The following is a 288358-nucleotide window of genomic DNA, read 5'->3' as shown; positions in this document are numbered from 1 at the left end:
GGTTCAAGTAGGCAAGGAATGAAGTGCATAACCCTAATCCTAAACTAAACCAAGGATGAATCAGATGAGTTCTGCTCCACAATTATTTTAAATATTTTAACTACAAATCATAAGCAAATGTTTAAATGTTTCAATAAAATAGAAATAAAAGCAATTATTACATCACACTAGTAGAAGCAAGCAGGTTTCACCATCTCTGAGGATAACAAGCAGCATGACTGATTCTTGCAGAACATGAACATACCTGCTTAAATTCTTATACCACAGTCTCACAAAATACTTTTTCTACAGTTCCTGAATTCCAGGACAGTATTGTTATCATGTTTGAAATAAATTACACTTCTAAAAAAACTAGGAACTAAAAGAGTATCCTGTTCAAGCTATCAAATTCCAATGGCCCCAAGCAGGTATCAACATAAATTACTTTCCCACCACATCCCTCATACGCTCTCACACACACACAAGGAAAGGTTCGTTAATGTTAAATACACAGAAGGACTTCCTAGAATGTATGTTCAGCATATAAATAGTTTGTACATAAAAACCAGTACATACTATAAATGAAAGAAAATCCCTTGTGTGGGAGGGAATTGGTTAACAATATCTGGAATGGATAAAGTCCCGCCAGAAATGGATTAGTGAAGAAAATCAACAAGCCACTGATGATGCTTTAACAACTGATGTTTTTAATGTTGTTTGAATGTACACAATGTCTGGTAAAATGTCTTTGTGCAAAGTCATTGCTTCCCCTTGCCAGAACACCCTGTCACCTCAGGGTCTGGAGGAAGGTTCCAACATGCTGTTACCTGAACCCCCCTCCTACTGAATGTAAATCCCCTTATTCCCATTGGCCCACAGACAAACCCCTCTTGTTTCCTATTGGTGGGTTTGGATCCCTCCAAGGTCCATATAAACCCCTGACCAGCAATAAACTCTCTCTTTTCCTCCTCCCTCTCTGGTGGTTTCTGTGTGTCCTTCTCAGGGGCTCTCAGGGACCACAAGGTCAGGGCAGGCGGGGAGCTCATTTCCTGCTGGGTAATGGAATAACCTCCAGGACCAGGAGAACCACCCACAGCACTGCAGAGAGCATCCCACAACAGACTGCACCAACGAGGCAGAAGGAACCCCAAAGGGACACCCTTCTGTAACAAAGAGCCCACATAATGGGGAAAAAAGCCATTTCCACAGGTTATCATCCTCTTGTAGTAGCACATTCTGCTTTTTAACAGACTCTGCAAGCTTCACCTTCAGGCCTATTCACCTTCCTCTGCTCCTCCCTGCAAACAAAAGCACTGAAATGTGGGTTCAGCTACAAACTCACCTCAGTTTGAACTTGCACACTCCTTTGGGTAATCAAGAGGAAAAAAGGAGTGGCACGAAAAGCAATAATATTACTTTGATCGATTGGACAATCAGTAATTTCTGAGAAGAACTTTACACCCACAGCAAGTAACAGATACCTGCTAGAACAAAGTCTGCAACTCCACCCAGCAGAGGACACACATTTATTACACAGAATAGTTATGAAAAGCTATTAATTATAAAACCCCAAACCAAGAAACACTTGTCCCAACACAAATCTCTGCATGCCATGTTTCTTTGTTTTTAATAATACACAAGAATTTCCAGGAAATTATCCCAACACAAAGTAACAATACATAAAATAAGTAGTTTGGACAGATTCCTTATAATAATTCTGACGTAGCCACACTTTGCTCCTGTCACTCTGAAGTTCACTGCTGCTCTAAGAGAACACAAAAACATGGATACAAGTCTGTTCTCTATATACCTGAACATAAACTGTGTGTCCAACGATGTTACAGAACTTTTGTACAAAAAGAGTCTTGCAGAAACAAACTAGTGGGTAATGTCCTCTGAAGCTACAGGGATACATTTAATGTTAGAGTAGTTAATATTTTCACCGTCATGTTTGAACCTCATTTGTTGTTCATATAATCAGACTCTCAGTCTGCATCTCATTTTTATTCACACTCACCTTTCCATATTCATCCCAAAAATCAGTTAAAAAACAAGACACTCCAAAACCCAAAAATTCACTCATCAAGAGACAAACCAAAATAAGGATCAGGAATTCACTACAGTGACAGCTGTAAATTCTATCCTGACACGCTTACTCAGGCATGCCAATGGTTTTTTTAGAATCATAGAGTAGTTTAGTTTGGAAAAGACCTTTAAGATCATCACCTCCAGTAACACTGCCAAGCCCATCACCAAACCAAGCCCCCAAGTGCCACAACTACGTGCCTTTTAAACACCTCCAGGGATTTAAAAGACCACTTTTTTATCACTCTGTCATACTCAATCCCTTCCCTTGGCAGCCTGTTCCAATGCTTGGCAACACTTCTGGTGAAGAAATTTTACCTGATAACCAACCTCAACGTCCCCGAGCACAACTTGAGACTGTTTTCTCTTGTCCCATTGCTACTTGGATGAAAGAGAGACTGACTTCCACCTGGCTGGAATCTACTCCTGGGGAGTTGTAAAGGCCAAGAAGGTCCATCCCCAGCCTCCTTTTCTCCACGCTGAACACCCCCAGCTCCCTCAGCTGCTCCCAGGACTTGTGCTTCAGACCCTCCCCAGCTCTGCTGCCCTTCTCTGGACACACTCCAGCACCTCAAAGTCTTTCCTGCAGTGAGGGACCTCCAGCTGAACACAACTCAAGTTGTGGCCTCACCAGCGCCCAGCACAGGGAGGGAATCACATCCCTAGTCCTGCTGGCCACACTATTGCTGATCCAAGCCAGAATTCCATGGACCTTCCTGGCCACCTGGGCACACTCTGGCTCATGTTCAGCTGGAGTTGACCAGCACACCCAGGTGCTGTTCTGCTGGGCAGCTTTTCAGACACTCTTCTCCAGCTGGTGGTGCTGCAGGCTGTTGTTGTGACCTCGCACCTGATCTTGTTGAACCTCACACCATTGGCTTCAGCCCATCAATCCAGCCTGTCCTGAGCCCTCCACGAATCCTTTCCGTGCTCTGGCAGATCATCACTCCCACTCAACTTGGTGTCATCTGCGAACTGACTGAGAGAACATTCCGTCACCTTGTCGACAAGAGCAGATACTGAACAGCACTGTCCAACACTGAGCCCTGGAAAAACCCAGCAGTGACCAGTCCCAGCTGGATGTACCTCCATGCTGGGCCTAGATATCCAAACAGCTTTTTACCCACAAACACTGCACATGTCCATGTGAGAGTACACAATAGGATAATTAATGAGGGCACAGTTCACAGGTGTCACACACAAAGAGTTTATTAAATCACTCCATGAAGAAAGGAAAAAATAGGTAAAGGTAAAAGCCAACTAACTTCGAATTACACAATATATCCTTAAATCCCATCCACAGCCACGTTCTATAAGTTGTATTACAGTGTCTATTAACCTTATTAGAGCTTTTAATTGGATGAAACTTTCTGGACAGATGTTCTCTTTACTGTGAGAAATTTATCTGTTCAACGTTCCTTTCTCATGCTTGCTTCTCCCAAAACCTCTTTATCTCATTTTGGCTTTGCTAACTTGCTGGTTTTTCTCACAGAACTAATTAGGTGCTTGATAGGAGGCCTCAGAATCTGCCTGCAGTTCCAAAACCTTTTTCTCAACTCAAAAATCCTTCTTTATCCCTACATGTCCAAGCCATGAGCAGCCAGTTTCTCCAGGAAAATGCTGTGGGAAACAATAGCAAGGGCTTTACGAAGGCCCAGGTAGGCAACACCTGTAGGGGTGACAGTGAGTGCATCTCTTAAGGAAAGAAGTTTAGAGTTCTCCCTTAAAGAGAAGAGAGCTACCTGTGGGGTGTGTGGTGTCTTGTAGCCAATGAGATGCTTTGGTGAATGTGAGGTGAATGGGGTAGCCAATAATGTCATGACATGTTGGATGTGAGAGGATACAAAAGGTGTGGATGTAACTTAGAAAGGAATTCTGAGGAAACTGCCTGTGAAATCTTAGCTGAATCTCTCCTAGACGAAACTGTCTTGAATAAACTCTTGTAAGCCTTCTGACCAAGCCTTCTGATGCCTGAGCTCACGCTGTCCCCTTGCGCGGGATAAGGGGATCCCAATAAATGGTGACCCCAATAAACACCCACAGCCTTTCCCTCATCCACCAAGCTCATCACCTTGTCATGGAAGACCAGGCTGGACAAGCAGGACCTGCCTTTCCTAATCTCAAGCTGGGTGCGTCTAGTCCCTACGGGATGGCACCCAACACAGTCCCAGGAGTGAGGTCAGGTGGACAGACCTGAACCAGAGGTCACCTCACCACCCACACAAGGAGTTTCCAGAATCCAAACACAAACTCCAGCACACCTTGTAGCAAAACAACCCAGAGGGGGCTGCAGGGAAATGCTTCTCATTGATCAAGTGAATTTCAACGTATAGTATGTAAAAAAATCTGAAATCTTATTCCAAGAAATAGAAAAGCACTACCAAGTTATATACTGAGCTTTAAGACTCAATTAGATTGAAGTGGAAAAAACAGTGAGACAAAGCAGGCATGTTTGAGTAATGTAACTAAATTTCTGTAAAAAATGTGTTATATTGGAATTTTTAACACTATTCTGTAAGAAAAATTACTGCTTATTTCTAAAGAGATTCTTGTCTGAGGCCCCTTAAATGGAAGAACTGCAGCAATGTGGGCTCTCCATAGCAGGGGCTTTGAAGAAGAGAAAAAGCTCATGTGATCCTGAGAACCTTTTTCCATTAATAAAGGGAGAGCCAACTCACACAATTTATGCTTTCATGATTTCTTTGCACTCTTGTCACACAACAATGAGAAGTCCCAGTTTCCTTCCAGTTCCCTCCACATGCCAGTTACTACAAAAAAGGCCAATCTACTGATAGCCAAACTCAGTTCAGTGAAACTCAGCACCTTGCAGAATATATTTAAAGAACCAACAATCATTGGGCATTAACTGCACAAATAAAGTTTTTTATTCTCTGATTTCCAGAAAAAAATACTCAATTTTCACTCACAAAATTTAACCTATGTGTGAAAAGCTAAGCCTTAAGTAATATTTTGTCACCAGAATTCTATTGTAGGGTAAAAATATCAAGCTCATCTCCTCAAAAGAATCACAGCATTAAGAAAGGCATCGTTGCAATATTTCACACAGCCTCAATTCTTTTTATTTTGAAAATAAAGTCTACATTAATAAGGTCTCTTTGTCCATTAGAGATGAATATTCTATCAATGTGTGGTTAAAATCCACCCCTGAAAAATAACACTAATGAAAGACACACCAAAATGCTACTGAAACCTCAACTTTGATGTTCAGTTTAATATTTCCACAAAGAAATCAAACTACTTGTCCTCCTAATACAACTGCACTTATTCAGAAGATATTCTGTCTACTGGATTTTATTTCTCACCTTCTGAAAATCCACAAGGAAGTAAAGGCAAAATTAATTCTCTCTGATCTCAGAAAGTGTTCGTGTTTTTAAAATTTCTTATTTCCACTAGAGATGACTAATGTTAAAGCAATCCTTTTTTGTTAAAGACACAAATGAACACACTCATGAATCCAATTAATCTTTGGCAGTCAGTTCAATTAGCATGTACCATCTTTGTGCCCATGACCAGTGAGCAGGATACAAGGTACTGCTACAGCAGCACATGGAGAGAGCAAACCCAGACAAATTTTTTAACCTTTCTGGGAACCACCTACCTCTGCCACAACCCGCACTGAGAAATACCATCCCTGTGGAACACAGATGTCCAATACTGAGCAGCTGCTTAATGCCTTGTGGCTTTATCTCCCAGCTACAACTGATGCCACCAGATGCAAACTTTCAGCTAAAGCTGAATGGCAATCACCCAACTACTCATGTTCTACAACACCACCACGTGACTTCCCATTGGAATCACCATCACAGCTTATTTGAACACTATTTTAACAAAGTTACACTTGTAGTCACGATTCAAGTTGATCAGGATCAAACTCCCAACAGTGTGAAGTGTTAAACCATTATAAATTGGGCATGTCACTGATGCTGGAGGGGTTTTTGATTTTTGATTTTCACATTTTGTAGATTTTAGGAACACAGTAGCTGTAGATTTTTAGTGGGTTAATATTTCTGGCTTAATGTCTTTCTATCACTACCTCTGTCCCAGAACAGGGAGCTCAAATTGCTTTAGTTATTGAATCCTGTTTAAAGTCTCTTCAAGGTAGAGCTGGAGGATATCAGAAGGCCAACAGAATGAAACATAAACACAGATCAGAGTGACCCAGAAGTCAGAACCAGAAGAACTCCAGGAACCTGAGGAAGAGGAGATGATGAAGACAGAGGGTCTTGCCAACCCCACAGTCCCAAATTCCTGGGGGTGGGACCAGGAGTGGAACCAGGGCTGGACTGAGAAATGTGTAAAATAATGATTGGAGGGATCATATTATAAAAGCCATGGAAACAAGAACTGAGGGGCATGTGCATGTCATGTATTCCTGTGGGCCTTCAGCCTGATATTAAAGGACCTTTACTTTTTATCTTATCCTACAATAACTTGGCTCAAAGACCTGCTTTGTGGGGGTTCTACGGCACCACACTCTGAGGGGTGTCAAAGATACGACTACAAGATAAAGGTGGTTTTGCTTGGTAAGAAATGAATTATGAAAATATGAGCTCTAACAGCAAAGAATTAGAAGATCCATTTAAACTCTCAGTTACCACTACTGCCCAGCTGAGTCCACAGACATTCATCCAGTACACCTAGTTCATGCATTGTTTAAATTACAGTCTAAACTGCACTGAATAAACTTCACTGATCATGAAATAATCTGGATAAAGCTTTTTTCTTTCAGCATTCATAATATTACTCTCATTAAAACAAGAAAACAGCCCATGTTTTATTCACCAAGCTGGTTACTTACCTTCAGCCCATTAAACTTTTGCTTATTCCACTCCTATTCTATGAATCACTAAAATCATATTGTGAAAACAGGTAACTTGATATAAAACAGACATATTGCTTTCTACTGTTCAAGTTACACTGAGACAACTCAAACGAGAACACGAGACACAACAAAAACCCCAAAGATTCTTACACTGAGTTTCAGATAATGTCAGAGAAGATCCCAGAATTAATGGATTTCTGTTGTATAATCCTATGAAACAGTTTCTAAGGCATAGTTAGAAGGCAGGAACAAGATGCACACTATCCCAGACCAGTGCTGTGCCTTCACCTGCTGCTCACAGAAGGGTAAGGCTGGGACAGACCACAGGGGCCCATCTGGCCCAAGCACATGGAGCAGAACTGCACCCAGACAGTTCCAGAGCATCTCCAGAGAGAGAAACTCCACGGTCTGTCTGGGCAATCTCTTCCAGTGCTCAAGCACCCACACAGTAAAGAAGTTCTTCCTCATATTCAGGTGGAACTTCCTGTGCATCAGTTTCTGCCCACGGCCTCCTGTCCCATTGTTGGGCACCCTGAGCAGGGCCTGGTCCATCCTCTGACATCTCTCCCTGCAGACACTGACAGGGATGAGGTTCCCCCTGAGACACTGGGAATATTCTTTAGACTAAACAGGCTCCATTCCCTCAGTCCTACAATGATAGAATGGATTGGGTTGGAAAAGACCTCCGAGATCATCAAGTCCAACCCTTGGTCCAACTCCAGTCCCTTTACCAGATCATGGCACTCAGTGCCACGGCCAAGCTCAGGTTAAAAACCTCCAGGGATGGGGAATCCACCCCCTCTCTGGGCAGCCCATTCCAATGCCTGAGCACTCTCTCTGGAAAGAATTTCTGATCTCCAAGCTCAATTTCCCCTGGCAGAGCTTGAGCCCGTGCCCCCTTTATTGTTAAGCTTTATTGTTACCTGTAAGCTGTTTAGTTTGAAATACAATCAGGGGACATCCAAGTCCCTTACTCTAACAGGTTATCCTGATATAAAAGATACCAGAAATAACATGGAAGTATTTATTAAATACGTTATATTTTTGAAAGCCTGCACCAGGTACTGTAGCTACAAACAGAGGTGTTTATTAGGGCCACAAGCTAGTAGTTTAGCACTAATACAAACCAAAACAGTGTCAGAAACACTCTGCATAGAGTGACACAGCACTGCTGAAGGTATTCATTCTACACTCCAGTAAATCTGTAGTTGTGATGTCAGTTACTTGAGGAGTATTTTGAGCAACAGATGCCCAAGTACCAAAATTTGACGTGCCCAAGCCTGGATTTCATTGCATGGAAGATATCCATGAAGAAGACAGATTATAAAACATGTTTTATGCTCAACAGTTTCCTGTTGCATTACTTCGAAATGACAAATATTTAAGTAACTATATCAACATAGGATTTCCACAATTTTTTGGGTTTTTTTCTTTATGCAACCAAGTTTTTTTACCAATTTTTTTGGTATTTTTTGACCCATTAAGTATTCAAGAAGAGGAAGTACTTGCAAGGTCTTTGCCATTGGGCAGAACTATGCTATAAATAGTCTTCATTGTAACTAAAGGACAAAAACATATCAAGGAAGTTGAAGCTGAAGCCCAACAATGACCTCATGACATGCACTGCAAGACTAATATTTCTTTAGTGCTTAGGATTGGATGAACCCATCTGGCACACAATTCCTTTCAAAGCCAGTTTAAAAATACAAGATGACTGCACCTGGACAGGAAAACAGGTCAGTTTCTCTGCCTTTTCATTAATGACCCAATCTCACTTGACTCTTGCCTTAGCGTTAACTTACCAAAACGTTGGCAATACTCCTGAAGCAAAGCCTTCCAATCTGTGCTGCTCCAATGGCACACAGAAATACCTTCTCTGGTTCAATCAGCAGCAGGTAGAAGCAAGCACATGAAAACAGATTCTGCAGAACCTTATAATAGTTTTTCCCCAAAGTTTCTGTGCCAGCTTTACCAAAAGGCTTCCTCACAGTTCTACAGAGCACTACCATCACAGTTTAGGAGTCGGGGCAACATGCAAGGCAACAGCAAACTAGGAGATAGTTTACCACATGAGGATCTTTACTGCTCTGCAGTTAATCAATGAATCTGGCATTTACAGACATCCGAACCACTTTGCTTCACATCCATCCATCTTAAATCTGGGAATGGCCACTCCAGGAAGGAGGCTGCGGGCACAGACACCTGTGGGCATCCACCCCTCAGCACAGCAGGTCAGAGGGGGTACTAACAGCAGAAACAAGCCCTGCTAACAGAGTTTCAAGGTTAATAACTAGTCTAACAGTCCACATTTTAACTGAGGTTTCTGCATGTCAAGGGGTTTAAATATCTTTTCATAGAGAACAGCGGCTCAGCCCTACCAAAGGCACAGCCCTCGTACTCCAGTGACATTCTGGCTACCGAGTACCTGAATGCTTCCCGGCTCGTTTCGAAGAACCAAACCACAAAGTGCCGCCGAGCCACTTGTGCCACCGCTAAATAAATAAGGAACTTCTCGAAGGGCAGCGGCACTCGGGGCTAGGGGTGACACCCCGGGCCGGGCGGGGGCAGCGCCCCGAGGGTTTAGCCCGGCCCGGCACTCACCTGTGCGCCTCGCTCTGCCCCCGCCAGCGCCGCCGAGTCCCCGCCGAGTCCCTCCGAGCTGCGCCGCGTCCCGGGCGCGGTGCGGGCTCCGTGAGGGGCGCGGGGGGCCGCGCATACGGAGCAGCCGCACTCCCTCCTCACCGGCTCCCTGCTCCGGCTCCCCGGCTCCTCATGCCCGCCGCGGGCTGCGGGGCACCCGCCCGGACTGCTGCTCCTTGCCCTGCCCTCAGCCGCGGCGCCGGGGCCGGTCCCGCTCCCGCCCCGTCCCGTCCCTCACTCGCCGCCCCCGGACGCTCCCTGCTCCGCCGCCATCTTGTTCGGGCGGGGAGAGGGGCGCGCGCAGGCGCGGCAGGGCCGGCCCCTCCCTGCCCGCAGAGGCGGCCGCGCGCACGCGCGGGGGCGCGCCCAGCCCCGCGCCGGGAGCGCGCACGTGTGCCGGTGTGCACGTCTGTCCGTCCGTCCGTCCGTCTGTCACCCAGGGGCGGGCACTGCCTTAGAATCATAGAATCATAGAATCAATTGGGCTGGAAAAGACCTCCGAGATCATCCAGTCCAACCCTTGGTCCAACTCCAGTCCCTTTACCAGATCATGGCACTCAGTGCCACGGCCAATCTCAGTTTAAAAACCTCCGGGGATGGGGAATCCACCCCTCTCTGGGCAGCCCATTCCAATGCCTGAACACTCTCTCTGGAAAGAACTTCTTCCTGATCTCCAAGTTCAATTTCCCCTGGCAGAGCTTGAGCCCGTGCCCCCTTGTCCTATTGCTGAGTGCCTGGGAGAAGAGACCAACCCCCACCTGGCCAGAACTTCCCTTCAGGTAGTTCTAGACAGTGATGAGGTCACTTCTGAGCCTCCTCTTCTCCAGGCTAAACACCCCCAGCTCCCTCAGCCTCTCCCCACAGCACTTGTGCTCCAGTCCCTTCTCCAGCCTCGTTGCTCTTCTCTGGCCCCGCTCCAGCCCCTCAATCTCTTTCCTGAACTGAGGGGCCCAGAACTGAACACAACACTCAAGGTTGTGGCCTCACCAACGCAGAGTCCAGGGGAAGGGTCACTGCCCTGGGCCTGCTGGCCACGCTATGTTTGATACAGGATGGGTGGCCAAAGCCCCTCATTGCCTGCCGGTAAATGTTCCCTGGTCTGGGTGGCTCTCTGTGCTTCCAGACATTGCTCTTAGCACACCCCGTTTAGGGGCCACTGTCAGTTCCCTGTTCAGGCTCTTTCCTATGAAGTTACTGCAGGCTGATGCAGTTCCCGTGCTCTCCTCGGTGTGGGGCAGACAGCTCTTCAAGCTTTTCTGTGCCGCCATCCTTGACCACCCCTTCCCACCACTCCACAGTTCAGACTTTATTAGTACGCTGTCTCATGGGGTTTGTAACTTCCTACTTTCTTTTGATGTGTGTAAGGACCTTTTTACTACCAGTTTGTGCATCCTTTGCAAGGTGTTCTTCAAATTCCTTCTCAGTCCTCTTAATTTCCTGCTTTGGTATGACCTGCAGTGTTTTACAGCTTTCTGCTCTCTCTATTTCAGCCTAGACAAGTTCTGCCCCCTCATTAGTGTCAAAGGAATTCCCTTGCCAAGGCCTTTCTCATTCTTCTTGGACAGGAATCCTACTAGTCTGTCACAGGCAGATGCCAAACCACAAGTGTTTGTGAGTGTTAAACACATATCTAGGAAGGCCAGTACATGCTGACAAATAGCTGAGTCTGTGCATTTTATGTTTTGATACTGTTTGTACTGCTTATTTTAGTAATGATTTTTTTTTCTGGGATTTGAATGTAATTTTTAATTGCAGTTTCTGCCATTGCTGTTTCCTGATTATCCCTGTTTCATTTCAAGTGTGATAAAATTGTATCCTACAAACCATGATCATGAATAGCTAAATACAAGCTGACACAACTTTGACTGATATTGTGAAAACAGGCACAGTGAACATACATGGAAGAAATTCTTTACTGTGAGGATGATGAGGCACTGGAAAATGTTGCCCAGAGAAGCTGTGGGTGCCCCATCCCTTGGAAGTGTTCAAGGCCAGGTTGGATGGGGCTCTGAGCAACCTCAGCTAGTGGGAGGTGTCCCTGCCCATAGCAGAGGTGTTGGAACTGGATGGTCTTTATAAGGTCCCTTCCAATTCAAACCATTCAGTGATTCCATGATTCTAAAGTGTTAGCTCTTCCAAATACTGCCTTTTACAGAGTCATATCACGATGATTATAGCTTTTTGAGAGATGATTGTTCTCAGTAATATTTTTCTAAATTCAATAAACTTTAGTTTCCCTTGCATATTGCTTGAAAGCTGAAGGGTGAGAGTCACAATAATTTTATTTTCTAAAGAGTCTGGATTAAATAAAAAAAGTCCAGCTTTGTGATAGTCTAAATGAAGACAATTTTAAGCATGTCTGTGGTACACACTATTAACTTCCACTTCACTAAAAAAAAAGACACAAACCTTCAAAATTTCTTGAATCCAATTTATAGGAATCTATCTTAACATTTTCATCTGACTAATGTAGTAGCCTTCTGTGATGGAATAACTCAGTGGACAGGCAAGGAGCTATGGATGTCACTACCTGGGCTTCTGAAAAGCCCTTGATACAGTCCCCAGCACAGGAAAGACATCAACCTGTTGAAGTCAGTCCAGAGAAGGGCCATGGAAATGGGCAGAGGACTGAGAACAAAAGGCTGAGAGAGTTGTGGTTGTTCAGCCTGATGAGACCTTATCCAAACAACCTCAGGAAAATGAAACTACAGCAGTGGCCATGTACAATTTGCAGTCCCTTGGTTCTCTGAGGTAATAAAGTGAACACATGCTCTTTAAGCTGTACCTTTGTGCTGAAGTGCAGCACAGGATTATTGCTGCAGGAGAAATATAGGGATCATACTTGCCCCAGCACTGTGACCCTGCTCAGAGGTCTGCTGAGAGCATTTCAAGCAGCAACTGCAGCACTTTTGCAACTACAGCTCCTCCCTGGCCCCTGTGGCTGAACACCTGCTAGTGAAGAAAGAAATTTTGGCTTTTACACCATCTGCCTCAGTTCAAAGTGAGAGCAAGTCACTCTTGAGCTAAACTGCCTCATAGAGGACAAAGATACCCAAGAGAGGTGAAAAAACAATAACTAGTTATGCTTCTCAAGGGACCTGGCTGTAACTGCTCTAAATTGTGGCATAAGGAAGCATGCTAATAGAACTGAGTAGGAATTTGCCCAAGCCATGACCTCTCCTTTCTCTCCCATCGTGCCTTCTACTGCTGTGACTACCCATTCCAGAAGTAAACACAGGATTTGCCCGTGTGCCTGCTGGGGAATTCGCTGAGTAAGGGTGAATGGTATACTATGGACACATTAAAGTAGGGGACTAGAATATGTTCATTAAAATAGCCTTTGAATTAATCTTCTTACTTGTCTTTTCAGATGACTGGCCAGATTATCACAATTTATCCTTCAGTTTTTAAAAGTATGTTCAAATGATGATCAGATTAGTATTCCATTGCACTAAATGTTTGACACCTGTACATAAGTCAATTTCTGACCTCTGTCAGAAACGTAAGACCATGTGCCAGAATGAGCCCAAAACCTACTGGGTGACATGAAATGGCAACAGCTCTAATGCAATAGTTTGGCAATTGAACGAGATGATCATACTGAAGATTCACTCTGGAAAGTTATGTCATGTTCTAAGGGGAATTTGCCCAGCAAGAAATGTTCTCTAGCTAGTGGTCTGCATATTCAGATGTTTGTTGTAAGATGGACTGTTTTCAGAAGTGCTTTAGGGGCACTTCTACAACTCACTGTGAAAAACTTTCCTCTTGGACTAAGTTTTGAATAAAGGCATGAAAAATATTAGTGTTGTTAACTATGTTACTGAGTGGAATAATGCTCTCCACACTCTGGAGAACATAATTTCTGGAGGAAAGCATTTCTCACAGTCAGCAGTTCGCAGTGCTGTGGACACAAACAGCATTTTTTAGTAGCCATTTTGGCAACATTTACCTTTGGGCTGGTTTAAAGGTAAACCAGCTGGAGAAGTGAACCCAACACAAAAGAGATTATAAGTCAGAGTTACAACTTAATAAAAAAATTTACAATAAATGCAATGATACAAAGAGAAATTGGTTTTAACCCACAAAACCCAGAAGTATAACCCAGCACCCTGGGGCACAAACACAATGGGGTTCATTAGCCCCTGTTCCTCCAAGTCCAAAGTAAAAAGAAGTGAGAAACCTCTTGGTGCAGATGATGGTCACAGTCTGGTCGAGAGTGGTGGTCACAGTCCTGTCAAGGTTCTGATCCTCCTCTGGATCGGATGAATGGTCCACCAAGTCCCAAACTGCCCAAGATTCTCTCCCCTCAGGTCCAGGTGGGAATACCCAGTCCCTCCCCCAGGTTGGCGAGTTACACAATGGGTGATCTGACTCTGTGAGTCATGGGGGATTTGGAATCGTTGATGGCCCATGAGCAGACATGACACCTCAGACTGGGTGTGGAGGTGCCAACAACTTCCTGGAGGGAGTTATCACACCTCTTATCTCACAGGTGTCTTTCACACCTGGCTCCCAGCCTGAGGGGTTGGGTGTGCCCTGGGCAGCTGCTGCAAATGGTTCATTGTTAACAAATCATGGAACATGAATAGAGGGCCTGGAATACACAGCTTTGGTCACACCCACAGAGTGATAAACTGGTCCCACCTGCTGAACTGGGACAAACTTTCAGGACAAAGGCCAGTCCAGAGAACACTGAGTAAGTAGAACTAAAGAGACAAAAATTTAGATAGCAGTTTTGCAGCCGCCTCTATTTAAGGTTTGCCAATCACAAATCAAAATGATCCTTAATAAGAATGGTTTCTTTTATTTGTGTTTAGTTTGAACAATCAATAGTTAAATAGTAAAAGGTCACTCATTAAGGTACTTAATGCTGTTCTAGACAACAGTAGCTGAGGGCAGTTTCAATCAACAGAAAGAAATAGGAAAGCAAGAACCCACAACACTTTTTGCATAGGGTACCAAAGGAAAAAATAAAAGATGATTTTTAGGAGAAAAAGTCATAAACTTGGTTATTCTGTAATCCAGAATCCTACAGCATAATTAGAACTGGAAAGCTTGTTATTTTTTTTTATAATTTTGTTTTTAGGATAGTTAAATATCAGTCTGCTAGCTAATTAGATCAGAGAACTTGAAGCACTGAAGCATGTGGTGGGTAGTCTGATTCACACTAAGGTTCACACTACTAAAGGAAAGCCAAAGTTAAAAAAATTTGACGCTAATGCCAGAAAAGAAATCCCAATTCGGGGTTACATGATTAAAAATAGAGATGGCTCTGAAAGCCCCATAATTTTTAGGTAAAGTCAGCATAAAAGAAAGGGTAGTTAAATGGAATATGTCCAAGTTTCCTGTGCTGGAATTGATGTGGGGGGAAAATGAAATATGAGGGTCTTGAATATTCATGAAAAACGGCTTTGAGTTTGTGGAGACATGGCTTCGCGACATGAGTTTAGTCCAGAGAATGAGTCATTTTGAGTTATACTGAAGTCCTGACATCAGAAGAGGTCTGAACTTGCACCCTGAATCTTCAGCTTTCTAGAAGAAGAGTGGGTTTTTTTCATGGAAGTCAGATGTTTGCATCTTTAAATAATATTGGTACCCCTCTTTGGAGATAGAAAAGACAGGGAAATCCTAAAAACAGGGTTCAGTTTATATGCTTTACCACCAAGGTCTGTTAAGCCTAGAAGACTTTGAATAGTTCTTTCTTTACAGCAAGTGGAGTTAGTTGGTAAAGAGACAAAAATTTTCTCTAGGATTACTCAAAGGACATGGAAAAGGTAGAGAAGCTGGAATCTAACAGATGGGCAAAGGAAGCTCTTGAGGAAAACTTTCCATAGAAGTCTGCTATAGCTACCAAAGGTCAGGACACAAGTGGTAGAATCTTTGGAGAAATTAGAAAACAATCATTGCATCTGAAACATTGCCCATGGTCAAGAGAAGAATTATGTATGGTACCCCAAGCTACTATCATATGAGCAAAGACAGGCAGCCATCTGCTTGCTAACATTTTAAGACAGAACAAACAGTAATTATAAACAGTTTACACAGTGAAGAAACTAAAACTGACTTATAAGTAAAGGTGTGCAATTTTGCTGATGTGGTCATTTCCTAAAGTGAAATGTTACAAATCTGTCTTTATTCTACACATAGGAGTAACTAATTCCTACAAATGGCAAGAATAATCTGGATTTCAGATGAGCCCCCAAACCAATAAAATTGTTACTAAGCAATTTTCTATATACTTTTCCATCAGAGAAAATCTCTGTTCTCTTCCTCATATTTTTCTGTTGGTCATATATGGCCTTTTTACCAGGGAAGTAACTATGCCAAACTGTGGGATCAACAAACTCTTCTTCTCTGTTGGCTGTTATTTAGGATAAGTGAACTAACACTGCTAGTACCTGCACTTACGGTTTTCTTGTAGAAAAAGAGTTTGAAATTGTAGGAGGGAAATGTAGCAGTACATTTCAGTGTTCTCCATAATACACATTTTGTGTGAAAGTCTTCATACCTTGTTTCAACATGCTTATGCTCCAGTATGTACTACAATAATTATTTCCATATTAGGGGAAATAAATTTCAGTGAGATTTGAGTTAATGTGGCAGATAATACAGTGTGCTGTTTCGATAGGATAGAAAGGCTTTGTACACCCTGTCGTAAGTCTCATCTCAGCCCCCTGAAGTTGGTTTGAATGCAGCACATGGGATGATTAATTTATTTTAGACATTTAAGATAAATTACCTGCTAGAGTTACCTGATTCTGTCTGCTGATTATAAGTAGAGGCTAGAGGAATGAATTTACACTCAAAGTCTAAAATTTACATTCATAAATGAAAACACAATAATTGTCACATATCAGTACATGATAATATAAAGTACAATCCAATAAATTAATGCGAATAATGCATTTTTACCAAGCCATATAAGAATCCACACACATAGATAAATTTGTGTAAAAGATGTAAATTTTGAAATTTGAAATGTTTGCATTTCTGATTCTTACTGTCAGTGGTCTTTTCCTAAGTAATATAATCTTAATCTGAGTTACTGCTACTGTTTCCCTGGGAAAAAACTTCTGGGACCTGATTTATTAGATCTAGGTCAGGTATAACTCAGTTTAAACTAACACATCAGTATCAGTGAGATCAAATAGCTACATGACCCTCTCTACACTCTTTCTGAAAATCTATATCATAGTTCACTGATAGAAACAGTATTTGCAATGCTTATGTAAAGTTCAAGAAAACTGTAATCCTTCTATTCACATAGTATTCTGGGAAAATCTTTGAAGGCTGCCTAAACTGAAAGCTCTTGACTATAACTACATCACTGTTACAAATGGCAAATTGTGAGAAAAAAATTGCTTAGAGGCCAAGCTGCTACCTTGTCAGCTTTTTGAAAGCTTGGTTTTGTGTAATGTCTAAGCATCCTTCATTTACATGATTCAGGAGCCGGGTCTGAGCAGTGGAGCCTCATCCAAAAGTGGCTTCCATAGGACAGAGAAACTCCCTGGAAGCCTCACCCCAAAGTCACTGACTGGCAGGAACAGCAGCCCTTAACTGCATCATCCTGTATTGATCGGGAGCCCCAGTCAGGAGGGACATGCTCTCAGGGCCCCTGCAAGTGTATGTCAGGAAGTGAGAAATGGTAGGAATTTAGGAAAGATAGGGTGAAAAAATATTGTCTTAGATAAGCCCAAGACCAAAAAATTTTGCCAGTACCTATGTGATGAACCATACCTCAGTCACAGTTCTTGTGCAGTAGAAGCCAGCTGAGTTAATTGATTTTCCAAGAAAAAATTAGAGACCTTTTTCTAGAATTACTCTATAGATATTACCATTGCTGAATTTGTCATTGTGAGCAAGACCTCACAAAGGTCACAGCCATGACCTCTTAAAAAGAATTCCTGGCATGTTACTAAAGCTACACATCATAATCAATCTTTTAGAAGTAAACCAGGTGTTTTTATACTCCAGAGACAGGATATTTCAACTCAACTAAGATTTCTATTGTCCTGATTTTATGTTTTGTGTTTTTGTGAAAGATAAACTGCAAGAGTCTTCGTAATGATTCATAAATAAATACTTCTAAGTAGCTACTCAAATGGTTACTTGAAAGGGAAAGCTGTTCAGACATGCCTGTTAGTCTAGACCATGAAGTGCCAGCAATATTTTCACATTCACAGGTGTAGACTTTTTGAGGCACTGCTTGGTTACAAATAGTGCTGAACAAGTCATAAATTGCAGCACTGGGACAGCTGACAGAAGCTTCTATACAGAATGAAAGTCACAATTTTAAATCAGTTCTGAAACTGATTAAAACTGCAATGGGATGCTGCAGGAGTACTGGAGAGAGATGTGTGCTTCTTATGCATCAGAATGCTGTCATTTGCCATCATTTTTGGATCAGTGTGTATCACTTCACACAGTGGCAGAGCTATTAGGCACAATGTACAACTGACCTTAAAAAGGATTATTCATAAATAAAAGCACTGAAATATTAAGAAATTTGAAGGTTGCCTGTGAAATATTCACTAATTCGATTTATAAGTTTGTTTCATTGCTTCATGTTATGAGGCAAAGCTTGCCATAAAAATCATAATATTCTTTCTGCAGGAATCAAGTATCAGTCAGTGAAACACATCTAGTAAAAACGTGGTGTGCTTTGGTTTTGCTCTTTGTGAAGAATTCATTGTTCTGCTTGTTCTGAGTGGGGATACTGCTAGTTCTACTTGAAGCCACCTAATTGATGTGTTCACAGAGAGAGTAAAACATTCTCTGGTAATGTTTCTCATATGAAATGCCCTGTTGGTTGTGTTTCTTCCCTGGATGAGTGTCTAGTTGAGCAAGTCAGTTCTGATACAGAAGGCATACCAAGTCTTTTACACCTGTCTTCACCTGTCTATGTGCCTCTTAAAGTTTTGCTCTACGCACCTTCAGATAGAGGCACAACTGTGCCCAATCTTCAAAAAACAGGGGACAGGGGTACATTGACCCTGAGATTAGCTCAGTTGGTTAAAACTTGGTTTTAATAATGCCAAGGTCATGGGTTCAATCCCCTGTGTGGGCCATTGACTTAAGAGTTGGACTCGATGATCCTGTGGGTCCCTTCCAACTCAGAATAGTCTGTGATTCTGTGTCTGTGATTGTTGTGAAATTGAAGCAGATTGTATCTGCAGGACCTGTCCAATGCACATGATTTCTGATTCCTTCAAAGACTCCCATTGGATTCATGTGTAAAGAGAAGTCTTAAAACACCCATACAGTTTCTTTCCCAGCTGAAATAATTTATCCACACTCGCATTTAATTGTATTTTTTTAGATGGCTTCCACCAACTTGCCTGATGCAGAATTCAGATTTACTCCCCTGTAGTTCCTCTTCTGCAGCTCTTTTGGCAGGCTTTTAAAAGGCAGTGTCACATTGATCATTTTACAGTTGAACAGAGAAAAAAATTATAAAGGTTTATGAAATCTATGGGAACGGTGGAGCCAAATCTTGCAGGACTTGATAGTCCAAGCAGAATTGCATCTTTCTAAGTCCCTGTTGAGTAATATTGTAAAAGTTATAATTCTACGTACTTAGTAGGTGGTGCAATAGGAGAGAGTTAATAAAGACATACTTCAAGTCCATTTGAAAAACTTGAATGTTCTGACCTTAAACTGCTGAATTTAAATGTTTATAAGCTTTTAGAGCATTAAAACAACTTTGCTTAAAAATGTTTTAATATTTACACCGCAGTCTAATTTTCTAAGTAATAGTTGTAATCTGAGATTTCTATTCCTAGTCAGTTTTTTTAATTAGGCATGAAATCTGAATGATTTTTTATCCAATCTAGTTTTCTGTAGTTTTCTGTTAAGTTAGAGAAAAACACCTTCTGACTAGTATGAAATGTGTGTTTTGAGATGCAGAAGGTAACACACAAATCTGTAACAACTACAGAAAAAGAGAAAACTGAGCGACCTAGCTGTAATGTTAGGATTGTTATTTACAAGTGAAGCAGAAAGTGTATTTGACTTCTGTGATTATAGCTTAGAGTTGAATGAGGAGTAGTTCCAAAATATTGACACATGTGCCTGTGCAATCAGGTTGTACACAGACTTCAAATTAAAAGGCAAGCCCAGTGTCCCTTACCTTAAATGAAGGGGTTTGAATATGTAAAAACAAATAGAAACCAACAGACTGTTAACACAGAGAGGCAACATAAGCAAGAGAATTGGCTTCTTCTCCTCCCTAGGTGACTGATTGCTGACATCCTTGGAATTATCTCATTTGTATCAGTGTTAAAGCCAGTGCAAAAGCTGAAGCCAAAGAGCTTCGTTAGAAGCTTAACTGTGTATGAAGACCTTGGCAGAAGCAGTGTGTGCAGGTTGGTTAACTCAATCTTTGCTATTGACATGAATTCATAACAGGAAGATTCCAGTCTCCGCAACAATTATCAGGATAAATTTACATAATTAGCAGTTGGAGGAAAAATCAAATATGGGATGCATCACTATGCACTTTTTAATTTATTTTTAGAACCTGAGTTTAATTACCTCTGGTGCTGTCACAGCTGCTGCTACATGATTCTTAAACACTTTAACTGAACAGTTTGCATCCTAATAGAGAGCTTGTTTCCCGTACACATTCTCTCCTATTCATGGAATACTCTAACTGGCTGAGCACTAAATACCCTGTGGAAAAAAGGCATGGTTCACTTCTTATGCAGCTCATTAGATGCAGATAATAAGGAAGGGCAGAATAGTACAGGAAGCCAATTTTACCCTTCTTCTTTCCTGTAACTCTGTAGTTATTATAGGATACTTAAATAATACTCAGAATAGATTATCCATTACATATTCCAAGAATGGTCTATGTCCTCAACTCTGAAATAAGTGAAACCTAATCTGGTAACTTCATTTAACAGTTATGAAGAAATCTGAATATAGCAATCTGGAAATTCATGTCTAATACTTTATACATTCAGAAACCCCAGAATTTACGTATTTTCTAGAAACACTATTCAATCAATCTTAATATGACTATGTTGCTATTCTGCAGTTTCTGAAATTAATCCATTATCATATATTTTTCAAACTGTCTCATAATGTACAACTTCATCAAAAAGCAGCCTAAATTCATGTGTGTTCTCAAGACAGTATTAAAGCAGTGAACAATAATAAAAAAAATGAGTAGCATTAACAGGTCATGATAAATAATTAGAAGCAGACCTGACAGAAGACCTGATCTTAAGACCTTGAAAGTGTATGGCTACAAGCTTATTTTTTGCAAATCAAATGGACTCACATATAAGTGTTTGATATCCACAGCTTTATGTTTTCATCATATTAAAGTATAAATATTTACACCATTTTCTTCTAATAAAGAAGTGTGGTTTTAAAGTAGTTTCAGCATATAAAGACATTTATATTACTACTGTCTCCACCATCTTCTTTTCTCGGTTATTCCCTGATGTCTTTCTGATTTTCCCTAATTACTTACCTTGTTTACACAAATTTGCTCTGCTCAGCTGCTAGTAAAGGTAAGGAAACAGAGACACAAGGAAGAAAAGTTAACAGATATGCCTTAGCTCAACCATCAAATAAATGTCACCACAAGAAATTCAGTCCTCAGACATAGAGACATTTGTGCATTTACTTAAACTTATTTCATTGAAGGACAGTGCTGTGAAAAATTGTGGATTTATATAAGCATTCCCATGATTACAGCCTATGGATTATGGATTAGGAATTTGCATGGAAGAGCCCAGGACTTTGTGCAGCACAGAACAGCCTTGAAAGCCACCCTGTATGTTCAGCACAGCCCTCTGCCTGGTTAGGTTGGCTGTAATGGAGGTCACTAGCGCTTAAATATGGAATTGTCTCCTGGTTAACATCAATACATTATTGAGGAGCAGTCATATTATCTCTGAGAGTTCATTGTGGGAAAATACCTGTTCATCCTAAGCAGTTCAGTCATGTTTACTTTGAGAGATAAACTTATGATTTTGAAGCTGTAAAAATTTGCCTCCTTCTGTCAAGGGGCAGTTGTATCACGGAGTGTTGTGTGAAGAAAAGGAAGACTAGTTAGGTTGTGTAAAATATATGCAGAATTTCAATAGAAATCTTACCATAGAACATCCTGTGAAGTAATTTTAGATCAATAAATTAGCTGTCTAGTAAATAAACAAGAATAATTTTCAGAGTACAATGCAGGTGCTTCTGTGTATGCATTCTAAGAAGGATGTTACAGCACACACCCCTTTCTTTAGCTTCTCCTGTTTTAAATAGCAGGACCTTTCACAACATCATATCACAAGACCTTGGGCATTATCCTAAAGTCTGACCTAGTATTGTACTTTCTTGCAGTTTGTTGTATTTCTTTACAGGGGAAAAATAAAAGAAAACTGAATCTGTCTTCATATTCTCTCCTTGTAAAAATTAATGGGTCACCATAGTAATTAGATATCATTTGCCCCTGTTTGACAATGGCTCAGGTATTTCTGAAGATTTTTAGCTCCAAGCTTGCATATATGAGTACTTACGTTTTTCATTTGCATTGTTTAAATTTTTCTATATTAGTTTAACTTCTTCTGTCCAATGCGATATCATCTAGCTTCCCTTTTTACAGATTGCAATGGACCTCTCTATATTGATATTTTTACTTCAGAAGCTGGGTTAACACACAGAATTCTGTTTCAAGTACAGTTTTACTGTCATGTCAGCGTGATTTCTGGTGGAGCTAATAGAAAATGACCACTGTAAAGTAGGTACCTCTCTTTCCAGACACAAAAAACTACACTTTGAAAATCAATCCATTGATTGCCATCTCTCTTCTTCTTCCACACTGATATTGTACCTTAATTTCTGGAAATTAATTGAATTTAGTAAATGTTTTATCAATAAGCAAATTAGAGTATTTTTGTTGCATTTTTGAAATATTAACCCCAAACCCTAAAAATGTTTTTGTACAGGATAGAAATGGTAATATCTGTTAAAATATTGAAAAAGAGTAAATCAAAATAGGAAAACCTAGGGCTGGTTTCCTCATGCAAGTAGTTTTGATTTTGGCCTGCATGACAACTGAAAGTTGTTTGAAATTAATTATTTTCTTGTTGCCTTTAAATAATTGGTGAAACATACAGGATAATGAGCATTATATTTTTTTCTTCTTTCCCAATTCTTTCTTTTTTTATTTTTTTTTTCTAAATGGAAAGAACAGCATACAATAACTCTGTTTCTATGTATTCTCTCTTTTTCTTCCATAAATAACCTTCCTTCTGCAGTAACAAATGCTGCTAAATAATGTGAAACAGAATAAAATAATTGAAGGAAAGGTACAGGTTGCCTAGAGATGTGGTAGATTCCCCATCCCTGGAAACCTTCAAAGTCAGGTCAGACTGGGCTCTGAGCAACCTGAACTACTTGAAGACATCCCTGCTCATTGCAGGGGGATTGGACTAGTTGGCCTTTGGGAGGTCCAACCCAAGCCATTTTGTGATTCTATGAAAAATTATGGCTGTTGCATTGTCACTGGTCTCTTTTAAGATTTTAGGCTGCAATTAGATCATCATCAAGCTATTCACAAGCTGTTTCCTCCACATTCCAACCAGTAAACGTTACACTGAATTTACCACATCATCACAGCATTACTCTCAGGGTGTCCAAGCTGGAGAACACAAGAAAAGGTGAATTTTGTACACTGCTGGGTGTGCTGACAGTGCTAAGCTGAACCAAGAGGAACATAGAGATTTGTGTTTCTGCCCTATTCCTATCAACTACTGCTTAGTTCCCAAGTACCAGAGGTATTTGCCCAACACAATATGCAAATAAAGAAGGGGAGAGCAGGATATACGATGTTTCCTCTGAAAAACAGCTTACTTTATTCTAACAAAGGGAACTGGTGTTTTAATTTCCCATGATCACCATGTAGATTTTATCAATCTTGTTTTCCAGTATGCTGCATTGCCTTAGGTGACACAATTTGTTTTGGGAGAATAACTGGCAACACAGTGATGTTTTCTGCGATGTTGCTGATTGCTGTGCTCATACAGCACTCCATGTGCACGTTCCCTGTCAGCTTTTCCTCAAATACACACCTCCTGTTTAATCTGGGTTGCCACTCAATCCTTTTGTAATGGCTTCTCATCTGTACACCTTTTACAAATAAAACATCCCCTTATGCATTGTCTCTTACATTTTCCAGTTTCTGCACATCTCGTGGTGTGGTGAATTACTCTAATAAACATGAATATGCAGCTCAGCATCACTTTCAAATATTAGCATTCAAAATTAATGTCACTATACAACTGGATTGAGGGTTGTTGGATAGAAAGATTTGCATCAGTCAGCAGAGGATCAACATGGAATTACCTGTCATAAAATCTTTATCTTTGATATCTTGTGAATGACAGTATGAAGTGCTACTGCAGTCTGAGGAATTTATTTAGCCCTTTATGGTGACATGCAACAGTTGAGTGGGGGTCTCTGGGTTCAGGGCTTAGCCCATTACCTAGAGGGGTGAACTCCCCCCTGTGCCCCCAGCCATATAACCACCAGAGAACCTGCAAGGACCTACACAGGGACCACAGTCAAGGGATGAGGGAGAGACAGAGGCGTTTGTTGATAACAGAAAGGGAGTATTTATGGGTTCAAGGAGGATCAGAAGATGACCAGTAGGAATCCTGAGGAACTTTGGACTTTTCACCAATAGAATTCAAGGGTTAAGAACCAATAGAAAGGGTTAGATGTAGGTCTATGAGAAAACTTTCTGAGTCTTCATCAAGGACACTGTAGACTTTCCAAAGTGGGAGATAAAGGGAACTCAGGGGATTTTGGGAAGAAGAGTGAATTAGCAAAAAGAACAATAGACTCCATCTTGTACATTTAAGCAACAGTAAAACCCTCAATTTTTAAGACATTAGACTTAGTTTCTTCAATTTCTTCACAAGTCCACTTCTGACAGGCCTTTTTCCATTCTAGATACTGTAAGTCAATTGCCACAGTGGCATGCAAGTACAGTGCAGCAACCTTTGCTTATAAAGGAAATAGAAATGAAAAAAAAAGAAAGTGGACTGAATTGTAGGGAATGTATTCAGATCCATTTGTTTTGACACACCTACTTTGCAACATTAGGTGCTCAGAGTCATCCTCTTGACTTTGACTAAAGATGAGCAGCCAAAGTAGGTAGCACTAGTGTCTCAGTCTGCTGCCACCTTATCCATGTGTCTTTTCCTTCCAGCCTGCTCCTTTATCTGCAACCAGCCATCTCTGTGGACTGGTGCAGAGGACTTTTGAATGAAAAAAGCCACAGCTCTGCCAAATTAGTACCTCCTTCTGCACATATATGTTCACAAGTAGAGCAGCAGAACAGGGCCTGAACTCTCAGAGCCATATTGTGGTACAGGGACCCGAAATGCATTCACTAGGAGGAAGAGGCACTTTCCCCCACTGTTCATGTTGGAATACTAGTGAAAATTCATTCCTTGTGATGAATCATTTCCCAAAGGAACTGTAGGTTTGTTTTTTTTATTTCCTCTTAGTGGGGTTGATGAGAAAAAACAGAATCTGGAATGTTATTTTCAATGGGAAAACAATAAGAGGGAGATTTGGTAAATGAAAAGGAGGAAGGAAGATCTGGGGAAAGGGAAAACACAACACAAGGAAAAGGAGAAAGAAATAAAATTAGGGAAACCTGTATCTTAAAAAAACCACCAAAACAACAAGAGAGCATTTATTTATCTTGTATTTTTCTATCAGTCTGCATATTGGCACAGTCACTGTATTTAACTTTTGTCATTGGTATTCTGCAGATTCCAAAAGTATAAAAATGAACTCCGCTATTTTACATGAGAAAAGTAAAATAGGAAACCAACAGAGCTGCATTATGAGGGAAATTATTTTATTCAGAGTGTGAATGAAGGGAAAGAATGGAAAGAGCTTCACTGCTTTAATTTAAGCCTTTTGAGTTATATCCATCTGGAACTTTGCCTCAGTAGACGCAGCTTCAAGGTGGTGAAAAATGGAAGTGTTAAAGCCCTTCATAGTCTGGAAATCACAGATCTGTTTCCTCTGATATGGTGTCAAGATACATTTTTAGAGATAATGTTTGATATATTATCTTTTGTATATACTTCAGAATTATGAGTTAAACTTTATATAGAGATCATTGTAATAACTTTGTTCACTTACTTAATTCAACCTCAGGTACTGCAGTAGCTTCTAATCAGACCTAAGTATTAGGAAAAACTTTTTTTTCCTTTTATTAGGAAATACTTATTTTCCTAAGTATTAGGAAAAACTTCAGGAAAAAAAACCTTCAAGTTTTATTTACCTCTTGAGTCACTAGGATAAAAAAAATATTTGTGCTTTATTTTCAAGGTTAAAAACTTTAATATATAACTTGCTTACAGCAGTATTTTACCAATTTTTTTAGCTGGCTTTATCTGTCAGGAAGGTGACAGTCAAATGAAAAAATAATAAGGTCAAGAACAAAGCCCTCTAATTTCTAACATGAGGACATTTGAAACGTTTTTGCTAAAACATGATTCTAACCAGAAATGGCATTTATTAATAGCCCAGAGGACTTTGGCCAGTATCTAGTTGTGTTTTATGGACATCTGGAGTGATCACAGGAAAGGAAGAGCCTCAACTGAGGAGCCCTGAGGTTGTTTACTTGCAGCATTGGCAAAGCACTGGTCAGAGACTCAGTTCTTTGTAAGAACATCCTTCTTAGAGAAGTGTTCGATGTGTTCCTGTGGATCTATAAACTCATAGCTCGAGTGGCCAGAGGGGGTCATTGTGATCATCTGTCCTGAACTTCCTGTGGGGCTTGTTTCTGTTTTACACTGAGTGGGTGTTCATCACAAAACACATAAACAGTCTTGTGAGGGTAAGGTAACAGCAGTGATCACTGGGCTATGGAGAATTTATATCTGTATGATACATAGCACTAATAAAACCCCTCCCAGCAGTTTGACCAAGCAGTCACACAGCTGTGATTGGTGAGTTCTGAGGCTGAGCTGGTACTGGTGATGCCAAAAGGCACTAAAGGTACTTCTACACAACTGAAGTGGGTGGACTGGAGATTGTGTGATGCATGTTGAAATAAACAGTATCCCAGTGGCCTTGAGGGAATCCAGGTTTCCAGACTGCACCTTGCCACCATGAGTGCAAAGCCACACTCTTTCTGCCAATATGCAAATGTGTGATTAACTTAAAAAAACACCAAAGCTCATTGTTAAGAAAGAAGACTTAAAAATTTCACCTGCTTGTCTTGTCTTGTTGGGGTTTTTTTTGTTTGTTTGGTTTTTTTACATCTTCATCTCAAGGGCTTTTATTTTTGGCATCCTGTCTACTAATCACTCATTCTAATCCATGTTGTGTTTTTTGCTTTTTATAAAAATTATTTTCCCCCACAGGCTAATATTGATTGACAGTTTTCTCGTCTTTAAATATTCCAAATGCTATGGCCACTTTCGCTTTGTACAGTCACATGCTGTGCTGTAAATACATCATACACAAAATACTAATATATGTAACTGCTGTACCAGATGTTTCTTTGCTCTGGATAAGTACTTGAGCAAAATACATTATATTAAGTATTAAATCTGTAGTAATATTTTGGCGGTGAATTTTGGATTTTACTGCATTTTTAGAGATATCTGTCTTTAAAAAGTGAATATACTACCTCTGTATTAAAACACTCAGTGTTGGATCAACAGGCAGGGATTATGTATCATATCTGACTGCTTCTTGCCTCTGCCAGAGTAGAAAAGAATGGTTTTCATCTTATTTGAATGCTTATAACCAGATAATTGACAGAAAAATTAGCTTTTAATTTTGTTTAAAAAATGCAGCCAATAATTTCGAAGACTGAAGGAAGTATACAGGGATATTTCTCCCAGTGTACTATTCCAAACTCAGAGAGTTGTGACCTACAGGACTTCCTGAGTCTTTTAACTACAGGTCAGAGTTTTTTCCATGACTCTGTCCATCAGATCTTTAAGCATTTGTGGGTTTGATGTCCATTATGTACTGTATTAACAAGTTCTATGGTTTAACATGTAGTATGCAAATTTGCTTCATATTCTTTTTTTTAAAAGCTTTGAGTGGTAATACATCTTGATACTCCCTCAAATTACAATATTAAAGTAAGGTTTGTGGGGGAAAAACTGTCACAGAAATGTTAAAGGACAAATAATATGGCTTGCATTTTATTTAGCTGTTCTTAGTGCAGAATTGTCAAGGAGACAGGTTTTGTCAAAGCAGTGTCCAAACTTTAATATTGTATTGTGAGCTGCCTGGGTAATAGATTGAAGACTGCCTTGAGCATGTTATAGTAAGAGTATTTCCTGTATGTATGACATGCTTCATAATCATTCCTCAGTCTCAGCTTTTTCTCCTCCTGAGAAAATTAAATAGAAAGCTTCTTTTTAAATGGCTTATCATTGTCTTGTGAGAGAAAAGGTGGTCAGATGTGACTGTAAAGAATTCCCCAGGGGACCATTGCTTTAGGGTGATCTTCAACAAACCTTGTTGACAAAATCTTACACTTTCAAAACATTTTTCAATCTTTACATTTAAATGTCCTTTAGCCTTCATTTCGTCTTCTGAAAGATGTGTTCTTACAACCTTGTTATTAGACTTTATATGTATGAAAAATTATATCAGAATACGGTTTATTTAAAATGGATTGGTGAAGAGGCCCGCTGAATACTTATAATTTTTGTTTTGTCCCTGCATACTTCAGCTATGATTCTATGCTGCAACCCAGCATTTTGTCATTGCTTACAGTTTTATGAGAATCTTTTTTTATTTTCAGAGCACTGACAACTTCTGATACTATCATTTTAGTCTTATACTTCCTGTTTTTCTTGTGTGTTGGAATAATTTGCTACTTTTTTAGTGTTGTCTCTTTTGACTGCTAGTTTGATGAACCTTTTTTTTGATTGAAATTTCATTCTCATAAGAACTAGTTCCTTGAGCTGAAGTGTAGTCTGAAAGGTGGAAAAGGAAAAAAAAATCCTTGTTTTTGTCGAAGTGCTCATTTAAGCCAGTGTTAGGGTTTTTGAGGTTTGGCTTTTGGATTCTGAATTCTCACAATTGGCAGTGCCATGGTACACTACTATCTAACAACTAGAAGTTCTTCATTTTGAGGTACTGTTGTAGTTAATTTGCTTTCTTCAGCAGTTTTGTTCTACTTTTATACATTAATTCTGCTATCAGTTTATTGCAGTTTGAACCAGTTCACTAAGCAAATTACCACAGATCTCCAAAAGAAGTTGCTGATATAGAAAGGAAAACTTGTTTTATTCTCTTATAATTATATCACATAATTTACAAAACTGGTGGCACTTATTTTGCAAGGGCAGCAGTCAAGAAAGGATTTTAAAGGACCTTTCAAAATTTACAGAGAGCATGTAAGTCACACATCACAACCATTGCTTGACTCCACATCTCTGCTGACACTTGAATGTAGATATGAAAAGGAGAAAAAACATATTGTCTCCTCTGAAAACACTGATGTAAAAATTGAAATAAGGATAGACAGAAACCAGTGTTTTTCAACTTTTCTATGGTTAATATGACCCATGGATGTGACGTTAATGGCAACAAAATTTCCTGGTAGGCTCAATATTTGGAACAGCTGTGCATTAAACACTGGATATTATGGCTCTGTGTCTCTGAAAACTGCACCCCATATGTATTACTTTAGCTAAGGAATCAATAAAACTGTTCCTACCATATCACTAGTTTATAGAAAAAATGGGCAGATGTTTTCAGCCTATAAATTGATATATATTTCACCACCCATTTTCTGAGATTGTCTTAATATTCTACAGACCCATTGACTCCTAAATCTAGTTAATGCCTCCTGACTGGTACTCCTTTTTTTCTGCAAGGTGATACTACCTTGAAATCCCATCCTAATAATGTACTTTAGATTTATTGAGTTATGTGTGGTTGACAACCATGTGGTGAAACTGTTCTAAGACATGCATGTGATTAGACTGAAATGAGATTATACTCAATATAAAAAAGTCACAGCCTTATGAAATAAATGGCTGTTTAATAGTTACTGTAATATTGTTTCAGGTAGAGTTGACCACTTTTTAAACATAGTTCTATGTGTTAATATTCTTATGAGGACAAAAACCTTTTTTGATCTTTACCTGACACTGTCAACAGCCTTTGACTTCCAAGCAGTTCTGAAGATATGAAGGAGCAAAAATATAAGTAGATTAACATTTTTAAATCTCATTTACCTTATGATAATGATGACATATATTTCCAAAATGAAATTACCTACCATACAGGAGCAAAGGGGATTACAGTTCTGCTAGACTGTAAGCACTCAGCATAAATCCCAAATTGTGATAGCTAACTGTATTTATATTTCTAGCTGCTCTCTATAAAAATACTGTTGAGATCAAGACATAGAGAGCATTAAAACTGCAAACTGTCTGGGCTAAGGAGTGGCATTTAAAACTGGGACATTCATCCTTGGAAACATAATACCCAGTTAAGTGTGTGCCACTCCAGGTAGGGACAGTACATTCCTAAACACCAGTCAGTCAGTCACTAAGAATGAAGACATATCCAAGAAAGGTTTAATTCGTATACAGAGGGACTCAGTGCTGTTTTTTACCTCATACTGTTAGTATGTAGAACCAGTTAGAAAATATCATTCCCCTTCCATTAAACTTGATGTGACAGAACGTTTGGTTTATTCCAAGCTTTTCAGCTCCCTCAAGGGAAAGTATTTTTCTACACTGTGAATGCAAAGGAATCCTTAATGCTTTTGTAGAACCTATCTGATCCAAAAATATGCCATGCATAAGAAGTCAAGCTTAAAAGAAAGCTGTTTAACCATAGAAAGATTTGGCATCTCTGAAACAGCTCTCGGTACTTATGATCAGAAAACACAGAGTGTTCAGATAAAATAGGCTTCATCTTAAAACGTCTGTTCCAAGTGCCTGTTCTGAGTTGTGATGAGTTCAAAGCCTGCTGGGCTAGCTTTCCGAATTATAGGGAGATTAAAAGTTTCATCACAGGCTGCTGATTCTGCTTCTCTGCTTCCACAGAGCTCAGCAAATCAGCAGAGCTGTACACGAGCTCCAGTGCTGCAGAGCCCTCGATCACTGAGTCTGCAGCATTCAGCTGCTCTGCAAGACTCTGCTTGCTGCAGTGTTGCCACATGCACAGATTCTGCAGGGTTGGAGTGCTATAGAATTAGATACTTTCAGTATGATTAACTCTTTCATCAGTCTCAGTGATGACACAGGACTTTTTGCCTAAAAATTTCTAGGTAAAGGAAGCATGGATATTCTTGTTTTGGTTGGATTGTGTAGCCTGTTTTTATTTCCTGCAGAGTAAGTCCAATTTTAGCTTTAAAATAAAGTAAGTAATTTAAGCAATTATCTACATAAAAATAGATCAATACCATCAGTAAATGAAGTTTCTTAGGATTTAGGATTAGTTTTGGGATTCAGAAATGAGAAGTCATTGCAAAAACTAGAACCTCTAAGTTTTATTTACATATATTCAGTTTTGTTCTATTTATAGACAAAATAAAGGGTTTAAAAAGAAAAATTTATAGAAAAAATTGATTCTTTTTAATTAAATATAAAATCAAAGATATCGGGGGACTGGATGGTTCCAAATACTTTTGAAATCTCTTCATTTTTAACCATCAATGAGAATCAAAGACTGCAGGGTCAGACTGACAAGCAGTAAGTGTCTAACTTGGGATATCTGATGAGATGCTCCATTCCTCCCTGCTATTCAGGCCACTCTATTTCTCAACAGCCAGACCTTGAAACACCACTGTGCATAACACAAGATTTTAAGGGAGTCACAGTCACTCCCACAGCTTAGAAAATGCAGCAGTCAGACATCTTTCCAACTGGTAAAGGATGGGCAGATGACAGCAGCACCCTGTTACACAGACCTAACCAGAGAGGTCCTTGACTCCAAATCAGAGTCCAGAGCAACAGTTTTCTACAATGGTTGTTCAGCAGCATAAATAAATTAACTGTATAGTGTGTCTTTTCTTGTCAGTTGAAACTGTGACCCAGATGTGCTAATAGGAACTTTAAACCAATGGAGAGCTGTAGGGAAGGAAGACAAGTTTAGGAAAAGGACACCATAAATGAATGCCAGCTTTGATACTGGCCTGTCATGTATGGGCTGTTGGGAACATTAAAACACAAGCTAGGAGTTAACAAAATGTATGTGTTATGAATATTTCTCCTACTACAGTATTTATAGTTTTTGACAGACCTCAAGGTCTTAGTGAGTTGTGGAAAATTCTCTTAAGATGGTTCATTGATTTATTATTGATATGTCAGGAACTCTGTTTTTCGAAGTTGAGCTTGGTGACATAAATTATGAAGTCCTTTTTTTAGAAGACATAATTGTTTTCTTGGTAGGAAATATAATAGTTCAGCAAAGTGATTGCTGTGCAAAGAACAAAATCATAACATTGTAATCTGCAACTCTTTAATGCTAAGTAAGATGGTTTAAACTTGTAAGGAATTTCAGTTTGCCATTGAATATCATAGTAAAAATCATAATAAAAACTGATAACCTTTTCAAGGTAGAATTGGCTGGCAAATGACTGTAGACAAAGCAGGAAGGCATGCAAGTCTCCAAATAAGTGCAGACAACAAAGCAACAAACATGCTGTGTCACCTGCATTTGTGAACTCATAGAATCACAACATGCCTTTGTTGGAAGGGACATTAAAGATCATCCATTTCCACTCCCTGCCATGGGCAGGGACACCTTCTCTAGACCAAGTTTCTCAGAGTCCCATCCAGCCTGGCCGAGAGCACTTGCAGGAATGGGGTAGCCACAGCTTTTCTGAGAAACTTGTTCCAGAGCCTCACCACCCTCACAGTGAAGAATTAATTCCTAATATCCTAGGTAAACTTCCTCTTATAACAAAGAGGATTTAAAGCTCATCAAAATAATTTTGTTCATCGAAATACAATGAGAAACAAAACTGTAAGGTTAGTTATTTAGAGATCATATATTCCACTGGATGAAAACACTTGCTATTTTTAATGCTTTGCTAAAATACTCCTGGGAAATTGATGACCAGTGAATTTACCAATAGCATTCTAGCTTATTTATTTGTTAATACACTCTGTTATAAAATGTAACATCTACAAATTCACATTTTTAACACTATAACAAAATTAGCTTCGCAATTTGTAAATGAAATATAATTTGTCTCTCTAAAATTTCTTACAAAAACTAGAAAAACCTGTAAATAGGCAATTTAAATATGTAATATTTTCAAAAATCCGTGGACTATAGTAAGATCTTTGTAGATAAAATGCATAGAAATAAATGATTTGTAGGATATACCTAACCAGAAGTATGTGCAAAGGCTTAAAAACTTAAATACACTCAAGATTCTCAAATGCTTTGATGTGTGAGGAAAAAACATTACACAACCCTCAAAATCAGAATATAATTATCTATACTACTGTGATTTAATCTACTTTTCAATATGTGAACAGGACACTTTAATGGAAGAGAAGTTCATTTTTGCTTTACCTATGTAACTGAGTGGTTGACAGTTACAAAAAGTACTGCCATCTGCAAACAGTACTTTGTATTAACAATCAAACCACTTGGTTGCAGTCTCCTTTTTAATGATCGATTTTCCTAAAGCATTTTTTTCTCTCATTTGAAAATAACAGAGTAGGCTTTGGGGTATTTATTTTTCAATTGTACAAGTAGCAAATGAGTGTTGGAATAAATTTATTGTTTCCACAGCTCAAATCACCAGAGAAGACATGCAAATACCTGGTCTTTCTGTCCAAGTCACTAATTGATTTGGCTGTTTTGTCAGCTGAAAAAGGAACCAATATTTTGATGAGAATCCTTATATGTATATTTGACTCTGCCAAGTAGATTGGAAAACACCACTACTTTATCTGGGGTTACAGTAAAGTGATGCTCATGATGACTGTTAGACATTTAGTGCCAGTTGCTACAAAGAGAAAGATGAAAACAAAACTATAAATTAAGAAGACTGAGGCACAAATTGAGTTTCAGTGTGTTACAGGGGTAAAAAAAGATGTGAAAAGTAAAGCAAAGTCATGAAGGGAGGCTACAAAGGAATTTATAATTTAGCAATTTAACTAAGGGAGAAGGAAATAAAGGAGGAACAGAAAAGGCTGAGGCATTCAGCTGTCTTTTGCTTCTCTCTTCACAGAAAGGCAATTAAAGCTTATTTATGATCACTGCCTGAACAGAACAAAACATAGCTTTAGCTAGGGGTTAAAGAACTGGCAAGAAAATAGAAGAGAGCCTTGAAAGAATACAAACATGTTCTGTGTATTTTGGTCAGCACTCTGTAATCCTCAGCAATTATTTTCAAGATTTCCTCAAAGAAAAAGGAAGAGCAGAAAAAAGTCAACTGTGCTACTTATCTTTAAAAAAGGCCTGTGGGAGGGGCAAAATGAAGAGTTGCAGAGCAGTCCCACTCGATACTGATTCTTGGGAAAATAAAAGAACAAATTCTATGTGACTGTTTCAAAGTATTTGTATAAAAAAGCAGTAAGACAGAGCCTGCATGGATTTATCTAGAACAAATCATTTCAAATCAATTGAATTTCATTCCTCATGGAGAGACTGTCATAATAAACAGAGTGGGAAACAGCTCTTCTATCTGTTGCCTTTTGTGAAAATTTTTACTGCTTTTGCCTTTGACATTTTGTAAAGCAAACTAGTGAAACCTGTTCCAGGTTAAAGTACTGGTACATTCATATACCTCTGGTTGAAAGGCTGCTCTCAAAATGTAACTATCAATGAGGTGGTCTAAGAAAGGGAAAGAAATTCAGGCTGGGTTGACAGGTTACTGTCCTCAATCCTTTGCTTAACAATATTTCCATTCTTAGTTGCATACATTCTAGTGCAGTTTCCAGGTGACACCCTGATAGGAAATGGTGCAATCACTCTGTGGGGCAGTGTTAGAATTTCGACTTGAACTATTATTTTGCACAGAAAAGTGAATGCCATCTTTTCTTATTAAGTTCAGACATTAGACTGAAAAACACCCAAACTCCCAGTAACAGGGCAGTAGATCAAAAAGTTGTGGTTTAAATTAGTTAACTATTATTGCCATTAGCATGAATCCCTATTTCATAAGCACAGACAACAAATTGATTTCTGACTCTGGGATGCATCTAAGCTGGTCTTTTCCTTTCAAAATATAAAATGGTGGGAACATGGACATAAGGACCAAATGATAATGGAATTAGAAGGCTGTCAGTTGCATGCAGCTGGTAGTTTTTTACTATTTCCCATTGCTGTTATAACCTACAATGCTGTAAGTGAAAGCAGGAGCAGAAAACTAGATAAAAAGCATAAGCTTAAAAGTAGATCTAGAGGATCTACAGTCATTCCCTTAGTCTCACTCTTGATCCCTTTGCTTTTATCTTTTGGTTTTGATTTTGCCTCAAAAGAAAACCAGCAAAATGGATCTAAATCTTCCCATGTAGCATCCAGCATTTATTAAAAGAACAGGATGAAAGAGATGCATGACATTTTCCCCCAATAATTTATATTTCTGGGATATCAAAAAAGCTTACAAAATAAAGCAGAAACCCTTTGAATATGGAAGTTAACACATCAGACACTCCTGTCTTCAACATTTTATATGTGTGCTGCCTTTACTAAAACAGAAGGAGTAAGACAGATTGGATTTTTTTGACAAGAACGACCCCAGTAAAAAGCTCAAAGATTAGCAATACCCTTTCAAAATCACTCAGTTTTAATGTATGATCTCAATGGGGTATAGAGAAAATTGTTGGGTAGTAGTCCAACAACTTAAGAAACAAGTGGATTCATTATTTTTCTACCTGGAGGGAATAGATGGAAAAGAATAGCAGTACTGTACAGAGGAAAAGTCCTGACAAGGTGGCATCGTAAAGAGCAGAGTCAGGACCTCATAGTCTTGATTTGCTGCTGTTAAAATATCTAGGGATTTTGCACCATTTGGTTTGCTTTTCCCAATAAAAGTTTTATAGTCAGTCACACAGCTATTTTTTTTCTAAGATACTACAGCTTTTGTAGAGAAACATGTTGAATTTGTAGCTAGTCCAGATATATGACAGATAAATAAATTGTCTGATATGAAGATCCCTGGGGTTTTGTTGTGGGTTTTGTTTTGGTTTTTCTTTTTTTTTTCTTTTTTTTAGTTTTCTTGGTTGTAGTTTGGGATATTAGCACACCTTTAATCTCACATTTTGCCTTCTCAGTGTATTGCTGTGTTGGTCTCCTTTGTTTTCCCAAACTTCTCCACCTTTTTCCTCTGGCCCATTTTTTATTTTATTTCAATATAAAGTACTTCATAATACCATATAACTGAGCCAGAACAAAGCATTTAAAAACCCTAACAAAATGATTGAACTATCCTACATTAAGCTGAGGGTCATGGGGACATGGATCCCAAGTATTCTGAGGAAGGACACTTTGAATGTGCATTTCAGGCTTATAGGCCCAAGGCTCATTGAACCACTCTCTCCACTGGAGCAGACATGAAAATTTTAGCAGCCTTGAGGAGGGCTAGGTAGGAGGACTACTGTGCAATCAACAGAAATGAAGCTAAGCCCAGGTCTGCATGAGGATCCTTTTTTCAGTATCACTATCCTGACACGTATTCCAAAGAGAAAGCACTCCCCTCTGGAGCCAGACATCACAAAATTCCCTCACGTGACCGACATCAAAATAAACCCAGTTTATTTGTGCCTCTTAATGAGTCTAGTTCGGCTGGGTCAAAGAAGAAATGGCACAGCTTGAGTTAGACACAAAAAGAGAGAGGAGCTGTGTGTGATGCACTGGCAGAGCTGCAGGGCGCAGTCCTGTGTGGGGTCCATGTCCACACTGAGCAGAATCACAATCCTGAGTAACAGGAATCTAGATCAGGGCAGGCCTCTCGAGTCAAACTTAGTTTTCCAGCTCTTCCCTTCTTCAGTCTGTGCTCCCAAAATGCCATTCAAAATAAAATAAAAGAGCTGTTGCCAGGCAACCTCTCGCCGTATCTTGAAGTCAATTTTTTACATGGGTGCTGGATGTTGATGTCTGTATGGATGTATTAGGCACTAGGTACTTATTGAATTGCTAATGAAAAAAGAATAATTACACCTTTCTTAATTATATATGCACTAGATAGAGATCAGGATTGTTAATTATTAACTACCTTTCCAATCAGCTTTTTCATTAATCTTCACAGAATGTGAGTATGAAGTGTAACAAATCCCTGTAAGTCTATGGGGCCCAATGGGAGTCATCGGAGAACACTCAAAGTGCTGGCCACTGTCACTGCAAGGCTGTCCCAGTGATTTTTGAGTGGTCTTGGGAAAATGGGGAGGTCCCAGTTAGCTGGAATCTGGCAAACAATGTCCCAGTTTTCAGAAAGGGCAAGAAGGATGATCCTGAAAACTACAGGCCTGTCAGTCTTGCTTCAGTGACTGGTAAGATTATGGAGAAAATTGTTCTGGGAGGTATTGAAAGATACCTGAAGGACAACACAGTCATTGGTCACATCTATGATGTCACAGTTTTATGAGGCAAAAGTCCTTCTTGACAACTCATTTGCTTTTGCAACAAGATAACACCTGGAGGATCCAGGGAAATGACCAGAAGAAGTTTTTCGATCTCAGTAAAGCTTTGGATACTGTCTCTCACAGGATCCTCCTGGACAAAGTATCCAGCCCACAGCTGGATAAACACATCATGTGGTGGGTAAGCAACAGGCTCAGGGGTCGGACACAAAGCACGAGGGGTTATCAATGAATGGGGTGACATCAGGCTGGCAACCTGTCACCAGTGGGGCTCCAGGCCTGGTACTCTTCCACATATTCATAAATTACTCAGATGCAGGACTCAAAGGTACACTAAGTTTGCAGATGATCCTAAACTGGGAGGAGCTGTTGACTCCCTCTGTTAGGTTGAGCTGGTAATATGCCAAGTACCCAATGCAGAGAGTCAGCATCTCCCTTGCCCTGCTTGAGACAAGGGATTAAAAAACCTGGAAACTTAAACTTGAACTTAACTAGTTATATATTTACATAAAAAGGGAGAAATTAGAAGTAGACTACCATATAATACACACCTACACAAGTTAGATATTACAACAATCCTCTACCTCCTACTGAAAACAGATCTCATCACTCCAGATCCATAAAGCACCCCAAAAGGCACCCAGCAAGAGAGGAGAAAAAAACCACTAATAAGATGTTTACTTCCATGAACTAAAACAAAATGTGAAGTAGCAGCAGGACAGTAATAAGGCCCTACCTCAGCAGGACAGCGGCAGCATGTCCTGTCTCTATCTCAGTCATGATGGGAACTGAGAGAACTCCTGCTCTACTGTATTTATACTTGAGTTGATGTCAGAATACGGTATGGAATACCATAGGCCAGTAGAAGTCAGCTGTCAGCTGGTCTGACCCAGCTTGAGTCAGCTGATAATCTAAGGCATACTCTGAAAACTAAAACCTAAATTTAGGCCTAGCCAAACTCATAACATTCCCTTGAAGGCAGAGAGGCCATGTAAAAAGACCCTGAAAAATTGGAGAGTTAGGCAATCACTAGCCGTGCGGACCTTAATACACGCAAGTGCACGTGGCACAGAGAAATCCTGGATGTAGAGACAGACAGGGGAAAGAGAGGCTGGAAAGCAGCGCCATGGAAAGGGCCCTGGGTGTCCTGGTCAATGGCTAGTTGAATCTGAGTCAGCAGTGCCCTGACAGCCAGGAGGGCCAATCATGTACTGGGGGGGCATCAGGCACAGCATCGCCAGAAGGGCAAGGGAAGAGAATGCCCCTGTTTTCTCTACACCGGGACAGCCTCACATGGAATATTGTGGCAGTTTTGAGGAACACAATGTAAGAAAGCACTACAGCTATTAAAGGAGGACTATGAAGATGGTGAAGGGCCTGGAGGAGAAACTGTATGTGGAGTGGCTGAGGGTGCTTGGCTTTTTCAGCCTGGAGAACAGGAGCCTGAGGGGAGACCTCATTATGGTCTTCAACATCTTTGTGAGAGGAAGAGGAGGGGCAGGCACTGATCTCTTGTCTCTGGTTACCAGTGGCAGGATCCAAGGGAATGTCATGAAGCTGCGTCAGAAGAGGTTTAGGCCAGATATTAGAAAAAGGGTTTTTCACTCAGAGGGTGGTTGGGCACTGGAACAGGCTTCCCAGGGCAGTGGTCAGAGCACTAAGCATGACAGAGATCAAGAATTGTTTGGAAAATGCTCTCAGGCACATGGTGTGATTCTTGGGAATGGTTCTGTGCAGGATCAGAAGTTGAACTTTGATGATCCTTGCGAGTCCCTTCCAGCTATGATATTCTATGATTCTATAAATTAAATAAACTATGCACTAATATGAGATGGTCAAAGATGGTGTACCCACCAACACCTGTAAACTGGTAACAATGGATGGGGAGAAGGCTGAGGTGCTCAACAACCTTTTTCCTCCTTGTTCACTGGCAACCTCTCTTCCCAAGTCTCTCAAGTGGATGGACAGCAGGACGGGGAATGGGGGAGCAAAGTCCCTCCCACTGTAAGAGATGAGGTTCATGATTGCCTGAGGAACCTTCACCAGTCAGGTGAAGTCCCAGGTGACTGAAAAAGAGGAAATATCCCACCCATGTTTAGAAAGGCAGAAAGGAGAACCCTGCAAACTCCAACCAGTCACCTTCATCTCTGTGCCTGGGAAGATCATGGAACAGATCCTCCTGGAAGCTGTGCTAAGACATATAGACAGCAGGGAGGTGATTTGGGACAGCCAGCACAGCTTTACTGAGGGCAAGCCCTGCCTGTTCAGCCTCGTGGCCTTCTGCGATGAAGTGACCGCATTGGTGGACAAGAGAAGGGTGACAGATGTCATTTATCTGGACTTGAAAAACCTTTGACATGGTCCTCCATAACATTCTTTTCTCTAAATTGGAGAGAGATGGACTTGATGGGTAGGCTCTTAAATGGATAAGGATTTGGCTGGACAGTCTCATCTGAGAGTAGTGGTCAATGGCTCAGTTCTGATGGACTTCAGTGACAAATGATGTCTCTCAGGGGTCTGTTTTGGGATCAGTGATATTTAATACCTTCATTATTGACATAGACAAAGGATCAAGTTCCTCAGCAAATTTTCAAATGACTCCAAGCCATGTGGTGTTGTTGACACACCTGGAGGATGGGATGCCATCCAGAGGAACCGGGACAAGCTGAGGAAATGGGCCCATGGGAATGTTATGAGGTTTAACAAGACCAAGTGCAAGGTGTTGCTCCTGGGTCAGGGCAACCCCAGTATCAACACAGACTGGGGGATGAACAGATGGAGAGCAGCTCCACTGAGAAGGACTTGTGGGAGCTGGAGGGTGAGAGGTTGGACATGAGCTATCCATGAGCACTCACAGCCCAGAGAGCCAAGTGTGTCCTGAGCTGCATCCAAAGCAGGGTGGGCAGTGGGTACAGGGAGGGGATTCTGCCCCTCTGCTCTGCTCTCGTGAGACCCACCTGCAGTGCTGCCTCCAGCCCTGAGGTCCCAGCACAGAAAGGACACAGACCTGTTGCAGCAAGTCCAGAGGAGACCACCAAGATCATTCTCTTATGAGGCAAGACTGAGAGAACTGGGATTGCTGAGCCTGGAAAAAGGAGATTTCAAAGTGCCCTAATTGCTGCCTTCCAGTACCTGAAAAAAACGAACAAGAAAAATGAGAGAGACTTTTCACAAGTGCATGTAATGACAGGGCAAGGAAAATGCCTTCAAACTGAAAGAGGTTTATGTACACAGTTGAAAAAAAATCTTTACTGTGTAGGTGGTAAGACACTGGAACAGGTTGCCCAGGGAAGTTGTGGATGTCCCATCTCTTGAAATGTTCAAAGTCAGGTTGGATGGAGCTCTAAGCAACCTGGTCTAGTGAAAGGTGTACCTATCCATGGCAGGAGGATTGGAACAAGATGTTTTTAAGGTCCCTTTCAACCCAAAGCATTCTGTCATTCTATTAGATCAGGTAATCTTCCTGCTGAACAATTAGGAAAGAAGAACAGCATTGTACCTGAGATTCTTCACTTCAGTGTTCAGTTCTCATACTGTTTAACTGCTGATCAATTCATCAGTACTTATATAAGTTTAAGCATATTTTCCTTGAAATACATATTTTAAAGAAAATAATTATGAGAGTTCTATGGCTTTATTTCTCATTAAAAGTTTTCCATTTTAGTTCAATAGTATGTTGTAACAGAGCTCCCCACTTCTAGATGGAAATAGCAGCTAATCCATGTAATTTCATTTTAATCTTAATAATGAGGAGTGGAGGGAAAAATAGGGAAGTCTAATTGATCACCTAGGGAGAAGGAGACTTCATTTCCTTTTTCCTAATTAAGTAATGTAATAATGGATGAGTAAAACATGTGTAAGGGAGATGGCTCTATCATCAGTGCAATGTCAGTATAAAATGACTGTTTTCCTTCAGTTTAATTGCAAAATTGTGATGAGAACAGGAAGTATTTATTAAAACCCATACTAAATGGATCAGATTTGAAATAGCAAGTTTATATGTAATCTTTTATTTTAGATTTAGATTTTGGTTTTGAAGGTGAAAACTGACAATGATTATTATGAAAAAGGGATCATTTAATCAATTCCTCAGATTAAAGGTGCAATATATGGGAAAAGGATTACTCTGAGAATGCAAAAACAGTCATGTGCATGAATATTCTGTTCTATTAAAATCCTATTTTGGAAGCAGAGAGGGGGGAAAAAGATCAGAAATATCATTGCATTGCCACAAACCACCTACTTTTTTCATTGGTATTCTATTATGCTATTTATTTTTGGTTAAGACCATGTGTGAAGAAATGAAATTAATACTTAACTGGTCTGGAAGGAAAAAAATTGCAAATTTTTGTTTATTGTGCCATAGAACACTTAAACTTCTATTTTTTCCTCATATAAACATTCATGAGGTGACAAAAATAAACAATGACCTAATTAGAACAGCTTTAAATCACAAACTGGTTCTCTTGGTCATTTGCTCATTCTCTTGTGATCTCATAGGCTTGTATTCTTGTCTATAGAGTGGCACAAAACCGGTAAGGAGAGTGGAAGGTAACTTTCTCAGGCACCTGTGCAGGACAGTCTGGTCTTTAGCCTGGTGACCAGCCCCCAGTTTAAAATACAGCTGTGTGAGATTGATTTGGCTAATATTGTGGTTTATTGGAACCAGAAGCTGCTCCTGAGTGCTATGCCTTTAATACTTTCACCTACACTAATCAGACTTCCATAAACTGACTTAATTCACCAACATGGCAAAACTATTGTAGGAAAGGGAGGGAGGCTGATTGTGTTTTTTTCTCACTGTTGCTCCATTTCATCATGCTGAAGGGCCTGGCAAGCACCAGGACAGACAAAAGGGTGGGGATGAGGCTATGTGACTGAAAAGAAAGGGAGATGGGTGCCAGAGGAAATTTCCCCTGCAGGTGGCATCAGAACTTTTATAAAACAAATGAAAACCAGGGAGATGTGTTGATTTCCCTTGTGCTCTTGAAGGGCCACAAAGCCAAACATCCTGCTTCCAGCACAGATCCTTTAGCACTTAGCCTGTTAGACAAAAGATGACTGCCTCACCTCTGACTTCACACAGATGGTCCAGGGATCTCTGCAGGGGACCTGGCTGTGGTGATACCCCACACATGGGGTGAAACCTGCACCACTTAGAGAACAGGTGCCTGGATGATTAGGTGAGCCTGAAGTGTCTCTAGAGTTGCATCTGGGGATTTTAAAGGCATGGGATACTACTCTTTGCCAAGACAAATAAATTTAGAGAGGATACTAAGGACACTGAACCATCTCCCACTGATTACAGGAGCATTGTGAGTGTCTTCTTACCATTTAACAAGAAGATTATTAAGCAGAATTATTTAGTAATAAATAAATTCTAACATTGAAATTGCATATTTCTGCTCATTTCTCATCTGAGTAATTCCTGCAGTCAACTGAATGTGAAGAAAATCTCCTGAGCACTGTAATATTTATGCGCCATCATGTTTTATATACTGTATGTAATTCTTTAGGAAAAAGAAGAGTAAAACAAACATATTCTGCATGTTAAAGCAGCAATAACTTTTAGATAGAATTAGAGAACATTTAGCCTTTTTAAATCCCCATTACCATGTATTGTCAGTAACTGGAGTGGCACCATGTTACAGTGGGGCTGGTAACATGATCTTAAAATATGTAACTTCATCCCCAGCAAGTATTAAGAAAGTTAAAAATAGCTTAAGCAGCTGCTTGTGTTTCACACCCATGTAGGTAGTGCCAGTGCAACTGCACAAGAAATATTTGTAATGCTTCCTTCTGTTGCCTCTGTCTCTTTTCAGATCTTTTCCATCTGGTGTAGAAGGCCCATTTGTATTTTGAATTCTACATATTTGCAAGAACTATTACTCACCTTTTACCTTCCCCTGTTTTCTAATGTGATCTTCAGTTCTCCTAATACCCAATGAACTGGAATACACACAGACACACACATTCACACAGAGACACAGACACAGAGACACAGACACACAGACACACAGACACAGACACACACACTTATTCTGCACACTTTCTAAAGGCATGTGTTTTTTCCTTGTCTGCAGAACATTCAGCCTCCAATTGTCAGAGTACAGAAACTACAGTAAGAAGTAGCTATAGCTGGCACGAATAATGAATTCCTACTTCTTTCTGCAACTGACATTGCAATTCTCTGGTTGAAGATCACAGCCCTTTTTACCTCTTTATAGGTAACAGTGGTGATGAACACATATAGAAAGAACTGAAGAACATATAGTGACCTGCTTTAGTTCTAAAGCTCAGCACTCCTGAAAATCAGATCTAAGACATCACATTCTGAGGTATCTTAACCTGTTTTGTTATAGTCACTCTCAGCTGCATCACCCAACCTACTTCTTCCAAGGCTATGACTGAGGTGCCTGACATAAGAGCAACTGTGTTTGATGAGGATCTGCACCCCAGACACAGGACTATGTAGGACTAATACAGGACTATATTCATATAACCTCAATCCCACCAAATTTAGTGTTGCTTAACGGTCAGCTGCCCTCCAAACTAGTCAATAAGAAACAAAAGAAAACAATAGATAGATAGATAGATAGATAGATAGATAGATAGATAGATAGAGCATAAGTAAAATTTTGACACACAGTAGGATGCTACTAATGCAAAGATCAGGGCTGTGTAATATTTTGCTTCAAATATTGTGGGGGTGGATATCTGGATCAAAGCAGAAAGTCTTATAAGCATTTGGTGTAGGTATTTCAATCTCTATAATAAATCCCACAACTGTTTTTTTTGGTTATTTTCCCCCACATTAACCTCTGGAGTTTAGTAATTTCCTGGGTGCTGGTTAACTAATCCACTTACATTGTGGTGCTTTTATTTTATTTGATGTAAACTATATTCTTGGAAACTCCTCCACAGAAGTTCCACTTTGAAAAAGCAGATGTGTGAAGCAAAATGAACACATTTGTATGTGCTTAATAGTTTTCTTTAATCTTCTAAGAACCAGCCTAGAAAGATACGGGAGGAATTAAAAAAATGTTCTATACATCTGCTTGCTTTTTATGTCTGTAAAACTGTCTAAACACCCCATTCAAAGGTTTTATTTTAAGCAGCGGGATTTGAAGAAGAAGGGTTAGCAGCCAAAAGGATGGAACAAAGTCCCTTCAAGTGGACTGGCAGTAGAAAACACAATATTGAAAGTCTGTCTCAGCCAGCCAGGCATAGCTTCACAGATGAGATGCATACAAACATCTGCTGCTGGATTTATTGATGGCTCAGTGAAATGCAGCATATTGCACTGGAGATATAGGATGCTACAGACCAGAAATGTGATAGTCTTACAACATCTTAGAAACTCCAGATGTTAGTGGCACAAGCAACTGAAGCTGAGCAGAAGATTTTCAGGAGTTGCCCTGTCTTTTCAGCTGCATCCTTAGAGTGGTGGAGATGAGGAGACTCGACAGGAATTCTATCTCGCTACTACAGAATTCTTCATGCTGAGAAGGAATCATTCTTTCTCTTCTTGAAGAAGACAGAGATAATCCTCTCCTGTGTCTCCCGAGCTGGTCTCTTTTTCTTTGGTGATGTACATCTGGGGCCTGTGGGGTGTCTTGGCAATGCTGCTTATCCCCACAAGAACAGTGTTACCCAAAATGAAAGAGTGTTTACCAGGACTGAACAAGCAGTTCTGCAGAGGAAGGATGCCCTCTTTTTAACATTGATATGAACATGATTATTTGAGAAAGAACTGGAACTTTCAGTGTTTGTTTTGGCTTTTTTTTGCTTTTTCTTTTTTTCTGCAAAGCCTTGAAACTGGTGTTTCAGTGTTTTTCAATATTACACACTCTTAAAAAAAGATTATAAATTAAATATATAGGCAACTGCAAATGAAGAAATAGAATGTTTAAGAGAGTCCTCCCTGGTCAGTAAGACATATTGTGCATTTCCCCTTTAAGGAATGAAAATGCTGTTTCCATTTTGTGCCTGCCTTTTCCTTGTTCAAAGTACTTTAGCTTCTTCCCTCTTATCATTCAATTTAATTCACCATCTGTTCACTGAGGACTTAGTATTTTCAGCTGAGATTTCAAAAGGAAGACCACATTAATCTGACATTAGTACTTTTGAAGCAAGTAGGATCTAGAAGAAGCAGATGTATAAATCATGACACCTAATTACTTATCACATTTTTCTTTAGTGCTGCCTGTAGGAATGTGTGTGCTTTGCAGGTTGTTACATTATCCTGTGGTTTAAGGACTCAGACTGCAGAGGCAAGAGAATAAGATTTTCTTTGTGACATTAAGAGGACTCAGGTGTAACTCCTGCTTACAGCTAACAAGCTGAAACCAGAATTAAAGCAGTGTCAGCACTTTTACAACAAATCAAAGTAAGGTTAATAAATACATCCAGGGAATAATAAAAGAAAAAAAAAGGTCAGAAAAGATATCATTAAAAGTCCGGCTGTCAAACTAAAAGTAGCTATTTGTGAAAGTGTTGAGACAATAGAGACAATTGTCAAAAAAGGGCATTTTAAGATAATATATATCAGGATAGGTAAAGTATGAGAAATACTAAACCAGTTAAAATGGAGAGTTGGTTGCTTCAAGAGCAATTGTTTTCTACTCTAATTAACACAAGCATAGTTTCTCTGACCTCCATTTTTTACTTGCCACCAAGCTGCTCAGAATCTTTTCATCTAGATTGTCTAACCCTGAAATTTTTATCATATAGTTTTTCCTTTAGCAGATTTCTGTAGCCAGTTTTCTAATGTTTCATCTTTTTTTCATTTAAATTTAATAAAATTTCTTTTGCCTGGATATTCTCTTCGAATAAGGTGTTCCCTCCTTTCTTGTACATTTGCAACCTTTCCTGCTGAAGGTATTCTCTTCTCTCTAATATTGCAGCTAGAGGGGTGTTCATACTGCAGAACATTTTGCAGAGCAAAACCCACCTTTCTGAAGAACTTCACCAAGGTTCACAAAATCAGCAAATAAAAAGTCCTGGCCAACCACCGTAGTTACATGGTATATTCAAGATCTTTCCACATACATTTTAAGAGCTCCATAATATATGTGGATTGTGGTGTTAAAAAGGCTACATTATATATAAGAGTCTTTGTTGTGTAGCAAGAGGATGTATAAAGAAAATATCATCTGCAGTCCAAGTTGCACTGGAATACCTTTGAAATTTCTGGAAAAAAATATAATTTCACTCAGCTTTACATAGGTTTCAGTGTCTGCCAGACTTGGCCATGTGACAAGCTGCTTTTGCTGTTCACCACATCCTGAGGGCCCTTCAAAACCTGAGTCTGATCCTGTTTCTTTTGAATTTTGCTGCTGCCTCCATTAAGCTTTGTATGAGTTTGTGTGGCATTTTCAGCTCCCACCAGATCAGGTGCAGAGGTCAGGACAGAAAAAGGCTGTCTGGACAGTGGTGCTTCTATATTTACTCCCTACAAATCTCTAACTACAGATTCAAAAATGTGGGCTTTCTTGTCCTTTGTCAAAAGCTTGTGACCTTTTGGATCTTGCTCTAATTTCATGTGTACTACAGCTCATCTAATTTCAGGGACTTGCTCCACATTTATGTTGCTGTAGGAGAGGGATTGGTTTGTTATCAGGACTGATCTTAGGTATTCTATTCCTTGTAAATGCATTTCTAGGAATCTCATTCAGTAAGACAGACCTGCTGAGAGGTTGTTACAATTTTCTGGCATTTAGGTAACAGGTGCAACTTGAGACTTTGTTTCAGATAACAAACCCTTTAGTTCTAGGGTTTAATTACAGTTCTTGACTCATTGGATGTGTTGACCACCCAAATATTTGCCTTTTATTCACAGCCATTATCAGAAAATCATTACTATTTCTCAACTCATACCTGCCACAGCAACAACTTCAAACTGTTCTATTTTTAGAACAAATTAAGGGATGCATCATAAACATGGGATCTTCAAGGATGCCTTGTGGCAGCACTACACAGGAACTAAATTTAAATTTTGCACTGATTAATGTCAAAAAAAAGCTCGAACGATACACTTCAGCTTTCTTGTGGGGGAACTTTGGACTTCTCGAGAAAAGCTGGACTGTGCAGAAACCTCAATCACACAGAGATCTCTTCTAGGCTGAGGCTGTTTGCAACATGACACAATGTAATGTGACAGATTCATCTTCTTGGGAGACGTTGGTTATGAAGAGAAATGTGTAATAATTTTATGTCTTCAAAGTTCAAGTGTAGGCCATTTGAAATGTCAAAAAAGTGGCTTTTATTCTGTTGTAGTTTGGGATTATTATGTAAATTCTCTCCCCTGCCACTTAACTGCCCAGGCCAGCGGTTAACAAAAGAAGCAGTTAACTGCGATCGCTGGGGTGGGGGCAGGTTTGTCTCTTTTGGTTTTTTTTTTGGATATTCTGCTCAGTCTTGGCTCGGCGGAAGGGGGGAGTGGGGACTCCAAGGAGGCAGGCTGCCCTGCTGGTTACTGCTGGGGTTTTTCCCTGGCTGTCTTGCCGCTGCCTACTTCGGACCACCTTTTCCTGCCGTGCTGCTGCCTGCCTTGGATTTGCTGCTTCTTGGACGGGGAACACAGGGGGAAGAGACTGAGTCCATCTGAAAGCTCACTGCTCGTCTGTTTCGCTGGAGAGGGACTGAAACTCACTCTGCAGCCAGCCGAGCTGTGACAAGGACACTTAAGTATAACCTTTTCTCCCGGAGGAAAACCTGCTGGGTTTTGTTGTTTTTTTTGTTTTGTTTTTTTTTTTTTCTCTTATGGTGTTGGGGAAGTGGGTTACACTAGTCTGTTTACATATATATATATATATATAGCAGTTATCCTTCTTGTATTAAAATTCCTTTTCTTAAATTTGATAAAGAGTGGTATGATTATTGTGGAGGAGGCCCCTCCCCTGCTTGTGGGTAAAACATTTTGGTTTTTCCCCTCAAACCGAGACATTTCTTGGCGCCCAACGTGTGGGGCTTGTAAACAAAGAAGGATAACTGCTATTTTGTGGCACCATGTGGGTCTTGAGCTTAGAGTTCATCAGGACCATCCTGTATAATATATTGGCTTTTTGTTGGTACAAATTCATGCCAAAAGGAGCGGCAGGTTTAAGTCTTATCAACAAATCAATGAGCAAAACTCAAATAGCCGCAATTATTATTGAGTTCTTACTCTGGATTTATGGTGCCATGAATTCGATGCCTTTGGATGTCATGTGGGTGATGCTCTCCAGGCTGTTTTCCTGCCGCAACCTAAGCTGCTACCTCTGGGGATTCAGTGATAATAGTACGGACCCTTGGGAAGGAACAAAGGGGAATCTCTTCTCCCAACCCTTTGTCCATTCCCCATTCAAGTCTGCTACAACAGCTTTTGAGATGTTTAAATTCTCCCTGGATGCCAGAGATATCTTGCTCTTTATGGTTTTTCTGCAGGGTTGTATCCCTGCAGCTTACAGAATGTTTGAAGGTAGGGCCAGGGTTTTTCCAGAATGCATTCAGAAACCTAGCCCAGTGAAGGGGGAAAAGCGAGAGAATAAAACCCCTGATGCCACAGTGAAGGGAGAAAAGGATGAGGCTAAACCAGGAGGACAGGCCAAGCCTATGGAAGTTGCCCCTATTCAGAAAAGGAAATATAAGACCAAATTAGACCATCCAGCAGACGATGAGGGGGCTGCTGCACCTCCACAGCAAGCAGACCCAGAGCCTGAGATCATCACTGAGTCATTGTCATTTGATAATCTCCGTAGTTTGCGGAAAGACATTGCTCGACACCCGGGTGAGCCCATCCTGACTTGGTTGATCCGAGTTTGGGACCTTATGGGTGAAACCTTACAACTGGATGGTGCTGAAGCCAGGTTTTTGGGGGCTCTGGCCCAGGACGTGGCTATTGAACAGGTGTTCGTGAGGGAATCAAAGCCCCTTTCACTCTGGGCACGACTTCTAACGAGTGTAAGAGAGAAGTTTGTTTATAGAGAAATCCTGCAGGAACATCATATTAGGAAGACTTGGAAGACGATGGAAGAAGGAATTTTACGTCTGAGGGAGATGGCAATGATGGACGTGCTTTTTGGAAGAGGTGGGCAAGCCAATAATGACCCTGACAAGGTCAGATGCACACCACATATGTGGTGGGACCTTTCACGCTCGGGGCCAGCTGAATACACCGATTTCCTGGCATCCATGTATAGGGAAGAGAACCATGAAACAGTGGGCGCAGTAGCAAATAAGCTCCGGATATATGAAAGCATGACCCACAGCCCAATGCAGGCCCGTATTTCTGCTGTAGAGACATTGGTTGAGAGTCTCAAGACGCTGCCTGCAGAGGTAAAAGCGATCAGAGAGGAAATTAGGGAAAGTCTCCAAGTGGCACCAGTGCGAATGAGAACCTCTGAAGTCAGAGCCAGACGCCCCCCAGCCAGAGGAAGTGGACAGACCTCACGAACTGAGATGTGGTACTTCCTGGCCAAACATGGAGAAGACATGGGACGGTGGGATGGGAAACCCACCCGTGCCCTTGCAGCCCGAGTACAAGAACTGAAGGAGAATGGAAGAAGGTCAGTGAGAGTAAGTGCAGTCCCAGTTTCCCACGGGCAAGAATCTGACCCACAGGAGGGCACCTCCCAGGTGTACTCATCGAGAAAAGGTTCTGACCGCTATGACCAGGATCAGTGTTAGAGGGGCCCTGCCTCTAGCCAGGTAGAGGCACGGGACAACCGTGTCTATTGGACTGTGTGGATTCGATGGCCTGGTACATCAGACCCACAAAAGTATAAGGCTTTGGTTGATACTGGCGCTCAATGCACATTAATGCCATCAGGACATGTGGGCTCAGAAACTATTTCTATTTCTGGGGTGACAGGGGGATCTCAAGAGTTGACTGTGCTAGAAGCTGAAGTGAGCTTGACAGGGAGAGATTGGCAGAAACACCCCATTGTGACTGGTCCAGCCGCCCCATGTATCCTGGGCATTGACTACCTCAGGAATGGATATTTTAAGGACCCAAAGGGGCATAGATGGGCTTTTGGAATAGCCACTGTACAGACAGAAGGGATTGAACAATTGAACTCATTGCCAGGTCTCTCAGAAAGTCCTTCTGCTGTTGGACTGTTGAAAGTTGAGGAACAGCAAGTGCCAATTGCCACCACGACAGTGCACCGTCGGCAATACCGAACGAACCGTGATGCTGTGATCCCCATCCATAAGATGATCCGTGAACTGGAGAGCCAAGGGGTGGTCAGCAAAACCCACTCACCCTTCAACAGCCCCATCTGGCCTGTGCATAAGTCTGATGGAGAATGGAGATTGACTGTGGACTATCGTGGCTTGAATGAAGTTACCCCACCGCTGAGTGCCGCTGTGCCGGACATGCTGGAGCTCCAGTATGAACTGGAGTCCAGGGCAGCAAAGTGGTATGCCACTATTGACATTGCTAATGCGTTCTTCTCCATTCCTCTGGCACCAGAGTGCAGGCCACAGTTTGCTTTTACCTGGAGGGGCGTGCAGTACACCTGGAACCGACTACCCCAGGGGTGGAAACACAGTCCCACCATCTGTCATGGACTGATCCAGACTGCACTGGAGAAGGGTGAGGCTCCAGAACACCTGCAATACATTGATGACATCATTGTGTGGGGGGACACAGCAGAAGAGGTTTTTCAGAAAGGAGAGAAAATCATCCAGATCCTTTTGGGAGCTGGCTTTGCCATCAAACGGAGTAAGGTTAAGGGACCAGCCCAAGAGATCCAGTTCCTGGGAGTGAAGTGGCAGGATGGACGCCGTCAGATTCCAACAGAAGTCATCAATAAGATCACAGCAATGTCTCCACCCACCAGCAAAAAGGAAACACAAGCCTTCCTGGGTGCCATAGGGTTCTGGAGGATGCATATCCCAGCATACAGTCAGATCGTAAGCCCTCTCTACTTGGTAACCCGTAAGAAGAATGATTTCCACTGGGGCCCTGAGCAGCAACAAGCCTTTGACCAGATCAAGCATGAGATTGCTCAGGCTGTAGCCCTTGGACCAGTCAGGACAGGACCAGACATACAGAACATGCTCTACTCCGCCGCCGGGAATAATGGCCTGTCTTGGAGCCTTTGGCAGAAGGTGCCTGGTGAGACTCGAGGCCGACCACTTGGATTCTGGAGCCGAGGCTACAGAGGATCTGAAGCCAACTATACCCCCACAGAGAAAGAGATCCTAGCCGCCTATGAAGGAGTTCAAGCCGCCTCAGAGGTGATTGGCACAGAAGCACAGCTGTTTCTGGCACCTCGACTACCAGTGCTGAAGTGGATGTTGTCAGGACAGGCTGCCTCTACACATCACGCCACTGATGCTACCTGGAGCAAGTGGATTGCCCTGATTACGCAGCGCGCCCGTATAGGAAAATCAAATCGCCCTGGGATCCTGGAAATCATCACAAACTGGCCTGAAGGTGAAAATTTTGGTCTAGCAGATGAAGAGGAAGAGCAGGTGACACGTGCGGAAGAAGCTCCACCATACAATCAATTGCCAAAAGAGGAAATACGCTACGCCCTCTTCACCGATGGCTCCTGTCGCATTGTAGGGACTAATCGCAAATGGAAAGCAGCTGTATGGAGTCCCACACGACAAGTTGCAGAAGCTACTGAAGGAGAAGGTGGGTCGAGTCAGTTTGCAGAGCTTAAAGCCGTGCAGTTGGCCCTGGACATTGCTGAACGAGAGAAATGGCCAAAGCTTTACCTCTACACCGACTCATGGATGGTGGCCAATGCTCTCTGGGGATGGTTAGACCGATGGAAGAAAACCAATTGGAAACGCAGAGGGAAACCCATCTGGGCTGCCGATATATGGCAAGATATTGCCACCCGAGTAGAGAAGCTGATTGTGAGAGTCCGCCACGTAGACGCACACGTGCCCAAAAATCGGGCCAATGAGGAACATCTCAACAACCAACAGGCAGACCGAGCTGCGCAAGTGAAAGTATCACAGACAGATCTGGACTGGCAGCACAAGGGAGAGCTGTTCTTGGCTCGATGGGCCCATGATGCCTCGGGCCATCAGGGCAGAGATGCCACTTATAAATGGGCACGAGACCGAGGGGTGGATTTAACCATGGACATTATCTCTCAGGTTATCCACGACTGCGAGACATGTGCTGCCATTAAGCAGGCTAAGAGAGTGAAGCCCCTGTGGTATGGTGGACGCTGGGATAAGTATAAGTACGGGGAGGCCTGGCAGGTTGACTACATCACACTGCCACAGACCCGCCAAGGCAAGCGCTATGTGCTCACCATGGTGGAAGCAACCACAGGGTGGCTGGAGACACACCCAGTGCCTCACGCCACTGCTCGGAACACCATCCTAGGCCTGGAAAAACAAGTGCTGTGGCGACATGGCACCCCAGAACGAATTGAGTCAGATAATGGAACTCATTTCAAAAACAGCTTAGTTGCTACCTGGGCGAGAGAACATGGCATTGAGTGGGTGTATCATATCCCCTACCATGCACCAGCTGCCGGGAAAGTTGAGCGGTGTAATGGACTGTTGAAAACCACTTTAAAGGCGTTGGGTGGAGGGACTTTCAAACACTGGGATCAACACTTAGCAAAGGCTACATGGCTAGTCAACACTAGAGGCTCTGTCAATCGAGCCGGCCCTGCCCAATCAGAACCCCTTCACACTGTAGATGGAGACAAAGTCCCTGTAATACACCTGAGAGGTATGCTAGGGAAAACAGTCTGGATCAACCCTGCCTCAGGCAAAGGCAAACCCATTCGTGGGGTTGTCTTTGCTCAAGGATCTGGTTCCACCTGGTGGGTGATGCAGGAAGATGGAGAGACACGATGTGTACCTCAAGGGGAACTTATCTCTGGGTAAACGACTCATATTACTGTATTTGTAAACACTTAATTATTTGAAAGAAAATTTAAGTTTAATGTAGAGTATCGGCATGGAAGAGAATTTAGGGGTGGATAATGTTGTAGTTTGGGATTATTATGTAAATTCTCTCCCCTGCCACTTAACTGCCCAGGCCAGCGGTTAACAAAAGAAGCAGTTAACTGCGATCGCTGGGGTGGGGGCAGGTTTGTCTCTTTTGGTTTTTTTTTTGGATATTCTGCTCAGTCTTGGCTCGGCGGAAGGGGGGAGTGGGGACTCCAAGGAGGCAGGCTGCCCTGCTGGTTACTGCTGGGGTTTTTCCCTGGCTGTCTTGCCGCTGCCTACTTCGGACCACCTTTTCCTGCCGTGCTGCTGCCTGCCTTGGATTTGCTGCTTCTTGGACGGGGAACACAGGGGGAAGAGACTGAGTCCATCTGAAAGCTCACTGCTCGTCTGTTTCGCTGGAGAGGGACTGAAACTCACTCTGCAGCCAGCCGAGCTGTGACAAGGACACTTAAGTATAACCTTTTCTCCCGGAGGAAAACCTGCTGGGTTTTGTTGTTTTTTTTGTTTTGTTTTTTTTTTTTCTCTTATGGTGTTGGGGAAGTGGGTTACACTAGTCTGTTTACATATATATATATATATATAGCAGTTATCCTTCTTGTATTAAAATTCCTTTTCTTAAATTTGATAAAGAGTGGTATGATTATTGTGGAGGAGGCCCCTCCCCTGCTTGTGGGTAAAACATTTTGGTTTTTCCCCTCAAACCGAGACATATTCTGATGTGGTCAGAACAGCTTCAGAACAGCAAAGAAGAACCAAATCCACAGACCAGTTGTGCATTTCACACCCATCAGTGTGTTAATTTATTAAAAAAATGCTACTGTCACTAGTTGCTAGGTAACAGTGTAGTTCCCTCAGGCTTGTGATCAGCAAAGGAATTTTTCTGATGATATAATGTTGGTAACTGTTTATCTTGCTGCTGGACCCAGCATAAGGGAGGATTATTTTCTGAAACTGCTCAAAATGGAATGAGTTTTATTTGCCCAGTTTACTCATATGATTTTATTTGACCCTAATGTAGTTTGCAATATTGATAAAAGGCTCATTTTCATACCTACTCAGCATGAAAATACAGTTTTCCATTGTTACATCTCAGAATAAACACCTGCAGTTTTAAATTATAAGTGCTAGGAAAGCTGCAGCTTTAAATTTCTTGCCACCACTACATGTTTAAGTTATATGTAAAATTGGGTCAATATATTCCCCAAATAGCTTTCTAGGCAAAGAAAATAAAGAAAAGCACAGAAAAGGAAGAAGTAAGGAAGTAAAGTATGATAAAGTAAGAAAGTAAAGTAAGGTAAAGTAAGGAAGAAAACTGAGTGGCAAAGAGAAAACCCACTACTGGTGTCTAGTGTATTTAAATTTTCTTTGCTCTCAACACTGCACCAGTGGACAGGGTTGAACTCTCCATGCAAGAGTCCTTTTCCTTAACCAGTTGTGTAGAATGGATTTCCACTAAGGTCAAAGAACTGTTAAGAACAGGCCTATTCTCAGAGACCTTTTGAGGGATGCAAGCCTTGCAGCAGAGTCTGTAACAGCAGAAATCAAAATTCTGTATCATACCATATGTTCTAACTATGGAATTTGGAATTTTTCAGCCTGTATGTATTTACCATTTCCTTCATATCTTCTCATCCATGCAATAGCTATAATTGGCCAGTATCTGACTGAGAGGAAATAATGTTCAAATTTAGGGCTGATCCATAAATGTTCACATTTTCTTTTTGAGAAGAGCAAACTGCTGGCCTGCTTATACTGAGACAATCTCCCTGCCCTGCCAAACTCATTTGCTGGTGTGCAGTGCAAAGCACATTAGTGAGTTCCCACTGCCTCACTGAATGAATTCTTCCTGGGCAAAACATATCTGGCATGAAATACTAAAAAATTTCATTGCAAATTGATGCTCTGTGGATGCCTTACTATTTTATGTATCATTGACCCAAAGTTGTGCTTTGTGGGGATCTACAAAAAAAAAAAAATCCTGCTGGTTTTGTTTGCGTGCAAATTATTGCCTCTCTTGCAATAGCAATCTCATTCTCTAAGAAAAGCTGCTGTCAACTCAAACAAAACATTTCTCTGTGAAAAGACAGTGTTTGTGAGCGGTAGGTTACCCTATTGCTGCCAATGACAGCGAGGAACACTTGTAGCAGTAGTTTGAGGCTCTGGTGCTGTCATAGGTCTCTCCTCTAATAGAAGGTTATTCTGCCTCGGCAGGGCATGATGGCTCTTTGGTTGTGCTCCTGTGCAGTTGGTATCCTATTACAGGATGGATCAAGGTGACACACAATGCTGTGTGTTAAGGCTGCAAACAAGATTGTGCCGTGATTAGAGGTTCAATAAAAGGATTGTCTGCAATGCGGTGTGTGTCAGTCTGGGGTATGATTGTGATGGAGTCATTAATCTTTAAAAACATTGCATCCAGCACAGGTTAAAAATTTGTCTATCTAGGAAGAGAGTATATTCAAATATATTTTGTTGTTTCTGTTGGAGACAAATCTTTCACTCAAAAGGAAGACACCTGAATTCATTAATCCCACCAGTGAGTACAGGAAAGAAGGAAAAATAACTGCAAGGAAGAAAAAATAACTGCAAGCTTTTGAACAGTGATAGCAGCGAAAGAGCTTTTAAAAGAAGTGTTGTATGAGATGAATCTTGCTGTAACTAGCAACTAGGTCACATTGAAAGAATTATTCTTGCAACAAAAGGTTTTTCTGATTTGAGGCTAAATTGGCAGGAAAGCTCAGTAGGTCAGTAGGATATCCTAAGGGGGAATGTTGACCATCCCATATCTTAATAGTCAAGCTGATTTCCTAGAACTGTGGAGAATAAATATCAAGGGATGATAATGGAGGAAATATGAAGGCTCGAGGTGACCAGAAGGATGACCTCTGAGTATATTTTTAACTAATGGAAAATACTATTTTATTGTTAGGGTTCAATGGCAGGGGCACTTCAACCCTTCAACCCTAAGATAAATAAGCTGGAAAACTGAAATTAAAATGAAGGAGGTTAATTGAAAAGCTGATTGCAAACTCTAAGTTTTGTTCTGTGGGAATTCCAAAGGCTGAAAACTTAGTATCATCTCAACATGATGAAGTCCAAGCATTTAATTTTCTATTAGGACCTCATTTTTATACAAATACTTAAAAAAATACCAAACCAAATAAACACAAAACCCCAAACCCACAGAATGTTTCTGTTTTGATATAAACCCAGCATTTCATTCTGCTTTAACTTTTTCTTTTTACAGTGAGTATACCTGGGAATGTTGTTGAACTAGTGTTTTCTGAGGAGAAATACAATTAAACGTATCGCCTTTTCTTCATGAAATTTCTTATCGTTATTCCATACCATGACAGATTGCATAAGGCACTCAATTATTCTACTTAAAAAACTCTACCATTAGCACCAAAAACTGTTTAAAAGACATTTATATACATAATCCTTCTACATTACTTGTTCATCTTTGCCTAGTCTTCCTTTTCCTCTACGTGCTTACAGTATGGGTTTCTTTTTTTTTCCTAAATGAAAAGATTAGTTAAAAGGCAAAAACCCACCACAAGAAACAATATATTGTGAGACATGTGAGTTGAAGTTGTCAGAATAATAGAGGATGACATGGTTCATGATTTGTAGCCTTTTAATATTGCTGATCAATGCGTGCTAGAGATTTGTGCTGTGAGCAGCATAAGAAGTAATACATTAGTAAGAAGTGTGGTGACTTTTTTCTGCAGAGCTCTATAATGTGATGTAGCCTGTCAGGTCAACTTCAAGACACATTTCTTCCTAAAAATAAGTTTCCTCCAGGTTTATCTTATTTTAGCCTTCTAAAGGAAGAGTTCTCATCCTATGTTCCCATGGTACTTCAATTTGAACTTTTGTCTTTGACACCTTTTCCTTTATTTTCTTACCTAATCAGTGGCATGCATTTCCTAATGCTAAGAATGGTACTACTTGCATCCAAAATTAGGCTAAGACTTGCTACCATTGCAAAAGTGTGGAAACAAAGGCATTGGCTGAGTGAAGAAATTTGCTGATGGATATGAGAACTGACCACAGGAGCTCTCCTTATATTTTCATCCTGCCTGGGTAAGAGTCACATGTCTTTTGCATCTGGTGTCTGCACATTGCCTGTGTGAAATTAATTGGAAATCTCAGTCACATTCACAGTGGACTTCAGCTTCTGGCTTTTTATATTAATAAATTGTGATTCTTAAAAAACTGGCACTGTTGTGGCATTGACAGCTTGAGGCCATAAACTCATAGAGATGCAGGGATAGACTCCTTGTTGCTTCCAAGGTTTTCCTTGTGCCAGAAATCTTGTGCCTGTCATTGATACTGTGGCTGATTCTGTGTTAGTTCCAGCCCTAGATCCTGAATATTTTGGGTTATACTGAACAAATATGCAGGGGTGTAGTCAGAACTGGGTCAAAACAAAGACCATCCAGCAACCCATCTCAAACAGTGTTCACTAGCAGGTAACTTAGGAAATTATATAGTATTATTGAAAGTATGCAGTATTGAAGTAATGACTATTTGGCAACCAGTGAGTAAGGAACTTCCCAAACTAGAAGTTGAATTCTCTCTGTTGTGTTCAATAGCTATCTTGAATTTGTCAGCTGTCAACTTTTCTAATCCCACTCCTACTCTGACTACTTTGAGGATGATTAATTCTCTTGTTTTAAGCTTGCTGCCTGATAACATCATTTTGTGCTCCCCATGCCTGAGCTATGAGGAAGAGTAATCAACTGTCTTCTGTTAAGCTTTCTCTTGCCTTCTCTCCCATTTTAGCAGACTAAAGGGTCCAAATCTACTTGGATTGACCTGATAAAGAAACTTAAAACTGTTGTACACTTCTGATCATCACTGTTGTTGAGTCCTCTATCCTCTGTGCTTCCACTACATGCTTTAAACCTGCATGTACAAAATGCAGGAATGACATTTTGTAGAGTGATATAATTGTATTTTTCAGTTTATCCTCTGCTTCTGTTGTAAGATTCTATAATTACTCATCCTTAGCACCCTACATGCCTTTATAAGCTCATCAAATCATGGTACTGACATTCTCAGAGAACAAAGACTCCCAATTCTCTTTCACCTAGATCTTGTAATTTGAAGCTCATCACTGAGTATTTGTTACAGAAAAATGGAAAGGAAATAAACTAACATTATAGGCATTCTTTATTTGGCAGGGGATACTTTCAACCCTATTGTGTGCATACCAAGTATAGAAAACCTCCTGTTTCTATACTGTATTTTATATACATACTAATGAATTTTCCAAGAATAAACATACATATGGTAATCATTCTCCCAAAGTCATTAGCATATGCTCCCCCTCTTTGCACGTGTTCCCTCCATCTTCTATCCCAGGGGTTCCTCCAGTGGTCTGTGGGGGTTGTTGGCCCTGAAGTTACACTTCACTGCACAATGAACTCCATTTTGCTTTCCCAAATATGGAGCTGAGTTGGCACAACCAGTCAAGTTATTCTGCTATTCCTCTTCTTGGTTATGTTTAGCATGATCCCCATAATGCACTTCCATAGGCCCGTGATTTTTAAGAATAAGCATTGTATTTTCTCCACCAGCTGAGCAAATATTTCTTTTTCTGGAAACACAATTATATTAGGTTTTCCAAGGAGACTGACATTGAATTTCTCTTACAGTTTTATTACTCAGTCACCCAGTTTTATCTTAGACTATTGTAAAAAAATTTACTATTAACAGCAAATCTCCACTTCTTTTTATTTACCATTATTTCCCAAGCCATTGTTAGGATTTATTTAACAGTATAGTCATCCCTGCTCAGTGCTGGGGACCCTGCTAATAATTTGCTTTCATTATGGAACTTTTCCACATATAATTAGGATAATAATCATAGAAAGTACTGGAAAGCAATGAATCAGATCCTTTTTACCTTGTTTGAATGATTTCTTCTTAAAAAAAGGACTCTAGCTCTTTACAGTTGTTAGCTTAGTGTTTTTAGAGTATAGTAAATTTATACATATGGAGACTAAAATAGCTTTGAAGATTTCCTTTATACTTATTATCTAGAATAAAATATGCAACAAAGGAGCAGGTAAAAAGGAGATGCCTGTAGCATTTTTACAATGAATGATATTGCAGCAATGCCACACTATAGCATATCACACTTACTTAAGGACTTTCAGACATTTTCCATGGATAGAGGGGTATCAGCTAAGTAGAGTGAATTTGTTCTTCACTTTCTGAGTCAGATGCAAATGAAGTGCATGCAGGTCACTCCAAATAACCTCGTGCTATGAATGCAAGAACATACTATTTTGACCACAGTGTACTTACAATGACACTGATACTTAAGATACTGTCTGATTTTTAATGGACTATTAGAAAGTTTTTAGTGAGAAACCTCAGGCAAAATAGAGGAAGTTTGACTTGGTAAGATCCTTCACAGCACTTCAAAGACAGAAACAGAAATCTTTCCAATTAATTTCTTAATCAAATTGAAGAAGGTAATCTAGAATAGACTAATGGGCAATAATAATTGAGTTTTAGTCTGTGAAAGTAAAGGTAAGGATACAGGACTGAGTTAGTTTAAAAAAATGTACTTATTTCTGAATGTATTGAGTCTATAAATAGAAAAAATAAAGGGAGAGAGTTCTGTACTGAAAATCGCTTTGAATTTTCAAAATCCAGTGAAAGGGAATGCAACTCAACAGCATTTTATGAGAGAATGGAGAAAGGGAAAGTAATGTCAGTTTGAGAAAATCAAGTGTTATATTTTTAGAAAGAAAATGTTCTGAAAAAATTGAACTGAGATGATGCAAATTGCTTTTGCCTGTGGACTTGAAATTTCCTTGCACGAATCTGACCAATAGGAAGTATTTTGCTACTGTTCTTTATAAGTTTATCACTATTTCTCTAAGACTGAGCTAGGAAAGTGGTTGTCCATTAGTGTGGCCTAATCTTTAAAGGTGCTGAGAACTTGTAACTCTCTGTGGGTCAGGATACTGTTTGCCACATTAACCTTTATACCCAGTCAGTACAACAGAATGACTCATATATGGTGTCTATTAGAATATTTTACCTGTGTCTAAATGCAGCATTTTCTGAAAAGACATGGAAATGGGTTGACCAACTGGTTGAGAGAAGACTAGAGAGTTTTTCTTGTTCCAAAAGTGCATTTAAGTAGAGTCAGGTAATAAGATCAGCTATTCTTTACAGCCACATGTGTTGGACGCACACATTGCTGTATGGGGGCACTGCCAAATTCCAAAAGTTTGTAGGATCCTTTTTTTTAACAGCCAATTTGTAAAGCACTATTTCTTTTACAGTGTAGGGTGTATCCCAATGTCATAGTTAAACAAGAACATGCAAGATAGGCTCCAAAAATGGAAGTAAAGAAACTTAATGCTGGCCTACTGTTCATATTACTTCCAGCTGAGGAATGGTTCTTTAACCACTCCATAAAATTAACTAAAATTTAGAAAGGTATCTGCATTATTTGAGACCTGCCCTCATTATATAAATAGATGTATAAACAGAGCTGTGAAGGATGCTTACTTTCATAAAAGCCAAACCTGCAGACCTATTGTCTCCTTGAACGAGACATCTCTAATACCCAATTGCAGTACTTGTGAAAATTCCACTTAGGATCTTTCAGAGAATGTTTTTCTCTTCAGCTCACATAATATCCATGTAGAATAAGACTTGAGAAGCTGGCCAATACAAATGTCACAAAAATTCAAGGGTCTATTTGCTGTGTATTTGATAAGCTAAAGAGAAACTGTAGCTGAATATGCTCTGCATCAGACAGGAGTTAGTGATTACAAAAGCATTTGTGACCAATTGTATGTGGTTATCAACTAATTTGTCTTGGCTTTAGAACCAGAGACTACTGTGTCAATCTGTTTGAGAGTGACCTGCAAGTTCTTTATTTCTTAAAGTGTCCCTTAAAAATCTAGAACATCATTTAATGCTGTAAACAGACTAATATTATTAATATCTAGAATAGTAATTAATGTTGGTGAAATAATTAGTGCTGCAGACCTTTGTTAATTTCACTTGATAGCTCAGTGTTGCCGTGGTAACTACCAGTTGCATATGTCTTAAGGAAGTGTTTTTTCACTGTGGCCAGTACTGATCTGGTGGGGGTCTAGAAAGCACTGGATGTGTGGAAAATGCAGTGGAAACACAGTAGCTGTGTAGCAGGATTTCTTAGTTCTCTCAGGATCACCAGCTTTAGAAAGCAGACCTTTGTTTCCCCTTTAAACTATATTTTATAGCAAATTCCAAGAGGAATCTTTGAAACTGTACACATCAAATAAGATAGGGAAATCAGTATTTTGGGAGAAATTTGGGACAATAAGGATGTTTTAACAGCAATTCAGTTAGTAACTTTAATAGTGGAAAAAAAGTTATTGTTTGCCAGGGGTTGGACACCTGGTCCATAGAGAAAAGGGAAAACGTACAAGATCAGTTTCTTACATCCCACCATGGCAAATGCTGATGCCTGTGGTTATACTGAAGCCAGTAGGGACTTGCAATGATGTGTATGTGCTGTGTCCACAGCACTGAGGCTGCAGATAGTATATTTTGTTCATAGAGCAAGAATTGAAAAAGGAGTCTTGTAGAACTGTTTAAGAAGAAGCAATATTGTTGTTTTGTATTGGAAATATGCATGGGAAAAAACTGATTTCAAAGGCAGAAATTTGGTTTAACCCTAGAATATATATTTGTATCCTTTGATTTTAATATATTTAACTAAATTCTTACTTAAATACAGATTTATTATTAGATGGAGTCATGGAAAGCAGTATATGTATGGATTTTATTATTTTCTCAAAATATTTGAAATAGTATTTCAACTTGCTAACAAAGCTTTGTATGTTGCTTCCAAAAAGCTTTAGCCTTAGCTGCAAAAGGAAGTAAAACAAGAAACAAAGCAAGATCTAAATAAATAACTAACAAAATTGGTCTAATATACTCTCTCTAAATGTACTAGTTTCAAACTCTGACACTAAAGAGAAAATATGAGTGAGCTGCATAGAAAAAGCATAAGCTTTGCACTGAAATGATGGTGGAAAGGACAGCGTGTACACTGGAGAGTGGGTTTATAAATCAAAATGATTTTGGCAAATAATTAGGATGACTTTAAGAAGGATCAAGGGCAAGGTAAGTAACTGTTCTCTAACCAAAAGTAAGGAAAGGTGTTGAGACAGCAGTACTTCTAAAAGGATTACTGGTCTACAAGATAAACTTCAGTTAAAGAAAAATAAAATAGCGGTGTTATGAGGGAAACAGCATGCCAAGATGCATATATATCTGAGAATAGCAATGGGTGATAGATATGGCCAGCTGAGCAGCAGCCACTGTGGCAATTGTCACCCCCCACACAGACGTTGTGGATACAGGTGTGAATGTGCAGCACAAAGTTGCTGGCCACACAGCCTGGAGCCCCGGCAACCTGGAGAGGGCACATGCCAGAGACCTGTGCACAAGTGCAATCTCCTTCAAGTTAACCAACCTGTAAAGAGTTCACCTCCTAACTGCAGTTTTCCAGCTTGTTGTGTCCATGTGGTCCTGCCCTTACTTGCCTTCCCTGCTCCTTTATCTGGACTCAGCTGGTGTTTTTTGTTTCCTGTATCCACTTTTCACAACCTTCCTTATCTCTACCAATTCTGCATAGGTGGCAAATACTCTTCCTGCTAATGGGAGGGGGCTTGCCACTGGTTACTCCTTTTTGCTGTTGCCCACGGCAACAACAGGATATTTGGGATATAGTGGAGCATTAATCTGTCTACTCAATGCAGCTTTGGTAAAGCTCAGCCAGAGTCTGTCCCAGGCTTAGGTACTGCCCTTAAGAAGGATGTAAGTAATTTGAGGCAGTCTGGAGAAGACATTTAATACGATCAAAAAAAACTAGTAAGGAAAGATCAGAGATCTTGTGTTCTTTGGCCTAAGAAAGACTGATGTGGCACATGATAATTGAAGCTGAGTAGAATGCTGCCATAAACTCAAACACTTTACTACCCATGCAAAGTGTGAAGGATAAAAATTAATGGGCTTAAATGAGAGAAAGAGAGATTTTTAGCTACATATTGGGAAGGATGTTCTAATGGGAATTGAAGTAGTGGCAGAGGGATTGCCAAAAGAGACAGGACAGGCTTTTGTCACAAGCTCTACTAACATGAGATGATCTCTTAGGAGTCCTTAGTCCTCTCAATTGTGCTTTGATTCTGTAATGCTATGATTTCAGTTTGTCTCTTTATTCTATTTTACTTTGGAATAGTAATGTGTGTTCTTAAAGCTTTGGGAATTTTACCTTAACAGGACGTATCTATTTATGAAGATCCCCAGGAAAGTTATTTTCCCATGGTTGCTGTGACACCTTTAAATAAGGGAGACACCTGCTCTCAGTGAGCCTTTCCTGTTGGAAAGTAGGATGGTTGTTACTGTAATACCTGATCATGAAAAAACATAAAAAATAAGTTTGTGGCCTGCAGTTAAAGCTTCATTTTAAGCAAGGAGAAAGATGTTGGCCTGAAGCCATCTGGATGAAACAGAGACAGGAATGACACCTGGTGTTCATAATTTCTTATAGAATTTTTTGACTGGGACAAGGACAAGCAGCTTGAATAGGGAAGACGAATACTGAGATATTCAAATGGAAAGAGAACAGCAGCAGGACAAAGAGCAAGTGGTTTAGGTGGTTTAGGAACACAGCTGGGATGAACACAGCACAAGAAGCAGATAAGAAGATGTTAAGCCTGAGAGATGGAGAGCAGAAAAATCTGTGTGTCCAAATCCATGGCCCTGCCTGGTGCTGTACAGCTCCACCTCAGATATATGGGAGCTTTGACTGATGCCAACAAGTCATCATGGACCTCTCAGCAGAACACTGGCTTGGATCCCAGAACAGCCACCTTGGTGTGGTGCTGCTCATAGGCTGCTGAGTCCTTCATTAAAGGAGCCAGACTTGGAACTAATTCATATGGAGCTTGTGTACTGTATTGGACAGCAGGTACTCTGAATTTCACTGTTCCTTTACAGGCAAAACATGCCTGTGAAACTCGAAGGCAAAGCATGTTGTTCATTCCCCAATTATATACTTCACCATCTGCAGAGAGCAGAGCACACTAATATAGAATCAGCCACTCAGTTTGTTCCAGGAGCAGCAGTTTGTTCAGTGGAATAACAGCTTCCAGCACTGTGACTGAGCCATGTCTGAAATGTGTAGAGGCTGAGGAGAATTTTGAAACTCTTTGGCCTCCACTACACCCAAGCTGCAGAAGCACCTAGACAACCACCTGCAACTGCTGCCAGTGCTCAGGGCTTATTTGTGCACAGCCGCTTGTGCAGCCTTACCCTCACCCCCACCAATTAATCAGAGGATTTGCATGTTCAGACTTGTTTGATCCCTGGTAGAAGCCTTCTAGAAGACCTGGGGTATGTGGGATTGTGGAGAGAGAGTACTTAAAAGAACAAGGAGAAAGGGTAGAACAAGGGAAACAGAGCAAAGAGAAAAGCTGAACAAAGAGAGGCTAAGCTTGGAGGGTGGAATGGGAACAGAGAAATTAAAACACAGCTATGGAGTTATGAAGTGAAAATTAATCTCATAAGTACAAATATTTAGCAGCCTCCTGTGAATCAATTATCTCATTAACCCAGCCAGAAGAACAGCTTGGGGCTTCTTTGTGGCATAGAGCTTGAGTGATAGTATCTCTGCAACTCGGATGCACTGCATGGTGGACCTCAGAACCTGCTCTGCAGATTGTGCCTGACACACCTGGTTATAAACGCAGCAAGATATAGTCAGGACTGTGGGGTTTCAAAAAGCAAGAAAGTTATTGCTGTTCCCTCAGCCTTTGAGTGCCTTTACAGGACTACCTGATAATTAACACCACTACCCTTCATTACCCCCCCTCCCCTACCCCCACTGCATAAACCAACACTGGGATTAACTTCATCTGTGTATAAAATTATTTTATTCTGTTCATTTTTCAATCCATAATAACATTCCTCATAAATGGGTGAAAATAAGTTAGGCAGGTCCTACAAGGTTGCTAATCTACTCTTGAAGTCTACTTGTGAGGAAACAATAAGTATTTTCAATTTCAATTAAAAAAAAAGGAAAAAAGGTAGAATTCAGTTTCTCTGTATATAAATAACTGTACATAAAATAACTGAATGACTTTTCCTTTACTGTCAATGTGGTTTCCTGTATGAGTTCTACTCCTGCTAATCCAGTTGAAGTGAAAATACATAACAACCTACTGCTCGTGTTTATTTTATTAAAGTCAGTGTAACAGTCCAGTATAATTTCATATACCCTTGAAGCGAACGAGTAAAGGTCGTATGAATGGTGTGTTACGAAGACCACTGTGCTACACTGTGCTATATCCAATGTTTCATCTTTGCTTTTTCAACACATCATTTCAAAAGGTGTCTGCAGGTTTTCATTCAGAGAATGTGTCAAGACCGTTCAAAGGGGAAACCACATATCCATATGTCTCTTGGGTCTGTAAAAATATTAGCATGACAAATATCCTGTTGTGATTTGCTCAGAGAATCAGCTGCACATGAAGTACCTGAATTATGTACATGTTTTGGCCACTGCGTGTTTCAGTGTAACAAACTCTTTTCAGTCTTTTAAACAAGTCATAAAATATAAATTGTGAATGCTGATTTTCATGGCAAAGGTTACATGTACCACAGTGAAGTCAGACTTATATGGGTAACACAGAGAACTCTCTGTCACTGAAATATTTCCTGGCTACCTTTGAAGTACTTCACATGGTAAAGGAATTGAAACCTTTGAAAAATCAAAAGAGAAATTCTGGCTTCCTAAGTGACTGGTTCTTTACTTACCCTAGTCCCTATTTGATTTTTCTATGTACTGCAGAGAGTGATATGTTCTATCAACATAGAACTTCATACTTTTCTCTTCACTTCCTAACAATCTGGCTTTTACTCCATGATGATTCGAGGCTGCCCTGAAAAATCTAAAAACTGGCCATAATTAGGTCTCCCTTCTCCTTCAGAAACATGTGCTTATGCCCTTGTTTGTGCCCTGTCTTGTTTCTGGCACATTTTATTGGATATCTGGGGTGTTTTGTTCATATTCCTGGGTAACAGACTAGCTTCCATTTTGCTTGCAGTTGGTTCTAAAAAATGATTGGTCTGTGGTTCCACTATTACAACATGAAGGCTGTAGATTTTCTATAATTGCTTCCATACCACAGGTGAAATCTCATAATTCCAGACTCTATAAGTATTGGCATAAAGTCCTTGTCCCTTTTCTTTGTTCTCTTGTCACAGGCTGAATGGAGAATACTCGTGGGAAATGGGAATGAGGAGAGGAGTCCTCCCAGGTTTTCCCAGGACACTTCTAGGTCTTCTAAATAAATGTACAAAGGTAGCCTAATACTACATCTGAACACACTTACCTCTTACATGCATATTCTCTTTGAAACTAATTGTCTGTGTAATTTTATTTGTGTGAGCCTGGAGAAGAGAAAGAGAAGGAAGTTGTGATGGTAGAGAAAGTGAAACTTTCAGGTATTTTTATGCATTGTATTGGAATTAAGACCTTATTATTTCTGCTTTTTAACTGTGGTATTTGTATTTTGAAATGAAATTTCCTTTCTGTACATATCCATAATGTAGTTTGACATAGATTAAATAGTCTGAGCTCAGGATGTTTGTTTCATTTGGAAGCTAGGCTATCTGTTCTTGGTTCCGTCAAGAGGCATAGGTGTAGGGATAAAATATGCATACCTGCTTTGCATGTGTATGTAGAGAGTAGCTTGCTTTCCTATCCACAGACCTTTACTTCTCTCCCCACCTCCACCCCCCCCCTCCCCTTTTATTATTTATTTTATCTCATCGGAACATTTCTGGGATATTTTAAATAATATTTCACTTCAGAAGCCATACTGTCTTCTTCACAATTCCTTCTTTCTACAGACCTGTAGAGAAAGAAATGCCCTTTAGCCACATAACTTTGGTGCTTCTCTGTTTCAAGATTCCCTTGAGGCACCAATATCATTATTTAAAGATTCACTGAATAAAACATCATGGTCTTCTGGGCACATAATGGCTTCCCTTAATTTACTAACGAGGTCAAGGAAATCCTGAAAAGACTGCAGTGAAATTTATGGCTCATGCTTTGAATGCCATCTAGCGGTGTGTGGCTTGTGCTAAAGGGGAGAGAGCCATTTCTTACCCTACTATCAATAAACACGAGGCAGGAATACCTGTGATGAACTTGTGTGATGGATTGTTAGTATGAGTGGGACAAGATTCATTGTCCTTGGGGCTGTTTTTAATTGGCCTGACTGTTCTTTATGCAGTTCTTACAAGTATTCAAGAGTCTCTGCAGACTTACTAATGGTTGATAAATTTGCCATAATCGTTTGTGGAAACCATTACACAGCAAATTTTCTTTTGTCCCTGTACTTTCCAGTGCATATAAAATATTCATATTCTTTATTAATCCTCAAAATGTAACAGTTCACAGAAACTGGAATAAATCAGCAAATTCTTCATGGTTTTATTTACAGTGGAAAACCCTGTACATTTGATTTACACTGACAGAAAAGGCAGATTGTTCTCCCCTGCTCTTTTGCACTGGCTATCAAGCTTGAGTTTCAGGACAAACCAGAGTATGGCATCTTTGGAACTGCTAGTCTTCACTGCCTTATCATCTTTCTCTCCTATAAATGAGTAGAACTCACTCTTCAGAAAGCAAGTGCAGCCTTAATGCCTCTTCAGCTACTCCATTCTGTGCTGGCTAAGAGCAATTGCCCACCAGTAAAGGGCAACTGTGTGACTTGGCAAAGGCTCCTGAACCTGTAGGGCACAGACTCCATGCCATGTATGGCTTTTTAACTATCAAGCAGGGTAGAGAATTCCTAATAGCAAGCAGGACAGAGAACTCTTGCCTCTCCTGATGCTCTACTCTGACCTGTGTTCTGACCCATCTTCTGACCTGTCTTCTGACCCTGATCCTTACCTCAGGTCTAAGCTCTTGTTTCTGCTCTTCTTTCTTGCCCCTGTTATCCCATTTACTGAGATCTTGGACCAGGTACCAAAACATATCCTGGTCTCCTGTGGTTTTGCCTGCTTCTGTACTTGGTCTACCCTGAACATCATATTTATTTTCTCTATCTGTTGTCCTGTTCACTCATGTTCACTCAGAGAAGTTTTTTCTCTGGCAGAGGAACTGCAGAGGGTGACAAATGTGTAATGATGTCATTATAGTTTCTGTGACATAGGTCAGCTGTCTTTCCCTAGTGCTTCTCTGAATTTTGTTCTTTAATACTAAACTATCTTCCCCTTCTACATTCTATGTATAACCAATGACAGGGATTGCCTTCTTCACTAGCCATTTACTGTATAATTCTCTGAGGTAATTTACAAAATCTTTAAATAGATTGGAAATTTTTGTCATGTGTTCAAGGTTTCTGAAAGAGAATTTCAAACACCTGAAAGGACATTGTGGTGAGGTGGGGATTCCTTCTCTCATGTAACAAGCAATGGGACAAGATGAAATGGCCTCAGGTTGTGCTGGGGAAGTTTAGATTGGATATTAGGAAAAATCTCTTTGCAGAAGGGTTGTGCAGAACTGGAACAGGCTGCCCAGGGAAGTGGTGGAGTCACCATCCATAGAAGTCTTTAAAAGATGCATAGATGCAGCACTTGGAGACAAAGCTCAGTGGTGGATTTGGCAGTGCTGAGTTACTGCTTGAACTCAGTGAGCTTCGGGGTCTTTTTAAATCTGAATGATTCTATGGTTTCAACCTGATGTTTGCTGCAATGATGGATGTTAATCCCCTTCAAAATGATGCCTCTTTGTCTGCCATAAAACAAACAGCACCAGTAGTTGGAGGTATGATTCATTTGACAAGTATTGTAAATAAGGATTGTCAGCAAACCCTGAAAAAAAATCACTGAGCTGGGTGTTCATGGAAAACTTAATAGACTTGAGCTCATAATTTACTCAGTGACATCCCCTCACACTAGAAACAAAAGGATGGTAAAACACAGCAGCATTTTCATGCCCAGAATTGAAACTTGGTTTTCCAATGTAGGCGCATAACTTAAAAGTTATAGAATGAAAAATAGCCAGTTCTTCTGCAAGGAAGAGTAGCAGTATAATAAATTAGACTGTGTGATTTATTGCATGAAGGTCACACTCCTGATAATTCAGTACAAGTAGTTATCTGAAGATGGTGTTTAAATGATCTGTTTGGAACTGATTAGGCAGGAGCCACAGTAATCTGGGTGGTTTTCTGTCTACAGGGAGCACATAGAACTTTATTGTGGGCTTTATTCTTCTCACAGTCCTACCAAACCGACTTCATTGCCTGGAGAAAACAAATAGAAATGCCCAGTCCTCAAGTAAAAAGATATAATTGAGAATGTGGGTCCTATGGCACAGCAAAACAGTGGATATGGGTTTTGTCTGAAGAAGGCTGAGGTCCATGAGAAGAATAGGCATGTCCTTACCACCAAGTGGTTTCTCGTGACAGCATCAGCAAGCTTTAAAATATACTGTTTGGTTGTTGCCTAGTCTGACTCAATTCACCTGTTCTACCCTCACTCTGCAGGTTAATTAATGTCATAGAAAATAATTTCCAGACACTTAGAACACAAGGTGGTATATAGTGCATATAAATGATACACTTCTTGTGCTCTGCTTTATTGGCTTCTCTGGAGGAGAAAAACTGGTTTGACCCCAAGACCCTGAGTTACACACAAAAAATGTAGGATCATATTATTCTGTCTTTGAATAAGATGACAAATTAAAGTGTTTGATTTCTCATTTTTATTGTGCAGACACAGACTGGTTTACACACAATCTCCCTACTACTTCTTCCATGCCAAAGGAAAGAGAATTCAAGGCGTAATCCCATACCTATAAATATGCTTTTCCTGGGAAAAAATCCCACTAAAGTTATCACTGTGGATATCCCTGTAGATGTCCTTGTGTGCCTAGGAATCTAAGGATATTATGGGACACACATAGGATTTCTTTCACTAAATGAAAATCAAAGTAAAACTAAAAAAATGGAGCCACAAACATTAATTTAAGCATACAGAGTTTTAACTATTCTGGTTTTGATGATCTGAGATTTGAAATCTATCTCTTTTAAAAAATTTCTGAATATATGTATTCTAATATTCTGGACCCTTCAACATGACACTCTTTTCAGAAGACGTGAGTAATCATGTTCACTAGTATTTTAATCAGAGGCATGTTTTATGGAGGAGATGATGAGAAACAGCATGTCAAAATTCAATAACCAACTTTTGTGCGTAAGAGATTATCATTTGAGATGCAATTCCTACTCTTTCATCAACTTTCCATAACTCCCTGGTGAAATTACTGTCTACCTCAGATTTCTTAGCTCTAGGAAAGCATAGTGACCTTTGGCCATCTCACTTGTTCCTCTTTGTGAGGATTAGTCAGTTATTTCTGTTTTCACAGTGTTTTGTAATATTAAAATTTATCTTTTATATTCCCTTAATGACTTTTAAATAATGATTGTTATTGTTATAAGCAGATGTTAAGAGTTTCCTTTCACAGAGGATAAGAAATTCATCTCCTGTGATTTAACATTATAATGGGAAATAAGGGATATGTAAGGAAAAAAAGGCTTGAAGGCAAATTAGTGCACAGCAGATGCTATTTCTGGAGGCAGTGGTTACTGATGCTGAATGTCAGAAGAAAATGGTCCAGTGGGAAACTCATCTCTTGAAGAAGACTACTGATTTTTTGGGCCACGGCTTAAGGACTTTGCCATGGAAATTAATCAATTAATCATTCTTCTAACCATTTCTGCAAGCTGTTGGAGAAAGAAGAAGAGCAAGAGGGCACATTGCTGTTCCTGGGATCTTTTCTTTCAACTGATTAACAACACAGCAGAAAAAAAGGGGAGTCTCTTTTCCAAACGGTATATGAGAAACCAAATCTTGTGATGCTTTTTATAGGCTGTTGATAAATGAATATCCCTAGAAGACTGTTGAGTAAAGAATAATCCTCATTTAGAAACCATATTTGTTTGCAAGTAATTTTATGTGCCCTGTTCAGATGAAGCAATGTGTGTGAAAGTGACCTGTAGCAGTATGTCTCTCTTCAAGGTGACATAGTTAGCAAAACACACTTTCCCTGATTCTGCCCCACTAGGAGGGAGAAATGTAGGAATAGAAATGACCATTTTTCCCAATCCACTGTTCTGCTATGAACATGTCTGCCATGACATTGTGCCATGACATATCCTCTACAAAGAGAACAATTAGTATCCTAAATGTGGTAGGGTGCCGAGCAAATGCTGCCTTTCAGAAGACTGAGTAATGAAACATCAGGAGGTATAGCAAGAGTTCATGCAAGATCAGCTTCAGGCATTACAATGAGCTTTAGATGTTATGACTCTACAGAAAAAGAGTCACTGACTTCTTTAGCCATGAGTTTAAACGCTGAGCTTGGTCTGCTTGGACCTGTTGAGTGGTTATTGGCTTATTTAAAACCAGCCTTCAAAGGATGGATTCTGGCATTGGGCTGCCTCCAAGGATTGTATCTTCTGGCTAGTTCTCCTCTAGATAGTAATGCCAATAAAGTCCCCCAATACAGAAAAGGAAAACTAAAATTATTCTTCACTAGAGCAATCTGCTTTGAGCAAACTGATAAGAAGAGGGATATCCTGGAAAGAGCCTGCATGGAGGAACTCTTACAAGTGTTGTCCCCATTGAGCTGGTGATCCAGCTAACCAGAAATATTGTTCTTGACAAGGTTAGTAATTTAATTATTAATTTATTATTAATATTAACTTCTTAATTAAGAATAATTTCTCAGTATTTCTTAACCAATGAAGAAATGAACAGAATAATCCCACAAAAGCTGTGCAGATATTGGGTAGTTCTGTACATGTTTGAATAATCTCAAAACCCAGCAACTGTTCAGTTTCTCAGGCTTCTCCCATGAACTTAAACGTCATGGTCTTGTATGAGGCAAAATGAAAGCTCAAATTGTTAAGGAGTTTTCTTTGTGATTATGGTCAAATTATTAATCTTGTCTAAGTCTTGTCTAAAGGATATCAGGAGAATCTTGTGTTAAAGAAGCTTATGAAGTGAATGTTCTGTGGCTGGAGAACTCTGGTATGTTCAAAACCTCATACAAACTAATGTGGAGTCTGATTTAGTGTCTGTCTTGTGTGTATTCATATAGACGTGAACAATATTCTGCCCTGATAGTTGTAATTCTCTTTTGTGAGAGTATAAAGCTGTGTAGTCTCCATCCTTTGATGTTTTCAAAACTGGGCTGAATAACGTCCTGAGGAAACCTTTCCTGTCCTCATAGCTAATTGTGATGGACTTTGACCTACAAACATCTTGAGGCTCTTTTCAAGTGTGTCCTTTGGTACCATCATCTTAAGGTTTTGGTTTGACATTGGCTGAATTATCATCAGTGCTGTGGTTAGTTGGACTTGACTGAGTGCCACATGCCCACCCAGCTGCACTTTCTCTTCCCCTCCTCAACTGGCCAGGGGCAGAAAATAAGATTAAAAGCTCATTGGTCAAATTAAGAGCAAGGCCATCTACCCATTAGCATCATGGTTAAAACTGGCTTGTCTTGGGGCAAATTTAGTTAATTAATTGCCACTAAAGATAGAGCAGGATGATGAAAAATGAAGGCAAAAACTGAAAGACCTCTCCAACTACTTCCCAGGCTCAACTACTCTCCTTCAGTCTCAACACTTCTACCTCCTTCTGCCCCCAGCAGTGCAGGAACATCAGAAGCATGGGCTGGGGTCAGTCTCTGTCCTCCATGCTCCAGTTCCTCTGTTCTGCTCCTTCCTTCTCACACTTTTCTGCTACTCCAGCATGAGATCCTTGCTGTGGGATACAAACCTTCTTGAACTGCTACAACATGGGTTCTTTCCACACTAACTGCTCCAGCATGGGGTCCCTTCCATGAAGTGCAGACTTTGGGGAAGAGAGTGCTCCACTGTGGTCCCTCATGGGTCACATGTCCTGCCAGCAAACCTGCTCCAGTGTGGACTCCTCTCCACTGGCAACAGCTCCTCTGGAGTGGGCTCTCCCTGGGCTGCAGATTCCTTAATGGGATCTTCTGCCTCATCTCCATGGAGTGCTTCATGGGCTACAGGGGAATGTCTGCTCTGGCACCTGGAGCAATTCCTCTCCTCCTCTACCACCTTCCTCACTGATCTTGGGGTGTGCAGGGACATTACTCTGATTTTTCTCATTCCTCTGAATTTTCTCAGTCCTCTGTCACGGCTATTGTGTAGCACTTTCCCCCCTTCTTAAACAGGTTATCACAGAGTCACCAGCATCTTGGCTGAGGGACTTGGCTGTGCCCTGCAGTGGGTCTGTTGGACCTGGATGGACCTGCTCATTTTGGGGGGCTGACCCATCCTCTTCCCCCAGAGGCCACCCCTGCAGCACGTCCTGCCAACATCAGGACACTTGTACCCAGGACAAATTCTGCTCAACAGTATTCTAAACTTGGTTGCTCCAAGGCCAGAAGGATTACACAGGAACGAAAAAGAAGCAGGTGAGCTTCTCAGATTTTTCCCGAGGTGGGATCCTTGCCCTGAAACCTCATGCTGACACCCAGCTAAGTAGTGTCATGCTTTCTTTGAAAGCTTCAAACTAGTAGAAGAAACAATTGCTTTAGGAGACCCAATTGTTATTCTGAAAAGGTCAAAATTGTTTCACTCAGCTCTCTGCCCCTTCTGCCACTCCTTAGATCTTTTACAAAAAACCCGAAGCATTGGAAATGTTTGATATACAGTCAATACTGCATTCTTGTTTTCTTTATACCTCTATAAAGCAGGTGTAAGCATCTGTATAACACAGAATAAATACAAGACTTCTACTTAATTTTAAATGATATACGAATTAATTTTTGATGGTACAGAAAGAAGCAAACAGAAATACAACATAATGAGTCCAAAATTTTAATTGGTTAACTTAGTAATATTGTAGTCTGCGCAAACACGTGTATAAATATGCAAGGAATGATGTAGAACTTGGCTATAAGCACCAGTTGGGTTAGCAGACTTCAGGGTATAAATAAGCAACCATTCAAAATGGCATTTCAGGTATGCTGTTCTGGCAATGAATTAAGATGCTAGGAATCCAGACCCTATCAAAACAGCATGAACATGATATAAAATACACGTACAAGCAAATTAAAAATTCATCGTGATCATTCAGTGCCAGCAGCACTGGAAACATTATCAGTGAACTTGGTGTTATGAATATGGAACACTATCAGTTTGTAAAGAAACAGGATTTCTGTAGAAGTATTAATAGGGAGGGAATGGCTTACACTCATTAATCTTCCCTTCACAGATGCTGTGTGCAGGCCCCTTGCATCCTTGGAGCACTGCTATATCAATCCCTGGCAATCTGTGCTGCTCTGTAATGTGGTGGGTTTGAAAACATGCATATATTAGAACACTTTACATGTTGTGTTAGGGAATAACATTCCTACTTTTGTGTCCTAGAAAATAAATAAATGTCCATGCTGTAGTCAATTATAATATTCAGCCTGCTATGCATAGAGGTGTGCACTTTAACACAGATATTCAGGTTTATCTGTCAACATCTGATGTGGAATGCATTGTTCTCCAGGACTGACAAAATCAAATTTTTATTTTCAAGGTATGGAAATGTACTTTGCTTCATCAGCAATTGCTTCATTTTGTATGTTCAGGTGCAGGGAAAAAAAGCAAAAAAACCCAACCCAAATAATAAAAAAGAAGACTTTATAAAAGCAATTAAGCCTTGCTGTTTAACCCACGAGGTTAGGAGGAGTTGCAGTGAGACACATCATTAGTTCCCTGCTGGAAGCACCAGAAGCACATGTTTAAAAACTGTGTTATGCCATGTGGCAAAGTAAGAAGCCAGGCAAAAAAGAGGCTTCAGATCATGAGGAGCACAGAAGGTCTGTGGGGGCAGATTAAGGTTAGGAACACCCATGATGCCCAGACCACATTCCACTTGCCTTCAAGGCAAAATGTTATATTGGAGGATAAGACCTGTGCAACCAGCATTTGCACTTCACTTCCATCAAAGCTGTTTACATTTTCATGACCTACTCAGATACTGTCTTTCTATTTCTGTTTGGAAGGCCCAGCTTGTACAGAAGCAACTCCTGCTTAGAGCATTTTTACAATACTTTCATCCTCTTTCTCTTCTTGAGTTTATATGCTTTTTCCCCCTCCACCTTTCTTGTTTCTTTCTTCTCTGATGTACATTTCACTGTTTATTTTATTTTTCTAGCTTTCACCTCTGTATTGTATACTTACTTTTTGGTTCTTTCCATCCCAGCAACAAACAGATCAGTTTCTTTCTCCTCCTATTCATTGTCTTGCCCTTTCCTTGTATTTTCCTACCCTGTACTGGACATTAAGCTTATTTTTTTTTACCCAAGCACCTGAATATTAGCATAGCCAAGTAATTTGAACTCAGTAGTGGGGAGGCATGAAGTTAATCTGTTAACTATACATAATGATGAGGAACAGTAGGTATTGCTGTGTGAGACATAGACTATGACGATATGAAAAGCAGCAGTACCAGGACTTTGAAAATGCTGTGAATCTCTTATTTACCTCATCCATTTCCTTGAATAACTGTGGCTGTCAAGAATTTCTATTCTGAAGGCAAGCTGAGTTCTTAAATTTCCTTGATGTATTAAGGGACTTCCTGTCCCATGCAGCTCTCATTTATATTTTTTATATATTTCAAGGAGGCAATCAAAGGCTATCTTCTGATGCACACAGAAACGTGTCAGTCAGGTGGAACCACACTCACAAACTCCCAGGAAAGGGGCAAACTTTCCAGTTCATCCTGTTGTTCTACCTGACTTAATAATTCCAGAAAATATGCTTTATCAGAGCAAGATCCAGGGCTCTGCAAGAAGAAATATTCCCTATATTTAAGGAAATGTGATAAACAGGAAATCAATTAGGCCTTTTAGTGGCCTTGTCTGACTTTGAACTAGAGCAACCCCTTTGCAGGCTCAGCATCACTCAGATTCAGTGGCTGGTGTAGGTGTTTGAGGGAATCCTTCCTGTCCATCAACTACCAAAAGGAAACTTGAAAGGAAGACACAGCAGGCTACATGTGACATGCTTCAGTCTGTATGATCTCTTATCAAAGGTCTGAGTCTACAAGATATGTGACAACCTGATTATTTCCGTAAGCAGTTGCAGGGAGCTATTTAGATCCCTTTGCTTATGAAATCAACACAGATAAGTTAGTCCCTGAAGAAAAGACGACTTCTGATTTCCTGCAGCATCCCATCACCATCCCATCTCATCATAGCTCACAAGAGCTGATGTTCTCCACACAATAACTGCATTTTCTGCATTCAAACTATAGCTAAAGAGCACTGCTTATCCAGAAAGAACAATTCTTCACACAAATTCTTTAAGAAATTATCTAGATTTTCAGATTATCCAAAACTTGAAGTGTTGCTGCATACTACAGCTGATCTCACAATAGTTGAAATTGAATTAGCTATATGAAAATGACAGGTTTAATTTAGAAACTGTATTTAAGATTAGCACTGAAGATTCTAATCATGAATGTGGCTGTAATACCCAGACATTAGATGACAAACAAATTAAAGATCTACTGTCTGTATAAAAAAATTAGGACTTACATTTTTAAAAATTAAGGTTTGCAGTGTTGACTCTATTAAACTTCATAAAAATAATCAGCAGTTCTCTCCATCAGAACTTCCTACTGACAGCTTGTAATTACTTTCTTTTATGGGTGGGAGACACTCCCCATACAGAATGTTTGTCTTAACTGGCATCTGTATCACTTTAATGAGGTCTTGACTGGTTTCGTCTCTGACCTGGCATGGAGTTCTGACTTGGGGAGTCCTCTCAGCCTATGTTTGTCTTGCTTAGGTTTAGTGTGTCCTCGGCATGGTTAGATCTCTGTCTCATGAATCTCTCAAACAGAACTGAGGATTGCAATATTTGGACTCGGAAAGTGAGGGAGAGGAAAAGAAGGTGTGATAATTAGAGGAACATGGTTTCTCTAGTGTTTGAACAGCATGGGGCCCAAAAACCAGCAGACAGATTACCTGAGTTGCTTGTCATTTGCCAGTCAGCATGACCAGACTGTCTTTGGGATAAAGGATGCTTCACTAAGTGCGTTCAGATCAGCTGCTTTTTACGAGAATAACAGAATATATCTAGCACCTTGGAACAGACATAGCCCCAGCTCCCTGGGCATGAAGGTTTTTGTCATACCATTGCTAATTGTCTTATGCCAAAGATAGACTTCTGGAGCAGTTTTAATGTGATAGAAAAAAGTACAACAGTTCAGAGACAATAATATTCTCTTTTCTGTCTGGAGCATGGACCTACTCCATTGTGTTTTACTAAGAAAAGTGACAGCTTATCCACTGGGTAGTATTCTTTGAAAAAGATGACTTTTTTCTTTGAGAAGTTCACCTCCAAAATGTCCATAGTCCTTCACAGACTCTGTTTTTTTTCTGCTAAATGTGGGTACAAGGTACCAATCTGAATTGTGAGAGCATGACTTGAAATCCGGAAGAGAATGCTTGGGATTTTTTCCTCTTGGTAAGTTAGACTGCTACACCTTGCTACCCAATTATCTTTACAATTAAAACTTATTTAACTTGAGCTGAGGAAGCTAAGCATAAGCAAAATAAAACAGGATCATCTGGTTCTTCTTTGCATGGGGGTAACTTGTCAAAATCTTGACAGACACTTTGTGAAACCACATCACACACAAAATTAGGTTCAATAAACAGTAGTTGAAATCAGATTTTTTTTTCTTGCTTTGATAAAAGTATACAGATTCTGCAGTTTCTAATTTTAGCTCTATAGTTTACAATCAATATCCAGAAAACTTTATTTTATATTTTTAGGTGGAGGAAGTATACTTAATGTCATGGGGTTTTTATTAAAAAACTCACCAAGTGAGAGAAGCTTATTACTCGATTGTTCAGTGTGTATTTGCGGTGTTGCAATCTTTGCACATTGTTAAATGGGCAAATAAAACCAAGAATGGATTGTCACTCAGTGCCATGTCAGTTCAGGGGACCTCAAGGTGTTTATTGCTATAGAATTACTAATAAATTTAATCAGCTGTTCAAGTTTACTTTGGGACCTTTTAAGTATTTTGTTTGTCTGTTTCAATGGGGTTTTTTGTTTGTTTTTGGAGTGTGTTGGTTTGGGGGGGGGGCGGTGAGGGATAGTGTCTGTGTGTGTTACCACTCCATTGTATAGTTGAACTTTGGCCTTAATGTAACATTTCTCATAATTAAATGATCTTGACAGGCATAGCTTACTTTAAGGACTCTAAATGTATTTTGTACAGCATAAGGTCAACATTTTTGGAGGAAATGTGAAACCAATGAATATCTGAATGAATTTATTTTTACGATGTTTTTGACCATGGATTCTAACGGATGTCTAACATGTAGTAGTAACACAGAATCCAGACAAATCCTTAAATTATAGCATCCCTGAATGTGTTTTAAGTGAAGCCTTTGCTTGTGAAGAGAGAAAGGTGAATTCACGCGCTGTTGTAACACTCAAACTTCTGCCTCTGAGTGCTATAAAATGCCATTCTTGTTCCATTGTCTGCTTTGCTCCTCTTTCCATATTGAAAAAACACGAGTAAGTACAGTTCTTAATAGCATGCTGAACTTCTGGAGAACCTCTCTGGGAGGACTGCAGATATCCAAGGGTAGTTGTTTACAGGCAGGTGGGAACGTGACAAATTAGGGCAGTGCAGTCCTGCTGAAGGAGTTGTACCTTATTTTTCCTATAAAGACCCCAGATCCCACTGGACAATAATTATAGCCTTTGTAACATTCTCTTCTTTAATGGAAGATGCATTCAGGGCTGTACATGTAGCCCAGAGACTATGTGCTGTTTCTTTCTGTTTTCATTCCAAACTTCTTGCAGTAACCCTCAGTGCTTTTCTCTGCTCAGTGTCTTAGGAGGGAACTGAGTCCATGACACTTGCCTTTACATAAGAAGGAAGATGAAGAGCTCACTTTGTGCCTCTCTAACTTTTTACTCATTCCCTGGAAGCCTCCATGGATAAGATGCAGGAACTGCATCCCTACATACCAATAAGTAACAGTGAACGGTAAGTGATAGTGATAACAGCTAAGATGAGTTGTCATCACTCTTATTACGTGGTCAACTTCCTGGCAGCAAATGTTTGTGAGCAAAACTGTGTGAAAATTAGGGAGGAACCAGATATGCCAATCTGTGTCATTTGGACAGTCTAATTGTTGATGTATTAGAAAATGGATATAACTCACTTCATGTGCAGGAGTCCTTGTGGTGCTCAGTGTCTTGTACATACAACCTCATTGAAAGTACTTGATTACAGCTGAACATTTTAATGAAGGTGTACTGGATCACAGAGCCTGCAGTGAGTTCTGCTGGGTACCTCATCAAACAGGCAATAGACAAAAATGCCTTTATGCCCTGGTCCTGTACTTACATGCCTGAGTTAAACATGTCCATAAGTGTTCGTGAGATGAGAGCTTACGTCAACAAGTTTTTCTTTGAGGTGCTTGACCTGTGTTTTTTCTCATAGAGAGAAGTGAAAAGGAGCTCAGTTTCCTAATGGATTTGAAAAACAGATGACTGTTTTATGTTCCTCACAAGTTGTGAGTTGGTCCGATACTTAAACTATTGAGGCAGGGCTGATCTTATGTGGTATGGAGGTCCAAGAAAAGCTTGGGACCTACATTTTTGCCCCTTAGTTGTTTTGCTTTCCTGAGCTTCTCACGGCTCACACTGGTTCATAGTATAGACTCCATTCATTCCGTGCACCCTTCCTCTGCTCCCATAGCTTATTTTCTCACTTTTTAAGTTCACTGTACCCTCCCAGGTTTTCACCTCAAGCAGTAGGTTCTGGTACAGCTGCTTTATCAAGTGCCAGCTGTTGGCAGTAGCTGGTTAGGAGACAAGTTCATGAGTTAGCAACTCTCTGCTCTAAATACTGGCATTAGCTCAGCATGGGTGTAGGTTTTGTATTTTCCCCATGGACCAATCAGCCAACATGCAGCAGCACAAAATGGATCTTCAAAAAGAGAAGACATGAAATAATTTACTTGAACAGCTTATAAACAATATAGAAGTAAGACTAGTGTTGATCTAAACTGATTGACTTTGGGATTGTGGTAGTAGCCATATGAATATTTAAAAATTATAATTGAAGGTTTCAAAGCAGGTTTTGAGTTCACTGAGCGCTCCTTCTCACTTGATTTATACAGTGATTTATATAATGACTTTAACTGATTTAGTGGGTAATTTATGTCAAAATGTGCATGATATATGAATTTAAATAGACTAAAAAGAGGGGGAAAGGAACCATCTGTTCTCTAGAAAACTGTCTGCTGTCAGAGAGATTCAAGAACTGTTTGAGAAGCCTGTTTAGAAAGCCATGAGTAAATTTTCCAAATTTCCTGTGCTTTCTGGATGATATTCTCACTGGGTATATATTACCCAACAAACAACATCAAGGACTTGAATTTTTAAACTTTTACAAGTCTTCATATTTCCCAAGTTATTCAAAAGGCTTTACTTTTATGAACATATATAATGGGTTTTGTCTTGATCTTCACAGTGCTCATCAAATATTATTTTTGAAGCTACGGGATGGATACAGAGATCCCAACACTTCACTGCCCAAGTTCAAACATGAAAATGAATGTGGCATTTCTTGGGAGTAGGAGGTTTTTATTTAGGATAAGTATTTAAAAGCAGACTTACCTACATACCTACTAGGGTTTGTCAACTGAGAAATCTCCTTGTGCTATTCTCTTATGCAATGTGAACAAGTTAACAATTATAGAGAAAAACACTTCTGCATATTCTTAAATGTACACATGCAAACTGTGTATGTTCTTGAACAGGATGACTCACACATGCAAACTTAAGCAAATAGACAAGCACTTGTGGGATCAGGGCTTAACTTTCTGCCTGAGAGGGAAAAGTCACAGATCTCACAGAGCCACAGAATCACAGAATATGCCGAATTGGAAGGGGCCCAAAAGGATCATGGAGTTCACCGCTCGTAGGCCAGCACAGGACTGTGCAACAATGAAAATGCAGAGGTGGAGTGGCCTGTGCAACAGAAACTATAGGCAGCAACTGCAAAGGCACTTGCAAGTTTTTTTATATTCTACCTTTTCTTTGTTGGTTGGGTTTTGGTTTTGATTTTTTTTAAAACATTATAGATCTGTTTGTTTGTAAATTGAATATACCTGTAGCAAGCTCAGTATTTAACAGCGTGATGGACAATAAATTTTGTGCCAAGGACACATTTAAAGTCAACCTCTCCCGGATCCTTCACGCGTGATGTCTCCCGAAGCACGGAGACAAAACCCGTTCCCAGAATCTGATGCCCTCCGTGGAGCGAAGCCGGCCCAGCCCGCAGCCGTCGGTGCTGCCACGGACAGCGGGAGACCACGGCGAACCCCTCGGGACGGGCGGCGAGGGCCGGGACCATCGTCCGCGCCCCACCGGCTGAGCTCAGGGACAGGGCAGCGAGGGTCTGGCCTCGCACCTGGAATGCCGATAGGATGCCGAGGGATGCGGCGCGTTGCCGGTGCCGGGCGGGCACGAAGCAACCCACGGGCGCCTCCTCGGCCTGGCAGGTGCTGCGGCCCCTCTGCGTCCCAGAGCCGCCGCAACCCTTGTCCCGCCCGACCGAGGGAAGTCGCGCCCGGGGGAGTCGTGCCCGGGGGGAGGCATGCCCGGGGAAGCCGTGCCCGGGGGAGCCGTGCCCGGCGGCCGGCAGGAGGCGGCCGGCGGCTGCCCGGGTGCTGGGTCGCTCCCGGCTCCCGGCGCTCCCCTTTATCCCTCCGCCCCCGACGGGGAGGAGGCGAGCGGCTGCGGGCGCCCTCCCAGCGCGGCCGGAGGTAGCCTGTGGCCACTGCCGCCCCGCAGGGTCCGCACCCGGAGGTACCGCGCTCGCCGGGCGGAGACCACCCCTGGCCCCCCGGGGTTGCGGCGGCGGAGGGGCTCCCCCGGCGCCCGCTCCAACACACAAAGAGTAGGCGCGGAAACGTGCGTGGACGGGGCGGTGGACGGGGCGGGGGACGGGCCGGGTGGGCGGCTCGGTACCTCCCCGGGGCGGCAGCGGCGGGGGAGCCGCCGTGACAGCCGGGCGCGGCTGTGCCGTGGGATCCTTCCTAAAAAAAGCCGCCGGTCTTTTCTCCCGTTTCCCACAGGGAGCGCCCGGCACCCCCAGTCCAGGCTGTTCCGCGGGATGGCGGCGGGCCGCCCCGCGGGGCCGGGCGCTGCGCCCTAAGGAGCCGCCGGGCTCCATCCGCGGAGCCGGGCGCGGCCCAGACCCGCCTGCGCCCACTCCCGCTCCGCCGCCGCTCCGGGGCTCTCCTCGCCTCCCCACCCCGTCCCCCGGCCATCGTAGCAGGCATGGGCTGTTTCTGCGCGGTCCCGGAGGAATTCTACTGCGAAGTTTTGCTCCTGGACGAGTCCAAGCTGACCCTGACCACGCAGCAGCAGGGCATCAAGGTAAGGACGCCAGCGGGGCTGCGGAATGCGATGCGTGGAGCCTCCCGGGTAGAGCTCCCGTTCGGGGCTACCTCCCGACTGCGCTGCGATAGCAGGGAAGGGAGCGGCAGTAGGAAAAAGGGGTTCCGAGGGGGCGAAAAGATAACGTCGTAACTTTCCTCATGATCTCGTAAAGGACAGAGGGATCGGTGTGACGCGTGTCGGTGGGGCAGACGTGGATTTTGGGGGGCTTTTACATCAAGATACTCATTGAAGCGAGCAGGTGCCGACCACCCCGCGGCACTTAGGACGCTCGGCACCACAGGTATTGTTCTGTACCTGCTACAAGAAACGAAGGAGGAGGCGGCTGTTGCGCGCCCGTGTTGAGTCACCCCCCGCTCCCTCTGCCCTGGACTCCCTGCCGTGCCCGCTCTGGGACGCGCTCTCTCCCGGGAGAGGCCGGTGGCAGCGGTGCGGAGCGGGAGCCGCCCCCGGGGCTGGGCGAGCAGCAGCTCCCGAGCGGAGGGTGAAGGTCCAGCCGCGTCCCCGTCCCCGTGTCCCGTCGCCCGGTCGGTGCGAACAGCTCTGGCGCTGCTGCAGCAACCTCGGCGAGGATGAACTCTTCAAAGTAGTCATCTGCCAAGCGCTAATGAGCCCTGACAGCGCATGTAAAAACTGAGATTTTTCTAAAGGCCCTTAAACTTGGTCCTGTTTAGTTAAGCCTGATGACAGCAAGTCGCATGTCTCAGACACACGAAGCCCTTGTTTGAAAAGCCGGGAACTTGAATTTATTAGCTATGTAAGAACGTGGTTTCAGTGTTGAATTCAGGGGAAAAAAACCAACCGAAACCAAAAAACAAACAAACAAAATTAGTTCTTCTAAAATTTTTTGTTGGAAAGGGCCAATCAATTTCAAAAATGTATTTTTAACTGTAAACTGTGGTGTCACCAGGTCTGCATGTACAGAGAATTTTCAGGCTTTGCTGAATCAACTGTCTGCAAATAGGCTCATAAATCCATGCTTAGCACAGAGGAGTAAGCAAATCACTGTGATGCTGAAATTCAGAACCTATGTAGGGTCTTTGAAGTCTAAGTTTAGACACTTCTGAAAAACCTTACCTGCACAGATGTGGGTATGTGTGTTATGTATGCATATGTGCTTTTATTGCCAATAAATGTGCAGTTGCAGAAAAGTAATCTGCAAAGATAGTCCTATGGCTAGTTTAATGAATCTAAACCCTGAAAGTGCAGGGTTTATACAATGTCTAATAAAAATTAATGTCCCATGGGAAAGAAAGGGTCTGAAGATGTAACTTCTTTTCAAGAATGTGTGACTTGCAGTGTTGAGAACTGTTTAGCTTAACATATGAGGGTGTGGTTTCCTGCCATTCTTAGTGTGATCTGAATGTGGTATAATGCTAAATATTTCATCCCTTCCACCTGCTTGAATCCAACCACAGAGCAGTCATAGACTGAGTTGGAGCAGTATGTGGATCTGACAAGAGAAGTAGTAGTTTTTTAACATTTTGATGCTGAGACTGCATAGCAGGGAAACCTGAGGGAAAGGAAAATCTCCCTTTCACAGCAGCCTGGGGTTTGGTTTTGGTTTGGTTCTCCCACCCCTTGCCCCCGCGCAAGATTAAAGTTGTATAATGTGAAGCCACACCCCAGTACTGTAGCTCCATGAGCCTTTGTAAACCTAAAGAGAGGAACTGCATAGCTCTCTCCTAGTCAGTGGTTTCCACCATTGTGTTCTCCTTTGCCTTTGTACTTGCAAAAGTGTTTGTGCAGCTGCGCGTGAAGAGCAGCACATGTCCAGCTGAAGGGTAACCACTGGTTTGCCTTTTACTGGGTTAGTATTCAGCTGGATTAGTGCCCTGGTCCACTTCACGGCTGAAGGAGGGCAGAACTGTCTTTTTCAACTGAGTCCTGGCTTCTGTCATTTTAAACTGCTCAAGGAACTGCTCAACACTTCTGTTGTTTTTATTCTATGGCTTTCCAAGGAAATTTTATTATTGTTTCTTACTAAAACAAAATGTAAAATCTGTCATGCTCTGTCATTTGGCACTTCAACCTTGAAATATGAACATTTTATTATAACTCTTTTGTTAACACCTGCATATCTAAAAGCAGAGTCTTGTGTGTGTGGTTTTTTTTTCTTTTAATTGGAATTTCAGCTTTGGCACCTATATGTAGATTGCAAATGTTCTTATGTATTTTATTTTTAAACAAAGGTTTCCTTAGAACTTCAGATTCTGAATGTGATCTTTCTTTTGTCTTCTTCACTTTTTATTTGGTTCACAACTACACAGAAAACACAAATCTTGAACTATTGCATGAGCAGAATTTTTAAATGGTTGTAGGAGAAACTTTGTTCTTTTCTCCCATGCAGATGTGTGTCTGCTAGACATAAAAACCACAGCTCAGTAGCTATTTACTGTCTATGTACTTGCTTGATATTAATGGATATAGTCCTACTTGCTTGGAAGGGTGGAAGGCTGAGCTCCACGCCTGTAGAAGTCCTAGGAAAGCTTGTTTCTTCAGTGAATTGGAACTACATCATGAAATAGAGACTTGTCTCCAAACTGACCTGTGGTTTTGAAAATGCCTTGCTTAGCTTTTATAGTGGTTATTTCTGGCTTGCTGTGCTTGAGAGCAACTATCCACATCAAAATGTGAATTTTTTTAATTAACACATTCTTCATACTACTTTGGGCTTTAAATTGTACTTGACACTAAAAAACAATGAGCAAAGGTGATACAAGACTAAGACTTTGAGTGCAGTTTAGGGATACCTTTCTCTGTGGACTTCAAAGAGGTTGTTACGGAAAGGAAAGGATTGTTTTTTTAATGCCTCCAAGTGGGGAAACTGAGATGAAGAGTCTGAGTGACTTCTGCAATGTTGTGCAACAGGTCAACATCTGAGCCAGGAAAAAGTTCTCAGCCCTATTAGGCTGGTAGCAGCTGACCATTCTGCATGGGTCATGCTGTCTGGAGGGGTTTGTCATCATCTCTTCCTTGTAGTTCCCCAAACTGAGGTAGGATTCTCATAGTTTTGTTTGTTTGTTTGTTTTTCCCCTGTTTTCTCACTGTTACCAGCACTGCCCTGCTCTTCTCCATTTATGTCTTTATGGTTTAAGGTCAGAGCACCTTAAATGTGGAAGCTGGCTCTCCAGCACTGAGGTTTATAGCAAGATGATAAAATTAGGAAAGGCCATCAGATGCCTCATAGTCTTAATCTTCATGTTTTCCTGCAGTACATTAGAAGAGATATTTTGGAAGGGAGAGATTTTGAGACTATAAAGTGATGACAGTTGTTAGTTCAAACAATATTGGAATGAAAGAAGCTTGTCACTAGGTTCTAGTACAGTTTGTATAATCAAGATGCATGGCCTCAGATTGGAACAGTTTTTTCTTCTAAAAAGGATGTTGAAGTTTTCAATTAAGAAATGGGTTTTTAACAGATCTTTGCTACAAATATAGTAAGAATCACTTGCCAATTGAAAAATAATCACTTTTCCAGGACTGATACTTTGACTTGCCTTCACCTAGATTAAACAATAATTTAGACATTTTTGTGGTATGTCACAAGATATGCTTGTAGTGTTTTGACATGATCCCTGACTGGTAGGTTGTGGACATTACATATTTTGATTCTGTTAAGAATTGGAGTAGTTGTCCTCCGAGAATGATTTTGGAGTGCCTTATTGCACAAACTCTTTGGTGGAGGTTAAGAAAACTTCCATGGGTTCTTAGAAAATAGTGCTATGAAACCTTCTTGTGATCAGCTCAGAAAGAGTGGTCATCCTGTAATGTGTATGTAACAGGAATTTAACAACTTTTTTTTTGGTTCCCCTCCACCTCTTTGAAACAGTGTTTAAGGCAATTATTGTTTTTTTTTTAATGAAGAAGATAAAAATATTGTGAACTTTCTCTGCTTTCTGTTTGCATCTCTTTGGTTGGAATAAAGATGTCAAAAAATACTGGCTACTTCTCCAGGGAAGAAACTGTTTAATTAGTCTTCAGCCATCTGGTCATTGCACTTTTGAAGTATTCCTTGAAATTCCTCTCTGAGCACTGTTTTTATGTCCCATTTAGATTGACGTGTAATGGGCCAACAGTAATATTTTGTTAGAAGACAAGTGAGGAATATGAAGGATACACTAGTTCTTCCTGGAAGACTCTGTTTACAATATATATTCTGTCATTTTATTAGGTAGTACCATTTGATAGTAATATTCTGGCCACCATACCACATACCTGCTGTGTTAAGGTTTTCACTGGTACTTCTGTGATACAAGGCTTTCTGGCACTCCATAAGTATCCTTGTATATGGGAGTGCATTTTATGGTTTGTAAGCTACACTTGCAGGTCAAATCTCTGTATAAGATACTTAATCTTCAATGAGTGTGTGGCTTTTCAGATTTTTCTTTATGATGGTTTAACAAAATGAGATCCAAGTATCTACAAGGAGGCTTCAGCATCTCAGTGTGGCTTAAAAATACCTTCCTGCCTCAAACCCTCCCCCTGCACCTCTCACCTGAAATTGAGTGACATCAGTGAGTGACTGATGTTAGGAACTGTGTTAAAAAATTGGGTATGTAAATCTATGAGTGGGTTCATCAGAATAGGATACATATTTTTGAGGTGTCTATGGAATAATTGACAGTAAGATTCATTGTGTGATCTATAGAAATAGATAAAAATACTGATTCTTAGAAAGTTTTCTGGGGATTTTTCTGGTTATTTTTATTCTTTTTTTTTCCCCACACGTTGGTGAAGCTGAGAAGTTTCAGTCTTCACACCTTCAAATTGTAGTATATACCTAAAGTGGGGGGTTCACTTTTTTTGTGGCGTTCACTAATTTAGCCCCAGGGACACCAAGGAGTCAATATAGGAATTATGGTGTCCTATTTTTTTTTAATTTTTAACTTGTGAAGATGCTTAATGAATGCACTTTTCATCAGGAAATAGAATAGTATGAACAGAGAAGTTCTAACATTGTGTTAATTATTTTAATTGAGAGTTGGAATTAAAAGTCAAATTGGTAGTAATTTGCTGTGTGAATATATAATGTATTCTTTGTGAAAGTGATTTCTGCTGGTTTATTCTTCTACATTTTACTAAAATGGAAAATATCTTTCTGTGAGAAATTTTCTCAATTGTGTTGTTGCACTACTTCAGAAATCTTAAAGCTCTTTTTAATGGTAGGTTGCATTTACTTTCCACCTGTGGTACTTTACCACCTACAGTAATTACTAAACTGTAATATCAAAATTCAAGCGTATTTAATCATATCTTTCCTTTGCCCTCTTTGGTGTTGATTGATTAATATTTCAAAGCAGATTCTTCTAGATATTCAGAATATTGTTTTGAAAAGAATAGTTAATAAAAGTGAATTGATTAAAATGACACAATCTAAACCTTGTTCAACCTTGTAATTTGTTTTTGTTATAAACCAACAGTTTTCTGTTATGTGTGCATTTTGAATAGCAGCAGGAAAACAAAACAGGTAACATCAAATTCCAAGTGTAAATAAGTACATATTTTCTTCTTTGGTGTTGTAGATATGCTGCATCTAAGGATTGCCTTTAACCAAAACAAATGTTAACAAAAATGTAAATCGATACTCCATAGCCCTTCCATATCAGGAAGATACTATTCTTTCTTAAATTTCTGTTATGGGTATAAAATAGTCATCTGATTGCACATTGAGCTCCAGATGGTGTGTGTGAAATTTTGCACTATTTCAGTTCTCTAAAAATGGACTAAATAGTGCACAGTTGTAGTTTAAAAAGAATGAAATTAAAAAGAAGGCCCACAAACCTTGCTATTAACTGCTCCTCAAAAATTACTGTCAAATATTTGAAGTAGAAGACTAATTTTAGCACTATCTTAACAGATGAGACCAGTAATTTAGAATACCCCATGGAATAACCATAAAATAAACCAACACTGAGACACTTTATTTTCCCTGGATGGACTTAACTAAATTAATGAAACCAGCATGACAACAAGAAGGAAATCCATTAAGTTCTAAATGAAGTTACCTCCTGGTCAACCTGAGGTTTGAGCAATAATATTGTCAGAGGGGTCTGTGTGGCTGGTTTCATTGAGCAATAATTTCATAATATAACCAGGGCAAATGTAAAATGTGTGAGGCTTTGTTGTTATACAGTTTTGGATTTCTGCAGCTTGGTTTTTCTTGAACATTTCTTAGATTAGATTATTTAGTATAGTTAAATAGTATTAGTATACTTTATTAAAATTCTGAACTAAAAGTCAACTGAAGTATTGTAACTTTTCCCCTGGAGAAGTAAAACTGCTAAGAATTATCCCACGATATGAGAGGAACTCTTGAAGAGGCTGAATAATTTGAAAGGTGCTTGACAAAGAGGATTTTGTTTAAAAGCTACAGTTTTATGGCACTTCATGATGTAAAATTTCTGTTGCTAAGATGATATTGAACACATATGAGAAAACAGGACATTATGTATTGGTCATGTTGCACCATTACTAATATCCATATTTTTGATAGAAAGATGAGATATTATTTGCCAGTGTTTTTGTTGTTGTTGTTTTTTAAACTATTTCTTTGTGAATTCTATTTTTTTACATTTATTTTCCTTAAGGGAATTAAATTTTGTAATGTTAGAGCAGCTACTTTAGCTGTATTTTATTCACAACTGAGGTACTGATTGTGAATAATCATATCTTGGTAGAATTTTGCAGACTGTATTTTTAGTGCACATTTTAGACACTGCCTTTTTGATCAGATCTTGTGCTTGCTGCACACCAATTTAATTTCACAGTTTACAATGAAGGTTGTCATTTCAGTATTGATTGTGCTTTTGTTCCCACTTCTTCCGTTGCATCCTGAGTTTTGGATGGTTGAACACTGTAGGCACTAAGGTCAAAGGGACATGCTTGGGGTCAACCCATGCTATTATTTAGAAGAGGAAAACCAATAGAAACATTGCAAAATGAGAGCTCTGCTCCTTTGGTTTTGCTGCAGCATTAAGAGGGGAAGTTCTGCCAAGTGGGAAATGTGCTTTATGTGTGATGTAAAGCTGCTTTCCTTGGTTTGTGGCCACAAATTGTGATTTTTTGAAGTTAAAATTTCATTATCATCCTAAACATGCCATACCTTATTTTGCCTGTTGTCCCACTGGTCAGAAGTGAACTACTTAGTGATGCTTTAAGAGGCAAATGTAAGAAAATGGGTTCTGTCTGAGGCTGTCAGGGAACACAAGCATCAGCAATCACACAGCCAGTAAATTTCACTGTTGATGTGAAGGAAGAAAGAGAAAAGCAGTAGCATTGAGGAGGTTAGAAACTGAGAGAGAAAGACAGAGTTGAGAATGTGAACAAGAGAGGAAAATAAATGCTGTGATGACAAGGGAAGAGACCTTTTGTGAATGGTAACTCTAGTAGTACCTTTCCAGAGTCAGAAAAAAGACACCTCAGAAGTTTCTTTGAATTGATATGACAAATCATCTTTGTTGAAAGTAACAACCAAAATGTAATATATCCATGTAGGCTTTTTTGATCCTTTTGCATAGAAATCTCTAGTAAGATGAGTGCACCATTAACCTGTCATACTAGGAATGTTAAGTTAAATTTTGGTTGTTAAAAATCTCAGAGTTTTGTATAGATTGCTTTTTTAGGAAGCCTTTCTTTCTCCTTGATCCTCATGATTTTTTTGAATTCTGCCTGGTGTGAGGGAAGTGCTTACAAGTGGCAAACCCTCCCTCCTATCAGGAAGTCTCAGGTATGAGGCTAAAATCTGTATATGGTTGTGAGAGTCACTTTGATAATTAATGGCTCAACAGTTTACTACCTTTCCTGTGTTCTTAGGAAAATGATAACTGAATGCACTGAGGGATAGACTCTCTAGCTGTGTGAGACAATGCATTTCAGTAATGAAAGAGGGAGATCTTCTGTATCTCAATTGCATGAAAAGTGTTTGTAAGGCAGAAAATGGTAGTTTCCCTATGTAATTAATGGTAGAATTTGGCATGACTACTAATGTATGCAAGCACATGCTTTAACACTTTGCAGAGCTAAAGGCACTTGATCATCTTGTAGGATTGAGCCAGAGGATAGATATTCCAGATAAAAACCACTGGAGCTGTTACTGTTTTCCACACACTATGTATTCCACTGCAAGTTCTCATTTATGCATAGAACAGGTTATTTGTAGTGTTATGAAAAGTATTTTCTGTCTATAGTAATAACCACTTTTTATTTATTAAATATTAAATATCTATTTTATTATTAATCTTTAAAATACTTTAGGTGTGGAAAAAAGTTACAGTTCTGTTTTTATTTCATCAGTTTTATTCATACTCTCTGTATCACAGTGTAAAAACCGTTGTGACAGACTTCTTTCCTATGTGGTGGATGAATGGTGGCTGGAAGGAATGTAATGGAGCTTAGTTTTTTTCCCACCATAATACCACAGCAAGAGTCGTTGTTAGAATGGAACTACATTCAGGGCCATAAAGGAAAATAAACTTTTTCTTCAATGCCATTTGTGAGTACCACAGGGAACTGGTGGAACTAGCAATTTAGAATTATAAAAATGAGGAAGCATGTTGAGAACATGAAGGAGGATTGAGTTCAGCATTGACCTGGAACTTAAAGCAAATGATTAGACACCCGTTCTGAGAAGCAACAATCTTAGAACACTGGTATGACATGCAACATGAAAGCAGATTCTCCACATCTTCCTATTGGGAATATCTTAAATCCTCTTCAAAACTTGCTGATGTTGGTGAACACCAGATATAGAGGAATGTTGCATTAGGCCCTGCCTCTGTTATGATTCTCTTTGGTGGTGTCACCTGTTTGCTATGGTGCATATGATGGCTATAGTTTATTAATTCCTGTAATCTCATCAAGGCTGTTGAAGGAAAAGGAAGTCCCATGTCAGAACCAAATGGGACTGGAAAGCCATGACTGCCACTGCTTTTTCAGTGTTTTTCCCCACTGGTGAACTGTCAGAATATCGTTCCCTGTGTTTTCCTGTGACTGTGTTAGTAGTATCTGGGAAGACAGTGTGGGAGTGCAAGGAGCCCGTGGCATCCTCGGCTGAGCGGAGCAGCCTGACACATCTGCGCTGTGTTTCACACAGACCAGACCTCCCCCTCGGGGGTCCTTTCAAGTCTGCTTCAGGCTGACAGGCAATCTTTTGTCTGTATGGTTGGTTTGTTTATCCAGTATGCCAGAACAAAAGAAAGCTGAGTCTCAGACTACCCTAATTCTGATTGTCATAGCCTGACTGTAAGGGGCAAGTGGTATGTATCGGGGTGCCTTGAAGCGGACCACTCAGCAAGTAATCCTGACAACTGTGCATGGATCTCCCTTCAGAGGAAATTAGGACACCTTAGAAGGGATCATGGGAGAGAGGTAGCTCAAATTCAGTAGTGGTGATCAGGAGTAAATGGTCCTGGGCAAATGAATGAGAGATGCACATTGACAGCATCGTTATACTTGAAAAAACTTTCTGGTATTGCCATTTCTCTGTGTATGAAGGGAAGAAAGCCAAAAGACCTTGTAGTGGAACCTTTTGAAGAGATGTGTGAATATCCTGACTTGCCCTCAGCTTTTTAGGTTTAATTTACATTGACTGCTTTGTGTAGGGGAGGAGGGACTGGGTGTTTTTTAATAATATCTTTGGGATGGAATAAAGCTCTGAAGTTCAAAAGATCAAATATTGTTGCTTTGTTTGGAAGTGATATCAGTTTCTTCACCCATATTCTTTCCAATTTTTTTTCTCTTAAAATCCCTCAGCAGGACCTAGATGTTCCAAAACACATGCCCATAGGCCTTTTCTTTTTGTGTGTAAGTTGGCTGAACATTTTAGTTCTCTTTTCAGCGTGCATGTTCTTCATGTGCAGCATAGCAATCTCTAAAGCTGTGGGAATCTTGCTTGGAAACATATATTTTTGGTATCCTTCAAAAGTACCACATACATTCTGCGTTATTTTGAATAGTCTTTTGTTCTTCTGTGCTAAGGCTTGACAACTGTAGTGCCTTTAATATCACCTCTACAAACTGCCTTTCTTCAAAAATGGGGAGTATTCTATGTTCTCTCACTGTTCCAGATTGATATGGATAAGATTTACTAAGAACAACTTCATGGCCTTGTGTTTCCTTCGTCTGTGCCTCCAGTGTCCCTAGGCTATTCCTGCAAAAGCCAATTCTCTCCCTCAGGCATATATTTAGTAATAATATTTCTTTTTTTTTCTGCCTGAAATCAACAGTAAGTTACCCAGTCCTTTCCCTAATTTGGAAATACTTGAAATTTTATACCTGGTTTCAATTCCAGTGAAGACAATAGGTGTTTTAGTGTGCTTTGCCACCAACTCCAGCAGGAGCCAAACTGAACCCAACTTTTCTTGGAGCAGAAATTAGTAAATGAAAATTTACTGAAAGTAGAATGTCTTAGGTCTTGTACAAAGGTGTTAGATCTTGTATGAACATGTTAGATGTTGTTCATATAAAATAAACATATAAATTTTCTACATTTTTAACAAAAGTAAAACCTTTTTCTTACTCATCATTGGCCTTTCATCAGCATTCAGATCTTGAGTCTGACTTTAGAGTATGAAAGCTGAGTTTGCTCTTTTCATGATTGAATCTTTATTCTGTTTCTTCTTCTGAAAAAATTCTGCAATGGAAACAGATTTCATGAACTGTCTCCTGAAGCTTTTTGTCTAAAGACAAACTGCAGTGCAAACCATGTTTGTTTATGATGCCTGCTGTTTTGTGAACAGGTGAAGAAAAGTCAGAATGCACGATCAGAAAACTATTAGGTTTATTTTTGGTATTGTGTGTGTCTCTGCAGAAATTGGAGATGTTTTGGTGAAATTAAGATATTTGGCAGAAAGAATCTATAAAACATCAAAAGGAAAGAAGTTTCTCAGTACTTGTATTGTTGTAGTTAGTAAATCTTTCTTTGCAGTGTTTGTGTTTTTGTAAAAGCTGAACATTTTTTCTGTAGCATGCAGAAGCTCCAGAAGTAGGCAGAAGTCCTGGAGAAAACCATGCTTCTGACTTGACATACGCTGTTAATAGGAAGATTTGACTGGAAGAGAATTAAAACACTTGCATTGAGTTTGCGGAAAGTGAATAAAGACCAGCCTTATATTATTGAAAAGTTTTCTTTTTCTGTTGGTTAGTCTGAGTCTGAGATCATGACATTTTCAGTTTTTGTGATTTTTAGTTATTTATTAATTTTAGTTTTCATTTTTGTCCATGAGTATTTAAAAGGTCGGGGTTGAAGCTTTGCAGCAGGACTGCATACAGAAATACTTTTGTAGCTGTGGGTGACATAGACCTAATGGGCTTATAGAACCCTTCCTCCAAGAATATTAATCCAGAACTTTTTATAAACAAATAATGCCCCCAAAGAAACTTGAAAATCAAAAGAATAGGTGAATTTTTCTTCAGTATTAATTTATCCTACTATGTATCTTGTTTTCATGAGAGTTCAAAGCAGCCAGATTTTTACAAGCCTGCTCTACTGAGGTTTAAGCATGCACTTGAAAAGTCACAGAAGTACAAGTTCATTGCTGCACTCACCTGTCTTTGAAAGTTATATAAAGGTGTGCTGTGCCCATCTCCATGTTCAACTTGAGGTGACTATGCTGGGTGTACGTTTGTATCTAATCCACCAGTGGATTGATGTAATTCTGTGGAAAGTGGTGGAGTTTCTTCTGCCTTTGTGTACAGTGGATTAAAGGTTTTGATCCTAATGTGTATTTAATATGCCTTTTTATGCCCTGCATAATTTAATCACATAGGGCAGGTGGACTTATTATTATATATAACATGAAGAGCATCCAACAGGATGGTTCTTATTATCTAGTTTTTCAGGCTTGCTGTGATTCATATTCCTTTTTCTTGCATATAGAGGAATATGGGATAAGAAAAATCACTTGAACTGGAGAAAAGTAGTGTAATTAAATTTTGAAGATTGATTTCCAAGTGTACAAAAAAAGGAGTAAAAGAATGATCTCAAGTAGTAAATTACAGGAGGTAGCAGAGTGTACAGTGCCTTTAAGAAGCAGGTGTTTGCTCTGAAGTTCACTGTGCATACAAATGTGCTGGCATTTTGAAGTTGGTTAGGAAGAGTTACAGGGGAACAGGAAACCTGACCCACCTGGTATAGGCTCTTTTCTATTCAGTACAGGCTCACAAAAAAGGGAAAAAAATAATAATGCAAGGAAAATCATGGTTTTGTTAGCTCTTTAATGTCTGAAGCATGAGGGAGGAACCAGAAGTATGATTTAAAGGAAATTACAGTAGTGGTTGTTTTAAGTATACATAAAGGAAGACTTGCTCTCTGTCAGGACCACTGGCCATTTTCAGCCTGGAAGGAGAAACAAAACAATACCTTTGTTAGTTTATGCTTCAGCATTCATAGTACATAGAGATTTAGGTTATTTTTCAAGTGCACAGCTGTTTCCTCCCACATGACATCTGGGCTGGAGTTTTTGTAGAGTTGACACATTGTTTTACTTGTGGTAGCACTTGAGTGCACTGATAAGACATCAAAATGTTTCACAATCAGCCAAGGCAGAGACAGGTCCCTGCCTAAGAGAGATCTGGTCTAGGGCTGTAGCAATACAGAATGGAGGAAATTGGAATATGTGGAAGGGGAGCAGCGTAGGATGGAGGAGAAAAAACGCCAAGTTGTCAGTTCAAGGAGTATTGTCTCAAGTGACAGAATAACAGATTAGTCTGAGGTTGTTGTCTCATAGTAAAAATGTGCAGAACTCTGCAGTGAGTAAATTTCCCGAGACACTTGCCACAAATTAGAGGTGTATATTATGGGTGACTTTGGACTGATGATTTTCCAGTTCTTGCATTATTTTGTTTAAGGATGTTCTGGTTTTGTTGCAAAAAAATTATAAAGGTAAACCAGCATGGAAACAGTGTATTTCAATACACAGTCCTGTACTTTCCATCTTAACGTTTCCTTAATGGAGAAGAATAATAGGGTTAATTAATAGGTTAGTATTAGCAGCTCGACCACGCTTGCCTGGGGGAGGCTGGGAGGGAAGTAACACTACAGGTTCCAGGAGCAGTGTGAATTGAATAAGGTTTCTAGGCAAGCTGCAAAATTTTAAGCATCTCTAACCTAAAGCAGAAAAATCAGCTCATGTGACAAAGGCCTAGCAGCTAATTTCACGCTGAGTACTGACCTTATCAAAGGTCAGAATACACAATCTATCAAACCCATCTGATCATCCCATCAGCTCTGCCAGTCTGTTGAACCCCCAAACCTCAAGACTTCCTCTGTGTGCAAAGTTGTCTTTCTGACTAACTGTTTTCATGGGGAAAATAAAATATAATTCATCTGTGATCTCCTTGGGTATGCACTATGATAGGGCTCATGTCATACAGCTTACTCACTTGTGGGAACAGAAATAGATTGAAGAAGGTAAGAGCACCTTGAAACACATATGTATATATAGTTATGGTAAAGGTTAGCAGAAAAAATATTTTGGTGCACAACATAGTTCCTGAACCATGTCACAACAGATGATTGTTCTGATTTTTGCCCCACCCCTTAATCTACTTCATTTATATAGAAGGCTGGATCTGCTTAAAAGAGTTTATTTTAAATAGGGTTAGTTCTGGTTTTGGGCTCTTTTTTTCGGTGGGGAATTATATCCTCTAGTGACACTTGATTAAGCCAAAATAAGTCAAGTGAGTGGTTAGATTTTAGTTATCTCACACATGTTCTGCTGCAGGAGGAAAAAAGAATACTCTCTTGAGTTGAATTATATAAAATTTAATTTGAGCAATAATGTATCAAAGCATATGAAATTCAGATCAAACACACACACACACAAAGCATATTAAAAAGAAGAAATTGGAAGGATCTGATCTTGGTGAGGAAGATCCTTGCAATTTCATTGGGGACTATCGTGTGTCACATAATCATAGGCAGGATTGCAATTGTACACAAAAGACACTGGCATGATAGTTATTTTCAAAACTATTCAGGTGCTTGCGTAAGAGTCTTTCAAGAGTCTTTTCTAAAGACTGTACTTGACACTGAGTTCCCTCTGAACTGTCTCAGGACTGAACTACCATTTACAGAGTAAATATCAGGACAACAGTATCACTTACATCGAGGTACCTCATGTTTGAGAGTGGGACCCATGAGCTGAGAGTGGAAAGAAGCATCTTAGCCTTATGAGTTGGCATTTTCTTACTCAATCCTAGAAAAAAAAGAGAATTTTATGCTATTGAGCCTGTCTTTTTAATAAACACACAATCCCAGACAATTGTACTAGTAAATTACATTAATAAATGTGGATTTAACAGTTTTAAGGAATAGCTGCTACTGACACCAAGAAATGTAATGTTTGCCTCTAAAAAATACTGCACTTGTTCACAGAGGAAAATACTAAAACTGTATTTCCAAAGAAATGTTTGTCTGTCACAGAGTCACTTATGTAGTGACAAAGAGCTGAAAGTTCTGCGATTCAGGTAGGTGTGTCACCCTATCTAAAAATAAGGTCTCCAGAGGAACTACAGTATCTAAATATTTTATTTGCATACTGTATTTGTGGGCTCTGCTGATTCTTACAAGTTTCTCTGGAAAGGTTTGGGCATGTGATCAAACTGGTAAGTGTTCAGTCTGGTAGCTACCCATATGATATACATGAATAGCAAATATTTAGTTATTAAGTTTATTTTAGATTGCAATAAGAGAGGATTTAGTTGCATTGCCTTTCATTGCTGCTGGCTAAGAGCCTTCAGAGTTTTTGGTAGTGGTAGTTCAACTTACATAAGTATCTTGAAGGGACTGATTTCCTGGAAGGCTTCAAATCTGCAATGCTACAGTCTCATAGTAAATTTCACTTTGGTGTTTTCATCAGTGCAAATTCTTGAATTTCTTTTCTGCTTTCATTTAAAATAACTTAAACTTTCTGTTGTCATGGTTGCAGATAGGAACTCAAAAGCATGAACCCTGCTGACTCCTAAAACCAGTAAGCCTGCATATTTCTCTGAGGAAGCTCTGAATTAAAGCGAGTGTTATGATTGGGTTTTTCCCCTTGAAGGTAAAATCATCATGAGTAGGATATATAGTCAATTTATAGTGAATTACTTTACATGAGATCATGGTTACAAATATGTAGTTCATTCTTTTCAGGTTCTTTTTGTCTGATCTGTTTTAAAAACCCCAACTAAAGGAGCCTCCCAGGAACTCAGCTGCAGTCCTTTGTTACTCTTCTAGTAGAAAGCTTTCCCTGACATCTCGCCAGGGTCACTTTTGTTTTCAGTTAAGCTACTTTCATGTGTTCCTGACTTCAGTGCCTCTGTTCATAGAGTACATTTGATCTTTAACCTTTTTTAACATGCTTTTTTATAGTATGTTAGGAGACTTGGTGCTAGGAAATGCTGGAAGCTTTGACTTTGAGTGGGGACAGACACCCAGGCAATTGTCTGGCAACCAAGATGGGAGAGGTTATACGAATATGGGGCATTAAGTTGTATGCAGACTCCTCCCACTACTGTCTCATTCATATTCATATACCTGGGGAAAGTATACTGATTTCTATTACCTTAGCTGTTTCTCTTCTGCCCAATATGCTTGAGTACCCCTAGGAAACTTCTTTATTTCTGCAATGTGTTCTCAGTGAAATGCTGCTTTGCAGTTCCCTCTTGGCTTTCTTGAACAGTGTCCTTGTTCTATAATTTTCTTCCTGGATGGTAAGGAGAGAGGATTAAATTAATCTAAATATCTTTCTTAGACTCCCGTCACCTACTTTGGTTGTTTTTTCCTATAATGGTAAGAGAGAGGAATAGAGAGACCTCTCAGCAAACAGATGATAGTGTTTACCTTAAACTGTCAATAACGCAAAAGTAAAAACTTTGAGCAGCAATTTCATCTGTGGGTGGAAGGCTGTACATAGACTCCTTTTTGCACTGCGTGCAGCGATTCAGCTGTCATGAGCACATGTTAAACATCATATCCTTTTATGCTTCTGTATGAATACTCTTACGTGACAGGTTGAGGTACAGTGGTCCTTAGGCTGCTGCCTCCAAAGATTATTGTTCTGTTGTGTTTTTTTGAGAGTCTCAATGCAGGGAGGACTTAACCTTGTGACTCTGCAAAAGCTTTGGCAGCTTTTCCCTCCCCTGCTCCAAACCAGAACACATTTTCCCATCCATATCTCTGTGCCTCATGTTGGCTGTCCCTGGAGCTATTGCTTGGCAAAATGTCACCCATTCCAAGGAGCTTTAAACTTAGCCAGGCTGGGATCCAGCAGAAATCCAGAAGTGATATGAAACAGTCATCTGAAGAAGATGATACCAAGACCGGAAACTGATAAGATTTGTTTTCTGGCAAAAGTCTGGAGATGGTATGTAAATGAGCACAGTGTAGTTCTTGTTTCTACCAGTCTAACCCTCTTGGAAGGGTCTGGACTTCACATATCTGAAGTCTTCTTTACTTTTTCTTTCTTGTTTGTTCCTTTTATTTTTGTTTGTTTGTTTGTTTTGTTTCATTATTTTGGCTTTAGGATTAGGGAGTCAGGGGTTAGCAGTTGTATTTTTTACAATCCCTACCACAGGGATCTACAGTATTTTAGCATTCTTTTTCTGTCTCACTTTTGTAAATGATGGTGATGGTAATGGAGTCAGAGGGGCAAGTGACATGAGGGGAAATGAGCACTGCAGTGTGAAATGTATATTGCATATATTAGTTAAAATAGACCTTATCAGATATAGGTCATTCTACCAGATACAAGTTCTCATACAGTTCTTTGTTAGAAGATCTGAGAGGACCCTGAAGACTGAAAATGTGTTGAGGCACAAATCTTGGATTTTGTTTAACCTACAAGACCAGGGCTTGACTTAAAACAAACCCACAAAAGAGAAGCAGAGAAAAAAAACATGCAAACAAACCTCACCCACCAGCTCTACCAACTTCCTGACCCCTCTCCCCTTAAAAAAATGCCTGCAGCCATAGACAGGTTTGTCTATGCAGATTTAATTTTTAAATTTAAGTTTGTTGGCTTTGTTTTATGCATCTGATTTTTATATCTTCCATGACACTGTTGCATCCAGTGTCTTTTTTCAATTTAAAAATTTACATGAATTTACTTCCCAAAAGTAAAACTCATCATTTTAGAAAGACTTTAGAAAAACTCATAGTTTCTGGAAGAGCCCTCTGCTCCAGGCAATTAGAGACACGACAAGTTAATACAGTCTCAAAGTGTGTCAGAGGAGATTCAGGTTGGACATCAGGAGGGGTTGTCAGGCATTGGGAGGGGCTGCCCAGGGAAGTAGTGCAGTCACTATCACTGGAAGTGTTCAAGAAATGACTGGATGTGGCTCTCAGTGCCCTGGTCTAGTTGACAAGGTGGTGATTGGTCAGAGGTTGAACTTGAGGATTTTGAAGATCTTTACAAACAAAATGATTCTGTGATTCTGGGAAGTTCCTTGAAGTGACCTCATGTCATCCAGAAGGAAAGCTACTTGCATTTTGGTCTCAGGCTTTGAACAAGCCATTTGTAATGGTTTCTTGTTAGGCAGTTCTCATCTTTCGTCTTTGAAAAATTCTCCAGTGTCTTTGTGGCTGTGCTGTCATTCTGACAGTGAAACATTAGACTGAATCTGTAAACAGCATTAACCACCTTTCTTGCCAACTTCTATGCAGGCAGCAAAATTACAGAAGCCGAAAATGGATGTTGAATCAATATTTTCCAGCGTTGTTGTGTTCAGTTTTACCAAAGTCTCTTTGAACTTTAGAATGAGAGTTTGTGTTTGTCTCCAGTTTGGCACTTGCTGTGCTGCAATGCTGGTCTTCAGGGACAGCCTGTTTTGAGTTATATACCTGATTCATGTGCTGGGGAGGAGCAGTACTTTGAACAGCTGCACTGGTATTGCAGTTGGGTTTTTGACTCTGGCCCCTTTCTCTTAAGATCCAGAAATCCTGAGTGCAGCAGAAATAGGAATGACACAGCAAGGATAAATGTCCCTTTCTATTCATGCTTCTTCCTGGCTAGAATTGCTGGTATTTGTATCTGTGGCTATGGAGAAGGGAAGGGCAGATTTGCTAAAAAGACCTTTGTTAATCTGTTACTGCTCAACCAAATTAACAGCAAAAATGTTTTTGATTAAGAGAGTGTGTGTTTCTTGAACTCTGTCCTAATTAGTACTGTGTGTTTCTCCTCTCCTAACTTGGCCCAGCCCTGTGTAAGGTAGCCTGAGGTCTGCTTTAATTTACTCCAGTTGGCAGTGATTCCTGAGGAGTTTTATGCCACCTGGCTATGGCTAGAACAGGGTTTATCCCAGCCACTCCCTTTCCCCACCCTGCCAAGCTGCTGTGGGCAGGAGTGTGTGGGAGCTGGATCTCCTGGATCACAGCCCACCAAGTTGCCCCGAAGTGGGGAGTCCCCACTGGGGAACTTGCTGTAAGTTTCCACATTGGTCTGGGTGGGGTGCAGAGAAGGACTGAACACCTGCTGACCTCCTTAAACACTCCCATATCCCCTTCATGAAAAGTTTGAATGCTCCTGTCCAAAACCCTGTAATTTTTCAAAGATGGGCATTACAACCTCTGGCTGAAGTCAATGTGTTTTATCAAGGACCTTCTCCCTTTAAAAACCTTCTTTAAACAACCCTGTAGTTTGTAAGTCAAAAGTATTAATGTTTTTGTCTCCACATCCTTTGCAAAAGTGTTACTTGCATGAGCAAAATAGGAATATTCCAAAGAAATTTAGTTGCCTTAGTTAACTTATAAAAATTTATTTTTCATTTTGCTGACAAGAGTTTTATAATCCCATTTCACTTACGTGAGTCCATATGAATCATAAGTGCAATAAATAATTACAGAATACAATGTTAACAATAAAGTCAGGTCATAATTTCTTCAATCTGTAAGTTTTTATTTCTCCCATTCTTTTACATCAGAAATAAATAAAATATACAACAAATGCTTTTAAATCTACACTTTTTCCTTCACTCCTTTATACATGCCATGTTTTGAGAATCATTATTAAAAATTATTAGATGTGATGTCCATGTGACGTGTAGTATTTGTTTTGTTGTCTACAGTTTTTTCTAGAGCTATTGTTTCTTCAAAGAAAAAAAGGAAGGCATGTCCACATGTGATTCATTATCACCAACACATTTCTAGTGTTACCTTCCTGCTTTATGCATTTGTTAAACTTCATGATTTATATCTTGGCTCAGTATTGACTTTCATTTTTGTTGATTGCCGAATTATTGCATCCACACTCAGAATGTATTAGGAATTGGTGTCATTGCAAGAGTTTACAAAAATAAAGTGTTGCTCCAATGCACTGCACTTGCTCTAAGAACAGTGTTTTCTAATACATGGGGAACTATTCTCTGCAGTTTGTCATCATTTGTCATATAAGATACATCTTGGAATGTGTAATATTGCTTTGATACAAAGCAGAACAAAGTATGGTGTCTTCTTTTCCTCATATTAATCTTTCCTTTAACTTGATGTTGCAGTAGCCCGTTGTCAGTAAAAAAAAAAAAGTGTCACTTTGAAGTTCAGACTAATTAATTGTGAAAAAAAAAAAAATCATTGTTTGGTTTACAGAACCTGGATTGGTTTAAGATTATAGTAAGCTACAGTATTTTAAGTTGTGTAACTGGAAACTAAAACTTTGAGTAAATGAATATTCTGGATTTTTGAGAGTCTGGATATGTTGTGTGCAACTTACCTGCAGAGTTTTATTAAGTAGTTACTGAAAATATTAGCCTGAAATTGAATAAAAATTGCACAGTGTAAAAATGCCTTTCAAAACCTTTTCTTGGATTTTGTGTGACACAGGATGCAGTGAAAACTTGAGGGGATAAAAATCCATAATCTCAAAAAATCTGCTGATTATAGTCATGAAACAAAAATAATATGTAACAGTTTTGACTGTATCTTTATCACTGTAGTGTCAGCTTGTTTACAAAGTTATTTTTCATTCTTTCCCCTGAACTTTAGTATCCATCAGTAAATTTGTAGTGGATTAATAGCATAATGTTAAAATAGAGAAATTATGATAGTGCTTTTTTGGTAAAGCAAAATAATTGTTTTAATTAGTATTATATTGAAACTCCCTGCTGACTCTGTGGTATTTGGTGAAAAAGTAAAAAATATACAGGTTTAAATTTTAGGAATGGACTGAGCTTCCATACAAAACAGACTCAAATGTTTTACCTTCATGCATAAAATAGTTGAATTGTGTGTATCTGTTTCTTTAATATTGCTTCCCTTGGCATGTCAAGGTCAATAGTTTCCTTGGTGGGCTGTTTAAAGTGGAGTCATAATAAAGTGTTGACAGTTCATAATTAAGCTTAGGCTTAATGATGGCAGTTCCTTTGTGTTAGATAACTTTTTCCTCATTTTTAGGAATTAGTATCCTGTCAGTCCAGCATTAATTGTGGATAGTGTTATTTACAAGTCAGATGTGTTAGCAGTAGCAGTTCTTGGTAGATAAACAAGTGGACCACTAATACATACGCGTGTATAGGTTAGACATAAAAATACATAAAATTTTTATATACTATAGGTAAAAGAATATACAATATATAGAAGTATAAATGTAAGTTATGCTTGCATCTATATGTTTACTTAAAAAAGTATAACTGAAAGACCAGAGCCTTATCCCAGGAAAGTAGCAGGTGAAGAGTGGAGTGCGCTAAAGAATTGCTGAGGTGCTCTAGTTAGCATACTATTCCTAAAAGTCTGGAAAAAGGTTTTGAACCCCTTGTCAAAGAACAGGGAGAGAGTTGGTAATGGTGTGGAAGTTACAGATGTGTTGTCCATGTGATTTGCAATATTAGTCATTTTGCTGACTAGGATGTAGTAAATTTTTAGTTGGAACTGTAACTTTATATACACATCTTAGTTAAATGTCACATTTTTCACTGATTTCAAAAGACTGAGGGTCAAACTGTTGTCACTTTCTCCTCTGTTGAAAAAGACCTGTCATAAGCTTGACAGGGGCATGGGAAAAATGGGTGTGTTTGTAATTTTCCCAAGAAATTTAAAACACTAATTTAAAAACCAAATAAATGTTGTTCCAGCAGAACTAGAGTTGGAGGTAAAAGCTTCAAAACATTGGTGTTCACTGGCATTTTCATTTTAGATAAGGTTGTGCACACACAAGTATCCATGTACCATAAAAATTGCTTCATGTTTTACTCGTTTTTGTCAAGAGAATAATTGACCATGTAAAACCAGTATTAACATAAAAATGTATGATTTAATATAATATTATGTGACTACATCAAGTCGCATATCTGGCCATATAGATCCTAAAAGTAGTGTATTGTTTCAGATTTTCTAGTATCTTTTTGGAAAACATATCTAATTGGTGGCATATTTGCTATCTTTGCAGATGTCCATTGACTATGCATTAATATTGTAAAGATTTGGAGTTTATAAATGTTTCAGGATAGATATTTTGTATGGTTTATGTCATCTGTATAAATTTTATCTAGGATTTTTTTACCAGTTTCTTCTCCAGTGCTTTGTCCTTGCAGCCTTTCTTTTCCAGTTCAGCTACTGATTTTTTAAATGTTGTTATTCATTCTCTGCTCATGGTTTGTGTTGGGTATGAGAGATGATGGACAGGTTGAAGAGATGGGCAGAGAAGAACTGTCTGAAATTCAAGAAAGACAAATAAAGGGTCCTGTAGCTGGGAAAGAATAATCCCATATACCAAGACAGATTGGGGCTGACCTGCTGGAGAGTAACTCTGTTGAGAGGGCCCTGTGGGTCCTGGTGGACAACAAGTTGTCCCTGAGCCAGCAGGGTGCCCTGGGAGCCAATGGCATCCTGGAATGCACGAGGAAGAGCATTGCCAGCAGATCTAGGGAGTTGATCCTGCCCCTCTACTCAGCCCTTATGAGGTGTATCTGGAGTGCTGTGCCCAGTTCTGGGCTCCTCAAGGCAGGAGAGACTGGCAGCTCCTAGTATGGGTCCAGTAGACAGTGACAAAGATGATGAAAGGACTAGAGCACCTCCCTTACCAGAAAGACAGAGGGGCTGGGCCTGTTTAGCCTCGAGAAGAGATATTGAGAGGGAACCTCATCCATGTCTGTCAGTGTCTGCAGGGAGGAGTCAGAGGATGGACTAGACTCTGCTCAGAGTGCCCAGCAACAGGACAAGAGGCAACAGGCAGAAACTAAGGCACAGGAAGTTCCACCTGAATTTGAGCAAGGACTTCCTTTACTGTGCAGTGACCACACACTGGAACAGGTTGCCCAGAGAGGGTGTGTGTGGAGACTCCCTCAGTGAAGATACTCCAGAACCATCCTGATGCAATTCTTTTCCTTGTGCTCTAGGACAGCCCTGCCTGAGGAAGGAGGTCCAACCAGATGAGCTGCTGTGGTCCCTTCGAACCTGAGCCTTCTGTGATTCTGTGATTCTAGCTGTACATTGATAAAACTGACATGCATTTTGAGATATTTCTGTCTATGACGTGAGAAAACAAGATATCGGGGAAATCAGCTCAGTGGAGACCGAATTGCTTCTCCCAGTGGCACAATAGCAGGGTGCATTAAATCCTCCTGGAAGCAAAGAGCTCATTTCATTTTGGTTTTCTGAATGATGTTTACAGTGCATTGCCTGAGTAGGCCAGGTGTGTTTTTGTTCTTTATTTGTGTGTGGTGCTGTGTTCTGAGTTGAAGTGTGGCCAGACTGGGAAGTCCTTTGGATATGATCTGAATATTCCCAAAGTTTTCATTAGTATGATGTTTAGAAGTGGTTTTACAGCTGCTGTCTTGACTTTTAAATAGTTTGTGGGCTTGTGAAGAAAATAGCAGTATTGCAGTTCTGGTTCATGACAGGTTTTGTGGAGCATCACTGTGGAAATAATCTGTCTTGACATGACTGCAGGGTGCCAGTCATGGTTTCTTAAAGCCAGGTATGTTTCTGACAGTGCCACAAATGAACATGGACTTGGCTAATTTTTAAAAGCGCATAAACAACAAGTCTCAATAGCATGTCTGGGTCTGTTTCAGAGAATTTTGGAGATTATGCATGTGGTTACCAACATGTAAGTAACTTTCTGGCAGAGCAGTTAAATTTTTTCCTTTATCCCTACTTGGACCAACAGGGACTGATGAAAAGCCTCTGTTTCTAGATTACTTTACACAAGTTACTCTGTCCTGAATTCTGTTTGTGGAATACTAAAGCAGCTTACCCTTTCACCTGTGTAATAGCAGCCAGCCATGGAGTAGGTAGAGACGGAACAAGGCATGGGATTTTTGCCTTGTAGGCGTTAAATAGTATAATGGGAAGAGAAAGCCAATCCAGGCTGCATTCTGTATACTTCACTTGTGTGAAAGTGTTCTGTAATTAGACTTACATGCAGTACCCAAGGGAAGGTAAAAATTATGCTTTTAAATTCAGATATGGATAAAATGCACAATAAGTGGATCCCTGATGGGCAATTTTCTGAGCTTTCTAGCAGTGCACTTTGGTTGCTGTTTGGCTCCTCTTTCATCCCCACTCTCTTCTTATCCTTTTGCTTTTAGTCTGTTTTTATTAGGTGTTGTGAGTGTGTGGGCATTTTCATCCTGTCTCCTTAGTTGTGTCTTTCTCACTGTGTTGTGCACGGTCCGAGGATGGTTCTGCAGAACCCACAATTTTACAGCTGGAGTCTCACTCCAGCCTAAGAGTAGGTGGAGGTGGCACAGGGGACATGGAAAGCTCATGAGCTGTTTCCTGACGGCAGATTTTTGTGCTGCCCTCCCTGTTAGGCATGAGAAGGCAGAGCTGAACAGAGTGCTTGTTATTTCACACATAGCACAATATTTGCATTGGGAATGAAAAAGGAGCCGTGTTCTCTCTCCTTCTGCCTCTTGCTGCTCTTTTACTCTGTCTCCATTTAACACATCTTTGCCTTTCTCCTTCTGGATTGCAGCTCCAGGGTAACCTGTTCTTCCAGTTGCTATCTATCTTCTTTCTAGTTTATAGCAGGAATAAAAAAGGCTTACTTCAAGAAAATAGACTGCAGGGTTGAAAGTTTTTTTGTTGGTGTTACATTGCTTATCAGTACACGAAGCCTACTGCATGACTGCTTTCAGTACAGCTCCACATCTTTTGGTCTCAGGCATGTGGCTTTGAAGCAAGAGTTCATTTTCCTATTCACTCAGCCAGAGAGATCCCACAGAAGGGTACTCTTTATTTTAGTTCTTTCAAAATGCAGCCATTTCTATTATTAAGCTTCCCATAGAAAGAGTCCTCAGTGTAACTGGGTTGGTTGAAAGCATCTAATACTGGGTGCATTGCTGCATTTCTAGGACTTCCCAGCTGGCTCTCCTTACCTGCCAGGTGACTTGTGCAGCCATACCTGTATCTGCAGGGTGAAAGAGGGAGGGTTGGTTTGTTACCTGGTAGGGGTCAGAATTGTCTGGAAGGAACTTAGAGCTGATGGCAGTCAACAAAGCTACCCCCTTTAATGAATACAAATGGCATGTGTGCAATCAGTTTCCATTCCATTTTAATCAAAATCCATTCTCTTCCTTGTTGTTTCCTTTTCTTAAAAAAAAAAAAAAGTGGAACTGAAAGGCCATTTTAAATTATCCATTATCTAGTTTTCAAATAAATCATGACAAGTTCAGCTGCATATGTGGCTTGCATATGTGAGTCAAAGTGTGACACTATATCTCAGAGTACTTTGTGTCTGAGTTACAAAAATGACTGTGAACGTGGAGTTTGTGGAGTTTGGTATTACACAGACAAGTAAGTATGAGAGAAATACAGATACAGAAACCTGTTGGAGAGGGTGAAGTCTGAAAATTTCAGCTTAGAAACTGATTTTGTTTATTTCATCTAAACAATTTAGTACCTCTTTACATTCTTAAAAAGGCAGCTTCCATAAGAAGAAAATCCATGCCTTTTATGGCAGACTATGTCAAATTGAAATGAAAACTCCTCATCACTGTGAAGGAAAAAGAATTTTGTTTCTACTTTAAGTGGTAATTTCAATGCAGCCTAAAATTTGAAGCCATTATTACTTAAAACTGCACATCCTTTAGCTCATTTTCTCTGGCTTATATAGTTTCATAAACCTACAGAAACAGATATTAACAGAATAGCCTGTCGGGAAAAAGAACACCAAGAAAGCTAAGAGCTTAAAAATTGGCATTTGTCTTCTTTCAAACAAAATGCATCAGAATATTTCTTTATTCCTGGAATGAAACTATTGTTTTCTTGAGCTGCTGTCATGTTTGGTCTATTATTTTGCCCTTAATTTGATGAATCCCAGAGCCTCAGGATATCTACCGATGTAGCCATTGCAATGGAATATAGAAGTAATTTTCCCAGCCCTTTCTCATTGTTCCACCTTATTTGAGAGCACTTTTTATCCACCAACATTTGAATGCAGGACTGCTTTTTTTTTTTTCTGTAAAAAAAAGGGCTAGTGGAAGGCTGTCGTCTGTTGGAAAAAGAGAAGGATATCTGGTGTTGAAGTGGGAGGCAGAGGTGAAGTGACCTAGTGTACTTAGTGAGTAATCATCATACAATATTATTGGTATGAATATCATACAATATTGTATGCAATTTTTTGTATGATATTATGCACTATATCTATGACATCAGTCACAACAGGTAGTATATGTTTTGTGTAAAATTTAGCTTAACCTTTCTCATGAGAGATCCTCAGAAGTTTCCATAGTTTCTGCTGCTGCCTGATGCAGTGAGAAAATCTGAGCATCACCAGAGCCTGTACTTTGATTTAAGAAAAGTAGAGTTTTACCAGAATGTAGTGTGCTTTCACTCCTTCTAGGCAGGAAAAATTAAATAGTCAGCTCCTCCACCACAGAATTCTTTAGCTTCAGAGTTCCACTGCCCTACGCTACATCCCACTGAGATGACAATGTGCCTCTGGATCCTTAGCATTGCTACTCAGGAGGATTATGGAGAGTTTGGCTGGCAATGAGCCCTTCTACTCCTCCAAGGAAAGCAGCATTGGGACTGGGTGGTAATGCAGGATGTCCGTGGCCTTATAAAAGAAATGCTTTTGCTAGCAGTGTTTGACAGAGTGTGTCTATATCCATTTTCCCTCCCCTTTCCTCTATCTTTCTCCAGTGCTACTCAGAGTTTCAATGAGCCCACATCCACATAATTCATTCTATGCCCTTGTCTTCCCCCAAAATAAACACATAAGTCTTCAGGTAAAAATTTATAAGCTCCGTGTGGCAGTGAAAAAGCAAGTGCAAGTTGCAGCACTGGTAGGAGGGGAGGGTTCAGGAGGTTCTACTGGGCTCTGCTGTCAATGGAACAGAGGTGGGAAAGGGTGCAGGAGTGTGAGAAAGGGTGAAAGGGAAGCACCTTGTGTGAAGGGGAATAATACCAAGAGCGTGGTGAAAGCCATTTATCTTGGTATGTGTGGAGCATGATACCTGCTAAAAGAAAACGTAGCCTGGGAAATGCCCTCAAACAAAGGGCGTTTTGCAGCTCTGTGTGGTTGATGTCCATTAGCAGAACAAGGAGTGAGGACGTTTATTGTTACTGATGCTGGCAACTGTTGCGGGATGAATGCACCCGGCAGTGGTCTGAGGAAACTGGAAAGATGAACACGTGAATCAGGTGTCTAGGCTTTGAAATATTTGTGCTTGTGCTGTGTTTGTAGACAGCTACACATTCCTCACTGAAGCTTCAGTCAGTAACTGCAGTAAGTACATGATTCATCTTAGGTGGTGATATCCCGCTACCTGACCCAGAAATCATCTTCATTAGTTGGTGATGGCATTTATCTATCTATCTATCTATCTATCTATCTATCTATCTATCTATCTATCTATCTATCTATCTATCTATCATCTATCTATCTATCCAATCATCTACGTTTATGTATATACTTACATATATTTCTTCAGAAATTTGATCTCAATTTTTACAACTGCAGTGATGAGAATGTAAGGTTTTAGATTAAAATTATTGTATTACCTGTTAGATTGTTTGACATGTTTGTTACTGTCACTGTTAATTCTTTTTATTTAATGCTTACTGCAAGTTTGTGTAGATATTTTTCATCCATTTGAGCTCGCTCTGTCTTTTGCTCTTAAAAAGTCATCTGTCAGATATCTTGTATATGTTCATACTGGGAGGCACAGACCAAGTCACCCCTTTAACTTCTTTTTATAGAATTAATATTTCAAGTTTCTTTCATCTTTCTCATGTGACAAGGTTTTCAGAGTTTTTATCTATCTATCTATCTATCTATCTATCTATCTATCTATCTATCTATCTATCTATGTGTATATATATATGTACACACACACACATATATATATATACGTATATATATATGTATTCACATATATATATGTGTGTGTGTGTGTATATATATACACATATATACACATTTTTTTTAATCTACTTCTTGAAGTATATAGAGGCAAAGAACTAATTATGTTGAAGTGTTGCCACCCTCCTACCTGGATAGCTGGAGCAGAAGTTCATGGGACTGTTTTATTCTCTCCCTTCCCCCAGTAATAACAGCATCACTGTGATCTCATGTTCACTTGTTTATTCATGGTGATGCCCAAGTTCCATTCAGAGCTGACGCTTTTCGGGACACAAACCATACTTCATAAAATTGATGTAATTTTCTTGTTACAGATGATCTTGTCCTTTGCAGTTGTTACAATGCAGGGTTTCAGAGAGCCTGTATTACCAAGTCACTCAGGTTATTTTCATCAATAACTAGCTTTTGTCATTATTTGCAATTTTTGGAATGTCTACAGATTTTACTAGAGTGGTATTGTGTTACCTTTACAGGTCATAGAAAAACTGTGGCAAATCCCTTCTTGAACCTGGAAAAATTTTCTACTAAAAATTGTATTTTGGAATCTGTAATTCCCAAGATTTTTTACTTAATTTAGTTACTAGCTTGTTAGTACTTTTATAGTGTTACTTTTAAACATTATTCAGGGTAGATTTACTACTTCTAATTGCCAGACATCTCCAGTACAGTGTTGCAGTTGTAACAGGTTTCAAATTCTGAGTGTGTGTGAAAAACAGATCCCTATCATAATACTCACTTATTTTATGCAAAGAAAATTGTTTATTTTAATTATTATTCCCCCTGACTGTGGTTAATTATGTTGGGGAAGGAAATGTTACATATGAAATTTCTGGTGCTGGAGCTGAAGCATTATGAAACCTCTAAACAGAGCTTTTCCTCCTGTCACCCTCCAGAATCACATCATTATTGAATATTATCTAACCAGACTCTGAAAGGCTTATTCTGTAACCTAATTACACTATGGCATTGGGTTTACATGGCAAGGTTTTTGTAGCAGGGGTCTGCAGGAGTGACCTCTGTAAAGGGAGCAGTGGAAAAGTGTAAAGGATGGAGAGGCAGAGAGGAGCTACTGTGGGCTGAAGCACAAGCCCCATTCCCCATCCCTCTGTGCTCCTGGGGAGGGCAGGATGTGAGGACTCAGAAATTAAGTGAAGTTGAGCCTGAGAAAAAGAAGTGGAAAGTGTTCTAAGTTTGCTTGTTATTTCTCACCATGCTTCTCTCATTTTTAATTGTCAGCAAATCGAATCACTAGTTCCCAAACTGAGTCTGTTTTGCCCAGGACAGTAACTGATGATGAATCTCTCTGTCCATATCTTGACACATGAGGCTTTTAATTTGCTTTCTGCCTTTGTCCAGTTGAGGTGGGGAACTGAGTGTGCACCTGGAAGCCAGCCAAGTCTGATAGCTATAAAGATTTTTGACAAAAACTACTAGCAGGCTTGTTTTCTTGAATTAAAACTGGAATACTTTATTTTAAGTAGTTATGGTAGTGCTGCTCATATTCATGATTAATGGTATTTGATAAATAGAAATATTAAAAATTAAGTTATACATGTGCCTGGCAATGGTCATGGTGGATGACTGCTCTCCCCCCTCAGATGTCACACTGAGTTCATGCATTCGTTTTATTCTGCTACTGTAAGTAGTTCAAGAATACTTAGCTGTATTTTAAAACTGTACTTGCCATTAGAGTTATTTATGCTTGTTTCAATAATCTTTCTTTTATTTCATTGTTTTTAATGCATTTTCAAATGCAATTTACCTTAATTTGGCTGCAGAAGGAATAGATTTTTGACACTTCTGATAATTAGTTTTTTAGGGTTTTTTAAGGCATCATAGACTTGATGTAAAGTAGCTACTCTTTTATGTTTATTAGTGTTGCTGTGTTATAATATTATTCTCACATTAATGAAAGTTAAAAAAGAAGTGGAGAGGAAAAATGTCAATATTTATAGAAGATATTTATGATTGTTTCTTACTGCAAGTTCCAGTCAGTGAATTTTGAAATATCATATACAAAATTAATGCTGATACTGAATTACTGATTTTTTTTTTTTGGTATGTGACCAACACAGAAGCTTTAAAATTCTGAAGAACAGAGGGTAGTGAAATAATACATGGAGAAAAGTCAGTACCTTGTAAGGTTTGTTTGTATTTATCTACTAACATCTTGAATATTATAGAATCATAAAATCAGAGTATACTGACTTGGAAGGGAGCCATAAGGATCTTTGAAGTACAGCCCTGCTCAGGGCTTCCCAGGAGTCACCCCGTGTGCCTGAAAGCATTGTCCAAACACTTTTTAAAATCAAGACATGATTGGTGCTGTGACCACTGCCCTGGGGAGCTTGTTCAGTGTCCAACCACCCACTGGGGGAAGAATCTTTTTCTGATATCCAGCCTAAACCTCCCTTGACACAACTTCAGGCCACTCCCTCAGGTCCTGTCACTGTTACCACAGAGAAGTGATCAGTTCCTGTCCCTCCCCTTCACAAGGTAGTTGTAATTGTAGTGAGGTATCCCCTCAGTCTCCTTTTCTCCAGCTGAACACACCAAGTGCCCTCAGCCACTACTCACGTGCTTCCCCTCAAGGCCCTTCACCACCTTTTTGCCCTCCTTTGGACACTCTCTAAGGGCTTCATATCTTTCTTATACTGTGGTGCCCCAAACTGCCCCAATATTGCAGGTAAGGCTGTCCCAGAGCAGAGCAGGGCAATACCCTCCCTCGCCTGGCTGGCGATGCTGTTCCTGATGCCCCCCAGGACAGAGTTGGCCCTCCTGGCTGCCAGGGCACTGCTGACTGATATCCAACTGGCCATCAACCAGGATCCCCAGGGCCCTTTCCACAGCATTGCCCTCCAGCCTCCCTTTCCTAAGTCTGTCTGTACTACCAGGGTTGCCCCATCTCAGGTGTAGAATTGGTTATTTGACCTTGAAAACTTTCATATGGTTGGTGATTGCCCAACCTTCTAGTTTGTCAAAGTCTATTGATGTATGTTCTCTACTAAGAGGCACTTCTTTTTTCAATTTTTGCTTTCTTTGTTTCTAATTCCATGCTTCAAATAGGCAAACAGGCTTATTCCTAACTATAACTTTATTTATTGTATTTAAATATACAGGCATAGATGTATCATGGTGGGCTGTATAGACTATGTCTATAGACTATAGTCCTCTGTCTACTTAATTAATCTGAATGCAGAAGCATGTGGGATTTTTCCTCAGTTATCTAAAAGTCATTGTAGTTGTGGGAACACAGAGGCCACTTGTTCAGCTCTGTGTCTTTTAATATCTTCTGATGAAGCTTCTTCCAAATACAGTAATATTTTTCAGTGACCTTACAATTGAAATGTATATGTTGAGATCTGTTCTGCTGCAAAATTGTTACTTACAGTAAGAAGGACTGCTTTTATTCTTACTACATGAGTGGAGACTAAGAGGCATGAAGACATCTCCAGGTCCAAGTACATGAACTTGTGAAGCTCATTTCATGCTCCACAGAGCAGTATCTTTTGATTTTGTATCTTCTTTATAAAATACTACTTATATTGCATCTCAGAATGGAAATTCTGTGTTCAAATGCCCTTCTGGAGACTGAGTTAGCAGAACCAGACCTGGTATTGTGGCTTTGATTTCACACAGAGTCAAGATTTTATTTCTGTTTGAAGTATTGTTGTGCTGGTTAAAAGCCAGCAAATTAGGAATGAAATTGGAGTTTACATAATGTTTAATTTTTTGCTCGAAGAAGCTGAAAGTTTTCAATTGAAATACAAGGTAACTAGGTCCTGAAAACTCCTGCGGTGTTTGTGGGGGTTTTTTGTTTGGTTTGGTTTGGTTTAGTTTGTGGGGGGTTTTTTGTGCTTTTTTGTTGTTGTTGTTGTTGTTGTTGTTGTTGCTGTTTGTTTTTTTTTTAATTTCAAAGAAGTATAGTGGCCTAGAATTGATTAACCTGTCATTCTGGGTGGATAATGCAAACATTGGCTGAAGTTAAACTTGCCAAATTTTACATATTAATACTGAGAACTGATTTTTTCCTACTTGTAGCAAAGTCATCTACTGGGATGCTTCAGAACTTCCCATGCCAGAGGCAATTGGCAGGCACAGGTGCATGGCCATGGCCTCAAGCTTACAACGGGTTTGCTGCATATTCCTCAGCCTCCAGGGATCTCTGCAGGCTGCCATTATCATATGATCTGGATGGAGGTCATGGAGGACTGGTGCATCCTGAGATGCCACTGAAGAGGAACACTATGGCCTGGATTTCAAAGAATTTGGGAGGTCTGAGCTAGAATCCAGCACTGTGTCACCATAGGGTTGAATGAGCCATTAATGTTTATCTCTTTGTTAATATGTGGAAATAAGTTCTTGTGTTTAAAATATGTTCCCTTTTTGGAATTTGGTGTATTTTCAACTAACAGGTGACCTTCTCATCCACAGCATAATTTGCAAATTGAGACTTGATTCAGTTCTCCTGTTTTATAGAGGAATTGGACCAATGCCTAATGTAACAGCTCCAAATCAAGACTTGCTGGCATATGTCTGTGAGGTCCAATTATCACAATAATTCCTTTCAAAACAGAGCATGGGGCTGCACTACCACAGATTTGGGCTGAAATCTTGAGTTAATTTATTTTCTATTTAAGAGTTATATAAAGATAAGAAAATGAAGAATCAATAGGATAAATGTAGTTTCTTGTGCATTATTAACATGAATGTCTTACATTATAATTGATTGCATCTATTTAAACTAGTGCACAGGTGTAACTTGATGAAGGCATCAGTTGGGTACCTGCCCATATATCAGAGGTTATGAAATAGTATTTTCCTGGGAAAATTATCTTGGTGTTTCGAGTCATGAAATTACAAAAGCTGAGAATGTTTTCTTACATTTTTCTGTATAAAACACCAAAAGAAGAAGCATTAGAAATGTTCCCTGAGAGGCATGCAAGTATAGAGTACATTGGCATGAAAGAAGCTTATCTTTTAAATGCTAACCTTACACAGTTGTGGTGGTATCTAGCATGTTATTAGCTGAGACAGAACTTTGCTTGTTACAACTAAGAAACATGTCTTGCCGTTAGAACAACCACCTTGTAATAAATTTGTGCTTTACAGTTTTAAAAATAAGTAAATTACTTGCAGTTTTTGTTTTGGAGATGACTTTTGAACTGTGAGAGGCTGTGTGGTCTGCCTGAGTTTTGAAGCCAGTTAGTACTTTTTTCTCCCTTAGGGAAATAAAAAAAAAGATAAAAAAAAGAAGAAAAATGAACATGAAATTTTTTTACTCTTAATTTTTTCAAGCACTGTCTTTTCATTTCCATAAATAAAAGAGGAATGAACAATAATCCTAGCTTAAGAAGAAAAAAACTTGTATTTACAGATTTGGCTGTGAAATGCTTGAAGTGCAAAGCTCTAGTAAGAAAATTGCCTGTATCTTCTGTCAAAAATTGCATGTAAAATAATATGTAATGTAATATTTCAAAAACATAGCAAATTTGACTCTGTGACATATATTGGCAGAAATGACACCATTAACAGCTACAGCTCACTGCTAAGTTCAGACATATCTGCTGTGTATAATGGCAAAGCTCTTTCATAATTTTTGCCAGTTCATAAGCAGTAATTAATGAAGAGTGAAAGATTGATTTCCAGTTTCTGCTGAGTCTGGGTTTCTTTCCTCATAAAGTTAGTACGTGTAAGCAAATTCAGTTTTGCATTGCCTTTTCCAGAGGAAAATCAAAGCCTTGTTCTGTTACAATGGAGGTGATTATAACTGGCCCTTTTTAAGCTGTCCAGAGTTTTCTCTTTTCAACAGTAATAATTCATAGTAGTGTGTATAGCTAAATTGATTGAATAAAAACATGAAAGACAAAAATAAATGTAAGAATTGAGAAGTCAGTCATATTATATTATAATTAATGCTAAGCTATCAGATAATGCTGTACTTGAAATGGCTTTATGTGGGTCACTGAGATGCTTGTGCCATTGTTTCAAAGCAGACCTGTTACTGGCACAGTAATTTATTGAAAGTAGACTGCTTGAACTAAGAGTCTTCTGTTAATAATTATTGAAAGGAACTCATGACAAATGCTGCTGGCCTCGAGTTTTCTAACTATTTTCTTTAGAAACTTCTCAGAAGCAGCATTTGTGGAAACTGTGCTATAGGTAAACAGAGATTAATGGTGTAATTGACTTTATGTATAACCTTTCAGTGTGTTTACTTTTAGTGTTAAGCTGACTTACTGGTTAACACTAGAATATCTCACTGTAGTTAAGAGTTGCAGTTAATATCTAAGAGCTTTGTGTAACTTTGTTTCTTTTAACTCCTGCTTTTCCTTTTGTATAAACATAAGAAATACAGAGATGAACATATTTTTGTGAGAATAGTCATTATGAGTGTGTGCACTATGAATTAATCATTTGCTAACACACTTAAATAAAAATATTTTTCTGTTTGCGTGTTTATACCTTCAAATGTTTTGAAAGTTAAACTAAGTAGCACTTGGCTAGACAATTTTTATTATCTTGGAACAGTAAGCACACTGTTTTTAACCTTTTCAACTTAAAAGTACTAATACTGCCTGTCAACTGCAAGTCTGTACAAGATCTGTTGGGAGTTTTACAGACCACCTCCCAATTTTCCCCCCAGTTTTTATAGTTGTATCAGTTGTACACATTTCTTTAAAAAAAAAAAAAAAGAAAAAGAGACTTCTTAAAACATCCCTGAAATTGAGGGATGTGGGCATCCTTGCTTCAGACTACTATTTCCATGAGTTCACCTTCTAGTCTAATTTCAGACAAGTGCAAGTAGAGTGATGCAGCAATAGTTAACTCTCTTCTGTGGACTGTGTAGTGTATGGCTGTTAAGTTATGTGATAGGATCATAGAGTTGAAAGGAACGCCTGCAGATCATGTGTTCAGCTGCTTTCCAAGTTTGAGCAGATTTCTCAGGAATTTTCCCAGATGAACTTTGACTATCTCTGATGGCAGAGACTCCATAACCTGTGGGCGGCCTGTTTGTGCATTTACTCACTCTCCAGTAAGGGATTTCCCTCACTGTACCCTGTGATCATTTTATTTTCTTACTGTGCATCTTTGATGAGAGTCCGGCTCTGTTTTTTATTGCAACTACATCCACTCTTGACTCTCTGCAATGTAGACAAGTTCTCCTAAACACTTTTATGTGCATGTGCTGCACCTTTTTTGTGCTGCCATCACTGTGGCCACCTGAAGAACTTCCCTTCTGTTTGTCTTTGTACAGGACTTGGATGCACTTACTGTCATTTCCTCTTTTCTTTAACTTACTAGGGATCTATGTTTAATTTATGACTGTTAGACTGCAAACATTCCTTGCTTTTACATTAATACTTGTGTAGTAGAAAGAGACTTCTGGTTGAGAGGAAAGCTTAGAAAGGTTGCTTGGTGCCTGTTGGTGTGGCAGTCTGTGTGACTGGGGTTCCAGATCACTTAGCAGCACTCTGCCCTTCAGCCGAACATCAAAAAGGTGGTGAATTATATTGGATCATCCTGAAACTGCTGACATGGGGTGTTTGTGACAAGTGCTAATGGTGCTTGATTAATGCAGCTTTGTCCTCTGTAGTCTATTTGTTTCTGCTCAGTGACATTCCCACTGTAACAGAAATCTATGGTTTTGGTGTGTAAAAGCATATCCTTGCAATTTTGCCTGGTTGAGTATCATCTCATCTCTTGATCCTGTCCACCAGATGTTTTTCTTTCTGTAAGGTCTACCCTCTTCCTTTGTATTTCTTAAATTTTAGGCTGGCATTTGTATTGACTGCAGAAGTAAAAAAACCAAAACACCAAAAAAACCAAAGCTGAGTGATGTATGTTCCAAAGTTAGATGAATTTGTTTTGCAAATGTTCCTTTAAACAATGAAAAATCTTCCATCATTTTAGTTTAGACCACCTGTTTTAGAGTTCCTCTACTAAACCACTTTATCTAATTTTATTGGTAATATATGATATGATGTTAAACCAGATATTTTATTAAAGATCAGACTGATCAGACTGGTGAGATACTCAGTGTTTTCTATTCTTGAAAATCACTTCTCAGCAATGAAGTCAGAATAGGCTACAACCAGGAAAACGTGCCTTGTTGCCTCCCATTTATCTGAGTAGATTTATAGTTGTTTTCTTCAGAATTATTCCACATTTTGTTTGGTAGAGAGACCTGACTCACATTTTGACAGAAGAGGAGGCTTAGTCAATGTGATGGAACTCAGGCAGCCAGTGGAGAGTGAGGAATAGTCGTGAATTTTCTCATGTTAGTCCATATCAGTGTGGGAAAAGCTGTACTTTGTCTAGATATGATGGCAATAAATTACCAAGACTTTCCATGTGTAATTTCTGGTTCTAATGAGCCTTTAACTCTCTAGAATGGTAGGGATGTGAATATGCCAGATTAACTGCAATTGATTTTATCTACTTTTGGTCTGTCTTATGAAAGCAGGTAAAAACAAAAGGTATTATGATAACTATAAAATAACTTTGAAGGAAATATTTGTCCTCTTCATACTCACAGTGGCAATCTACTCTGCTTGTTATTTTAAATGAGGCATGTTTCTCAAGTAAATTACTGGAATAATTAGACTGCAAAAAAGTCTTTTTCATAAAACAGAAATCTTAAACTTATTCACTTGGGTTTGTTTAGGTCTTAAATTAGTGCCATATTTGTTATCTGTTAAAGTGCTTCTATGAAATACAGTTTTCCTGAATAGTGTCTTTCTCGTGCAGCGAATGCAGGATTAGTACACAATGAGTTAAGTGCTGTCAAAACAGCTTTGTCACCAACTGACTTGTCAAACAGTGAAGTATTCTGAAGCCTAGTTTGCCACTTGGCTTTGGCAGGGGAGGTATATATACCTTTTCTCCTTCCTGACAGATGTGAAAGCAAACATTGTACAGGGGAACATAGTAAGGCCCACAATGTTCTGCTGCTTGGTAAAAGGAGAATGTTTTTCACTTTTCAACAACTGTGAGTCCAACCTACTCAAACATTTTCTTTAGATTTGTCACCTGGAACTGTACAACCAACTGCTTTGTAACTGTTGTTTGAAGACGGGGTGTTTACAGGTGTTGTGAATTACTCTGTGAACCCAGTTGAAGCTCTTCTGAACTGTATCAACTGAAGATACTGAAAAGTTTTGAGTCTGTAAGGACTTGCTCTAATAAAATCAAACAGATGGGGATTTTTTTATATTTTGCCATTGTTTAAGGTGTGGTGCATTTATAACCTCTGAGGAAAGAACCTGAAACTGTGTTTAGTGACCAGGATCATATATTTTTTTCATTTCTAACTTGAAAGAAGCAGTCGCAGTCTTACTATCTGCCCTCCTTTTGTTAGCTACATGTGATGAAGTGTCAAGTGTCCCTCTGGCTGGGAAGCAACTCTGTTTTGGTGGATGCTTTAAATAATAAAACACAATCCTCCACTTCTAAACAAACACAGTTATTTAAAAATAATTTTACTTATATGTTATAACTGTGTACCTTGAGAGATATATATTCTAATATGGTTTTGGGTGTTCTCTTATGTAAGTCTTGATGTAGTTAATTGCCCACAGAAAAGTTTTGTGAGTAAGAGTTTATAAAGATAAGTGTGCTGGTTTAAAGGTAAACCAGCAGAAGAAGTGAACCCAACAGGAAAGAGATTATAAGTCAGAGTTACAATTTAATAACAATATTACAATAGATGGAATGATACAAAGAGAAATTGGCTTTAACCCACAAAACCAAGATGTATAACCCAGCACCCTGGGCACAAATGCAGTGATGTTTTTTAGCCCCTGTGCTGAGACCCATGTGGTTCTTCTGAGCCCAAAGCAAAAGGAAGGGAAAAACCTGTTGTAGATGATGGTCTCAGTCTGGTTGAGAGTGGTGGTCTCCTCCTGTCGAGGTTCTGCTCCTCCTCTGGATCTGATGAGTGGTCCCAGAGGCCTCAAACCCCCAAGATTATATACCCTCAGGTCCAGGTGGGAATGCCCAGTCCCTCCCCCAGAGCGGGGAGTTCAACAATGGGTGATCTGACTCTGTGAGTCATGGGGTATTTTTGGAATCGTTGATGGCCCGTGAGCAGACATGACCCCTTCAGACTGGGTGTGGAGGTGCCAACAACTTCCTGGAGGGGAGTTATCACAGCTCTTACCTCACAGGCTTCTTTCACACCCAGCTTACAGGCTGAGGGGTCAAGTGTGCCCTGTGTAGCTGCTACAAATGGTCCATTGTTAACAGTTCATGGGAAATGATGTAGAGGATTCAGAATACACAGCTTTGGTCACACTCACACAGAGAAAAACTGGTCCTGGCTGCCAAACAAGGACAAGAAGTAAGAGTTTATAGAGAAAGATGCAAGAATTAAAAATCTGTATTTTATAGGAAGGGTAGTCAGGAGTGATTTGCTCTGGAAAATGAGGGTCACTGACTAACCCTCCAAGAAGCACTGTGTGGGCATATCTCATTTACCAGGCCATTACCAAAGTGAAGAGTATAGTCATGGTTGTAGTCCACATGAAGTGCCAGACCTTAAAAACTTACAGAAATAGTGTCTCAACTAAAATACAAGAGCAAACCTAGGGGCTATTAGTTTATTGAGTTCTACTGAATATTCTGCTGGTTTTACTCTAAGCAAATCACATTATTTTACCCTCAACTGGTCAGATCAAGGCTGAAGGGTGTGAACCTTCTATCTTCAAACAAAAGTTTTGATTTTTTTTTTTTACTTTTGTATTTCAGTGTGAATAGGATTATGTTCAAATCACACTGTAAGCTATATTTAATGTAAACAAAAGTAATGTTGCCAAAAGTGTTGTATTCAACACAGATCAGAGATTAATCTCTTTGGCTTCAAAAATGCATATACCAACTACATTTTAAGCAAGTTAAAAATGAAAGTAGTGATTTTTTATTTGAACTTTAATGGTCTAGTCTGCAGAACATATTATGATTTGCCTGCAGTGAAAGAGTTGCATTGGGCATATCCTGTACTTTAAATTGAGTCACTTTAAAGCACGATCATTTCAGGTTTATCTGGTGCTCTGTGGTAGGGTACAGCTGTAACAGAACTGGAGATAGTCTGATGGAGACTTCTGACCATAATCACTAGTAATGGCTTACCTGTAAGCTTGTGGTTTATACAAAAAAACCTGTATGATCAATTTTCTGTTTCATAGTTTATTCTGTTTTGACTGCAATCATCAGTTTTTACTGTGATTACTGAGAGGTAGTCAAGACCTGTTTGCTGTGTCAGCCCAAAGAAAGGTGACTAAGCTCATGATTTCAGTAGCTCCATTGTGAGCAAATTTTACGCTGAACACTCCAAATCTTATTTCTAACATTAATGTAAAGTTCTCTGCCTTGTAAGTCAGTAATAAAATTCATATTAATTTAAATCTGAATGAGTTATTTTCACATCACCAGTGAATTCTAAACAGATTTTTGTTGTCTTTTGGTAATAATCAACTGCTTTTTTTTCCCCTGATGTGAAATATGTTTGTGATTTCATGTCTGTATTCAGAAAGTTGTTTTAAAAACTGTTTTTCTTCTTGCATGAGGTGTGTGAGTGTACTCATAGAGTACAGCACATAGCAACCCTCATTAAAAAAGGGCAGTGTGCCTGAGGCATTTTATTAACTAATCTCTTGAGTCTGATGCTGAAGGTGCTGCAATGATGCCTTTCAGCAGAGACACATTATTTAGACTGTGAGCATCAACAGCTTAACTGCTTACATCTATGAAACTTTTGTTAATGAGCAGATGTATTCCTTAGTTTTGTACTAAATGTAAAGAAAGAAGGATCTAGTTCTGTACAGTTATGCATGCCATACTTGTTTAGAAATCCTTATGCTACGCTTGTCACTAATCTGCCTATAAATTGGGAGTAAAGAAATTAATATTGCACATGTATATAATTGCTTCATCTTCTACTTCATGGAGAAGTACTCTAGATGTGCTAATTAAGCAGAGTGTGTGCAGTTTTCATTTTCATTGTTTGGAATATTTTTGTTAACAGGCAAGCAGCAACCGTATATAACAGTATAACTCTCATATATATATATATGCACACATATATATATATACACACACATATATATATACATACATATATATATGTATGTATTTCATACACATATATATATATACACACACACACAGACACACATATATATATATATGTATGTATGTATGTATGTATGTATGTATGTATTTCATACATACCATTACCATGTATAAAATTTTCAGTTCCTTGCAGGTTCCATATCAAAGAACAAAACCCTTCTGTAGGAATAGTTTTCAAATGAAGGTGTAGCAGTTTTGTGCTTTGTATCCCCATACTAAAATCATCTTTCCCCAACCAGCTGGGAATATTAAACATCTATTAAAAGCAAAGAGATTGTGGTAATTTTATTGATGAGTTTACAAGTTAATCATGACAGGTTGTGCACACAGTTTTAGAGAAATCATGCTGGTTTATGTTTCAAGACAGATACATATTACATGGGAAATCTAACTTGCCTTGCATAATCAAAACTATAGTGTATCTGAAATTTTTACAGGTGAAGAAAAAGGTTTTTCACAAGACTGCCTATAATGTTAGAGGATATAAACTTTTTACATAGATTCAGTATTGGTGACCAAGTAACTACTAGTCGATGATTGAGCAGTGACCTTGTTCCTATATGTGAACATGCAAAATGAGTTATCTGGTTTATGCAGTTTCCCCATGCCATATAAAGGCACTTCAAAATATATTACCCTTTTTAGGGATCAAATGAAGAGTAAGCAGTGAAAAAGCAGTGTCCTCATCTGTGATTAACATCAAATTACTGCTTGAAAGTTTTAGTTACTAAAAGAGAAAAGGAATGAAGGTCACAGGGGAAAAAATACCCCCAAAACTCACTAAAATATGCAAAGGTTCTCTTAAAACCACACAAAATATTATGTGCATTACTTTTTCATATGGAGGTAGCTAGGTTACCACTGCAGTTCCATGCTAAAAAAACTGGTTCAGAATAATAGTAACTTTTAAAATAAATTCTATGAGGAAATATCTGTAAACTGAATCTGAAAAGTTTATGGGACCTTCCTGAATGGAAGGTGTGATGCAGTTGTCAGTCCTGCTGGAGCTGCTTGTTCTCCCAGCCATCAAGTCTTGAACTCTGTGACAAGTTATTTCATCAAGTTTCATTCAGATCAGGTTAGTTATTTCCAAGAGTAAAATAAGGGAAAAGAAATGGCTGTCAAAGAAACCCAGACAATTTTTGTCAGAGAAATTCTTGAAGCAAAGACTTACTAGAATGGCTGTCAAAGAAACCCAGACAATTTTTGTCAGAGAAATTCTTGAAGCAAAGACTTACTAATTTCTGTCAGCATTGTCACCATGCCAGAGATGCATTGTTTACTTTTAAAGACATGCCCACAATAAGCTCATTTGAGATGCTGACATATCTCTCTCAGGAGAGATTTCCTCAGACTTTATCAATTAAGTCCTTTAACGATGCTGTCTCATACTGTCCCTCTCAGGTCCTGGTGGCCACCACATCATCTCTGTAAATGATGTTTGTGATTCTTGAGTTTGGGCAGCAAAACTGAAAACACTTTCCTTGTGTCTGGATGTGTCAAATGTGTTTCTTTGTTACCTGTCCCACAATTCAAGACTGGAGAAATTTCCTGTGTTGATTCATGTGGGGACAAGGCAAAATTAGCAGGAGGGAGTGAAGAAGTACTTTGGAGAAGGGTCAAAGTAGTGGAGGGAGAAAGGGTCTGTGATTCAGTGCACAAGTAGCTCAAGCAGTATGTAGGAACCCATGGGGATGGCCAGCTAAGGGAAGCAGCAATGTCTGTGACAGGGGAGTATGAGCATGAAGGGTGCTACCAGTGCTATCTGGAATGAGGCAGCATGCAGGAAAAGACAAGAAACTGGGAAGTGGTTAGGGAAAACATGCAAAAAACTCCTGACACGACAAGTAGCTCTAATTAAGGAGCACCAGACTGGCTGCCAGGGATGAGCAATGATGCCAGGGTGAAGACAGTGATAGTCCTGTGTGACTAGTGGGAGGAGGGGAAACAATTGATGGTGACAGTAGCACATTACATACATACAAGAGAATGAATGAATTTTTTGCAGGTTGTGTTGATGCTTTAAACTTAAATTTTGTGTGCCGTTAGTTGACCTTAACCCTTGCTTTTTGTGTTTATTTATGTGCAGTGGTATAATTCTTAAAAAAACCAAGACCTGGCTTGGATTCTATTTTATCTGAATATGCAGGGCTGAAATCTGCAGAGGTTCTGGATTTGATTGACATCTGAATGACTCAGGAATTGATTGACAGCTGAATGACTCAGGAATTCATTGACAGCTGAATGAGGCTCTTGCTGTGAATGTGTGTGCGAGGGGCCAGGCAGCACTAGTCAGAGGGTGAAAAGCCGCAAGGAGCTGTGATGGATACCTCCTTTTCATCCCCCTCTGCTGTTGCAGGTCTGTTAGCATCCTTCCTTTCACATGGAGGGGCTTTTATGTTTTTTCAGTGAAGGCTGCTAAAGTTGAATGCAGCCCAGTAGGAGTAAAATGGTAATATGACCCCATGCAGTGTGTGGCACTGGATAGCATCTCTTCAGGACAGCCAGAAACCCTAGAAGGGGAAGGAGAGAATGCAGGTGTATAGAGTTCTCCATTACCAGCCATTACAGCCTGATAATGGATAACTTATCCTGTCCTGGTGCAAACATAGTATCTTTTTTTTTCTTTTTGGTGTGTCTGTGTGACATTTGCTAATGATACTATCTAGAAAACTATTTTTAGTACAAAAATACTTGCAATGTATCTTTCATTGCTCTCATGGGGAATGTTTGTTAAACAAGAAATGAGGGTGTTCTTAAATATATACCAGTCTTGTGGGTTTTTTCTTTTTTTTTTCTTTTTTTCACAAAGTTCCAGGTATTTATTATGAGAAATTTAAATGGGAATTAAGTTTCCAGCAGAATGAAAACAGTTTTCGGGAAAGCACCATGACAACTGAGTTGTCAAAGATGTACAGAGAAAGTATGTACATCTTTTTAGGATAATGTATGTATGCCTATGCCTTTGCAGAAGTGATTTTGTTTTGTCAGTCAAAATGAGAAATAAAACTCCATCAAACTGGAAATAAAACTTTTAAATATTTAAAATGATAAAATGTTTTGGAAAAGCCTTTTGGGATGTGCAAAATCATCATTATGTAAACTGTGGATGGGCAGTATGTTTCAATGAAAAAATGTTCAAACAGAGGTGAATCTTAAACTGAGAGTAAGTGCTGTCTTAATATGCAAGATGTTATTTTAAGAAGTTGTTGAATGGGTGCAGTGTAGACACCATTGAATTCCGTACCAAAATACCTGGTTTGCAACTGACATGTGGGAAGAAGTAGCTTTTCTAAGGAGAGCAGGAAATGAAAATACCGTGATGTTTTCTTTTCAGGCAGGGGCTGTCTGTGTCCTGATTAGGGATGCTTCAGAAACACACCACAAGCACCTGGAGAGGCAGAAGACAAATACATGTCAAATAATGCATGACCTTCTCATGTGCTCTCACTGATTTATTTTAAATAATTCCCCATGAATATGGAAGGCACATCCCTTTGGACTCTCCAGAGCCTGTGAAGCAGGAGAAGGCCCTTTTCTCTAGGAAGCTGTGAGTGGCTCCATGGTCAAGCGGAGCTCCCATGGGTCTTTGGTGGAAGAGGAGAGCTCATGTCCCAGCCCTGAGTGGGAAGGGGGAGCCCCACATGCCACCTGCTCTGCAGAAAGCTCCTTTGTGGGCAGTCTGATTGCAGAACCATTCTGCCCTAGGACTAGGGGAAGCAGGGATCATGCTTCCCACCCTGGGAACAGCACCCACACAGGGATCTCATGGAGGCTGCTCTACCCTGACTTCAGCCTCCTGCACAGTGCCACAGCCAAATCCCACCAGCAGGAAGAGCAGTGGAGCTCTGCCGTTCTCCTGCAAAGGGCAGCTCACAAACCCACCCTTGCTCCAAACTCAGGGAATATGCAGAAGTCTGAAAATTTAGAGGCTGTGGCTATTTCCACCAACCAAAGCTCAGTGGACCTCAAGCCTCTTTATTCTGACTGGAACCAGCTTCACAGGACAGCTCTGGTTCACACTTGGCCTGAGCTGCCTTCATAAGTGCCTTGGCAGAGATTGCTCCACAGAAAGATCAGCTCTACATCATCAGGGATCAGGGGCAGATCTACATCATCTTGCAGAGGGAAAGATGCAAAAGTGCCGAAGATACGTGCACTCTGAAACCTTGTTTAATGGAGAGGGCTCCTATTTTTATCTTTATTTTCTCCTCTCTTCTTTCCCTGAGTCATTCATGCCAGACCCAGGGAGAAAAGGTGCCTCTGTCCTTTCAACAAATACATTCTCTATTTGTCTTTTCCATTAGTTTTGCATGTGAGAAGGTTCTATTGCTTTTATTGTAAATTTTTCTCTTGTAGTATCTCTTGACTGATAAGGGAACAGAGTTTTTAACTGAATCAAATTGTAAACAAAACAGTCTAATGCTAACACTATTGCTTTTGATGAAGCAAAATATAAGAAATTAGTAAAAAATATTTTTGAACTGAGCTTGATATAGATCTCTAAGGTGTAAAATTATTTGAAGATGTTGATTTAAACTTCTATGTTATATTTGTTGTAGCTCTTATTCTTTAACATGGAGAGTTGGAAAGGCTTAAAAATTTGAGAACTTATTTGGGAATTACCATCATAAATTGTGACTCCATGACCAGAACTTTGAAAAGACTTTGAGAAAGAAAATTAATGCTACAGGGGACAAAAAAGAGGTGGAGTGACCCAGGTAAAAGTCAGAAAGCAGAAACAGTTATCCTGAGAAAACTAAAAGCAGGCAGCTTGAGCGGAAATATGGCCAAGAGCCTAATGGTGTCTCCAGGGTTGAGACCAAGTGCTAATCAGGACACCAAGTTTGGGGTTTGCTTAGGGAGGAGCATGGGAAGTTTGTTTGGTTTTTAGTCAGTCTTGTGGAGCTCTGTACAAACAAGCTTTCGCAGGTATGCTCAGTTCTGACAGTAGAGCTCTTCCTGCTGACTGAATGAAATGGCAAAACAAGATGTATACTGACATTTTCTCCTTCCCATTCTTCTTGCTCGTAAAAATCCCCAAACGATCCAACACAAAAACCTTTTCTTCATTCTGTCAGCTAACAGTTTGAGCCAACTTCTTATAACAAGACTATAATAGTATTACTGCTTTGCTTAGCAGCTGAAATAGTAGTGACAAAGTGAGTATCTACTCTTTAATTTTTAACATTTCCTCTTTCTAAAAGCCTTTTAGAGTTCAGTTCTTTACTGACATTCTCCCCTGTCAGTCTTCCACTTAAAGCAGTTAAGTAAAGTGAGTGACATATTTAAATTACAGATTCTTAAGCTCAAAAAGTGCAGTGCACACAAACTTAATATGTGCCATGAAAATTCATTGAACAACTATTTTAGTAGAAGTGATTAGATACATGACCATAGGAAAAGACAGGAATGTTAGAATTGAGGTTTTTGTACTTAAATTCCTTTTGCCCATAGGCAGAAATTGTAAAGTCTATCAAAGAGGAGGAATAGAACCAAACATACCGCAGCTGGATGACTGAAAGAAACAAGTTTGTACCTATGTATTTATTCTGCAAATGATAAGTTCAGTGTTCTGCAGGAAGAGTGAAAAGGAGGCAAAATGGAAATCAAGAATGCCAAAATAAGCAACATCAAAACCAGACTTTTAAAACTGCAATTAGTTAATTGGAGGAAGGTTTCAAGGAAGACTCTAAAGAATGGGAAAAAACTTTGCAGAAACTGTCCTGACCAAGAAAACAGGGGATGCTTACTTTAACTGGAACAGATGTGCCAAAACTAAGTACACCATCTTTTCTCTGTGAGGGTAACACTTCCACCACAGACCCATGGAAGCTCTGCTTGACCATGGAGCCACTCACAGCTTCCTAGAGAAAAGGTTCTCCTATCTCACAGCTCCACAGTCTCTGGAGGGTCCACAGGGATGTGCCTTCCATATTAATGGGGAATTATTTAAAACAAATCAGTGAGAGCACATGAGAAGTTCATGCATTATCATTTGGCATGTTACTTGCCTTCTGCCTCTCCAGGTGCTTGTGGTGTGTTTCTGAAGCATCCCTAATCAGGACACAGAAAGCCCTTGACAGACCAGGGGTTGCATCAGGTCACACAGCTATGCATGAGGAGTGTTTTTGAAAAATAGAAAAATAATTATAACCAACATCATAACCATTCCAAATGAGTGGTTGTATGTTGTATTTTTAAATTTCACTATTATGGTGAAAGTTCCTTTCTTAGATGTAGAATTATTCAAAGTGCCTGAGAATGATGGAAATGTTCATTGATATGCAGTTCTTCAAAAGAGCTCTCTTCTGTGAAAATTTGGAATGCATTATTCTTGGTACCTTAACTCACCTGTCATACAGTGATTGTAGATGTTAATGAACTGGATAATGTTAATTTTAGGGGATAGATCAGTGAACAGATTTTTAAATTAAGTTTATATGGTCAGAATTCCTCTAGACCGAACTAGTTGCTTTCATTTTATAAAATATTATTCATGGTAAATGAAAGATCAATTTTAAAGCACTAGTAAATATTTAATTACATTTTCAGAATTTGGTTGTCTTCCCATGTACTTGCTCTACTTGCCCTTTATTGTCATCACTGGACTTTTGTTTCTGCTTAGAGCATTTCATGTAGTGTGTGTCATGTACAAGTTGTTACCTTACCATATAAATGTGCTTGCTCATACTTCTCCCTGCAAAGGAAGTCCACTGAACTGGTTTCCCATAAGCCAAATATTTTTAAAATAGTATTTCTTTAACATTTTTCTTCTATGTTTCAGAGTCAAATAGATCAGTTTAAATCTATCTGTGACAATGCCTCAAAGTGCACTTCAACCAGTAGTTACAAGGGGAGATGTTTATTTGTCTGGAGTCTGTGCTCTTAGAGATCTATCCCTTTCTTAAGGGACTGGCCCCTGAGCAGATAAATTTGTGACAGAATCAATAATTGCAAACCAGAAAAATACTTCTCCTTCAGGTATTTTTCTAGAACAGCATTTTCTAACTGGAATGCATTAGATTGACCATTGGTGAGAATAAAACTAGTCTATGTGCATCTTAATATATAGCACTTAGAATTCAGTGTCATATGTTATATCCAGCAGGCAGATCAAGTACCAAGTCAAGTTCTTGGGAAGAGTGATGGGGAGATCTGTGCATGTGTCCATAAATTTCCAAGGAGTTCTAAGACAAAAACCCTCTGAAAACAGATTGGCATATCTGTTGTCAGTGAAAGATGAGGAGAGAGGCAGGGAGGGATTAGCACATTTTGGGTGGTTCATTTTAATGCCGTGTGCAAATTATATTTGCATTGGTTAAATCCTCAGTTCCTGAAAGTATTTAATTCTATTATATGATTGTGTTGGGGAATGCCTGCACATGTAAAATAACACTAATGTAAATTCTCTGCTTGGACATGCATTCTGGAAATGAAGGTCAAGCTGTTTTATCTAGGTGAATATTTGTACATGTTTAGCATTTTTAATTTAAGGATTTTTTCTCTGCTTGAACATGTGGTATGCAAATTAGGTGGTTGACTGCCTTGGGGGAAAGGGGTCCTTATTCTTGTTAGAAACCACCAAGATCTTTGATTTCTGAGGTTTGTGCCTTGCTGCTTGTGTCAGTGGAAGGTGATGAAAAACTGTGTGGTCCCTAGTCTTTTCTGAGCTTGAGGTAAGGGGGAAGAATAGGCAAAGATCAAATGTGCTTTCCACTTGGAGGGCTTGTTAGCAGCATAACCCACACAATCCTGTCTGGGACAGGGAGGTGTGGGGATTTTACATAGTCTGAGTGCTTCAACATGGTTGTGTGTAATCCCCCATAGCATCCTCCTTTTTTTCCCATACTATCTTAGAAACTCCCTTGTTCAGCTTTAGAAAATTTTTGTTCTTGCTCTGTGTTGTTATCTCTTGCCAGTATTTAAGCAGAATAATAACTTCAGCATCAGACGTGACTCTCTGATGGGGGAAGGCATCTCAAAAAGGTGAAGGTTGTATTCAACTAAAGTTATAAGCACGTTTCTAGAAAGAGCTCATAAATTCTTCTGAATCTTCCTTAACTTTCCTGAGTTTGTAAGGAGTAGAGTCTGTGGATTGAATTACTTTCAGGAGAAATATTTCAGGATGATTTCTTGAACTAAAAGAGGTAATGTGTTATTCTATTCTAATAAAAAGAGGCTTCACTACTTATAGCAGGTTTTTCTTCAAAAGAGGGACTACCATCCTAATGGGGCAGGCATTTTCTATTTAAATTCAGTTAACATCAGTCATGGCTCTGACTTGGTCTTCACGGCTCTGTAGAACCCAAGAGAGAAAATTTAAAAATACCTAACTAGAAATATCTCACTGGAGTTAATGAGCTGTATGAAAGATAAGAGTTCCTGATGTCTAAATATACTGCAATATGGTTATCTTAAAACATATATGTATGTATTCTTTTTAAAAGAACAATTTCTTTTGCATTAAGAAAAGTACAATTAAATCAGCCTTCTCCTAAATGTTCTGGCAGTAATTTTTTTAGCCAGTAGAAACCTGCCTTTCTGGTTTATGAAGACACAGTGCTAACATGTAAAACAAGATGTTATGACTCATTCAAACAATTCTTTGTTCTCTCTTGAAAGCATTGCTGATGATATTTTTAAATATACTTTGGTTTACCCCTAAGAATGCAAGACTTTGGCAAGTCTGAGCTTAATGCAAGACAGATTATGTAATTTTTGCAATGCCATATGATGTGAATGTAATCCTGTTAATGTCTTTGATAGCTTTAGTTTTCAGCTTTGCTGAGTTTTGCTGTAATCTTATCAGAGGAAATAAGATGTTTTTTCTTAGTTTGCAAAACTATCTATAAATGAAGTAGAAATGTACTTCAGGATTAAGAAGTAGCCACTTAGGGATTCATCAGCAAAGCTGCTTTCTTCACTCCACTGGAAGAGACAAATTACTTGTATGAAACCCTGAAGTCATGTGTCTTAAAATGAGAACTTCAATTGAAAATAAGGTTGGAGTGGTTTCACCAAGGGTCAGTGTTTGTTTTTTACCTGAGGAGTGCTTGTCAATGCTGGGAAAATACTGAGGAAGGTGAGGTTAGAAGGGTGTGAGAATAGGTCCAGGCTCATGTCCTGGCTGTTCCCTTGCAAAGCACTGCCTTGTGCACACATGGGCATTGCTGAAAGATCTGAAAGGGGTTGGTGAAGAGGGACGTGCAGCCTGTTTTGGCTGAGGGTAACCAAAGCTCTGAGCATCTTGCTGGTGTAGAGGTGAAGAAGCCTCAGCCACTGTAAATCTGATGGTTTTGCTCAGCCTTTCCCTGTAGCTGGACCACCTGTTTTGGCAGAACCAGCCACGATGGAAGTGTTAACTGACCTGTGACAAGAGAATAAATTAACAGGCATTTGTGCCTAGCAATATATGTAAAAAAGCAGTTAAAAAACTCTTATCTCTGATAGGAAAGAAGGGAGGCTTGAATTTCAACCTTACCAGGTTTCAAATGTGTGTGTGTCTTGGGGATAACCACTAGCTTTAGCATCCCTGAAAGGAAAGCTCTCCCAAAAGCTCTTATGTAGAAGCCATTGCAGTCCTCAGCTGACTGATGCAGAAGACTTCCAGCCAAGAAGGGTAGCTGTATTCTAACCTGGTGCAGAGTCGTGTCGGTTGAACTCTTCTAAGGCTTAAGCTTCTTTGATTACTCCCAGGAGTGTGTACTGTTACTGTAAGATGCCTGAATGGGAAGTTGACAGATTCATCTTTGTGGCTTGATTAGTATTTTTAGTACTGCTTATAAAACCAGCTGACACTATGGATAACAGTGATCAGACAAGAAGTAGAAGCTCATTGAAAACAAATAGATTTGAACCTCACACAGTCACAGAAGCTCAGCAAGACTTGGGTGGGCACCACTCCATTTCTCTTGTAAGCCACAGTGCAGGTAACCCTTTTTATAACTTCTCTAAAGCTTTAATGTCCATGGTGTGGTTAACTGTGTCAAAATCAGTGACTCTGTGTGACTGATGGTGGAGTTCCTTTTGGCTAAAATGTTGCTTAGTGCCCAGTGGGAAGCGTTGCCATTGTTTATCTGCATGAGTTGTTTGAAGTCAGGGCTGCTTGTTTATATTGAGCTTTTCTTGTGCCAGTGTCTAGAGAAGCCTGTCCAATCCTCGATTCTCTAGGCATTGTTCTACTGTTTAAATGATAATGAAAACAGTTATAATGGTGAAGGTAGTTTGCTTTAAATCACACAGAATCATAGAAGATGCTGAGCTGGAACAGACCTGTCAGGATCATTGAGTCCAACATATGAATGATGAGATATCAGTGTCCTTCTTAGTGGGATATCTTCTCTGCTTCTTTGAGTGACAACTGATTTAAAGATAAGGCAGAACAATTATTGCTTTAGTCTTAATAATTTAACCTGTATTTTTTGTAATTTTTAAAGTGTGTTTTGCTTTGTTCTGTCTTTGTGCTCTAGTGCTCCTGATAGACACTCCACTGCTGATTCTTGTCTCACTTTGTCTGACAGCCCAAGTTCAGTTTCATGTTTAGGAATCTGATTATAAAATCACTGTATTGCTCTGCTTTATCCAGCTTGCTAAAATGAGATTTAGTGAAATTCTGCTTACCTTAGTCATGGTTTTCCCCAGATTGCTCTCTGCTTTGTGGCTGATCATTAAGGCTCACTCTACATGCTGAAGGAATATGTAATTGCAGTTGCTTAGTTTAAACAACAATTGTGATGGATTTAGACAGGGAAACCTTTCAAGAACATCCCCTGATTTAAGCAAATACAGAGTAAATCTGGTGAACTGCATAGATATGTAATTCCCAGCTTATCAGAGATGTTCACCTTGTCATGGCTTGTTTTGAATATGAGTGGCCACCTGAAATTGTTGTATTGGCCCTTTGTGTCTAGGTGCAAATCCTGACCAAATGCGTCTGCCGAAAAGAGAAAAGAATCAATCTTCACTGTTATTATGTGACTAATACTTCACCAGTAAAGCTGAAATAAAGGATTTTTTAATCAGCATTGTTTTCCATTTCAATTTTGAAATTATTTATTCAAATACTAAAAAGTTAAATAGCACTATCAACATCCCACAGCTTCATCTTCTTGTTTCTTTTCTCTCTGGTAATTTAGCTACAATTTAGTAGCTTATAAAATATGAAGCAGTTAAGCAAAAACTAATTATGAATTATGTCCAAATTTTCTTGTGGAATTTAGGATTGTAATAGTCAAAGGCTCTAATTGATTCTGAGGGGGATCATTCTGTGTAATTATTCTCCATCTTTCATGTGTGTTGTTGGCTGCCAGGCGAACCGACAAAAACGAGGCATTCAGGTGGAAGTGAGCTTTTTAGAATGCATTCTCAACAGCACAATGTTGTTTTCAATGTTGTCCCCAGCATTGTTTGCAAATACTGTTGTAGGCACTTAATTAAGTGCTGTTCAGGGAAACCGCGATGATTTCAATCAGGGTGTTCTACTGCTCCCCCTTCTACTATCAAAAATACAAACATATTTGAAAAAAAAGCAAAACTAAACATTCTCTACAAAGAGTAGTAACAGAGCAGTTAATGACATATAAGTTAGATCTTAAGGGCAGTTTTGCCTGCTGATCTCCATTGTCAGGGTTTGAGTGACAGGTCTGGAGGAAGTGCCTGATTTGAAAAATAGTGGCTTCAGGAAAGTGGTAGGTTCACCAGCACTGTGGTTATTCAAGAAAATTTGAGATTTTTTTTTTTAGTTGCCATTTTTGGGTTTGTTTGGGGTTTTTTGCTTCTGGTTGTTTGTTTGGTTGTTATTTTGTTCTCTTTGTACTGTGTAATTACTGACTTGCCATGTTCCTAATAGTATTTTACAAAATTACTGTTCAAATGTGTATGAAGGCGAAATATTTTCATCTGTACTGTTGAAATTTTTGTTAAAGGCACTGGGAACTGCCTCTTTTTTTTTTTTTTTTTTTTGAGAAAGCTAATTGAATGCATGAATGCCACTGCACATAGTTGACAAAGGCAGAGCATCTTTGTGAATAGGCTCTGTGAATTCTTTCCCACAGAAGTCAACGAAAGGGTCGGTTGTCCTGAGCTACGTATTTCGTCACTTAAACCTGGTGGAAATAGATTACTTTGGACTGCGCTACTGTGACCGAAGTCATCAAACGGTGAGTAAAAGACATGACAGATTGGATTTTCCACCTATAAAATTCACCCTGTTGTGCTGTTTCCCTGTAAAGCATTGAATTGCCATACTTTCACTAACTTTTGCTATTTCCTGACTCAGGTTTCAAGTAATAATTTCTTTGTTTGTTTGTAATGAAGTCTTGGAGTAGCCATTAATATCTTAGAAAGGGACAGAATCAAATGCTGTGTGGTTGAAAACTAAATGAAGTATAAAGAGTAAACAAATATTACATGGAAGTAGGATTAATATTTTTTCCTCTCTAATACTCTGTCCTGAAGCCAGTGCTTGGTGTTCAATGCTGTCCAGCTTCACTGTGCCCTGCAGTGTCTGGGAAGCAGCGTCCCTGAGCACATCACAGCCTGCTTCGCTTGGAACGCTTGCTGGATACCTATTTCAGAGTGTGCTTGGCAATGACATTTTCACTCTGCCTGAACCATCTCTGCGTCCTTGAGCTCGTGTTTTCTAGAGCCTTCTTGTCAGGGGCTTACCAGATGTCTGAGGCTTTTTCCACCAGGAGATTACAGTCCTCAATAGACAAGAAGATTGAAACCAGGCTGAGACGTTTCAGCCAAACAGCCAGTGCCTTGGGGCAGTGCTGTCTGAAGTGGTCCCCTGCCTGAAATGGCCTCTGCAGGGTTACTGCAGGCAGAGGTGAGGAGCAGGGGATGCTCAGCAGGAGGGACCAGTGCTGTATTAACAGGGTGGTCTTCATATTACCTTAATTTTATAAAGGGAATAATGCCTGGCCTATGGTTAAATCAAGTCCAGTAGTTGCACTTATGAAGCCAATGATCTGTGATGAGAGTGCTGTATAAGACCCTGTTTCATCTAGATATCATAGTAACTTATTGAATTGGCCAAATACTTGCCAGTTTCTTCTGTTAAGCCATAGCTGATTATGTAGAGCCTGAATTCAGAACAGTATTAGAAGATGGTTACTGATTGCTCCTGAGAGCTGCAGACTGCCCCACTCACTGTGCCATAGCCTAGACTTTTCTGAATTCAGTTCCTTGATAAGTTTCTAACTGAGTTTCTTTCCATGGAGATGAAAGCTGTGAACTAGAGGTAGACAACTAAAAACAGTATTTTTGATTTCCTGGGGAAATTGAGGTGTGATTAAAGAGCAGATAGGTATTTTTTGCTCTCTAAAGTGTTTTCCTTTTTCCTGTGGGGGCAAATAAAATCAAAACGACTGCTACTAGGAATATTTCCAGAGGTATACACAAGGTGTATTTAATGTGTATATATGACAATATGAAAGTAAGAGAAGATTGTATCTCCTTTGTGAAAGGTGTAACACATAAAAGCACATTTTAGGATCCATCCTGCTAACACATTGGATGTTTGTATTGTGTGGTATTGGTGTATTTGTACTATGCTAATGTGCATGAGCTGTAGGCACAACCCAGCCTCTCCACACACAAAAGCAGTTTTTTAAAAAACGTTTTTTCCCACATGTTGCTCCAGTGGAGTAAATTTAATGTTAGCCTCAGGCATTGTTCTCTGACCAGCCCAAGGTCAGGAAGGCACTGTGCCTCTTGATCTTCTCATGGATTAGGAAGGCGTTTATCCCACTTCTGCCATTCACCTGCTCTTGCCCCAACACCAGTTGTGTCATGTGGATACAGGAGGTACAACCAGAGCCCACAGCTGTGTGCCACCTTGCAGAGTGTACCTGCCCTGCCATGTAGGTGCTGCCACAGTGGCTGACCAAGTTTATGCCTCTGCATTTGCATTTGCATTTGTTGTAACAAAATACTGTGAAGACTCCTGTTCCTCTGGTTCGTCTGTGTGTGGATAATGAAAAGTTGATGCTATTTCATCTAAATATTCATAAATTAATCAAAGTGTGCTACTGTGCGTAGTTTTATGTGTATGGTATTATGTTGCTAGCTTGCTATTTTCAGTGAAATCTTGTAAACTCTTAAGAATGGAAAATACAAATGGAAAGTTTCTATGCAACAAACACACCTTGTGCTTTAGCTGTAAACATATATTCAGTTGCACGCTCACTGTAGCTGAAATTCTCTGGGTTGTTGTAGGAATTAGTCCTGTAATGGCTGGCAAGAAGCCTAGATTTGAATTTTGTATTGGATATTTTTTAGATCGACCACAGCAGATTTCCTAAGGGAAGAGGAAAAAGGTTACCTTGCTAATTAGTTTTAAAACTATGCTCCTGAGTTAGTCTCAGAAAGAGGGAAGTGTTTGGAGGTTTGGCTACTGATTAATACATTACTTTTGGTGGGGAGTGTTTTATTATTTGCACTGTCAGATTTTTTTGTCACACCATGTGTTTAAGTGAATGATGAATAAAGCAGGGTAGACAAAACTATGTATTTTAAAGAACACAAACCACTCACAAAAGAAATACTTTTCTTACTAAGGGTTTGAAAGAACTTGTTTAATTATTTTCCCCATTACTTTTACACACCTCAGCACTTCCAGGTGGTCTTTTAAGTGCTATGTTGGTGTGGCACCTCTTATGTGGGTGGTATCATAATTATTTTAGTAGTACCAGTAGGGCTCTAATCAGTGAACAAGGTTTCACTGTGCTATGTAGTATATGAATACGTAACATTAAAATGGTCTCCTCCAGAGCAGCCAACAACTAATTAGCCTGTGAGAATAGCTGGATGCAGCAAACAGATTGACAAAACTGGATGTCACTGATGGGACCATGAACAGTAGGATAAAGCATAAACTGGATGTCCCTGTCTCTAGGGTAGCAATTTGATTAAATTACACAAATTTTGCTTTGTTGACATTCTGTGTTTCCTCAAACTCTCCATGGTAAAAGGACCGTGTTTAATTTGAAAAAACCAAGCTCTGGGAGATTACAAATTTCTGCCAGAACAGTGTAAGCTATATCTATCTTGTGCTCTGAAGAAGGTGGGAACAGCAAAAATTTCTTGTAATAATTAATTAAAATAGAACATTTATTAATTGTTTTAAAATCCTGCGATACAAAACTACACTCAAATGGACAGATGAGTGCTTTTTCATGTAATGCTTGAGTATCCTTTCTTTTTGGTGCAAATACTTTAAAAGAAAGACCAGTTTTCTCTGAGTGTCACTGAATCTCTTAGTGTGCTTTATTTTCAGTCCTTCACTTGAGCTTTTTGTATTGTGCAGGGACTGCTGACACCCAAGTTATGCTAAGGTGAGACCAAGTATGGTCTCTTCATGCTTCTTAATGTGGATGGTCAGCTGAGTATTGATTGGCATTTGTCTTCCGCCTCTACTGCCAGTACATTTGGCCCTATCTGGCATTTTCAGGTGAGACACAATCACCAGAATATCTGTTGTAGAAGCTGAGGTTGGCTTAGGAAGCTCTGTCCTGACTCACAGAATCCTGGAATTGTTAGGGTTGGAAGGGACCTCTGGAGATCACCCAGTCCAACCTTGCTGCCATGGCAGGTGGAGCAGGTGACACAGGAACATACCCAGGTGGGTTTGGAATGTTTCCAGAGAGGAGTTTCCATGTGCTCCCTGGGCAGCCTGTGCCAGTGCTCAGCCACCCTCAGTGGAACGTTCTTCCTCATGCTGAGTTGAAACTTCTTGTGTTTTAGTTTGTGGCTATTGCTTCTCATTCTGTTGCTGGGCACCACTGAAAGGAGTTTGGTACCAGTCTCTTAGCACCCACCACTGAGATATTTAATTGTGTTAATGAGATCCCCTCTCAGTCTTCCCCTCTCCAGACTAACCAGGCTCAGCTCCTGCATTTCTCATCACAAAGGCAGTTGCTCCAGATCCCTCATCATCTTTGTGGCCTCTGCTGGACTCTCTCGAGCTTCTGGTCCCTCTTGTACTGAGGAGCCCAGAACTGGACACAGCACTACAGATATGGCTCACTAGGTCTGAGTACAAAGACACAATTACATCCCTTGACCTGCTGGACCCTCTTCCCGTTGCAGTCTCTCAGCATTTTCTATTTGGGGAAAACAGTGGCTCAGTGATGTACTTCTCCCTTAGTGGAGGAGGGACCAGATGCTGGGTAAACTGGAGGGCTATCCTGTCACTGTCCTGGTTCCCACTGTGCTGCAACTCCCAGGCGTTCTCCACACAGTCCCTTTACTACTGCCTTTATGGCATTTCCAGGGGTCTTCAGGACAGTCAAGATAGTTACTGTTCCAGAAATAGGCCAAGTTTTCTTGAGGCACATAAAAGCAGAATGGAAACAGCAATTTTAATGCATAATATCTCAGGAAAAGCTGAGCAGAATTTCATGAGGGATAGGGTACTTTTGAAGTCCAAAGGCCATCTCTTGTCAAATCCCAAAAGAACCATACTTTTAGACCTTACTTTACGATAAATTGCACAGCAGCCTGTAATGCAAATATTCTCCTTTTTTTATTTGGTAATGCTAATCTCAGCTGTTATAATCACGATGTACACCATACTGATACTCCCTTAGGTTCTAAGAGGAGAAATACAAACACAGAAAGCTGTATCATGTTGGAGCCAAGACTTGTCTCTATATCATGCACCCACACTGCAGTGTAGATGTGTTTTATTTCCCCTGCTATGAGTAGATGTACCAAATTGGATAGGATAGCAGATTGAACAGGCTGTATGTGGTTTAGGTGTAAAAAGAAGGTCAAAAATTCAAGAAAGGTTTTGTTTGCAATCAAAAATGTTTTTCTCCAGGGAACTACTGTCGTACAATCAGAATATGCATACAATATAGTGCATATTCTGACATCAGGATCTCAGAAAAGCAGCTGAATTGTAGGTAGCTTATTTATTGTTGAATGGATTTTTGTGTTTCTTTGTATGGATTTTACATTTGTCCGCAAGCATGGTATATTAAATTATCTAGGAAGCTTCCTAAAATAGATGGCATAGCCAGTGGGAAGTGGGGACTGAGAATGTTGAGTATAAGCAAGAAATTTTAGAAGAATGTTAATGGATTAAAACAACCTAGACAAAGCTGGGGGTCACGTGAATTACAGGTGGTAAGAGTAAAATGGAGAGCAGCAGGATAAATAGGACACTCATACTGATGATCTGATACTAAATATAGTTAATATAACTTCAGATACTAATAAAGAAAAAGCAAAAGCATTAAATACATACTTGTATGTAGGGACATCTGAACCTTAGCAGGTTTAGGTTCTTTGCACTGAACATCTGTAGAAAAAAACTGACGCAATCCTAATTTTTAGTGTTGTTTTAGATTGGAGAAAATTCTTAATAATTTCAGATTGTAATGGAAAAATTATACGTTTCCTCCTCAAACTTGTGTTTTTTCCTGTTGTAAATGTGAACAAAAACTGACCTGTGTGGCATGATGGGTACAGTCTTGTAAGAATCTAATTAAGACAACCCAGGATTTAGTCTGAAGTTGATAGATTTTTCTGCGCCAGGCATTTCATTGATTGATACCACAGCAAACATTTCAACCTAGTTAATATTTTGTTTCAAATGGGTTTATGGAATTTGACCCACATTTAACCCTACACACGTCCAAAAAAAAAGAAGATTCCAGATTTGTGGTAAAATGTTTGCAGGCATTTAAAAGGGCTAATATGAAGTACTGCATGGAGCTTGGATGCACACTGCTTACACATCTGGCTTATATGGCAGCCAGATTTGTAAAAAGACAAAGGACAAAAAAAGCCCATTCATTCTTTATGCTGTACTTTAAAATATAATTTTAAAAAATATTTTTTACATAAAAACTAAAAGGGAATTATTTTCTTTAATACCATTGTACCTTTATAATCAGTGTAAGTAAGTTAAGAATTATTAAACTAATACTGTATGATGTTTGTAAAGAACAACTAGTAAACTAGTAGCCATCACACTTAATTGAATAGTTGCATTGACTGGAGCTATATAAAAAGATTATTTTTCCCCCCATTTCTTCTGTAAATATTAAATACTTCTTTCAGATTCACAAAATTTGGCCCCTGCAGTTAAGTGGGTATATGCTGGGTCATCCATCTCTTTGCAGCAGTGGTGAGCTGCTTCTAAGTGTGCAGGAGACAGGTGGGAAAGCACTGAGAAGTGGCACATTGGCTGCCAAACAGAAGAAAGGAGTGAAGACTGAGCATCAGAGCTGCTCTGGCATTCACAAGTGTAGGGTTTGTTGTCAGCAACTGCTGTGCAAGTGTATTGAATTAATAAGACACTGGGTTTTTTTGTTCCGTTTCTCTTGGCATTTTAGCATATGAGCTCAAAAGTGTAACTATACCCAACACTGTTTGTAGGTATGTGCAAATATTTAACAAGCATCTAATACACATTACTGTGTGTGCTCTGTTGTTGGGGGTTCTTGGATTTCTAAATGTTCTCATCTTTATTGTTTGACTTTGGCTTGAAAAATGCCTTTTCATTATCCATGAAATTCCATTCATCTTTGGCTTACAAATAAAATGTTAAAAATCATCTGCTCCTCCCCCCACCTTTTGCATTCTTCAGGAAAATTTTGGCAGCCTTTGAAATAGTAAATAGCTATGCAGTGATTTTAAGCGTGGGTTTGTGGCATTGCCACAAGTCAGAATACTTAGTGGAGAAAGGAAAAGGCAGACGAGTTTCTTGTCTCTTCCCCACCATGCTGTAGTGTTTAACCTCACCTGTGTGCACCCACAAATTTCTCATGCCAGCCGATACTTATTTTTTCTATATGAGTAGCAGCAATCCATCTTCCAGGGGTGAGGAATGAGAGTGCAGTTCCTCCTGTTGGCTCAGCTTTGAGGGAAGGAAAAGAACTATTTAATAATACGAGTACACAGATTTGTTCCCTCTCCTCTCTTCAGATTCCATTTGCAGATTTCCCTTTGAATTTTGTCCCCCCACCCAACCTTGGAAATTGCCTTCAGAGGACCATACAAAGAATATCATTTGACTGCCAGTCAAGTACAGCCTAGTGAGAATTAAGTTCCAGTGCGACTCTCTTTTGATTGCATTGTCTCCATGTGTCCATATGGTCTTGGCCAAATCCTAGTTTGTCTCATGGCAGCCAGTGAATCACATGGATACCAAGAGGCAGTGGAGTTCAGATTGCAGAGAGACAACCAGAAATCTGTAACTGTTCTGTACTCTGCTTGAAAATTTGCATGTTGACCATCAATATTCATTCTTTTTTTTCCATTTTTTTAAATAAATAATCAACCTACCTATGCATGTGTAGCTAAACTGCAAAGAAGACTATGAGACAACATATCTTGAAGCCAACTTCAGTTAAGTTCAGGAGAACTTAAATAAGGAGTTATTCTGTAATAGATTTTGATCTGATTTTGAAAGAGGATATTTTTAATTTCTTGCGGTGTATCACAAAATTGTCAGACTTAAGCAAGGTATGCTGACAGCATGCTGTTCATGCTGTGGTGACAGTTTTGAGAGGAGGTCAGACCACACTCTGACTGCATCGATAGCCAGAATGTGTACTGCAGAGCTATTTTGCCTTTTTTTCTGCCTTTTGCCTGTAAAATCTCTGTATCAACCTATTGTACTGGCTTAGATTGTTGCTGATTTGGAATTCTAATAGCATGAACAAGGGTAACCGTTTCTTCTTTCCTCCTCACCTTCTCTTGAAATTAAGAGGGTTCATGTTTGAATAGTTACTGGATGTATTTGTTACAAGCATATACTGAATAATTATTTCCTTTAGAATTTAGAAAATGTTCTTAATAAACATTTCAGAATTTGAAATAGCAATGACCAGAAGTAAGGTATATAAAAGCTGTTTCTGTTGCAGATGAATTAGCAGGTGATGGAAGTTATTAGGTTTTGTGTTTTGTCAATCACAGAATCACATAGATTTATCAAAGTTGGAAGAGTTCTTTGGGATCATCTGGTCTCATTATTAACCCAGCACCACCATAACCACTGCTGAACCATATCCCAAAATGCCACATCCAGACACCTCTTGAACATTTCCAGGGATGGTGACTCCATCACCTCCCCAAGCAACTTATTCCAATGCCTGACCACTCTATCAGTGAGAAACTATTTTCTAATATCTAATCCGAACCTCTCCTGGTGCAATTTAAGGCCATTTCCTCTTGTCCCTTCACTGGAGATATGGCAGAGGGCACTGACCTCCTTTCAGGTAGTTGTAGAGAGTAAGGAAGTCCCTCCTGAGCCTCCTCTTCTCTGAACTAAACAACCCCCACTCTCAATCACTCCTCATAAGACATGTTTTCGAGAACCTGATATAATGAGACTTGTTTACAACCTTTTATGAAATTAGTTGCTTGAGTTTTCCACTCAATTGCTTTACAGCGTTTTCCTTTCTTTGTGGTACTTACTCAAATAGTGATTTTTTATTTTTTTTTTAAGTCCAGAGAAGTTCCCTGGATAGAAAGGGGAGACTTTTTAAATTTAATTACATTATTCTTATTCCCTATAGGGTTAGTTCAGGGGTTCAGGTAAGAAGTTCTTTTGTTCATTGGCCTATGTAGTTCCTAAGCTAAGAAGGTGTGGGTACTACGTGAATAGATTCAATTTGCCTCTAATGACTCTTTCTAGGAGCTGTGTTCTGCAGTCTTTCTATTTCCAGCGTTTTAAGATAGGGGGCCAGTCTCAGCTGGTGAAACAATTTGTGTATGAGGGAAGATGGCTGAAGAAAATGAAGACAACCATGGTCTTGGCAGCTCCCTCTGCACTTTCTTTCAAAACTGAATCAAAGAAATGTCAAGCTAAGGAAGAAATAAGTAGCTGGAGGTACTGCCAGAGCAGAATGTTGGTGACCTGTGTAGCTGTAATGTGAAGTACAAAACTGGTCCCTGGTCAGGATGACTTATTAGATGTTTGATAAAGGTTTGATGTCAGTGAGAAATGATACTGCAGATTGTCTGTTCATCAAAGAGCATGGGTACCCCTGTGATAAAAGCTCATCCCTCTGTGATGTACCAACCATATGTTGGTCAGTTTGACACAGTTGTCCATCTAGTCCTGTAAACCCTTTAGTGGAAGAGTCTGTGCCCTCCCTGCCTTGGTTCAAATTTCCAGTCATCCTCTCTCCCTTCTATGTGAAACCATTTCTGAAAATAAAAATTAATTTTTGTTTGCTTCTTGTTTAGTAAATTTCTTGACACTTGATGGGTACTTACCACAGAATCATAGAATGTTTTGAATTGGGAAGGAGCCTTAAAGATCATCTTGTTTCAACTCTCCTGCCATGGGCAGGGGTTCCTCCCACTAGAACAGATTTCTCAGGGCCTCATCTAGCCTTGCCTTTAACATTTTCAGGGGTCACACTTAATGTGATAATTCTGTAGAGCCATCTTCTCAATAGCCAGAGTTGTGACTCTTACCAAACAGATTTCCTTTTAGGAAGATCCCTACCTCCAAGAAGACAGGCAGTGTTAGACTTGAACACAGTCAAGTTTCTCTGATCAGAAGCTGGTATGAATTTGTCATTAGCAGCCTGAAGTGTATCAGTTTGCTAATATTTATCAATAATACAAAAATTACAGAATTGCAATTGTTCTGTGTTGATATTTCATGTTAAGTAACTAATTTCTGTAATTATCTGTCCCACAGTACTGGCTGGATCCTGCAAAGACCCTCGCTGAACATAAAGAATTGATAAACAGTATGTATTTAATTTGAACTTAAAGGATGTATCTGAAGATGAAGTAACAGACACAATGTTCCATCCATACAGCCTGCACAATATTTATGTTCTAGTCACAATAGGCTGATAGGTCTTGAACAAGTTTCTTACTGTAGTTCTTAGCTGTATCAAAATTTCACAGATAGGTTGCAAGTATTATCATTTTACAGTATTTTGTGTGGTTATTGTCCAAGGATTTCTGTATGCTTAAATTTTATTTTAGACCAAGTGGTGCAATTTTTATTTTGTATAATTAATTTATAGTAGCTGTGATACCTCTATCGTAGTCTGGTATACCATAACCAATATAAATTCATTCTGGCTTATGAAAATAAAAATTGTGTCTCTTACTGATAATAGAGTGTCTGCTATTACTTATGGTGTTCAGATATTGCACATACAAGACCTGTTGCTTTTATTGTAATTAAAGAACATGATTTGGAGACCCTTTATAATAAGATGTAGAAGTGAAGCATGCATAGAATAAATGTAGCTGTAAGAATTTTGGTACTGAGTTATTGGTACCTTTTGGGAGAAAAATATTTCTAAAAAGTGAATTAGAAGAGGTTTTCCAAGTGGTTTTTAATTGAATTGACACATAATTAAAGTTCTTCCATAAGATATTTTAAAGTGTGAAAGGGCTTAATATTCAGTACTATAACATATGACAGAGAATCATATTTCATGCACAATTACATTTTTCAAAAAGCTTCATTGAAAAAGGTATTTAGAGGTCAAGATCAAGCAACACAAAATATTATCTTGGAGAAATAATAAGTTTAAAACGAAAATGAAAGTAAAAACTTCAAAGTAAGCAAGAATCTAAGTAGATGGACAAGATGTGAATAAATAAAAGATGAAAAATAATAATAACAATTCCTTTTTTTCCTCATGTGTAATGAGTCTAGACGTATGGAATTGTTATGTGAATGTTACACTTTTTCTGAAACTTTCAAGTCTCAAAATACTAAGATAGGCTTCTCAGTAGCTGTTTTGTAGTCAACTAGTGACAATTCATAACAGTAACAATTCATGACAACTAAGTTTTACACCAAATGTTTTTTCCCTCAGCTGGTCCACCATACACTCTGTATTTTGGCATTAAATTTTATGCAGAGGATCCGTGTAAACTTAAAGAAGAAATAACAAGGTACAGTATTCACTGTTGATCTCAGACTAGTAATGTATTTTGTCCAAGAGCATATTGTTGTGGTGTGTTTTGGTTGGTTTTCTTTCTCTTGAGCATTTGAGTGTTTTTGTTTGAATACGACTGTATAGGAAGGAAATTGCTACTAGCTTCACAGGGATTGGTATGGACTACTGTTTGGAAGCCCAGCAAGAAAAGGTGATCTCTGGTACATCGAAAATCAAAGGGCCTTGATGTCTGTTTGTGGTTGGTTTTTTGTCTCTTTTATTTAGTAATGCATTGTCACATCTGCATTTACACTGTGCTATAAGTTTAGGGGTTGCATATCAAATATAAATACAGGGAATGTTCTTCTTTATTTGCCATAGCTGAAGTTCCAGAACTGTTTTTTGAGGGGATTTCTTCTGGTCATCCTGAAACTATGCAAAGGAAATTAAAAGAGTTGCATGCTTCTGATTCTTTTAGCTTAGCTTGGCCTCTGCAAAATATGAGGATGCACATAGTAACCCTTGCACATGTATGCACCCAGACACATAGACACATGTGGTTATCTGAACTCTCTCACACAGAGTTTTCTGTTTGGTTTATTTACAAAATGTCTCAGACAATTAGTTTTATGTTCAAAAGGAAATTTGAGAATTTGGGTAGGTAGGTGGACAAAATTAGTGTGCTGACTTGCATTAACAAATGTCAAAATATTTCTTTTGATGTCCCAAGAATATGACACATGAAACTTCATTAGAATGCATACAAGGTTTTTAATTTTCCTTAATCAAAAGTGACAGTTGTTGCAGCACAGGCAGAGTATTTTTCGTGTACTGGAGTGAGAAAATTCTTTTGTTCCCATACTGGCACAATAGGAATGGAAGTCTTCAATAAACAAGACGGAGGCTGGCCAGGTGTAAATAATAAATACTGTGACTTTGCAGGTAAAAGAGCATGAGTTGGTGGCAGTAGGATGCCCTGTACTGTCACGACGCCTGAACTCCACAGACACAGTTCTTAACTGAGCCTTTTTAAGGGCTTTCAGAGGCTCTGACCTCTATCGTTAAATAAAGAACTTAACTGCATCTAGTTTTATGGGGTTTTCTTGGTAGTTTATTTCTTGGTCCTCATTGTCATGAGTTACAGTTACCAGGTGGTCATGGAAAAAAGGGAAGAAGAACTAGCTATGTTTACATTAACAGATTTTTAACTATTCTTGAGCAGGAATATACCAGTTACAGCAGGGACTATATGCAGAATTAATTTTTCACACAGTTACACACAGATTTAAAACTTCCACACACCATGCAAACTATCTAATGTCACACAGCTATAGCTAATTATTAAGCAATATATATTTCACAAAGCTGCTGGATCCAAGCAGTCTTATTTATTGTATTTTTGACGTTATTAAAGAATTCTTAAGTGTGTTACTCCATGGGGCTTCTACAGGCTTTGTCTCTCACTTCTGCACCAGCTCAAGGTCTCTAGAAAAATTCCATTCTTATCTTAGAAGATGTCACCTGCAAATTTGTCTTTAGTTTGCTAGCCTGAAAATGTATGAATCCCAACACTGTACCATGGAAGTTTGATGCAGTTTTCTTGGACTTTTCAGGAGGCTCTTTAAATCCTGCTCACAGGGAAAGACAGATAGCCCGAAAAAGGCATCTTTGGCCACTGAATCTGTTGTGACTTCCTTATGAGAGGCAGGATAGATGCAGGGGGCTGATTTTGCAAAAATTGTTTCGCTTTGACCTGTGATAAAAGTCAGTCAGTGGTCTGCACTGCTGATTGAGTGTGTGAACACAGCCAAGAAATGTTGTAATGTGATTGGGAAGCCTCTGTTCATGTCAGTATTTGGTTATGTAGAATTGGCACCTCAGATGAGGGAGGGCCTCAGATAGGTTTGTATTGACAGTACTCTACTAAACACATTGATTAATCAAATGCCCTCAGCATTTTTAAGCTTTTATTCCTATAGGCTCTTAAATCTTGGAAGGAAGGCTTTTATTTGTTTAAGGAAAAAAAAATTAAAATACCACCACCACCTCTTTAGAATAATTTGTGTTGGAAGGGACCGTTAAAGGTCCTTCCACTTACCAGGTGCTAAAGGTCTGATTTTTATTTATACTAATAATTTTCTGCCTAGGTTTGTAGTTCCAGTGGTGTGTTAACTATTTTGTGCTAACTGATTGAAGCATGTATTTATTACTTTAATGGGTATAAGAGCCAACTCTCTTGTTATTAGATGTTGATGATCTGTGCTGTTACATGATTACTCTGCAAATAATGAAAACCTGTCAAATTTGTAATTGCTTTGCATCAAAATCTGTCTGTCTTCTAGGCAAAAACTAATACTGCAGGGTTTGCTGGATGTGTTTGCTGGAGCAAACTGGCACTTAGACACTGTGATACATACATGACAAACTTGATAGCACAGAAGATGAGAGTGCTTTAGGTACAGGTTTGGACAAAAGGCCTAGTTTTGTGAGGAACTTAGTGTCTTCAGTGGGAATTGAGATTGTTCACTTTATAGGAGTCACTTAAACACTTACCATTTGGCTCTGACTGCTTTTTGCGGGAAGGTGGTGTGTTTTGAAGATTCCTATGGTGCTTTATTTTGAGACTACGCTGTGAGAATGCAGAAATCTAGGTGCCTGCTCCAAGGAAAATAAATTTGTAGAATCATCTGGTACAAAGCTCTGCTTGGTACAGATGGGGAAGTGCTAACAGAAATGCAGGGCCATATCAGAAGTGCATTTCATGTTGAAAAGAACATGTTGTGTACTCCACAGTAGATGTTAAACCCTCTTTGTCATTATCATAATTCATGCAGAGATTTGTGTAGGTAGGACTGCAAGCATAAGCTATAAGTAGTGCTGAGTGAAGAAACACTGAGTGTATGTTCTTTGTTGCCTAATGACATTGCCAGAAAATTCTTATGCAATACCCTGTTTCTTTAAAGTAGAGAAAATTAACCATTCTTTAGAAGATGAACATTCCTGTTACAATATCTGCCACAGCACAAATTCTAGGGGATCGTTAGAAAGGCACTGGCATCTTCATTCAGAGACTCATCTGGTCTGAAAAGTCTGGTAAATTTTCTTAGATCTTAAAAGTTTTGTGAGTCAGCTACAGTATGTAAAATTCCCTGAAATGAGTGTAGGTGTGCTTTGAACTTACAGATCATTACAAGGTGCTTTCATAAATAACTTGTACCAACACAGAATAAATTATTTGCAGAGAGGCTAAATGGCTCTATGTAGATAAAACTGAACTAGTGAATAAAGAAAAGCTATGTGCTTGTATGGAGGACCAATTTTTTTTGTTGTTAAAAGTTACCTTCTCAGTATTGTTACCTTTTGTAGGAGCTCAGTGCAAGAAATTCTCTTAGGATGATGTAAAACACTGAATAAATGTAATAAAACTGGACACAATACAAACAGTGTTAAAAGATTTCTTACAAATTATTATGGTGAGTTGCAAAACCAAGCACATCCTTTGTATGATGACTTGTTTCCTTGTCTTTGGTTTTGTGCATATTGAGTCACTGTAAGTGGTCTCAGTATGTGCTTTATCAATTGCAGAAACAGGTTTGACTTTGAAAATTACTTTTTTACCCCCACTGTCTCTGTTCCAAGGACAGTACTCTATGCCATGACAGATGAAGTTAGGTGCTGGTGGTATACCCACCCCTCTCTTTCATGGAGGTATGGACTCCATCAAACATGCTTCCTGCGTTACAGTTGATTCTCTAGTATGTGGAGAGAAAATATTTGAATAAAGAAGTATCCAATAGTCAGTTCTCCTTTATGCTGATCCATGGATCAGGTTTAAACCTTGGCCCTTTGATAGATTTCTTGTTAATTTTTTTCTGATTCCTAGGTCTCTCCCTCTCTTCCTCACTGCTCCATGAAAGTCGAAAGAGAGAAATGACATTTTTAGGGGGAAAATTATTTGCATCTGCAAGTTATAAGCAGATGGGAAAGCTACGGAATGTTCCCTTATCTAGGTTCTTTCACTAAATTAATCTTAGTTGTTACTTCAAAGTTAGTATGGGAAAAGTCATTCAGAGAGGAGTACAGGATTTTACTGTCACATAACTATGGTACATGGTATGTCTACAGTTGCTGGGTGATTTTGATATATTAAATGGTGCATCAGACTTGAAATAACTTTGTTTTCTCTCTCTGTTTTAGGTATCAGTTTTTCTTGCAGGTAAAGCAAGATGTTTTGCAGGGCCGCTTACCTTGTCCGATCAACACTGCAGCACAGCTGGGAGCATATATAATTCAGTGTGAGTTCTTCCAGCCAACTGAGAGCTCACTTCTTTTAATGTTGCATTATGATTAATTTTAAGCAGTGTCTGAAGACATCCTAATGTCTTATGCATTCATTTCAAAACAGAGCAAAACTGATGGGACTGATTTTATCTAAAGAACTGTATATGGATGACCATTCTGAACAGTTAACGCAGGAGCAGTATGGAAGTTAATGTAAAGAAGAAGCTGAAAAGTCAGTCTGAAGACTCTGCTAAACACTCTTTGCTTCGCTGAGGGATATCTTGTCATGTGCTCAAGACTTTATGTCTTACTCTTGACTATGTGTAGAGTATGACAACACCTTCATCAGGAGGTTTGCAGATTTGAAAGGCTATTGGCAGCCTTCAACCACAAAGTCTGCCATAGAAAAGATTCTTTCAATAATTACTAATTACATCAATATGAGTGCATCTGTTCTTTAAGGGAGGATGTAATTAAACCTGAAGTGAAGAATTTTCATTTTATTTATCTACATTCATGCATCAGTAGTGACCTCTTCAGAAGTGGATATTATATCTTGCATACTTGATAGTATGCAATCAGTTAGAAAGGAACTATCTGTCTACCACTTGGTTATTCTTTTGCCATGAGTGCTCAAGCTCTATATTCAAACACAGCTAGTAACCAAAAATAGCGTGATGAGCCATGTTGGGACCTCTGTCTGGAGTTTATGTAAAATTTAGATTTCTCTAAAGTGGTGTGTATTAAGCAAAGATTATTTATATTATTGATGTTACAAGTATGACTCAACGGCACTTAATATAACATAAAAACTAGTCCTCCTTTCAAGTCTATTTTAGAATAACAAGGCACAGTAACTTGTGTATGAATGGGAATGGGCATTATACCAAATTTCATGGTGTGTTATATATGTATCTGAAAAACTAAAATTTCAAGTAGTTTTTATTTGTGTGCAATTATTTTTGACTTAATTTTTCCATCTAAGAAATATGACGTCATTCTCTGAAAAACTGTTTGCAATGCACATTTCATTTTGCTGGCATACATGCCTTCCCTGAAAAAGTACTGCAAGTATGAAGCAGGAAAATATGCAATGATGGTAATGTCTTCATTGCATTATGAGAAATGAGTAAAAAGAATAAATTCTTCTCTTTTCATCATTTTTAAGGAGGTTAGAGCTGTTCTTTTGGTATAATATCCCATTCCTATCATTCTAATCTCAGATATTCTGTTGGAAAACAGTGAGAAGAAAGCTTATTGGGGAGAGAGTTAAAGCATGACAAAGTTTACATCCAATGGGTTAAAGTTAGTCTAGGCACCAGCAAGCATGCATTCCCATGGACTCTATAAAAAGCTTTATCCTTCTATTTAGGGTTTGCAGTTGTTCAATGTATATAAAGACACCTGAGAAATGTCTGTCAGATACTGAAAATATGAATGCAAGGCATCAAAACCAAGGTCAGGGGTGCCTTTTTCAAGGATGACATGCCAGACCAGGCTTTTGTTCTTTTCCAAGCTGAGATGAAGTGCATTTGTGGAAATTCAGGAATAGCTCTGCTGGTGTCATGATGCCAGTGGTGTTTTTCCCAGTGGAGCTAGCAGCTGCTGAGATCTGGAGGAGAAGCCAGGGCCACGTGTTTGGCTCCAGCCACAGGCCTGAATTTCACCATTCAGATTTTGTCTGGGTGTTGTCTTTGGCCTCTGAGGTCCTTTCCTTGGCACTGGAGCTGTTTTCCTCTTTTTGTGATCAGAAACTGCAGACTGTTATTGTGGTGATGGTGGAAAAATCAGTACCCATGGCACAGTTTGCAGAATATACCAATTTTCTTACTGCAAAGGCTGGAGTTGTTACTGTAATAGTAATTCCTCTTCTTATTCCTGCTGTGGACAAGAATAACAGTTCTTTTTATGGAGATTTCGCAGAGAAAAATCTAATATTCTTACTGAGCAGATGAGTGGTTTTTAACAATGTCATTCCAACACCTAGCAAGAAACATCAGTAATTAGGTGAGGTAGGTTTTTTTTTCCTTTGGCTCTGGAAGGCTCATTTTAGTTGTTTTGGTTTAGTGGGCATTGGATAGAAACCTTCTGTGAAGTCTTTCTCGGAGAAGCCTGGTCTGCAGATATTATTCAGAGTTATTAAAAAATTGAAATACTAACTTCTGCAGAGTTTCTCAGATAGTTGCAATTATAGTAGAGATCAGTAGATGTGAGTTCTGATCAAGGTGCATATTTATTTTATAATTACATTACAAAATATACAGACATGACTAATGTTTACAAATTCAAGGTTGTTCCAAAGAAAATTATACTGGCTATTCATTATGCTCTTTAAGAAAATTCTTTTAAAAGTTATTTTTCTTTTGAAAGTGAATTTAATATCTGGTAAATACATCAATATATTATTGAAAAAGGAAGGTCTTGTGATTCCTCACACTGTTAGAAGACCTTCCCTCCAGTTTCTCAGGATATTTGTCTCCATTTGCACTCCCAGAAATTTATGTTGGAAGTCCCAGCAATGATCAGTTCTGCCTGTAATATTGCATCTTACCTTGAGAGCACAGATCTTACAAAACTAGGCTTTTCTTCTATCCTTATTTTACAAATCCTGCTGAGTAATCTATGTCACTGAATTAAAACTTTCCTGGCTTAGTCAAAATTACATCTAACTTGTATAGTTAGAGTTTTACTGTCGATTCTTCCAGATCTTTGTACCTTCTATTTATCTTTTAGAGTAACTGAAGACATTTTTTCTTGGTTTTATGTGTGTTAATGTGAAAACTTCTGTACTTTTTTTTTTTTAATCTGACTGCAGAGTAAGTAGGCTGCCGGTTGGACAGTGGTGGGTTGGCACCAGTAGGTGGATTAGATGAGATATTTTCTGTTTAAGATAAAGAATGGAAAATAGGTGACCTTTGTTTTCTTCTTGTGTCCTGCAGCTGAGCTGGGGGACTACGACCCATACAAGCACACTGCAGGTTATGTCTCGGAGTACCGCTTTGTCCCAGACCAGAAGGAAGAGCTGGAGGATGCCATAGAGAGGATACACAAGACTTTGATGTAAGAATTCAGTGCTCATGGAAACTTGTCAGGAAATGCCAGATTCAGACATGCTTGGTGGGTTGGGAGGAACAGCTTTTGGTGCAGAATGGAGGTCTCTGGGCTGGAGGAAAGAGCACAGGGCATCCACTTATGCCTCTCAGAAACAGAAAAGATTTTATATCATTTAAGTTGTTTTTTTAGGAACTGAGTAAGACAATAACGGGAAATGTGAGGTCTGTCAGACCTAGGTATGGGTATTTCAATATCAGCAGTTTTAATAAAACATATGCCAGAAGTTCAACCATACATAAAGCCAAAACAAACATTTGCTTCCTTATCTCTAAGTTCATGTTCCTTGTAAGTGTAAAGAAACTTGTTCTAACAAATCCAAATTAGGTGCAATTGTGATATAACCATTTATTAAGATGAGAGCAGTAAGAAACATTTTATGAATGTGTTCATCATACCTTTTGTGAAAGTAATGCAGAGATAATCAGACATCTTGTATGTAGATCTAGATGCCTTGATTCTCTTGCTATAATGAAGCTAAGCTTTGGATAAAGGTTAAGTAATTCTTCCCTGTAGTATTGTGTATTACTGTTTAATGAGAATAGACATTAACTCAGGGTCACAGCTGTTTTCTTTGAAAGGTTCTCCAGTAATTGCAGTCTGTGACAGTTGCCACATTGACCTGAGCTTCCTCTTCCAGGAAAGACAGTCTGTTCAAGAAGTATTTCTGTGTGGTTGCATGAGAGTGTTGTAGTAATTGATGCATTTCAGAGAACTTATTACAGGTACTTTTTGTCAAGTAAAAAAAGTATTGGTTTTTGTATTCCAGAGATTGAAAACTGAACCACAGATAGTTTGTTGGGTTCAACATCACAGAGAAGTTTTTTGTGAGAAATGAAACTTGAGGTGTATTGCTGTGACCCAGGCTGCCAATACTAAGCAGCCTTCACGTCTCTCTCAAGTTTCTCTACTCATTAGTGTAGTTAATCTGATCTGTCTCAAATTGTTTGTAACCTTCAAGATGAAACTCAGAAGCTGAGGGAACAGCAGTTGTGAAGAAGATTGTTTACTGTTGTAACAGTCTCTAGTGTTTTTATATGTTTATTGACTTAGAGCTCTGATATTGTTTAGCTGCTTGGCTGCAGTTAGGTGTCAGGGATTTAGCAACATCAGAACAAAGAGTGAACTGAGGTGTACACACTGGTAGCTCAACCTGCTATCAGCAGGACTGCCAGCACTGACCTCTGCACAGCTGACAGCAGTCCCCTTAGTTAAGAAGGTTGAAGCTGTAATGGCTGAGAGCAGGCCAAATTATCTCACTTATCAGAGATATTTCAGTGATAGGTCTGTTACAAGAGTCGGAAGAACTGTTTTATTCTTTCTGGGTGTCAGTGTGGAAACACAGGGTTGTTTGTTTGTTTGGGTTTTGTTTGTTTGTTGGTGGTTTTTTTTGTTTGGTTTCGGGTTTTTTTGTAGACAGCTGTGGCACTGCATATACTTTTTTTCTGCTAGTTGTGTCCAAAAAGCCCATTTTTGGTTGCGTATTTTCTCTCTGTTTCTCTTATGTAGCACAATAGCTATTCAGGGATTCAGTAAGGATGCAGTTTTCTGAGCAAATGTCTAAATCAAGAAAGGTGATGGAAATCAGAGGGTGGAGGGATTTTCTGACTGCTTGGAGTCTGTGCAGCCTCCCTACTGTGACTGTTGTCCCATCTATAAAACAGCATGACAATCCCAAGGTCAGATAGCAGTGTGAGGTGACCTGAAGTCATCACACATTTGGAGGATCAAGCAATGATTCTGGGGCTTCCATCTTCTCCCTTCAGAAGCTCCAGCTCATATCTTTACTTCCTTGAATATTTTTGTAAACAGAATTTCTTGTACAAATATGAAATGTTATGTTTATAAGATGTAAATATGTTATAAAAACATTCACACACAGTTGTCATTTGAGCCTTTTGGTGCTTTTAGAGAGGTGAGAATAGAGTAATAAGTGCATCATCATTTTTCCAAGTAAGGTCAGTAACGAAAGACTAACAGCAGTATTTAAACTGGTGTTGGATTCTAGCACTGATTCAGTAAAGGGTTAGTCCCCTTTCCTCAAGACTGATATTTAGGCTGCCTAAATGAGACTGTACTGCACCAGTAAACATTTTGCTTATATTTCTGAGAGCTACTAGCAAGAATTTCAAAAAATCAACCCCATGGAGTAAATTTTTAGAGCAAAAGTGGATAAAGGACATGACAGATGTGACATCACTGATGCACTGAATATCCACTTCTGTGTATTCTGAATATAGATAATGAATGACACATCTACTGGGAAATCCAGCTCTGGAAGAAAGGGATTTGTTTTACAAGCTTTAAATCTGCTGCTCTTCCAGGGATCTGTGCAAAGAATAGCTGATATCTGAAACAGTGGGAGTGCTGCTACAGGGACAAGATGAACTGAAGCAGCCCATCTCCCATATGGAAAGAAGACATTTTGAAGACCTGTACTATTGCATTTAGCAATGCTGTTTTGTGTCTTTGGCTTTGGAAGTGGTTTGTACCTTGTCAGGCTTAACACAACGTTGGGAAAACGTGGACGGTATCTTCTAGGCTAGAGAGAATGGGGGGACAAGAAGCAGAATTGTTCATATTGCAGGCCTTTTCCAGGTCTTGAGTGAAAACGTTAAGCTATGCTTCACATATTGAATTTGAGAGTTAGCAAATCCAGAGATGTATTTCCTCAAGAAAACAATTGCAGGGTGAAGCAAGTTATGCATCTTTTTGAGTTGATATTTTTACAAGGTGTGCTGTACTTTGCCACTAATAATTCAGTAGCTTTCACAGAGGTATTGAAAAGGAGTTAAAATGAAAATGCATTTTTGCCTATTTTGAACTTAGAGTGCAGAATCTTGCTTTTGTATCAATTGCAGATATTAAGGGAAGAACGTGTTAAATTCCAAGGATAAGGATTTAAATTTGTTTCATTTATTATGTTCTTTTTGAAAATAAATCCTCTTTCAGTGATGTCAAATATGTTCCTGGTAGCTGGTTTGGGTTTTTTTCTCCAGTTTTCCCCAGTCTTTTCCTATCCGCATGCAGCTGATGGTACATTTTAACTGATGGATTGATATCTGCAGATAGAGTGGCAGACTGAGTCTTTGAAACTACTAATGGCATGAGACAAACACCAAACTGTGTTTTCACAGTAACACTCTAGGCTGCTACCAGCTGGTGTGACTATAGGCAAGGTTTTCTATAGGCAAGGTTTTATGAAGAATGGGATATTTTTTCTGAAGTAATGAATACTGCTTTCAGAAATCATCTGTAGTTTCAGCAGTGCTGTGGGGAAGTAGTGTCCCAGTCAGTCATGCCACTTCTGCTTTATTAATAATCACGTAGTTATTGGGAATGAAGTTATTTTTCATACTGAAGCCTAAACATGGAATGTCTGAAGTGTGTTTGTGACAGCAGGGAAAGGATTGGGCACTGTAGTAGACACACATTATGTATATGATAGTATCTTTGTCTGTGGTAGGAAGGAGGTCTAATCTTACTTGGAGCAAGTACAGTGTTGAAAAGACAGAATAACAGTCTAAAAACTGGTAGGAAGGACTGTGTTTGTGTCCAGCAAACTGTGTATATTAATATGATCAATTTTTATATCTTGAATGGAATTTTGTTTACAGGGGTCAAGTTCCTGCTGAGGCAGAAGTAAACTACTTAGGTGTGGCTAAATCCCTGGAAATGTATGGGGTTGATCTCCATCCTGTTTATGTAAGTATTGTTTAACTTGGTAACAGTGAAAAAAATTAATGTACTAATGTGAGAAACAGTATTTATATAATTTATTTGCTGCAGAATAACTTGAAAGGAAACACTGTACTTAAGAAATGCAAACGAGGACAGATTTATAGATGGAGATGCTCCAGTCACTCATACATACAGAAGGCTAATGGTTTTCAGAAGAAATGATGTGATGGTATTACACCTATAAAAAAGGCAATCAGTTATACTCTGGAAAAAACAATTCAGATAGATCAGAAATAAATAGTGAAATTGTCAGGAGAGATAAGTGAGGGGTATAGCCTTTGTCTTTGACAGAAAAATTTGGATATTATTCTTATTTAAATAAGAACAAGTATCTCCTGGAACCTTTTCTATACCATTGCAAAAAATTGGGGTGGGATAACAGTGGCATGTCTGGCTTTTTAAAATATTTATTGTGAAGGTGTTACTAAAGATCCAGGGTAGGCTTCCAGTTTTTCCCATGTTGTTATCTTGCAGCTTTGCAAGTTGTCTGTATTGCCTCATCAAAAGCCTCCTCTTCTTTTGTATATCAGCATTATGCTGGGATTCAATCCAAGTCATCACCCGGAGGCTATGTGCTCCTGGTGGAAACATCACTCTATCTTGTTTGAATAATTGCGCTTGTGGCAGGTTTTTTCTAGTAAAAAAAAATGGAAGTTCAAATGCAGAGTTGTAATGTAGATAGTTCACTGACTAAGGTGTCAGTACTTTGTAAAATTACTGGAGAGGAAATAAAGAAATCAAGATACTACCAGAAGATTAAGTATGTCTTGCCTGCTCAAAAATGTGTAGCCTGCAATATGAAGTACTTTTTAATGCACCCTGTGGCTTAATTGTATTCATATCCCATGCTCTCTGCCCCTCCCACCGCAGAACGCTGGGGGAGTTACTGGAACAAGATTCAACATGATTCAACAAAATCATGTTAAATTAGCAGAGAGCCTGGATTTTTTTTTCCTCATAGCTTGCTTTTGCCTTGCAATGAAATTCCTGCCTGGGTAATGAGGGGTGAGTTGCAATATGCCCAAGTCTAGCCCACGAACATCATTGTTCCTACTTAAATTACAACAGCAACAGAAGCCCTCATTTGAAACTGAAGCCACACACATCACGAGTTGCAGTTCTTTTTTTCATTTGGACATAGTAAAAGTAAAATCACCTTTAGCAGTTAATTCACTGAGGAGCACAGGCAGAACTTGCCAGGTGTGCTTGGCTTTGTAAGATCTGTAATCACACAGGACACTTTCTGCAGTCGCTCTGTCTCACAGTGGGTATTTTTTGCTGTTCATGCTTTGCTGCTTTAGAGCTTGCCGGGCTCTTCTTCCTTGCCTCAAGCAGGCAGATGAATGAGTTTTTTCAGTTAACTTTCTTTTAACCTCATGTACTACGGTTTGCACTCTTTCAGTGTAGGTTGCTTCTGATTTTGGTTACTGACTGTAAGCGGGGGGAGGTGAGGGCCTTCTGCCACTCAGTACCAGGGTTTTCGCCCTGTTCTCTCGCAGTGTGATTTGAGGTTAGTATACTGGCTTCAGAAATAGTTTCCTTTGAGGAGGTGATGCATGTGGCTGTTCCTTGTATGTCATTGACCATTCTGAACAAAATAACCAAAACGTTGGCTCTCCCAAAGGAGCTACTTCACTTGTTAGCAGTATGCAGCTGACTCTGTTTTAGGAGGGAGAGAGCAGCTGTCCAGTTGTATTATAGTAGAATAGGTCAGAAAATCACTATTTGCCTTCCACTGAAAGTTGTGATATCTATTATATTCATACTTGAATAAAAGGGTTTGGTTTCTGAGTTTTGGCCATTTGCCAAATAGCCAAAAGTAATTCCATATAAAAAATAATATAGTTATTTTTGTCTTTCACCATGACATGTGGAAACTCATTCTTTCCCTCACTGCCATTTTTACTTGCCTCTTTGTCCCCATGCCTACAAGTTCTTGTATAGGAGATTTTGTCAGTAGGTCCAGTACTATTTTCCCTTTTGCACAGACAATGTAACAGTGTATTCAAGTCATCAGGATGACCTCCTCACCAGACCTCACTGCTGGTGTGATAAAACTTGCAACTGTGTGAATGATGTACACTTTTATTTTCTAGGGTGAAAACAAATCTGAATACTTTTTAGGATTAACACCCATAGGAGTTGTTGTCTACAAGAATAAAAAACAAGTAGGAAAGTATTTCTGGTATGTATTATTTAAATGTGCACTCTGAGTAAAATGGTAATGGTGTTATATGGAAATGTATGAATTATGGTATCTCTTTAAAAGTTTAATTAATTAAATACAGCAATAGAAAAAATTATATTTGGCATTCTTAATATTTCTCTGTATTACGTGGGTTTTTAATACTTTAAGAAGCTACGTATTGAAAACAGTAGTTTACTTTTACCACACTTATGCTGAAATGTTTTCATACCACTAATTTTTTGCTTATATGTGACACATATCTGAAAAATAAATCTACTTGTGAATTCTTCTTTGTTTTTGTGTGTAAATATATACAAGTTTGTATTTTATGATGCATGAAATTAGAGGCTCATGAAGTTCTGTCTGTCTTTTTTTTTCTCAACATTACAGGCCTAGAATTACAAAAGTTCACTTCAAGGAAACACAGTTTGAACTTAGAGTCCTGGGAAAAGATGTAAGTAATTATTTAAGCCTGAAAGGATAAAAAAAGTAAACTCAGTCCTGATGAAGTTGGAAATTTTGTGTGTCCATCAAAGTCTAATTTATTTTATTGAAATTTACTGTCAGAAATCATCAAAGTGAAACTCATTTTATTGATAATTACTGCAAGAAAATTACATTATCCTCCAGTGCAGCATCCTAGAAACATAATATGGTTTGAATTTCAAGGGAACTCAAAGATCACCTCATTCCAATGCCCCTGCTGTGGGCAGGAACACCTTTCACTACACCACGTTGAACAAAGTCCCACCATGCCTGGCCTTGAATGTTCCTGAAATTACTTGCAGTTTTATTAAAGAAAGAGAGGAGAGAGAAGTTTTCTGTCCACGCTTTGTAGCAAAGAGAAAGAACTTCAGCAGTACTGAAGTAGGAATTTTATAACAAGTTTTTATTGTTTTACGTTGTGCTCTGTAAACCAGACTGATTCTGCAATGCCTTGTTTATGGTGTTGTGTAAGTCCCTAGTTCAAAGTGCTTTTAAACTAGGCTACAAGGAAAGCTAATATTAAAAAAATGTGGATGATGGAAAACTCCCAAAGCTGTTGGGCACAAGTAATTTTGTAGCTTGGACACATTATATAGTTTGAAACCCATTTGTCAGAGTCTGACATCATGTGCTGTTAGGCCATTTGAGAGAAAGCAATGTGGGTTCCAGTGGATCAAGGATAGCAGGTTTGTAGCAGGAGAGGACATTTCCGGGTAGATTCAGTGGAGAAAAGACAAAGATATTTATCACTTGTGAAGCATGTGGGGTAAGGGGAGGAGGGGAGTGCTGAGGATGTGGGAAAAATAAAAACGTGTAATAAAACAAATAGTTTGTCTGTGATTTTTGGTATCTGGTTTAGTTATAAGTCTAGTTTGTGGAATAATTTTTTCAAATACTTTGTGTAACTCTTTGGAAGATCAGAACTGGAAGTTTATTGTTTTAATTAGTATTAAGCTGCTGGTAATAATCGCCTTTACTGTTCACTTCTGTGTCTTGGTTCACCTATGTGGTGGTTTTTAGTCTTGTCTGTGATTTTTCCATGAGGCCTTTTGGTGTGTTTTGTGTATTCTGAGAAATATAAGTGTACCCCTGACTGGTTGTCTCACTTCTGTCATCGACAGCATTTTTCGTGTCTCTGCAGATGTATTGGCAAATTTTGCTTTTGTTGCTCCCAAGTAGATTTTCTTTCTGATGGTGTTTGTTGGAATAGGAGAGTTATTTGAAGGCTGAGGAAAGGTTGAGAAAACTTGTCACAATGTTTCTTACAGAGGGCGAATGATAGTTCATGTATAAACAAGTCCAAGTTTGACTTTGAATGAACTGCTTGGAAGTGAAGCTGTAGTTTCTGTTTAATGCCATATGTATATAGTTTTTGTCTGAACCATGTGGAATTGCCAAGGTTTAACATGCTGAGTAGAAAACCTGGAAGCTTTAGAAAATATGCTAAATTTGAGACTGTGAATGTTGATGGCTGGTGAACACTTACTGTTGTGATTATAAGGCAAACATTTTGAGAGAATGTGGTAGTTTCAAGCCTCAACAGGTACTTCTAGGAAATTGTTCAAGAGTACAGTAAGTACAAGGGTGTGTACCATCATTAAATTCTCCTTGGCATCTAATACTAATTTGAAATGTTTCTACTGTGCTTCATATCCTGACAAGATCGGGAAAGACCAAAATGGCAGAGAAAAATCTTCTTTTCCCTTTCTTTTTTTTTTTTTTTTTTTTTTTTTTAGCAGTCTGGTGGTATTTTGAACAAAATTGTATCTTGGAATAAGTAAACAGTAGCCTTAATCTCAGGATTAAAGCTGTTGTAGCAATTTATGCTGTTCTATACCCACAGGAGAAATAGCTCATTGGTCTATTTGTATGAATGTATGTTCCAATATTCCTCAAAAAATTAATTCACAGATTCATTTTATTCCTCTGATTTTTTGAATAAATGTCATCACTTTGTCCTTCCATGTTGGAAGTGACTATATGTTAGGAAAGTAAACGTGCCATTTTTACTCCATCCTACCTTCAGGAACATCATTTTACAGCCCAGGGAAATTAATACTTTCCTATCAGGTGTGCTATACCAGGTCTGGAATGTTTTACATATTTCCAGTTAGTTGGAGAGAACTCCAGAAAAGATTCTGGAAGAGTAGAAATGATGGGGATTTTCCCATGTCTCAAATGGAAGTAACACCATGTACTGGAGCAGATTATTTCTGAGTGAATTGAGCGCTTTTTGTCAGTCATGTTTTCCATGTGGTAATAAAAACCCTGTGCAGGGTGGATTTTGGTTCATGTTTCCACACACACTGCCTACCTTTCTTCACACTGACAGGCACCTTTCACAGGTACCCCTTCTCATCAAAAGGAACATGTTGGTGTCTTTACCATCAACAAAGTGCTGCTCTTTCCCCTGTGGTGACTTCTTTATTCTCCCTTCCTGAGATTTGTTTGAGATTTTTTTCCAACCTTCCAGAATGGGGTGGGAATGGATATCTAGGTTTTCCTGACAGATGACAGACGTGGCAGTCTAAACAGTCAGGTCCATGTCTTTAGGCTATCTTAAAGCCACACTGTGAGTTTCTATGTCAGCCATACTCATGGTTGCTCATTTTGTTGTTTGCATTGCTTGAGTTTTCATAAACTTGATGTTTACTGAGCAGAAGATATTATGTTTAGTGTCCTAATAATAAAATAAGGTTCTTCACCTTTTCTGTTTTATAGTGTAACCTCTTGTACTCCTTCATATCTCTTCAGTGAGAACAATTTCTTTATATTTAACTTCCTTGTATTTTTTTCTGCCTACCTGTTACTATTGTGTACAAGCATGGCCATCAGTATTTTGGTTTTGTCTTTCAGTACTTTCCCTGTGTTACATGTTTTCCCCCTAAGGCTATTGCCCCTTCATAAACAAAATACCACCTTTAGTATTTGTCTGTCCATGACTTATCCTGACATGTGAGACTGGAGCTCTTTTTCACTGATGTTAATCGTTGAATCAGTATTTCATTGTCCCCTGAATGGACTCATGCTATGAATTCTGAGCTACAAACATGCTAGGCTTTCTGTGGCACCATTAACTATCAGCATGAAATTAGGAACCCTTTCCCTGCAAGAACTGCACAGAAGGATTCCCTGAACAGGATAAGCAATTGCAAAGAATTTTTTGACAGTGAGAAAAGTGTCTTTTCCTATGGTTTTCTTTAAGAAAACTGAGAAATCTGTCTAATGCCTGTACACAATTCGTGGTAGGGATAAGATGTCTATTGAGCAACCTTGCTGGAAGCGGTCCAGCAATACAGGTGGCTGCCAAAGCCCTTCCCTCTCTGACCAGCAAAACAGAGCTTGTTCACAATGGGTGCACTATATGGAAGTGAGTAGTCGAAGGGGTGCAGAGCACCCCTCCTGTGCTTTCCCCTTGTGAGGCACATGGCTTGCTCCCTAGATTTCTCTCACAACTAGTGACATAAAACAGTGAAAAACATGCTTTGATAGACTGTGTGGGCTGGGAATGTAAATGTAGTAATTTGCAGGAGTGAGAGATGTGGAGGTTTTTTGCCTGTAGGTACCAAGTACTTGTGTGCTGTTCCCCACAGCCCCATGCTGTTTTCTGTAACTGCACCTTTTACTTCAGCTGCACTGTGTCTGAACATGCACATGAATGATTTCACTTCTTCACAGAGCTTATGCAAAGCTTTTGTACTTGTTACTTTTCATGTTTCTCTTTCAGTAAACCAGAAAGTATTCAATGTGCAAAGCACTTGCTTTCATTATTTCCGTTGTAGGAAATGGGCCTTTTTGAATTCTGAATTTTTTATTTCAAGAGACTTTGCAGTTTGGGTACTTTCAAGTCAGAACAACCTCCCAAAATGTGCAGTTAAAAATTATGTACACACTTTCAAGACATACCTTCCCTCTGCAATCTGCCATATTCAGGTGAAGAGGCCTAAATCAGCTGAATTCATTAGGTGAAATTCATAAAGACTCCTCAGAGCAATACCAACCACTAATGCAAATCCAAAGCGTGTAAACCCCCTATTTTGGTGTCTGAAACTTGTCTGAATACAATATTTTTTGTTCTTTTAAGTAGTGGCAGAAGTCCCTGTAAATGTGCTTAATTTTTTAATCTTATTTTTGTAAGTGTTAGAAATCTGAAAAATAATTATATTAATAAGGTGGCTCAAGTGTATCTCTTCCTATGAGTTATGAGTTCTAGTTAGGAACTTTTAATTTGATTTATTGCTCCTGCAGTTTCTTGGGAAGACTGAACAGGGTTTGAAGATATGTTCTTTCCAGTCTTAAGTCCAATTTAGCTTATGTACAATTTTCTATCAAAATAGCATTTTGATCTTCCTTATGGTTTAAGTATTTCAAATGTCTCATGTATTATTTGGACCCACTTGAGTCAGAATGGCAGTGGAGGGGTGAGCCAGCACCATGGTATTAATACATCATATAAAACACTTTTAGCTTGTTTTGATTAGTTGAGGGTTTTTTTGTCTTTTCCTAACCACTTTCTGAGCCATCTTAGAAGGACTATAAGATTGGTTCAAGGCCTGCATAAACACGAGTTCACTGCCACTAGAGTGTTACTGTCAGCCTTTTTCTTTTGAAAATTCTAATACAGTATTTTTAATTGGTACGATAAAAGACTGAGATATGTTTGTTTCAATCTTGCTTTATGCAAACTGGCACAGCTTTATTAATTTTAATTCCTGATTTAGTACAATATTGGCCTTGTGTAACCAGTAATAGTACATTGTCTGGTACCTAAGCTATGATTGGTATGCATTATGTAAATATATCAAGAGAGAATACTTTCTACTGGAATTAACAATTGATAGTATCCAAATATGTGCCTAACCTGACAAAGAGGACTGTTGTGAAATAGTAGCTTCAGAGCTAATGTTAATATTTCTGTTACATATACATGAATGTGTAGTACATGAACACAGTGTGCTCTGTAATGGGGGGGAGAGCTCTCCTTATGTTACATTAGTAGTCAGTGTGACTAGGAGGAGCTGTATGTGTTCTGGCAGGGTTCCCACTGTGCTTTTGGTGCTTTCTTCTTCATTTTCTGAGCCTGGATTGGTGGGATCCCATATATGTCTTTTAATAAATCACAGTAGCTAAAGCCTGCTCTGAATCAGTTTTCACAGTGTTTTTGCTCTGTGGGTGGGTGAAATGCTCCCTGGAACGGGGCTAAACGGCTCTCTTATCTTCGAAGTAATTCATGAAACTCATGAACAAGGTATCTTTTGGCCCTCAGGGGGAAGAACTGTCATTTTAAGTGTGGGTCTTCTCATCCAGCTGGACTTGAGGTTGCCGTGTCTGTGAACTGAGGTGTCTGGGCACAAAGCAGCTCTGAGAGCTTGGAAGCTGTGTGACGAGACTGGCGTGGCAAAGCAAGCTGGGAGCTGTTTGCAAAGCACAGTGTGAGCACTCCTAGACTGGTGTTGCTCTAGCAGTTCCAGAGGTGTTCTATGGTTAGGCAGAGCAATGACCCCTCCGATTGGTCTCCTTTGAAGGCATTGGTAAGGTGATTTCCTTAACTGAAAGACTGAAAGCAGTTAAGGAAAACAGCTTACCAGTTGCCATCTCTTTCATGGAGATTTTAAAGGCCGTGCCAATCAGTCTTTTGGATGAAATGAGAGGCAACATAAAACAGAGGAAGGCTGTGGCTACACATTTAAGTGTCCATGTATATGCTTGTAGTGTAGTCAGGTTACTGCAGTCAGTTCTAGTCTATCTCTCCTCCTATGGGTAAAAGTTGTAGTGAGGTTATGGCAGGATGAACTTTTGCATGTTTCGGGTCAGATATATAGGAATAATAAGAAAAAAACCTGAGCTAACACATACTACGTATAGGAAATCACAATATTCCAAATGCTAAAAATGTTGCCTTTTATTGGACACAAAAGTTCATGATCTTAACATGTAAGGTCATCCCTGCTTTACCTGGACAAATTAATTAATTTCTCATGGAAAAGTACATGTCTGAAAACTATTGTCTCAAAGGGCATGCTTGTAATAACTCAAATACTACAATTAAATTTTGCTAAAGAAAGCCTAAAACACTCATCCCCAAGGCCAGCACAGAGGACACAATTCACAATTCTTTCACCGTGAAAGATACTACTGTCTTCAGTACTGCTTAGTTTTCATATATGCATTTATAAATTATGAGGGTAATTGCAGTACTCTTTCAAGCCTTAAATAGTCTTAAAAAGTAAATGGAAGAAGTCTTAAACCTAGAAGTGCTGTAAGCAGTGTGAGGTTGAACTTAGTTGCAGTAAGTTACCGAATCCTTCATAGATGAGACAAGAAATGGTGAAAGAATTGTGAATTGTGTCCTCTGTGTTGGCCTTGGGGATGAGTGTTTTAGGGTTTCTTCAGCAAAATTTAATTGTAGTATTTGAGTTATTACAAGCATCCCCTTTGAGACAATAGTTTTCAGACATGTACTTTTCCTTTGAATTCAAATAACCCATGTGAGTTATCAGAAGGCTTGTTGGTCCATCCCATGATTTTTAGGCAACTCTTTCTTTGTCTATATCTGAATTCCATAACTTTTTGATAAATTGTATCTATAGGGTTGTGCTTTCTCTTTTTCCCTGAGTGCGTTTGATTGCTGAATACTAAGCTTAGATGATTTATCATGTAGTTAATCAGCAAGATTTTTTTCTTACCAGCTGAGGTGAACTTTCTTCCACTTCAGAAAATAATGCCTTCATATAACGGAATCAGTAATATTTGTTGGTCAGATCTTTCAGTCATATGGAAATGTAGCTGTACTGTCTCTCTTAGAGCCACTTGCTGATTTTCACATTTTATGTGCTATTTGTTCTCTTTGTAGAAAAGTTCTAAAACTTTAGCTTTAAAAAAGAAAAGTTAAAAATGGACAACTAGAACCTTTTCCCTGACAGAAATCTTTCCACGGAATGCCAGTGTTGTTCAAACTGATCTAAAGTAAGATATGGCAGAAATAACTTATTTTAAAAATTCTCATAAAAAATATCACCTAGGGCTTCTCTTTGCCCTTCCATATCCCAGAAACTCTCTTCTATGAGATTATATAATTAAATAAATTTAAGTGCAGTAGAGGATTCTTTCCCTAAAAGTAAAATCTTTCTGGACAAAGAAGGAGCAAGATCATGCATATTAAAAGTGAGTAATTGGGGTTTTTTTTCCTAACAGAAGCTAAACTGACTCATGATATATTGCATTAAGTTTGCAATACTACAGGTCCAATCTGATACTATTCTTTAAAAGTTGACTGTAGGTGTGTGGGTTTGTGTGAAATTACATCAGATGGCAGTCTGGTATAGAAATTGTAACATAAATCAAATCATGAAATCTGGAGCTATTTTTCTGTGTATGTAAAGTAAGCAAATATAAAGTATCTCTGCACACATCTTCTATAAAGTTTTAAAAAATAAAAATAACTTATGATGTTTTAGTGGGCAGACTCTTGTTTCTAGTTATCAGATAAACAAGAGTAATATGATTACTGTTGAAGATTCCAAGACGAATTTAATTTTCTCCTCAGCAATCTTCAAGATTCTTCAGGAAGCCTTTACTTTTTATAAATTAAACTTATTTTTGCTTTAAGTTAAACTGTTCTGAATCCTGCACAAGAGAGATGTTGATCCCTATCAAAACTGAAATTGTATTTTAAGGAACTGTAGGGATATATTTACGTGACTGATGTACTACAGAATCATTATATGATATGCATAGAAGTATCAAATGAACCTTAGATTTCAGCATTGTCAGTGATGATGTTCTATTGTACTCCCAGCACTCCTCTTTCTAGATGTGGAAAATGGGCCTTTGAGGGGAGACCAAAGGATGATGTTCCATTCCTTGGCTATTCTGTGGGACTCTTCCAGCTATCCATTTAATTAAAATAAGGCATGGGAGCAAATAAACCCATGTATATGGTTGGGGGTTTTTCTTTTTTTGGTCAGTGAGTGAAATCTCAATTATTCTAACCGTAGGTGCAAAATTTTGTCATTTTTACTGTTATTTGTCTCAAGGTGAAGGGAAGGGTGCTTGAGAAGGCAATTTGTGAGTCTGCCTGACAGCTGTTAATAGAGATATAATTGGGTTTCTGTTACAGGTGAAATTTTGAATTCAGAAGAGCATACTGAATTAGTTCACAGTTTGCAAGGTGCTTGCAGATCACCATACCTCATTAAATGAGGAACGGGAAGAACTTGCTAGAACTCTAATTACATATGTGTGGCTCTGCAGAAGTACAACTAATGCAAGGACGTAGATTTCCTAAAATCAGCCTGTTTAAAACAAGCAGTGTTATGTGTCTGTTGTTTCTTGTTGTCTGTTGGAAGTATTTTATAGTTTGTATGTGTCCAAATTCTCTTTGTCAGTTTCCAGACATAAGGTTTTAAGGTTTGAATATTCTTTTTTTTTGAGGGGGGTGGGGAGGAGGGAGGGGAAGGGGGAGAGGGGGGAACCAGTTTCCTACTTGAGAGATTTTAAGTTGGATTTTATGACTCTCACATTTTCCCTAGCATTTGGAATTATTCTGAAGTTAGCTTTATTTTTTTTTCAAAATTCCATTCCTCTTTCCTCCCCCCCCCAATTTACCTTGGTTCTTCCTACATGTATGTTTTTTTTGTTTTCTTTGTTGTTGCTTCACATTAGTTTATCACAAATCTTGAGTTTCTTTCTTTTTTTCACTTATTCCTGCCTTTTTGTAAACTGTTTAACAGAATATTTTTGATTGACTTCTGAGCTGCAGGTTCAGAAAACATCAGAAAAATAATTTTTGAAAAAAAACCCTTGTGTGTTTTAATTAGGAAAAATGCTGAGTCTGCAAATAAGGATGAAGGAGCAGAAGTGTTTCATTAATCTCCCTTCTCTTCTGTTTTTCAAAAAGAAAACCTCTTTTAAGTGAAGAATTCTACAGAATTATAGAACCTGCTTATCTTTACACTGCTTTCTTGTGTGGATTGTGTTCAGCAGGTGAGATTAACTTCACTGGCAGGATCCCTCATAAGAATACTGATTTGTTTTGCTTTGTTTTCAGTGCAATGAAACTTCCTTCTTTTTTGAAGCACGTAACAAGGTCACCTGCAAACATCTCTGGAAATGCTGTGTAGAGCATCATACATTTTTCAGGTGAGTGATAGAGAAGTTGGGGTTTCCTTAGGGCCACTACACTGAGTAAGAATGTTGTTGTACCTACAGAGTGTTGTAACACAGGCTTGCTGATTGGAAATACGTTTTTGCTCTTGGTTAGAGAATGCTCTTAAAAACCCACACCTCCCTTTTCTTGTAATGATGTGAAATGATTTTGAAATTGGGTAGTTTAGTGGTGTCTCTTGTCTTAGCACCCTTTTCAAAACAGTACTTCAGCTTGTGTAGAGTAGACTATAACAGAAGTATCCACAAATACCTATGGCAGGATTTAAGCTGCCATATAGATTTTTACATATTTAAACATCAAAATTTCTGTAGTATCATTGTCTTGAGTGAGGTCTTTGTATTTTGTGCATTACTGTTTCCTACAGTGCATATAAATGTGTTTTGTTTTGTTTTTCATAGAAACTCCCTGAATTTCCATAATGTTTTGCTTACTTGAAATGTATAAGATCTTCCCAATATTGCACATCTCAAAGCGCTTCATTTTACTGTTGCAAAACACACCAAGAGAAATGTGCAATGGTTGGTGTTATGCTTGGGGCTGACCTTAGCAGTGCTGTAAAGGAATAAGCTCAGAATCCCTCCTTCAGTCTCACTACTGTGGCGTGGTGGGTTTTCCTGCTTCTGTGAAATACTAAGTGAAAGTCTACTGGTTCCAGCAGTTTACACTTGACTCTGAAATAAAGAGGTAGGTAGGCAAAAGAGGAGAGGATAAATAAGCGGCTTTGGGATATTCTCAGCCACATAAGAGTCTCTCTGGAGATAGGGATGAAGATGAACTAGCAGAATAAAATTTTTTTTTCAGGTGAAAGTTTGTATTCTCTTTTCTTGGCTTGGGAAGGGAAGCATAATTGAGAACTATCTATGTAACTTACTCTGTTGTTTTATTTTTTAAATTACACAGAGTGCCAGAGAATGAATCAAACTCTCTGTCAAGAAAAGTCAGCAAGTTTGGATCCATAGGTTATAAACATCGGTACAGGTGAATTTATGTGATTGTTTAAACTTCAGTTCATTCCTTCTTCATTCATTCCTTTCTCCTCTTTCCTTCCAATGAAAGAAAACCCTCATTCAGACTATGACCCAAAGCAGTTCTGAAGACTAAACATGAATCAGGGCCATTTTAACAGATTCTTTTTGTGAATCTGGCATTTTGGGGGACAAATACAAGTTTCTTCTCATTCTTCAGATCCCCAGAACCAGTTCAGACCTGTAGTCAAAGTGAGAGCAGCTGTGGCAGTGCTTTAAATCAGTATCTCCCTGTAAATCCTGAAATTATGTACTTGTCCTAAGGGAACACCTGACAGGAATACCTAAGGGAATTCCCCAGCCTGATATCTGGGTGTCTCGGTTTGAGGGGAAAAACCAAAATGTTTTACCCACAAGCAGGGGAGGGGCCTCCTCCACAATAATCACACCACTCTTTATCAAATTTAAGAAAAGGAATTTTAATACAAGAAGGATAACTGCTATATATATATATATATATATATGTAAACAGACTAGTGCAACCCACTTCCCCAACACCGTAAGAGAGAAAAAAAAAAACAAGAACAAAACCCAGCAGGTTTTCCTCCGGGAGAAAAGGTTATACTTAAGTGTCCTTGTCACAACCCGGCTGGCTGCAGAGTGAGTTTCAGTCCCTCTCCAGCGAAACAGACGAGCAGTGGGCTTTCAGATGGACTCAGTCTCTTCCCCCTGTGTTCCCCGTCCAAGAAGCAGAAAGGTACGAGCAACCAGCAGCAAATCCAAGGCAGGCAGCAGCACGGCAGGAAAACAGCCGTCCGAAGTAGGCAGCGGCAAGACAGCCAGGGAAAACCCCAGCAGTAACCAGCAGGGCAGCCTGCCTCCTTCGAGCCCCCACTCCCCCGTTCCGCCGAGCCAAGACTGAGGAGAAATATCCAAAAAAAAACCAAAAGAGACAAACCTGCCCCCACCCCAGCGATCACAGTTAACTGCTTCTTTTGTTAACCGCTGGCCTGGGCAGTTAAGTGGCAGGGGAGAGAATTTACATAATAATCCCAAACTACAACATTATCCACCCCTAAATTCTCTTCCATGCCGATACTCTACATTAAACTTAAATTTTCTTTCAAATAATTAAGTGTTTACAAATACAGTAATATGAGTCGTTTACCCAGAGATAAGTTCCCCTTGAGGTACACATCGTGTCTCTCCATCTTCCTGCATCACCCACCAGGTGGAACCAGATCCTTGAGCAAAGACAACCCCACGAATGGGTTTGCCTTTGCCTGAGGCAGGGTTGATCCAGACTGTTTTCCCTAGCATACCTCTCAGGTGTATTACAGGGACTTTGTCTCCATCTACAGTGTGAAGGGGTTCTGATTGGGCAGGGCCGGCTCGATTGACAGAGCCTCTAGTGTTGACTAGCCATGTAGCCTTTGCTAAGTGTTGATCCCAGTGTTTGAAAGTCCCTCCACCCAACGCCTTCAAAGTGGTTTTCAACAGTCCATTACACCGCTCAACTTTCCTGGCAGCTGGTGCATGGTAGGGGATATGATACACCCACTCAATGCCATGTTCTCTCGCCCAGGTAGCAACTAAGCTGTTTTTGAAATGAGTTCCATTATCTGACTCAATTCGTTCTGGGGTGCCATGTCGCCACAGCACTTGTTTTTCCAGGCCTAGGATGGTGTTCCGAGCAGTGGCGTGAGGCACTGGGTGTGTCTCCAGCCACCCTGTGGTTGCTTCCACCATGGTGAGCACATAGCGCTTGCCTTGGCGGGTCTGTGGCAGTGTGATGTAGTCAACCTGCCAGGCCTCCCCGTACTTATACTTATCCCAGCGCCCACCATACCACAGGGGCTTCACTCTCTTAGCCTGCTTAATGGCAGCACATGTCTCGCAGTCATGGATAACCTGAGAGATAATGTCCATGGTTAAATCCACCCCTCGGTCTCGTGCCCATTTATAAGTGGCATCTCTGCCCTGATGGCCCGAGGCATCATGGGCCCATCGAGCCAAGAACAGCTCTCCCTTGTGCTGCCAATCCAGATCTGTCTGTGATACTTTCACTTGCGCAGCTCGGTCTGCCTGTTGGTTGTTGAGATGTTCCTCATTGGCCCGATTTTTGGGCACGTGTGCGTCTACGTGGCGGACTCTCACAATCAGCTTCTCTACTCGGGTGGCAATATCTTGCCATATATCGGCAGCCCAGATGGGTTTCCCTCTGCGTTTCCAATTGGTTTTCTTCCATCGGTCTAACCATCCCCAGAGAGCATTGGCCACCATCCATGAGTCGGTGTAGAGGTAAAGCTTTGGCCATTTCTCTCGTTCAGCAATGTCCAGGGCCAACTGCACGGCTTTAAGCTCTGCAAACTGACTCGACCCACCTTCTCCTTCAGTAGCTTCTGCAACTTGTCGTGTGGGACTCCATACAGCTGCTTTCCATTTGCGATTAGTCCCTACAATGCGACAGGAGCCATCGGTGAAGAGGGCGTAGCGTATTTCCTCTTTTGGCAATTGATTGTATGGTGGAGCTTCTTCCGCACGTGTCACCTGCTCTTCCTCTTCATCTGCTAGACCAAAGTTTTCACCTTCAGGCCAGTTTGTGATGATTTCCAGGATCCCAGGGCGATTTGATTTTCCTATACGGGCGCGCTGCGTAATCAGGGCAATCCACTTGCTCCAGGTAGCATCGGTGGCGTGATGTGTAGAGGCAGCCTGTCCTGACAACATCCACTTCAGCACTGGTAGTCGAGGTGCCAGAAACAGCTGTGCTTCTGTGCCAATCACCTCTGAGGCGGCTTGGACTCCTTCATAGGCGGCTAGGATCTCTTTCTCTGTGGGGGTATAGTTGGCTTCAGATCCTCTGTAGCCTCGGCTCCAGAATCCAAGTGGTCGGCCTCGAGTCTCACCAGGCACCTTCTGCCAAAGGCTCCAAGACAGGCCATTATTCCCGGCGGCAGAGTAGAGCATGTTCTGTACGTCTGGTCCTGTCCTGACTGGTCCAAGGGCTACAGCCTGAGCAATCTCATGCTTGATCTGGTCAAAGGCTTGTTGCTGCTCAGGGCCCCAGTGGAAATCATTCTTCTTACGGGTTACCAAGTAGAGAGGGCTTACGATCTGACTGTATGCTGGGATATGCATCCTCCAGAACCCTATGGCACCCAGGAAGGCTTGTGTTTCCTTTTTGCTGGTCGGTGGAGACATTGCTGTGATCTTATTGATGACTTCTGTTGGAATCTGACGGCGTCCATCCTGCCACTTCACTCCCAGGAACTGGATCTCTTGGGCTGGTCCCTTAACCTTACTCTGTTTGATGGCAAAGCCAGCTCCCAAAAGGATCTGGATGATTTTCTCTCCTTTCTGAAAAACCTCTTCTGCTGTGTCCCCCCACACAATGATGTCATCAATGTATTGCAGGTGTTCTGGAGCCTCACCCTTCTCCAGTGCAGTCTGGATCAGTCCATGACAGATGGTGGGACTGTGTTTCCACCCCTGGGGTGGTCGGTTCCAGGTGTACTGCACGCCCCTCCAGGTGAAAGCAAACTGTGGCCTGCACTCTGGTGCCAGAGGAATGGAGAAGAACGCATTAGCAATGTCAATAGTGGCATATCACTTTGCTGCCCTGGACTCCAGTTCATACTGGAGCTCCAGCATGTCCGGCACAGCGGCACTCAGCGGTGGGGTAACTTCATTCAAGCCACGATAGTCCACAGTCAATCTCCATTCTCCATCAGACTTATGCACAGGCCAGATGGGGCTGTTGAAGGGTGAGTGGGTTTTGCTGACCACTCCTTGGCTCTCCAGTTCACGGATCATCTTATGGATGGGGATCACAGCATCACGGTTCGTTCGGTATTGCCGACGGTGCACTGTCGTGGTGGCAATTGGCACTTGCTGTTCCTCAACTTTCAACAGTCCAACAGCAGAAGGACTTTCTGAGAGACCTGGCAATGAGTTCAATTGTTCAATCCCTTCTGTCTGTACAGTGGCTATTCCAAAAGCCCATCTATGCCCCTTTGGGTCCTTAAAATATCCATTCCTGAGGTAGTCAATGCCCAGGATACATGGGGCGGCTGGACCAGTCACAATGGGGTGTTTCTGCCAATCTCTCCCTGTCAAGCTCACTTCAGCTTCTAGCACAGTCAACTCTTGAGATCCCCCTGTCACCCCAGAAATAGAAATAGTTTCTGAGCCCACATGTCCTGATGGCATTAATGTGCATTGAACGCCAGTATCAACCAAAGCCTTATACTTTTGTGGGTCTGATGTACCAGGCCATCGAATCCACACAGTCCAATAGACACGGTTGTCCCGTGCCTCTACCTGGCTAGAGGCAGGGCCCCTCTAACACTGATCCTGGTCATAGCGGTCAGAACCTTTTCTCGATGAGTACACCTGGGAGGTGCCCTCCTGTGGGTCAGATTCTTGCCCGTGGGAAACTGGGACTGCACTTACTCTCACTGACCTTCTTCCATTCTCCTTCAGTTCTTGTACTCGGGCTGCAAGGGCACGGGTGGGTTTCCCATCCCACCGTCCCATGTCTTCTCCATGTTTGACCAGGAAGTACCACATCTCAGTTCGTGAGGTCTGTCCACTTCCTCTGGCTGGGGGGCGTCTGGCTCTGACTTCAGAGGTTCTCATTCGCAGTGGTGCCACTTGGAGACTTTCCCTAATTTCCTCTCTGATCGCTTTTACCTCTGCAGGCAGCGTCTTGAGACTCTCAACCAATGTCTCTACAGCAGAAATACGGGCCTGCATTGGGCTGTGGGTCATGCCTTCATATATCCGGAGCTTATTTGCTACAGCGCCCACTGTTTCATGGTTCTCTTCCCTATACATGGATGCCAGGAAATCGGTGTATTCAGCTGGCCCCGAGCGTGAAAGGTCCCACCACATATGTGGTGTGCATCTGACCTTGTCAGGGTCATTATTGGCTTGCCCACCTCTTCCAAAAAGCACGTCCATCACTGCCATCTCCCTCAGACGTAAAATTCCTTCTTCCATCGTCTTCCAAGTCTTCCTAATATGATGTTCCTGCAGGATTTCTCTATAAACAAACTTCTCTCTTACACTCGTTAGAAGTCGTGCCCAGAGTGAAAGGGGCTTTGATTCCCTCACGAACACCTGTTCAATAGCCACGTCCTGGGCCAGAGCCCCCAAAAACCTGGCTTCAGCACCATCCAGTTGTAAGGTTTCACCCATAAGGTCCCAAACTCGGATCAACCAAGTCAGGATGGGCTCACCCGGGTGTCGAGCAATGTCTTTCCGCAAACTACGGAGATTATCAAATGACAATGACTCAGTGATGATCTCAGGCTCTGGGTCTGCTTGCTGTGGAGGTGCAGCAGCCCCCTCATCGTCTGCTGGATGGTCTAATTTGGTCTTATATTTCCTTTTCTGAATAGGGGCAACTTCCATAGGCTTGGCCTGTCCTCCTGGTTTAGCCTCATCCTTTTCTCCCTTCACTGTGGCATCAGGGGTTTTATTCTCTCGCTTTTCCCCCTTCACTGGGCTAGGTTTCTGAATGCATTCTGGAAAAACCCTGGCCCTACCTTCAAACATTCTGTAAGCTGCAGGGATACAACCCTGCAGAAAAACCATAAAGAGCAAGATATCTCTGGCATCCAGGGAGAATTTAAACATCTCAAAAGCTGTTGTAGCAGACTTGAATGGGGAATGGACAAAGGGTTGGGAGAAGAGATTCCCCTTTGTTCCTTCCCAAGGGTCCGTACTATTATCACTGAATCCCCAGAGGTAGCAGCTTAGGTTGCGGCAGGAAAACAGCCTGGAGAGCACCACCCACATGACATCCAAAGGCATCGAATTCATGGCACCATAAATCCAGAGTAAGAACTCAATAATAATTGCGGCTATTTGAGTTTTGCTCATTGATTTGTTGATAAGACTTAAACCTGCCGCTCCTTTTGGCATGAATTTGTACCAACAAAAAGCCAATATATTATACAGGATGGTCCTGATGAACCCTAAGCTCAAGACCCACATGGTGCCACAAAATAGCAGTTATCCTTCTTTGTTTACAAGCCACACGTTGGGCGCCAAGAAATGTCTCGGTTTGAGGGGAAAAACCAAAATGTTTTACCCACAAGCAGGGGAGGGGCCTCCTCCACAATAATCACACCACTCTTTATCAAATTTAAGAAAAGGAATTTTAATACAAGAAGGATAACTGCTATATATATATATATATATATGTAAACAGACTAGTGCAACCCACTTCCCCAACACCGTAAGAGAGAAAAAAAAAACAAGAACAAAACCCAGCAGGTTTTCCTCCGGGAGAAAAGGTTATACTTAAGTGTCCTTGTCACAACCCGGCTGGCTGCAGAGTGAGTTTCAGTCCCTCTCCAGCGAAACAGACGAGCAGTGGGCTTTCAGATGGACTCAGTCTCTTCCCCCTGTGTTCCCCGTCCAAGAAGCAGAAAGGTACGAGCAACCAGCAGCAAATCCAAGGCAGGCAGCAGCACGGCAGGAAAACAGCCGTCCGAAGTAGGCAGCGGCAAGACAGCCAGGGAAAACCCCAGCAGTAACCAGCAGGGCAGCCTGCCTCCTTCGAGCCCCCACTCCCCCGTTCCGCCGAGCCAAGACTGAGGAGAAATATCCAAAAAAAAACCAAAAGAGACAAACCTGCCCCCACCCCAGCGATCACAGTTAACTGCTTCTTTTGTTAACCGCTGGCCTGGGCAGTTAAGTGGCAGGGGAGAGAATTTACATAATAATCCCAAACTACAACACTGGGGAATACCAAAATGACAGTCTATCTTTTCTGATTAGAATAGGTGGAAAAATTGGATAAATTTTCAAGGCTATAAGCCTTGAAAGATACTGCGAACTTCAGATGAAGAAACTATGGGGAGCACTTTTTCCACTGTCACACAAGAAATACATGGGTCATATTAAGATTGATAATCATTAGTTAGGCAGTTCTTTGTCACTGCCTTTTAGGAAGACTTTTCTGAAAGCAAGGAAACCGTAACCCACTATTTCTCCAGCAGCTCCTGGATTGCAGTTAGTATGTGCGGTAGGTACTAATAGCTGTGTATGACAGTAGCTCTGTTACACTTGTTCACAGTCAATCAGAATTCATAGTCAGCTGTTACCCTTGGATGTAAGGTCCTGCTTGTAATACCAGCTCTGAGTCTAAGCTCATGTGACTGAATCTGGACTATCTTCAGACAGGATCACTGGTATGTTTCTGTCCCGTCTTCTCCAATGTATTTCATAATCCAAATTATTTGGGTTGCCACATTATCTGGCATGATTCAGCTTCCTCTTACTTTAGGTAACAGGAGAATAATTGTACAGCCTTCTGGATTTCTGGTTGGATCCTGACTTGTGTTACCCCACCTGTGACAGTGGATAGGAGTTCATTGGAGCACTGCAGATGAGCTTTCTCTGTTGGACGATTTCAACAGATTGGAGCAGGACACTGGTGCTGGGAAGGAAAAAGCTTTGTACTGACAAGAACTTTCCAATCAACTTAAAAAAAAAAAAGTGTGCCATGAGGCAGCTATGTCTGAGCTATTGCTGTTGGTGGTGCACTGCAGATCATCTTACTTTTTAAATAAGTTTACAGGGTGACCTGTAGTGTGGCTTGCCATTCTGGAATGATGGTCATTACTGACAGCCGTGTTTATAATGTTAGTTTTATCTAAAAACATTTAAGTATGTATTTCCCTTGTAGTATGAAGTCTTCCCTGTATTGCTGCAGTGATTTCTTGTGGAGTCCCTGTGACCTGAGTGGATGTTCTAGAACATGCAGACTGTTAATGAGAAATAGTGATCAATAATTGGTGATTGACATGAACTCTCTTCTTAGAATTCAGTGCAGCAGTTACAACATTTTCATGTGCTTCGAGAGTCTTATCTTTGCTTTGCATATCCATCAGCTTTGACTGTCTTCACTCTTTGCCTTTCATTTCTGTTGCTGCACCAAAAGCAGTAACAGTGTTCTGTACCTATGCATGTCATTAGCTTAAAGCAGAAACTGTAATTGCACCACTTGTCTGTGTATGTGTCATAATACTATCATTTGGTTGTTTTTTAGCTTTCTTTTTCATTTGGGCTTTTTTTTTTTTAATCTTTTAGGTACTTCTCATGACATGACAGTTTCGAGGAAAGCAATTTCCTTGTCTTAAGATCAGATACTTTGGAGGTGTTAGTGGGAGTGGAAGGTCTTGTTCCCAGGTGTTTTGTTAAAACTGCTTTTGCTATTTTTAAGACTGTTATGGTTGTGAAACTTGAAAGTTGAGCAGAAGTGTTTAATGACAAATTTGGGAGCAGCCTTTAAAGGGAATATATATTTAAAAAAGCATTACTGTGAGGTAGTGTTAAAATTTGGTACTTTTTTGTCCTTTAATTCTTTTACAATTTTGAGAATATAAAAGTTCTTCAGTGCTGACTATCCGTGTAGGGCTATTGGTGAAAATACAATCACTATTTAAAGCAGTCTGTTCACTCAGAAATTCTACATGTGTAATACCTATAGAGCTGCTTGGTACTTTCTAGTACAGTACCTTTTACTTCAAAATCGTGAAACTGCAGGTGTTATGGGAGTTAATAGTAAAACTTACTTCTCTTGTGTAGTAAGAGATCTGTTTTACATTTTTGTGATGAACACTATATTCTGCTTAGTCACTTGGAGAGGGACATTAGAATGTGCATACAGGAATTTATTTAAACTTAATAGCTTATTTAAATTGTGCAGTGAAGAAGAGCCTTACTGGAGATGGGAATCATGACGTTTACTCAATTTATTGCAATTTGAGTCTGGGCTAGCGAGAGTCCTTTATTACAGGTTTTGCAGTCTTTGAGATTGCTGTTCCATGTGGCAGAGAAGTAGTCCCTTACTGACTGGGACTGAAAAATATTCAAGATATGTTTTCCTGAGATGAAAACTTATAGAAAGAATTCAGGAAGAAATCAAATTAGTTAAGGAAGTCATATGTTAGAATATTCTAAGTTAGCAAAGGTCATGCTATTTTAACCTATTCATAACAACTTTTGGTTTAGTGGCTTGACTCCGCTTGAAAATGCCAAATATAGAGCAGGTTGGCAAAATCTGTTGGCGATTTTGCCAATGACTTGTTCAAACTGAAATTCATGGTAGCGCTACTCAGCAGTACCAGAGCTGGGATGAGAAGCGAAAAGTTAACAAACTTGCTACCCAAACCCCATGTAGCTTTTTTCAGTCTATTTCTTTGATAACTTTTACAAGTCTTTTCCCATGGTGTTTTTTCTGTTTTCAAGTGGCAAAACATCTTTGAGAATGACCAGAGACCCTTCAGTGCAGCTCCCACGGCCTGACCAGTGCATTGAAAGAAGTCGCAGCAAGACTTACCCCAAAAGAACACAACAGACAGGTAAGGCCTTCCCTGCTGAGCCTGTGGGGAGATGTCTTCTTTGATCTCAGCTTCATACCAAGAGGTGACTCAGAACTGCTGTAGTATCCTTAGGGGTCTCTTACTCTCAGAATGGATTTCGTCTTTTGCCTTAGGTCAGTGTTTATATCTAAACCTAACAGAGTATAAAAACTTCAGTAAAAGAGTTTCTGTGGCTTAAAGATGACAAAGTCCCATGTGTGTAGGTCTAATGCAAAGGCTGAAAGAAAGTTTGAAACGAGACAGTGAGAACATGTTTCTTTTCAGGAGTCCTGTGTGTCACAAAACAATTTTATACCTGTGTATCTGGGTTAGTATCCCATTGTTCAGACTGCTTGACCCAAGGTATCTCTCTTGTACATCCTCTTATCAGTTCAAGGGCTGTATGCCGTTATTTTGATAATAAGGGGAACAGAAGTTAGTGCCATGCCCTCAGCAGTTTTAACATGCTTCAGAAGCATGAGCTGGAAAGCTATTTTCCATGCTGAAGATGTCAGGGGAAGCTGGAAGTTTTTACAGGGTGTTAGAGGAAGTGTGTATGATTAAGAATGTATCACAGGAGTCATGCCCAGAATTACGGATGTTTCCTGAAATTTAGTAATAGAGATGTCAAGCTCCAGTTCTGCATGTGTTTATGTGTGTAGGCTCAGCTTCATCTGCAACAGAAGGCACTGAAATTTCAGTTGAATTTGTGCATGGAGTTAAGTGTGTATGTGTTACCTGTTTGAGAAGAATCTTCCCTGGGCATTAAAATGTGAACAGGATTTCTCTTTATCAGGGTTTAATACACACTATAAACTTTTCAGAATCTATTTTTCAAAAAAGAGTAGACATCTGGAACCCTCCTATGCTTATTCTGGATGCTGTCTTTTGACTCGAACACAAAGCTGGTGTATTTTGCCTTTCAGCTGCAGTGGGTTTTGAAATGTAACATAATTAAAATATAGCCTTGGAAAATAGAGACAGTTTACAACATATTTTTTAAAAAAATATTTTATTTTATTTAGATTAGTCTAAAAAGAGAAGGATTGCATTTCTTTCTGATTCTGGTATCTTTTCGTGTATCTGCAGTTGTGAGTGCCTGAGAGGACGAGAAGCCACTTAGCCTTAAACCTAGTAACTTAGACTTTGTTCAGCAGGACTGTCCCATTCTTAGGGCAGAAGCTCAAACCAAACAGCATTTCCCATCCCATTAGTCCCCCATTCTGTTGTGCAGAAAATATGTGTGGCTATTCAGAGGTGAAGTTGTCAGGTAAAACGCAGTTCTTAATTGAAAATAATGTTTCCTGAGCACAGGCAGCAAAAGGCGGTCTGTGTTGCCAAAAGGATGTTGTGCTTTTCTCTGTGTTGAGCTTGTTAATTTTTTTTCCCAGTCTCTTTGACTGGAATTGTGATGGAAAGTGAAACCTTCCCATAACCTCTTCTACTGATGTAACATGATGCAGAATTCTCTGCTCTTTTGGTAGATTTCAATACTTTGTTTCACTTAAAAAAAAAAGGTGGTTTGTCACCATTTAACTTGTATGTAGTTGTGTTATCTCTATCATCCATCTGGGTGTTTAGCTTTTAATTCAACTTAATTGATTAGCCATGTGTTCCAAGTGTGCAGTAATTTTCCACCAGGGCAGGTGCATTACCTCAAATGGTATTAATGTTAAATAAATTTATTTCATTTATCACTCAAAATATGGGCTAGGTGAAGACAGCTGTGTCAGTGAAATTCCATCTTACACTATAAATGAGCATATTTTTTCCTTTTATTTTTTTTCACTTTGGCTATTCACAGTGATAAATACTGAGTACTTTCCCCATTTAAAAAGACTTTCAGAAGCTGAATGAAGATGAGTGCTACTTCCCTTCCCTTTGTCAGGATACATGTGACAATCTATTACATGTCGCTAGGATAAATCCTCCCCTTTCCACCTAAAGTTGTTTTTGGATATAGCGAGGTCTATTTCACACAATAAATCAAGACTCTTTGATGTAATTTAAACATCATTTGCTTAAATATATTAACCCAATATAAGTTTTGTTTTACAGACTCATTTTTATCTTGGAAATGACCCTGTTTGTGTAATAAGGTTTATGAGTTATGTAGAAACTTCCTTGACTAAAATGTTTCAGGGAATAAAATGACATTTCTTTTTAAAAGAAATATTCCTTTTGCATAATGAGGTGATGCCGAGGGATACCACTGATGGTTAGTCCTTTATTCTTGATGTTCTGTTTCTGGTATGGGGTAACAGGATCAAATATGCCCTGTTCAACATTTTAAACAGGATGTTTTTCGTTTGCTGGTATTACATATTTCTTGAGGCGTTTTCTGTGAAATGCCACTTAAATTAGGATCCAACATGGCTTATAATTTGGTTTTATGGAATTAAAATCAGAGTTCCATTTTTTTTCCCCAAATCCAGTAACACCTTATGAATAGCTCTTTTGCAGTAACTTTCTTCCATCTTCTCTAAGGTCAGCATCTTTCCTCACCTGCTTCTTTACTTTTTTTTTTTAATTTTCTTAAGACTGCAAAGTGAAGTGTATCAAAGGCTTTCTTTCTGCAGTCAGATCAGTTAGCCTTTTGTTTTTTATCTTTTTTTATATGTTGGTTCCAGTAAAGGGACCAGCACAGCCATGGTTTTGGGGATGATTAGAGACGTATGACTGTAGCATATGCAGTTGGCATTACCTCCATTGTATAAATGTGTGTGAAGTGCTAAACCCTCCAGCCTCTGGCATCTCATTAAAGTCTTTTCCCTTCTTTCTTCTTTTGGTGTACATGTTCTGGTGTTATAAACAGTTACACAGGTTGCACTTTTTATAAATTTTTCTTTCTGTCACCTGAAGGTAGAGAATTAGGTATCTTTTGCAGAGCTGAACAATTGTGTTTTCTTGTCTCATTGGTCCATAAAGTATGCTGAAGTCTTTAGAACTGCAGCCATCTTGGTGAACTCTGGGTTAAGAGTTGGAGCAGGTGCCAAGACCATGATAAAAAATATTATTTGTATTTTCAGTAAAAATATTTGTGCTTTAACAGAGAGATTGAATACTGTGAACAGAGAGAAACTATCTTTCTTTTATAAACACCATTGCTCTTGATTGCTTCCCCTGGTAGGACAGACAGAGCAGACAGTTTGGCTTTATCATAGCAGATTATTATCCTAGAATCCAGATTACAGTGGTTTAAAATGCAGTAACCCCCGTTTTGTCACTTGCTTAATACATTTCCTATCTCAGTTGTTCTAGGGTTGGTAGAAAAATCAGATCAGGAAATGTCAGTAGTTGTGCTTTAATATTAGTTTTAGACTACGGTTTTATATTAGTGGGTGAGTTTTATTTGCTGTATATTCAGGCTGATATTCAAGTTGGTGTTCAGTTAGAGAATGATTTTTTGTTTTGTTCTGTAAGGTCTTATAAATGAAATATGTGTAACTTAGTCTCCCCATGTCAGCTGAACATTACAGAATTACAATTACATTTTGCCGTAACTGCAAATCATAAACTCAAACATAGAACAGGATGTCTCATTATTGTGCCTTTCCCTCTTAGTGCAAGACTGATAATGTTCAGCTTTCCCAACAGTGCATAGGGTGAAAGCATTCGTTATTTTTTTGGATCAATGCTGGACATGAAAAGCTCCTTGGGAACATCCTCTCAGGACAAACATTGATGTGACCAGACCTTTTGCCATGGGTCTGAGTTTCTAGAGTGGTGGAAAACACATTACTTAGGGTTTGTTGTTGTTTGGGAGCTGAGGACTTGGTTTGCCCCTGCCTTGCACTGTGGGTAGTTGTATAAACTGATCTAAAATAAGTGCTGCCACTCTGATTTAAAAGCCAGGTGGAGAATTGGGTGTGGTTGCAATCACAGTAGTGTCTGTATTGTCATAATCCCTAAGCAATCACAGGCGGTCACAGTCCCCGCTCTGACTAACTCATGTAGTGCCACAGATGCCTGTCACTACCCTGCTTCACCAGCCTTAGTCATAGTAGGTAGAACTGTTGGTCTGGCAAAGTCAAAGTCACAGATACTTTCCCAGAAAATTATGAGATTGGGTTTGAAAATTAAATTTTTAGAAAGTGCCTCTTTGGATGGTTACATCCATTTGTTTATTTACCTTGAGCTTTACCCTTTAAAATTTTATTTAAATCCCTGGTTTTTAAAAGGATGGATTTGACAGCTTCTGCATTTCATGCATGGAGTTTTAGATACACAAACCCTTGAGGCTACAGGCTTCGAAACTGATATGAAAAATAAACATTACTACAGTGTAGACTGTGCTAATGTAGACATATGGAAGTTCATTCATTTTTACAGACTCTTAGTAGCACACGGTGCAAAGCATGAGCTTTTACTGCATGTTTTCCATTTGATCCCACCACCTTCTGCTCTCATGACTAGGTTTACAAACACTACTTCCAGATAATGTCAGTTAAATGGCTTTAGTTGATAAGAAACAGGCATGACAAGCTAATCAGCTTGATTGGCTTGTTATCGTTTTGGGCACTTGAGTTTTTAAAAATGTAATAATCTGCTTGAATTGAATGTACAAATCAGCACCAAGATGGCTGTAAAAGGAGTCAAAGTGTGTACATTCACCTTATTGGGAAAGTTCAGTGCAGACAATACTGAGAGTACCTTATCTGACCAAAGGTAAACAACCAGGAAAACCTGCTACAAGTGAGATGCTCAAGATTTCTGATTATCTAAGGTATTTTTGAGAGACCTATTACCTTGGCATGCAAGAAACAGTGATATAGATAAGTTACTCAGTGGTGTTAGTGCTTGGACAGTTTTTCTGGAGTCTGTTCTTTTATATTAAGTAGTCTATATCATACAGAGGTACAAGCTGGTAGAACAGTACTGTCATTAATAAAAGGTACACGAGGTGAAACACGCTTAAAGACAATTACTTCAGTTTCTGTAAGTGTGGACAGAAAGCTGCTGGTCAAGCTGGTTATTTGTACAAAAGAATTGTAGAGCAAAAGTTTTCTTTTTTTTATAAAATGAAGTCTAACGTATTTGTGTGTAGCAGTGACACCGAGCACAGGTAATATGAGACCTTGTCTCAGTTAGAAACCTATTTTGTGTTTCTGGGTAGATTATGCCTGTGTGTGATAGTCACTGGTATGGCTGTCTTCCCCTTGGTTTTCCCTCAAGTAAGTACTTGTTAAAATAATAGAGTGGAGATCAGCAGTGTGAACCAGCTGCTTCTTTTTTGAGGACTTACTAGTGCTGGCTGCTCCAAAAGCTGAGGTACTCCGTGGAGCTCTGCAGCACCAGCCATTGTGCAGGGCACTGAAGGAGTTGCAAAGGCATCACAGGTTTTTGCACTGGGGTGCCCTGACCCTGCATCTCATAACCCAGAGAGGGCTGGGTGTCATCAGGATGGGAAGGCTATTGCCAAACATGGCAAAGGGTCGGCTCTAGGCATGTCTATTACTTTTATATCATTAGACTAATGACTGTTTTTCTGGAAGTTGTTTCGTTGCTATGATATGTTTTGGAGAATGTGTTCTTATTGCTCCATTAAGTTAGAAGCACTTTGAGGGGCTTAATTGAAAGCTACCTTGCACATTAACATGTGAAGTACTGAAATTCTTCTGTTCGAAAAAGTCATATCTTTGCTGATTTCAATAATTTTGTGGCCCAAGCTATTAGAGTGAATTATTTTATCTTATGGATTTGATGACCTAGGAAGGGCAAGCTCAATGTATCTGGATGGAAAAAAATGCAGTAAGAAGCTCTGAGACATTCTTGTAGTTTAACTCTTTGACCTAATTAATTTTCATTTTACTACCAGTACCTTCCTGAAAGGTTGGAACTTTCTGCTTCCTGTTCTTATCTGCTTTATATTTATTTGTTTGTCATTTTTGACTGTAGGCATACTTCTGTTTTTAGAGGTCAGAGAATGAGTTTTTGGGAAATGATATCATAGCATCAGTAGGAACAAACCTATATTCTCCTCATACCTTCCTTCTCATTGATGGCTGAGGGGGAATTCCCTTCTGTTTATGGCATAGTATCCCTTTGAGAAAAACAACTTCAGACTTCCTTGTCATAAGGGAAGAATGGAAGAGTAATGAATGTACCCCATGTTAAACTTTCTTGTGATCTGATGCAACTAGAAGTAGGGATAAAACACAAAAGTGTGATCCTTATGCACACTTAGCAAGTAGATCATACCCCAGATATCTTGTGTGCCATTTTATTTCTCATGCTGTTCTGTGTTCGGTAGGTAATTATGCTGTATAGGTGTGTTCAGAGTTTATGCTACAGTACTGTTCTGTTTTTGGCTTTTTTCAGGTTCTAAAAACATGAGCCAGATTACAACAAATGGGGAAAATGAAGGAACTACCAAAATTATTGCACCTTCTCCAGTGAAAAGGTATGTAAATCAGCAGTTTCCTTACAGCTTGTGTGAGATTGCATATTTCATTGGATAGTGGAACACATTTAGTAATAATTAATAACAGTTTATCCTGCCTTTGAGTTCAGGGCCATCTGATTTTCTACTGATAAAAGTCACACAGTGTTGCCCAGTAATTTGTTTTATAAACCTCTGATCTTCTGATGAATGTGGAATAGGGATTTCAAGTGACACAGGGTTTGATAGGCAGGTTGTAGAGAAAGAAACAGAATGAGGGGTTCTCAATATGAGAGCTTTAAGGTTTCTGAGTTTAGTTTCTTATCCTGATGGTTTAAAAGCAATCCACAGGCAGTTTCTTACTGAGTCATGGTTTTAAACAGTGTTAGTCACCTCGACCAAAAAAATTAATGTGTTGGAAGTTGTTCTTCTTCTAGAATTTGGTTTGGTTTTTTTCCATGTCTCTGCCTGCCCACGTAAAGCACCCTTCAGGTCTGCCAGGCTAAGTGTGTGTGACAGCCAGCACACAAAATTTGTGCAGCCTTTACAGTTCAGTAGTTTGCTCCATCCTGTGTAATTCTTGCATTAATTGTCAGTCATGTTTGCAAAGCGTTTTTCAGCAGCTCTCACAAGCTGAGTTTTCGTAGTTTAACGTCTCATTCACTGTTGAGATATATTGTTGGTTGCTTCTGCCTAAATGGCATAAATTCAAAGTAAATAATAAAAAAGCTCCAACAACTGTAATCTCACATGAAATTCAGATCCTAACCTTTTCAGGTACTTTGAGTGATCTCAGTACCTTTTGCAAGTGCATTCCTGGAGATATTCCTGGACTTAGTATCCTGGACTAGTATCTGAGGAGCTGCCATGCTCCAGCTTTCTGTCTGTATAGTGAGTATCTGTTACGAATGAATAATGACCTAGGAATGTAATGCTAAATTCACCTCCTAGGTAAGTTCTCTCTCTTTTCTGAGATTTAAAAGTGTTCACATTTGTTTAAGTCCAATAGAAGTATTGTTCAGTATTTCATGCTGTGAAAAATCAATTGCTTTCTGCAATACAGGAGTGAAACACATTTCCCTGAGTTACTTGCTTAGTCTGTAGTAAGCATATATTTCTGAGCCTGGGAATAGATTGTGTGCACTTATGAGTCAATAATTAATGGATGCAGTATTAAGAAAATTATTTACCTGATAAGGTGTAATTTAATTTCTCCTGCTGACTTACTGTAGCTTTTTGTTTTGTTCACTATGTGAGAATTAAATGATTAACTCAATGACCTGTAGTAACCAAAGGCTGAGGTTAAAAGTGGATTAGTGAGTTAAGTAGCCACGATTCCTTCATAAAGCTGAGTCTGTCACCTCCTGCTCCAGGCAAAGAACTCCAGCTTATATCCTCCTTTCTGTAAGCAACTGTAAAGCTTTTATTTTTTCTGCTTGAGTTGCACTTTGTAAAGATATGATGAATTAATGACTGTACCGGGCTGCTGTCAGTAATACTTCTTGAAGACCTTAGTGAAAACTAATGTGGCTGCCTAGTTCTGTATCTGGTGAACTGCTTGTTCACATGGAAAGAGAGATGGTGATGCAGGAAAAGCATGCCTGGCCACTGGCAAGGTACAAAAGCACACTTCAGCTAAAAGCCACTTTCCAACATTTGGAGCAGCAATCTAAGAGCATTGGTGGATCAGAAGTTGTAAATGTGGACACTGTGAGAATTACAGGAGTAAAGGAAGAATTGGAGCCTTCTGATGTTCCCCCCTCCCCCCGTCTCCCATACGTACAAGAGACTGATTACAAACACTGATATATCTCTCAAGCTGGGTGACTACCTTGACTGTCCTGGTACTTCACCTTTCAGCAACCAGTGAAATCAGCTCCTTCACATTGCTAGTTCTAGCAAAAACAGAAAACATAAGGCTTTACTTGGGAGGGAAAAAGAATATTCTACTCATGGAACCTATGATCCTGTGGCCTTTTACTCTTCAAGTAGCTACCACCCCTTACCTTTTTCTCTCTCATGTTGAAGTAGACGTGAAAAATGGTAGAGTAATTATGATAAGGATAATCAGAGGTATGTTGTGATTCCTGTACTGGGAGAGATTATGTAGCCTGTGATTCTTTCACTTGGAAAAGAGGTTAGACAATTGTTAAAAAGGTATATAAAATATACAGAGTCGAGTTGTGATTATGGAACCATCATTCATAGGACTGCTGGTTTGGTGGTTTGTGGTTTGTTTTTTTTTTTTTTGTTGGGGTTTTTTATTTGTTGGATTTTTTTGTTTGTGGGTGGTTTCTTTCTTTTTTTTTTTTTTTTTTGCTTTCTGTAATGACAAAAATAGTGAGGAACACAGGATGAAAATTTTGAATCAGGTGCAAGTTTTGAAATAAATAATTGTTTATGCCATAGTTAAGTACTGCAGCATATTACTACCAGGTTCTATTTATGCCAAAAATTAAAAAAAAACAATGTTCAAGAGGTGTTTAAGTAAATCCATAGCAGAAAGTTGCATCAACAGCTATATGAAATAAAAAGCAGATGAAGCCTCTGATTCAGTAATCTGTTAACTGCATATTTTGGAAAACTGTGAAAATGTATTTGCCCTATTGTTAGACTTGCCTAAATGTCTGTCCTTCTTTATTCTGAGACAAGATTTCCTATATTTCTGACTCAGCGCTGCCATAATAATGAACTTGCAGGGCTGTTTTTTGTGGTCTTTTTTTGGTTGGGTTTTTTTTTCCCCTTAGTAGCTCTCTTTCTATGAGATGTTTTTCAACATAGCAGCTGTTTGCCCTCTATCACAGAGCAGACAACTAACTATATGACAGGGTGGGTCTCTGTAATGCTTATACGCATCTGAGATTATTTGTTAAGAGGTCAGCGTGAGAGAAAATGTCATTGTATATTAAGAGTTTTAATATATATACATTTCTGTACTTTTATTTAGCTTTAAAAAGATGAAAAATGAAAACAGTCCAGAAACCCAAAGAAGTAAATCAAGTGCTCCATGGGAGGAGAATGGCCCACAGAGGTAAGACTGTGATGGTAAATATGCCAGAGCAGTGGGCTGAAGGATATTAAAATAATATATTAATGTGATACTTGGGTCATGTTAAATCTGTATTGCATATAAGTAAATAAGTTCTGTCATGGATAATTAAATGGTTAAAAGTGAGGAAAGTATGTGTAGGAGGAGGTGGTCAGTAAATGAAAGTCATCAGTGGATGAGTAGCAGAAAGGCAAAACTAAAATTTTCATGTTCCCAAGTGTCAGCTGTTATGAAGATGTATGTCCTGACAGAATATGGGAAGTTTTCATACTTACATCCAAGGATAACATAAAGAGTAGAGATGCATTTGAATACCTTGCCCTTGGTTGGATAAGCCATACTAAAGCACAGAAATTTTATTATGCTAAAAGTATATGGGTGTACTCAGTTCTGCATTTCATAAGCCTACATCTGCTGGCTTGACAGTTCTAAGAGGTCTCTCTCCTAAATTTTCAAGGTTCAGTGTGAAATATTTATTGCTAGAAAGCAATAGCATCTGTATGTACGTAGCATGCACACACACAGAAGCAGGTATAGGTGAATATATACACAGGGACGGTGTGTGTGTGTGTGTGTGTGTGTGTGTGTGTGTGTGTGTGTGTGTGTGTGTGTGAGCCTTCTCATTTTTGTAAGCTAAATCTCAGCTGGCCTAACTGTCCTGGGAATTTTAAAGCTGATGGTTTGCTCTTCCTTTTTAACCCTAGTGGACTGTATAATTCTCCAAATGACCGCAATAAATCACCAAAGTTTCCTTACTCTCGTCGAAGGAACCCATCAGGTGGCAGTGAGAACGAGTCTGGGCAGCCAGTCCGGAGGAGGTAAGACCCTCAAGGTTAATTACTTACTATCGGCTTCTCCCTACAGAAACTTTGGGTCCTGCATCCTCTCTGTTCAGCTCTTGTAGGCACAGTTGAGTCCTGGGGAAAGGATTATTCTATGGGGGCCAGTTGTTAGTCAAAAAGAAAAACCTGATTGAGGATACCATATCTGATTTTGGAAAGGAAGCTTTGTTTGCTTGTGTGCTGTTCTGGACACTGGGAAAATCGTGTTAAAAATATGAGAAATTTCATTTTTAGCATGTACAAGATGCTTCCAGTTGCTGCAGCTGTTTTTCCCTGATGAACTGAAAGGATTGACGGATATTGCTTGACAATGAGCTTCCAATACAGAGCAGAATTTTAGGTATATTGTTTTGCTTTAACTGCCACAAGGATTTAATGAATGAGCCACAAGGCTGTCTTCAACTGTGTGAACAACTTTACATTAGAGAGGACACCAGCAAAAATACCACTATGTGATACTTGATGTGTTCACAGTTGGTACATGCTGAATTGAATAACTTGGAGAAGTAAAACTAAATGAATGAAGGTTCTTGGTCTGTAGCTTCCTGAGTATGTCCAAAATGTAAATTACAGGGAGAGTTCTGAAGTGGTGCAGTATTGAGAGACTTCGTGTTACCTGGAATGATTTGTCCTGCTAAGAAGCTACTTTCATCACTGAGACACCTTACCTGACGCTGTGATCTGTTGTGAAATATAAGCAAGCATAGATACTGTGTCATATTCATTGCAGTCTTCTAAGACTGCCTTTTGAGCGGCACCTGAGAGTTACATCTCCTTTTGGCAGCTCTGAAATGATCATCTGTTCGACTTTCATAGCTAAGGCTTGCAAAGGGGTCTCTGACAATGCGGTTATAGTGATGAGGAAATCTAGTTTGATATGGAGCTTTTATACTTTTCAAGTTTCTGAACTGCTCCAGACTTTTATTGGCCGTTAGCTGTCTGGAATAGGAGTGAAGAAACTCATTCATGGTGTATGCTTAGTGACGTCAAATAAATCAGTGTAGTTCTGTCTACTATAGTAGACTTATGCTGATTTGTGCTGTTGGACAGAGCCCTCATAGATATTGATAGCAATGTCTTTCCCAAATGGATTTTGTCATGTTTTCATCCCGGACAGCAACCAAGCCCCATGCAGCTGCTCTCTCACACCACCACCAGCAGGACTGCGGAGGGAATCAGAAGAGTAAAAGCTGGGAAACTCATGGGTTTAGATAAAAATGGTTTAATATAGAAAGCAAGAGATGAACACACAAGTGAAGTAAAACAAGGAATTAATTCACTGCTTCCCAGTGACAGGCAGTTGTTCAGCCTTCTCCAGGAGAGCAGGGCCCCATCACGTGCGTGGTTACTTGGAAAGCCAAAAAACATTACTCCAAATGTCCTCCCCTTCCTCCTTTTCCCCCCACTTTATACACTGAGCATGATGCCACATGGTCTGGAATATCCCTTTGGCCAGTTGGGGTCACCTGTCCTGGCTGTGTCTCCTCCCAACCTCCCATGCACCCCCAGCCTCCTCTCCAGAGTGGCAGTGTGGAAACAGAAAAGGCCGTGGCTCTGTGTAAGCCCTGCTCAGCAATAACAAAACCATCTTTGTGCTATCACCCTGTGCTTGGCACACATTTAAAACACAGCCTCATACCAGCCACTGGGAAGAAAACTAACTCAACCTCAGTCAAAACCAGCACAGGTTGTCTGATGCATTGCTACCTTAGTTATCAGAAGGACTTGTTTGACTTTGTTAAAACAAAATACTGTAGATGTGCAGTGCAAAACTGCCTCATACCAAGAAAAGAAAAGTGGTTTTGGACTATGGAGCAGGAAATTGTTATGAGATACAAAGATCTTATCATCTGGGATTTGCATTTGACTGATCTAGTCAGTGTCCAGGCAGTCATGCCAACAGCAAGTTTTCTCTTGGGCTACCACATGAACAAAATGTTTTTAGAAGCCTTATCTCATATGTGAAGACTGACAATAATAGGTAGGTTCTGACTTAAATACATCTTCCTGAATCTTGATTTTATTTATGCACTTTCCTTTTCCAACTGTTTAATAACAATAGCCATGTTGTTTATGCACTTTTTACTGAAGTTAAGAGGAAAACATCAGACTTTGCTGTGTTGGAAACAGCAGGAAAATCTAAAGGCCAGCATGCTATTCTTATCTGTGCAAGTCAGGGGTTTGCAATGAGAGCCTGAAGGGGACTATACCTTTGCAACTTACTGTAAAGGTGTCCTGAAATTTTAAACAAGCACATGCCCTATTTTCTCTGCCTTACATTGTGCTGAAAAAAAGAAAACAAAACCAAAAAACTTGATAAAGTTTTGGGGTTTCTTTAAAGATGTGTCAGTTTGTGTATTTGTATTAAGCAACTCTATGGTATTTCATTAAAACTTCCTTAATGTCACAGGAAAAATCAAAACAGTGGTGAAGATTCAGATTTAAAGCAAAGGAGAAGGTAAATATATGATCTACAACAGCTATGAAATGGTAGTGAAAGTGCTGATCATATTTTAGTTGACTGCATGCCCTCCTTTTCTTCCTTCTTTCACATCTTTTTAAATGTTGAAAAGGTTTGTTGTTATGCCCATTTCATTTTTTCTTTCCTGTCCTACTTTTGCTAAAACGCTCTGTGGCATAACCTCCTCACAGCACAGTCTTGCAAGTTACCTTGCACATTGTTACTACACCATGCCAGAAGCAGTTTGTGAAAATTTACTAAGAGCTTGTCTGCAACTTGAAAGTCAATTTCAGAAGTTTTAGCTTTTGGATTTTGAAACTGTAGATTTGTTTTAATTCTTCAGCCTCTCTATCTGCTTTTAATTAACCTGTTTTGAAAGTAAGTATGCTGTCATTTGTGATGAATTCTCCTGGAAAAGATAAGTGCAAAGGCGTATGTAGCTCCTCATCGTATTCTCATTGTCTTCCACATTTTTTGCTGACTGTTTTCTGAAGCTTCTTTTTTCCCCCTGCTTGACTGAATGTCACATTCCAAAATGCTGGTGTAAATTCAGGTGTGCCCTTCAACAGCTTCAGCTTTTGACAGGTTTTTGCAACATCTGTCTGTTCTGTGCTTCTCCTTGCTCCTGTGCTCCTACTCACACTGCCAGAATAAGGAGACAGTGTAGTGCATTTGAATGTCTGAGACTCCTGAAACTTGTGAAAGAGGGGAAGCACTCCCAGGATCTGATTCACTGCTGCAGCATGGGAAAGGAGCTCTGGCAGAGATACAAACATCTCTGGAACAATCACAGGAAGCCAAAGAAAGTGTTCATATAATTTGTACTTATTATATCAGATAACAGATTATTTTTTGAAAGATGTTGCCATTACAAGCTGCCAGTAGTAGTCTTGTGATAGATGTCCAACATAAAACTTAGAAGATTTAGTTAAGCATCTCAGGTGGAAAGCCCCATTGTTCAGGAGGGACCTCTTCCCAAGGCTGTGTCTGCTGTATTGCAATACAAATGCACAGGTTTGTTGTTGTATATTGCAACACACCTCTACTTCCTCACAATCTGGCTACTCTCCTCTCATGTTAGTCAGAATAGACTGCACCAGAATGTGAGCTTTCTCTCTCTGCTCTTTCTCTGAAATTCCAAATTCTGCAACAGACCTCAACCCTTCAAGCACTCTCCTGTACTGAATTCATTGTGTCTCTTGCCAAATTAACTATGCCTTTTTTCCTGCTCCTTGTATCAGACCATATAGGTATAATACCTGCAATATCAAATATATTGCATGACCAAGCAAACAAGGGAATAAAGGATGGAAGGTACTTTGTAATTGTCAGAGATCAGAATGATCTCATGTATTCTTGCTCTTGACTTAGGAAAGCACCTTTGTTTCCCTTTTAGGTATTTTACTGAGTTCAGTAAAAGCTGGTGTTTAATGTTCAGTGAAAGGTAATATTCTGACAGCAACCATGAGCAGCTGCCATTCAGCTGACAGCTCAGCAGCCCTTCTGTCTCCCTACAAGGGCTTTTCTGACAGGGACACAGGGTAATTTGATGTGCAGTATCCAAAAGGTGGATCAGATTTCCATTCCTGAAAAGCTAGAGAAAGAGTTTATCATGAATTTGATCAAATAGGTTTTTTATCTTGTATTTTGCCTGCCACGCTGGATTTTTGATGCTTTGGTACCTTATGGGATAAATTGGTTAAATCACAATAAGAAAATACTTATTTCACTAAGAAATGTGGGAAAAAGAATCATGCTAATGATCTGAAAGCATGAAGAACAAAGTTGCTTGAATGACTCACTAATTTTGAGATTAGTGGAATATTTATTAAACATCTGCTAAGATTGGGGCAGGGGAAAGTAGACTTTTGGATATATAAGGTCTGCTGCAGTTCTAGGGCATTTATTGATCTTAACTATTTTATTGTACTTGAGTGAATCTTTTTAGCACCATCTTTTAATCTTCCTTCTTTCTTTGGGGTTACAATTTTCTATAGTAATATACTTTTTTTTATCTGCACTTTAAGCTTCACCCAGAAAAATGTATGTTTTACCTGGGAACCTGGCTTTCCTGAGCCTCTCAGTGCCTTTAGATTGCAAGCATGAAACTTGGGACTGGGGCGAGGCTTCTGCTTCTTCTCTGGGGAAATTCCACTTTCCCAGGCTCATTCCCGTCAGACAAACAGGGTTGAACTGATTTTCCTAGGCTTTAGTTGTCCTGTTATTCTAAGACATTTTTGTTTGAATGGGAGCTATTTAAGTTAAAGATTTCCTAATTTAAGGGAGTGGGGATACCAAATCACAGACTGAGGCATTTAACAACATAACAATTTGATAAAACCAACTATAAATTACTGGTAAATTCATGAGACTCTCACGTATGTCTGGAAAGTAGAGAGACCCTAATGAGATAGGACAGTCAGGGGAGATTATATGCTGCATCTGTTCTGTTCCCTAGGAACAGTTTTTTTCTCAACATATTTCGGCTCTTGTTCCTAAACTGCTAGATCATGCTGTGAGCAGGTGCTAGTCAATAGCCTCCTACTCCTCAAGAAATGTTTCCTCTTAGCTGTTACACTTAATGAACTGCGTTCACTCCTTGGCTTGTTTGAGGTGTGGTTTAACAAATCCATCCCCTTGCAAAAGTGGCTTATCAAAGAGCAGAAGCCAGGAGGCATAAGAAAGTATGAATCTCTGACAGTCTCGTTTGGAGTTATCCCCTTACAGCTCCTCTTTTGTGCCAAGAGACCTCTGAAGAAAATTTCTGTTTTCCATTGCAGCAAAACCATCACTGATTTTAACTCCTGATACCCTAAATCATTCCACATCAGGTCATGCTAGTATCAGTCAACTTTCCTTATTAGCTGGGCTGTCAGTGTAGCAGAGAAACATGTCTTTCTTTGGAGGCATTCATAGAGTAAAGAACTGCTTAGGTTGGAAAAAACCTTTGATATCATCAAATCCAACCATTCAGAGACCATCATCATACCAAAGAATCAATGGTCCAGACCAGGTTTTGATAAGAGTACCAGTTTTTAGGACTCAGCCTGGTGCTAAAATAAGAAGAGTCCAAACCCTGACTGTTGCTCTGTCTACTCCAAAATGCAATCAAGGATTTAAGGGTATCAAATAGTTGTGTCCAAGTATTTGTTTCTAGGATGAGGAGTTTGTCTGTAGGTAGTTCAGCATCAGCCTGTTCCACCAGTCTTTTTCAGTAATAAATAATCAGAACCATAAATGTCACCTTACCATTGGAAGCTTTGCATCTAGAGGTGATATAGAAGTAACTGTTTTATTTCTTTGTCCTTGCATGACGCACCATCTCTGTAGCTGCGTCAGGTCATCCCAAAGCTGGCCTGGTACACATCAGACTGTGTGTGCACTTCAGCTTTCTATATTTGTAAAAATCAATGATGTTTCATCCATGCTTCCTGACACTTGAAAAATATGAACATTAGCTACAGGTAAGACAGAAGCTGTGGTGAATAGAAGAAGACAGATCTGTGAGCTTTTTTAGTTTTGCCAGCAAAACTAGAATTGCTGTATCATTTCTGTTGGGAGTATCACAGTATGCAAGAAGAAAAGAGCGAGAATACATACAATTTAAAGATAAAACATTTCACATCTCAAAGAAACAAAGTCCTGTGGCACACACACAAAAAATGCTGAGAGATAAAATAAAATAATAGCACTCACCTGATACTACATTCTGGGTGCATTACTTTCAAAGTAGTTCTTCCCAAACAATAAAAAGAATAATATTACTTGCAGGTTAGACAAGCCCTCTAAGGTCTTTTAATTCTGATTTTCCTAGTAATGTCTTTGCAGTAATGTTCTTTCCCTGTTTAGCAGTGCAATAATTCAAGTGTTAGTATATAATTTTATCCTGAGATGTTTCTTTTCTCTCGTTCAGATCTCGGTCTCGCTGTAACACCAGCAGTGGCAGCGAATCAGAAAATTCCAACAGGGAGCATCGGAAGAAGAGAAACAGGTGACGTTTATATGTTTTAGACATGGGGACATGAAACACAGACACATAGAGATGGATTTTTCTTAGCTAAACCTAGTGAGATGGAATCCAACATGTCTTATATGCACCGAGACCTCCTGAGGCAGCTGAAGGTCCCTTTCTGAATAGGAAGAGTGATAATTGCCAAAACATACATATCACAGATGTATGCAATGAATACTTGCCCTCCTGTTGCTTGGGAAGAACTCAGTAATGAACCACAAAGTCAAATATGGGACATATTTACAGAAGACTTGCAATAAAAATGGAAATAAAGTGGATAATACCTTGATAATGATATTCTCAGCATATACTTCAATATATATTTAAATAAACTCAAGAGCTGATATGGTGGAAAAAAAGCTTTTGAGGGGAAGTAAAAATATTTTTAGTGGATCTGAAGCTCAGTGTTGTTTTTAAATGCAAAAATTTAATAGTGAAACTATTTTATTTCCCAAATATGAAGTCTGGGCCTAAACCCAAAAAGTGTGCATTGTCAACTTTTAACAGGGCAACAGTAGTTCATATCAAGTGATGCTAACAAGTCCTGTTTTATATATTCTATTTTTCTCATTACTGATATGAAAAAGATGGCAAAACAACTAACTTGTGTCTTTTGTGTTGTGCTGGAGATAACAGCATTTGAGAGTTATTTATGGAAACATTTTTAAAAAACAGAATTTCTTCAAATTGCACAAACACAGTGTAAGACAAATGTCACTGGACAAAAGAGGAATTGTTTAAGTCAAATTGTCTAAGAAGCTGCCTGCATGAGCTGCCGTCATTTCTTCTTGTCTTACATGCAGTACTGTGAGTGATAAATGCTTTTAAGATCTTTGGAAGCTCTTAGTAATAATGGTATGTAAGATAGTGCTACAGGATTATGCAGTATAACAATATTTTAAGCATGATTTTCGGTACTTAAGGAGATGCTAAAAAAATAATTGTGTTACTGGTGTAAAGCATATCTGAGACATAATATTTCTTTGAAGCTTACTTAAATTAGAGCACAATCTTGTAAGATACTTGGCTAACAATAACCTACTGTGCATGGAAGATTTGTTTTTCATCTGAAGTTTGAATGAAATGCTGAGAGTAGTTTCAGTGATCAATACTAAATGGTATTTTGTATCCTTTTTCTTAGAACACTTTTCTTTTCTATGATGAAACTCTTGTGCAGGGAGACCCACAAACAAGTGGAAGAAATTAGAGACTACCACAAGAATGTTTTAAAGAACTCCTTGCAATATAAAGACTGAATTGTGAGGATTAAGTAGTGCTTGTCTTTTTTGAAGAATAAAAGGGCCTTTACCAACCCTTCCTCACCTCATGTAAAATACTTAAAAGAAAAAAAAATCAATTTGTGTTCATTGTTTCTAAGTTTTTCATGTTCTCAGAAATGTAAGATACAGCAAAAATGTTAATCTTACAGCTTCTCTTACTCTTAGGTGATCATATGAAATCAAACCTGATAAAAAGTCATTATCAGTTTTAGATTAAACAAATACTACAGGAACTGGAAGTTTGAGACTTGTGCCTTGTGATCAGGTGCAAGAAAACAACCAGTCATAATGAATTTCTGCATTTTGTTAGCAGCCACAACAGGAATATAACAAGCTAAAAAGGGCAGAGTCACTGAGTAGCTTATCTTTCCAGTTAGCAGAGATGAGCCAGCCCTAAACAGGGTTAAATGGGACATTATAATGAGACTTAACTTCTGGGAATCACGTTTTACCTGTTGCATAGATTAATATAATCAATTTCCCAGTTCAATAATCAGATCCCTGGGACAAGCAAATAAATTTGGCTTAAATAAAATTGTTCTATTTTATTGGAATATGATGAGTGAATACTCACATTAACCAAATGAATCTGCTGATCATAGAAGAGCAGAATATATTGTTCACATGATAAGAGATCACTGTGAACTATTTGTGAGAAGAAAACAAATTATCAGATCAAAACAGAAATGTAGGTAAGAACTTCTGATGGTACAACACTGGAGAAAATGTTAGGGAGAAACTCTTCAGTTGATCTCAAGTACTTGAGGTTTCATTTCATCATAGGAATGTTTTATTTTAGGCAGATATTCCTAAAAATATGAAGATGAATCTATTACAAGCATATTTCAATCATAGAAGAAATGTATTTACCTTTTTAATGGTGTAGCCCAAATTTATTGTGTGGAGAAAAACAAAGTAGTAGACTAGGTGCACTGAAGCATAGTTTCCTGCTTGACTACACTTAAAATACCCACCTGATTAGAATCACAGAATGACTGAATGGTTGAGGCTGGCAGGGACCTCTGGGTGCTGTCCGGTGCAGCCACCTGAACTAGGTGCCCAGGACCACTGCCACATGGCTCTTGAGTATCTCCAAGGAGGGAAACTCCACCACCTCCCTTAGCAACCTATGCCAGTGCTTGGTCACCCTCACAGGGAAAAGGAGTTTACTGACATTCAGGAGGAAATCCTGTGTTTCAGTTTGTGCCCATCACCCCAATCCTGTTACTGGGAACCACTGAAATAATCCTGGATCTGTCCTCTTTGCATCCTCCTTTCAAGTGTTTATATTGATGAATGAGATCTCCCTGAGCCTCCCTTTTCCAGGCTGAACAGACCCAGTTGTGTCAGCCATTTCTCATGTGAGAGGTTCCTCCATCCTCTTTCTCTCTCTCTCTCTCTCTCTCTCTCTCTGTATTTATCCTGTCCTGGAGAGCACATAGCTGGACCCAGCACTCCAGGTGTGGCCTCAGCACTGCTGAGTAGAGGGGAACGATCACCTCCCTTGATCTGCTGTCAGTAATTTGCTCAACGCAGTCCAGGATCCAATTCAGTTCCAGTATTGCAATGGTATGTTGCTGGCTCATGTTCAATTTGGTGTCCACTGGGGCTCCCAGGTTTTTCTCTTGTGAAGCTGCTTTCCATTCAGGTTCTTGTTGCCTTTGACATTTCTACTGGGATTCAATTGCATTTGAGCTTTGGCTTTCTTAACCTCATCCCTACATGCTCAGACAATGTTTCTGTTCCTTAATTCCTTTTCCATTCTTCAAATTCTCCTATATTACCTGCCTCTAATTTCACTCTTTGTAGGTTTTCTTTTTTTGCTTGAGTTTTGCCAGAAGCAACTGGTTCATCCATGCAGACCTTCTGGCATTTTTGCCTGACTTCTGAATCACTGGGATGAAACTGCTCTTAAGTTTGGAGAAGGTGATCCTTGAATATTAACCAGCTTTCTTGGGCCTTTTTTACCTCCAGTGCCTTATCCTATGGGACTTTTCCAGCATGATTGTTGTAGAGGCTAGTGATGTGATCTTGCTTTTGCCCTTCCTCTCAGGGTCCTGAATTTCACTATCTCTTGGTTTTTGCAGCCAAGGTTGCCTTTTACCTTTACAGCTCCAGTAAGCCCCTCATTGTTGTACATTGTACCTAAATAACAACTTCATGCTTAAATATTTTGAAAAATGTTTCAAGAATCAAACCTTCAGAATGGCTCACCTTAAGAGACTTTTTTATTGTATAAATGTATCTTGTTATCATATCACCTGAAATGAGGAAAACCCTCCACTTATAATGCAATAGAGGAGTGATGATAGTCATGAGACTTTCCATTTTATCATCAAGTCTTCCTGGAAATAATGCCCAATTTGTTACTGTGATACCTATTAATCTCAGCTGGATTTATTTCACATGCCAGGAACATGTGAAATGTGTTTGTGGGATAACATATTTCTATATAGGCATATATAAACAAGTTCCTTTGTGGGATCAAATAGTGAAAAGAATGTAAGGAAAGTTGCAATGGACTTTGAGAACAAGGGCAACACTTTTCATTCAGAAGTATCTTTAAATTTTAGAATTTGATAATTGTATCTAAACAATGTATTTTATATAAAGATTGGGTTACCTTGGTCAACCTTTATGTTGTTAAATGTGAGCATAGTACCTTTCTTTGCTTCAGCAAAATGGATGTTTTGTTTCTTCCTGTCTCCATCTAACAGAATTTTGTTGTGGTACTTCAACTGTACTGACACTGCTTGTTTTAATGTATTTATAATGTATTTGTATAATGGGTTTAAATATTTTGCTCAGATTAAAGAGATACAAACCAGTGATGAACACTGTTGTGTGGTTCAACAAGTAGAAGAAAGGTGGCAGAGTAGAAATATGAAGTACTTTGGGATAAATGAGTGAATTGCTAAGGACTGTGCTTGCCATTCATCAGTAGATGTTGATCTACCAGATTAGTAGAGTGAACCCCAGCAGAAATGATGTGGAACTCCTTCAGCAGGAGGTCATTCTTGGCAAGTGTGAAACTGTGGCTTCAGACACAGAAGTGGAAGATCTCGTGTGCTCTGTGCTGGAGTACAGACCTCACACTCTGCTGTGCTGTGAGGGTTTCCTGAGGAAAATGAGTATCACTTAGTTGTTTTATGGCAAACATCTGAATGTCTCCTTTCAAGAACAGCTGTCTGCTTGACCTGTTAGCAGCTGGTGTTTGGGAGAGATGGCAGACCCACCACCCATGGCAGGAGTGCTGATCTGGCAGCTGCAGGTCTTCTTTTTGTGCAAGTGACTGCTGTATGTGGGAGGCAGTTGGTTGTGTTTACACCATATGGGATGATTGCTGTCTCCACAAATTGGATTATTAGGGATGAAAATCACAGTTCATTACTTGTTGCTGTGTGAGTTCTTCTGCTAAATCCTTAGATAGAAGTTTATGTTAATGCCTGTCACCAGATTACAGATTTAAAAAGATTTGCTTAGAAATCAAAACCTGAAGATGCAATGTTCTCCAGATGCTTTGCACCATTTGGTAGAGTTGTGGCTGTTTATGGTAGTTGGAGATGCAGCTCAAAATTCATTATGCATGTGAGAGAAGATCTGTTTAAAGAAAAAACAGCACCCTGTGTAGCCGGTTTAGCTGGACACAATTCAAAACTCAAAGAGAAAAGTACACCTGTAATGAAGAGAAACAACATGCTTTGCATTTCCTGTGTCTCCAGTGTAATCCCTTTATCTCTGTTGGCTTCTTTGTTTGTTTCACCTCTCAGTGTTTCCGTTTTTTGTTAAACTCCTCTGATTTCTTCATTATGCCAGTTGTACCATCCTATCAGACAAGCAACTTTGGGGTAGTATTTTATGGGGTTGTTTTGAAATCCCTACTGAGCTCTAAATTCACTGGTGTGACCAAGCAGTGATCACAATCCATTAGAATTCTATTCCACCACTCATATGTGCAACCCCAAAACTGTGAGAAGCATCTGTGGAACTTTGGTCAAACACTGGCATGCTGGCTGTCCTGGCTGGCTGTAGCATTGTAGGATTACATCAGCCTGCTAACAACATGCTGTTTTGAAAGGATTTTGACTTTTGGTTCAATCTACAATGCATTCCAATAATGAACTCATGAATTAGAGAAATAATAATAATAAAAAGAGAAAAAATAAAAAGGCATAGCATATTATTTAGATGAACACAAGAAGAGACAGGGACCAAACAAAGCCTCAGGGGATGGTGCAGAAGGAGTGCCATCTGGGCTTTGTTGCATGTCAGGATGAAGAGACCGCTTCTTCTGAGTGGGAACTCACCAAGGGGATCAGGGGAATTTCCCTGGATCCTAGGAAAGTGCATGCTGCAGAAAAGTAATGGTAAAAATTGTTGTAGTAGTATGGTCTTGTATCATGATATGGCTCTTCCACTCGCTGTAGATGAAGTGGACTGGAATATATAAAGAGGGAAAAAGTTCTGGATGATTGGCTTGGGCTGGCATGAAGAATTCAAGTTGTGGGTCTGTTCTTCCAGTCATGGATGATTTTTTTTTGGCTTATGCTGTTTCTAAACAACAAATCAGTGAGTTTTGTATGTCCTTCCTATATTTTTGAGTAGTTTAGGAACATTAATTAAAATCTAGCAAGATGAAAATTTAAAGTCCTGCATTGCAGAAGCTGGATTTTTGTGGGGAAAAACCCCCTCTGGTTGCTTTCCTGAGCATTCTGCATCAAGGACCTCAGACTAAACTTCTGGTACTTCTTGTGCAGATTACGGCAGGAGAATGATATGATTGACTCGGCTCCTCAATGGGAAGCTGTGCTGCGACGACAAAAGGGGAAAACGCAGGCAGATCCAAACTACCGGCGATCCAGGCACAGATCTCGATCGTACGTAACCTTTCCACTCTTTGATGTGAAAATTGAGACTACTGTAGCATGTTAAAAAGCAGGAAGAGTGTCTCCAGTGTGGTGGTGGTCCTCAGCTGCTGAGGAACAGGGATTTTCACATGACATGCTCTCACAGTACCAGATTTGTATTTGTGGTCAAACTGCTTTTGTTTAGTGATTTGACTTTCAGGGCACAAATAATGCAGAAAGGGCTTTGTAACAGAGCTGGTCAGAAGCTCTCTCCATCACCTTGATAGAAACCTTGGATGGTTTTGTGGTTCATTGAACATTGGTTCTGTAATGAGGAAAGTGATTCTCCTCTTCTGGAAAGCAAGTCTGTGAAAGCATTCAGATTTTATGTGATAGCTGCAGACGTTTTCACGAAATACATGCACACTTATTTAATCATATAAATCTGCAGTGGTCCAGGTGAGAGCAGCTGCTGATGTTTCCATGTCAAATTACCACTGACAAGGAGCAGTCAGTGATAAATTATGTCCTGATGTCAGGATTTCCATGATGGAGCTGTATTGCCAGGCAGTGCTGTTCCTGCTGACAGGAACAGCTTTGACATTGTGAAGTTACCAGCTTTTGATTTTCCAAAAGTAATGAAAATGTTAGTTTCTCTTAACTTATATTTTTCTTCTAATGCCATGTGTTTTGGGGTATAGACACACTGTATGGTGTCATGTTTATATCCAGACTAATCTGCCATCTCAGCAACCATTCAAAGCAGTTCCAGCATCTGTGTGTCCAGTGGGAAGGGCAGAGCAGAGCAGGGCAAGTCAGGGCCAGGGATGTTGAAGAGTCTGGGGAGGGAAACAATGAGGCACTGGGAGAAGGAGGCAAGAGGGAGCAATCTTTGTATCCCTACTCTCAGTGACTCACTAACGTGGATATATTGCCAGCCTTGGCACTGTTGGTGTAATGTGTGACCTCTATATTATTGGAATTTCTACCAACAGGGCTAAAGTAGAAGGTACCGACTTGTTCACTTTCAGTTGCACAAAATTCATGTGTTACTAGGTGTAATTGTACAATGGTATATTATTAAAAATCAGGACTATTAAAGCTCACTTGCATGGAATCCACAAAATACAGTTGATCAAATTTGATTTCCATTTGTTTTATTGTATACAGAAAGTGCTGCAAACTAGGAAATGCACTGAGTTAATAATGGTTAGATTACATTTATAGCAAACTTTTCTTTCTTCCCCACAGGCCAAGTAAATATTGTTTGGACAGCATGGGTTCCCTCTTGTGGCTAATTTTACTTATGAAATGGTTTTTATTTCCCAGCACAGTGACATTCTCAGTTATATTTTATTTAAACTACTATTAGCAAAAAACCATAAATGTGCACTATCTTACTTAAGAATCAAAGGTCCTAGAGGAAGCAAAGAAATGAGGAAACCCTTAGATTGTGGATGGCTTCTCATTTCTTTTCACTTTAGTGATTCACGTGTTCCACTTTTTTATCTCACTCCCTAGTTTTAAAAAAAAACCCTAAAACAAAACCAAGCAACCAAACAAATCCTCAATGAAAGAAGCCCAAACCTAAGTATAGCAGAAATCCTTCACATACACAAGTAGGAACTAAAAAAAGTAAAATGGGAATTCCTTTCAAATTGGTTCAAAAAAAGGTTAGTGAAAGGCATTTAACTATTAACCTGTAGTAAATTATAAGAGAATTTATTTGATTTAGTTTGGCTCAGCTGTTTGTTTACAAGACTGGATACAGGTCAGAGAAAAAGGAAATACGATTCTCTGGGGTATAGTTGCTTTGGTTTTAAATGTTGTCATATAGACATTTCAATTTGCACACTTTGAAATTGATACAAACCCTTTGTTTTAGTAGAACAGATAATTCTTTCACATTAAGTCTGTTATTGCACCCAGCTTAACTAGAGGTTCACTCTGGAAGTGTGAAATAGTGGCTGAAATATTTGTCACTGTATCTGGCATGGTGCATTTCCTTTGTTTGATAATGAGTAAAATTGATCATTGGTGGGGGTGGTGAGATGATGTCTCCTTGGTCTCAAGAATAAAAATATTTGAAAAGAATTTGGCCTTTCTTTCTCCTAAAGGAATCAGCAAATAGAGAGAGCTCCCAATTCTAGTTCTACAGGGTTTTTTTCAAGAGTTCATGTAAAACATCTGTGTAGCCAAAGGGGTTTTTCTATTTTAGAAGAATGGCCATAAAATTCCATGGCTATTTAAATTTAGCATTTGTGACTAAAACTGAAATATTAATAGGAGTGCAGATGCAGACACAAAAAAATAATGTAGACCTCATTAATGTGTAGAGCTGTTCAGACTTGTGCAAACAAAATAAAAAAATAAACAAAAAAGCCCCCATGAGGTTCATCACTTACTGGTAATTCTCACTTGGTTTCTTGTGCATTAGAGAAACTAATTAGCATACAAATTGTCCAGAAGGTATTGATTCAGATACTGCGATAGGACAGTCTCAGTCCCATATATCACAACTCTGAGTTCTAAAACATTTGATGGTAAAAAGAGGAAAACAATGTGAAAGGGAGATTGTGATCTGGCTTTAAAGATTTAACAAAAGAATTGTTTTGTTTTGAGCTCTTAAGAACTACACAAACATGAATTTCCTGAGCAGGATATGCAATACCTACCTTTCATCTTACATTTCACCTTTCTTTTTGTAAGCCTTCCATCATTTTGCCAGCAAAGGAGCCTTTGGAAAGAAAATGCATTAATTTAGTTTATCTGTATCATGTTTCTTTATATTCTTTGGTATGGAGTTAACTTGAATAAATGCTGAGACGTTATCCCAGTATTGTAACACTTCTTAAACAGATGGAAAATAACTGATTACAGGATGCAAAATCTAAGAGCTCTTTTCTCTGAGGAATTGTTGTATTTAGCCTTTTTTTTTTCCATGGGATGCCATATTGCTGAACTGATACTGTACAGCAAAGTCTTTCTTATTAATGTAGTTGTAGGGATGGACAGAGGGAAAATGGCAGAGATCACAGAGTAAAGTGCCTGGAACTGGTCATAGGAAGCAGGAAGCACAGTTCCTAGAAAAGGGAAAAATGAAGATGAAATTATTTAACCACACTCTCTCCCTGCTGCCCCAGAAATTAATTTATTAATATCACATGATATTTGGTGATACTTGAGACATCCTTAACTGCTCTATTTCCATGAATAAGTAAAAGCAATGAGTTGATCAAATGAGCCAGTAATGTGTGCACAATACACTGCTTTGTGTGGATCCTGATTTTGGGAGTGACCTTAAGGCTTTGGTTCCTCAGGCAAACTGGGGAAATTACAAAGCCTCCCTGGAGAAGTTGGCATTTTTCAGGGAGCTTTTGCATCCCCCACTGCCTGATTATTCAGCCTCTGAAGAGGATGCCTGTCTTCCCAGCCCCAGGGTGAATGCAGGGATTGCAGCTGCTGTTTTGTGAGCAAGAGGTTTCGTGGAAGAAGAAATCAGTTCAAAACTGAGGGGTGAATAAGACTGTTAAATGCCACTGCAGACCAAACCACTGCATCATGGAGGTAAAAACAGTGTGGACAGATGTAAGAAGCAGAAATAAATGCAAAAATGGAGAGAGATAGAAGTGAAAATCAGAGAAAACTAAATACATTATAATAAACACAAACAAAGCCACAAATAGCTCTGAACTTGGAGAAAAAAGTGGGCTGCAAGCCCCTCATAGCTATGGCTGTTGCAATCATGAGGACCTGAGGAGACAGCAGTCCAGCAAGAATGGGAATTATCTGGGGTGGATGCATCACAGTGCCTGGAAAGCCATGGCTGTCTAGGAGCTTGAGAAGGTTATGGATTCCTTCACTTCAGTCTTACTAGGGAAACATAAATGCTAGGTTGTTTTTCACACTTCAGAATCTTTCTGCTATTTATAAACCAGTAAACTAATAACTCCCAGTACTTCTGCACCTGTAAAATCTAAAAAACCATAGCCCTAAACATTATCATCCCTGAATACCTTGTCTTTTCATCAACTGTAAAATGTTTACTGTGATATAGATATCTCTGAACATTATTCCTAGGCTGAAGTCTGAAAATAAACTGAATGTGGTACTGGTGAAATAAGCAGTCAAACTGTTAGTGGTAGAGAGAAGCTTGGAATTATTTCTGATGCAGTTCTGTCAGTGGGTAAGGGAGAGCCAATTTAGTAGATGTCAAAATGCAGAACTCTGCTTTCCTCTTGATCTTCATCTAAATTTGGATTATATCATTCCAAAAGCATCTTTGAATATGATAGGCCCTTCTGTTTAATGAAAAGAAAGCAGGCTGTATGACCTGATGATGTAAGACTTAATATTTGAGAAAATGGGAGCTTTTCCGCATGCTGACTATGTCTTAAAGTTGCATCTCACATTTTAGGTGATGTGGAACAGTCTTGCTGTTGACACAGAGTTTATATATAAAAATGCCAATGAAAAGAGTTATCTGATTTCTCCATGCAAATGTAGACCCTGCCACTGTGTAAAATGCTTACTTTATTATTCTGAATGGGTTTTGGTGAATTCTAGGCACAGCTTTAACATCAGGAATGGTTTTGCACTAACCCTGCAGTAAAAAAGGATAAGAAAATTAAAAATAAAGGGGATCCAGTTAGAAACAGTGTAATTCAGTGGAAAATGTGAGAGATGCCATTTAGGCTTACTTTACTACATCTCTGTGTCTGCAATAGGAAAATTGCCATTTTTGGTATGTACTTTGTGAATTAAACACCTGGTAAAATATTCATGTGCACAAATATGCATAGTTGCTGCTTGGATTTCTTTGGTTTTGTTTGTTTGTTTGGGCTTTTTGGTACTGGGCACGAGATGTAAATTAAGAGAGCAGAAACCCTTCCTGGAGGTGACAGAAAGCAAGAGGCTGTTCTGTGATTACAGTGGAGAAACTGGTCCTGACTGGGAACGGCCAGGGGACTGCTGGTGTGTGAGCCTGGTGTGGCCTGTCCCTTCTTCTACCCACAAAGGGCTCTGTGGGCTACAGGACATTTCTGAGGGCCTTTTACAGAAGTGTTATTCCAAAATATGTTGTTCCTTGGAGGGATGAAGGGTGGCAGTAGCTAGGCACTGATTTGGCTCGGGAATTTCTGCTGTTGTTTATATTTCATGTAGACTCTTGCTCAAGGCAAGTGGAACTGGAATTGTGATTGAGAGCCTGTCATCCAAAAAATTACTTGTCAATTGAAATAAAGCAATGAAATTTAATGCATTTTCTGAGAAAACAAACTTTAAAATTGAAGTCATCAGTGGTTTCTGAGATGACATTTATTATGATTTCTGTGCTGTTAAAAGTTATTTGAACAGCAACATGTCAAATAAGTTTTTTTCAGTTCAACCTTTGTTGTCTTTGTTATTTACAGGAGAAGCCCAGATGTACAAGCTAAAGAAGAACTGTGGAAACATATTCAGTAAGTACAGTCCTTTTAGGGCCCAGGAGATTCTGGGTTTTCCTCTAATGTTACTCACATCCCCTGCACTGTGGCTATAAGTCATTACATTCTGATTTAGTTAAGTGCCACAATAAATTATGTGTGTGTTAATGACCTGCTGTGTGTAGAAGATACTGCAGATCACCGAATGCACTGAATACAGAAGATCTTTGTATGTAAATGAATTATTAAGGAACAATGCATCATTTTAGAGAGTTATTTCTCTGTGGCTTCCAAAATGCCCTTGCTTGTAATAGTGACACTTTTAGGATGAGAACCCATATACTACAGAATTACCCATTAGGAAGATATTTATCTATTCCTAAGCATTTTCATTGTTTAGAACACACAATGTTCATTGTAATGTGAAGCAACAAGATCAGATTTGCAGGGAGGTGAGAGGAAGGTGGAACAGGATGCAACATGCAGTTGAAGCAATCAAGGTGAAGTTACACTTATTTCTAAATAAGTTTCCTATTTGATGTCAAGATAGCTTCAGGGCTGACAACAGCTTGTTTCAGTAAATCTTTTAAGACCAATATAATAAAAATAAAAACATTTTTGCACTTATAGTTGCTGTTACATGTTTTACTTTTCCTCATCCTTTATAGGAAGGAGCTTGTGGATCCGTCTGGCCTATCTGAGGAGCAATTGAAAGAAATTCCATACACAAAAGTAGAGTGAGTTTATGTCAGGATTTTGCTTTGTGAATATAAAAGCTTACTTTTTGTATTTTACTGTGAACTCTGTCATACTGAAAGAAAAACCGGTTTACGCATAATCTCTGAGCTCTTATCTACTCCAGTATTCATCTAGAATGGGTTGAGTGAGGTTACATAATAATCTTGAAACCTAATACTTTCTTTTTTCAAAATATGAAAAAATCATCTTCATCTCTCTCTCCCATACACCTGTGAACCTGGGAGATGTCTGTATGCTCTGTATGTCTCCTGATGTCACCCATGAATCTTTCTTATATTATAAGCTAGAATCAGAGAGAAGAGAATGCAAACAAGCAAATCCATATATTTCCTAAACTTTTTGTTTTGAGTATTTATTCAGATCATCCAAGGCACTGTTTGACCTCTGCAACTGCCTTCCTGGCTTGTCATTTCCTTAAGAACCAACATCTATTTCACTGTGCTAATTGCCCATTTGGGATGCCATGTGTCAGTGCAGCTGCATGTGGCAGAAATGCGATCCTGGTTTACATTACAATGTGCTTCCACAACACCACTAAACAGAAGAGGCTGATGCCAAAGATGTAGAAATTAATGGATTCTTTATTAAAGCTTTATGCTCAAATATGGACATGCCCGTTCGTGATCTTTGCGTTTCTAAAGCACTGAATTCCAAGTACAGTCATTTAGAAAAAGCATCAGCCCTTTAAATTCAACCACAGCAAGAAGCCATCTGTTATACTTTAATAAGAAGTGGGAGGATCTCTCAGTTTGCATTTGGATTTCTGTTTTGTGCCAAAGATCTGGTTTACTAACCTCCTGTTGTGAATTCTGTGTCTCTCTCAGGACTCAAGGCGACCCAATCCGCATTAGGCATTCACATTCCCCTCGCAGCTACCGTCAGTATCGGCGGTCCCAGTGCTCTGATGGTGAAAGATCTGTCCTCTCCGAAGTGAAGTATGTGATTGTGGTTATTAGCAGTGCAGCTCAAAAGTTGTTCAAAGACCATGGTGACTAGAATTAGCATAAACATAGCTGTTTGGTGGCACAGGGTTCAAACAACCCTCTAAATATTGTGTCTTCAGAGCTACATGAATGAAAAAACTACAAAACTATTAATGGTCTATCCTGAGTCACAGTGGCTTGCTTGATCATCTTGGAAGGAGGAGAAACTGAAAAAGTTGAAATAAACCTGTATTGCCCTTTAGTGATAGGTCATGAAGTTGCCTAAGGGATGAGTCCTCGTGAGTTGCCTTTCAGATTCCTTCATCCTTAATAGAGTTAACACTGTAATTTACTAACACTGTAATTTGTTTCAGGGGAACTCTAGTACAACACTTTCCATCAATGTCTTTCCTAGAAGACTGAAGAGTATTTATGAGTAGAAAAGTGACAGCCCTACTCTCAGTTGTAGTAAGGCCTTAAAAAGATAAAAAGCAGTCTCCTGATGTTATCACCCACCTGGAAGGCTAGTTTTAGCTGGATAGCACCCTGAAGCAGGTGTGGCACAGCCATTTTTACTCTGAGGGAGTGAGGCCCTGACACAGGTTGCCCAGAGAATCTGTGGCAGTCTCATCTCTGGATGTATTCCAGGACAAGTTGGACAGGGCTTGGAGCAATGTGGCCTAGTGCAAGGTGTCCCTGCCCATGGTGGGACTGAAAGGGCTTTAAAGTCTCTTCCAGCTCAAACCATTCTAAGATGCATGAAGCTGGGCTGTAGACCAGAAGACAGGGATGGGATGGCCCGTCCCCTGTAGGTGCCCAATGAGGATCAGCATGAAAGCTTTCAGATATCTAGTCAGGTGATACGCCTTTCAGATATATGCAGCTATCTGGGTCAGTTTCATTATTCTTCCTCTGCACACTTAGAGTTTACTTCATTAACCAATATCCATTTTGTGATATTATAATTTCAGTGTTAAAACTGATCTGGTCCCTCCATTGCCTGTTACACGATCTTCAGATGTGAAACGTCCCAACATCCAGTTGGCTCATCAGGTTAGTAATTGTAAATCCTTTGCAATTTTCCTTATTTTGGAGGGAGAAGTGAGGATCTAGTGCTTTATTTAAATTAGGTCTTTGCTTTTCACTGAAAAGTAAAGCTGGCTCTGACTTTTTAGCAGCAGTATGACTTGAAATTTTGCATTGAGCTTATATTTACACTTTGTTTATATTTCAAAATCATGTAGTTCTGTAGTGTATACCCCTGTGAACATCTGTTACTGGAGAACTCTTTTCCAGCTTGAGTTTATTGAATCATTAAGACAATACCTTTCTTTTCACAGATTTTCAAAAGTTCTTAAAATATTCAAGTGGGCTTGTGATGCAGATGTAATCAAAACCTTTTTAGAGGTCTTCTTAGTGTTTTGTTGCTTGGGCTTGAAGCATTGCTTTTATTCCTTTTCCTTTTTCTTCCCTTCTCCCTCTCCCCACTAAATGTTCAAATTTTTTTTTAGGTTATTGACATCTAAAAAGGACAGAACAAGTATTTTTAAATGTAATCACTGTCTTTCATCATACATTATATGACCATATCACTCTTCTTTGGTATTTTTATTGAGCTTAAAATACGAGAAGCAAATTCTATTGAAAAGCACTTGCAGATGAGCATGCAAAAGGAAAACCAAGTCATGTAAGGCAGAATTCCAGATACCTGACTTCCAGTATCAGCCATCATGACTGTTCATCTTGCATGTGGATATACCAAAACTGCATGTTGATATTGTATGTAGTGTGGAAACTGCACAAAATACAACTAGCAAAACATACCCTATTTTATCTTGTAAGCTTGTTCAATTTTAAAATAGCGAACAGGTATTTTTTCACTTTAAGGCTAGCTACCACACTGCCTGTTCTCTGATAGGTATTAAGTTCAAGGATACTTCTATTCTTGTATGTAACGGAAACTGAAAAAGAGGAGGTGTCCTTGATGTTTCTGTAAGGACTTGCTCCAAGAGTGATCAGAAATTTGGTTTACTTAACGCTACGTAAATTTACATGCTTTGTAGAAATAGGTAACTTGTTCTACTCAAAATTTGCGTTGTCTTATTCCCATTCCTCTTCATTAGTATGTGGCTTAAATACATGCTTTGGAAGGAACTAATGTCAAAATGTTCAGTGTCTGCAAACACCTTTCTTTTCCCACTGCCCTAGGCCCCCTCACAGCAGTGGCCATTAATTCCTTGCTTGTAGTGTTTTGCTAAATATCAAATAATTAATCATGGCATTTCCTGAATGGGCAATACAGCACAGAGGGGCAGCAGCTGGCAGGAGGCAAGAGGGAGAAAACATTCTATTTGATCAAATAACTGTAGATTAATATTCTCAGTATGTGTGTATGTATGTAAATTGCTATATCCACAGCCTAAGGTTTTCATAGCAACAGTTGGCAAAACAGTGTTGAAATTCTCCAAAACTTTTTCAATGTGTTTAATTTATTCCTTTCAGAGGCAGAATGGATCTAAAGACAGTCTAATAGAAGAAATATCTCAACCCTCCAGTAATGTTGATGGAAAGCCCACCAGTAAGATCATAAAAACTGTACAGGTGTCACGCTTCAGGGTGGAGACTTGACTGGTGAATTGAAGATGGTGAATGGATTTTAGTCTTCAGGAACTGAGAATTTGTTTATGTGTGCAAGGGAAGGAATTGGAGTTGATGTGGTAGCCCTTTCTTCAGGACACTTGGAAGTGCAGCCTGCTTGCTGGGAAGATCAAGCAATACTTTTATCCCTAACTGGATATCACATTCCAGTGATGTGACTGATTGAGAAGAATCTGCCTGATAGACAACCAAAAAGAAAAGTCATAGTAAAACTGAGTGATCAGCAGTTACATTTCCAAAAAATGAACAAAAAAAGAAAAAGAAAAAAAAATTGCTGCAACAAAACAGCCTTGATGGTCTGCTTTGTAACTGAATAGCCTTGTTCCAAAAAGTGACTGTTAACTGACATGATCAGGATCAGAGGCTTCAAGATAAGTTAAACAGTCATATTTTGGTCAATTGTGCAATACAGTGTGATATGGGGAGAATTATATTCATTATTTTATGTGGGGATCAACTTATGTCCTGAGACATAAGGACTGGTAGCTCTTACAAGGTTTATTTTAGCCTAGCACAGTAACAAATGCTCATGTTGTTAGTACAAATTTTGAGTCAACCCATTTTAGCTTGAAAATAACAGTCTCTGTAACACTGTAGCACTGAGTTCCAGAGGTGATACAGACTTACTTTCCCTTGGCAGTTTGAAGTGTTCGAAATTTTGGATGTCCTTTTATACAGAGGGACTTTATGTTTAATTGAACATCCCATGTGATAAAAACACACTCACCAACTTAGAGCAAAGCACAGTGGGAACAAACTGGAGAATATGTACTGACCCACTGTATTAAGAACTGCTTAGTAAGGCACTTAAGTGCTGGTTAAATGAAACTTGTGGAGTAGTATTTAAGACAGCTAGGAAAAAGCTTTTTTTTTTTTTTTAGATTAGCAAAATCTGCCTTAATCTCTTTTCATATAACCAATCTGACACTTCTCTGAGCCATTTCTACTACATTAAAATGACAAAGGCAGTATTTCAGGTGTAATAACTACAATTTTTCTATTGTCATGGTAGGAATATTAAGTTTTAATGATGCTGCACATTGACTTGGTTATCTTCTAATATGAGTCTGAAGTGATGCCTGGCTCTTCTCTTGTCCTATTACTTTGTACAAATATGTGAAAGTCATTCTTCTACTCTCCATTTGTCCACAGTCAGCACATGGGTGACCCTTCTGGTGTTGCAAACATACTAAGAAGCTTAGCAAAATCTTTGTTTTGTGCAATTTTGCTAAGTGTAATCCTCAAACTAAATATTGAATTTGTTAAACAGCATTGTAAATGGCTGAAGTAGCTCATGTGCCTTTCTACATCTGTCCTCCTTACACTCAGATCCCATGACCTACAGTAATTTGCAGTGATCCCGTGTTCTAGCCCAGGCAACACCATACCAGGGAATAGCAGCCCTATCAGAAAAGCAATACTGTTTGAGAATTGCAATGAGCATAACCTATCTAAGTTACCCTTTACCAGAAGCATGGGTTTACTAATACACATTTTACATAACAAAAGTGATAAGTGAAAACTTGTATGATGTGTTTTATTTTCCACTTCATCTTTTGATTCTCTTATTGTTTCATGATCTGAGGAGGTCAGGTGGATGTTACTAACCAGAGTTCATGTATTCCTATCGCAGTATGGATTTGTCTGCAGGTTGGGAAATGCTACATCCTGCCAGAGAAGGCAGATTCACTTAATAAATACTTTTCTTTGATCATTTATTTTTGACAGTTCTGCTTCTTCAGTCTCAGTCAACAAATCTAAGGGAAGGCAAATGAAGCCCTGTGTGGTAAAAGTTCTGTTTTCATGGAAGTTCTTCAGAATTTTCTGAATTTACTAAAGATTTAATTCTCAGATATCGTTGGGCTTGACTTAAAGTGTTTGCTCAGTTTTTTCAGTCTATTAAATGGTTTTATTGTCATTGCTCCAACTTAAAGTGAACCCTTAGGATCTATGTACAACTTTGTGTCGCTGTCTCACAAGCGACAGTTAAAAAAAACCACAAGCAAAACAAAACAAAAAAACAAACAAAGCACCACCAAAACCCAACCAACCCCCAGAAAAAAACCACTGTAGCAAAATGGCTTAATCAAGAGTATGATAATCTTTTGGTAGACTACTGAAATATGACAAACCACATAAGAACTGGTTACAGTGTCTGCAATGAAAGCCACTCCATGTATGTTTGAGGAGGTGTTCCAAACTGGAGCATTATACACATGCTTGTAGTTTGCTGCTTTCTTAGTAATTACTATTAGTCTGAAATCCTTACTCAGGCACAGGCAAGTAGCACATATCTGTTTCAGTTTTGTGGTGTTATTATTTGAGAATTATCTGTACATAGTGTCCATATCTTGTCAATCTTCAAATACTGATCAAGAATTAAAAAAAAATTAAGGTTTATATCCAACCTTATGTTTACCTGTATGTTGTCATCTGCCTGTGGGCTTTTGTGTGTTATTGTTGGATACCATCAGCCAAGTGTGTGGCATTTTTTACTCACTCCACTACATCAGAAAATAGGCTTCTGACTAGCCTAATAGTTAAAGGTTTCAGTTCTCAAGTCACTGGAGAATTGTTTTGTAATCAAGCCAACTTTTTTACATTTAAATGAGAAATTTACAGAGAAAGTCCTGGATCTGAGTTGATGGTCTTCTCTCCAATGAGACTATGAAGGAAGCAGGTTTTAGCAAGTCTAATGCCAGTCTGGGGCAGTACAATAGTTTTGTAACCATTAAAGAAAGACAGTATATAAAGCCTGTATTACACATTGTCTGTGCCAAAACAAGACAAAACTTGGGACAAGGACATCACTGTCAGCTAATAGTAGAGAAAAGGAAATTTCTTCCATATGTGTGAGCCTCCCTTCCCTTCAAGCTTCTTCTCCTCAGTCATTTGAGGAAAGGCACCTTTTCTTGTGATCTTTTTATTTTGTGAGAGACACCTACAAGTGATCGATCACTAAAAGCACTTACTGTGTCATAGCTATGCTTTGTAGATCTAAACCAGCCCTATATGTTTAAGTGACTGGCTTCTTACAGCTCTGAGCTACACCTTGCCCTTTCCACTGTTGCTACCCTTCCCCAGCTCTCTTGGGGCTTTCAGTGCCTAGAGGAAGTTGTACTTTTAGATCTGGAGTTTGGATGCCAGTCCAAAATGGTGGTACCTTCTAATGAGTCAGACAAAGCGTACCCTGGGGTTGGATGCCACACAGACCTCTCCTCACTTGGACAAAGGACTGATATTTGAGACATACTCATCCTAATTCTGCTTAATTTTTCTCAGGCCAACAATTTTAACTTTGTGCCTCTGCATTTACCTCTGTAAGTGCTAAGCATTGGTAAGTTATAGAATTCGCTCACCTACTAATTAGCAACAACTATAACGTAGATACACCTTTTATGAAACACATATTTTATAGAATAAAAAGGGCTTACTAGTCACACCACAAAAGCATTTCTGTATATCCCATATTGGTTCCTTTGCTTAGTTAGCTGGTTTCTTTCAGAAGGAGCTTGCCTTGACCTGTTGTTTTCTACACTGCACCTCTTTACCAGTATCGTTTGCAACTTGCATTCTAATCAAGCTCATTATATCAAAGATGTGGTTGGAAAAAAAAGGAAGCCACTACCATTTAAAGCTGCCAAATCCATTAGCTCTATACAGGTTAATACTGAACTGAATAAATACCATGTTTTCTTTTGGGAAGGTCTGTTTAATTTGAAACTCCCTCGAAAGGTGTTTGAAAACAACATACATAAACATATCAATGTGATGCATATGTTCTATGTACGATAAGTATTCATGAAGCAACTGTGTGTTTTACTTTAAACCGAGTTTGATAGATGGCTGTGTCAATACTTGTGTCCAGGTTATTTAAAAGTCAAGTAAAACTTGAATTTTTAGGGCATTCCATGGTTGCCTGTGTGTCTTATTTACATTACACAAAGGCACAAAGCCTTCAGAAACACAGATTCATTTGACATCACCATCTGGTAAAAACAGGTGTGGTACCAATTAAAATCCACTTGAGGATACAGCTTGTCCAGATTAAGTATTTTTCATCATAGCTTGAAGTTGTCAGCCCAAGTTTTGTGTTTATTTCCAGTGTGTATCCATGCTACAGTTTCCTTTCTTACCTTAAAATCACCAGAGAAGCAACAGCAGACCATGGAAGCTGTCAAACCAAACACACAGACAACTCTCTTCTTAAGGTGCCTGTTTTCTCTGTATTTGTCTCCTGAATAAGAGTTGTGGTAGTTGGCCTTGGCTGGACACCAGGTGCCCACCAAGCTGCTCCATCACTGCCACTCCTTAGGAAGATGGGGGAGGGGAGAGACAAGCAGATATTAAGAAAACCTTGTGGGTCAAGACAAAAGCAGTAGTAAAGCAAAAGTAAAGAGGGGAAAAAAAAAAGAAAAAACCCCAAACAAACCCATTGGAATGGCCTGCCCAGAGAGGTGCTGGATTCCCCATCCTGGAGGTTTTTAAACTGAGATTGGCCGTGGCACTGAGTGCCATGATCTGGTAAAGGGACTGGAGTTGGACCAAGGGTTGGACTTGATGATCTCGGAGGTCTTTTCCAGCCCAATCCATTCTATGATTCTATGAAATAAAAATCCAACAAACAAACCCAAAAGATTTACTTCCTATTTCCCATCAGCACATGACATCCACCCATCTCCTGGGAATCGGGGCTTCAGAACACAGAGTAGATTGCTCCAGAATACAAACATCATAAAAATTAACACTACCCCACCTTCCTTATCCTTTTGCTTTTATTGCTGAGCAGATTGTTGTGGTTTGGAATATTCCTTTGGTTGGTTGTACAGACCAAGATCTTTTCCCCTCCCAAGATTTTGCCCACTTCCAGCCTACTGAGTGAGAGACGGAATGCTGAAGACAGCCTTGATGCTGTAGCCAAAGCACTGGTTATCAACACATTTCTGGCTACCAATACAGAACAAAGCACTGCAAGGGCTGCTGTGAGGAAAATTAACTCCCTCTCAACCAGACCCAGTAGAATAGTGAAAAAAACCACGACTCTCCCAGCTGGTCACTATGTAAATGATACACTTTACTTGCTGCAATGTTAATATCTCAAAACCAGCCACAACCATGCATGTATTTTCTCTGCAAGGCTACCAGAATGTACTTCATGTTCTTCATATACTCACACCATTAAATTTACAATTGAGCCCCTTTGCTGCGTAAAAAGGGCAAGGAGTTTATGTTCAAGAGTGCCCCTACAGGCCACCCACTGGCAGACTTTTCATTTATTTGGCCTTAATCTTAGGTGCAGTGAGTTAAAAGACCAAGGAATGTGGAGTTTTCTCTCTGTGCACACCTCTCAAAAGAGTTCTGATTAGCAGCTTCTGTATAAAGAGCCCTCTTCCAAGAGAGGAAGGTAACAGAAACAGAGGTTGGTACAACACCAACCTAGTGCACAGATCTTTGTTCCCTTCCTCTCTTAAACCACCTCAGGACCTGCCCTCCCTTATACTTTTTAATACTACCAGCTCCAGCAGTTGGTCAGACATTTTGTTCAGGTAAAACATAGGAAGAAGAAAAAGAAGTAGTTAATGTTTTATTCAAGGGTACAATCCAGTTAACCACTCATACAAAATAAAAGGCAGCCCTAATGGTTACCACAATTCATGTTCACCAGAATTTCTATTTTAGCAACCTGTGACCCTTACACCCACCCATTTCTCCCTCTAACTTACTTTTTCTCATTTTTCATCCCACCATGAAACCTGTATTACACACTGAAGCTTAAGGTTCTACATTTTTTTCCTCTTGAAAGGTAATTAACATTTTAGATAGCCATCATCAAAACCTGGCACAAGTTGTTACCCTTGAGAGGTTGTTTTGGGGGTTGTTTTTCTTTATAAAAGTCTTAAAAGGTATTTCTGTCAGCCTTATACTTCAAGAACAAAGACCCATGAGCAAAACTCCTGAACAGATGGTATCTTCAGGGAATGTAATCCCTAATAGAATCCATAAACTTTCAAGTGCATCCAATAATTACATGCTGGATCACTAAAAATTAACTACCCTTGTCTAAACCTCCTTTCCTCTTTACAAACCAAAAATGAACTTACACTTAGTAATGTGCTTACATTCAATACTGAAAAATGAGACATTGAAAGATACACCACTTAAGCATTTGCTGTTCTGATAAAATTGATGTTAAGTCTTCCTAAAAAAAGCAGCACTTCCAGTTGTTATCTCAAAGAGTATTTCACTCTACTTGAAGTTTAATTGAAGTACCATATTACACAGCGATCAAGGTGATAATAAACAAAGGCTGCAGCTTTCCATGTAAAAGAGACACCTTCCCTGCTATTTTTAAACCCAGATTTGCTGCATTTAAATTTCTACTTTTGCTCACCACAATACAAATCCCAGCTAACCCTCTCTCTGAGTACTGTAGAAGACCACGGTTTTAGTGGTCACATCCCAAACACTTGGCAGCTCGTAGGGTTTGTTTAGTCCAAAAGGTTGCACTGGTATCCCAACAATAACTTGGAGGAAGTCAGAACCATCAAACAGAAACAACTGCTATTACAGCTTGGGAAAGACAGAAATTCTGGGGACAGAAACATAAATCTTTAAATTTTTGTCTACATAAACATTACCAGACATTGCCCCAGTACAGTTAAATGTGCCTTGTATCACTACATGGAGGCTTAATAGTCCATCTTTTCAAAATGTTTCTGTTTCTTATGGAGTAGTGTCGCACAGCCAGCCAGTGGTCTCAGGCTGGTTGAACCATCCTTCCTAGGGAAAAAAAGTAAACACAGTGTGAGACTGGACACATGTAGCAAAGCTGTTTTCAGTAACATCCTCTAGAACCATGAGACTGATACAAAATTACAAGGGTCAGGTTTCCCCCCTCATCCCTTTGCCAAAAAACGCAAAAAGCTGAAGTGTGCAAATCAAATTTTTAAAAAGCCTGCCTGCCATGGAAGCACTTCACCCACCTAAGCAAGATTTCATATTCTGTTTACAAACTGGTGGTAGTAATAAAATAACACTTTGTGGATGATGGGATTCAACAGAATGTTTTGTTGTACTACTCACGCACACAACATGACTGCGACGTATTATATGGCAGTTTGAGAGGACACTAAGACACTAACAGGCAAGATTCTGTAATTTTATGTTGAAAAACAAGCAGCAGCCCTGTTACTAGATACATTAATAATAATGGCTTACACATACATTTCTTTTCCCAGTGTCCAAAAGGCTCATACAAAGAGTGCCCACCCTACTCCTCAGCCTTGCAAAAAATTCCCAGTGTCTGTGGTGCTAAAGGTCTGCATGGACTTCACAGGTTCATTTGCTATCAGCAGCAGTGGTAAAGCATTAAGCATGTCTGTGTTTTAAATGTTGCTCAAGTCAATTTTGACATTTCATTGCATGAAACTTTGTAATGCCACTATTTTCAAGAGCATTGAAGGAGTTTCGTTACTTCCCTGAAGATTTCTGTTACGTTTTTTCCTGAAAAAAAACGCCACAAAACCCACCAAAACCAGTGATGTAGTACCGGATCATTCTCACATCACATTTCCAGTACTCACCACAAGGTTCCTGGCTTCAAAGAGCTGGATGACTTGCTGTGTACTTGGGTATGGAGGTTACACAAACCATAGTCTCAGCAGTGAAGAAATGTTTTATAATGCATGCAATTTTTATTAATGCCATGTTGGTACTACTGCATTTTGCCCTGATTTGCACGACTCAACTTTTCAATAGTGCTGTTTTTAACAAGATTTTACAGTGAAACATCATTTGCATGTAAGATTCCAAGTTTTCCTGTTTTGCCAGTCTTTTAACTTTAATCAGTCCTTGTGTTCTAAACTGCTTCACAGTACCACCTCTCCAAAACACACATGAAAAAGCACAGGCTTCTCTTGGACACACTGGCAGCCACATATTGCTTTAATAAGCCACTCACACTAAACCTCTGACTTTAAGGTTTCCACTTTTGTTGATGAGAGCATAGCCATGACGCTGATCTCACTCTCACTGTTTCGATTCTGATTTCTTCTGAAAAGGCACTCTGACAAACTTCTTTTTCAACAGAATCATAGAATCATAGAATCAATTGGGTTGGAAAAGACCTCCGAGATCATCAAGTCCAACCCTTGGTCCAACTCCAGTCCATTTACCAGATCGGCCAATCTCAGTTTAAAAATCTCCAGGGATGGTGAATCCACCCCCTCTCTGGGCAGCCCATTCCAATGCCTGAGCACTCTCTCTGCAAAGAATTTTTTTCTGATATCCAACTTAAATTTCCCCTGGCAGAGCTTGAGCCCGTGCCCCCTTGTCCTATTGCTGAGTGCCTGGGAGAAGAGACCAGCCCCCACCTGGCCAGAACTTCCCTTCAGGTAGTTCTAGACAGTGCTGAGGTCACCTCTGAGCCTCCTCTTCTCCAAGCTAAACACCCCCAGCTCCCTCAGCCTCTCCCCACAGGGCTTGTGCTCCAGTCCCTTCACCAGCCTTGTTGCTCTTCTCTGGACTCGCTCCAGCACCTCAATATCCTTTCTGAACTGAGGGGCCCAGAACTGAACACAGTACTCAAGGTGTGGCCTCCCCAACACAGAGTACAGGGGAAGGATCACTTCCCTGGTCCTGCTGGCCACGCTATTTATGATCCAGGCCTGGATCACATTGGCCTTCTTGGCCACCTGGGCACACTGTTGGCTCATGTTGAGCTTCCTGTCAATTAGTACCCCCAGGTCCCTTTCTGCCTGGCTGCTCTCCAGCCACTCTGTGCCCAGCCTGGAGCGCTGCAGGGGGTTGGTGTGGCCAAAGGGCAGGACCTGGCTTCATTGTAAAAGCAGGCTGAAGAAGAGAGTTGCACAAGATATTGTTACTTACCCTAGGAGGCAAATTGCAGGACAGCTCAGTGCAATCAGCACTTTGCAGCTTTTTCCTACATGTCCTTCTCATGCTCAGAGGCTTTCATCACACAGCACAATCTCCAGGAGCTCTTGAACTTCCAGCAAAGCACACCAGAACTCTGTGAGAAGCATTCACAACTTTAAAGATTCTGGCAGGAATCTGGCAATATTAAAGGATACTTTACACTTCACAAGTGCATCAGGGTTAAATCTCTTTATGCTGTTCTTATGCTAGACATAAATAACAAACCCAAAAATCCACAAAAGCAAAACACATTTTTTCATCATTAAAGAATTTCATCTTCTCTGTAGCTGAGTATTCTTTAGCTGTAGGTATCTTTTTACAACAGGAACTAGAGGCCACTGCAGGAGTCTAGAAAGTTTTGTACTAATTACTTGTAGAGGTAAGAACTCATGATAGACAGGACAGCTAAACAATGCTAAAAGTAGCCATTACAATTTTAGTTTTTCCTCTTTAAATAACTATCGAATTCTCCATTTTAAAAGACTGAACTATAAAATCTACTACGTAGCTACTCAACCATAGAGTTTTTATAGGTCAGTGGTTACTTTTTTTACATTTTTCTTTTGTCCTTGCAAAAACTGGGAGAAGAAAGGTAAATAACCAGCTTCTTAAATCAGTTTGAGCAAGAATTCCTGTTTGCCTTTTTTGACACCACATTCACTCTGGGCAGGAATGAATGGGCAACACAAAGGCCAAAATGTAAGCATTAGAACTGATCACCTCTTCAAAAAGAAATTTGTAGCACATGAAAAAGAACAATTAATTAATTGCAAAATGCTTAAAAATTCACAAATAACATTTTATAAAGAGCAGACACTTAACAGTAAAAGCTAAGCACACCGTGCTCTTGGGATATATTTTGGTCACGTTGGTGCTTCCTCAGGCCCTCGACAGACTTCCACTGGTGTCATCTGGAAAAACAAGAGGGAGAGCACACATTACTGGGAAGGGCGACAGAGATACACGAACAGTACGAGGGGTCTAACAAGACATACTTGAAATAATTGCCCGGTTTGCAATCCCACGGCCATAGTCGAAGGTTGCAGATTGATTTCCACCGCTGCTCCAGCTCCCTCTGCTCCCGCCGCGAGACTGAGAGTCGGCCCCGCCGCTCCCGCCGTGCCTCGGGGGGCTGAACCATTACTCCCTAAAGGGAGGGAGAGGACGCCGTGCGATGCAGTCTGATCCCGCACCTTAGAGGCCGCACACTGAGTCTGCCGCAGACGAAAGGCTACAGCGAGCTAATCCAAGCAGGGGGAAATTCTGACCGGCGAATCTGCCAGGGAAAGGCTCTGAGCCGCGAGGCAGCACCGGCCGGAGACACCCGCGAGAACGCGGCGATGGAGGCGCCCCACGGAGAGGGGAGGGTGTCCCGCAACCTCGGCGCGTGCGCATGCGCAGTGCTGCCCCCGGCCGCGGTGAGAGCGGGACGGTTCGCCGTAGTCGCGGCGCTCCCTTTTCTTGTGTGGAAGTTCCCGGTATTCCCTGTTCCCTCGTCCGTAAGGGGCTGCTGAGGGGAAGTTCCCCGTGTTCCCTGTGCCCTTGTGGAAGTTCTCGGTGTTCCGAGTGCCCCTGTGGGGGTCACATCGTGGTGAGGTGACCGCACCGCAAAACATCCTCATCAGGTCGTGTCGCCTCACACGTCGTCTGTCCCTAGGCTGGATTTTCTCGCTGTTTGTTAGATAACTTCTAAATAAAATTGCTCAATACAAAACCCGGCAACACCCCCCCCCCCGCAAAACTTTTTGCTTTAAGAATTGCGTAAGATCCCATCACACGAATAAATACGCATTAGGTGGGCGGAGAATATGTATTAGATAGGCGGGTTCGTGTAATTACTGTAGAAAAGCTGTAACAAATGTGCAAGTGGAGAGAATGATTCATTAGCGGCCTCGATAGAGAGGGGAAAAGACAAATATGAGAGAAAGTTAAGGGGCAAGCAAATTTTGCCACTTAAAACTCCTAGAGAAGCCACATACTTTGACAGTGCAGCATTAGTTTGCTTTACAGTAATTAGTTTTTGTTCTTTATGCTTAGACATGTCTCTAAAACAGAGTTTATTAGTGCTCTACTTTGGGCAAAACTAATGTCAACATTAATTTTAAGCAGATTGACCTTCAATAGCTTTGACTTCCTGTTTCCTACATGAAGAAGATTGTCTGAGGCATTTCCTCAAGCCAAACTTATGCATAAAGGTCAGCACTTTGAGTAAAGTGATATAATACACAAGTAAGTAGATCTTGCGGAGGACACAGCTGAGGTTGTTGCTGGCAGTGAACCCAGTAAATCAGTGGAGATCTGTTACTCTGTGTTGCTGATACAATCAAGTGTTGATTTGCAGCTCAGGGACAGCTGCCTGGTCAGGAGTTTAAGTCAAATATAGTTAGTCCAGGTTTTGATTCTGTAACATTCACTTTGATTATGTAAGTGAATGTTACAGTGAAGAAAAAACTTTAGATGTTTGTGACATTTATTGTTTGTGCCTGGGGACACAGGAGGACTTGAACAGCTACATAAGAAATCATTCTACCTATAAAACACTAGCTGACTATATGAAAAATACGGTCATTTCAAGTGTTCCCAAAAGCTGTTACTGAATCACAGCTAGAAAATGTTTGGAAGGGACCTGCTAGTCCAGACCCTGGGCATGGGCAACTTTCATTAGGTCAGATTTCATAAAGTCAATCCCAGCTGTTTTGAACACTTCCAATAATGGAGCATCCACAGCTTTTCTGGGCAGCATGATTCGGGGTCTCACTACCCTGAGCATAAAGAATTTCTCGATTAAGTCCTGTCTAAATATTTCCTCTTTTAGTTTCAAAACCTTATCACGTTCTGTCACTACATGCCCTGATAAAAAGCCTCTCTGTGTCTGAAAGGCTGCTATAAAGACTCCCTGGAGCCTTCTCTTTTCCAGACTGAACAACCCCAAGTCTCAGCCTTTCTTCACTGCAGAGGTGTTCCAGACCTCTGACTGTTTTCACTGCCCTCCACTGGACTCTCTCCACCAGATCCTTGTCTTTTCTGTGCTGGGGACCTCAGAGCTGGATGCAGCACTCTAGGTGGGTCTCACCAGAGCAGAGTGGAGGGACAGAATCCCCTCTCTCAACCTGCTGCCCACAATGCTTTGGATGCAGCCAAGGACATGATTGGCTTTTTTGGGCCTGCAATTTTTTCACTCACCAGGATCCCCGAGTCCTTCTCCATAGGGCTGCCCTGAATCCATCATTCCCCAGTCTCTGCTGATACTGAGGATTGCCTGTACCTGGGTGCAGAACCTTGGACTTGCCCTTGTTAAAGTTGAGAAGGCTCTCCTAAAACACTCAATCCTGTCAAGGCTTCTCTGAATATAATCACTTCCCTCAAGCCTTTCACCTTGGCATCACCTGCAAACTTGCTGGAACAATCAGATACAACAAGAAAACTGTGATCAAAGGGCTTTTCATATGGCAAGCATGGATTAGGGACACTGGTCACACATCCCATGGTTCTCTCCCTACTGAACAACTTGTAAGATGGTAAAAATAATCACTGGAATGCTTTTGAAAGGACAGGAGATGATACTACATTGCTGGATTTATTTTCTGTTTCAATTTGATTGATTAATCCCAGTCAGGATTAGAATTTTTCTGAAAGTGGTAACATAATTCAAAAAGGAATGACTTCATGTGGCCTCTGTTCTAGATGATCACAGTGATTCTGAATTCCTCATCTCTGAATCAGTGATCATTTTATTTGTTATAGTTGTCCTCATGAAACCAGGACATGCTAAATTGAAGGCATAACTAACAACAATTCTTAGTTATCTAGTGGATAAAAACACCCTCTTGAGCTGGAAACAGATACCTTACTGCCTCATTTAAATATCTGAGAGCTCTAGCAGAAGGTGCTCCTGAAGTCGTGTTTAGACAGGTCAGGACATTGCTGTCTGTTTTCAGATTATTTATTGGACAGAATCATGGAATCAATTGGGTGGGAAAAGACCTCCAAGATCATCAAGTCCAACCCTTGATCCAATTCCAGTCCCTTTATCAGATCATGGCACTCAGTGCCATGGCCAATCTCAGTTTAAAAACCTCCAGGGATGGGAAATCCACCCCCTCTCTGGGCAGCCCATTCCAATGCCTGAGCACTCTCTCTGCAAAGAATTTTTTCCTGATCTCCAACTTAAATTTCCCCTGGCAGAGCTTGAGCCTGTGCCCCCTTGTCCTATTGCTGAGTGCCTGGGAGAAGAGACCAACCCCCACCTGGCCAGAACTTCCCTTCAGGTAGTTCTAGACAGTGCTGAGGTCACCTCTGAGCCTCCTCTTCTCCAGGCTGAACAGGCCCAGCTCCCTCAGCCTCTCCCCACAGCACTTGTGCTCCAGTCCCTTCTCCAGCCTCGTTGCTCTTCTCTGGCTCCACTCCAGCCTCTCAATCTCTCTCCTGAACTGAGGGGCCCAGAACTGAACACAGTACTCAAGGTGTGGCCTCCCCAACACAGAGTACAGGGAAGGGTCACTGCCCTGGGCCTGCTGGCCATCCTAGTTTTGATCCAGGCCAGGATCCCATTGGCTTTCTTGGCCACACTGTTGGCTCATGTTGAGCTTCCTGTCAATCAGTCCCCCCAGGTCTGTCAATTTAGCCCTGCAGTGATTAAGACCTAAAAGCGTACCTACTTAGTGAAAGATGGGAGGCACTCAGCCTTTGACTTTGACGTTAATGGTGAGACTGTTTTTTTCCTGTTTGGTTTCCTAAACACGTAATCAATGATCTAATCACAGAAATTGTTTTGCTTTGTGTCAGTTGGCGATATTTTTTAAGTTGGTTTCAGCCAAATTTGCCAAAGAGTTAAGAATATTGAGTTTTTGAAGGTTTTCTGAAAAATCGTCATCTGGCAAGCCCAAAGTGGTAAGTGTTTCTCAAATCGATAAATCATGGGAGGGAGCAGTGGCAATGTCTGACTAACTGATATATACATACTTCTCCATAATTTTCTTTTAAATCCATAAAACCACCTTGCAAGTGGCACTGCAATCTTCCAGCAGCAAGGTACCTGTATCTCTAAGTACGTGTGGACAGGATTTGTGTTTCCTGGCTCCAGTAAGCTACTTGGAACCACTGAATTGGTATTACCAGCTACCTAAACCGAGATTTCCCCTTTCTGTTAAAATATTGTTGAGCACTTCCTGAGCATGCGTAACAGGCCTTTTCTTATCACTGGAGTATTTTTTCAGACCTGAGAATGAGAAATTAGTACTGAAAGAGCCTATTTAGGCTTTTGATGGCATTGGCTTTAGTTCTAAAGTACAGCACATCAGTAGTAATCTCTTAATTAGTTCTTATTTTCCATTTTCAAAGTTTGGTTCAACAACTGGCAACTGATATCCTTAGAAAAGGGTTCCCCCTTCCCACCACTCCCTGAGAAATACAGTGTCAAATCAACTTAGTTTTTTATGAATTTACCACCACATGCAAGGGAGACTTAGGTTCAATATTTAGTCTCACTCTGCAAGGATGGTGTAGTAGAAACAGTTCTGGCTCCTCATCCTTTCCAGTAGTCATTGCTTTTCTGGGAACGCTAACAAGCAGTCAAAATTTGGATCTCTAATAAACATCTTGTTTTGTTCCACTGTCTCTGGGTGTGTCCTTAGTTTTCCTGAGCGAATTCCAACACTCACTGGTAAGGCTAAAATTCCCTGTTGTGCTTTCTTCAGCAAGAAAACCAATTCCTGCCCTTCCTGGCTTGTGGCCTCTTGTTTCTGTTCCGAACATCAATTAAATGCTCCGCAAGTTTTGTCAGTGCCGGTATTTGAGGCAGCATGTCACAAAACAGGTCACCGAAATGGTCAGGACTCCTTAAACATAAGTGATTTGGCTTCAGGCACACGAAAATGTGCAAAAGAGGAAAGTAAAATAAACAAAAATAGGTAAATACAGCCTGAGCAGTCAAGAAAAGGTAAATATTTGTGCTTTGTTTTAAGATGTGTGTTGCATAGAAAGCTTGCAGATCCACATATTGTTTTCTCCTCATATAGAATAAGGGGCTGCTGTACATACAGTGTTTTAATGGTGTTATAGGAAATCCTAACACAGGATGATTAAGAGAGAGCACCGTGAAATGTCTCTAAAGTGATTTGTGAGCGGTGAGTCAATGTGATATTTTTCCTGCTCTGCTGTGTTCAGTGATTTGGAGCCCTTTCAGTGTCAGGCTTCCTTTAAGCCCTCGCTGAATTCCCACTATATCTGCAGGGTGTGATTTCCTCGGCTTTTTGTCTGCTTCATTTCTTGGCGTCTTGTTTTCCTGCAACCCACCAGAGGTCAGTGTAATGCTAAGAATGACGAGGAATAGGTCCAGGACAATAATGCTAAATTTCTGGTTGTTGCTAGGATTTTAGAAATTATTTAACTGTAGCAGAGACCTCCCTAGCAGCGAACCTCACCTTTTGTCAGTTCCAGATGAATTAGGGAAAGGATATTAAACCAGCAATAGGTCACTGTGTCGATGGTGAGATTGTTAGAGGCTGATAAACCTGCAGAAGCATTAAACTTGATACATCTTTCAAAGGGTGCTAACATCAATTAGCAGCCTTTCAGAGAGCCAAAGAAACAGCCCAGTCTTGTTAAGCTCTTGTCTCTGTGGCTCCGTGTGCTAACACGCGTATTTGCAGTTTGAATGAAAAAGTTTGATATTCAGTTTTTCACCTTGTATTCAGTTCTATAATCTTGTATTGTGAGGCAGGATGAGCAAATTCTCAGGATTTGTGCCTTTGTAATTTAACATGTTCTTACCATTTTTAACAATTTTCCATGGAAGAGAAGCTTTCCTGACTTTTAGGTTCCCTTTTTCCTTATTCTTATTATGTTTTCCTATGCTTGTTAGGAAATAATCCCACCCGTTTTGAGGTAGAATGCCTGGTTATAGCATACAAAATTCCAGCTGAGTCTGCATTACTGGCTTCTACAGAAGTATTGCATTATTTTTATTATTGTCCCATCTCTCATTCATTAATGGAATTCAGTGTTTTATAACAGCATCTGTTAATTGAATAAAGGTTTTCACCAGACTCCAGTGTCATGTGAATTTCCTTCAGAAATTATAACATTAATTGGAAATACTTTAGGAAACTTAGCATAAAGCCTTTTCTCCCCCTTTTTTTTTCTTTAATTTGTCATTACTGAATTTCTTTGCCATTTTATTTGCCTATTCCAATGAGTTTTGCAGACCCTTTGGAAGTTCCTTTCAGCTTCTGTTGTTAGTCTTAATAACTAAGTATGTTTAATAACTAAGTATATTTAGTTATAATACCCAGTGAAACATTTAGTACTTTAAGAATTCTGTTAAATGTGTAGGAATTTTTTTCCCCAGAAACTTCTGTAGTCACTCTGTATCATAGGTCTTCATCTGATGTATTGCATTTGGAGCTTGTTTCTTACAATGAAGGGTTTTCCCTACCTGTTCTGTGATCACTTTCACTACTAAAAAGACAATGGACTAGGTTATCTTGGATGACAAAAGAATATTTTGAGCAAGTCTCTTCTCGCTGTGATGTTAATCCACCAGTTGACTGTATTTTGTATTACTTCTAGACTGAATATTTGGTAGAAACAAAGACAAGAAACATCTAATCCAGCCCAGGCAAATCTGTTAGTAAACCAGATTTTCATGCACTCTGAGCATCCCCAAAAGAGGACTCATTTACTAATGTGTGAATCTGGGCACCAGTGATGACAGAATGCTCCCTTAAATATACTTTTAGGATAACATGTTTCCATTCTTATGTGAACAATTCTTAAAATTATCGAAAGACTCTCAGAAAGTCAGTATGAGAATTGCTTGGTGCAGAGATCTGAACAGTAGCATATATTCAATTCATTTGAATTAAGAGGAAAGCTTGAAACTGGTACAGGGAAATGACATGTTAGTCCTTGGCATAATGTCCACAATTCTGCTGAGCAGTCTGATGTGAGTTGCTCAGCTGCTCTGTGGAGCTGGTAGAAGAACCTGCCCCAGCTTCTGGTTGTGAGGATTTGTCCTTTGTTAAGACAAAGGATTGATAATTTCTGTGTAGGTCAACTGATCCGTTTCAGAGCAATGTGTTTTGTGTGTTTGTTGGCACCGTCTTGCACTGTATATGGTATATACACTACACTTGTTTTGGAACAGTTAACTCTAGTTCCTGATACACTCCAACATTCTAGAAAAAGATTTTATTTTCAAAACATTAGTTAATGTAAACATACACCTACTCATTCTTGCCATCACTGTTGCGGCTTTGAAGTGTTTGTTTGTTGTTGAGAAGTTCAATCAAACACGGCATAAACATGATAACTGTTTGTTTCTCTAAACTACCACCATTGGTAGTGGTAGTGCTGGTAGTCTTTTAGTGTGATTTGTGAAGGTGATGGTTTGTGAACTTCTTCCTACAGCAGTTTAGTCTTATTATGGCACTTCTCATGGCAGCCAGGAGTAGAGTGTTCAGTTAATTTGACACTGGGCACATTTGAATTTGGCTTCTAGGTTTTGTTTGACTAATTTTTTTCAGCTTTCTTGAAGGTTCTTCCAGTCCTGTGGAAATGAGCAGGACAATACTGAGGAAAATTACAGTAACTGCTTTTCTTCAGGGTGTGTTCTGTTCACTGATTCCCTTAGACAAGTCACACTCTCTGCTTGTTTCTTCCCTGTTCTTCAATTTCAGGTGAAAAGGGGTGGAAGAGATCCCACATTTGCTGTGTGCAGAAAAGGGCTTGCTTATTCTTGTCCGGGCAGTCCCGTGGTGTAATGGAGAGCAGTCCAGACTCTGAATCCCAAGGACCTGAGTTTGAGTCTCAGTGGAACTGTCCCGTGGCAGTTCAATCCCTCCCTGCCATCCCATGCCGTCAGATCTGGGATGCTCAGCAGGGTCAGCCCCGGTCAGTACCTGAGGCTGTGACAGTCCCGAGTACTTCCCTGTCACTGTCCAAGCTCGCTTGGCCATGGCAAATGGACCCTTAGGAGTTAAATGGTGGGGCCAGTTCTGTGCACGCTGAGCCTCACCTAAAAAATCCACTGTGCAGGCTGGAAGGGAACGTGGGGAGAGCCCTGCTCAAATCTGTGTTCCCGAAGTCTGGCCATACATGCATACATATTCACGTCCAGATAATCAGGAGAAGGTGAGTGGGTACTCACATTACTGGTAGGTTTTATTGGCAGTTGTGTTCCATAACCACAGCTGCTCTGGCTTTGTAAGGATGTAGCACGAGTGTTGCAGAGCGATGTAGCACTGTTCTGCTTAGGTTTAAGAAGTTGTAACAATTTCCCTGTACTGATTGTGCAGCCAGCACTTCTGACACCGAAAAGGCTGGTGGCAAGTCATTACTTTAAGAGCTGCTATCTATACACAAAATGATATTCCTTGAAAATCATCATGTCTCTGAGTCACTGAAAAGCAAGGGAACTGAAAGCACAGAGATATGCTGACAAACACAGAGTTTCTGGTAAAAGGAGTATTTAAAAATGGCCAAGTCAGAAAACAACTTCACGTCTTTCATCTAGCCGTTTCTGTAGTGTTCAGACATTTCCATTCTGTGCCCCATTAGAAGTTCCTGCTCCTGATGTGGTTAAAAATTACCTAATTTAAACCAATAAGGAAAGAAATGGTACCCTTTTAAATCTAGAATATTTCAACACTTATCTTGGTCCCTTCCAACTCAGAATATTCTGTGCCTGTTTCAAGTGAAATGCTTGCTTGATGACCAGCTTTGCTAGTCAGTGAGCAGTGTTTTTTTTCCCTAAAGGTAGCAATGAGCCTTACTTATCCCTAACCAGAAAAAGCAGCTATGCATATGGTGCAGTTCTCTTCTGTTTATGTGGTGGACATGATGCTTCCTAGAAATCTGGAATGAATCAGTGACACTTCTTGAGGGATTCTTTGAAAGGAGGCAGCTACGTGCAAGCTGAAGATGATGTGACAATTCGTGCTTTTTGTGACCTGCTTTCACAGAACCCTCAGAAAAGAGGACAAGGCTGGAGAAAATGCTTTTGGAGAAATTGCTTGCTGCAAAGAGCCCACAGAACAGGAAATCACTTCAGTCCATACATTTTGTTCCTTCATTTTCTCTCTCCTTCTTCTGCCATACACCTCTATAGTATTATTTGATGATCATTGATCTTTCACTTGGTTCAGTATATTTTAATAAGTTCTTTCTGTGTAGGATGTAAAATTCCAGGATATTTTTATTCTTAACTGACAACACTGTGGGATTCAAAAAGGGAAAAATTCAATTGTGATGCTGTGCAATAGTTGAGAAATAATGCTATCTGCAGCTGACAATATGCAGAATTAATGTTATTTTACACTAAAGCTGCTCATTAACCCTCACTATTGTAGTTTCACTGGAGAAATGTGTTGGCTTGACATAGGCTAAGATAATCAGAGCTTTTCTTTCATTCTGTGATTGCACATCCTCTTTAATTAGGAAATTGCAGACTAGAAGATCCTTTCAGGCTGCAATAAGAAAAATGTTGGTATTAATCTACAATATTTGTCCCATTCACTAAGAGCAATTCTGAGCTATGAATTATAAATGATAAATTATACATTATGGTATTCATTTGTACTGGAACACAAATAAGTTTTCAGTTCTTGGCCCATGCATATTAAAACCTCCATAACTTAATTCACCATGAAAATGGGATACAAGTTTTCACTTCTCCTTGAGAAGTTTCACTTAGTCTAGAGCAGCTGCTGGTCACAGGTGTCCATTATATAGAAGTTTGTGTTCAGGGACTGGTGAGGACATACCCAGCTGCAATTGCAGCTGTGCACATTGATTGCATGAGGCTAAGCCAGCTGAGGAACTAGATACCTCAAATACTCTGCCTCCTTGCAGATATGCCTCCTTCCTGGGGTAAATACAATGTCAAAACTCTGGAAAGGAAGAGTAACACTTGTAGTCTTCCTATTGACCCTTAGAAGCACCACGTGTTGGTTTGATTTTTTTAAAATTTTTTTTCCAGGTGCTCACTCTGAGTTATTTAACTCTCCCTGTGCAGGGTAGAGAGAGACAGAATTCAAAGCCAAAGATATTGTGGCATCACTGCAGTGCAGTCAGTCCTCTCAAGCCTGTATTCCTCTGTGGATCTGAAACCAAGTCAGCCAAGTCCTGGTTCTGCACTGCGACACACCAAGACCTGTGCATATGACTCAATATGGTCATGAAGCTGGAAACCTTTCAGAGCATCCTGATATCCAACTGAAAAAAGTTTTCAAACATAGATGTCACTGTTTCACTGTGCTTGTTGGCCTATTTATCACTGTGTAGTGCTGGCTTTACTTACCAATGTGTACTTGCTGTTTCACTCAGACTTCCCAATGGAAAACTCTGCTACTACCTGGTCAGGTTTGACTTTGTCATTTAAATGTCTGGAATAAATGCAGATTTCCAAATCTGTCATGTAATTCCTTAGTGTTGTTGTATTAACTCTATCAACTAGTTAAAATCCAGAATACATGCAGGTACTCTGGAAGTTTGCTCCTAGACTGGCAAGCAGATATTCTTTTGTCCAACATTGCATTTTCTTAAAACTTAAAAACTCTGTTCTGTGTCAGGAAGTGACTACAGGAAAGGCTTTTGTTTCTCAGCAGACCTGCTGAGATTCATAAAGTTAGGATAAACAACCATTAACCAACTTTTCCTTCTGTTAACCTTGGAGTCCACTCATCTGAAAGGAATACATTGAGTCTTCTTTTTGTACATTTTTCATGGAGTTGGTTACCAAATGCCAACTTTTGTAAGTCCTTCAAGAACAATGGGCTTCCCTGTTCCTGCAGAATGTTTGTTCTCACGAACATATGCAAACAGTAATTAACTGAACTTGCCTTTCAAATCCCATGCTAAATTTGGGCTTGTGAGGAATGACTTCATTTTACTGTGAACATACTGATATGACAGTTCCAGGAGAATAATAAACACAGCATGACCAAAAGACCTTCCTGAGAAATGCAAGTTTAAAAAAAAGTTTATTGTTTTAATGTGGAGTTAGAGAAGATGAATTGGAATATCTTAGTTACAACTGATACACTTCAAGGATGAATGCTTTTATCAGCCACAGATACCAACTGAGCTTTTTTGTGACATGTTTGGACAGCACATGTTTGCCTTAGTGTACTTCTCAGGTTTCCACTGCTATATGCAGTCTGTTATCCTGGCAGTTGTGAACTCATAGTCTTTTCTTTTCCTGCCACCAAAGTTTGGCACTCGAGTCACTAGGTGTGTGAAAGAAGCATATGGTATCGCTGTGACTGAGGAGGGATTCCTTGTGGTACTACCAGTGCTGGAAGTATTACGCCTGCTGGAAGACCTTTTTTTGTTTCTTATAATTGTTATTTTTGCTTTATTGAAATGGACATGTAGGTCTGCAAGCAGGCACCTTGCCACTCCAACAGATGGGCCAGGAGAATAGATCTGTGTACCTCTCAAATGTGTGATGGTCTGATTCTCAGAAATTTGTCACTGTAGTTCTTCATAGGGAACTTCCTTGGCATATGGCTATACGGGAGATGGAACACTACTACTTAATTAATTTAAAAAAATAAGCAATCAAAGGTAATGTGCAATAAAGTTGTTGGGTTTTTCTCTCTAATGAACAGGAGGTAAAATGTTTGGAGTTAACAAACTTTGGATTTCTGTGTTTATGTGAAGAAGAAATTGCCTTGAAAATCTAAAGATGGGTAATGTGCCATGACTGAACTGAAGCTGAGAAGCTTAAAAGAATGATAGATTTACTTCATCACTGCTGCTTTTTCATTTTTGTGCAACATTTAAAGCAGGTAGTACTTCTATGGATCAACAAGGCTTGAAACCTCTATGTAGTGCACTTATACATGGTAAATAATACTTAGTAGTCCCATATCCCATGAAATGTTTACAATCCAGAAGCAGACAATAGGTAAGTGGTGCTGGAGCAATCAAGCAGCTGGAACACAGACATAGTTAACACAGAGACTGAATATTACAGTGTAGATAGTAGCATGTTTTCTTTATGCTTGGTTAGTATTAGAGATTTTATATAAAATTATTTTTTTATAACTTTTCCCTTAAATCTTAGAATGAGGTATGGACTTCTATAGATCTGATGAAAACTAGTGACTTTGTAGAAGCAAAAGCTTTCTCTGAAAAAAAACCCACAAAACAAAATGACAGACAATTGAGGTGTTAGATGCTCCATTCTGCATCCCATTAACCAGCCAGCACTGACAGTTGGATATTAGCAGCTGGATATTAGCAGCTGCATGCTCTGTTTCTTGCCTTTGGGAGGGTGTTGTCTGAGGGTTGAGAACAAAGGACACAACGTCATAGGAAACATGCTTGTTAGTTTTACTACCCACAGAACACCCTGTAATGCTTGCACTTTTAGATGATGAGAAAATCAATATTTTCAAAACAGAAATTGATTGAGTGGGAAATGTAAAGTAGGGTCTTTCTCCAGAACTGCTGATGTATTGGTCTGGCCAGATCTATATGGGGAACATTAGAGAATATTAAATAATATTCAATCAGAACAAACTAGAACATCCTGTGGTGTTGTAGTGGGATAGGAGGTTGGCTCTAAGTCTTGACTTTCTACTTTCATGCATGTGTAGAGAGGAAGATATGACCTTGACTTAAGCAGACATCTGCAAGGTATTTGTCAAATTGGGTCATTCAGGCATTAAAATTAATATAGATTTAGCAGCACTGCAGAAGCTGCACAAGTGTTTATTTGAGGAACAGATTGTACAGAAACCCACACTGCTGCAGTTGCAGCCACTTGTAGAAAGCCTGCTTGGATCACCTGCAGCAAAACCTCAGGCAGCAGGGTAGAGATGTCATTGGCCACAGCACACAGCCCTGAAAGTATCAGATAATTCTCTTGAAAGGGAGGAATCAGGGTGTGCATGTGTAAACATTGACAAACTTTGATGCTGAAGCCCAGAGAGATGTTCTCTGGCACAGCCTAATCCTCATTCTGGATGCTTCTCCAAATCCTAACTTGCTCATGGAGACACTCTCCTTTTTTTGGAATCTTGTCTCCTTTTTCATTCTTTATAGATAAACCCAGTAACTCTCATGCTGCAAATTGCTATTTCTTGTTAAATCTAGACTGGTTTTTTCATATGTCTCTGTCCCTTATCTCTTCACTTTCAGTAGTGCTCAGAAGAGTACGAGTAGACTCAGAAAAGAATGCAGCCCTCCTGTCCTAGATGTGAATCAAATCCTTAAAATTCCACTTTCAAGCCCAAGAACTTGTTTTCTGAAAACTGGAAGAGCTAGTAAAACCAATGTTATCAGGTTACCTGCATTTCTGCAGGATAACAGTGCCATTAATTGTATGCTTAAGGTTAAATGCACATAAGTGCAAGATCTGGGTCTAAGAAAGCAAGAGATTTGAAAATTAAGAGAAGAGGGACACAATTAAATGTGAATGTTAAAGGTAATCTGAAAACATGTTCACATATTTCTACGTTCTTCACATTGCTATTACATAATGTTTAAAAATTGAAAGTAAAAACAGGTTCCAATTTGCTTGTGAGTAAAAAACATTTAGATAAAAGATAAGTTTCTTACTGAAGGAAAAATTAAATACTCATGTGATTTTTTTAAGTGCAGAGTAGAATAGCATCTAAAGAAGCAATTTAAGGCACACAATTACTGGAATGGTTGTATAGTGCAGATCACCAAGCTGTTTTCTGACCATCTCCAGAAAAATCCACTTTGAAGCAGATTTCATCAGGACATCATGATTTTATTAGCTCTTGGGCATCCTTCCCCTCTCTTTTGTTGTTGTTGTGTTGAGCACTATCTGAGCTAACATGGAAGCCATAACTTTGGGGATTTTAGAGGGATATCTGTATTCTAGGCCTAGGTTAAAAAAGGCTCAGAGAAAGAACTGTTTCTAGTTGAGGAATCTGTCTGAACTTGTGTCACCTTGCCCCTGGAATAACGCTACTGACTCAGATTCAAAGCTGCAGATCTGCACAAATGTAAGTCAGCTCAGAAACTAAACATTTGTCTATTATCTTTATCTGATTTTAGAAAGATAAACAGTGTTTATGTTACGTAGAGGCCATGACAGGTCAGGATTGTAGGAAGCTTAATTTATTCAGCTCAAAAAGCAAGGACTAGCCTCTTAAAAAGCCGTGTGATCAAGGTGACTCGTTCTTGGCAGCAGCATAGACCAAAATGGAAAATCATCTTGATTTGTAATACTAAACAGAAGCTCATATGTATCATCAATAAGATGGAGGATGGGTACATGAGAAAGACTAAAGTGTGTAGGTTCAAGTAAATTAAAAAAAATGGACATACCTTTTTGCTTGCTCTGAAATGATCTGAGGGAAGTTCAGAGAAGTTTGCTGTGCTACATCATAAACCAAATTGTGTTTTTGCATGGAAAAAGTTGTGTCCTTGCATGTGCCTTTTTATGCAAAGTCATTCCATCATAGTGTGTTTTGGTCTAAGTGAAGGATTACACAACTTCACAAATGGACCTTTGTTCTAAGAAAAGGACACAACTCCATGAACTTGATTTTACTGGACAAGTACCTTCTTGATCATATTCATAGATGGTGGAGATGCTAAAGATCATATGGAGGGCTTGATACAACTTTGGGCAGGCCCACAGTGTGGGGGAGTAATGGATTTTTTTTCCCCTCAGTGATGGAATCTTTAGAAATTGTGATTCTTCCTTTTTTTTTCTTTTTTTTCCTCTATGCAAACACCAACAGCTTTGAATACATTTAAAAGTAGCTTGGAAAGCGTTTTTATTTTGTTTCATTTTATTATAAGATTTCTTTTATCTAGTCTGGAAGAAAATAAAATCAAATATATGCAGAGCCAGACCTTGTCACTTTCATGTTGAAGACAGTCTCTATTTAGGCAGGATTTCCAAGCAGTAGTGGTGCCAAGGCTTTCTGACTATAGCTTGCTATACAGTTCACTATGGTTAATGGAATTCTTTTCACAAAATGGAGCTACTGGAACATCTGAGATTTTTTGCTGAAGTTCAGTTGTTTGTGTGCTTTGCTGTACAGATAATACACCAAAATCAAGCCTTTGTTTAAAGAAGAATAGTCACCATGTGTTTATCTCATTACAGTCCTGATAGAAAAGGTCACTTGTAGGATGTAGGTTTAGCTCTATGGTAAAAGGTGGTCCATACAGGTAATGAACATTACAAATAGTCTCTTGATATTTAATATTGGTAAGAACATGCTTAGCATTTTTTTTACAAAAATGTTCCTTAAAATAGAAATGGACTGTTACATTGTGTAAAAGAGAATATAATTATTTGTTTCAACCTGTCATGCTTTGTATGACGCTGCAACACTGAGGTGTTTTTCAGGTGAAACCTAAAGAGAGACTCATCCATTCTGCATTCCATCTGCCTACATTATAAAATTTATATTCATGCAGATTATTTATCTGATAAATGGGTTAAGCCCATACAATTTATCTGGTGGCTTGATCATGATAATGTGCAGTACCTATTCATCATCTATGAGATTTATTCCAAAGTTTGAAACCTGTAAACACAACATATGATTAGAGGAAAAAGAGAACATGACAACCCCTCCTCTGCTTTCTCCATTTTAGTAAAATATAGTTATGTGTTTTTTTCTCAGAAATACCCTTTATTCATGAGCCATTATTAATATTATTTAATCCAGTATTTGTTTTTACTTTGGACTTTAAGCAAAAAATTGCCTTAAAACTGTACTTTTTTTAAAAAACTGTACTTTTAAAAAAACCCAAAAACTAGTTTATGTAATTTATTGATGGTTTTACAATTTCTCTGTAGCACAGTAATTTGAATACATGGTATGCAATAAGAAATGCTGTAAGAGAAAAAATCACAGATGTTATAGAACACTGTCATATTTTAGTGTTTGCAAATCCTATTTTCATACATTTGGTGTGTGTAGTGTATAGAAGTGAGATGACATGACTAGGAATTACATAACACCTCATTTGGTGTTTTTCTAGCAATATTTAGTAGTATTCCTAGTACATTTTCCACCCTCAGAAATTACTTATAATATAGTATCACTGTATATGTGATAGAAGAACAATGGACAACTGGGCCCGCCTTTAAAATACTGGGGTTGGCTATTCAGAACTCAGCTGTACTCCATGTTTTCTGCATTGTTTTCTGGTGTTGAGATCAGTCAACACAGTTCTGAATTGGGATTTCTTCTAACTCTTGTGACTTTGACTCATGTTAGTGATTCAGCCATTCTAAATACTATTTGAGAAAGTCTTTGTATAGACTATTAGAGAAAGTCCTTTTCTGGTACAAAGGTGATGTGACAAAACTGCTTTTTTTTGTCTTCAGAATTGTATTCTAGTCTCTTAACCTCTCTGTGAGAAGGACAAAAGGTGACAACAGAAGCTGGTTAAGAAAGCTTGAAACTATTCTTTCAAAAGTAAGTGAAAGGCAATGGTCAAACAAATTCCACAGGCAAACACTCTAAAACACCTGAAATCAGCATTTTACTGCAACAGGTTGAAGTAGTGCTTGGTGATAATCTCTTGTGAGTAAATATTAATTAGCACAAGGTGACAGAAAAGAGATTCCTTACACAGATACAGAAAGTTAAATGATAGGGTTTTGCAGAAGACCTCTATCACAGAGGAAGATGTTACTGACAAAGAGAGGACAGAAATATTTACACGTGAGCTGTATTTGCGGTGACTCGGTGGGAGGAGAAATCTCAGTACAGTCAGTGGGAGATGTTGAGTGATGCACTTTGGCAGTGAAGAGAGTACCTTCCTGGGTAGGGCTGCCAGTGTTTTTCACCTTGCAGGTCCTCTAAAATGCACTTTGGTAGATGTGTCTTTTATTCTTAACCTGTGGTAACTGGTCTTCACATTTAGAAATAACGCCTGAATCCTCAGATTGAAATCATGTCCACAACCACTCTTTTAAACATAAACTCAGTAAACTCAGATGAGCAGCCCTGTTCCTGGGCATTAATGTCATGATGCTTCAATGTGCCCAGCTCTAAGGCTCACTCCTAGTGCCCCTCATGCTGAGCTTCTAAAAATGCAGACAACCAGAAGAAATACCTGAAGCTGAAATATTGGCTGTGAGTACATTTCTATGGACAGACACGAAAAGCAAATACATTTCTTCTGACTACACTTAACATTGCCTGGAACCATCCCAGCTTTGGCCTGCAGATCATATGGCTTTATTACCATGACTCTGAGCATGAGCTAATAAGCTGTGCTGAGCAAGCTCATGTGTCTCTGCACCTGTCTTCAGAGGAAAAAGAAAAAGAGATGTATCCTTTGGGAAAAACTGAATACTTCTTTTGTGATAATTGCAAATGCTCTCTTATAAATTTGCTGTATTAATTCTAAGGGGGTTTTCAAATCATTGAACTCAGAGAATGGAGCTTGTATAAGAGGAATTTATCATGAAAAAGAAGTCCAGCTCATTTATTTATGTGGTAAGGCTCATTGCCTCATAATGAATCCACTTCATTTTTTTAAAATCCTGTTATCTTCAAAAGTTTGGGTATTTTGGAGCACAGAAATACTAAAGACCTCCAAATCATACTTTTATTTAAACTAGTTTTTATGTGATGACACCACAGTCAGTGGAAGGATAATAAAGGTACTTCACCATGAACTTTTTAATTTCCATTTAACACTCAGCTTACATAAGGACATTGCACTTTCTACTGCTGGTCATTCACATACCAATACTTGGAAATTAAGGGTTTAGTTCCTGTGCAGGTTTCATTATTAAACTTACTGAACATGGGGATACAGTTCCAAGCAAAACTTGTTCATATTTGAAATAAATTTAACTAGTCTCATTTACAGTAATTAAATATTTTGTAAGCATAGGCTTTAAGTATTTGCCACTATTGCTAGAAGTCGATTTAAATTGAAATTACTGTTTGTCCTAGTTCAGCAGGAGGGACCAGCTAACCCTGTGTGGGGGTGATCAAAGCTGTGTATTCCACCCCCTCTATTCATTCCCCAAGGTCAATGGGCCATTAGCAGCAGCTGCCCAGGGAGCCATTATCACTTCACACCCAGCCTGAGGGGGCAGAGCTGCTAATGGGCCATCAACAGCTCAACACCCCCTGGCTCCCAGAGTTAATCACCCATTGTGTGAGTCCCCGCCCAGGGGGAGGGACTGAGTGCTCCCTGAGAGTACATAAGTGGTGGGTAAGAAGACCTTGGGAACCTCTCGTCGGATCCAGAGCAGCAGCAGGACCTTGACAGGAGGAGATCACCGCTCTCGCCCAGACCACAGCCCTCGCCTGCACCAACAGGTTTTTCTTTTCCTTTTGCTCTGGACTTGGGGGAACCACAGGGGTCTCAGCACAAGGGCAAACAAACCCCCTTTGGGTTTGTGCCCCAGGACACTGGGTTATACTGCTGGGGTATTGTGAGTTGAAAGCAATTTCCCTTGTGTGTCAGTGTTGCTATTGTAATATTATTATTAAATTTTAGGTCTGACTTATAATCTCTCTCGTGGTAAGTTCATTTCCCCTGCTGGTTCACCTTTAAACCAGCACACTGTTGCATCACAGTTGTAGGGTCTTTTGTAATACACACGGATGTCTTTTGCAAAATGAATGTAATAAGCATGCATTTTCTGTTCTCTTTACTAAAAAGCTTGCCTGATAAACTCAAATAAAATGTAGAGTACATCTGAATCATACTTTGGTACTACTTCAAACCTGCTATTCATGAGTAAAGAAAAGTTGTCATGGAAACTTGAGCTGAGATGCAAGACAATAATTTTATTCAAATCCTTTATTCAATAATTTTATTCAAATCCTTTATTCAATGAATATGTTCTCTCTCTGTTAATTAAGTATGAATTATTTGTGGTTTCCTTGTATTTTTCTGTTATTTGAAATAAGTTGTGAAGCAATTTCTGTTAATGTAATTTCGAAGTACTACTTTGCATGTATTTAATATGTGACATTTAAAGGGTTTATTAGTTTTGGTTGAAAAGACTAGTCACATGATAGGGAGTGTTGCTTTTCCCTGTGTATCAGATATGTTTCTCTTCCCTTAAAAATAATCACTTCTTCTTAAGTTCATGTTTTTGATCTGAATACTCCTAATTTTTGGATATTCACTTAACAGCCATCTTCTGGAAGACTGTGCTGTTTGTGGACCTGTTCATTGCAATATTTGTTGACTATAAGAAGACAAAAGAGATTGAGCTTGTTACTTGGGCATACTGTAATAGACTTTCTGGCAGAACTTTTTCCAAATCTGATTGATTAAATAAGAAGCATTTTATTTAACAATATATGACCACAGTGTTTCAGTGAAATACATTTATGTCATGAGGAGAATATTGTACATTTGGCAAGGCTTATTAAATTAGGATTTGTTTTTTCCCTAGGTTTTTAAGAATTATAAGCAATTTCTGCACTATATTTTGTTCATAATTTTTTTTTAGGTAAAAAATGTAAAAATTGTTCTGGTATATGACCAAGTAGGTGTGCGATGGCTGCTTTTATAAGGCCTGAAACTGAAATACAGTCAGGTTTGTTGTTTTATTTTCTTTTTTAATTGATCAAATGCAAACAATTCAGACTGTTTCACTTGGTAGTCTGTTGTCATGACGACCATAGTAATATGCTCAGTATTATATTTTAAAATATTAGGAATTTTTTCCTAATTGTTAGTAAGTGTTAAATATACTGGACTGACAGCCATGGACACTAAATTTGTCTGTGAATTCACAGGTTTTATCTAGGCCGAAGAGTTACTCCAAGTGAACTTTTAACTGAACTGTCCTTATGGGTAAGTTACATTTAAGAGTGGAAAATGCCTATTTCTGCTCCACAGGGCTCTGCAGATGCTTCTATGTTCTGACTTTTTATGCAACTTTGTGCTTGTTTACCCCCTTAGTCAAACTCCTCTGCCCCCTCAACATCTGTACTAATTTACATGAATTTTTGAAATGCTGTTCCCTGGGTGCTGACACTGAGTGTATCCAGCCACTGGTGTGAAGCAGAGTGTAAATTAATTCTACTCTGGAGATGTGTGGCTGGCACAGTGGCTGGGAGGCTCTGGCCACCAGTAGCCTGACTGCCTTATCAGCAGTTTCAAACTCCTGGGAGATAGCTTGTTTTGAGGTAGTTTTCATTCCCATTTAAGGCATCTTGGAAACAGGACTGAGGTCCAACAGAAAGATTCTGCCAGTATAATTTACATGAGTTTGACTGAGCCAACAGGTTTTCCAGAGCTGCAATTTATGTGTAAATTTACTAATGTATACCAGCAAAAGCCTTTGTGTATTTTTAAAATTTTTCTCAATGTCTTTGATGCTTTTTGACACTATGAGACTGACAGCATTTCTAGACATGTGCTTCCATTGTGATAACTAGAACTTGAAGAGTTAAACTTCAAGAGATGGAAATGGAAATACTGATTGACAAACAAAAGTTAATGGTGGAGACTGTCCTTTCTCTCGATGTGCCTTTCAATGACACAGGTTTATCTGCACAAATAAACAGTTCTTTAGTCACTGTTTTGCTATCCCAAGATTGAGACAAATAATCCTGTAGTTTCTGTTGTTATAAACATGAATAGAACTTAACCTTTTAATGTAAAAATCTTATCTATCCTTCATTTTGTGGTTGTGCTTCCTTACAACAGCAAGATCTGGGTTGGCTTCAGAGTCATAAAAGTAATGGCTTATTGATTCCCTCTAATCTTTTGTCAGATGGTCTGTGAAATTTTTAGTTCAATCCCTATATTACTGTGAATTTTGTCAAAATTGCTGTTTGTGCCTAGACAGATTTTGAAAAAATATTGCGTGAATAAAATCTCATTCAGACAGCCTTTTAAATCCTGAAAACTGTGATAGCAAACTAAGTAAATCATCTTCCTTTTTCAGAATCTGATGTTTGAGACCTTGATTGGGAGACAAGAGGCTTATGCTTAAGAAAAGGTAGTGTAAAGCAAATTAAATGAAATTATCTTGTCCAAGGACAGTACTTCTTCAGAAGACCAGTAACAACATGGTTAAATGGACTACATACAAACTCTGTATGTATTGAGAAGACTCTGTATGTAGTGAGAAGAATCCAGTGCACATGTGAAAAAAAAATGGAGAATTAGTTGTCCACTGTTTCTCTGTTACTTGTAGAAGTTACCTGTGCAAAAAACAAAAAACTTAATGAAATATCTTGAAATAAATACCTCAAGTTTGTGTGAATAGGAATGCTCACCATGACACTAGCTCTTTTTCCAATAAAAAGAAACTACCACAGTGGTCCATATGTACACTCACCTGAGCACCTGTTCAGAGTGAAATAGCATTTCAGAATAACAGTAGCAACAGCATCAGCATAAAACCAGTGTCAAGTCTAGTGCTTGATTTACTTTTTAATCCCAGGCTATTTTGGAACTAACCATTACTTTATGCATACTGTGAAGGGTTGGAGGCTTGGGGTTAGAAGAGCTCTTGAAATAACACGACTTGCATGTTTCATGGTTTAAGGGTTTGTGATCTTAGATTTGGACATTACATTTATTTTGCTCATCAGACAATCTCTGAAGAGATATTACATTTGACATCTATTTAACAATTTTTAAAGAAGTGATAGCATAGATTTTATTTCAATTGGGCTGTACAAGAGAAGATGGGTTTGGCCTATTTGGAACCTGAGTTACTGTAGAGACAAATATTAAGTTTTGGTAGCACTGTGAGTAAGATGAGCACTGTGTGCCAAAGATGGGCTTCATTAGCCAGAATTCATCTACCAGTATTACTAACTTCACTTTATGCACTTATGAGGCAACATCTGGACTACTGTATCACATTTTGGGACACCAGTCCAGGAAAGATATTGCTAAAGCTCAAGAGAGGTCAGCAGAAGATGTCTCAAGCATGTATCATATTCCATGACTGAGAGCAAAAGTTTTGCCTGACTTAATTTTCAGAAGACTAGGGGAGGATTTTGTGTCAGTCTTCAGCTGCAAATGAGGGCTGTTCAGAAGATGACCATGCTGCTCTCAGGGGTGTGTGCTTGAAGGATGAAAGACAACAGTCCCAGCTTGCAGCAAAAGAGATGCTAACCAGATATAAGGCAAAAAACTATAACTGCGGGAGTGATTAAACACTGGCACAGGTACCTCAGTATAGGGGGAGCCCCCTACACCGAGCTGGGTGTGGACTGACGGTCAGAAGAGCTCAGGCACAGCAGTCATCAGAAGGCTTGATCAGAAGGCTCTCAACTTAGGGAGTTTATTAAAGATAGGTTAATAGACAGTTCTCATAGCTCATAGTAGAAGAAGTTGGTTCCTATTACATCAGTAGATCTAGATCTGACTCTCACATCCTAGTAAATCTCTCTCTCACGCAGTAATGTCCACACCTTTTAAGCACTGTCACCTCTAACAAGCTATCACATAATTGGTTAACCAATTCACCTTACATACACCACAGCCTCTCATTGGTCACAAGCCACCACACATACTCCAGGTAGCTCCGTTCTCTTTAAGGTAGAACTCCAAAACAGCTTTCCTTAAGGGATGCACTTACACTCACCCACACACCTCAGGAAGATCTGTAATGTTTACTCCTTGAGATTTCATGTCATAGGCCAGACACTGAGCAACCTCATCCAACTTGGAGGTTACTTGGAGGCTAGCCCTGCTTTGATGGGAAACTGGACCAGACAACATCCAGGGACAAATTAAGTGATTCAACCTGAATAAAGAGTAAATGTGAACAAGATGAGGAGACAGATATTTCTAAAAATTCCCAGTGAAATTTCCTCAAGTGCTATGTGTTTTCTAAGGGGTTTGTGTTTTCAAAGTATTTTTCTGGCATTTATTAGTGCTAAAGATCAAGTGATTTCAATGGTATTTTGGATAAAACTTAATTCCATCAATAAGAGAGGTCTTTGAAGAAAAGCTTAAATTTTGAGATGTTAAGCTACTTATGTTTTATTCCTCTTTTTTTTTCTTTTTCTTTTAAGTAGATAATATGTATTGAAGTAAAACTTTAGGAACATCACCAAAACATTTAATATCTTGTAATTTATGGCATCTGTTTCTTGTACTTCAGACCATCCATTGCAATTATCACAACATCTGAGTCAAGGAATATTCGTGATAAACAATTAAACTTCTTATTAGCTAGGTAGCTCTAAAAATAGTTTTAATTCTCTATCTGTCAACAACACCTGTGATGTAATTCTAATTTCACTTCCATGCTCAAAGGCACAAACTATGAAATTACCCAGAAGAATAAGTTACAGAGTCTATAATGAAAAGTAAAAATAGGAAAGTATAAGAAATTTGTGTTACGTGCACTATATATAGTAATTATTTCCTTGGCTCTCTCTCCCTGTAAGAAAGGAAAAGGCTCTTTTGCTGACACTAAACAGGTGGCCAACCCACTATGTGTAGAGGTAAGAATGATGGATAGAGAGAAATCAAAGGATTGTTTAGTTAATGACAAATATATTTTTTTTAAATAAGGATGTTTAGTTTGACACAGGTCACGTAAGAGTTAGTAATGGAAATATTAGAAAGCTAAGATAACTTTCAAGGTTTTTCTTTAAAGTTCTTTTAACTATGCTTGATTTATTTTTTCTTTAAATTTGGAGCCTGAGTTTATGTGTAAACCAGGATCATGGGGAGATGTGTTGAAGGGAGAAAGCTTTTGGTCTTCTGAGTGGATTGTAAAACATGCTTCCTTGCTCATATTCCCTCTGCCTTTCTTTTGAAAAAAAGCTTCCAGCTGTCCCCAAGTAGTGATTCAGTGTTGGTCATTGTAAGAGAGAGGGAAAGGCCAGATAACTGGAGCAAATGTATTATTGGAGTTAAGTTATGGAATATCACCCATCTCCTCAGAGGTAGGGAAAAAAGAGGAAGAGAATGGGAGAAAAGTGACAAACTGACTGAAACTGTTTCATGGACAATGATGCTGTTTCTTTTTTCCACCTGTTTCCAGAACTAGACCCTATAATAACTTGAGAATTAAATAATTTAGCAATTATTTAAATAACAAATTATATAAAGCTTAATTAACCAGAATACACCCAACAGAAACATGAACAAATGTAGAACAGCAGGGAATAGATCTGCCCACACAAATTCTCTTTCTTCCCAAAAGATGTAGCACAGATAATTGCCTTCCTTTTGGTCCAAGTGCCTAGAGAATATTGGGGGCTTTTTAGGATATTCCAGGGAGGAAAAGAGATCAAGTAGTGAGCTGAGTTGGTTTGTTCTGGTTTGTTTATTTGCAATAACACAGAAACCTTTGTTTTTGTTTTTGGGTTTGGTTTTTTTTTTTGAGCAGAGGAATAATCAGATACTATCAGTTAGTATTCTAGTATCCTCCTTAATGTCTTTTAGTTTAGGACCTAGCGTGGGTTTGTACCTATTTCTTTTCCATAAGAAAATCTAATTTTTTTGTGTTTTTCCTTTCAGTGTCTCACTCCTTTTCTAACTAAGTGGCCAGCATTCATTAAAGCTTCAAATCCCTTTTACCTATAGCAACAGGACTCCTTCGCCCTTTCAGTGAGTGGAAATTGCTGAAACAGGTTCAACAACATTTAATCCACTGTCTAACAATACCCATTCAGTGGCCTAAAATATCCAAGGCAGGTGTTGTTTTGGTTTTTTTTGAAAGATGAAGTTGTCTTGAATAGAATAAACCAGCTGCCATGATTATCTTTCTTTTATTTTTCAGGACTCCACATAGAGTAGCACCCTTGGCAGATGCATTAACACTACCCCACGAGGAAAACGTAATTTTTCCAAATAGGCACCTCTCACACTATTCAGGTCAGACATTATGCTGTTAAATGTCATGTAGAATCCAAGAGACAATTTAGTAAGGTCAAAGAGAGTCAAGTAGCCACATACTCTCAGGAAATGCTATCATTGAAAGTCAAATCCATTGTCACTTTCAAATTTGAAAGAGTAAAAAGGTCTCACTGCAGTACAGTAAGGTGAGCAAGGAGTGGATAACAACAGAGAGATTTGAATTCAAAGTCTGTGTCCTAAAACCAGGACAAGACTTAGATAGGAGCTGCCTTGAACATTGAAGCAATATGATTAGCTTAACCAACTGAGAAGCTATCAAAAGTGTGTAAACAAGATAAAGAAGAATAAAAATAATTTTTAATGTGTGAGAAGGTTTTATCATTAAATGGGAGTTGAGTTCAATTGAATAATTGACTTTCTTTGACAATTGTATTTTTTCCCAGAGAGACTGAAGCACCAGGTCTAAGTCCCAGTGTTGATGGCATGGATTCAGCCACTCTGTCCCAGCCCTCTCCTGGAGATCACCACCTTTATGGTCAACGTCTAGATGATCACCAATGAAGTCACTTGGGCTACTGCTGTTTCCAGCCCACTACAGAAGCAATACAAAATGTGGTCCAGGTTCAACTAATATTCCAGTTTGTAAACAGCAGTGATCACCTGTTGAAGCAGCTGCCTTTGGTCTTAAAATCCTTACCCACGTCAGGTGGAGGGTGGCTGAGCATATAGAGGAGGATGAAACAGGGTTGCAATGGAATAACAGCTCCCAGAAGCACTGCATTCAGCTGTCAAAAATACAAATACAAATTCTATTAAATATCTGGAAAGACAAAACAGAAGCCTGCCAAGACATAACCTGTCTAGAGCCTGGAGATCTCAAATGATTTGTGTTTGCTAACCCACACAGTCACCACGCACATTTCTGTGAATTGCTCCAAAGCCGGAAATAAAAGAAATTTTCATTACCTTCATCCATGTTGAAAACTTCTATATCACGAGAAATGTTCTTTGAGAATGCTGCATTTTAGGAACTTGAATAAAAAACGTGTTTTAAATAAAATGGAAGAGAGTGAAGAGTCAGACACAGACTGTAAACAAAGCAGACGGCATCTGATATGATCTAGTTCAAACTTGCAGTTCCTTGACCTCTGTTCACAGTTTAAGCAGAGACTTTAAAGATTAGTACAAACACAATTGCTGACATATTTTTATTGTCTTAATAATCTTCATTCTGGGTGAACGTTGAGACCCTTAAAATACATAAACAAAAATGTTTGCACTGTGTTCATGCCTGTAAGTAAAGATATTTAATTACTGTTTTTGCACAACTTTGGTAACTGTGAGTAAACATTAGCTAAAACCACCGTAATTTAATTGATGTTGGGTTTTTTCTTTGAGTTAGTTTGATTTGGTTTTTTCTTCAGTTTTTTTAAGGTGCTTGCTGTTTCAGCAGTCAGGTTTCAGTCTATATCCCAGTAATAATCCCACGGTAAATCCAAACTGTATGTTTGCGTTCAATGTACTTGAAACAAAATGCAGGAGCCTATCTATTGGAAAAGTGTGCTTTATTATGTGCACATTTCTTTGAGATATTTTAGGGGTATACCTACATGTTTGCCTGCGAACCACACCCTGAAGGGTTCTAAGACAGGTCAAACAATAGGAATATTGCCATCTGAGCTCTTAGGTTCCCTATTGGAACTGGTCTGGATGCAGCAGTTTCCATGAGGTGTCTTGTAAGACACTGGTCTGTGCCCAGCTTTTAGCACCCCAAATTCACATCAGGTCAAATCAAAGGTCTGGCTGTGAACTAACAGTGCTGAAGGAGGACACACTCTTTTTCTTGCCACTCCTGCTTTTAGGTGATAGCAGAGTGTCATCATTTTTTATTCTGTGACTGACACACGTCACCTAACTTTGACAACATCCACAAGTCAGAGTATTCGGCAGGGCACATGCACAACACAGTGTCCTGTGGCTTTTTGAGAGGACCTGCCTTACATGTTGCCTAGTCATGGTTTTAGGCATAGCAAGTCCTGCACCTTTGTATAGATGTATTGCACTGATTCTTCCTTTTATTTCTGGAGTTAGATCTAATGCATAGGGAAATCAATATGCTCAGCTCACCTCAGGGACTGACAGGGTGGCATTGCTTAAACTGACTGATGTCTTGCACATAGTGAACGAAGGTCAGATAAACTAAATATATGCAGACTTCCAGCAGAAGCAAAGAGATCAGGCAACCCAGGCTTGATAATTTATGTGGTGCAGCATTATTTCTGGATGCACAGCTTTGTCTCTGTCTGCAGAGTGCCTTGTCATCAGTGCCTTTGACCATATCATCATTATTAACATTATGAAAGCCCCATGAGGCCCCAGTCATCAACATTTTACCAATGCCACTCTACAGTCAAGAGCCCTGTCCTGGAGAGTGGCCTGCGGCTGTGGGATACAATACTTTGAAAAAAAAATCAGCAGCACAGCAGAACCAAATAAATTTGCATGTGTCTCTGTGAGAGAAGGCTTGGACTGGTCACAGACAGTCTGCTGTGCTTTTTACTCCTCTTTTTTTTTCCTGCTCTGATTTAACTTGTTTTATAGGTATAGCTGAGTTCTCAAGCAGAATTTAAATGTTATGCCTGAAATTATTTTTTATACATTTATACTGAAGAAATACATCTAGGTACTGATGTTGTGAGCAACATTTTTTTGTATCTTACAGAAATTTGTGTACTTTCTTTATGGGCACTTGTCTTCCCCACAATAAAATCCATCTGTACTTGGATCAAATAGATAAGGCTTGACTGAATGCAAGAGTATTTCACTTTGTAAATTCTTATTCTCATTCCAGGAATTAGGAGCTGATCTCTACCCTTGCCTGTTGCTTTTTCTCCATGATCTGGATAAGTTGTTGGAATAAAGGAATTTACTGAGCACTGTCTTTGTACCTCTGATTTGCTCAATTTAACCTGTAGCAGCAGAAAATGAATTGTTTGAGGAAAAGTATTTGGCTCTGAAGGTTTTCTTGCAGACATGATATGATTATCTTCCACAAGATGAGAACAAATAGTCAATTACTTTCTTGAAATTTTTTGTGCCTCAAGCCTGTTCAGGTATGTATATTTACTGTCTAATTGGATATGCACCTCTCCTGAAGATAATTTGGTTCAGACAGACCAAACAATGCATTGTTATGTCCACAAATAAGTGTTATATTTTGCTGTATACCATACTTATTTGATATCAAGATGTGTATCAATAGGCAGCTAATCACATATACCTGTATAAAAATCTGAAGAACTCTTTCCCAGGATTACCAGGGGAGGGGAGGAGAGGAGGTCTTTTATGATCTCTGATAAGCCATGCTGAGCAGCAGCTAGCACTGCTGCATACACTTTATGATGAATTTCTTTGTCTCTGCAGATGGACCTGCTCTAGATGAGACGATGCTGATCACAGAGGAGCAAGTAGATCCATAGTCTGTTTCTTAAACACAGCTCTGCAGTGAGTAAGATGGGGTTTTTCTGTCCATTCCTAACACTGGTGTTCGAGTTGCTGAAGTACAGCCAGCACCATCTATAATTCAGTGATAAAAACTGTAACACTATACACGTGAATGGCTGCTGTTCAAATACCAGGGTGTCCTCAGGCTTGACCAGTGATATCAACAAATATTTTTATCCCCATCTGACAGATTGTGAAATTGAAGAAGGAAGTGAGTATCTCACCTCAAATCACACCACAAGTTAGAAACTATCCATGAGTGTTTAATGTAAGTTATATAACACTCTGTATGATTTAGCACATATATTTAATATATATTGAACACTCGCTGTTAGTTTCTAAATTACTCTGTGATTCACAGCTGTGTGAATCCCTCCTTCAGTTTCTTAATATATAAATAACAATCCCATCAGTGTTTATATTTTAATGTTTTGTCCTTCTTTTATTCTTTCTCGTTCTGCCCACTGGCTGTTCTTTCATGGTTGGCAGTAGACAAGCACCCAGTAGCTGCCATGTTTTAAGAGGTGATTCCTCTAGTTCTGTCAACTAACCTCATGCGGACACTTAAAAAAACAAGAGTGTGTTAGGAGCATTTCTGAAAGTCTTCTGTAAATTGTACTTGAAATTACAGTATCTTTAGATTTGATCTATAAACTGAGTAAAATTTTTAATCTCTAAATAAAGTTAAAGTCTATGGTCCCTGACTATTCTCTGTGTCTAATGTTTTATTCTGGGATTTATGACCATAAAACAAAATGCCACTAAAACCAAACAGCTATCAAAATGATCTGGTACTCATTCTTTCTGAAAGAATGAGATCATAAGTTTAAACAGATCAGAGGGTATTGAATTATTTACGTTTAGATTTCAGGTGGGACATACCCAAAGCAAAACGTGAATGCAAGAGTAAGTTGCTTGCACCCTTGAAAATAAATGCCAGGGAGTCAGCCACACACATTTATTTATCATGCAGAGAGAATATTTATTCCTAACTCATTTATAAAGCTCTTCCCTTCAGCAATACAGAAGCAATTTTGTGGTCAGTGGGATCTGTTGGATGTCCTTTCCTAGTTTAAAAGTTAGATATTGTATGTGAGGCATGCAGTCCTGTGTATAATATACTCCATCTGTTACAAGACTGAAAGGCACATTTGGTGCATGTGCCTGCCAAATGAACTGCTGTGAGCTGCCAAAGTGTAAGATGTTAAAAGGGTTGAATTTCCTGATTCTCTAATGCCTGCAATTGGAAAAATAATTTCCAGTGTGGTGTAGAGTGGAAGAATACAAAAATTATTTGTATTCCTCTCTCTTTGGTGTTTCCAGTTATTTCCCCACCTTCCAGCCATGTCACAGTTGTCTCTCTTAGCAGTGAGCGGAGGTTTACTGCCACTGGGCATTAGTCAGTGTCTCCCTGAGGTGCACAATAAGGCATCCTGTTTTTCCCTTGGAATCTCCTTGCCTTCTGTTTCAAAAATATCACTTCTCTGCTAGAAGTCATGGCTACCAGCAGAGTTGGGATTTTTTAAGCCTAGGAACCAGACCAATGAGAAGATTCTGGGTGCATGATGCATCCAGTTAAAGCAAGGGAGACTTGAAATAGCTCCAGGCATCCTACCCCGTTAAGGTAGGAAGCATTCCCACAGTCACAGAGGAATGTACCTCTCTGCTTTTCTTCCCTTTCCTTCTGCTTGGCACAAGGGTGGCTTGAGGTAAACAGGAGGACATGGCACCTGGACAATTGCAGGCTTCTGGTGCCTTGCCAAGGTGTGTTCCTCCTGCTCAGCTCAGGGCCCTGTTCTTGCTGCTCCTCAGCTTTGCTCTGTGAAGGAGTTAGTCCTTGGTCAGTGGAGGAAGGAGAGGGAAGACAGAAAATTTTGGGACGTGGTTTGGCCTCAACTTCCTCCTGTGGCACATGTCCTGTTGGGCATTAAAATGCCCCCCTTCTCCTCACGCCAGCATAAGGAGAAGGCAGTGGAAGATTTTAGATTCTGAATTCTGCTGTCTGACACTGTCCAGGACTGACATCACATGCTCAAATTGAGCAATGGTAGAGTGACCCAAAGCCCCATGTCCCCATGATCTGTGGAAAAGAGGTCTAAAACCTGAACGAAAACCTGCTTCCATTCTGTTGTGGGGACTTCCATATAGTGAGGGTGTGGATGGTGCAAGGGGCAGACCATTTGGAAATCTGAATATCTGATGTTTAGAATACTTTGTTGTTTGACTCTCTGAGGATCACGTGTGGGAACAGAGGACATATGGTGATGGATATTGGATGCAAAAGGACAAAACACACTGATGTCAGCAAAACAGCGACAAGAAGTGGATAGGTGTACAATGAAATCTGCAACAGCCAGATCATTTCTTTTTCCTGCTCTCTCCATGTCTTCCATGAATAAAAGATAAGCCTGTCAAGGCTACTGTCTAGACTGCATATTGAAGAAATTTCTGCAGAAACAATGGGACGCAGAAGAAATTGCATTGGAACTTGAAGGTTTTAACAGATGTTAAATTCTGGTTTTCTTTTGAGAATGTTTGCTTTTGGGACATTCTACTTGAATGGTTAGTTCTTGGGTGTGTTGAAAGGGTTGAGGTTTCCCTTTGCCTGTGCAAACACGGCTGAAAGCTCTGATTTAGACAGAACTATTGTGTGCCTTAATTTAATTGAGCAAACACAGTCAGCTATAATGAAAGCAAAGTATTTCTGTGCTGTACTGCGGGAGAGGGTTGCACTTCTCTGGGATGGATTATAATGCTGACAGGACCTGCTCAAGCACAGTTTGGTATTGTCTTTCTCTTTACTGCTTCTCATGGGAATTCATGTTGGTAAAAAGCCACTAATATTACAAAAACAAGAGAAAGTAATGATGCATAAAATATAATAAGAGAGCAGAGTTATGTCTGACCCAGAAATCTTTCTAAATGGTTGTTGAGGTCACTTGTGAGTAATGGTGGCAAAGTACAGGCAATGATATAGCTTAACAGACCAGAAGATTTTTGTAGATTATCCAATGCAAATTAAATTTTAGGTACCTGTTCTGTCTCAGACTACTCAGTTTTCTGCATTGCTGGTAATGGGTAGTTTCACCTGGCTCCTGCCTCCTAGCTGCTTTTGGGATGGAAGGCGCACCATGAGAAATGCTCATGACTGCAGCATTACAGCAGTTCCCTGCTGCTTGGAAAGCTGGGCAGCAGCCACTGAAACTCATTATGGTTTAAGGTCAGCAGTAATGCTGATCCATCATGGGCAAAGAACTAGTATGGCTCCAGGGTTAGTTGATCCTCCTTTAACTCAAGTCCCATGGGATAGAGGGGATGAGTAAAACCAAGGATCCAGAGATAACAGTAGCCATTAAAGGATATAGATACTTCTACTGCTATCTAGTGATGAATCCAATTTTTACAGCTTACCCAAGAAATGTAAGGCCATAGTGTTATTAGCTAGTCCTCTTATCATAGATCTGTGCACAAGTGGGAGAAGCAGGATGACACATAGAGGTGTCTCACATGAGGACCCAACAGCAAAAATGATAGATAAAGGAAAGGAGTAATTTTTCCAGTTGATAAAACAGGATCTTTTTCACCTAAGTTCAGACAATGGCAGAAAGCACAGCTGTTTTCACAAAAATATAAAGGATGACCTTGTCTAAACCCCAGGTTTTAGCAAAACCCACAATATGCTATCTCACAAGAGGAGCGTGAGAATTTGTCTAAATTTCAAATTGCACCAATATTTTTCAGTTTCAGCACAAGGTATCACGTCACTGATTCCATAGGTTCAACTCTTAAAAAGTTTATTCAAGACTGCCAGGGGATTCAGTGGGAGCCAGCCCTCTGGTTAAGCTCCTGGACCTAGATGCCAAGCTTTTTACACTGAAATAACTGCAATTGCCTCAACAACCATGTGGTGTGGGACAGATCTTTCAGGATATGCTGCCTGGGGACAAGAATGATTAATACTGCAGTAAGCAATGGTGCAGTATTCTGCAGCACATCACACACACACAAAAAGAAGACTTTAAAGTGAAGTGTATTTCACTGTAAGCTGGAAAAAATTAGTTATATTTACTTATATAGTCAGTGACAGATGAATTGAAGGTGGAAAAAAAGAGGAGACAACTGTGCAAATGGCAAGGCTTTCTCAGTTGGAACTCCCTGAAAACTGAAGCTTTAATAGACTCCTTTGTAGCTGACTAGGATAAATAAACAGATCTCTCCTTTGTTTCAGTGGAGTCTACCTACTGAGGTGTAGATGGGTGTATATTTCTTGAGTTCAGAAAGCATTGAGAGGGGAAAGAGGAAAGCATTCAGCACTTAAGAATTAGGTGCCCCAGAAGCACTTTTGGATATTCTAAGGTTAATAAAAAATCCACCATCATGGCCATTGTAAGACAGTAATGTGAAGGGTGATACAAAAATTGAGTAGCCTCAAAGAGTTAATTCCATAAAGAAAAAGGCAAGTGAAGGAAAGCTAGAGACAGGATGTGATTGGAAATGCTTTCATTAACACCTCTGTGTAGAAATCTCTGGAGATGGTAGCAGATCTTAAACCACTGGGAGCCACTGGCTGAGTGAGAAGAAGGGTCACCTGGTCAGCACTTGTTGTTCAATACGGTTTGCTTCCTGCAGCCCAGCCCCTCTCCCCCAGGACAGTGAGCTCATAGCAGATACTCTTCCACTTGGCTGTGTGCCACAGACTGAAGTGGATCTGGAATGTGATCTGTATTAGCAACAAGCTCGTGCTGTACTGAGGCAATTCTTAGTTGCGGTAATGCCTCCCATATAATTATGATTTAATTGTGATACAGTTGCTCAAGCTAACCTATGGCTGCATGATCTCATGCTTTTTTGTGGGCAGATTTTTCTCAGCCTGTTTGGCAACTGTCTCAGCAACAGGCCATGGTAGAATTCTTCCATTTGTCTATAAACATTTATATTCCTGTCTGATAGTGTAACATTACACATGGTTCTCAAAAGGTCACTCTAGCCCTTTTGCCCTGTAGTTTCTGTAATTCTACCTGCTTCCATCTCAAGCAGCACTGAAGCATACATATCTCTCTTGCATCTCATCACATACTTCAGTATGCCCTACATATGCAATCAATTCCTTCCCTGATAGTAAACAACATCTCTTTCTAGATGGTGTTGCAGGTACTGCATGCAAAATGCAGACAAAAAGAAAACTGAGGTGCAATGAAGAGGAAGCTAGATACAAGATGAATTCACTCATTGTGGCTTGGGAAAATTCTTTGCACATTATAGAAAGCTACAGATTTGCTTGTCCTGGGACTGTGGATTCAGTGGTCTGCAGAAACAAACACTCTCCTGTACTTCCACTGTACCAAGGATTGTAGCTGCATGTCATAAAAAAACCCCAAAAAACAAAATCCCACACAAAATCCCAAACCAAATCAATAAAATTGAAGTGCAGCAGTTTGAGATAAGCACTCATCACTGCTGGCTACCTTTGTAAGAAGTAAAAGAAAGACACATTTGTCTGTGCCCATGGTTACTGTTTTATAGGTGTTCAAATATGTCTGCAGATGTTTGCTCCCCACTAGCAAAGCTGTGAGTAAGAGTGGAATTGTTCAAGTTAGGCTGTGAGATGCACTTTATGTACAGATTGCTGCTGCCAAGTTAGAGGAGTACCCGCTGAGTGGTTCTTAAAATGCCTTCCAATCAATACTACAATTGTAATGCAGGGACACATTTGGTCACATCTATAAGTGTATGTGAAATAAACTTCTGTAAAGTCAACAAGAACAAACGAATAATGTAGGTGCAGATCAGAGACTTTTTTGAAGCAATAACCTCTGGAAATCCAGGTGGCATCAGAAAAACCACAAATGGCAAGGTAGAAACCACTGATTTTATATTGGCTGCAGCAATAAGTAGTGGAAGAAATCTTCCTATCTTTTCTCCACATTAATTTCCACCCCAGATTAAATTTTGTTCTTTGGTACTCTGAGTATTTAAATTAATATCCTCAAGCAAGGTCATTTTACACAGCTATGGATTTTTACTATGTGCAATAAGGTTCAAGGACAGCCAGTGTACATCAAAACAGCATCTCATGCTCTAGTTCCAGTATGATGGTGAGCTGAAAATTAGGAAAATGTAGACCAGGAAGAGCTGTATTATCATTTGCTTTGGCTCACAGCTTTTAGGAAACCTTCTCAAACAAAATTTCCTGGTACTGTATTAATTTTCCTAGACCATTTCCTTTCAAATATATTGCTTCCCTTTGTACCAGATGAAGTGTCTTCGGAGAGATGTGCTTTCCCAATGGATCATGTAACACATAATGGGGAAACAAATAAGATACAATTTTTATAATTGATGAAAAACTAATCAGAAACAGTCCTTAAGTCTTTTATTCATTTGTCTGAAGGGCTCAGAAGATGGACAGAAAGTACATTGCAGTCAGGGGGACTTAAAATTTTCTGAGGTTTTTGTACTTTAACTAGAAAAAAGGTTTCTATCAGTCTCACTGAGGAAATTGTTTGCTTTCTGACAAAGAGGACAAATTTTCAGAAATCAGGTAACATGTCAGCACCTCAGCCTACCTCACTGTAATAGGCACAGGGCTTGCTTTGAGCTTCAGGAATATGCAAGATTCATGTACATTGACTGCAATAAGAATAAGCCTTTAATCTTGGATGTGACGAAAAACTGGCAAGGGCATGAGATGCTTTCCTTCATGTTTGTTTTTGGGGTTTTTGTTTTCTTGGTTTGGTTCATCTATCTATCTATCTATCTATCTATCTATCTATCTATCTATCTATCTATCTATCTATCTATCTACCTATCTAATCTATCTAATCTAATCTATGTATTTATTTATTTACTTTTACATTTGTTCATTTATTCCTGATTAGGATTCCACAGCTCCCTCTTAGCATTCTTCCCATCATCCTGCTTTTGTTGTTTCTCAAGCCGGCTTCTGGAAGAGGAAGTCAGAATGAGTGAAATAACAGAAAAGTTCTATTCACAGTTGAACTTGTCTTTTAATTGCTAATCAGCATTAGATAAACTAGCAATGTGTTTTCAGACTGCAGTGGAACTGAATCTTATCACTGACACCATAGAGGAAATCAAGGAATGAGCAGGGAGAAGGGGTTTTTTTCATCTGTTTCTTACTCCCTAGTGTTGGAAGTTTCTGGTGAGTGATGGAGGCAGGCTAGTGCCAGGTGTCCCATGAACACCGTTCTGCTGTCCAAAATCCCTAGAAGGCAGCAGTATTTAGCTATGCTGTCTTGTCCCCACTTGCCAAATCCTTCTGTTGGAAATGAAGAGCCCAAAGTGGGTACCACAGTACCTGATCTCAAAAGTGGTAGCAGTATGACATGAGCAACTGATTCAAAAAAGGACTTGATTGAAGTAGTGATTATTTAGATGTAATCCCAACTTTAACCTGCAAACTAGTTGCACTTACTGGTCAGCACAAAACATGAAATTAGGGATTAATTTATCTTCATCAGATTATTTATTGAAACTTGATTAGAAAGGGTGATTTCAAAATGCAAATATTGCTTTTGAAATGTCATAACATGACCCTAAAAGACTTCTGAATTACTCAGTGGGACATTGCAGCATTGGTAATGATATTTAAATTATTAAAAGTATAGTTTTCCATTTCATAAGCAGGACAGTTTTTACTGGAAGGTTCCCATTTAATGTGATCTGATTGCATTTGTTAAGAACTCCAAATAGTTTGCTACCATACAATGTGTACTGCCAACAAACAAAAACAAAGCAAAAAATAATATACAGAGGTATTATTCTGCAATTTATAAAAGATATTCTAGCTCTTGTGTTTAATTTTTTAAAGGAATAAAATAGTACTTATGCCACAATTTTTGTGTGATTTCTCTTTGTTTTCTATTGGTTAGGAAGTGGTTGTTGCCTGAAGTGTATTACTTGCACAGTACCATAGATGCACATGATGCTTTACACAGAGGCATGCCAGAGTCTATGCTGAAGGATGTGTCATCCAACCAAAACAGATAGCCGTAATGTTTTACATTTCAAAATCCACATATCTGTCTGCCTACCTCTGTTTAGTTACTTGATTTACCACACACATTTTTAACACTCGTATGACTGTAGTATCTGGCCAGCCTACAAACGGATGAAATTATACATCTCTTTGTAATTTTAGACCCCAAATAGATCAGGCTCTGTAACTATAGTGTTGATCAGTGTTGGACAATATGCCAGCTCGATTTCAGCATGCAGACATGGATACTTCATAATGATTTTCACAGCAAATGCCAGATACAGTAGAAGTCCTGCCTCATCTTCCAGGCACTTCTCTCAAGGGTCCTCAAATTTAGTCTATCCTTGCCAACAAGATGGGCTGCAAAGGTATATCATCCACTGGGTGAACTTGTCTAATACCTACCCTGAGTCCCAAACTGCTGATCAGTGCAAAGTCCAGGCTGGTATTTTAATGAGCTCTGTCAGGCAATACTGGGATTCTCCACTGACACAGTGTCAGCAAAGGGCTTCACACAGTTCCCCCATCTCTGACCACTGAATGACACCACATCCTCCCCAAAACAGCCCAGGACCTCGCTGTGACAGGACTTCACTGGAGTGAAATTACAGCTTCAAGTGCAGTTTAGGTCACTGGTGGCAGAAAACCCCACAGAATGTGGCAGCTACTGGGTGATCTGAAGAAAGCTGAGCTTCAGTATCTTCCCAAGTGTTCCATGTCATAAGATCCATCCTCAGCACTTTGGCAGCTGCTAGCTTGGAAATGATAGATGAGAGAAAAAGAGGCCCTGGTCCTGAAAAGTTTTCTGATCTGAAATTCCAACTGAAGTACCTTCTTTGAGGTTGCTTTTCTGGTCAGATATGTGTTGGCCCAGAGCCTGAGATTTTAGAGATTGTCCTTTCCACTTGAGAGCCAAGTTACATTTGCGAGACAAAGGCTGAACAACGTTTATGGCTTTCACACTTCTGAAGGGTGAGCAATGCCTGAGCAATGGCTTTCAGCCTCTAACATTAAGAGCTGATAGTAACAAAATCATTTGAAAATCCTGATTTCTGCCCATTCACTATGCCTTTAACAAAATCAAACCCATTGTGCCAACTGGGATGGTGCAGAAATAAATAAGTCATAGCAGCTGTGAAACCAGTGCTTGCCAGAACTGTATATAGCAGATCCCAGAGACCACTGGGAAGTTGTGGAGGAAAAACAGTTTTTAAATAAGATTTTTAAATACCATTTTTAATCCAGATAATAATTTACAGTGTAACTGCATCTGTGGAGTTTTTAAAATAGAATAAATGTGGACTAAATGGAATATTGATATCAAGTAAATATATAGCAGGATTGATCAGAAATATATTCTTCTGCACACTATCCATTTTCTGAGCACTACAGATTTGGGGAAGTGATTCACCCTGATCTTGAAATTTGATAAAAATTCATTGCCTTCTGATTCCTGATTTATAACATGAAGGTTTATGAATCGAAGGATTATGTATCAAAAGATCATAAGCCTTGATAAAGCAAGATAAAGGACTGGCTCCTGAGTATTTTGTGCGTGATCTTTTGAAGAAAGTGAAAATTATGCAATGCTAAGTGCATTAAATTCCCATTGCAACTACTAGTTTAGGGCCTTTTTTTTTTATGAATGTGAATTGTTTAGCAGTTCCCATTGAGACATACTGAGTGGATGTCCAAGAACTTTGTGCTTGATGTCATATCTCTTCTGAAAATCTGGCCTCAGTTATGGAAGCTAAGAAGTATTGAAAGTCTGCCCATTATTTTAGTTGTTCAATTCCTCTCATAATTGAACATGGAATCCTAAAAGAGTCACAGATCTACTTAAAATATAAATTGTAAAACTCTTATCCTGCCCTCACAATGTATTCTTGTGCATTGTGCATTCTAATGGAAGAAACTCCAGCTGGAACTGTTGGCTTTGGAAAGGCTTCCTAATAGGTTACATTACACACTTCAGATGTGATACAGGTTTTACTTTTGAGGACTGGAAGAGTTATGAGATTGCCTTGTTTTCTGCCTACAAGGATGATTTACACCTAAATGATTGGTTTGAATCATCCTCAGAAAGGCTCTTGAAGATCAATTTTGCATCATCACATCAAAAGTATCATACTTAAAACCAATTTATAGTTGTGGATGTACTTCCATACACTGGTTTAAACTGAGTTTAATTGCCTTTTTTTTTCTTTAATGTATACTTTTTTTTACAGGAAAGAACAGTAATATTCTGGTCATAGAATCATAGGATACCCTGAGTTGGAAGGAAAACGCAAAGAACATCCAGTCCAGCTCCTGGACCCACACAAGACAGGCCCAAAAATCACACAATGTGCCTAAGAGCATTGTCCAAATCCTTATGTGACTCTGGTGGCTTGGTGCTATGACCACTGCCCTGGGGAGCCTCTTCCAGTGACCAACAACCACCTGGGTGAAAAGCCTTTCCCTAATATCCAGCCTAAACCTCCCCTGACACAGCTTCAAGCCTGTCTCTTGGATCCTGTCACTTGTCACCAGACACAAGAGGTCAGTGTCTGCCCCTTGTCTTTCCCTCGTGAGAGTATTGAAGACTTCAATGAGGTTTTCTCTCACCCTCCTCTTCTCCAGCTGAACAGACCAAGTGTCCTCAGCCACTCCTCATATGGCTTCCCAACAAGGCCCTTCACCATCTTTGTGGCTCTTCTTTGGATTCTTTTTCATAGCTTTGCATCTTTTATTGTGGTGACCAAAATTGCACATAATATTCAAGATGACGGTGCACAAGTGCAGAGCAGAGCAGAGCAGAGATGGCAAGGTTGGATGAGGCTCTGAGAAACCTGGTCTAGTGAAACATGTCCCTGCTCATGGTAGGGAGGTTGGAACCAGAGGATCTTTAAGGTCCCTTCCAACCCAAACAATTCTATGATTCTGTGGTCAGTCTGTCCAGTTCCAGGTCCTTATACCTGTCATATAAGATATCAAACCTATATGTCCACTGAGAGCCTTCAAGGAAGAGCAGGAGCCTTCTTCCTCGTGTGGGCAATGACCAGCTTCCAATCTTTGCACTGAATAAACTTTGAGTTACTTTTTGACATGGTACAGAGCCCACCTGCATCTCTGCTGCCATGGCAGGTTGAGACTCCTGAGACTGTGAGGAGGTAAACAGGCTGTGCAGCATTGGTGAGGATGAGCAAGACATTGGTAGGGTATTCTCAGAAACCCTGCAGTTCAGGAGTGTCAACATTGATTTGAAACAACATCATTTGATATATTTTGATGCTTTTGAACATCAAATAACATAACAGACATTGCTACAGAAAGAAGATAATTTGATTTTCCAAAAGTAACTGGTGAATCTGAGTTGTGGATTTGAATTTTGTATACCCCACTCTGGATAATTTTAAAGAGTTTTTAGGGGTAGGGAATGGAATCTTTGTCTTGCATCTAAACTTGTTGACCTAAAAATGTAGTAAAATTTGAAAACCTGTAACAATTTAGTGAAGCAGTATATCAGACGCTCATGAAATGACAAAACATTAAAATAGTCTGGGCCAATTTCCTTAAAGAGAAAAATGATTCTACATTGTGCTACTAATCTCATATAAATTTACATTCCAGAGGACATACCCATTAAAATATAAATGTGACACAGGATGCTTCTGAAGTTAAAAAAGAAGATCCTTTTGCAAAGAGGCATGTTTTGTAGTATATGAAATGAATGACTGAGGGGTTAGATGCTGGTTGACAAAGATACAAGAGTTCTTGAAAAGGACTAATAGCAAATCAATGACCTCATGTTTTCTGCTTTTCTTGGTAGCACAAAAATTAATTGAATGCAAAAACTATTTTGATTCATTGGATCAAATTATATAATGGGTTTAATTATGCATTTCCTGATTATAATTGTCAGCTTCTCAGAGTAGCTGATGTGATGGAGAACAGAACTGACCTTTAGTTTCAGATTTAAGACTCCTGGTTTAAGTATGAGTGAAAGACCTGTGTTTGAATTAATTATCATATTAATAATGAAATAAGGTATAGATTACCTCTCCCTTAGTACTATAGAATGTTAGTTATTCAGTACACTCTGTTATGTGTAGCAGCCATTCCTTAGTGACTAACTGCAGTGATGATTTCTGTGATACTTGAAATGCTGATCACTTTGTTCTTCATTGCCATGAAATGTGGATAACTTCATTTACAGTCTGTATGATGATATCGCATGCTATATGATGCAAATATGTATTAGCCTGATATTTTCTGATCCTCTTTATGAAAGTGTCTTGGATATGTTTCTTTGTAAATTATCAGTGTCCTTGATTATCAGTGAGTAATCCTCAACTCACTTTTTAGTTCAATAATTCACATATGTAATTTGTATGTGGAGTCCAGGGAAGACAACACTTTGCCATAAAAGGCTGCAATGACTTATGGAAATTTGAGAGACAGGAGTAAGAATTCAGTGGGTGGTTTTAATAGCCGGTCTACACATTAGAAACAAAGACTTTTTGGAGCACCATCTCTCTGATTTCTTTCAGAATCTAATTTTGAAAGACAAAACTTCTGGCCAGTCCTTAAGGTGCTACTGCACTTTTTATCCTTTCTGGAGACAACTAAAATATTTAGTGTACTTTAAAACAGTATTGTAAACTACTAATTTTAGGAGCTGTGTACCTTAATCTTGGCAAGTGGCATCAAAATACACCAGTAGACACCTACTGTGTGCTGTTATAGACACACGATGTTATCAGCTTTCTCTTGGCTGACCACAGTTTTGAACAAACTGTTGGGGTGTGTTTGGTGTGATCTGAGTGTTCCTGCTAAACTCAGCATCTAGGACTGAGGTGGGGAGCACCTGTGGGCTTTGATGGTAGTGAATTCAACACTGACTTTTTTGAGCCATGTCTGCACTGATGCTGAGCTAGACAATAAACACTCATTAAACTCCTTGCCTCAGATATTAGATGCCTCTAAGATTTACTTAGCAGTGTGTTTAGACAGAGGTCACAAGGCTTGAATGTTTTGACTGAAGTTCTGCTGATGACTTACTTCAGAGATCTAAATCCTTTTATGGGTCTGAGTCATAGGCTTGGATCTGCAACATGAAAGCTGTGAGCAGACTACTGCATTGTCCTAGTTCAGCAGGAGGGACCAGTTGACACTGTGTGGGGGTGATCAAAGCTGTGTATTCTATTCATTCCCCAAGGACAATAGACCATTAGCAGCAGCTGCCCAGGGAGTCATCAGCAGCTCCACCCCCCCAGGCTGGGTGTGAAGGTCATCAACGGTTCAACAATACCCCCTGGCTCCCAGAGTTAATCACCCATTGTGTGAGTCCCCGCCCAGGGGGAAGGACTGGGTGCTCCCTGAGAGTACATAAGTGGTGGGTAAGACCTTGGGAAGGGTTTGTTGGATCCAGAGAAACAGCAGGACCTTGACAGGAGGAGACCGCCACTCTCGCCCAGACCACAGCCCTCGCCTGCACCAACAGGTTTTTCACTTCCTTTTGCTCTGGACTTGGGGGAGCCACAGGAGTCTCAGCACAAGGGCATACAAAACCCCCTTGGGTTTGTGCCCCAGGACACTGGGTTATACTGCTGGGGTTTTGTGAGTTGAAAGCAATTTCCCTTTTGTGTCAGTGTATTTATTGTAATATTATTATTAAATTTTAGCTTTGACTTAATCTCTCTCGTGGTAAGTTCATTTCCCCTGCTGGTTCGCCTTTAAACCAGCACATGCATCTTTGCAGGGCCGAGGTTCTGGATACACAATCATCAGATTCATGACTTTAAACTACTAGATGACTTGCCAGTCACCAATGGGAACAGTTAAATATCAGGGTCTTATGGTATACCCTATTCTGTGGACTAAAAAGGTGCATAGGTCTGAAAAAAACCCTCCCCTCCCATGAAGATAAATTTCACCCACAGAGATTCATAGCTCACAAAGACTGAGAAATAACATTGTCTTTACTCATTTACTAATGTGAGCTGAGACCAATATCTCTCCTGTGTTAAAAAAGGAAAGAAGGCTATTTCTAGTGAATAAGAAGATGAATCAAATGCCATGAGTATAAACAAAATAAATAACCATTTAAAAGAAGGCAAACACTTTATACCTTTGAAACAACAAATACAGAGAGAGTAGTGAGAGATTTATGATTCATGCTGTATTCTGATGCTCTTTTTTTTCCTTTTTTTTTTTGTTAGTTCAGGTGGTGATGTTTACTCACAAGTTTACACTACATGGAAATATGGTATTCATGAGTCATTGACCTTAGTGAGGTATTAAGAAAGAAAATCAAATGCTTATCAACACCCATCTTCAGGTAAGAAAGCAGACTAGCTGAGTTAGATGGTTTCACTGTCTTTGAGCAAGTAATGATAGGAGAAATGAAAATGCAGAACATAGTTAAGCAAATATGAGAAAACATAAAGACATAACACAGATCATGAAACATCTGCTGTTTGAGAATTGCTGTATAACAGCAAATACCTAGCCAGTGGGCTGCAGATCAGGCTGCAGCATGGGCCATATTTTTTAAAAGACAGAAAGCTTATACCCAAACTATACACAGTCTGTATAATATAGAATGTTTGCAAGACCCTTTGGGCCGGTCAGAAAGAAAGAGCCTTCATTTTTCACTCTCTCATATGCCAATGGCATGTGGCATGTCTGGAGTATTCTAGCTATGGTTATGCCTATAAGCACAACCTAGTAGCTTTCCTTCATCTTTATGACGGCTTGCTTGTTCATTGTCCTGATCAGTTGTGCTTTGGGCAGAAAGAGTAAAAATAGAAGAAAGAGGTGAAGCTTTCTCCACTTGCTCTTCCTTGCTCAGTGTCATTGCAGTCACACGGATCTTGAATCCTATGGCTTTGTGTTTTAGTTTTGAGGGGAAGAACCAAAATGTTTACCCACAAATGGGGGAGAGGATTCCTACACAATAATCACATCACTCTTTATCAAATTTAAGAAAGGGAACTTTAATCAGAAAATGGGTATAAGAAGGATAACTGTTCTTAACTCATATATATATATATGTGTGTGTGTGTGTGTGTTTAGGTATAAATATGATTGTAAACAGACCAGAAGAAACTGCTTCCCCAACACAAGAAAAATGAAACACAACAACCCCCAAACCAGCAGGTTTCCTCCTGGAGAAAAGTTATAGGCAATGTCTGTGTCACAACCCAGCTGGCTGCAAGGTGACCTCCCAGCCCCTCTCCAGAGAGACAGAGACAAGCGGTGAGCACTCAGATGAATTCTGTCTCTCCCCGTGTGTCCCTTGTCCCAAAAGAAGAAGGAAAGCTGGAAAACGGAGAACCGCAGCGTGTTCCAGAAAGCAGCCGCCACCTCTCTCTTGGGTCGCTGCTGCAGCCAGGGCGGGCCGGTCACAACACTGCAGGCATCGGTGAGACGGGAGTGGAGACCGGGACCCCAATGCTGAAACCAGGAGCAACAGCAGTGGCAGGGGGGAAAAAAACTGGCTTACTCCACAGTCGCAGCAAGGAGGAGCAGCAGCGGCTTCACTCCCACGGGAGCACACACACCGCCAGAGCCGTGTGTAGTCCCCAAGAACAAAAGAGACAGTCCAAGCCTGTTTCCCAACACACCTTTCCCCAGTCTCCCCCACCCAAAACGATCAAGAAGGAATTGGTACTAGTTAGCTACTTCTTTTGTTAACTAATGGCATGGGGAGTTGCTAGCGGGGAGAGAATTTACATCAAAACTACAACACTTTGCTTATGTCATGCTTTGTGAATGGTGTCAGAAAAAATTATGACCACTACCAGTAGGCTTGACTTCTCTTCCTAATCTTCACAGCTGCTGCACTGCCAACAGGTAGCCTATGGGGAGTCTGGAAAATATAAGACATCCAGTAACCAACCAAGGTGCTAGACATGCTTGGGCATGTATGTGTTTCATAAAATGGCTCTGACTTGCACCTGTGGCTTTATTTTTCTGTCTGTGTGGACTGTGCATTTGGTCTTGAACCTTGTCTTGGGACATCCTTTACTTATGCAAGATACATAGAACCTTTGGGCCTGTAAATGGAAGGTAAAGAGCAGCAGAGGTCTGCTCCTTGCACAGTTGTATTTTATATAAATGGATAAAGAAATATTTTCATTTGAAACTAGCATTTCTTCATGAAGGATACTTAAGATCCTGTAGAGAGCTCTTTTCTGTCTCGTAAGTAGTATAGTGGAAGAAATCAGAATCCAGTATGAAAAGTCCACATGATCACAATTTTTTAAAATGATCTACAGATCTCTTGTAGTATGAAAATACACTTCTTTTTTTTTCAGTTTTTTTGTTATAGTGTTCTTAACTGAATCTATCTTGGCCCAGAATCAGTGTTTCTAGAACATCCAAAATTACATATTTATGGAACTTCAGTACTAAAGATGTACAATTTGTTCTTTAAAATTTGGCTCCCCTTGTAGTCTTCACTTATAAACCCAGATAAATACAAGAACACATGCGTGGCTGAAATGCACAACCCTTGCATTTCTGCCTAATTGTTTCCTCATTGCAGTCCTTTTTCAACCCCTCCCCCTTTGCTATTTTTTCAAAACTGTGAAGACATTTCTGCCTATGTGCATGTTTGGCAGATGATTGAAGACAATTTCTAGATAAACTTGGTCACTGTTTAGGGGCCCTATAAGACAACAGCTATCCAACCACCTGCATAATGCCAAGACAAGAACTTGGCCAGAATAAATCTGGTTCCCATTAAGCTTAATCTTTTATATGGAATATTTATGAAAAGTTAGTAGGAATTTTTTTTTTTTGTATTTTAAATAACAGACTCAAAGTACCCCAGCCAAGAATCCAGGGGGTAATTTGCTTAAGGTCAAATGGCAGGCTGGTGCAGGTAGGCTAGCATGCTTACCAGAGGAGGAAAACACTGAACGAGCAGTTACAGACACTGCCAGCTTTAGGGTATTGCCAGCACTGGCACTATTTTTGTCGGCAGATATATGTCAGCTATGGAGTTGTTCCAAGAGACGTGAATCAGTCTTGTTAATTATCAGAGAACATGGTCAATTGCTTTCTTATAGTTTTGATTTATTCATTTTCACTCTGAATCTTACAAACCTGAGGAAGCAACGTGCTCAGGTTGCTTATATGTTAGGGTTTCCTATGCAGTAGTTAATATACATCCTACTTGCATTTGAATATACTCATTTTGTAGTACTGCCTTCAAAAGGTAATGCTTTGGCCATGCCAAAAGAATTTTGTCTGGATGACAGATTCAGAAATTTACACAGACTACCCAATTTTATCTGAAAGATTCTCTTTAACACATAGAAGTCTAGAGAATTTAGCAAGAGAAATTGACCTTTACCCTGTGTTTGCATATGGAATAAAAATACTTAGATTTTGTATGTTAACCCTAAAGATATAAAGGCAAAGATTTGCAGTTTATACATATAACAAAGCCACTGTGGCCTCCCATTCACCTGGCCCCAGGAGAAACAAGCAGAAAAAATGTGGTCTTTCCAGTAAGGTCTTCTGTTAGTATAGCTACTTTGGGTAGGGCTTCATAGTTTTCTTACCTTCACAGTTCTCCCAAATAAATTCCTTGCAGTGTAAACCTTGAAGAGTACTGGATTTTTGTTTGTAATAGCTGCACTTCGAGGTAATTTCTGTGTGTCAGACTTCCTTATGTGAAGGAAATTTTGCTGTCTGACCTTAGAGGAGCCATGCTGGGAGTTATATTTGCATCATCTGACCTGAGACCTGAGCTGGGACCAGAGCCCCTTCACAGCGGTGGTTCCAGGGAGCCAATGAATGCCCCACTTAACTCCCACACACCCCACATTCACACAGTCAGACCAGCTTTCCTTACTGACTTGAACCCAAAGTTCGAAACTTCTGGATCCTTAAAATAATTTTATCATCATGCAACAACAGAATAACAGCTTGAGTTGGTGCCTCCAAGGAGGGACCCTGAACACAGGAGCTTCTGGGTTTTATATCCTCACAGTCTATATAGGGGCAAATCTGGGGTATTCCTACTGAGTCCCTGGTTCCTGCTGTTTCTCTGAGCGCTCCTCACCTGGCTGTGGCAAAGGTCTCTGTGCCCTTTGTTATACAAAGGCTCAGAACCAGTTCACAGCCTCTTGTCTCTGGCTCCTGCCACCTACGGGCTCTCACATTGCAGCTGCACACAGAGCTACCTGCACTGAATGTACTCTTCAACACCCAGTACATAATTCCTCCTGCGTTCCTAGCAAATACCCATCCATAGGTATGACCTTTCAGTTCAAATTGCATTCTGAAGTGTTTTGTTCAAATGAATTCATCTTCTTAGCCTCTTCATCTAGTCAACTGCAAATTTCTAGGAGATTCCTCCCATGGATAATATAATATTGTGTAGAAATACCTACAATATTTCATTAATATAATATACAGTACATAATAACTTAGTAATATAATAATATTCATAATTTGTTTGGTATTGTATTGGTTGCAATACAGTTGCCTGCTAGAATGAACTCTTGACTGTTTCCAACAGTCTGACTTTTCACTTACTACCCACGGCACTTATATGAACTTATGTGTGCTGAGATCTGCACCATGGCATGGATATCCAGGCTGTGAGCTGAAACAAAACCCTTCAGTAAACCTCTGAAGAACGTCAGAAGAGCAGAGCACATCATACAGGAGGCTCTTTTTAAGCCTGTGAATTGGCCCAATTCATTGTCTGAAGTGAGTGCTGAAGTTTCCCATGCAGCCTGTTAGGTGTCTCCTTGAAACAACTTTGGTAAACATTGGCTTTCCTTGACAAGTTCTGGAAGCAGCTTGTGAGTGCAGTCCAGGAATCATTCCAAGAGTGGCTGTCAAGGTGAGAAGGAGGACAGAGGTTGTTGAAGAGCTCTCTATCAATTTATTTTGCTGTACAGAGGTAGAGAGCACTAGATCTGTCTAGGAAAGACAGGATCAAAGACCTTTTATTGTCCTAAGGACTTTGCCAGCAATGTTTCATCTCTTCTGAGGAAGGTATTTGAATTCATCACTGTTCCTCCCTTGCAGACTCATGGTGTAGTCTCAGTGTATCCGGGCTAGCGGAGCTGGATAGAGTAGACCTGGCCTGAATGGCCCTTTGACCTTGCACTTTTTGTTCACTGAATGATATCTTGGATACACCTGCTGGTAGCACATGCTGGTCAACTTGTAGAGCAACCATGCTGAGCCTGTTTTGGGTGGGCACGTTGAAATCTGTTGCCTAGTCCTGGATCTCCTGGTCTGAACTACAAGCTCTGCAAAGTTGTGCCAGTCCTCAGGGCAACACAGTTTGTTTTGCCTATCCGCTGATAAAATGTGAACAGGTTTTCATCAGAAGAGAAGCTGGGACTGGGGTTAGTGTCGTGTGCTTTGTACCTCAGGAGGTTTATCTACAATCTCATGTGGTTTGCTTCCTGGTTGGTAAAATTTTGGTAAGAACAGGTATTAAAATCAACATGACCTAGTGACTTTAACATTGTTGGAGAGTATTTGTGTAGAAAATGTTAACTTAATAAAAAATTCAGTTTGGGCAGGTCCTTGGAGATCATCTAGTCCAGCCTCACATCCAAGCTGGATGAAGTGGCTCGGAGGTTGGCCTGGCTAAGGCCAAGCATCTCCAATAATGGATATGTTGTATCTTTTTGGGGCATCTGTGCTGGCGTTTAACCACTCCCACGGTGAGTATTTTCTCCTTCTATCCAGTCAGAATTGCTCTGCTGCAAACTGGGACACTTGACTCTTTTCTCCTCACTGAGCATCAAAGAAGAGCCAGTTTTCATAATTTCTACAATCCTTTCTACTTTAGTGATGAAAGTTTTCTTTACATGGCTACTTTGGTTTAGTCTAGTTGTTCCCAGGGTTCAGCTTATTAGTTAGCACATTTGCCAGTCGTGGCTGTAGCTTTTCTACAGCTCTTGCAGACAAATGGATGGTAAAATCAGAGCTCAATACAATGCAACTTAGCTTGTGCTATGCCCAGCTCATAGAGGCTGATCTCAAGTCAACTTGTGAGTCTAATGACATGTGTTGAATATTTCTATAAGGCAAATACACTTTTGTTACTCCATTAGTGAGGTCAACTATTTGGATGGACTGAATTAACATTTTAAGCTGATAGTGCACTGCAGAAAATGATGTGCCTTTGTGCTATATCCAGTTCCATTCACCATGGTGGTGGACCTCAGTAAGAGCTCCACATCTGGGCAGGAATGAGATAGCTGCTTTGTTCAGTATTTTCCTTTCAAAACATCCTGTCTGTAAGGCTTCTTATTACATACTGTGTTGTGTGGTGTCCCTATGGAAAATATAGGGCTGGAAAGAATGTCTTGTGTTGAAACACTAAAATGTGAATTTGGGAATCTATTTTCCTTACAGAGCTCTGTATTCTCTCTTCAAATGAAAAGCATCAGAAAGGAAAGGTTATTGGTAATACTCTGGGGTAATTATCTTTTATTTGGTGTTTACTGTGGGAGGTCATGACAGAGCCTTTATGCTATTCTAAAGATTTTACTCTCCAGAAAATATAGAAGAAGATGGGAAAAACAGGTGAGAGAGGAAGGGAGTGAGTGCTCCTACTAAGGGAAATTCCTAGTCCATTGACAACACTGCTGTCTTTCTGTTATATTCCAGTGGAAAGAAGCAAAGAGAGAAAAGCAAAGGATGACATAGTTTCATCTTGCTTAATGACATCAGCAGTAACCGTCCTACAGAAATCTTCAGGAGGGACAGGTAAATATTGATGCTGAGAAGAAATTTTGATTGTACATGACACACTTCACTCTTTTGCATGTTGACATTTTAATGGTAATCCTGTCAGACTCCAGTGACCTCCAGTACCTGCTGCTTTTATTTGGGTTAGGAGACTATATCTCAATTTCTAATATTCTAGGAATTTTCAATAATTTTTGATTAGGAGAGGAAGGAATTCCTGTAGAGTCTGAATGTCGAATGAAAACTTCCATCTAGATAGATTCTATTTTTCACTAAAATAATAAAAAAAAAAGTAAAATCATGAAAGGCAGCTCAGGAAAGAGGACATTTTAATTCTTTGATAACATATTGCTGTATGTGGAGGTCACAAAGGGTCGAAGGGAAAAACACTGAAATAATTAGTCTTGCAATTAAATTATTTATATGATTCTGAAATTGAAAAGAACATTTTGACTTGGTTTACATGCCATGAATTCTTCTGAAAATCCTTAACTCCTTACTTCAGGAAACCAAGTTGTCTAACAAGAGCATGATTGACATTTACAAACAACAAAAAGAGTGGTCTCAAAATATAATCTCCAAGGAAAGCACATAGTAGCATTAGTAGGATATTAGAATTCTTTCCCAGTGGTACTGTGCTTTGGCAAGATATTTCTCTGGATGCTGTAAACCAGTAACTGCAGATGGACTGGAACAGCCAAAGAGAGAGCATATGAAGTGATTGCACATTGCAATAAGCCACTCTTCTGTTTTAAATTAGCAAGATCTAAAACATCATGGTAGCAGATGTCCATCTCTGGGGCCAAACATTTCAGGATGGAAATCTCTCTGTGTCCCTCTTGGTCTGCATACATAATACAAACAACACAGTAACATGTCTAAGAGTGGTTTTCACCCACATTGAATTGCTCTCTTATTTAGACAGAAGTTAATAAGAGTGTTAATAATATCAAAAGTATTAAAAAACTTCTCTTTGACTGGAGTAAATACTAAGGGCCTATGGATATGTATGATAGTCAAAACAATCATTCCTTATCTTTTTTTGTTTGCTATCCCTATTCATTACTATAGTGGAATATGACTTATCCTCTGGACAAAATCCTCTGGTTTTTGCATAAAAACGTAGATTTCATAAAATGTGGGCCATGATAACAGGATCAGGGGAAGTGAAAACTGGAAGATATGTACATTAAAATAAGAAGGATTTACTTTTGATGTCTATTATTTATATGACATTTTCCCCAAAAGCTTTCAAAGGTTCAGAAGGTATTGATTGTTGGATTATTTGAGAAGATCACATCTATTTAAACAACACATTGTATTTTTCTTTTATAAATGAGTTGACTTTCTTAATTTACCATTAGCATGGAAAATAATCCCTTTCTCCCACTGCCAAATCTAACATATTTTGTGTAGGGTCAAATGAAAATACTTAGAGTTACCAAAAAAAGTTTATACTCCCCTCAGATAAGGTGAATTTAGTACCTGGTACTGGCATTTAATAGTGATTAAAAATGGTAAGTGATTAAACTTATCACAAGATAAAGTTTCTAATTTCACAATTAGAACTTAACCAGAAGCATTTATCAGATCCGTGATCTTAATTTTCTCAGTCTATTCCGGAAATTTAACACAGCTCTTGCATTTTCCAAAGATGAAGAAGGTACCTGGAAAACAAAATTCAGAAGCATACATGAGCATACATGGGTTCCTTTCTTTTCCCCACCCCCAAGTAAGTATTTAAAATATAATAGTTTTATTATTTATTTTGAACAATACCAAAATTTGAGAAGAATTACTGTCTTATTACTGAGTCTTGTGAGAGTTAACTTCAGACAGTAATCTGAAAAATGCAGGTAGACTCACAAAACTTTATTTTTTTTGCACTCATGACAGCATTTATCTGTGAGAACTGTCTAAAGAGGAGTAAGCTATTTTTGAGAAGACCCATAGCTAGTGTTAGTTTGCTGTTTCCGTTTGAACCCAGGAGTTTAGCTGGTGTGTCAAATCCTGAGGACCACTGGGACCAGGAGAAACTTCTTCAGTAGGTTACACTCTATGACACTTCTATTTTTTTAAAAGTTAGAACAAGATGTTCAAGTTTTTGTCTCTGAATATAGAAGAAACAAGAGAAAGTTGGAAAATTTCTACCATTAAGTAACATTCATTCTTAGGGATACGTGATGTTTTTCCACTCTCTGGATATCTGTTCATAGTTTTTTGACCTCTTGTCCACCTTGTTATCTCTTCTGGTAATAGAATTTTTGCACTGGAGACTGAATTCCTCTCTCTCTTTCCCAGACTTCTCCAGCTGCACATAAGTGTTTTTGAGTTATCCTAGTAAGAATTGGGCCGTATCATGTATCCCATTGCCCTCTCCTCCATTCCTGTGATGATCCCTTCAGAGGCATACCTACATTTTTCATCCTGGCAGACAGCCCAGTCTCCCACTCCCTGAACTGGCTCTGGGGATGGCCCATCAATTTCTACTAAGGAGTCCTGTTAACCTGCTACTTTTGCTGTTCATATGAAATTCCTCCCCTGCATTTTCCTCCTCTTGTTTGTACATCATTCTATGAATTGGCTCCCTTTCTCATGATTGTCTATCATCCTTATGCTACTTTCTATTTCATCCGTTCCCTATTTTTCTTATTTTTCTCAACCCTCTTCTGGGAAGAGCTGCTTCATAGTTCTCATTTTCTATTTTCCCTTAATGCAGCCAATCCCTTCCTTGGGGATATCTTTTCTTTGGCAGCTTTATTCCTTTATTGCTTTATTCCTTATTCTTCCAGAGGCAATCCACCTAAGCCAGTGTATTCTTCTGCTCCTCTGCTCTATGGAGTACCTCTCAGTCTTGGGTTGCCTACCCATTTTCTGCTGCATCACAATGATGAAGCTCTATTGAATGCTGTTATTCTTTACAGTTGCACTTAAGTCCTGGGTATCATAATTAGTACCTTGGTTAGGCCAAACCATTCACAATAATGGTATGTGCCAGATATCCCTCTGCAGAGACAATGGATATCCCTCTACCTCTGCATCCTCTTATTTTGTCATGCCTGACCTCAGGTCATCTCCAGCTGTCTCTCTCTGTGTTTTATCACTGCCAACTGTCTCCTTTTAACCGGCTTTAAGAAAGAAAAAGAATATATCCCAATGTTTCTTTTATGGTCTTTGTTTTACTAGCGTGGTGGGTTGACCCTGGCTGGATGCCAGGTATCCTCCAAAGCTGCTCTGTCACTGCCCTCTGCAACTGGACAGGGGAGAGAAAATGTAACCAAAAGCACATGAGTCAAGACAAGGGCAGGGGTCACTCACTGTCATCACCAGCAAAAGGGACTCAACTTGGGGAAAGTACTTCAATTTATTACCAACCAAAATCAGAGCAGGATGATGAGAACACCTTCCCCTCACCTCTCTCTCTTTCCCAAGCTTGACCTACTCCCTTTCAGCAGTGCAGGGGAATTGAAATGATTGTTACAGTAAATTCATGACATGTTTCTGCAGCTGCTCAGGGAGAGGACTCCTTTCCCTGCCTCAGTGTGGAGTCTCTTCCACAGGAGACAGTTCTCCAGGAATTTCTCCGACAAAAGTCCATCCCATAAGCAACAGTTCTCCATGAACTGCAGCAACATGGGTTTATTTTCCATGTGGTACAGTCCTTCAGGAAAAGGCTGCTCCAGCGTGGGGCCCCTCCCATGGAAGACAGCTGCCCACAAACTTCTCTAGCATGAGTCCTTCCCATGGGCTACACTTCATGAATTGCTCTGACATGGCTACTTTCCATGGGGTGCAGTCCTTCAGGCACAGGCTGCTCCACATGGGTCCCCCATGGATTCACAAATCCTACCAGGAAACCTGCTCCAGCATGGGCTCCTCTTTCCATGGTTCTGTAGTTCCCTGTCAGGACCCTCCTCCAGCACAGGCTTCCATGGGTTCGCAGCCCTCTCCCCAGCATCCACCTGCTCCAGCGTGGGGTCCTCCATTGACTGCAGGTGGATCTCTGCTCCCTCATGGAACACCATGGGCTGCAGGGGCAGAGCTGCCTCACCACGGCCTGCACCACGGGCTGCAGGGGAACCTCAGCTCCAGCAGCTGCAGCATCTCCTCCCACTCCTTCTTCACTGACCTTGGTGTCTGCAGGGCTGTTTCTCTCACATATTCTCACTTGGCTCCTCTCAGAGGAGCAATAACATTTTTCCTTCTGAAATGTGTTATCCTAGAGGTGTTGCCACCATCACTTGGTCAGCAGCAGCAAATCCATCTTGGAGTTGGCTGGCATTGATTCTGTTGGACATGGGGGAAGCTCTGGCAGCTTCTCACAGAAGCCACCCCTGTAGCCATCGCCACTACCAAAACATGGCCATGCAAACCCAATACAAGTACTCACTTTTCATAAAATGGAGGATGAATGTTGTAATTATGAAAGTTATGCTTCTTTTCTCCCACATAAATAAAAGTGGCTGAGTTCCTGCTTTAATTGTGAATTTAAGGATGCTAACTGTGGAAACACAAGCTGTATAATTAGTTGGCAGTTTTTGCAAAATTAAAGCAAATATATGGGGTTATATTCAAAAGTCAGTTACTAGCAACTGATTCAATACTATACTGTGGGGAAACAGAAGGAGAAGAATGGATGCAGAAAGATACACAACTAGGTAGTACTGATCAATATAACTCCATTGCTAGGGAAGTATTCCTCTGCTCAGGACATTGCCATGACAATTAGAAGGATTTTTTGAGACAGCAATTCTGATCATCATCAATATCTGAATGTTGTCAAATGCAAATACCTGTACCCACTAAAACATCAAGACAGAAGAGAATGAACTGGAGAGTTTGCAATTTTCAAGAAGTTCCAGTTTCTGCCATTTAAGCACCAAATGCAGTTTACATTTGTGGGGAGGCACATCTATGTTCAGTATCCAACAGCTAGATCTAAGTTCCATTGACAGGGCACTGAATCTGGATGACAGAAGTTGTGTACCAGGCTAGACAGAAGCTGGTGTTCCAGAAAAGATACTCTCACTACAAGTTTATATATTTGTGTCTGGTTTGATGAAAACCAAAGGCCCAGAATTTCACATAGTTCCTGCAATTTGAAAGTAACTTCAAAACTGTAATTCCAAGTATCATTCTTCATAATACTGTTTCTGGCTTTTAAACAAGGTAACCCAGAATTACCTCCCTTAGAAGGCAACTGAAACAGCTCCTTTTTTCCAGTTATGCATTAGAGCTCACCTGTGCCATTCAGGTCAAGTGACCAGTTCGACAAATGAATAATAACAGCAGCATTTGCAACAGATGATAAACTGCATTATGCCTACCAACCAACATAAATTGTGCACTCCTTTTATTGAGCATTATGCAGTTTAATGCTGCAAAAATTATCTTATTTCAATTGTATTTCAGTGAGACATGCACCCCTCTTTGTAGGAAGTACAGCACTCACAATTTTATGACTGAATGTCAAAATTCTTATCACCCTCTGTCTTGCCTCACTTTTCCTTTTTGTCTTACTGAGCAGTCTGGTTCTGCTGCTGCTGCAGGGAGTTCCCTTGTAGCAACCATGTGTTTGACCTTTCTTATGGCTCAGATTACTCAAGGCAGTTGGGCTCGTTCTTTGAAGGACTGCTCTTTGTGTGGCCATTTAAGCTGTAAATTAACTCTGCTTCTTGAATCATCATTAAAGCATCTTACAAAGATTCCCACACTGATGAGAGAGGGGGTGTACATTTGCTAGTGAGTAAGCAGTATGATAAAGCCTCTGAGCCACCAGTGCTGCTCATGGGAAGGAGATGCAGTGTTGCAGGACAAGCTGTTGACCTTGGTGATGAGCCATAATTTTCAGATCACGTTTCAGCAAATCATGTGCTTGTTTCTTCCTTCCCCTTTCTAGCATTTCCCTCTCCTTTCCCCAGGGAAGAAAGTCAGACTTTTTCTGGTTTGCTACACAAGGACATTCACATTTATTTTAATCTCTTCCATGAGTTTTTCCCTTGGAATACAATTTTGACCAGAGTTTAGAGAAGAGAGGGCTGCTGTGGAGCAAGGTGCTAATTGGCATAAGTACTGATGACAGGAGTAGGTCTTTCAGTGAGGTTTCTGGTTTGTTCAGTCACAGAGTAATACAGAAATTCTCTTGGATTCATGAATACCACAGATGGAAAAGTCATATTCAGTCGTCTGGTTCACCCATCTGAGAGTACAGGGTTATTCAGCAGGACATATGCTTCTAATATTTTGTCCAACCTATTTTTATACTCTGGGTGATGAGTCATGGGGCTTACACCGTCCCCAAAGGAACAATATTCTACTGCTAATCAAATTTCAATGCTGGGAAGATTTTTTCCCACTATAGGTTTTCAATCTGTTAATTTTATTTTGTTACATTTGTTTATCTCTTCTAAACACTCAGTTTTTGTATTTAAGTTCTTCATCTGTATTTTTTTTCTTATCAGATCATGGTATGTTAAACAGGGCAGGTTGTTGAAGCCTATCTTTATTTTGGCCTGGCATGTTGCCTTGTAAAAGCCTCTGTTCATTAGTATATCATTTAATCTTCAGACTTAAACATTTTGGAACGTTCAGCTGTATCTGAGAACTGTATGAGGCAAAAATACTCATGCTCCTTTTCCTGTTAATATAAGCAATACAGTCATTCAGTTGAAGATCTGCACACCCATGTTTTGAAGCAAGGCTGGGAAATTTGGCAGGAAGGGTGAGTTCTTCCAACTGAAATGTGTCTCTTGATATCACTGAAAAATGTATTTTAGTCAAATGATAAATCTAAAAAAAGAAGCCATCTCTCAGGAGTGAAGTGGGAACTTGCCAGAATTTGGTTGCTGCCTTTTGATTGTGAAAGACCCTGTGTCCAGCTGTGGCTGCTATGGGATGAGCAGAGTGTGACTGTGCTGGCTGTCTACCCTGATGCTGTGCCGGGAAACCCCTTCCAAAGACAGCCCCTCACCTTGACCAAGGACATGGGGCACTCTGCCTGATGCTGGCACAAAGCAGACACCAGGAAAACAAGAGAGAAAAGGAGGAAGAGTAATAGATCAGAAGAGAAAGAAAGGGGGAAAGATAGATCTGAGCTGGGAAGGAAAGGAGATGAGACCAGTCAGGGAAAACACTATCAACCAGGTGTAGGAAGGAGTACAAAACTCCATGCTATATGGTCTCCTTCAGAACCAGACATGATAAATAGTAGGAAGGCATGTAGTCCTGTATCCTATGGAGATGAGAACCTCTTTTTGTAGTCCTAGTTACAGACCTAGTTTTTAGTGCCAGGCTTTTTTGCCTAAGCTGACCCCTACTAGTGCCATTCCCATCCCTCACCTCCTGTCCCTTGTTTTCCTCAACACCTTTCTCTCCAAAGGCAGCTCCCTGTTTTTCCCATTTCTTAGCTCTCCATCTGTATGTCTCACCTGTACATTTGCTACCTATTCCCTATCTTACACTCACACTCCACTTGCTTTCCTCAACCACCAATTTTATATGTTAACAAATTTAGGGCTGTATTTTTTGTTAGGTACTGTGAAGTACAGTGAACTGTCCAGAATGACAGATCTGTACATAGTGATAGGGATCATGTCTACTGTCATTTCAGTAACTAACATGAAAAATCTCTCAACAAAAAGTGTTTCCTAACATTTTCTCATTTCAATGGCCTTTTAGTATTATATTTAATAGTAGTTTTGATCGAGATTTTATCAAAGTATATAAATAAATAGTTCTGAGATGAAGCAAAAATGAAAATTGTTGTTATGCCTTAAATGAAACCACACTTTGCTGTATTAGTGTCTTTTTTGTAAAGAAGGTAGGCTAGTTGGTGTTTTGCCTTCAGAGAAGGATCAAAGTCTGCCCTGCTAAAAGCGTAAAGTTGTGAATTACAGTATTGGAATAACTTTTACTGCCTTGAACATTGCTAGGCCAGTCATAAAGCAACAGGAAGTTGCATTTATTAGTTTCCTTGCTGCCAGTATCAAAGCTGCTTTTGAACATCATGGCTTAAGAACTGAGATCATTGGAAATTCATCTACCAAGTAATAGAGAAAATTTTTATTGTTAAACTAGGGATGTTTATGCTACTGCATTAGCAATGACATGTAGGGAAATGTACTTAATGATTTCAGAGCTCTTAATGGTTTATCATCTAATTCATAATGTATGAAATTATGCTACTCTGTTTGATTTCTTTTGCAATACCTGTATTCTTTGATTCCTATGCAAGCAGTCATTTCAAGAAACAAATATTGCTAAACACCACTACTGAAAGAAAAGATAAACCAGTTGCTCCTGGTTACACAGTTCCCAAATTCAAACTGTTACATCTCCTTAGGTATGACTTACTTTGGTTTTCTAAATATAATCTCAGATTTGAAGTCTTGTTAATGAATGAGTAGAACACCTCTACTTTGTCAAAAAATATTGTGTTTAACCAGCTGTGTTTCATGATTTAATGTGCCAGAATTAATTTTGACCTATCAGTTGTCCAATTGTGATTATATCAACAACAAGGTGTACATTTCAAAAAAAGTTGTGCATAGTGATCTGGTGTTAAGGACTAACTTGAATCCTTTGAAATATCAAAGATCATTTTGTTCCAGATCTATCCATTAGTAAAAGAATATTAAGAAAATTGTTATCAACAAAGTGATAGCTTCTTTTTGCTATCCATTTGAAAATCTTTTAAATTCAACTGTCAAAATCACATCTGCCAAAAACCCAACTATACTGTCAATTATCCTTGTGAATTTCTTTTGATATTGTGGTTGATTATGTAGCTGTCACTATATTAGTGTTGAAAAAGTAAATAAATTAAAAAATGGGATGATTTATTTGTTTTATATTTATGAGAACTAAACAAACATGTTCTTGCTTATATCAGAAACAGATAAACTCCTTTCACCTCTATTTACCCTTGTAAGCAAGTATTGCAGTTAATTATCTCCATCACATGCACATGAACACACATTGTTCTCTTGCATTTACAGAAGCAATTCAATTGTAGGTACAAATAAAAGACAGACTTCTACTCATAGCTAGAATTTAGACTGGCAGTTTGCTATTTCCATGTAGCCCAACAATCTCTGTAGCATGGGAGTGCCAGCCTTTCTTCTTTTGAGTCAGTACTGTGGGAAGGGTGTTGAAAGTTGTGTCCTGAGGAATGAACTGAACACAGTGCATGAGTAAATTACTTATTTCTATGTGCACAAAGATTCCCTTTAAGGACTACAGTGTCTTGAAACAGACTGTCCTTGGTGCTGCTCCTGTGCTCTTCACATTATGCATAGTAATGACATGAAAGCTACCATCCAATCCTAATTACACAGGCTGAGTCACTGCAACTGCACAATTCTACCCACAGCTTTCTTGTTTTCCCTCCCTGTACTCCCTGCTTGTGGCTTGCTTGAAGTATATAACAAGTACCTCTGGACAAAGTCTGCCTGCTACTCCACATTATTTCATTATCTAGTGCAATATGGTTCATTCTTCTTTTAGAATGCTGGTGAGCACCAGGGTGCAACTGGTAAACTAAAGAGAGAGCATTAATCACAGAGGAAGGAGTTTCCATGTAAAAGATCTGGCAAAAGAATATGCCACTGCACACATAACTGTGTTAGTCTTCAGAGTGTGTGGTCTGGGATAGGACCAGGTCAAATAACTAACAGCTGCATTGGAAAGTATGTTAGCATCAGCTAAAAAACTGGTAAGGGATTAATAGACACCTGCACAGTTCTCTGATGATTTGTATAAGCCTTTATATTTTGTATTTCCTTGGCTCTAAAACACTAAGACTGTCCAGAGCAAACTCTTTTTATCACTACATCTTTATTCTTGAACAGGAGGGAGAAACCCGCAGGAAAAGCATTTGTGTAAGTTACACTAAGGGTTAAGCAGGAATTATATCACAGCTTTTCAGCTCTAGTGATCTCTCGTTCCCATAAAAGTGTAACAGAACCTTAAGCTGGCTGCAGTGCAAATGACTGTTTTCAAATCTGGACTTCCAGAGTACAGTCTAAGAGAGGATGACCTGTTCAGACATCACCTGTCAGAAGGGATAAGAAAGTCAGTCTAAAAGCCAAGAGTGGAGAAAGAAAAGTAGAAGACCCTGGAAGGTCAAAAAGAGACATTTACAGAAGAGGCAAGAAAATTCAGGCAAGGAACTGGTCAGACTCAGGAAGCTTGAAAGCTGCTTGACCTAAGATTTGGGATCAGAAAAGCTACTTGATGGACACTCTTAGTGGGAAGGACAGATAGAATAGTAACAAGACTACTGAGTTCATTTATTCATCTGAACTTATAATACATCTTTGGTGATGATTCCTCACTCCAGAAATCTTGCAAAAAATGACTAGTAGTGCAGCTAGAGAGAAATGTTGAAAATCAAGTTCATAACTGAACTTCTATGAGCCCTTCTTTGTTGGTCTCTTTCTTGTTGCAGACCTCACCCTTGTAACATTTTGCCTTTCCATTGGTACACAGGAACCTCAGAGGTGTCATGGCAGAGGAACTTGGTGCCCTGCTCATGCCTACTCATGCCTATGACTGGTTTGGATTTTTGAATGAACCAGTGTGCCTAAGCCTACTGAGATCCTGATCTAGGAATGCTTGAGAACACACTTCTGCACAGACCAGTGCCCAAAGGTGTTTACCACAGACAGTAACATACATGAGGGCTGCCCTGTCGCAGTTTCTAACCAGAGTTACCCAGAAATTTAAGCTGAACACAGGCAGAAATGGACACTGCATGACTGAAATCTGCATTCACTGGTGAGAAATTGTTTCAAAATACCTGAACTGGAGAGATGTTGTAAGAGCATTAATTTTGATTGTGATATCTCTTAACAACAAAGGAAGAATGGAGTGTGAAGGCATTTCATGTCATGAGTACTCTGCCTCTGGACCCAGGAGGAATGGTCTCCTAGCAGAATCTTACACTTTTTTGTTAAATATGCTTTTTTTATTGACAAAATGTTGATCACCCTTTTTTTAGTGAAGTAATGCAGCATTTAACAAACTGGTTAATTTGCAATCAAGATGTGGATAAACCAAACCACCTGGTAACTGCCTAAAATGCAAACAAGTAGTATCTTCAAAGTCCTTGTTATCTCAGATTTCTTGCCATGTTCTCCAGCTGCTTTTTAAAATTTTTCTTTGTGTTACTATTACCAAATTTCATGTTTTAAAAAGCCACCATGCAAAAGCTGGCTGATTAAAAGCAAGTTACTCATAAAACTCATTACAGTTTTCATGAGTACCTATCTTATAGCGGCCAGAAGAGTTTTTTTGCTGTAGTGGCATTTTCATTAGATATTCTATTTTAGCTTGTTTATCAAGTTCCATTTCTCCAAGGTTTAGTTGTATTATAAATGTATCCAGCCTTCTTTTGGTTTTCCCTCCCAATTTTCTTGAGGGAGCAGGTCTGGCCTGAAAACTGTGCTGAAGACCATCAACTTGTCCCTTGAAACCTCACATTTTATTTCTGAGTTTTTACTGCACTGAGTTGAGTTCTTACTGATCAAAAAATCCTCTTTTTTGCACCTGGTTTGACAGAACAATTAATTATCTCTAATATATTGCCATTTGACTTTTTTTCTTTATTTCTTTTCCATGTATCTATGATTATGAAAACCTTTCATGGTTCTCAAAGAACAGATATTGCAGTGTTCTTTTGTGAAGCAAACATTTGGAGCTTCCATGCTTATTCTTTGGGATGAAATACAGCTCACAGATCTCTGTGCTGTCCCTGATATGCGAGTTATGAAAGATTCAATCCAGTTTGGGGACTTCAGGAGGTTTTTGAAACCCCAGGTACAACTAACACTTCCCTCTCCTATGAGAATTCACTATCAATAAACTGTGTGAACAGAAAATTGCCTTGCTACAGCTCCAGAATGAGCTTCCTACTATTGGTAACATGAGGGGTTTTTAAAAATTTTTATAGCATCTATAACATTCAACTCATATCAACTCATATTGTCATTCTTGTGTTTTGAACAAAAAATGCAATATTATTTCCAGAGAAGGCTGGCATCATGTTTTAAAAATTGTATCAAACATTGAGATATGTGCTGTGTTCATTATCAATATTATCAAATGGGAAATTGTATAAGTGATCACAATAAATTAGAATAATACTCACCATTTAGTTATAAAAACTGGTTATAAAAATATTTGAGCAATAAGGGGCTCACTGGCAAAAAAGTCTAACCTGTATTTTACCATAGCAGTGGGACAGGCTGTTTGAAGTGAGTTGAGGTTACAGCTTCAGTAACATTATTCCACATTCCTTTTTAATTTTTCTGAAAGAGAATTTTTTATGTAAACTTAACCCCATTTTAAGAATGTGTGTAGACTGTTTTCAGCTGGAAAACCAGACAACTGTAATCCAAAACACCCATCTTGCAAAAAATGGGCCTAGACACAACAAACACCTTGATAGCAAAAGAGGATATATTTTCACCCCCAAATACTTTCCTTGACAGATTTTTAGAAAAATCAGTCATCATCTAATATTCCTGTGGGAACTAGAAATCCACTGTCATGAGAGGAATCCATCTTTTCTCTTAAAACATGGGATACAAGTGCTGCAATTTTGAGTTTTGTATGCACATTAACAAGAAGCTACAAAGAGTCACCTGCCACTACACCAGAGCTGCTTACAATTTGAAACCTTAACAGCCAGAATTCAAGGAAAACAAAGACACAAACCCAAATTTTTACATTATTTTTATTTCTATAGGAAAAAAAAAAGAAAGTGTTCGTTCTCTGTTTGTTAGGTCTCCTTTATGTGGCAAAGTTGTTCTCAGCTCTCTTCCAGTTGCAACAAAGTGAAAGTGCTAGAATAGCAGATGTCTTTGCATCCAAGGTGGGGGCAACAACAAATAGTCTGCAAAATGGCTGTTTCCTTTCAATTCTGGATGCTAGGTCACTCAGTCTCTGTGACAGAGACCATTGTCACCACAGATATGCTGGGAGGGCTATTGTATTCCTGGGAATGTAATACAATAATATACAGCTCTAGGAAGGGTAAAATATACTCTATCCATTCAACTCAATCCAAACAAAGGCAGTGGTGTCACAAAGATCAAAAGTACTTTTGAATTTCTGTCATCAATAATTACTCACATTGTAAGTTACACGTACCCTCTGTTAATTTAAAAAAAAAACCACCACAGAATGAAAACAATGCCCACCTTCTATTCCCTCAGGGCTCTGGTTATGGTTTCTCCTTGACCATGGCTGTCATCTCAGACCATGATGAATTGGAAGAATATTCCAATGAATATATGTAAACCATTGGAAATGAAAACTTTTGGAAGAACTATTGGAAGAAATATGCAGCTGGCCATTACTTCCAGTAATAATGTTATAGACTTTGATAAAAATTCATCAAGTATGAAATGCAACAGCCAGTTTTCTTTGCAGCAAAAATCACTATGATAAATATACATTGACTGGTATTTTATTTTCTGTTGGCTATTTTCTATTCTCTTCCTTTTAAATAGAGTCACTGTGTAGCATAGTATTTCCAGTTGTTTCATGAGAGTAGTAATCAGAAATAGATCTTGACAGAGATGTTTTTCAACTGCTACGTGGTTAAGCAATAAAGTAGGAGTAGGCTTAAAAGAGATGAAGGCAAAGCTTCCACAGCTGAACATATACTGGATTGCTCTTTCTGAAACAGAAATGGCTCATGTTTTCTCGTGCAAATAAATGTAAAATTATTTATTGAACTTTCTCTTGAAATGACTTTTCAGGTTCAAAGCCAGAATGCAGACCAGCATAGTCAATATGCTAAGCACAGAGTGAAATAGTGAAGGTGGTCCTTAATCATCTCAGGAAAAATAGGAGAGAGACTGAGACAGAAAGTACTATAGTAATCTAAATTTTTAATACTTTAGAGATATCACTGTCAATCTGTTTATATGTAATGCAAAAAAACCTCCAAAACCCCAACCAACCAAGCAAAACCAAACCAACCAACCAACAAACAAAAATCTCACAAAAAACCAAAAAAAAGCCACAATCCCCCGCCGCCCCCACAACAACCAAACAAAACATTGTTAGTCATTAAATGAATTAAAATCATTCAGGTCAGGTTTTCCACAGAATACAACTGCTTCATTTAGACTTGGTTAGAGAGAAAATTGGAGAATTTCCTAGTCTTATCTGCAAAAACCTCTTAGATTTGTTGGATTGTTTGTGTGCATGTGTGTGCAGTAAGCCTATGTGGGTATAAAGTTTAATAATTGCTGCCCACAAAGGTAACAAGGAATCCTAATTCAAAGTCAGTGCTTCTTTTCCTCACTTAAACAAAGTTACCAAGCATCAGAATGATTTAATCACACCTCAGTTTGCTCTTTCTGGCTGTCATACTCAAAACATGCAGCTCATGAAAATTTTTTAAACAATGAAGTTCCATCATGAAGAAAAAGTGGATGCTTTTCTCTAGTTCAGTGTTTCAAAATGGATCCCCAAATGCAGATAGCCTGCAAGAAAATGCTACATGATGTCCCAGAACAGCAAAATAAACAAAATTTTTCTGCCTGAAGACTGTATCTTGAATCTCTCTCATTCACAACTTCCTCCTCGTCTTTTTTACGGTGGCAATGGGACCATTTTTTCTGAAATGCATTTTTCCTGTGACTTAGAACTGGTTCTAGATTTAAATCTAGCTGATGAATCCATGGAGTTTTGTGCTGATTGATGTGCTCTGTTTACATGGGAAGTGCTGTTTCAAAGCCAGCTACAGGCACAATAAGAAAAAGATATAATTTGCATGGAAAAGCTGAATGCTCAGGGCCTTGTTGCATTGTCTGTGCTGGGGCTCTGGATGTGCAGCAGTGATGCTGCTCCCTGTGACCACCAGCCAGTCTTCTGCAAACCAAAGCACCCAGACAGTGCCTGCCTCTTCCCTACCCCCAGTCTGTATCCTGGACAGAGCCCCACCATGGCCCACACTGATTAGGTAAAATTCAGTTTTACTCAACCTGCTGAGAAGTCTTATGATGGCTTTGTCTTAATTAAACCCAGAATTTGTGTAAAAGAACACAGGAGATTTAGGATACCTTATCTGCACTCTCTTAACCAAGCAGAGTTAGGAGAAGTACTGTGGAACTAATTATGTTTAGATGGGTTGAGGTGGTATCACTTTCACCTGCAGAAAGCCTTGGGTTCTCTAAACTACAGACAAAAACAAGAAAGAAGTATATTTAGTTATTTAGTAATAGCTCTCAAAGTTCTTTGTAAGTAAAATTGAGAACAAAAAAGAAAATATTCTTTGGAATAATAGTATTTCAGAAAGAAAATGTTTCCTCTTGCTATCTTTTGTGATTTTAATCTTTAATCTTTCAATACAACATATTTCCCCTATGGAGCCAGTTGCTGAGATCAGTGCAACATTATTTTCATAAGGCACTTTTTAGGAAGTAGCTAGAGAAGGTGCATGAACGAAGTAAATGCATGAGCTTTAGGAATTATCAGTTAATATCATTTTATCCTGAAAAAAAAATCACTCTGTGGAGTAGAATTTTTTTTTTCTCAGTTAATCCAGGTTGTCAGATTATAAATCAAAACTGAGACAGAACATTTATCTTTTATTGTTTCAAAATGAAACATTGCTATCTGTGTTTAGGGAAACACTTAGAAAGTGCCAACTAGAGAGAACAGAGGAAAACAATTTTAATGTGAGTTCTTATGACCAAAGTAAGCCCTAAAGACATCTTAACTTCCTAAACTGCCTGTGCATATTTCATTCACACAGGAAGTGCAGTCACAAGTCAAATTGTTTTTACAACTGAAATGTAAAGAAATTTTATTTCAGTTTATATTTTCCTGTTCCTTTCACGAGTTATTTAGTGAGTGCTTCTGGGGCAGTCATTCTGGGGGTAATCCCAACTGAGTCAGTGTAGTGACACTATAAGTCACTACAAGTCACTGTAAGTAATGCCCTTTTCTGATTAAGGGCATTACTTTCTTTAACAACAAAAGTACATAAATTTGTTTGTCATGGGCTGTGTAATATTAGTATTTTGCCTTGTAATCAAAGCATCACAGTCACTGTCAGCTGAAGTGATGTGCCCATTCTTAATTAAAAAGATTTGTGGCCAAATTCTGGATAAGTAAATAGAGGTTAATAAAGTCATAATGGTTTCTTGCTACATTAACATGAACGACTATCAAAAGACCCTCAGCTTCAAAAGGAAACCCTTTAGTGTAGTGTTTGTAAAGGGGTGGTCTCTATCTTTGTGCTGGTTTTCAGGCAGATGCCACTTTTTTTATTTCCCCACTGTACAGCCTGGACAACAGGAGACACAGTGTAAAAGATTAAATGAGTTCACTTCTTTATGCACTGCTTGTTGTGCCTTACTTTGAAACATTCTTGTACCAACCAACATTATGCTAGGGTGATTTTCAGAAATAAATGCTGCACTGTGTGCGCTTTGCATGTTCCAGTTCAGAGACATGCTTCTTTTTCATGTTAGCAGGTACTTCAATAATGAAAAGAATATTCTATTCTGTTATTGAACCAGATGTTGCTATAACTCTTTATGTCTGTGAATAAGCATTTAGGATTTCAGTAAAAAGACTCTAATTATGCCATCTGCACTTACACTTATATAACCTTCATTTGTAATTAAAATCTATTTCTGTCATAATTGTGGACTTGATTTTCTTAACTGGTGATATCAATGCAAATACCATTTTATGCAGTCATAGCCACATGGTGTTAGAACTATGCATACATACATGACTAAGCACTTAACCACAAATCAGAAGTTTGGTATGGTATTTTTCATCTGATAATTAACTTCAAGCCAGTCTTATGAAAACCTCTCTGTGAATCCATATTCTGTATACTGATTGCACATTTGCAATTGAGGATGACAAGTTTCCTTGAACAGCATACCAGTGTGGCTTTGGTGTAAATTCAGCAAAACATAATTCATGGTGAGAAGTATACCTCATATATTGAGATGTATTTTCTGTGTCCCATCAAAAACTTGGAGTATAATTTTGAAAAAAACTGAGCGTAGATGAATCACTTAACCAGTCTCCAAACGTTTAATAATTCAGTTAATCCATTACTTGACAAGGTTACAATTAGGATGGCTGACACCTAAACACAAAATGTGTCACTTAAAGAGTGCATTTCTAGTTCCTTGGTGACTGAATTGAATAAAATGGGCTTAATGTCATCAGGTACCCTGATGGATTGAGTCAAGTGGTCTAATGAGAACTGTAGTAATTCATGGGATGTAAAGCTGGGGCAAGATGTATTTTGAAAGACCATAGGAGTATCAAACCTTCCTGCTGTCATGCACAACAACACAGCCATAGATGATTCTTCAACTTGTCCTTTGGTCCATGGTAAAGTTTGACATGTTTGTTCTTTTTACATTTGCAATGATTATTCATGTAGAGTCAGCTAGTGCAAGAACAAATTTTTCCAAAATGTTCCTGATTATTTTTTAATAACTGCAGTTTTTCAATTAGCCTGTATGTCAGCATAGGCATTATTTAGAATGACAAAAGGAGCAGAAAACAGCAGACTTTCTAGGACAATATACAGGCACAGTGGGAAAGGAAACACCTATTTTTTTCATAAGTAGCTATATAATGCAAACATTTCTTGACCTCCCGTCAAGATTTCTCCATCATCCCCTGCAGAAATTAAACAGTTGTGCCACCCTGCTTTTGGTCATACTGGCACTTAGTAGGCAAAGACACGGATGTCATAAAAGAGCAGTGGCCTTCAGCCTGCCAAATACAAGCCTAACCACCAACCTGCCACTTGTTAGTGCACTATTACACTTCTGCCAGGTGGCAATTATTGGTAAAATTTCAGGTGTTATTAGAGGGTAAATGGCGTTTTCCAGAATGTAGGGGAGGGCATGTAACAAAGTGAGAATTGTGCTAGGTGAAATAAAAGCTTTGTCTCTCTAAAGAGGTGAAAGGAACATCTCTGCTCTATCTTGATACTCTCATATGTGTGAATCTGGCTTTATATTCAAGAGAGATCTGCAGGACTTTGAACTTCTTTCCCTCATGATTCCTGCATTTTTTGTGACAAGGAGAACACAGGCATGATCACTGATGCACTTGGTGGTCCATAACAGCTGGAAAAGGCCATTCTTTTGAGACAGTTTGCATCTCAACCATGTTACTAATGTTCTCCACTGTGGAGTAAACCTCACACCTGACTGCTTGATAGACCTCATCCACTGCACCATTTGCATTCACTTTACAAAAGCAAAGTTATAAGCTATAGGCATGTACTTATTGGAGTTACCAGCTTTGAAAAGCAGTAACAAAGTGTGTCTGAAGGTGTAATTTCCCTTGTTTGTTCATCTTAGCACTTAAAGACCAGATTGAGCTTTTAGTATGTTTTTCAGCTATTGTTCATAGGTTGAGATCTGAGAGAGTATGATCTTCTCCCCACTCTGCCTCCTGAGAATTAGTTATATTGGTTATATTAATGCATGTCCTTCTGAAATGAGGATGTGGCTGTGCTGTGTACCTGGGGACCAGCCTTACAAGTTGTATCACAGCACGCCTTGTCCTG

At 39.5% G+C, this 288358-nt stretch overlaps 2 protein-coding genes, 2 long non-coding RNA genes and 1 other non-coding gene across 7 annotated transcripts in view; 2 read left to right on the top strand and 3 right to left on the bottom strand.

Annotated features, from left to right (window-relative positions):
- Positions 1-9793, bottom strand: part of APC (APC regulator of WNT signaling pathway) — a 111166-nt gene extending 101373 nt beyond the window's left edge. The window contains exon 1 of the mRNA XM_071581442.1: positions 9509-9793. The gene's annotated coding sequence lies outside the window, so the exon portion shown is untranslated. The remainder of the gene's footprint in view (positions 1-9508) is intronic.
- A 72176-nt stretch (positions 9794-81969) lies between these two features.
- On the top strand, positions 81970-212570 carry EPB41L4A (erythrocyte membrane protein band 4.1 like 4A). 3 transcript variants are annotated; one of them, XM_071580056.1, is made up of 24 exons: positions 81970-82098; positions 82277-82580; positions 134074-134178; positions 143691-143742; positions 144835-144913; positions 149095-149192; positions 152118-152238; positions 155907-155994; positions 158127-158215; positions 158609-158672; positions 167754-167845; positions 168774-168851; positions 178106-178218; positions 184540-184621; positions 187548-187631; positions 188354-188467; positions 190902-190949; positions 194866-194943; positions 201002-201121; positions 206503-206550; positions 207183-207251; positions 208098-208208; positions 209168-209249; positions 210699-212570. In XM_071580056.1, the coding sequence occupies exons 2-24, from the start codon at positions 82482-82484 to the stop codon at positions 210822-210824; spliced, it is 2040 nt and encodes a 679-aa protein (XP_071436157.1). In that variant the 5' UTR covers positions 81970-82098; positions 82277-82481; the 3' UTR covers positions 210825-212570. The 3 variants fall into 3 exon arrangements, with proteins under 3 accessions (XP_071436157.1, XP_071436156.1, XP_071436158.1); XM_071580055.1 differs by having other exon boundaries at positions 81970-82112; XM_071580057.1 differs by lacking the exon at positions 190902-190949 and having other exon boundaries at positions 81970-82112.
- Positions 212571-216425: 3855 nt separating this feature from the next.
- On the bottom strand, positions 216426-220873 carry LOC139684293 (uncharacterized). The gene is made up of 4 exons (XR_011699900.1): positions 220784-220873; positions 220611-220699; positions 219741-219882; positions 216426-217634 (listed from the first exon to the last, which is right to left on the bottom strand). It is a non-coding gene; the product is annotated as an uncharacterized lncRNA (long non-coding RNA).
- Positions 220350-220482, bottom strand: LOC139685141 (small nucleolar RNA SNORA13). Its single transcript, XR_011700048.1, has one exon. It is a non-coding gene; the product is annotated as a small nucleolar RNA SNORA13 (small nucleolar RNA).
- A 16324-nt stretch (positions 220874-237197) lies between the features above and the next one.
- Positions 237198-241729, top strand: LOC139684828 (uncharacterized). The gene is made up of 3 exons (XR_011699973.1): positions 237198-237214; positions 240518-240575; positions 241675-241729. It is a non-coding gene; the product is annotated as an uncharacterized lncRNA (long non-coding RNA).
- The last annotated feature ends 46629 nt before the right edge of the window (positions 241730-288358 follow it).

Source organism: Pithys albifrons, chromosome Z (genome assembly GCF_047495875.1).
Source record: "Pithys albifrons albifrons isolate INPA30051 chromosome Z, PitAlb_v1, whole genome shotgun sequence".
Classification (NCBI taxonomy): Eukaryota; Metazoa; Chordata; class Aves; order Passeriformes; family Thamnophilidae; genus Pithys; species Pithys albifrons.
This window is presented reverse-complemented; position numbering and strand designations above follow the sequence as displayed.

Excerpts from the sequence above, each read along its gene's own strand:
- EPB41L4A (XM_071580056.1), top strand. The coding sequence starts at position 82,482 with ATGGGCTGTTTCTGCGCGGTCCCGGAGGAATTCTACTGCGAAGTTTTG. Across the intron at positions 134,179-143,690 it reads GTGACCGAAGTCATCAAACG|TACTGGCTGGATCCTGCAAA; the intron begins GTGAGTAAAAGA and ends TCTGTCCCACAG. Across the intron at positions 167,846-168,773 it reads GAGCATCATACATTTTTCAG|AGTGCCAGAGAATGAATCAA; the intron begins GTGAGTGATAGA and ends TAAATTACACAG.